Below are 278958 nucleotides of genomic sequence, written 5' to 3'. Positions count from 1 at the left end.
TCACCACCCACTCTTCTGAGACCTTTCTTTATTCTTTCACCATCCTGTGTGTGTCCAGCTTCTGTCTCTCCTTGATTTCCCATCAGCATTGAAATATCCGCAAGTCATTCTCATCCTTCTATTTCAGTTACTGCTCCATCTCTCTCTTCTCTTGCAAACCAACCAAGTTTCTGGAGGGAGTTGTCTGCACTCACCACCTCTACGTCTTCACCTTCTGTTTTTTGTTCAAGTTCCTTTAGAATAGAGACCCATCTGGCTGGCACAAGGGAGCTGCCTTTTACAGGACATACGAGAAACTGTGTGCAAGTCTGGAGTTAAGATAATGAAATAAAGCTAGTCCCATAGAAATTTGGAATAAAAGATGGCATGTCCATCAGGATCAAATTCTCCTTACCTTTCCTCCCTTCCACTCCACTCCTTCCCCCTTCCCTCCTCTCCTCTTTTTCTCTGTTTCTCTCTGACCATCTCTTCTCTTCTCCCATCTCTCTACATCTCACTAGTGCCCTCTCATAAGGATGTCATCAGCTCCAGCCACTTCAGAATCTTTAGCCTGGCTTCTACTGTCAACAGACATATGCCCAAGAGAGATGCAATGTAATTAGCTGGTAATTTCCTCAATAGAGGAGAGGAGTCAGGTCTCTGACCTCATATTACAGGATGTGTCTCTATTTAGGGCCAAGGGATCGTGCACAGGGCCAGCTTCCGTTAGAAGGGTCTGCGGAGGAGGAGAGCAGACCATCAGAAGCATCTTTGTTTTCCTCCATTCACTCTTCAACTCAAGGCAATTGGCTTATGTGCTCAGCAGCCCAGAAGCTTCACTGAATCATAAACAATGCTTTTGTGGTTGAATTCAATGGCTAATTCATTTATTTCTGTCTTTGAACTTTTAAACTATTGACCCTTTTCCACTTCCTTTTCCTACAATTTCTGTGACATTGACACTCCTTAATTCTCCCTTACTATTCTGGCTGCTCTCCTCCAGCCTGTCTTGTGGGCTGCTCTTTCTCCAGCTCTCCTTTCGATGTCGGCCTCCCTCTGGGCCCAGATTTCCTTTCTTCTCCAGAGTCCTTCCTTCTCCAGGCCCCCTGGTCTTCTGACACGGCCTCAATCACCAGCTCTATACTTAGAGCTTCCAGTTTTCTGTACCTGCCTGACCTCCTCCCAGAACTCTTCACCAACTGGACTGCTCCACCTGGATGCCCCCACAGGTACCTCAAAGTCCCTGTGTGTACACCTGAACTCACCACCTTCTCCCTCAAACTGTTTCCTCCTTGAATGTTTTCAAGTTCACAAGATGGCACCATCCCCTTGCTCAAGCCAGAAACTGGGCTCATACTTTATGCCTCTCTCTACCTCACTCTCCACACCCAAACAAATACCAAGCAAAAAAGAATTGATAATAACTCCTTAATATATCAAATACCCCAGGATTCCACTTTCTAAGTGTCTCTGCTTTTTTTTCATTTTCCCTCCTGCCATCACCGTTACTTCTAGGGTCATTCAAACAGCCTTGATCCCAGGCTCTCGACCTTCAGTTTTCCAACCTGTCCAATTCAGTCACCCCACTAAGGCCAGGGTGTTCTTTTTCTTTTTCCTCTTTAAAAAAAAATATAGTTTTAGTGTTTTTTAAATACTCAAACACTCAAACCACTACAAAAAATGGAGGCGGGGACTTCCCTTGTGGTCCAGTGGTTAAAACCAGGAGCTTCCACTACGGGTGGCATGGATTCCATTCCTGGGGCCCGGCTGGGGAATGAAAAATCTCCGCATGGTGTTTGCACAGCCAAAAAAAAAGAAGAAAAGAAAAAAAAAAAATGGAGGCAGGCCTGCCTTAATATGAATTTGCATATGTAATTTTTATTACTTTTAAACTTTTTGTTACGCAGAATTTTGAACATACATTAAAGAAGACAGAATACTATGATACTACATGTTCCTATTCCCCCACTCCCACAGCCATCAGCCCAGGACAGGTCTGCTGAATTCCTGTCTCAATCTGCTCCCCACTCACATGATATTTTTGAAGCAAACCCCATATAACCTATGATTTTATTCCTAAATAGTTTAGTTCAGTCCCTCAGTCGTGTCTGACTCTTTGCGACCCCATGAACCACAGCACACCAGGCCTCCCTGTCCATCACCAAACTCCTGGAGTCCACCCAAACCCATGTCCATTGAGTCGGTGATGTGATCCAACCATCTTATCCTCTGTTGTCCTCTTCTCCTCCTGCCCTCAATCTTTCTCAGCATCAGGGTCTTTTCAAATGAGTCAGCTCTTCACATCAGGTGGCCAAAGTATTGGAGTTTTAGCTTCAACATCAGTCCCTCCAATGAACACCCAGGACTGATTTCCTTTAGGATGGACTGGTTGGATCTCCTTGCAGTCCAAGGGACTCTCAAGAGTCTTCTCCAAACACCGCAGTTCAAAAGCATCAATTCTTTGGCGCTCAGATTTCTTTATAGTCCTACTCTCACATCCATACTTGACCACTGGAAAAACCATAGCCTTGACTAGATGGACCTTTGTTGGCAAAGTAATGTCTCTGCTTTTTAATATGCTATCTTGGTTGGTCATAACTTTCCTTCCAAGGGAGTAAGCATCTTTTAATTTCATGGCTGCAATAACCATCTGTGGTGATTTTGGAGCCCAGAAAAATAAAGTCTGACACTGTTTCCCCATCTATTTACCACAAAGGTGATGGGACCAGATGCCACGATCCTAGTTTTCTGAATGGTTGAGCTTTAAGCCAACTTTTTCACTCTCCTCCTTCACTTTCATCAAGAGGCTCTTTAGTTCTTCTTTACTTTCTGCCATAAGGGTGGTGTTATCTGCATATCTGAGGTTATTGATATTTTTCCTGGCAATGTTGATCCCAGCTTGTGCTTCCTGGATTTCTAAAAGATAAAAGATTTTTAGAATACCATTATCAGGCTTAAAATAACAATATAATTCCTTAGCATTAAATATCTAAAATATCTAGTGTTCAGATTTCCAATTGCCTCATAAATGTCACAAGTTTTTAAAAACTTATGATCTAAATGAAGTTTATACATTTTAATTATTGCTGTATCTTTATCTTTTTAATTTTTTTACTTAAAAAATCTTTATTTGTTTGGCTGTGCCTGATCTTAGTTCTGGCACGTGGGATCTTTGATCTTCATTGCAGCACGCAGGATCTTTTAGTTTTGGGATGTGACCTCTCAGTTGTGGCTTGTGGGATCTAGTTCCCTGATCAGGGATTGGACCTGGGCCCCCTGCATTGGGAGCAAGAAGGCTTAGCCACTGGACTACCAGGGAAGTTCTTGCTGTGTCTTTAAATGTCTTTAACTCTGTTTCTTCTCCTCTCTCTTTATTTTCCGTGCAGTTTATTTACTGAAATTAAGAGAAAAGAGACATATTGTCTTGTTCTGTAGTGATTCCCACATTCTGGGTTTTGCACCCCATAGTATCATTTAACTAGATGCTCAGTCTTCTATATTTCCTATACATTGGCCATTGGACTTAGAAAATCTTTTAGTCAGTTAGGGCCTTCTAACAAAATACTGTAGGCTGGTTGGCTTCAACAATAGAAATCTTTTTTTTTTTCCCCCCCGGGCCACCAATGAAGTCCCTCAAGTTTTCAAATGCAGTGGCTCTACCTTTAATTCCCTTTTAGGGGACAGTGGGCAAGGGGGATAGCAAAAAGAGAAATTTAATTTTCCAGGGTAGAACTTCTACTGTTTGATGCCAGAAAACTTGCTAAAAGTCACTCAATTATTCTGGCCTATCATAAAGCTCTGAGAATTCAAACTGAGAAGGTATGCACAAAGAAATCTCACCCCTGGAAGGGGCCAGCACCCATTATACCTTATACCTGATGAAGCTGTCTGAAGTTTCCCTCAGTTTGACTAAACTTTATTTTTTTAATATAAATTTACTTATTTTAATTGGAGGCTAATTACTTTACAATATTGTATTGGTCTTGCCATACATCAACATGAATCTGCCACGAGTGTACACGTGTTTCCCATCCTGAACCTCCCTCCCACCTTCCTCCCCATACCGTCCCTCTGGGTCATCCCAGTGCACCAGCCCCGAGCATCCTGTATCATCCATGGAACCTGGACTGGCGATTCTTTTCACATATGATATTATACACGTTTCAATGCCATTCTCTCAAATCATCCCACCCTCTCCCTCTCCCACAGAATCCAAAAGACTGTTCTATACATCTATGTCTCTTTTGCTGTCTTGCATACAGGGTTATCATTAACATCTTTCTAAATTCCATATATATCCATATATATTCTTTCTGGCTTACTTCATTCTGTATAATAAGGCTCCAGTTTCATCCACGTCATTAGAACTGATTCAAATGTATTCTTTTTAATGGCTGAATAATACTCCATTGTGTATATGTATCACAGCTTTCTTATCCATTCGTCTGCTGATGGACATTTAGGTTGCTTCCATTCCTGGCTATTATAAACAGTGCTGTGATGAACATTGGGGTACACGTGTCTCTTTCAATTCTGGTTTCCTCAGTGTGTATGCCCAGCAGTGGGATTGCTGGGTCATATGGCAGTTCTATTTCCAGTTTTTTAAGGAATCTCCACACTGTTCTCCATCGTGGCTGTACTAGTTTGCATTCCCACCAACAGTGTAAGAGAGTTCCCTTTTCTCCACACCCTCTCCAGCATTTATTGCTTGTAGACTTTTGGATAGCAGCCATTCTGACTGGTGTGAAATGGTACCTCATTGTCATTTTGATTTGCATCCCTCTGATAATGAGTGATGTTGAGCATCTTTTCATGTGTTTGTTAGCCATCTGTATGTCTTCTTTGGAGAAATATCTGTTTATTCTTTGGCCCATTTTTTGATTGGGTCATTTATTTTTCTGGAATTGAGCTGCAGGAATTGCTTGTATATTTTTAAGATTAATTATTTGTCAGTTGCTTCATTTGCTATTATTTTCTCCTATTCTGAAGGCTGTTTTTTTCACTTGCTTATAGTTTCCTTTGTTGTGCAGAAGGTTTTAATTTTAATTAGGCCTCATTTGTTTATTTTCGCTTTTATTTCCAATATTTTGGGACGTGGGTCATAGAGGATCCTGCTGTGATTTATGTTGGAGAGTGTTTTTCCTATGTTCTCCTCTAGGAGTTGTATAGTTTCTGGTCTTACGTTTAGATCTTTAATCCATTTTGAGTTTTTTTTTTGTGTGTGTGTATGGTGTTAGAAAGTGTTCTAGTTTCATTCTTTTACAAATGGTTGACCAGTTTTCCCAGCACCACGTGTTAAAGAATTGTCTTTTCTCCAATGTATATTTTTGCCTCGTTGTCAAAGATAAGATGTCCATAGGTGCGTGGATTTATCTCTGGGCTTTCTATTTTGTTCCATTGATCTATATTTCTGTCTTTGTGCCAGTACCATACTGTCTTGATGACTGGGGCTTTGTAGTAAAGCCTGAAGTCAGGCAGGTTGATTCCTCCAGTTCCATTCTTCTTTCTTAAGATTGCTTTGGCTATTCGAGGTTTTTTGTATTTCCATACAATTGTGAAATTATTTGTTCTAGCTCTGTGAAAAATACCGTTGGTAGTTTGATAGGGATTGCATTGAATCTATAGATTGCTTTGGGTAGTATACTCATTTTCACTATATTTATTCTTCTGATCCATGAACACGGTATATTTCTCCATCTATTAGTGTCCTCTTTGATTTCTTTCACCAGTGTTTTATAGTTTTCTATACATAGGTCTTTAGTTTCTTTAGGTAGATATATTCCTAAGTATTTTATTCTTTTCGTTGCAATGGTGAATGGAATTGTTTCCTTGATTTCTCTGTCTATTTTCTCATTATTAGTGTATAGGAATGCAAGGGACTTCTGTGTGTTGATTTATATCCTGAGACTTTACTATATTCATTGATTAGCTCTAGTAATTTTCTGGTGGAGTCTTTAGGGTTTTCTATGTAGAGGATCATGTCATCTGCAAACAGTGAGAGTTTTACTTCTTCTTTTCCAATTTGGATTCCTTTTATTTCTTTTTCTGCTCTGATTGCTGTGGCCAAAACTTCCAAAACTATGTTGAATAGTAGTGGTGAAAGTGGGCACTCTTGTCTTTTTCCTGACTTTAGGGGAAATGCTTTCAATTTTTCACCATTGAGGATAATGTTTGCTGTGAGTTTGTCATATATAGCTTTTATTATGTTGAGGTATGTTCCTTCTATTCCTGCTTTCTGGAGAGTTTTTATCATATATGGATGTTGAATTTTGTCAAAGGCTTTCTCTGCATCTATTGATAATCATATGGCTTTTATTTTTCAATTTGTTAATGTGGTGTATTACATTGATTGATTTGCAGACATTGAAGAATCCTTGTATCCCTGGGATAAAGCACACTTGGTCATGGTGAATGATCTTTTTAATGTGTTGTTGGATTCTGATTGCTAGAATTTTGTTGAGGATTTTTGCATCTATGTTCATCAGTGATATTGGCCTGTAGTTTTCTTTTTTTGTGGCATCTTTGTCAGGTTTTGGTATTAGGGTGATGGTGGCCTCATAGAATGAGTTTGGAAGTTTACCTTCTTCTGCAATTTTCTGGAAGAGTTTGAGTAGGATAGGTGTTAGCTCTTCTCTAAATTTTTGGTAGAATTCAGCTGTGAATCTGTCTGGACCTGGGCTTTTGTTTGCTGGAAGATTTCTGATTATAGTTTCAATTTCTGTGCTTGTGATGGCTCTGTTAAGATTTTCTATTTCTTCCTTGTTCAGTTTTGGAAAGTTGTACTTTTCTAAGAATTTGTCCATTTCTTCCAAGTTGTCCATTTTATTGGCATATAATTGCTGATAGCAGTCTCTTATGATCCTTTGTATTTCTGTGTTGTCTGTTGTGATCTCTCCATTTTCATTTCTAATTTTATTGATTTGATTTTTCTCCCTTTGTTTCTCGATGAGTCTGGCTAATGGTTTGTCAATTTTATTTATCCTCTCAAAGAACCAGCTTTTGGCTTTGTTGATTTTTGCTATGGTCTCTTTTGTTTCTTTTCATTTATTTCTGCCCTAATTTTTAAGATTTCTTTCCTTCTACTAACCCTGAGGTTCTTCATTTCTTCCATTTCTAGTTGCTTTAGGTGTAGAGTTAGGTTATTTATTTGACTTTTTTCTTGTTTCTTGAGGTATGCTTGTATGACTATGAACCTTCCCCTTAGCACTGCTTTTACAGTGTCCCACAGGTTTTGGGTTGTTGTGTTTTCATTTTCATTCGTTTCTATGCATATTTTAATTTCTTTTTTCATTTCTTCTGTGATTTGTTGCTTATTCAGCAGCGAGTTGTTCAGCCTCCATATGTTGTAATTTTTAATAGTTTTTCTCCTGTAATTGAGATCTAATCTTACTGCATTGTGGTCAGAAAAGATGCTTGGAATGATTTCAATTTTTTTGAATTTACCAAGGTTAGATTTATGGCCCAGGATGTGATCTATCCTGGAGAAGCTTCCGTTTGCACCTGAGAAAAAGGTGAAATTCATTGTTTTGGGGTGAAATGTCCTATAGATATCGATGGTCTATTGTATCACTTAAAGTTTGTGTTTTCTTGTTAATTTTCTGTTTAGTTGATCTATCCATAGGTGTGAGTGGGGTATTAAAGTCTCCCACTATTATTGTGTTAATTTCCCCTTTCATACTTGTTAGCACTTGTCTTACATATTGCGTACTCCTATGTTGGGTGCATATACATTTATAATTGTTATATCTTCTTCTTGGACTGATCCTTTGATCATTATGTAGTGTCCTTCTTTGTCTCTTTTCACAGCCTTTGTTTTAAAGTCTATTTTATCTAATATGAGTATTGCTACTCCTGCTTTCTTTTGGTCTTTATTTGTGTGGAATATCTTTTTCCAGGCCTTCACTTTCAGTCTGTATGTGTCCCTTGTTTAAAAGTGGATCTCTTGTAGACAATGTATATAGGGGTCTAGTTTTTGTATCCATTCAGCCAGTCTTTGTCTTTTGGTTGAGGCATTCAACCCATTTACGTTTAAGGTAATTATTGATAAGTATGATCCCGTTGCCATTTACTTTATTGTTTTGGGTTCGAGTTTATACCCCCTTTTTGTGTTTCATGTCTAGAGAAGATCCTTTAGCATTTGTTGGAGAGCTGGTTTGGTGGTGCTGAATTCTCTCAGCTTTTGCTTGTCTGTAAAGCTTTTGATTTCTCCTTCATATTTGAATGAGATCCTTGCTGGGTACAGTAATCTGGGCTGTAAGTTATTTTCTTTCATCACTTTAAGTATGTCCTGCCATTCCCTCCTGGCCTGAAGAGTTTCTACTGAAAGATCAGCTGTTATCCTTATGGGAATCCCCTTGTGTGTTATTTGTTGTTTTTCCCTTGCTGCTTTTAATATTTGTTCTTTGTGTTTGATCTTTGTTAATTTGATTAATATGTGTCTTGGGGTGTTTTGCCTTGGGTTTATCCTGTTTGGGACTCTGGGTTTCTTGGACTTGGGTGATTATTTCCTTCCCCATTTTAGGGAAGTTTTCAACTATTATCTGCTCAAGTATTTTCTCATGGTCTTTATTTTTGTCTTCTTCTTCTGGGACTCCTATGATTCATATGTTGGGGCATTTAACATTGTCCCAGAGGTCTCTGAGATTGTCCTCATTTCTTTTAATTCGTTTTTCTTTTTTCCTCTCTGATTCATTTATTTCTACCATTTTATCTTCTACCTCACTAATCCTATCTTCTGCCTCCATTATTTTACTATTTGTTCCCTCCAGAGTGTTTTTGATATCACTTATTGCATTATTCATTATATATTGACTTTTATTTCTTCTAGGTCCTTATTAAACCTTTCTTGCATCTACTCAATCCTTGTCTCCAGGCTATTTATCTGTGATTCCATTTTGTTTTCAAGATTTTGGATCATTTTCGCTATCATTATTTGGAATTTATCAGGTAGATTCCCTATCTCTTCCTGTTTTGTTTGGTTTGGTGGGCATTTATCCTGTTCCTTTACCTGCTGGGTATTCCTCTGTCTCTTCATCTTGTTTATATTGCCTTTCTGTCTGGCAATTTGTGGAGTTGTCTTTATTGTGGAGTTTCCTCGCTGTGGGTGGGGTTGTACTGGTGACTGTCAAGGTTTCCTGGTTAGGGAAGCTTGTGTCTGTGTTCTGGTGAGTGAAGCTGGATTTCTTCTCTCTGGAGTGCAATGAAGTGTCCAGTAAAGAGTTGTGAGATGTCAATGGTTTTGGAGTGACTTTGGGCAGCCTGCATATTGAAGCTCAGAGCTGTGTTCCTGTGTTGCCGGAGAATTTGTGTGGTATGTCTTGCTCTGGAACTTGTCGGCCCTTGGGTGGCGCTTGGTTTCAGTGTAGGTATGGAGGCGTTTGATGAGCTCCTGTCGATTAATGTTCCCTGGAGTCAGGAGTTCTCTGGTGTTCTCAGGATTTGGACTTAGGCCTCTGTTTCTGGTTTTTAGTCTTATTTTTGCACTAGCCTCAAGACTTCTCCATCTATACAGCACCATTGATAAAACATCTAGGTTAAAGATGAAAAGTTTCTCCACAGTGAGGGACACCCAGAGAGGTTCACAGAGTTACATGGAGAAGAGAAGAGAATAGGGAGGAGGGAGATGGAGGTGACCAGGATGAGATGAGGTAGAATCAAAAGAGGAGAGAGTAAGCTAGCCAGTAATCACTTCCTTATGTGTGCTCCACAGTCTGGACCACTCAGAGATGTTCATGGAGTTATACAGAGAAGAGAAGAGAGAGGAAGGAGACAGAGGTGGCCAGGAGGATAAAGGGGGAATCAAAAGGAGAGAGACAGATCCAGCCAGTAATCAGTTCCCTAAGTGTTCTCCTAGAGAAGGAAATGGCAACCCACTCCAGTGTTCTTGCCTGGAGAATCCCAGGGATGGGGGAGCCTGGTGGGCTGCCGTCTATGGGGTCACACAGAGTCGAACACGACTGAAGCGACTTAGCAGCAGCAGCAGCAAGTGTTCTCCAGGGTCCGGAACACACAGAGATTCACAGAGTTGGGTAGAGAAGATAAGGGGGAGGGAGGAGATAGAGGCAACCTGGTGGAGAAAAAGAGTCCAAAGGGGGAGAGAGTAGTCAAGCCAGTAATCTTGCTCCCAAATAAAAATGGGTACTGAAGATTGGGTTCTTAAAGGTACAAAATTGATAACAAATACCAAAAAGCAAAGATTAAAAATCTAGAGCAGAGGTCGGAGTTTCAAAAATACAATATTAAAGAAGATTAAAAAAAGGTCACAAAATTATATAATATATATATATGAAGTTTGCTTTAAAAAATAGGGTCTCTCTTTTTTTAACAAGGTAATAGTAGGTTATAAAAATGAAAATTAAAGGAGTAATAGAGGACTTAAAAATTTTTTTTTACTTAAAAAAATAAAGGATGACAGTAAAAATAGTAAAAATATATCTAGGACTTTCTCTGGTGTTGTTGTGGGCAGTGTGGGGTCAGTTCATTTTTGGATAGTTCCTTGATCCGGCTTATATTTCTCAAGATCTATAGGCCCCTTCCTATGTAGTCGGTACTAACTACAGGGTTTTAATCTATTGCACCTGTCACTTCCAAGGCGGTTCCCTCTGTTTTAGCTTCTTCTGTTTGCTGGTCTCCTTGGTGTCTAATTTCTGCCCTGACACAAGGGGGCAGTGGTGGACACTCTTTTAGGCTCACTTGTTCAGTCGTGCTGTGGGGAAGGAGGGACGCTGCAAACAAGTAACACTTGCGTGCGCTCGCAGTGTCTCGGCCACACTGGGTTTGCCCCCGCTCATGGCATGTGTGCTTTCCCTGTCTACACTGCTTAGGCTCTAGGCTGCTCTGCTGGGAACTGTCTGAGGCCAGCCCTGGGTTGTATCCATTTCCCAGGTCTAAGCCACTCAGGTTCAGGTACTCGGGTAGTCCTCAGAGGCACAGACTCGGTTGGGCCTGCATTTTGTGCCCTTCCCAGGTCCGAGCAGCTCAGGTGACCGGGTGTTTGGCGAGCACGCTCACTGCGACTTATCGCCTCCCCCGTCCCTGCCACTTGGTTTTCTGGGTGTACAACTGGCGCACCTTCTCAGGCGGATGTTGACGGTCCAGAATCCCAAGAAGTCTTAGTTAGCAATGAAGCCTGCTTGCAGTTTGGTAGATAATGCCTCTCTGGGGCCATGATTGCTCTCTTCCAACTCTGGCTGCCTGTCACCGGAGGGGGATGGTCTGCAGCTGGCTAGCTCTGCTCAGTCCTTTGTTCTGTGAGCTGGCCTGACGGTGTCTTAGGTTAGGGCTTTTTCCGGTGGTAGCTATCCCACAGTCTGGTTTGCTTCCAAGTTAGTTCCCTCAGATTGCCCTTGGGCATTCAGGCCCAGACCTTACTTTAAGCAATGCAGCCCCTGCCTCCCTGCCCAACCCCCGCTTGCTAGTGGCGGATGCAGGCATCTGCGCTGCTTCTCCACTGAGGGAGTTACCGCTGGGCACGTAATCTGTGGGGTTTAATTATTTATTTATTTTTCCTCTCAGTTATGTTGCCCTCTGTGGTTCCAAGGCTCACCACAGACTCGGCAGTGAGAGTGTTTCTTGGTGTTTGGAAACCTCTGTTTTTAAGACTCCCTTCCCGGGAAGGAGCTCTGTCTCTACCTCTTTTGTCTCTCTTTTTGTCTTTTATATTTTTTCCTAACTCCTTTCGAAGACAATGGGCTGCTTTTCTGGGTGCCTGATGTTCTCTGCCGGCATTCAGAAGCTGTTTTGTGGAATTTACTCAGCATTTAAATGTTCTTTTGATGAATTTGCAGGGGAGAAAGTGGTCTCCCTGTCCTATTCCTCTGCCATCTTAGGACCGCCTCTCAACAGCAGAAATCTATTCCTCACAGTTCTGGTAGCTGACAAGTCTGGGATTAGGGTACCAGCATTGCTGGGTTCTATGAGGACCCTATTCCTGGCTTCTTGCTGTGTCCTCAAGTGGTGGTGAGAGAGCTCTGATCTCTCCTCCTCTTTTCAAAAGGACGCTAATGTCATCATGGGGTCCCACCCTCATGACCTCACTTAAAGGGCCCACCTCCAAATAACATCACACTGGGAGTTAGGGCTTCAGCAAATAAATTTGGTGGGGAGGAGGGGAGGGAGAGAGGAGTACAAACAGTCAGTCCATAACAGAATATATTTTTTTTATTAGCAGCATCATTGCATCAGACTCTTAATATTAAGGATCTTAAGGTTGATTGGTTTTCCTTAGTAGTTTGAATTTCCTGGACAAGTAGACGTGTCTAAATCTTATTACATCCTCCTCTATTTAAAATCCTTGGGCAGTGCTCCCCTTTCCCTCAGGTTAAAGGCCACAGGAATGATCTTGTTATTATTCTCTGGCCACTGCAATTGGTCAAGGGATGATTATGTGACCAAGCTGTGCCAATCAGAGCCCTTTTATCAGCTTTTTCTTCTGGAGCTGCTGAGACTCTCTTGTGCTGTTTACTGACCCTAGGTGCTGCTGCTGCTAAGTCGCTTCAGTCGTGTCCGACTCTGTGCGACCCCAGAGACGGCAGGCTCCCCCATCCCTGGGATTCTCCAGGCAAGAATGCTGGAGTGGGTTGCCATTTCCTTCTCCAATGCATGAAAATGAAAAGTGAAAGTGAAGTCACTCAGTCGTGTCCGACTCTTCGCGACCCCATGGACTGCAGCCTACCAGGCTCCTTCATCCATGGGATTCTCCAGGCAAGAGTACTGGAGTGGGCTGCCACTGCCTTGGTGAGGCATAGAGAAATTCTTGTGAAAGTTCTCTTGTTTCCATGAAGGGACTTCTGCACATGTTTCTTAATCCTGGCTGCACAACCAGAGAGATTTTTAAAAATACACTAGCCCGTGAAAGAAGCCAGACACTAAAGACCACATATTATGTGATTCCATTTTATGAAATGTCTGGCAAATCCATAGTGAAAGAAAGTAACTTAGTGGTTACCAGGGGTTAGAGATGAGGAGAAATGGATGGTGACTGTAAATGGATCTGAGGTTTTTATTTGGAGGGGGGTGGTGATGAAAATGTTCTGAAATCAGACAGCAGTCATAAATGTATGACTTTGTGAATATATTGCTGCTGCTGCTAAGTCGCTTCAGTCGTGCCCAACTCTGTGCCACCCCAGAGACAGCAGCCCACCAGTTTCCCTCATCCCTGGGACTCTCCAGGCAAGAACACTGGAGTGGATTGCCATTTCCTTCTCCAACGCATGAAAGTGAAAAGTGAAAGTGAAGCCGCTCAATATCACTTTTGTGGGTTTTTTGTTTGTTTATTTTGTTTTTGGCTGCACCTTGCAGCTTGTGGCTTCTAGTTCTCTGACCAGGGACTGGGTTCAGGTGCTTGGCAGTGAAAGTTCAGAGTACCAACCACTGGCCCACTAGAGAATTCCCTGACTTGTATATTTTAAAAGTGCATCTTATAGTAAATAAACTATTTCTTGACAAAACAATTTATAAGCCTAGACTCTCCCCAGGCATGGATACTTTTGGAAAGCTCTCCAGATTATTCTAATAGCAGAAAGGCTTGAGAACACACCTACTCCCTCCCTTCCCTACTCTCTTGCCTCCAGGAGAAGTGGAGTAACTAGAGAAAGAGCTTTGAGTCTGTTTGCTTGACTCCCATCTCTGTACTTCCCTTTCTCTTTCTCTTCCCTCAGATCAGTTCTGCAGGAAAGATCTCAAGATGCCCAGTTATGGCTGTAGATCTCAGTCTCTCTTAGGACTGAATTTTATTTCTCCCACTCACATGTATTCACTTGGTGTGAATTTCTTTGGGCACAGGGCCTTTAAGGGCTTCCCTGGTGACTCAGTTGGTAAAGAATCCCCCTGCAATGCCGGAGACTTGGGTTTCATCCCTAGAAGATCCCCTGGAGAAGGAAAAGGCTACCCACTCCAGTATTATGGCCTGGAGAATTCCATGGACTGTATAGTCAATGGGGTTACAAAGAGCTGGACACAAGTGAGCAGCTTTCACTTTCACTGGTGATTCACCGGTAAGAAAAGAAATTCACTTAAAGGAAGGTGGTTTTGATCCGTGGGCTGGAAAATCCCCTGAAGAAGGAAATGGCAATCCACTTTAGTATTCTTGCCTAGGAAATTTCATAGACAGAGGAACCTAGTGGGCTACAGTCCATGGGGTCCCAAAGAGTCAGACATGACTGAACATGCACACAGGCCCTTTAGAGTAGTAACCTTGGTAGCTCAGTTGATAAAGAATCTGCCTATAATGCAGGATATCCTGGTTTGATTCCTGGGTTGGGAAGATCCCCTGGAGAAGGGATAGGTTACCCATTCCAGTATTCTTGGGCTTCCCTGGTGGCTCAGGTGGTAAAGAATCTGCCCGCAATGCGGGAGACCTGGGTTCGATCCCTGGGTTGGGAAGATCCCCTGGAGGAGGGCATGGCAGCCCACTCCAATGCAGATTCTTGCCTGGAGAATCCCCATAGACAGAGAAGCCTGGTGGTCTACAATCCAGGGGGTTGCAAAGAGTTGGACTGAGTGACTGAGAACACAGCACAAGGTTAAATGAAGTCATCAGGGTGGGGCCTTGTCCTCATCTAAAGAGGAAGACACACAAGGGATGAGTTCACACAGAGAAAAGACCATATGAAGAAAGAGAGAGGGTGCCATCTGTAAGCCAAGGGGAGGGTCTCAGGAAAAATCAAATGTGCCGACACCAGCCTACAGCACTCTGTTACTGCAGTCTTAGCAGACTAATACAGTCTCCAATCCAGTTGTTTTGGTAATAGTGCAGGAGGTAGGCAGTCATATCTGTATATAATAATAATTTTGTTTTATCTTTTCTAATTTTTATGCCTCCAACTTTTAAAAATTGTGTTATTGCAGTGTCTAAAACTTTCAGGAAAAATGCTGAATGATATGAGGAATAACAGACTTCCTTGTCCCGTTCCTTGACTTAATGAGACTGCCTCTAGTGTTTTATGGATAAATATGATGTTTGCTTTTCATTTCTGATTTCTAAGTCAGGTCGCTTTAACAAAGTGCCACAGACTGGGTAGCTTATAATCAACTAATATTTATTTCTCACAATCCTGGAGGCTGAAAGTCAGGGTGCCAGCAGGTTGCGATGATAGCTCTCTTCTGGGTCACAGAGTTCTTATTGTATCATTATGTGGCTGAAGGTGTTAGAGATCTCTCTGGATGCTCTCTTAAAACGGCACTAATCCTCATGACTCCATCCTCATGACTTAACCACCTTCCAAAGACCTCACCTACTAATATCATCACCTTTGGAGGTTAAGATTTCAACATAAGAATTTGGGAAAGTCATAAACATTCAGACTGTAGCAGACTCTTTTCTTCCAACTAACCCATCTTGACAAACCACCTTCTTCCTGCCCACCTGTCTAGACACTTCCAAGGTTTCCTCTGCCCACTCACCAGGCTATAAACAAAATGAACTATGGGGTATTTTTTGGACTTGCCCTGCCTTTTCACGGCTTCATGCCTTTGTACATCCTCTTCTTCATTCCAGGAACACCCTTAACAATACTCAAACATCTGGCAGGTGAAGAAGAACCAGATAAAATTTTATTTCCTCTTTAGACCCAGAACATAAGGAAGAGGGGCTTCCCAGGTGGCACTGGTGGTAAAGAACCCACCCATAAAGGCAGGAGGCTCAAGAGATGTGGGTTCATTCCCTTGGGAAGATTCCCTGGAAAGCCCAAGGAAATGGCAACCCACTCCAGCATTCTTTCCTGGAGAATCCCATGGACAGAGGAGCCTGGTGGGCTACAGTCCACAGGATTGAACAGAGCTGGCATGACTGAAGCAACTTAGCCCAAGAAAGCACATAGGGAAAAAGATTCTTGCTTCTCTTTCCATTTGGGATAATATCAGAGGGAACATTCTCATCAACTTTCCTCTCTCCCAGGGGAGAGGTGGACAGGCTGATGGCACTGCTCTCATCAGTGAGTGGGGTGACTGGTCTTCAAGGCGGGGCCCGGGCTCCACCCTTCTTTCACTTCCTGAGTTCACACATGGTGCCGGCCACATGGGTATGTTTAGCACCTCTTGACAGGGCCACCCTCCTCGGGGAGGGGGAAGCAGGGATCTGTCTTTGTCTTTTTTCTAACATCTCCCTGAGACTGGATGGGTAGATCCAGTGACCCTTGCCCTGGGGTCCTGCTCTGTTCACTCAGCGGAGGGATAGGAGGACTATGTCTCCCTTGGGCCTAGGTTTAAGCAAGTTCAAGTTCAGCTTTTACTGGAACTTTACATGAAGGCTGGTTTTCTATTTCCTGTTTGGCTGGAGATCCTCAGACATATTCTATTCAGTTGGTGTTCAGCCTGGTGTGCGGGGAAGGTGAGAGACTCTCACCCAGTGCTCTCATCAAATGCTTGCTGGGTAAATGAGGGAACTGACGGATGTACTCCAGGCTCTCCCTGCTCTAGTCATAGCTACTATTTACTGAGTAACTTCCATGATCTCACTGCATCCCCTCAACAAGTCTATTGGCTTCCCAGGTGGCTCAGTGGTAAAGAATCTGCCTGACGGTACAGAAGACTCAGGAGATGCAGGTTCAATCCCTGGGTGGGGAAGATCCCTTGGAGGAGGAAATGGCAACCCACTCCAGTGTTTTGGCTTGGGAAATCCCTGGCAGACTACAGTCCATGGGATCACGAAGGGTTGGATGCAACTCAGCATGAGCATGCAACAACTCTATCAAAAGTGTATCATTATTTCTATTTTGTAAAAGAGGATATCCTCTATACCACGATCATATTAACTCTCCTAGAGAAATTCTTTTTTTTTTTTTCGAAGCAGCCTCCAGTGTGGAGAGAAGGGAACCCTTCCACACTCTTGGTGGGAATGTAAATTGGTAAAGCCACTATGGAGAACAGTATGAAGGTTCCTTAAAAAGTTAAAAATAGAGCTACTGTATGACCCTGCAATCCCACTTCTGGGAGTATATCTGGAGAAAAACATGATCCAAAAGGATACATGCACCCCAACATTCATTGTAGTACTGTTTACAATAGCCAAGACATGAAAGGAACCTAAATGACCTAAATGTCCATTAATATAGGAATGGACAAAGAAGATGTATGTGTGTGTATATAATACACACACACATGCAATGGAATATTACTCTGCCATTAAAAAGAATGAAATAATGCCATTTGCAGCAACATGGATGGGACCTAGAGATTTTCATAGTGAGTGAAGTAAGTCACACGAGGAGAAATATCAAATGACATCTATTTTATGTGGAAACTAAAAAGAAATTACTCTAATGAACTTACCTACAAAATAGAAAAGATACAGACTTAGAGAATGAACTTACGATTACCGGGAGAAGGGATGGTTTGGGAGTTTGGGATGGACAGGTACATACTGCTATATTAAAAATGCTAACCAACAAGGACCTACTGTATAGCACATGCAACTCTTCTCAATATTGTGTGGCAGCTTGAATGGGAGGGGAGTTTGGGTGAGTGGGATGACTGGTGTGTACACATAGCTGAATTCTTTCGCTGACAACCTGAAACTATCACAACATTGTTAATTGGCTATATATACCTCAATACAAAAGAAAAGTAGTACGTCAAGGCTGTATATTGTCACCCTACTTATTTAACTTTTACGCAGAGTAGATCATGAGAAATGCTGGGCTGGAGGACGCACAAGCTGGAATCAAGATTGCCGGGAGAAATATCATTAACTCAGATATGTAGATGACACCACCCTTATGGCAGAAAGTAAAAAAGAACTAAAGAGCCTCTTGATGAAAGTGAAAGAGCAGAGTGAAAAAGTTGGCTTAAAGCTCAACATTCAGTAAACTAAGATCATGGCATCTGGTCCCATCACTTCATGGCAAATAGATGGGGAAACAGTGGCTGACTTTATTTTTCTGGGTTCCAAAATCACTGCAGATGGTGATTGCAGACATGAAATTAAAAGACGCTTGCTCCTTGGAAGGAAAGTTATGACCAACCCAGACAGCATATTCAAAAGCAGAGACATTACTTTGCCAACAAAGGTCCATCTAGTCAAGGCTTTGGTTTTTCCGGTGGTCATGTATGGATGTGAGAGTTGGACTATAAAGGAAGCTGAGCACAGAAGAACTGATGCTTTTGAACTGTGGTGTTGGAGAAAACTCTTGGGAGTCCCTTGGACTGCGAGGAGATCCAACCAGTCCATCCTAAAGGAGATCAGTCCTGGGTGTTCATTGGAAGGACTGATGTTGAAGCTAAAACTCCAATACTTTGGCCACCTGATACAAAGAGCTGACTCATTGGAAGAGATCCTGGTGTGGGAAAGATTGAGGGCAGGAGGAGAAGGAGACGACAGAAGATGAGATGGTTGGATGGCATCACCAACTCAATGGAGATGAGTTTGGGTGAACTCCGAGAGTTGGAGATGGATAGGGAGGCCTGGTGTGCTGCGGTTCATGGGATCACAAAGAGTCGGACATGACTTAGCGACTGAACTGAACAATACAAAATAAAAAGTTTTTTAAAAAGTAGTCCCCATTCCTCACAAAACCCAGCCCTAGTGCCATCAATCTTCATTTTGCCTGCTTTTTGGCGGCTCAGCAACTGCCTCACCTCTATATTGCCCTAGGTGTTACTGATCTTGCTGAAACATGCACTTTCCTGCCTTAGTTCCTGCTTTCATGCAATCACAGATATTTATTGAGCACCTACTATGTGCTTGATACTGAATCAGGTGCTGGAGACATGGTGGATCATGAAGAAAAATACAGTCTCCACCCTCATGGGACTTTCCTGGATCAGGCTCACTCACAGATTTGAACAAGCCCAGTGAGTGTTCCAAAGGAGAAGTGCAGGCTGAGTGGGTATGAGACAGAGGGACATCCCATAATTTGGCAAGCTGGGGAAGGCTGTTGTGAAGAAATGATGAGTTTAAGCCTAGTTTTCCATGTGCTTGCTCAGGCCACCCTGAATATCTGGTGAATGGAAGAAGCTCAAAACTGGGGACTCTGTCAACAACATGGCCCTACTGTACAGGGAACTATATTCAATATCCTGTGATAAACCATAGTAGAAAAGAATATATGAGTCACTTTGGTGTATAGCAGAAATTAACACAGCACTGGAAATAAACTATCCTTCAACAAAATTTTTAAAAATTAAAAAAATTTAAAAAATGGGACTTTATTATCGTTATTTAATTGCTAAGTCCTATTTGATTCTTGTAACCCCATGAACTGTAACCCGCCAGGCTCCTCTGTCCATGGGGTTTTCCAGCCAAGAATAATGGATTGATTTGCCATTTTCTTCTCCATAGGATCTTCCCAACCCAAGGATCAAACCTGGGTCTCCTGCATTGGCAGGCAGATTCTTTATCCCTGAGCTACCAGAGAAGTCCAGACTCTATTACTAGCTGGTAATATTGCTTTGGCCACAAAGTTCATTTGGGTTCCCGAACAAGCTTTCTGGCCAACACAGTATTTTTGTGTTGCTTTTCAAAATCAGAATTACAGGTAATTGGTGTTAAAAGAACCCTGAGCCCAGAGTTAAGGTCATCTTCCAGCTTAACTTTCTGTAGGCACTTACCCGTTTGCCTAGCATTTATTAGATGAAAAGTGTTGAGCACTTATGATGCATCAAGAAACCTGAGGACTGTGGTGACACCAGACTGAATAAAATTTGACCCCATCCTACACAGTGGAAAATATTGTCTTTTCTCTGTTGATTATAATTACTTGTTTGGCCTATGACCCAAATGTTTATTGTTAGATTGTGTTCATGAGGGAAATTTATGAGCATACCATGAGTATATTTTTGAGCTGGTATAATTTCGCTTCCTTCTTTCTCTAAACTTTTACTATTAGTAACACTGCACCAAAGTTTCCCCTTTTATTGAAAGCATGGCAGGGATATGGAAATTTCTTATATGAATGTGGAATTAGGTACAAAGAAGGAATCAGTGATTGTGATCAAGACACCTGGATTCTAGTGCCAGATCCACCCACAAATTAGCTGCATCACTTTGAGCAAATTCCTTAAATTCTGTAGACTTTGGCCCTTCTTCTGTAAAATGAAGCTGTTAAACTAACCAAAAGTCCCCTCCCCCCTTAAAATTTCTATGCTTTCATGATTCTAGAGCAAATCATAAGGAAGAGAGAGTGAAACAGCTGGGACAATTAGGAAACTGTTTTGAGAAATAAAAAAACAAAATGAGGGGAAAGGAAACTTCCAAGGACAAAGAACCAATAGAAAAAATTTAGAACAGCAGAAAGGTAGAGAATCCACCTGCTAATTCAGAAGACTTGGGTTGGAGCCCTGGGTCAGGACGATGCCCTGGTGAAAGAAATGGTAACGCACTTCAGTATTCTTGCCTGGAGAATTCCATAGACACAGGAGCCTGGCAGGCTACAGTCCATAGGGTCACAAAGAGTCAGACACATGCACACGCATGAAAAGTAAAACAAGGTCAAAAGGAGGAAATGGAAGCTGAAATGTTTTCAAAGGAATTGCAAATATACATCATATGAAACCTCATTTTTAAGCCAAAGAGGAAGAAGAAGTCTGGTTATTTATATTTCTCTTACACTGAGATGAAATCTTTAGAAGTTCCTATGACTTGCCTCTCTAAGTAATTCTAAAGGAAAAAAAAGAGCTGGTATTTTATAGCTACTTTTGAGCTTTCAGCTTGTTAATACTAGTACATAGCTGTTATTGAGTGAATAAACGGTTTTTAAGAAGAGAGATGGAAAATGTTGTGGGCTAAAATGAGACAAAGTGGGATCACACCTGAATGAATCATTCAATTTTATTGGTTCTGCTCCAGACTAAGAAAGAACGATTACATTTCCCGACTTCCTTCAGCCTTCCAACAAAGCACAGAACAGAGGAGGGGAATGAGGCTTAGCTCATAGCCACCTGACCCGCATGACAATGGGGCCCTGTTGCAGGGTGTTGTGTGAGTGGCTTACTCTGATTCTGTTGGTCCATCAGAGGCAACATTGCACAAACAGAAACGTCAGTCCCTGAGCAAACCATCACTTGGTACAGAAAGGAGGAAGTAAGCATCTATTCTGGGCTTTTCCCATCCTCTCTGTTCCTTTCTCTCGGTCCCGATTATCTTGCTCTTGTGGTCAGAAGTAGGGTATAGCTGTCTGTCTCCTTCATCCTCTTAGGGACTCAGAGACCTTGACAAGTTCCTTGTGTCCTCTCTCTCTCATTTTCCAAATCCCTAAATAGGGGTCCTCGTGTGCATCATGTTAAGTAGAGTGAGGGTGGCTACCACCAGAGTCTTATGCAGAATTAATGCTCCAAAAGGTTAATCATTCTTAGAATATGTTTTCACTCCATGGATATTCTTTTTCCTTTTCAAAGAATAAGATGAACTGTTTAGAACAGAATACGTTTTGAAAGAAGATTTCTCTGGAAAACTCTGTTACTAGCGTTAGGGACAGGAATATGAAATTTTTGTAATGGAAAAATCATGCAAGATATTACAGATAGATTCCATGGGACAATAAGTGTTAACTCATAGAATCATGAATTTTGGATATGGGAAGAATAGAGAGTTTATTCGGAAAGGGATTCTAGGCCATTCACCAGTAAACACGTTGTTAATCTCCCTTTTGCTCTGGAGAATCATGGCTGTTGGTGGTTTTGAGTAAATTGACCCACAACAGATGTGATCAAGTTAAGATGGGGTCATACTGGAGCCCTAATCCAATGGCTGATGCCTTTATAAAAAAAGGGACAATTGCACACAGACATACAGACCCACTTGGAAGAACATCACATGACATAGAGGCAGAGTTTGGAGTGATGCATCTACATCACCAAAGGACAAGGGACACCAAGGATTGCTGGCCAACACTAGGAGCTAAAAGGAACAGGAAGGATTCTTCCCTAGAGCTTTCAGAAGGAGCATGTCCCTGACAGCACCTTGGTTTTAGACTTTTAGTCTGCAAAACTGCAAGAAGATAAATTTCTGTTGCTTTAAGCCACTCAGTATGTGGTGCTTTGTTACAACAGCCCCAAGAAACCAACACATTGACCAAATAACATCTGCTTGTCCCCTCTCTTGTCTATCAGTTCAGTTCAGTCACTCAGTCATGTCTGACTCTTTGCGACCCCATGGACTGCAGCATGCCAGGCCTCCCTGTCCATCACCAACTCCTGGAGTTTACTCACATTCATGTCCATTGAGTCGGTGATGCCATCCAACCATCTCATCCTCTGTTGTCCCCTTCTCCTCCCACCTTCAATCTTTCCCAGCATCAGGGTCTTTTCAAATGAGTCAGTTCTTCTCATAAGGTGGCCTAAGTATTGGAGTTTCAGCTTCAGCATCAGTCCTTCCAATGAACACTCAGGACTGAGCTCCTTCAGGATGGACTGGTTGGATCTCCTTGCAGTCCAAGGGACTCTCAAGAGTCTTCTCCAACACCACAGTTCAAAAGCATCAATTCTTCTGAGTTCAGCTTTCTTTATAGTCCAACTCTAACATCCATACATGACTACTAGAAAAACCATAGTCTTGACTAGAAGGAACTTTGTTGGCAAAGTAATGTCTCTGCTTTTTAATATGCTGTCTAGGTTGGTCAAAACTTTTCTTCCAAGGAGTAAGCATCTTTTTGTTTCATGACTGCAGTCATCATCTGCAGAGATTTTGGAGCCCCCAAAATACAGTCTGCCACTATTTCTACTGTTTTTCCATCTATTTGCCATGAAGTGATGAGACCAGATGCCATGATCTTTGTTTTCTGAATGTTGAGCTTTAAGCCAACTTTTTCACTGTTCTCTTTCACTTTCATCAAGAGGCTCTTTAGTTCTTCTTCACTTTCTGCCATAAGGGTGATGTCATCTACACATCTGAGGTTATTGATATTTCTCCCGGCAATCTTGATTCCAGCTTGTGCTTCTTCCAGCCTAGCATTTCTCATGATGTGCTCTGCATATAATTTAAATAAGTAGGGTGACAATATACAGCCTTGATGTACTCCTTTTCCTGTTTGGAACCAGTCTGTTGCTCCATGCCCAGTTCTAACTGTTGCTTCCTGACCTGCATATAGGTTTCTCAAGAGGCAGGTCAGGTGGTCTGGTATTCCCATCTCTTTCAGAATTTTCCAGTTTATTGTGATCCACACAGTCAAAGGCTTTGGCATAGTCAATAAAGCAGAAATAGATATTTTTCTGGAACTCTCTTGATTTTTCAGTGATCCAGCGGATGTTGCAATTTGATCTTTGGCTCCTCTGCCTTTTCTAAAACCAGCTTGAATATCTGGAAGTTCACGGTTCTGTTGTCTATGCTGCTGCTGCTGCTGCTAAATCGCTTCAGTCGTGTCCGACTCTGTGCGATCCTAGAGATGGCAGCCTACCAGGCTCTTCTGTCCCTGGGATTCTCTAGGCAAGAACACTGGAGTGGGTTGCCATTTCCTTCTCCAATGCATGAGAGTGAAAAGTGAAAGTGAAGTCGCACAGTCGTGTCCGACTCTTCACGATCCCATGGACTGCACCCCACCAGGCTCCTCCATCCATGAGATTTTCCAAGCAAGAGTACTGGAGTGGAGGACCATTGCCTTCTCCGTCTCTTGTCTATAGAATAGGACTAATTCTTGCTCTCACTAGATGTGGGGTTTCTGATGGAGATAATTATCAATACTTAGTATTTTATATTAGGATATTATACATTTGGGTTGAGGAACCTTTCAGATGGCTGAGTTGGTAAGAGCCCAGGGGAAAGAGAGACTCTCTACAAGCCCTCTTTTGTGCAGCTCCATCGAGGGCAGGAGACCCTGCCGGAAGAAGCCAGGCACCACAAAATCTGTGAAGGCTGCTGCTATTTTCACCCTGCTACCTCAAAATAGGAGCTTCCCAGGTGTCGCAGTGCAAAAGAATCTGCCTGCCAGCGCAGGAGAAGCAGATTCGATACCTCAGTCAGGAAGATCCCCTGGAGAAGGAAGTGGCAACCCAGTCCAGTATTCTTGCCTGGGAAATCCCATGGACATGGAAGAGCCTGGAGGGCTACAGTCCATGGGGTCGCAAAGAGTCTGGCACAACTTAGCAACTAAACAACAACAACCTCAAAAATACATGTTTTAAGTATTTTGAGCTCTATAGAGACTGCTGTGGAAAATTAGAGGTAACAATATCTTCCTTTGCCTCCTTTTTTTTTAAACTGGATTTCCCTTCCTTGAGCTTGCTAGTCATATCTTTCCCTCAAGACATCTTCTCCTTGGTACCTGGTGATAAATAATTCTTGTCCTGATGTCATTAGTGATTCCACAGCTGAGCAAAGGTATTATTTTTCCATTCTGTCAGGAACTCGGCTATTTATTTCCATTCATTCTAGACCTGTGGCTGAGAAGGATATTTTGGTTGAATACATTCCCTTACTTGTTAGGTTGTAAGGATGAGTGTTAATGAAACACATCCCTAATACTGTGGGCTTTTTAAAAAAATGTGAAACCCTGTTTTACTATGTTAACCCCTGTTGACTTTATGCTTTTTTTTTTTAAACATCTCTCACCACTTACTTTGAGTCATATAGAACCTGGAACTGCTACTAAGCCAATGACCCAAAAAAGGATCTGTGGCTTAATTACATTAGTATTAGTGCTTAACTCTTTGGTCTCACTATCTAACTCCAAAAAAGGCTTTGTTTTGTCTGTTGAAGGAGGACTCCTCTCTCCTGGTGCTGAGAATATTTTTGTGGGCTTACTTTCCAGCTTCAGTGCTAATCCTCCCCTAAGACATTGCTAGTATTCTTTTCCTTTGAGCCCTAAAGAGAAATATGAATAGTTATTTGGTTTTCTTTTTTTGCTCCCCACATGACCCTTTGGCTTTCATTCTTTATCTGAAATGTAGGCTCTTTTTTGGCCCATCATTAACCTTTTCTCATGGGCTTTAAGAAGATGCTTTCTCACATTAGGTGCTGGTTATGCTTGAGGATTTTATGATTTAAAAAAAGTGATATTCACACTCATCTTGTCATTCTCACTCTGTGCTGTTTTTTAGCAGACAGGAAGCTTGTTGTTTTCGATTTAATTAATAATGGAACTGAATTTCTCAACTCTATTTTTTTCCATTTTCTCAGTGAGATACTTGTAATAGGTCTCTAAAATCATCATTTTCAATAGATACTTTCATTTATCCAATAACCTTACAGAACATATCACTTATGGGTGTAAGTGAAAGTTGCTCAGTTGTGTCTGACTCTTTGTGACCCCAGGGACTAAACAGTCCAGGAATTCTCCAGGTCAGAATGCTGGAGTGGGTAGCCTTTCCCTTCTCCAGGGGATCTTCCAGACCCAGGAATCGAACCAGGGTCTCCTGCATTGCAGGTGGATTCTTTACCAACTGAACTATGAGGGAAGCCCCATCACTTATGAGTAAATTGTTACAAGTATCTGGTTTATATGTGTCTATATTACTTTGTATATTTCACATTATACTTAGAGAAAAGAGTTCACATTTTTTAGGGTGACTGGATGGAGCCCAAGAATGGGAAGGGGGTGATGGGAAGAAGAGAGAAGAGTAGATAAGCTGATGATGAGCTCTTTGGCTGATATTATTAGCTGAATTGTGTCCCCCCAAAATTCTTATGCTGAAGTCCTCAGATTGTGACTGTATGTAGAGATAGGGTCTTTAAAGAAGTAGTCAAAGTAAAAAGAGGTTATCTGGGTGGGCCCTAATCCCAAATGAGTGGTGGCATCCTTATAACAAAAGGAGATTAAGACACATACAGGGACTTCCCTGGTGGTCCAGTGGTTAAGACTTCACCTTTCACTGCAGGGGGTCAGGGAGCTAAAATCTTATATACTTCTTGGTCAGAAAACCAAAAACATGAAACAGAAGCAACACTGTAACAAAGTCAATAAAGACTTTAAAAATGGTCCACATCAACATATCTTAAAAAAAAAAAGACACATACAGCACACAACAGAGAGAGTTGTGTAAGGATACAGCAAGAAGGCAGCCAATTGCAAGCCAAGGAGAGAGACCTCAGAAGAAATGAACCCTGACGACACTTTGAGCTTGGACTTCCGATCTCCGTAACTGAGGAAATAAATTTCTACTGTTTAAGCCACCCAGTGCGCAGTGCTTTGCTATGAGGGCCCGAACAGCTCCTGCAGCTGGACACTGACTGCAAGGCCTTCCCTCCAGTGGAGCTCAGCTTGAAGGGCAGTGGGAGGGGCATGGGGGGCAGAAGGGCAGTGGGAGGGGCTTAGGGGAGAAGGGCAGTGGGAGGGGCTTGGAGGAGAAAGGCAGTGGAAGGGGCTTGGAGGAGAAGGACAGTGGGAGGGGCTGAGATGTCAATTTGGAGGTCTGCTTGGTACAACCCTGAAAGCTCAACAGAGAGTGTCATCATATATAGGCCGGCTTGCAGAAATGGGGTCCTCCTTAAGGGTAGAGAAGGGGAAACAGTGCAGGTAAGAAAAACATATACTAGTATACAAGTACAAGAGAGAGGTAGCTGGGGTTGGCTACAAATGGCACCCCACTCCAGTACCTTTGATGGAAAATCCCATGGACTGAGGAGCCTGGTAGGCTGCAGTCCATGGGGTCCGCAAAGAGTTGGACACGACTGAGCGACTTCACTTTCACTTTCCCTGGTGGTTCAGTGGTAAAGAATCCGCCTGCCAATGCAGGAGACTCAGGTTCAATCTCCAGGTCGGGAAGACCCCCTGGAGAAGGAAATGGCAAGCCACAGTCTCTCTGTCCATAGACAGAGGAGCCTGGCGGGCTGCAGTCCATGGGTTGGCAAAGAGTCGGACACAACTGAGTGACTAAACAACAACAATAAATTGCTTGCTGTCATACTCGAGTCCCTGATGACTGATGACTTTCCTAAGGAGTAAATAAATCTCGACTTTCTAAAAATAGAAGGAAACAATACAATTAATTTGTATGGCTGCTGTTACTCTCTGTATGGCTCTTTCTTAGTGATATGAGGAATCAGTATATTAAAAGGGGCAGTAAAAGAAAATCAAGCCGTCCCAAAGAGACCTGTAAATCTTCCTTGGGTACATGCACTTGGTTCAACTGTGTCCCTCTCTCCTCCAAATTCACATCCAGAAGGAACCTGTGAATGTGACCTTATTTGGAAACATAGCTTTGGGCAGACATAACCAGTTGTTAAGATGATGTCATAGTGAGTTACAGTGGGCCCTAAATCCCATACGACTGGAGTCCTTATAAGAAGAGAAGAACCAAGAGAGACACAAAGAAGTGGAGCGGGAAAGACCATGTGATAGCAGGGGCAGAGACTTGGAGTCCTGTAGCTGCAAGCCAAGAAATGTCAAGGATTGCCGGAAGTCACCAGAAGTTTGAAGGAGCAAGGAAGGCTGCACTTCCAGGCCTCTGAACAGCATGTAGACTGGCCAACATCTGGATTTTGGACTCCTAACATCAGGAGAGATTGATTTCCATTGTTTTAAACCTCCTAATTTGTGGGACCTGATTACAGCAGCACCAGGAAACGGATACAGAAGGTGAGTAGGGCAGAGACAAGCATAGCGATTGACAAGTGCTTGATGGCTTGAAAGTATCCTACAGGTCCCAGTGAGAAATTTCACAGCTGTAGTGAGTATTGTGTATGTGGGAAAGTGTCTAGCACAGACCCTCAGAAATAGCTCTCCCCTTCCTTTCATCACGTAAATATGGTACATGAAAACTGCAGATTGATGTTCCGTGAGGACACCTTGAGGGTATCCATTGTCTCAAATAAGATAACACATGTAAAGAAGTTTAGGGGCTTCCCCAGGTGATTCAGTGGTAAAGGATCCACCGACCAATGCAGGGGGCATGTGTTTGATTCCTGATCCGGGAAGATCCCACAGGCCTCAGAGCACCTAAGCCCATGTCCCAACTATTGAGCCTGTGCTCTAGAGCCTGGGAACCACAACTGCTGGGCCCACATGCCACAGATACTGAAGCCCACATGGCCTTGAGCCTGTGCTTTGGAACAAGAGAAGCCACTGAGGTGAGAAGCCTAAGCAATGAAGAATAGCCCTCGCTCCCCGCAACTAGAAGAAGCCTGTGCAGCAACAAAGACCCAGCACAGCCAAAACAAAAGCAAATGTTTTTTTAAAGAATTTTAGAATCAGAATGCTTCACAAACTGGGAAGTAATTATTGCATTTCTAGCATAAAGAATCTTCTATATTCTCATACAGAATAGCTGCTTTGGGATATAAAATCTGCTAACTTTTGAGAGAAATCTTTCCCTTTATGAGAAGAATTATCATTTAGCAAAAGGTACAGAAATGGAAGAATTTGGGACTGTACTGTTGTCTTACATCTTTCAGATGTAAATATGAAATATGAAGCCCTGGTTTTAAAGTTTAGTGTACGATATGCGTGTCTTTTCTGCCAAAAGCAATTGTGTAAAGATGAGTGAGGTGTATATTTGAGGTTGGTTGTGAATGAAATAGCATCGTCCCTAGGTAGGGAATTAGAGAGAGGCTAGGCGGTGTGGTGGGAATCATGCTGGATTAGAAAATCCAAGGTTGGTTTCTGTGAAGCCTGATGTTGAAATGTGCTGCCTGATCATATGGCAAACTGCTGCAGCTCCCTGAGGGCTCATTCAGTTCAGTCGCTCAGTTATGTCCAACTCTTTGTGACCCCATGGACTGCAGCACCTCAGGCTTCCCTGTCCATCACCAACTCCCAGAGCTTGCTCAAACTCATGTCCATCAAGTTGGTGATGCCATCCAACCATCTCATCCTCTGTCATCCCCTTCTCTTCCTGCCTTCAATCTTTCCCAGCATCAGGGTCTTTTCCAGTGAGTCAATTCTTTGCATCATGTGGCCAAAATACTGGAGTTTCAGCTTCAGCATCCGTCCTCCCAATGATTATTGAGGACTGATTTCCTTTAGGATGGACTGGTTGGATCTCCTTGCAGTCCAAGGGACTCAAGAGTCTTCTCCAACTCCACAGTTCAAAAGCATCAACTCTTCGGCACTCAGCTTTCTTTATTAGGCTAGATGATTGCTAGAGCTCTCTGTCATTCCACCACTGAGTGCGGAGGGGTCTGGCCATTGTAATGGGTTGAATGTGTGTGTGTGCTCACTCACTAAGTTGTGTTCGACTCTTGCGGCCTATGGACTGTAGCCTGCCAGGTTCCTCTGTCTATGGAATTTCCCAGGGGATCTTCCTGATCCAGGGATCGAATACATGTCCTCTGCATTGTGAAAGTAAAAGTGAAAGTCGCTTAGTTGTCTGGACTGTTTGCGACCCTGTAGACTATACAGTCCATGGAATTCTCCAGACCAGAATACTGCAGTGGGTAGCCTTTCCCTTCTCCAGGGGATCTTCCCAACACAGGGATTGAACCCAGGTCTCCTGCATTGCAGGCGGATTCTTTGCCAGCTGAGTCACCAGGGATGCCCAAGGATATTGGAGTGGGTAGCCTATCCCTTCTCCAGGGGATCTTCCTGACCCAGGAATTGAACCAGGGTCTCCTGCATTGCAGGCGGATTCTTTACCAACTGAGCTATCAGGGAAGCCCATCCTCTGCATTGGCAGGTGGAAGGCAGGCGACAGACCCTCAAAAATGGGAGAGATGGAAAGGAGGAAACAGGTAGTGTCCATTCAGAGTATTCTCTGAAGGCCTAAACTGAGAGGCCTTGCCCTACCCACCCAACCTCGAGTGGCAGGAAGACTAGACTAAGTTAGATGAAGGCAAGGCTTCCAGCCTTACTGCTGGACCGCTTTAGGTTGCTTATCTGACATTTCTGTAAAAGCTCAGTCTAAACCCCTGTAGCCAGCTATACCACAACAAATGCAATCACATGTATCCTATCAAGAAGGTTGAGGTAGATCTTAAAAGTGCTCATCATGGGACTTCCCTGTTGGGAAGGATACATGTGATTGCATTTGTTGCTATTCAGTCACTAAGTCATGCCCAACTCTTCGCAATCTTATGGACTGCAGCCCGAGAGGCTCCTCTGTCCTCCACTATCTCCCGGAGTTTGCTCAGATTCAGGTGCATTGAGTCAGTGATGCTATCTAACCACCTATCCATCCAGGGTAGGAGCCTTAATTACATCTCAAGATATCCTGTCATACTTACAAAGACACTTTTCCGTATAGAGTAACATTCGCAGGTTCCAGGGATTAGGCTCTGACATCTGATATCGGTATAGTTGTCTACAGGGGTTTAGAGTGAGCTTTTACAGAAATGTCGGATAAGCAACTTAAAGAGGTCCAGCAGTAGGGCTGGAAGCCTTGCCTTCATCTTACTTAGTCTAGTCTTCCGGCCACTCAAGGTTGGGGTGGGTAGGGCAAGGCCTCTCAGTTTAGGCCTTCAGAGAATACTGTGAATGGACACTACCTGTTCCCTGCTTTCCATCTCTCCCATTTTTGAGGGTCTGTCGCCTGCTTTTCTTTCTTTACTTTTTCATATTTATTTGTTTCTTTTGGCTGCACTGAGTCATCGTTGTGGCATGCAGGATCGTTAGTTGTGGGATTCGAACACTTAGCTGCAGCACCTGGGATCTACTTCCCTGACCAGGGATTGAACCAAGGCCCCCTGCGTTGGGAAAATGGAGTCTTAGCCACTGGACCACCAGGGAAATCCCCTGTCTTCCCTTAATTCCCCTCCTGTCTGATGTCTCCCCGCTCCAGTTTTGAAAATTTCAACCCTTTCAACAGATTAGGACCTATACTATCTCCCCAAATACTCATCACTTCAGGCTTCATCCTGTTGTGACTTAGAATGTTCTTCTGTTGGCTCTGGGTTGTGTTTGAGGGGCTGGTGGGGAGTAAGCCTGGGTGCCTGTGAACCAGGGGAGGACCTGGTGCCTTGCTTGCTTCCAGGGATTTCCTTGACCAGGTGTTGTGTGACCAGGTTCCTTCTGAATTCCACAAAGTGAAGTACGCCTGGTACATGGAGTGTTATGTTTCTTCCAGAGACAGTCTAGTCTAATATCACAAGATGAAAACAATTTCTTCCTATTAATAATACTTCGGAATCCACTCCTGGAACATCTGCAACCCTAGCATTATTGAATGAAAGACTTCTTCCTAGCTCTATTTTCACGATAAGGGCTCCACATGTAACTGGGAATAGCTCTCTCTGAGTCATTTGGGATGAATGGTGCTATCCTTGAACATACTGTTTCTGATCTCTAAATTTATCTCTTGATAGGTGTGTGTGTGTTAACAGCTACATAACTGTTAGTGGATTAGAGAATTAAGGGTGGGACTTTGCTGGACTTGGGGAACTAAGATCCTGCATGTCACATGGCATAGCCAAAAAACAGGAAAGAAAAAAAAAAAGAGAGAGAGAGAGGAGAGATTTAGGAGTAACGGAAAGTATATCTGAATTTAGAAAGAAGGGAGGGGCTACAGTGACGCAAGAGAATGACCAAAGGGGGAAAGGCAAATCAAGAGACAACAAAGAGCAGGCCCCAAATTCTCCTGGGATGCAGAGCATAGGACATTCTTTGATGCTAGGGTTGAGATCATGGTTTGTGGCACCAGAAGCTTTTCAACATATGGCAGTTCCTCTTTATAAAGAAGAATACAAAATAATGAATACAGAATTATGCAGAGGGCTTTGGATGAAATCCAAAAGTCCTGAAAAGTGAAAGTGAAGTCGCTCAGTCATGTCCGATTCTTTGAGACCCCACGGACTGTAGCCTACCAGGCTCCTCTGTCCATTTTCCAGCAGTGGTACTGGAGGGGGTTGCCATTTCCTTCTCCAGGGGATCGAATCCAGGTCTCCTGAATTGCAGGCAGATGCTTTATCATCTGAGCCACCAGGAAAACCCCCTAAGTCCTGAAGCTTAATGTAAAATAAGTAAGCAACCAAGATATACTATACGGTACAAGGAAACAGAGCCATTATTTTGGAATAACTTAAATGGAATATTAAAACAAACAAAAGTCCTGAAGCTTAAGTTTTATTAGCCCCAGGGCAGATCCTCTGTCTCTGGTGGGGAATTGTACGGTTAGGTCATGACAGATGGCTGTTCTCTTGCTCCCTGTACATGTCCTGCTTGACTAGGTCCTGCTTCTCTCATGCGATTATCCAATCCTCTTAATTTTAGGACTTAATTGGAACTGTCTATATGCTTGCCCCTGCTGCAGCCATTGGTTTGCCTGGTAACTGATAAACCAACCTGACATCAATCCTATATATATATATACTGAATCATACATACTAACATATTTCATCTTTAGTATATTTAATATGTGGGATTCACTGGTGGTGCAGTGGTAAAGAATCTGCCTGCCAAAGCAGGAGACACAGGAGACTCGGGTTCCATCTCGAGGTTGGGAAGATCCCCTGGGGAAGGAAATGGCAACCCACTCCAGTATTCTTGCCTCTATATTCTCATGGACAGAGGTGCTTGGTAGTAGGGCTACGGTCCGTGGGGTGGCAGAGTCGGCCGTGACTGAGCACAGACACATGTATGTTAATATATACGTAGTAGGTATATCATATATGTGTTAAAATATATGTAATATATTAGAAATCTCTCAGGTTGAGGTCTAGAGGGAAAAGCTTTACACATAAAGTACATTTTTTTAAAGTTATACAATAAGAATTCTCTAACACCTTATAGCTTAGGACACCATTTCAAAGACGAATTCCCTTAATCCTGAAAAACTTGTGAACAAAGTTATATATATATATATATATATATGTATATATATATATTTTATTAATTTATTTTTGAGGGTAATTGCTTTACAATATTCTGTTGGTTTCTGCCGTACAGCAATAGGAATCAGACATAGCTATATATATGTCCCCTCCCTCCCACCCCGCCCCACTCCTCTATGCTGTGATAGAGCATCAGATTTGAGCTCCCTGCTTCATACAGCAAATTCCCACTGGCTATCTCTTTACATATGGTAATGTATATGCTTCCATGTTACTCTCAATTTCTCTTATGACAGTTTTATATTTTATCTTCAGTCTACATAAGGGAAATTGACTTGGAGAGCTGGGAGATTTGCTCAAGTACATCAGTTCAGTTCAGTCGCTCAGTTGTGTCTGACTCTTTGCGACCCCATGAATCGCAGCACACCAGGCCTCCCTGTCCATCACCATCTCCCGGAGTTCACTCAGACTCACGGCATCGAGTCCGTGATGCCATCCAGCCATCTCATTCTCTGTCGTCCCCTTCTCCTCTTGCCCCCAATCTCTCCCAGCATCAGAGTCTTTTCCAATGAGTCAACTCTTCGCATGAGGTGGCCAATGTACTGGAGCTTCAGCTTTAGCATCATTCCTTCCAAAGAAATCCCAGGGTTGATCTCCTTCAGAATGGACTGCTTGGATCTTCTTGCAGTCCAAGGGACTCTCAAGAGTCTTCTCCAACACCACAGTTCAAACGCATCAGTTCTTCGGCGCTCAGTCTTCTTCACAGTCCAACTCTCACATCCATACATGACCACAGGAAAAACCATAGCCTTGACTAGGCGGACCTTAGTTGGCAAAGTAATGTCTCTGCTTTTGAATATACTATCTAGGTTGGTCATAAGTTTTCTTCCAATCAGGCTTCCATTAATAGGAGTAGTGGGCAGGGACCTAGGGCTCTGCTAGCTATCTGTTGGGGCTAGGATGGGGGTGAGGGTAGAGAGAACAAGGCAAGAGAGTTCATCTAAACTGCCTGCCTCCTGACACGGATCCTTCCTTTCTGTCTCTCTCCATCCCTTTGGACTTCTCAGCTCCAAGCTCAATAGGCAGAACAGTAAGTAATTTGCTCCAAATAGGCTAGGTCGGCAGAAAACAAGGGGTTGGTGTTGCTTTAGGGAATGCCTTCAGATCCAGAGCTTGTCCATCTCTGCAGGCAGAGTTCCCTGAAGCTTGCTCTCGTCCTCTGAGACAGATTTCCCAACATGAAATCACAACAGAAAGAAAGTCCAGATATTAGTCAGTGGCCTTTAAATGTAAGAGCCCCAGATAAAATTGCTTATGGGCCATGATTTTTTCCCATCCAAAATAAAAATAGTTTTACAGAATCCCAAGGGAGAAATAGCCCCATGCACAAATGATGGCATAGACTTGTTAGTGTCTGAGTGTCCCCAGCCTGTCCCCTTTTTCCCACAGCTGGAGAGCCAGCCAGTTTAGCCTTCTATTTTTCCCCCCCTCCCACCCTCCAAGGAGGGCTAGACCTCTCTATGGGAAATAAGCCTGAGTCACCATGCCAGCATGCTCAGTTGCTCAGTCGTGTCCTACTCTTTGCAAGCCCACAGACTGTGTAGTCCGTCAGGCTCCTCCATCCATGGAATTCTCCAGGCAAGAAGAGTGGGTTGCCATTCCCTTCTCCAGGGGATTGTCCTGACCCAGGGATCGAACCCAAGTTGCCTGTGTTTCAGGCAGATTCTTTACCATCTGAGCACCAGGGAAGACATGGGCCTCATTAAAAACATTACCTTGGAGACTCTGCAAATCACATTGTATTATTCGCTGTCCCCACTCTCCAATCCTGCATACCCCTCACTCCCTACGCTCATCCAGTCGGGAGAAGCCCAAACACCCTTTCCCCCAACACACACCCCTGTGTTTCTGCAGGCTCTTTGAAGAACTGATGTAAAATTCAGGGTAAAGATTGGAGTAGTATTAGGAAAATCCAAACCCTCAATTTCCTTGTCACTAGTGCTACTCTCATGAAAAGGTGAAACACTGTGAATGATTATTATTTAACCAGCAGAAGAAACAATGGGTTGAAAATGCACTGGGCAGCTTTTCCAAACATGTACCAAATTTCTAGTCTACAGTCCATGGGGTGGCAAAGAGTCGGACATGACTGAGCGACTAAGCGCACACACACAGTTCCACCTCTATCCCACCCCCAGCCCTGTCGCCATTGCTTTCCCATGCAGCACAAAGCCTTCTCTGAAAAACCTTTAAAATGACTAACAGAAAGCATTATTGACAGTTGTTACTGATTTACAACAGTAAAGGCCCCAACAGGCCGAGCTTGAGAATTACAATTGGCAGAGGATGGACAAGCCACAGCTATTGCTATGGTTTAAGAAAAGGTGCTAAAGGAAAAACTCTTCCTTATATTCTATTTAAAAGTGGATACAGGGCAGAAAAATGGCTTATATACTTAACTATAGCTCACTTTGACAGCATTTAAGGTGTTAGGAAAACTCAAAAATATTAAGTAGCGTGTGTAGAATAAAAAGAGCTATACCCTGGATTCCTGACTTGTCAAGGCAAAAGGTTCTAAATCCTTAGGTAGTAAGTTACATAAAAATATGTTTTTGTGTGCGGTGGAAGAGTATGTTTTAGACACACACACATTTAACTCTGTATTTTAATTTGAGGCATTAAAAAGACATTTTAAAAAATCAAAAGAATATACAGAAATATAAAGTGAAAATTGTTTCTGTTCTCCTTTAGGCCATTCCTGAGTGTCTCCCCCCCACCCCCAACCCCTATTCCCATTCCTCAGAGGTAATCACACTTCCTGTGTTTTGTTTCAGAAATGTCCTGGGCTTATAAAAACATAATATCTCTCCCACTCTCCCTATTAAAAGCCCAAATGGGATACATTCAAGTCTCTCTGCAACTTGGACCTTTTCTATTTAACAGTATCCTTTTTTTTTTAAATTAGTTTATTTAGAACTCTCTAATTTTTAAGCTATTTTTAAAATTGAAAAATAAATGCATAACAGAGAGGAAGTGAGAGACAGCCGTTTTTGGACAAATATGAAATTATCACTGTAAAAGGCTAATTATCTTTCCTCTGGAAGGAGAAAGATGAGTTACAGAAAACACATTTCATTCCCCCCCACCCCAACTCCTCTCTCTCTCTCTCTCTCTCTCTCTCACACACACACACACACACACACACACACACACGCAAAAGCAGCATCACTGGTTTAAACAATAATGTGGGTCCTTGACAAGTCTGTCAGACTGTGCAACTAAAAAGCCAGAACTTATTAACCCCCAGAGTATAACAATGGAGGAGAGATGATCTTCTCTATTAAACAAAAGTATCTCTCACTTAGACCAATGTTAACTGTTTCCAGAGGGACTTCAGACTTTCTTCTGGTGCTTCTCAAATGAACAATATTCAGTTCAGTTCAGTTCAGTCACTCAGTCATGTCTGACTCTTTGCAACCCCATGAATTGCAGCATGCCAGGCCTCCCTGTCCATCACCAATTCCCGGAGTTCACTCAAACTCATGTCTATTGTATCTGTGATGCCATCCAGCCATCTCATCCTGGGTCGTCTCCTTCTCCTCCTGCCCCCAGTCCCTCCCAGCATCAAAATCTTTCGCAATGAGTCAACTCTTCACATGAGGTGGCCAAAGTACTGGAGTTTCAGCTTTAGCATCAGTCCTTCCAATGAACACCCAGGACTGATCTCCTTTAGGATGGACTGGTTGGATCTCCTTGCAGTCCAAGGGACTCTCAAGAGTCTTCTCCAACACCACAGTTCAAAAGCATCAATTCTTTGGTGTTCAGCTTTCTTCATAGTCCAACTCTCACATCCATACATGACCACTGGAAAAACCATAGCCTTGACTAGACAAACCTTTGTTGGTAAGATAATGTCTCTGCTTTTGAATATGCTATCTAGGTTGGTCGTAACTTTCCTTCCAAGGAGTAAGCGTCTTTTATTACATATGTTAAAGTTCCAAAATGGTTGTTACAATTTCCAGTTGTCCTTCATAAAGTTATGGGAGGAGATATGGCAATCAAATCCAGGAAACATTGGTGATGATTGGTTAAATGTGAAAGGGCTTGTGAGTATCTTAGGCTTTTAATGGTCCCAACTGTTGACTAAAGAAATCAGCAGTCTCCTGGCAGGCAGAATATACATTAAAAAAAATATATATCTTCTCTGGAAGATTTCTCATGTACAAATAAGACTGAAGAATGTTCTTGTAGACAAACAGCATACAAAACTGTAGACAAGTAGACAGAAGATGATGTTAAAAGCCAAATTTCACCATAGGACACTAGACTCTAATGAGAACCCCAAATCTCAGAAACAGTAAATGTGAGAATGAAAGACAAATCAATAATCAGAGTTGAGTCATTTATTATTTGTGTAAGTTTAACTATGTGGACCCATGTCCTCACATTCACTGATTTTAAGGCTGGAAGAACACTCAGTGATCATCTCTTTTAAAAAGTAAGGAAACTGACACTATAATACAGAACAGGCTAGAACCTAACTTCCTAGTGGACGTACTTAAACTAGTATAAATGTATGATACATGTAAAGATAATATACATGATGGTCATTCATGTTTAAAAAACAGCATCACATGAACCTTCTACCATAAACCGGGTGGCATCCTTCAAGGGCAGGAAGGGCTTGAATTAGGAAGTTGGAGGAGAGTGATGAAGGATGGGGAGACCAGCCAGATCTGGTAGAGTTGGGAGCACCTGGCAGGTAAGCAGTATCCGAAGTTCAGGAAGTCTCTAGTGGACAAAGCAAGGCATCTGTGGCCGGAAACTGAGGGACAACATGAGAGACACAGTGTTTACTCTTTCCACTCACTCTGCTTGGCCAGGCCCTGCTACCAGGCCCAGGATCCAGGTCCAGGCTCCAGCTACTCCAAAGTCAAGCATGCTTTCAGAGTGAGAAGAGAGCCATGTGCCTCTGCGTCAGATAGATTCCCGGAGTATCTTCAGCGTCTCTCTCTCTTGAGGGCTCTGCTTGTTAAACCTGGATTTACATACAGGTCATAAACCCCACTCCTGGGTATTAGTTGATGACTGACAGGTGTGTTCTACTAAGCTACTGTCAGGAAGATTTTTCCAATTAATTTCACTTGAAACAGTGGTGCTTAATCCTGGCTACACATCGGAATAGTCTGGGGAGCTTAGAGAAAGAAAATACTGCTGCCAGAGCCCATCTCAACTAAATTCTGCTTTAATTGTTCTGAGATCTATTGGTAAATTTGAAAAACTCCTTAGATGATTCTAATAAGTAGCCAGCGCTGGAATCACTGATTTAAAACATCAGGGAAAGTTTAAATCAACTAATCAGTTAACTCAAAATGGTTACAATAGCATTATTTTCTTCACATCTGGCAATATGAGTAAAAAATAATGAAGTAATTTGCAGAACATCCTGTCTTCATAAGACTTTCTCACTATTCCTTGTTGCTAAGGAAAGTCAACATATGACTGAATTCAATAATAAATCTGACACTGATGGTTCCACCGAATCTTCACCATCTTACTGCCATTAACTTCTTTGTCAACTCACCTCATTTGCCATAGTAATCACTCCTTTTGACCTGCAGGCTGAGCTGTTTGGGCAGTCCAAAAGGCATAGTACTTATCAGAGATTCCAGGAGAGTTTGTCATCCTGGGACTTTCTGTGCTATGAAAATTCAACAGAGAAATCAGTGTGGACTGGAATAATTAGTAATCTGGAACTCCTTTCTACTTTTGGGCCCTCTCACTTTTATCTAGCAGAAAGTTAAAAGAATTGCCTTTCTCTTCTACCTTTAGTTTGTTTTACTTATTTTTTCCTTCTTCCTTTCTAAGGCGTTAGAAAAGGCAGGAGATAGGCCTAGAAAGACTCACTGACTCATAAAACTGTCTTAGTTCAGCACCATCTGAGACCAAGACGCCTTCCCAAGATCACACAACTAGATCACCCCTAGAATGGGACATGGAACTGGGGACCTGACTCCTAAGCCCCATTCTGTTCAATACACCACCTGGCCTTTCAAGAGAGATCAAAGATACTTGGGAGGGCCTCCATCTTCCACAAGATGTTCTCCAGACATCTCAAAATAGACCCCTTTTACTTCCTTGACGTTGTCTTCTCACATGCATCCTTCTTAATTCGGGACATGATAGCTTATGAACTTTGCTCTCTTCCGCCTCATTATTAGAGCCCTGTGCAGTATTCGTGCCTGGAGAATCCCAGGGACACAGGAGCCTGGTAGGCTGCCGTCTATGGGGTCGCACAGAGTCGGACACAACTGAAGAGACTTAGCAGCAGCAGCAGCTGCTAATACTTAATTTCTATTGTTACATACTTGTTGATTTGCATTTATTGAATGTTTGCTGTTGTCAAATGTCACAAGGTTCTAAGAGGAAATTCCAAAAGAGAAGACGCTCCCGCTCGGAGGAGGAGAGTCTGGTTCTGGATAGACCCCTGCAGCCAGCCCCATGGGTCGCATTTCCCAGCTCTCCCAAGTCTGGGTCTCTGCGGGCAGCTCAGGCCCGGGAACGAGGGGATTTCAGGCTGTATTTGGGGACTCGGCCTGGCTTTTCTCAGAGCTGGTGAAAGTAACAAATAACCTGCCAGCATAGGAAGGAGAGGAGGTCCCAGGAGAGGGCTTCTGCCCCAAAGGCCGCAGAGCAGCTGCGCCGCCAGACTCAACCAGACCCGGGGTTTTGACCGTATCAACCCGGGGAGGGAAGGAGGGCCCGCCAGGGGCGGGGCTTGAGAGGAGCTGTAGGAGGAGGGGGCTGGCCGGAGGGGAGAGAAGAGGCAGGAGGAAGAGCCTCGAGGGAGGAACCAGGAGGAGAAAGCCAGAAGAAGCCAGTGAAGGAGGCCGCGGGAAAGGGCAGCAAGAGGAACCGAAAGGTGTACTAGGCGAAAGGGGCGGGGAGGGAACGGGGAGGAGGCGGAGCCGGGGGAAGTCGGGGGAGTGGCCGGGAAGGGGGGGGCAAGGAGGAGCCAGGGGAGGTGCCGGGGGCGGGGCCGGGAAAGGGGCGGAGCCGAGGAGAGGCCTCCAAGGCCGCCGTCGCCGCCGGGGCGAGTTCTCCTCCCGCAGGTCGGGCAGCAGGGGCGCTTCCTCAGCCGCAGCTCCCTGAAGCGCGGTCTCAGGCGGCCCCGGCCGACGAGGACTGCCTGCACGAGCCGCCGCCGCCGAGCCGCGGGCGCACCCAAGCCGCCGCCGCCTCCCTCGGCGGCTGGGGCCGGCATGGAGCTCTTCCAAGCTAAGGACCACTACATCCTGCAGCAGGGCGAGCGCGCGCTGTGGTGCAGCCGCCGCGACGGCGGCCTCCAGCTCCGACCGGGTGAGGCTGGCGGCGGGGGGCGGCCGTCGCCCTGGGCGGGTCGGGGGGACCGGTGAGGGGGCGCGGCCGGGCCCCTCAGCCGGAGGCTGCGGATCGGGCGCCGCCTGCGGCCGTGGCGGGCGGGGCGGGCGCGAGCGAGGGCGCGAGATCTGTCATTATTTCCTGAGGGGAGGGAGCGCTCGCCTGGCCCCTTGCCCCTCCGCAGGGACAAAGGGCCGGCGACCCTCGTCTCCGAGCACGCTTCCGCGTCGAGATCCGCTCTGCTGCCCAGGGAGAGGGGAACCTGGGTCGAGGCGCCCGCAGTCGGGGTCGGGCCGGCGCCCACCAGAAAGTTCAGGCGAGGTGCGCCTGGCCTTAAAGGCCGCCTCTTCTCTGGAGTGCCCTCTGACCCTCCTTCCGGGCAAGTTCTGGGTTCGAATCCCGGTCGCGCCAGTTTCCGTAGAAAGTCCTGCTGGAGCTTCAGTCCCTGTTGACATCTGTGTGTTTCTGGTCCCTTATCATTATAGGCATGACTTCATTCTGATTACCTCATAAGCACTCGATTTACAGCACCTTAAACATTTTTTTTTAGTATTACAATTAACCTGCAGTGTTCAACTTTTAATGTTTATGTGTGACTCAGTATTGTGCGACACAGTCTCGTGTGTCTGTGTTTGGGTGTCGTGTAAGCTGTCATGAGATGCCTCACTCTACAACATTAGTTTGCGTTAGGAAAACTAGATCACAGTGGTGAGTTAAGCAGGACAGTCTCTGCCCTCAGAGAGCTGACAGTCCAGGGGGCGGTTCTCTGGAGGGGCTCGGTAGCCCCTCCCCGTCAAGGGTGCCGGTCCTTTTTCCTAATCACCGCAGAGATCTTCCCTTTTAGGAGATGTGAGAGAATAGAGTTCTTTAAGGAAATCGCGAGAACATTTCGAGTTTACCTGTAATTCTTGTGTGTAATCTAGACAGAGAATTACGTGGTATGAATTGGAAAGTATGAAAGGTACAAATCAACCTTTTGTATATATCATAGCAGTTGCCATATATAGGAGGGTTTCCAGGGATTTGATCCCTTAATATATTATTCCCAATCCTCACAACAACCTTACCAGGCCGGTGGTGGCATCTTCATTTTCAAGTGAGGAGACACGTGTGAAAGGTTGAGTAACTTGCTGGAGGTCACAGAGAGGAGAATTGGCCCCTAAGACACTTGCTGACCGGTTCTACTACTTGCCTTGGAAGCTCTGGTGGTTGATTTGCTAGAGCAGTGAAGGAGAACTTAGTTGTCGTTTTTCTGGGGTGTGTTTTCTTGCTATTACATTTCCTCTATTCAGAATGGAAGAGAAACTACTGCACCCAGATAAGGTTCTTGATAATCTTGAGACAGATGGTGTTGTAGATAGGCTAATTTTGGCCAGTCTCCAGTCATTCTTTTCTGTTTTTCCTGATTTGATCATTTGCCTGGTCTTTCCCCCCACCCTGCCCCCAATGTTTGGGGAAGGCTTCAAGTGCAAACTGAGGGAAGGTAGATTGCAAAATTCCCTAGGCTGCCAAAGAGCCAGCTCTTTGGATTCTAAGGGCTTAAAATTAACTATTTCAGCTGGATAGAACTCGACATCATCTTTCACTCACTGGACAGAACACTTCTGCACTTCATTTCCTCAGCTGTAAAATGAGGGTTTGACTTTTTTGGTCTTTGTACATATGAAATGTTTTTGAAACAATGCCAGTTTAAGTGTTTGTTCGGTGTACCTCTTTAAGGACAAGAATTGCCGTGTTTCATGGAAAACACTCAGGAAATCTCTAGGTCACTTGTGTGTCAGTATGGCTTCCCTGGCTCAGAGGTTAAAGCATCTGCCTTCAATGCTGGAGACCCGGGTTTGATCCCTGGGTCGGGAACATCCCCTGGAGAAGGAAATGGCAACCCACTCCAGTATTCTTGCCTGGAGAATCCCATGGACGGAGGAGCCTGGTTGGCTGTAGTCCACGGGGTTGCAAAGAGTTGGACACGACTGAGCGACTTCACTCACTCACTCACTTATAGTGAATTGAGGCAGATATAAATAGGGGTGGGCGTGGTTGTCTCCGTTTCTCCAGCTACTCTCTCCTTTTCTCTCAGCCCCTAAGATTTATAGAGATGAACCAGGATGGTGGAATTACATGAAAGGAGGTAAGTCCTCTAAATAGACGACTTTAAGTGAATTATTTGTCATTCTGTTTGGTTTGTGTTCATTTCTTGTACACAGAAACCTGTCCAGTCCTAATAGCTTTAGGGATAAGTTGCTCCCCTCAAGTGAAGTAAGTCAGCCCTCTTCCAGGGCTTCCCTGGTGGTTCAGACGGTTAAGAATCTGCCCCCAGTGTGGGAAACCTGGGTTCGATCCCTGGGTCTGGAAGATCCCACAGAGAAGGAAATGGCTTCCCACTCCATTATTCTTGCCTGGAGAATCCCATGGACAGAGGAGCCTGGCGGGCGACAGTCCATGGGATTGCAGAGTCGGACACGATTGAGTGACAAATGCTGATACTGATTAGGGATAAGTTGTTCCCCTCAAGTGAAGTAAGTCAACTCTTACAGGGTGCTGGCTAGTAGCTTACCTTTCTAGTGGAAGAATACTTAAACCCATACTTCTGAGCTGAGGAAGCTCAAATGGGCTATTGGCTTAAGACTTTAAGGAAACTTAAGGGAAACCTGGGCCTAGATTTTGAATTAAGCTATGTAATTTGAATTACCATTTATGTATCCAAAGTCCCTATCAGAAGGCAAATTAATTATTTTTCTGAGGAAATTGGTTGTAGTCTTGGCAATTAGGTTTATCTCACGTCTTAGGATATAGCCAACCGCAGACTAAGGTAGACCAAAAATACAGAGGAAGGAAGAGGCCATTATCTTTCAGAAAACCCTGTTTTGAACACCTTCAGGTGTTCAAGTACATATAGCGAGCAAATAAAGAACCTCATGCTCTTGACTTTAAATAGTTTATCCTATCTAATACTCAAGAGCTTTTCTAAAGAATGACCGTAGAATAAATGAGCCAACTCATTGGAAAAGACCCTGATGCTGGGAAAGAGTGAAGGCAAAAGGAGATGGGGTCGGCAGAGGATGAGATAGTTGGATGGAATCACTGACTCAATGGACATGAGTTTGAGCAAACTCTGGGAGATAGTGGAGGACAGAGGAGCCTAGTGTGTTGCAAAGAGTTGGACATGACTTAGTAACTGTACAACAACTACTAAATGGAATAATGGCTTTTTAATTGTTATCAGATCTCTGTACACTGACTTAAAATTCTCCATTTTATTGGATCATTTCCCTCTGCTTTTACAGCCAGTTTTGCTGTTGTTTGTAATTAAAGCATTTACGATCTTTCATAGTTTCTTATTGATTATTCAGCTGAATATATTACTAGCCAGCTCCCTTTTGTTTCTAAAGGGCAGTATCATAAAACCAAAAGAGCTTGTGAACATTGTGATTTTTATGTTTGTGGCTATTGAACAACCTGAAACAATATTCTTTTCTAGTGGTATCAGATGGATCATTATTGATATTTAAGGTTAAAATGACCATTTCCTTAGCTTCGAATGCTTGTTACTTTTGGTCTCTTTTCCTTATTTTGTAAGATCCAGTTTGGATGCCACCCCTTCTCTGTGCTCACCACACTCTGCATTCCTGGGGCAGAATTATTGGTCACCTTTTTGTGTTTCCAGGTGTTTTATACACTTGGTACACATTTTGTTTGTAGCTCTTACTGCTTCGTATAAAAATAGTTTTCTTACTTCTTCCCTAGTGGACAGAGCATTCCTCAAGCGAGGACTTTATTCTGCTTATCTTGGTATCTCTGAGCTTGAGTGTTGGACACAGAAGGCATTTTTGGTTGAGTTGAACTGAATTAGATTAAGTCCGGGTTTTCTCTCAGTAATATCATTGTCATAAATATAGGATATTGTGTTATACTCACTCATTTCAGGGCCTATTTTGAATATCTTCTAACTGGGGTGGAAAATCTGTCCAGCTGAATAAGGAAATAAATGTGAGGAAAGATGCATTTCCACTTGTGATGTTTTTCTGATTTAACGACACTTAAAAAAAATTCTTTGTGATGGTATTTCTTATTTTCTTTAATGTTGCTTACATTTTTTCTTCTAAAGAGTTGAATATTTTTTCTGGTGTTTCCATTCTTTTAAGGATAATGCATAGTCTGGGATCATACTTAGAACTGCTTTTTAGGTTAGGGGCTTCCCTGGTGGCTCATGCAGTAGGAAATCTGAATTCTATTCCTGGGTTAGGAAGATCCCCTGAAGAAGGGAATGGCTACCCACTCTAGTATTCTTGCCTTGAGGATTCCGCGGACAGAGGAGCCTGGCGGGCTACAATCCATGGGGTCACAGAGAGTCAGAGACGACTGAGCGACTAACCTTTTCACTTTTTCACTATGTCTCTCTCAGGGTAATGGCCACCAGAGGAAAGTATTTAGTTTTATTTTCAACCACAGAAAATGGTAAAGTACTGTGTAAACATTCAGTAATCTTCTGAGAGTAGAGTTTCACTATCTGAGAATTAAGGGCTGTAATTAAAAAAAAAAGCAATGTAATATAGTCCACCGTTGGGGAAGGGTGATATGGTCTTATCTCTTTAATCTTAAAATTGCTTCCACTTGTCCTTGTAGGTATTGTTCTGATAGACCAGTGTTATATAAGTTACTGCTGTGTGTTGCTTCATTCTGAAACGAAGTGACCACAAAAAGATGGTAGAGCGTGTCATACAGGTTACATTCACAGAGCGTGTAAACTAGAGATGAAACTGATAAATACCAGTGAACAGTTATTGGAGGGGATGCTAGTTATCTGTTAGAATGCACAGAAACATAAAAATGTGTTCGTGTTTTTCCTAGTTATTTTTTGATAATGAAATTATTTTTAATATGTCATGAAAACTTTTTTGAATGAGATTAGCTACAGAACTGACATCTAAATAGAACATTTATCTCCTTTGCAAAATTATATTTTATGAAACTGTTCAGTTAAGCATTTTGTGTTATATAGTATTTGAAAAAAATTTTAACTTTACCTTTTAAAAAAATCTTGTTTACTAAAACTTTACAAAGTACCATGACAGAATATAATAGGGCATTTAAATTTAACAATTAGTTATTAAATATATTGTAAAAATCTTTTAAACCATTGTTGTTGCTGTTGAATAACCAGTTTTTTCTAGTGTCTGTAGTTTTCAGTTTCTTTTAAAGCTTACCAGGTTTATACCTTGAAAACTTCTTACCCCATATTTTATATTTCTAACAAGTCAGCAGTTGGATTGAGATCTGTAAACTTATTTTATGAACATTTACTGTTACACATGCAAAGTAGAAAACACATCTTTCCAAAAACTTTCACCCTTTCTTTGGCTTAAAAAAAAAGTAGTCTCTGTAGGGTGAATGATGACAATTTTCAGAATCAAGTTTTACAGATAGAGGGAAGGTTTTATGCATATTGTCTACTTTGCCAGCTAAGATTAATAGTAGGTAATAATACTCTGAGACAACCTAGAGGGTTGGGAGGTGGGAGAGAGGTTCAAGAGTGAGGGGACATAGGTATACCTATGGCTGATTTGTGTTGATGTATGGCAGAAACCAACATAATATTGTAAAGCAATTATCCTTCAATTAAAAATAAATACATTAAAAATAGTAGCTAATAACAGTGGCTTTTATTTATTGAGTATTTTTGTGAACCAGACACTGTTCTAAGCCCTATATGTGTCCTGTTTCATGTCATCCTCCCAATAAATCTTAGATTTTTCTAATTCTGATTTTACAGGGACAGAGAAGTAATTTGCCCAAGTTTAAAGAATACGAGGGAGAGCCAGACTTCCAACTCCATACTGACTCCAAAGCCAAGTTTTTCTCAATATTGACAAAAATGTTTTATAAACCTTTCTACCTTCTTGACCGCAAAGTTATAGGATTCATATATATATTTAATAATATTTATTTATGGCTGTGCTGGGTTTTCATTACATGGGCTTTTCTCTAGGTGCACAAGCTTCAGTGGTTGTGGCTCCTGGCCGCAGTCATTGTATTACCAGGGGCTTAGTTGCTCCGTGGCATGTGGAATCTTCATAGATCAGGGATGGAACCTGTGTCTCCTTCGTTGGGAGGCAGATTCTTTACCACTGAGCCACCAGGGAAGCCCTGGGATTTATATTTTTATGGGGAATATCTGAAACATATCTGTAACAACCATAACTCATTATCATGTAGTCTGTGTAGAGAATAAAAAAGCCTCTCAAATGTCGAAGTATGCTCATTGAGGAAGGATCTATGGATCGATAGAAGAAAAGACTGATAATGGGACTCCTGGCTCTTTGACATTTCACCTGTCCTGAGTCTTGTCTTGTAAACTAGTTTGTATAGTTACCGGGAATATTGTTTTTTTTAATAGATTGACTAGTTTTTCCAGTTAGGGTCAGTTTATCAGGTTTCTCAGGTTTCTTAGAACATTTGGGGTTGGGGAGGGAATAGAGAGAGGGAAGATCTTGAAGCAGAAACACTGATAAGTACTGGATGGGAACTATTTCACCTGGTGATGAGCAACCTGAAGCCTTCCCAGTCTAGCTTTGCAAGAGTTCCAGATCCAGTTTCACAGACATCCTTTCAGAGCACATAAAGCAGAGAGGGAATGGAGGAGGAAAAGTCTTTAGGGCACCCGCCTCTGAAAAGGGGAGGGACTTTCATAGCATCACTGATTCCGAGATGCTTGTGTTCTGACCAGGCCATGACAGCAGAGACCAGCACTTGCCAAAGGCTGGCTTCAGAGGAGAGGCAACATGCAGGCCTTTAGGGCAGAGCATGAAGGTGTCAGGAACCAGGGTGCCCAGAGAGCTTGGTCTTTCCAGAAGGTGACTACATTGGTGCTGTTCCAGGATGTCCAGCCATATGGCTTCCCTTGTCCCACCTGGGCAGCCTGACTCAGCCCACTCAGGGAGAGGGAGGTGGAGATTCATTACTGTGTCCCTCCACGTGGCCCACTGCTGGTCTTCTGTAAAAATGGTAGGAATGAATTGAAGTAAGTCTGGTTTCTGGTTGACCCCATGTATCTTGAGCAGCAAAGAGGTTGTTGTGAGGATTAAATAGAGAACAGAAGAACAGAGGACTAAAATGCTGCTGTCTTAACCAGCTTTTTAAAAGATGCTAGTCTCTCATCATTTTATTCAGGAAAGGGAGGAATCTGAATTTTAGTTCTGTGGGATTCAACAGATCTTTTTTGTTTTTAAATGAAAATAAATGAGACTCAAAGACATTTTTTATTTTTCTTTAGCTGGCCCTATGTCAAAAAAATTGCTTGTTGCTGATTTTGGTTTTTATGATTTATGACAAAATTAGCTAATGTATTTGCAGATAGATACAAGGCTATTGGAAAATCAAACTAATTTGGGTATAGTATTGATTGAGTGTATTCTGAGAGCCGTAGTCTAACCTTGGTGTGGTTTTCTGAGGATTTAAATGTATTAGGTCTTTAAGAGCTGTATTATTATCTCTTTGTACACCTTATTGTAAGCTGTACTATTCCTGTTCATATGTTTTAAGATATAACCTTTTAAAATCTAGCAAACACAAGTCTAAGAAGTAACAGCAATGTTTAAGAAAGTGAAAATCACTCAGTCGTGTCTGACTGTTTGTGACCCCATAGACTGTAGCCTACCAGGCTCCTCTGTCCATAGAATTCTCCAGGCAAGAACACTGGAGTGGGTTGCCATCTCCTTCTCCAACAATGTCTTAGAATCTCTAACAAATAACTCTTTAGCTGGGTTAAGTCATAATCTTATGTGTCAGCTGACCATAATTGAGCTGAGAATGTTTGAATTAGATTATGTTTACCAAAATAGAGAAATAATACATTAGTTTATTATCAGTAGCTGTTGATAATACATTAAGTAATATTTAAGTAGTATTTAAAAGGTGAGGGTTAACACTGAACATTTAGCATTATAGTACTATCACAACCATAGTGGTAGTATCTTAATTAAATCCCGTGCTCTGTTAAGATGACTCATTTTCTGGTTGCTGTGAGACCCTTAAAAGAACTGCTCTCATTCACAAAAAAAGCATCCTCTCCTGCCAGCTTTCTTTGAGGCTGGTTGAAGGAAGTACAGGTTGATTTTAGGTCAGTATTCCATGTGTTTTCTTTTAAGTTACCTCATTTTAATTGCAGATTCTTTCAAATTTAACCTTGAATTTCTTTAGCTTTATAGTGGGATATATAAAAATACAAAGTGCATTATTTTATCTTTATGAAAATTTATGAATCTTATTCTTTGAAACCACATTTTTACTTATACTGAACTTCAAATTCCAGTTTCGGCAATGGTCAACATACATAATTTGAAATAGTCCTAACATCTAACTGAAATGTTGGGGCATTTTAAATATGCTACAGTGCTCTTAATTTTAGTAGTTTGCGTGTATAATGTTAATGATGCTTCATGTATAATATTAATAATGCTTCATGGTGTCATTCATACATTGTTTTTATGGCAGATATAAACATTCTTCTCCCCATTTCCAGCGTAATAGCCCTCCCCTCCCCCAGGGAACAGTTGTGGTGGGCAGACCAAAGAATTTGGCAGAGTTTCTAATTTGCTACTCTCTCTCTGGGCACTTGTTTTTCTTGACTTCCAGGATTCATCTCCTGTAGCTGTATTTATCCCCCTTTGCATCTTTCAAATACTCCCCACTCCAACAACTAACTTAGTATTCTATTTTGTTCTCCTTCCAAATTATATTAAGTCTGAAATTCTGTGAAGTAATTTACTTATTTCAACAAATCTTTATTGAAGATCTGACTGCTAGGCGTTGTGCCTGTATAAAAAGTTGGATAAAACACTCTCTCTGCCCTAGCCCAGGTAGTGGTCCAACAAGAGAAAGCCATACATGGTATTATAGAGTGACAGAATCCCTTGGACTGCAAGAAGATCAAATCAGTCAATCCTAAAGGAAATTATCCCTGAATATTCATTGGAAGGACTGATGCTGAAGCTGAAACTCTGATACTTGGGCCACCTGATGCCAAGAACTGACTCTTTGGAAAAGACCCTGATGCTGGGAAAGATTGAAGGCAGGAGGAGAAGGGGACGACAGAGGATGAGATGGTTGGATGGCATCACCAACTTGATGGACATGAGTTTGAGCAAGCTCTGGGAGTTGGTGATGGACAGAGAAGCCTGGTGTGCTGCAGTCCATGGGATCGCAAAGAGTCAGACACCACTGAGCGACTGAATTGAGCTGACTCAGAGTGACAGATACTGTGATAGAGCTGAGTTCAGTGGAAGATTTTAACTGGGTCTTGACATTCAAAGCCTCTGCTTTTTTCTAAGATAATGAAAATGTACTTTTCTCCCTAATAAAGAAATGGGAAGAAGGGAGTTCTTTGATTCCATGAAGTTCCTTCCAGCTGTAAATAGTCTGTGATTGTTTCTTATCTAAGAGTGGACAGTCTTGAAAGAAACTGTCTATGTGACTGGTGAACTTTAATGGTTTTTTTTTGCCTTGCCAGAAATAACTTTGTATGCACAGTGCCTTGGTTCTAAGTAAGTACTCAGAAAAAAAAAAAAAAAAATTATGGGGATGAATAGTGCCTAACTGGCCAGACTGAAATAGTACAGGTTCTCCCCTGCACTCCCACCCCCACAGAGCACTCTACTGCGGCCCCTGCTTGATCTAGAAGCGGTGCTTGATTTGAGGCCAATTAAAATAGACCTGATGGTGTGTTTGAAGGTAGAGCTTTTTGATGGTAAGGACCTATGGTATCAGAATGACTATACAGACAGTCCTAGATGGAAGAGAATAAGTTTTGAACAGTTTCAGGGGAAAGCTAGGAAGTTATTTAAACACCGACAGAGACAAAGGTTACTGTCAGAATGCTAATTTTATGCTATTTTAATCTGTTACCAGCTCTAAAATGAGCTAAGGAAAATACCAATTGTTAGCTCCCCTATGCTCTTATTTAGCTCTCAAATCCTACTTCTGAACATCATATTGCCCTGAAGAACAGTTTTTGGGAGAGCAGAGGTCAGAAGTGCATCGCACTGCCATGTTTCTTGGGTGATGCCTTATGAATTTGTTATCCAAAGGTTTAGCTAAGCCTTCTTTGGACTGGTTATATTTTCAGTTTCCTAAGGTAATGAGTTGGGAAAGTTGTCATTTAAGCTTGTACTTCCCTTCATTTATTTTCAAACTGTGTCTTTTCAATCTCTGTGCCCTATACTGGTATTCTGAATGTACTGTAAAGACCACATCTTTTATAATCTTATATATATTCATCAGATCCTCTCAGGACCTAAGTCTTTTACTTTAGTTGTCCTCTGTCCTTTTTTTGGAGTTGCACCGGGTCTTTCTTGAGATGTGACAGTTAGAACTTTATACTTCAAATAGAGAATCATAACAATTTTTAGTTTGGATAGAGTTTAAAAAATTTTTTTCAACTATTTTTACTTATTTATTTGACTGCCCCAAGTCTTAGTTGAAGCATATGGGATCTTGTTCCCTGACCAGGGATTAAACCCTGGGCCCCCTGCATTGGGAGCATGGAATCTTAGCCACTGGACCACCACGGAAATCCCCCTAAAAAAGCAATTTTTTATTGAAGTATAGTTGATTGACAATGTTATGTTAATTTCTATGGTGTAGCAAAGTGACTCAGTTCTACATATATATTCTTTTTTTATATTCTTTTCCATTATAGTTTATCACAAGATATTACATATGATTCCTATGCTATACGATAAGACCTTGATGTTTCTCTATCTTGTATATATCCTAGTTTGATGCCAGGTTGAGAAGATCCCCTGGAGGAGGGCATGGAAACTCTCTCCAGTATTCTTGGCTGGAGAATCCCAGGGACAGAGGAGCCTGGCGGGCTACAGTCCATAGGGTCACCCTGAGCTGGACATGACTGAAGCAACTTAGCAGGAACACATGTGTGCATGTATTAGTTTACATTTGCTAATTCCAAACTCCTAATGCTTCCTTTTTCCACCCCTCCTCTGGCAACCACAAGTCTTTTCCTCTGTGTTGGAGTCTATTTCTGTTTCATAGATTTGTTTATTTGTGTTGTATTTTAGATTGCACATGTAAGTGATATCATACGGTATTTGTATTCTCTTTCTCTTTCTGACTTACTTTGCTTAGTATGGTAATCTCTAGGTCCATCCATGTTGTAGTCCATGGTATTTATATATACATCACATCTTTTTTTTAACCATTCATCTGTTAATGGGCTTTCAGGTTGTCTCCATGTCTTGGGTATTGTAGATAGTGCTGCTGTGAGCATAGGGGTGCCTGTATCCCTTTGGATTATAGTTTTGTCAGGATATATGCCCAGGAGTGGCTTACTGGATCATATGGCAACTGTATTTTTAGTTTTTTGAGGAACCTCCATGTTCTTTTCTATAATAGTTGCACCAATTTCCATTCCAATCAACAGTGTAAGAGGGTTCTCTTTTCTCCATACCTTCTCCAACATTTGTTATTTGTAGACTTTTTAGTGATGGCCATTCTGACCTGTGTGAGGTGGTATACATTCTTGTAGTTCTCTAATAATTAGTGATGTTAAGGATCTATTCACATGCCTGTTGGTCACCTGTATGTCTTCTTTGGAGATGTGCCTATTTAGAACTTTTGCCCCCAAAAACACTTCCAAATATCCTTCATGATCAAAACTTTGTAGCCCTGTTGCTGCACTGTAATTATTAATAAAGCCTTGTTTTAATGGAGAAGTCTAGAAATTCTTAGGATCCCTTTTCTAGGTATGTATCTCATCTTTTAACTGTTCTGAGTTTTTTTTCTTTTTTCTTTTTCCCCTAGGGTTACTTTTTTAAATGTATTTTTTTTTAATACTAGCTTAACCAGCTTTTGCCAGTTCATTGTATTATGAGCTCCTTTGGCAGTTTATGGTACTTAATTATATGAAAATAGTTCAAAGCTGTACATAGACAGGCATCATCTTTGAATCAGACTGGTAGGATAAAACTAAGCTACTAATGCAGAGTCCAGCTAGTAGCCTATAATCAGTTTGACCTGTAATTCTCAACCTGGCTTACCTTAGAATCTTCTGGAAGAAATTTGCAAAATACCTATGCCTGGGCCGCACCCTGACCAACAGAGTCAGACTCTCCAGGTGTGGGGTCCAGGCATCAGTATTTATAAAGCTCCCAGATGATGACAATGATGGCCAAGGTCCAGGGCCACTCAGCTGGAGTTCACACTGGGAAAACAGTAGCTGTTAGAACTTTTAAATTGGATTAACTCTTTAGCTTGCTGAATGCTAGAAAATAATTACTGTTAGAGTTGAGAGAAATGTATATCAAATTTTGCATTTATAAGAAGGCAACTGAATCAAATTACTCCTTAACCTTTTCTTCTGGCCTAATTAAATTTTGAGAATTGAAGTATGGATAAGCTAACCACTGGACCTTCTAGTTCCTCATTGTAGAACCCTTTCCCTCATCTGTTTGACTTTGGTGTTGGTAATTGCCTTTTCAGAGCAATAATACCTTTTGTCTTTAGCAGGAAATGAAACAGGTCAGATTATGTATGCATACCTTGGACCTTGTTCTTTTTTTTTTTTTTTTTGACACAGGAGAAACTGCCTATAAACTTCAGCAGCTCTGCAAAGCCCAGGGTTGTTCTTGGGCTCAGAGAGCGACATCAGTTATGGCTCTTGGAATGAGTGACTCATGCTCTCTGCAAGCACATAGTACTTAATCACTTGTTTTCTGTATACCAGGAAGAGGAGGGCATATGAAAATAGAAGCCATGTACTGCCAAATGGGATCTGAAATAAGAGTGGAAATGTTGACCTAATGGGTCAGACAACTTATGACAAAATACTTATGTTTGGGGGTGTATGTTCCTTTAATGATTTCATTAATTAAAATTTGGCATTATTTCCCAAACCCTATGCTTTTGTAATTGGTGAGCAACTCTACTCTTTGCTAGATAATTTTGATAATCCTAAAATTTAAAACCTATTTGCAAACTTCAAATGTTTCTGTTTTAAAATTGTGTGCCACATTGGAATATGCCTTTCAAGGAAGGCTTAGAAGGCAGTACATTTGTTGGAGCAGATAAATTACCTGGCTATTCTTTGTGGAAGGACAAGCCCACTGGCCATTTTCACTGCCATTCCCATGCCTTCTGCCTCCAGAGTAACCATTTATAATGGTGACAGGGTGTCCATTAATAAGCATATGCTAAGTTACTGCATGCAATCCATGGGGTCAAAAAGAGTCGGATGAAACTGAACTGAAGTTACTACATATGCTTAGACCAATATGGTTTATACTGGTCTCTATGTGAACACTCTGCTAGTGCTTTTATTTTTATTTCCTTAGTAACAGATTAAAAACTACACATATATTTTGAAGTATCTATTGTGTGTTAGATGCTGTACCAGGCATAAAGTCATAGCAGCTCAAAAAGACACATTTAGCCTCCCTTCTTGTGCCAGTTACGTAGCCTGCTTCAGACCTTCCTCCACTGGCTTGTCTCTTTATTGGTGTGAGAAACTTTGAGCACTTCTTAGAGATTTTAAAATTTCCCAAATTTTAGTTGTCTTTCATTGTGAGAAATCATCATTTATTACATTTATTGAAAGAGAAATGCTTTTATTATTAAAAATACCCACCTAGCAGAGATTTGTGTTTGGGGACTTTTCTTATTTTTTAATATTTATTTTTAATTGGAGGATAATTACTTTACAATGTTGGATTGATTTCTTTTGTACAGCAGTGTGAAGCAGGAGTTGACTCATTGGAAAAGACTCTGATGCTGGGAGGGATTGGGGGCAGGAGGAGAAGGGGACGACAGAGGATGAGATGGCTGGATGGCATCACCGGCTTGATGGACATGAGTTTGAGTGAACACCGGGAGCTGGTGATGGACAGGGAGGCCTGGTGTGCTGGGATTCCTGGGGTCGCAAAGAGTCGGACGCGACTGAGTGACTGAACTGAGCTGAAGTGAGCCTCCCTCCCAGTCCCATCTCACCCTCTGTCGTTACAGAGCATCTTCCCACTGGCTGTCTGTTTTACACGTGGTAATGTGTGCATTTCAGTGGTACTCTCTTAGTTTGTTCCATCTTTTCCTCCCCCTACTGTGTCCAGAAGTCTGTTCTCTATATCCGCATCCCTATTCCTGCCCTGCAAATAGATTCACCAGTAACATTTTTCTAGATTCCGTATATATTTATTTTCTCTCTTTCTGACTTACTTTACTCTGTATAACAGGGGTCTAGGTTCATCCACCTCAGTTTAGCTCACTAAAATTTATTCCTTTTATGGCTGAGTAATACTCTTTTGTATACATGTACCATAACTGCTTTATCCATTCATCTGTTGATGGACATATAGGTTGCTTCCATGTCCTGGCTATTGTAAATACTTATGCAGTGAGTGAACATTGGGGTACACATATATTTTAGAATTGTGGGGTTTTTTTCAGGGTATATTCTCAGTAGTGGGATTGCTGGGTCATATGGTAGTTTTATACTTAGTTTAAGGAATATCCATACTATTCTCCATAGTGACTGTATCAATTTGCATTCCCACCCACAATGGTTCCCTTTTCTCCACATCCTCTCCAGCATTTATCGTTTGTAGTTTTTTTGATGATGGCCATTCTGTCCATTGTGAGATGATACTTCATTGTAGTTTTGATTTGCATTTCTCTAATCAAGAACAGTGTTAAGGGACTGTCTTTAAACGGTAAAAACTTAAGATGTCAGTCTTATTAAAAGTCAAAGACAATAAGCAATTGGTGGGAGAAGATTTCCAATTCACTCTTTCATGCTTGTTCCTATTTACCTATTTCTCTGGTTCAGCTGCCGTTGAATGAGTGAGTCCCTGTTGTGTGTCAAACCCTGTGCTAGGCTGCAAGCATACATCCCATCCCTCCACAAACAACAGCCGTGTAATTGATCTGCTGCAACAAATGTATTGTTTCCTAATCTTCTTTTGAAAAGTATATTCTGTAAACAAAATAGGTCTAGAATTAAATTGATAGGAAAATTGAGACTTGATAGTCTTCTTTTTGAGTCTTTAGGAGTCTTTTAATTGGTAAGTTGATATTTTACATTTATTATAATTAATAACAACAACACTGCCTCTTACTCATCTTTTCCATTTATTGTGCTTTTTCTCAGTTTTTTTTTTTTGTTCTGTCACCTTTTACTGTGTTCCACTGGGTAGTATGATTTCTATTTTATATTGTTTTTGTTTTTTGGATGGTGTGAAATTTTTCAGATATCTTTCTGTTGCTGATTAGAAGTTACCCATCCTGTTTTTCATCCTTGTGTTTCTCAGAACTTCAGACCAGTACTTATTTTCACATATACAACTGAAGTCTACTGATGTCTGTAGCATATTAAAAAGCAGAGACAGTACTTTGCCAACAAAGGTCTGTCTAGTCAAAGCTATGGTTTTTCCAGTAGTCATGTATGGATGTGAGAGTTGGACTATAAAAAAAGCTGAGCGCTGAAGAATTGGTACTTTTGAACTGTGGTGTTGGAAAAGACTCTTGAGAGTCCCTTGGACTGCAAGGAGATCCAACCAGTCCATCCTAAAGGAAATCAGTCCTGAATATTCATTGGAAGGACTGATGCTGAAGCTGAAACTCCAGTATTTTGGCCACCTGATGGGAAGAACTAACCCACTGGAAAAGACCCTGATGCTGGGAAAGATTGAAGGCAGGAGGAGAAGGGGACAACAGAGGATGAGATGGTTGGATGGCATCACTGACTCAGTGGACATGGGTTTGAGTAAACTCCAGGAGTTGGTGATGGACAGGAAAGCCTGGCGTGCTGCAGTCCATAGGGTTGCAAACAGTTGAACACGACTGAGTGACTGAACTGAACTGATGTCTGTGTCTTTTCCCAAGCAATATTTCAACCTCCATTTAGACTTTACCTCTTCTCTATTTTTCCTCTGCAGTGTAAGGGACTTCGGGGAGGGGAGGAAGCTTGCAGTCATGCTTGATTTGCCATTTGGACCTGAATTGGGTTGCTGGGACTGAGACTGCATGCCTAATTTTGAGCTGCATCAGAGCCCGGTATCTGTTTCACATTCTGAAGAAACAGAATTTTGGGGGCATATATAAGCATTGAGATATTTCATAAAACCTTTATTACTCTCAGAAAGCCTTTAGGGATTATGGCCTTACCATAAATTTTAATGCAAAAAAACATTATTGAAGTTGTTTTTTTAAATATCCTTTTCTTAAAAAAAAAAAGCCATATGTAGACTCTTGATATAAACATCTATAGAGAGATTTATTGAGTGGTAGGAACCTGGAATTTTAAATGCATATACATTTCCCAACTTGAAGTAAAAGTTATTGAACATTTATGTGCCAGATATTGTGCTGGGTACTTTCACACAATTCTTTCATTTAATCCTCATGAAAACCCTGTAAGTTAGATGGATTCCTGCTTACAAAAGAGGAACCTGAAGTTGAAAGAGGTTCTGAGACTACAGTAGAGCTAGTAGGACTTTCTCTCGGGACACGGAACGCAGATTGTAGAATCTCTGGACTCTCTCCAGCCTTTCATTTCCAGACTTGGAGCCAGGCCGCCCTTCTGCACACGCCTGTCATTGGATCTCCGGCTTTAGGATTGCCCCTTTGGGTCCACTCTGTACATAGTGGCCCTAAAGTTCAATCTCACATGCAAATCTGCCCTCTCTGGAGGAAATGGCTCCTGAATTTACTATCTGTGGCCCTCCTGAGTTGGTCCCTGTTTGGTTTCTCAGCCTTATTCTTACAGCTTCCTGCCTTTTACCTTAGGGCCTTACCGTACCAAACCATTTAGAGTCTTCATTGCATTCAGTAAATATGTGAGTGCCTGTTATGTATTAAACAATCTGCTGGCTGCGAGGCTGCCCAGGGCTTTTCTCATGACCCAGATGGAGGAGGTCCTGGTTCTCAACAAGTACAGCAGCAGTGCGGATGGAGAGAAGTGAAACATCACATATGAGGAGGTGGAGTCAACAGGACTTGGTGAGGAAGGAAACCATTTTGAATGTCTCCCAGGTTCTGGCTTGTGCAGCTGGAATGATGGTGGTGAGCTGGAAGACTCCGTATAATTTAAAAATGAGAGCATCATATCTGAGTAATCACACCTGGTAGGGAAGCTTATGGTATTAGAGGTATGATAGAGCATTGGACTGAGAGTGAGAAATGGGGTTTCGGTTTTCACAATATGGGTAGTTAGTATCAGACACTTTAACCCCTGCCAGCCATGATTATGTTTGTTTGAAATACTGCAGATGACTTTCACTTTGCCACTTCAGATACTGAATGCTTCTAATGTGATTCAATGCAAATTATCTGACTCCAACCTACTTCTTCATTCTGAGTCATATGTTCAGTTGTCCGTTCAGCATTTTGGAGCCTGCAGTGTATGTATCATGCACTTGAGACATAAAGCTGAATGAGACCAGGTCTCAATGAATTTTCTGTTCTTGATGGGCTTCCTGTTCAGTCAGAGAGACAGGCAAATCAGTAATTAGGTGCATTAAACCAAAATGATAAGTCACGATGGGTATATGAGCCGGTTCCAGGGGGCTCACAAAAGAGAGCCTGATCAGTTCTGCTGGGTGGGTGGAGAGGGGAATGTGTCAGGGAACACCAGTGACCCTTGTTCTGAGTCAGGAATGAAAAGCAGGCTGAAGTGGGTGGGGAGCAGCATTCCAGGCCCAGCCCTCGGACACTTCTGGAAGATGAAGGATGCTGGGGGTGGGGAGGCAGGAAGAGAGTAGACAGGAACAACCCATGCACAGCCTTGCAAGCTTTTCCAAGGAATTTGGACTTTGTTTTTCAGGCTTGGGGTGTAGGAGAAATAATATGATGGGATTAACAGTGTTCTGTGTTGTATGTACTTATTTTTTTTAATGTTTGATATATTTCTTTTACAATATTAATCTTAGACAAACTAGACTTTAGGGCAAAAGAGCATTATTAGAAATAAAGGCAGTTATTACATCCTGATGAACAGAGCAGTTCACCAGGAAGATATAATTCTGAATCTGTATATGCCTGACAACATAGTTTCAAAAAATATAATGCAGAAATTACAAAGGAAAAATGGGAGGGGGAATACATAAAGCATGAGATTTAAAAAACAAAGCAAAACAAAAAACCCTCTCAAACTGTCAGTATTAGGCTAAGCAGTCAAATAATTAGCAAGTACATACAGCAGTTGAAGAAAATAACAAAGTTGATAAAGAGTCCTTACCCCAGAGTTTAATAGTGTATTCTGTGTTTGAAGTAAGAAATACTTTTAAAAATCCTGACCTGAACAGACACATGTGTGTATGTACCGGAAACAAAAGTTTTGTGAAATGTTTCTCCTTACGTGGTGCAGTTTTTCTGTTTTCTGTTTCATTGCTGTTAGTGCTGATCTCATTGTACAGAACTGATAAAATGACCCACTAATGGATTGAACTGATGCCCTTTTTCTTGAAAACACTAAGCAAATATACATGCTTTTCAAGTACAGACAGAACATTTACAAACGGACTTTCTGGATTCTCCTCACCACGCCTAGCATCTGCTACTCCTCCTGTTCTGCCTCTGTCCTCCCCCTGCTATAGAGAAGATGACTTGGACTCCTATTTGTACTGAGTCAGGGCCATTTGAAACATGGATCTGCTTTTCAGCTCCATTTCTATGTTTAGCTTTTTCACCTTTTCTTCCAGACTTAGTAAAAAGTAATATCTCCCCCCCTGCCCTATTCACTTTCATACCTGTACTTTTGATTTCATTTTCTTTTGTTTTCTTTTCCTCCTTTAATATCTCCTCTGTTTCTTATACCTAGACATTTCCCCTTGACCATCCCATCATGAACTCAGTCTTAAATGAACTTACCTGGTTCTCTCTTTGGATCTCAAACATTATCAATGACTATTATTTTTAGTCAATTAGACCACAAAATATAGTTTTTTGGGTTTTTTTAAGTGAAATTTTAATTTTCTTCAATAGCTGATATAGTCAAACGGTTCAAAATACCATAGGTGCAAAAAGGGTATTATTGAGTTAAGAGGTTTTCACCTGCCTTTTCTGCCAGCTCCTATATACCTTTGCTCCTTCTTACTCATCTCTGGAGAGGATGACTGTTTCACTGTCATTGGTAAGTTTATCCTCTTCCTGTCCTTTGTGTAGCTTCCTTTAAGGTGTTTCATGTTAATCTCCTTGTACTTTCTTCACCTACTGCCCACCCTACTCCCCAACTACCATATCCTTTCAAGCCAACACTCTTGTAATAAAAACCATCTAGCTCCTTTCCTTGTTCGTAGTCTCCACCTCCTTTCAGTGCTGTCAGCTAATCCCTGGCTGCAGTCTTGTTTTACTTTTGTTATTATCTGCCTGCCAAGGCCTCCAGGAAGTAAGGTTCCTTAATTAGTCTTCTATTCAAGTCCCTTCTTATTGGCCTCAGTGTACTTTTTCTAGTCTTCCCAGTGAAGATCTCCACTATACTCACCATCCTCTATGGTCTTCTGATCTATATTGTTTGCTCCTTTATTTTCATATCTTCTCAGTGCCTGGTTCCTGAAATGTACTTGATAAGTATTTCCCCAGTGAAGGGATGGATTCCAAAACAAACCTTGTACTTTCTTTCTGCCACATCATTCTTCTTTCTGATTTCCTTACGCTTGAAGTTCCCACTTCCTCTGTGCAGCTGTCCGTGACTGCTTTAGCGCTGACTTTTCATCCTCCTCCATATACCTTGAGCTCATTTGATACCTGAGGGATAGAATCTTGCAACTGTGTTTGTTCATCTGGGGTCAGGGTGAGATTATGACTAGCTGGAGCTCTTTCCTTAGCAGGGGCATCAGTGTTGGTAGAGGTTGAGATGTGGCCTGCCTGACAGGAATTCTGGTTATTTGAAAAGAAATCAGGATACTTCTAGTTTATATACCAACATGAATTCCAGGGTTAGTGTTAGATTTTTATAAATTAAAAAAGGGGTAAAATTAATAAATGATTGATAACAGATAAGGAACAACTTAGTGATCTTCCCTGTAGCTCAGATGGTAAAGAATCTGCCTGCAGTGCAGAAGACTTGGGTTCGATCCCTGGGTGGAGAAGATCCTCTGGAGAAGGAAATGGCAACCCAGTCATGTATTCTTGCCTGGACAATCCCATGGACAGAGGAGCCCGACAGGCCACAGTCCATGGGGTTGCAAAGAGTCGGACCCGACTGAGTGGCTAACACTACTACCACCAAGGAACAACTTGATAATATAATAAGTGAAAAAATGATGGATAATGAAAGTGATTTGTATAAAAATTTAAAACTAAAAGTATTTACAAACATGTCAGAGTTGATATCCTTAGTATAAAAACTCATAAATCCATAAGGAACATAAAAAAAAATTCTTAGATCTGAATAAGGAAATCATAGAAGAAGAACCATAAGCAGCCAGTTTTTTAATTAAATGTTTAATCTTACCAGCAATGAAAAGAAAATAAACATCATTTAGGCAATGGATGCCATCAAAATAGCAAAATTTACAAAGAAATTCTAAATGATGGCAAGCGTAAGAAGCATTTTCATATGCTTCTAGTAGAAATATAACTTGGTGTATAAACTTTGTTGATAGTATTGAAAGCTTTAATTTTTTTTAAAGTTTTCACCTACTGATTTCATCCCTAAGAGTTTGTCCTAAAGCTATTAATTAACAAATAAAATACTTGCATAATGTTCATCATTTATCACAGCATTTTTTATAATAGGGAAAAACTGGAAATGACTTATGCCCAAGAGTGAGAAAGTGCTTCCTTAAGTGGAAAATTAGACAGCTGTGAAGTTATAATTTTGAAGAATATTTTAAAGATGTGAGAAAATACTCATGAAATATAAGAAAAAGTTAGCATACAGTGATCTATTTGCAATATTGCAGTTGGATATGCAGACAAATATATGATGTGAAATGTAGCAAAATAATATTATCTCTGGGTGACAGGATGGAAGTGATAAAGTATTTTTTCCAATCTTACAGTGTATTAGTTTTATAAGAATGCATGTTACTTAAAATGTAAATATTGTCTTATTGATTAGTTCCATGTATGTATAGGTTCTGTGTTTGGATGGTTAAGAGCACAGGCCATGTGGTGTAGACATGGGTTTGAATTGCAGCTCTGCCCTTGGCCCATTGTGTGATATGGCCACTTTACTTTTCTAAGACTGCATTTCCTCGTCTGTGATTTGGGACTCCTAGTACCTAACTGCTAGAGGCATCAGGATTAGAAATGATAGTATGTATAATAGCCTTTAAAAAATTAATTCTCTATTTTACTTTAATTCTTATAATAAAAACAGAAGTCAACTTTTTTTTTTGCCTCCCACTGAATATATCATTAATAACAAAGATGTTCAAGATACAATAGTCAAAACTCAAATGAACTTGGAGACTATTAAGTCTTTTGTAATTACCCACATGAGTTACAAATTGATTATACATTTCATTAAAATAGAATTTAAATGGTAATAATTAAAATGTAATTTTAAATTTCTGCTAAAAGAAATATTGTTTGCATTCTTGCTAATCTTTTCTTGCTATTGAGCCACCACTAATATTACCTTTATCTCCACGGGTATAACAGCCTTTTGTAGCCTGGGTTCCACAACAGAATTCAGCTCTAACATCCTCAGGCATCTATTGTGTGTAGTGAATTAGCTTCTCTTCTGTATGTCTAGAATGGTACAAATGATCTACCATCCTTGGGAGAATTGAGAATACAGTCATCCAAGTCATTGTCTTGTTCTGTGGTTCAGATGAGAAACCCTGACTGGGATGCCTGGCACATAGTAGGCACTCAGTATAAATAGAAGTGATTCCTGTTGTTGTTGCCATAGAAGTCACATGAAAGAGAACTGGCTTTCCAAATTTCTTTGTTTGGTGCTAGCTTCTTCGGGAAAGGATATTTTCCGGAGTGTGATTCAGTAAGTGGACATCTCTGGGGGCGTTTCTCAGTCCTTGTCTCTGGATCTGAAACTGGCTTTGGCAGTAGGACCTTGGATAACTCCTCTCGTTGCCCTCTTATATTGTACCAGCTTCCTTCCTCCACTGCAGGGCGCCAAAGTACTGCCTCCCATCCAAGTAGAGTTTTAGAATGTCAGTTATCTTCCCGTAACTGTCCTTATGTTAGAGAACTTACTCAGGCCTTGGATTTAATGCTTTCTGTACAATGGCTTGTTAGTAATGTATTTGGTCCTGGGTGTGGATACCTGCTCTTTTGGGTTGCTGATCATTTTTTAATACATTGCTAAAGACACTGTGTTTTTTAAATCATCTTGTGGCTTTTCTGTGACATTTCTTTTTAAAATTTTTATTTTTATACAGTGTTAAAGGTTACTTTCTATTTACAGTTATCAGGAAACATTGGTTCTATCCCATGTGTTGGATTATATGATCCATCCTTGAGCCCGTCTGACACCCCTAGTTTGTGCCTCCCCTTCCCTCACCTTTGTCTTGTCCCTTCTCCTTTCCCCACTGGTGACCACTAGTTTGTTCTCTATAAAGATACTGTTTTAATGTTTTCCAATGAATACTTTCTCATGACCGCTTCTCATTTTATTTTAGCTACCGATCTGCTTCTTGCGTGGAATCCCATTTGTTTGGGGTTGGTAGAAGGTGTTATTGGAAAAATTCAGCTTCATTCAGGTATGTTTCTGTAAACTCTTTAAGCTTGTCAAATTTAATGTGGCATTCTATGACATTGTCTTCTTTGAGGATAAATGTAGATTCTATAATGGCTTGGATTCCTTTACCTTAATTTTGGATCTACCCAAAGTGGGTATATTTCCGTGTTGCAGAAACCAGTGCTTGAGAAACCAAGCACTACGCTCGGAGAGTTGGAGAACTCAAGTTTATTATGCCAGCGGGCCCAGAGGAGTTAACACTCCATACTCTGAGCCCCAAACAAAGAGATTACAGAGTTTTTATAGACAGACTGTAGTGGGCAACACTAGCAGTTAATAGGCTGGTTTAAACTAAGGAGTTTCGTGAGCGCAGGAACAGTGGTCAAGATGGGGAGGGGGATGCCTGACCTGGACAGGCATGATTAAGCAGGTTTGCAGGGGCTGGGCGATTGCAAAAGAGCAGGACAAGGGTGAGTGAGATAAACTCCAGTTCCTAGTATTGCAAGTCCCCATTTTCTGAAACTGCGTAACTTACGTGATCTAGACTTTGCAAGGGGCAAACTGAGTTATAGAGGCAGAAGGAAAAGGAGGTTATATAAAATTTTAACTTTTCCTCATCATCCGTATAAGGGAAACAAAAATACAGGCATCCCTCATTTTATTGTCCTTTGCAGATGTTGTGTTTTTTTACACATTGAAGGTTTATGGCAGTTCTGAGCCCAACAAATACATTGGTCCCATTTTTCCAACAGCATTTGGTCATTTCATATCTCTGTGTCACATTTAGGTAATTCTTACAATATTGCAAACTTTTATGTGTTATGGTGATCTGTGATCAGTGATCTTTTTACTGTTATGATTCACTGAAGGCTCAGATGATGGCTAACATTTTTTAGTAAGAAAGTATTTTTTAATTGAAGGATAGTTGATATACAGTGTTAGTTTCTGGTATACAGCAAAGTGATTCAGTTATGTATATATACACACACACACATTTTCATGTTCTTTTATATTATAGGTTAATATAAGATATTGACTATATCTCCCTGTGTAATACAATAGGATCTTGTTGTTTCTCTATTTTATATTTATATATAGAAGTTTGTACCTGCTAATCCCAAACTCCTAGTTTATCCTTCCCCTATCCTTCTTCCCTTTGGTAACCGTAAGTTTGTTTTTTAAGTCTATGAGTCTTTCTCTATTTCGAAAATAAGTTCATTTGTGTTATATTTTAGATTCCATGGGTAAGTGACAACATATGGTGTTTGACTTTCTCTTTCTGGCTTATTTACCTTATGATAATCTCTAGGTCCGGAGAAGGCAGTGGCACCCCACTCCAGTACTCTTGCCTGGAAAATCCCATGGGCAGAGGAGCCTGGTGGGCTGCAGTCCATGGGGTTGCTAAGAGTCGGACACGACTGAGCGACTTCACTTTCACTTTTCACTTTCATGCATTGGAGAAGGAAATGGCAACCCACTCCAGTGTTCTTGCCTGGAGAATCCCAGGGATGGGGGAGCCTGGTGGGCTGCCGTCTATGGGGTCGCACAGGGTCGGACACGACTGAAGCGACTTAGTAGTAGTAATCTCTAGGTCTACCCATGTTGCTGCAAATGACATTATTTCATTCTTTATTAAGGCTGAATAGTTTTCTATTGCCTATATACCACATCTTCTTTATCCATTCATCTGTTGATGGACATTTAGTTGCTTCCATGTCTTGGCAGTTATAAATAAATAGTGCTGCTGTGAACTTTGGTACATTGCTATGTATCTTTTCAAATTATAGTTTTCTCTGGATATGTGCCCTGGGGTGAGATTACTGGATCATGTGACAACTGTATTTTTAGTTTTTAAAGAAACCTCCATACTGTTTTATTTGTGGCTGTACCAATTTACATTCCCACCAACAGTGTTGGAAGGTTTCCTTTGCTCCACACTCTCTCCAACATTTGTTATTTGTAAACTTTTTAATAATAGCCATTCTGACTGGTGTGAGGTGGTACCTCATTGTTTTGATTTGCATTTCTCTAATAATTAGCATTGTTGAGCATCTCTTTCAACTGCTGATTGGCCATCTGTATGTCTTCTTAGGAGAAATGTTAACTTAAGGTAATTTTTTGCCCATTTTTGATTGAGTTGTTTGTGTTCTTGTTACTGAGTTGTATGAGCTGTTTGTGGTAGTTTGGAAATTAAGCCCTTGTGAGTGACATGGTTTGCAAATATTTTCTCCTATTCTGTAGATTGTCTTTTCATTTTGTTTATGGCTTCCTTTGTTGTATAAAAGCTTATAAGTTTGGATTAAGTTCCATTTGTTTATTTTTGGTTTTTATGTCTATAGCCTGGGGAGACTGAATTTAGAAAACAGTGGTATGATTTATGTCAGAGAATGTTTTGCCTTTGTTCTCTTCTAGAAGTTTTATGGTGTCGTCTTATACTTAAACCATTTGAGTTTATTTTTGTGTATAGTGTGAGGGTGTGTTTTAACTTCATTGATTTACATGAGCTGTCCAGCTTTTCCAACACTACTTGCTGAAGAACCTGTCTTTTCTCCATTTTAGTCAATATGTTCAGTAAAGAAGTACTTTTAATTAAAGTATGTACATTTTTAGACATAATCCATTGCATACTTAGTAGACTACAGTTTGGTGTAAACAACTTTTATAGGCACTGGGAAACCAAAAAAATTTGTGTGACTTGTTTTATTGATGTATTTGCTTCATTGCAATAGTCTGAAACTGAATGTACAGTATCTCCAAGGAATGCCTATAAAGCTTTAGAGAAAGGAGGCATGATATTAAAATCCTTTCTTCCTCTTAAACCCAGAAACTTACTAAATGCCTACTCTCAGGATTTATGTTAGTCGGTGGAATACAATAGCAAGCAAAAACTGACCTGTTCCCACCCTCATGGAGCTTTCGGTTTAAGAAGGAAGGCTAGACATTAGTGATTAATCACTGAAATAAATGTATAATTATTTGTTAATTGTGATAGGTGCTCTGGCAGATACACTAACTTCAGTGGTTTTGAAGGAGAGAATAGTGGGAATAAGGCTGGAGAGGTAGGCAGGTGGCAGACTCGGGCTGATCAGCTTTGGTCAGCTGTCTATTCCTCATATAGTCAGCTCTGGCCAGGGAAGAGAAAGGGTCTGTTAGTATACAGTGTGGTGCTTCTAGGAGTCCTGTCCAGGGAAGGCAAACTGATGGAAAGTCTAGTTCATTCACCAGACCCTTCCTTGGAAGGACAGGCACCTGTACCCTGAGTTCAGAGGGAACTTTGTTCAAAGATAGGCGTTACATAGGCAGGTCCCAAAAAGTCACGAAAAGGACTAACTGAAATATTTTAAGCACGAAATTTAAATATATATTTTTTCATTGTTATCGATTTTAATGTGAGTTAAGAGCTATAGGAAGCTTTGCTATTACTGCTATGCAATCAGGAGTGTAGCCACCTTTGTATGTTTTTAAAAATTCTTTTAAGGTAAAATTATTGCACATTTGAAAGCCAGGTTAATTTCGGAATATAAAGCACAAATTGCCATGCTGCTGCTGCTGCTGCTAAGTCGCTTCAGTCATGTCCGACTCTGTGCGACCCCATAGACGGCAGCCCACCAGGCTCCCCTGTCCCTCGGATTCTCCAGGCAAGAACACTGGAGTGGGTTGCCATTTCCTTCTCCAATGCATGAAAGTGAAAAGTGAAAGTGAAGTCGCTCAGTCATGTCCGACTCTTAGCGACCCCATGGACTGCAGCCTACCAGGCTCCTCTGTCCTTGGGATTTTCCAGGCAAGAGTACTGGAGTGGGGTGTCATCGCCTTCTCCGACAAATTGCCATAGACAGTCTTAATTTCTTTTTGCTATTTTTTTGTTTATTTTAAAAAATTGTTAAATTTTATCAACACAAAGAGCCATTTGTCACCGATACACAGTATACTTGTTGTAAATTAAACACATTTATCTACCATGTATATTAAGAAATGAAACCAATGTCTTTGGAACTCTTGCTGCCTTTCTCCAAGTGTCTCTTTCCCTTCAAGAGAACCTGTGATTTTGAATATTGTACTTATTAGCCCATTGATTTTCATTATTGCTTTTGTTACATATATATGGCTAAATAATATGTTGCTAAGTTTTGTATTTTGGAAATTTTGTATAAATGATGTTAAGCCACTTGTGTTCTTTCACTTGTTGCCCCTACCCACACAACTGGATACTTTTGAGATTTGTCCACTTTGTTGATATATGAAACTTTAGTTCCTATCTTCACTATTGTATTAGTAATACAGTATCATAATTTGTCCTTTTTCCCATCATTGGGTAATTTTTGTTTTCTGGGCTTTTTTTTTTTTCCATTAGAAATGAGACCACTGTGAGTGTTCTTGTACATTCTGTCTTTGGCAGTTTTGAATTCTTTCAGTACAAAGGAGAAAAGCATTTAGACATTGTGTAACATGCTAATAAGTATTTTAGTCACACTCTCCTACCTGGCCACATTTACATACTTATATTTTTTAATTCATTTATATGCTGACAGGATAATTTCACAGTTGAATGTTCTGAGCTAAAATTCATTTTCTATTGTTTAAGTGAAGCATATGAAACTTTTGAGTTATTTTTCTCCAATTTCAGTTACATCTTGAAACAATGAATAAATCACTGACATGAGTCAAGAGACCTAAATTCAGGCTTTATTTATGAGAGCTTTGAGATATGAGAGAAATTACATAACATCTGTTTCATCTGTTGCTGTGTAATAAACTGCCACAAAAGTTTTAAAGCCTTAAAACAGTAACAGTTTAGAGTATCTCAAGTTCTGTGGGTTGACACGTGGCTCTTCTGCCCTTTTCGTCTGTTGGCCAGGGTCATCTGAGTGGCAGCACTCAGCTAGGGGTTTGCCTGGGGCACCTTAGTTTTCCTTCATGTGGCATTTCTTCCATGTAGCTCACGAGGCCTCTTTTTGGGCCCCCTTTGTCTCCTGGGTACCTGGACATCCTTTCAGGGTGCTGAGGTGACAAGTTCCAGTGTAGAAGGGCTTATCAAGCCTCTGCTTGCATCACTGAGCTTGCTAATATCCCATTGGTCAGAGGAGGTCACACAGCTAAACCCAGAACCAACATGGGAAGGGGCTTCGCAAAGGTTTGCATCCCAGGAGGCTAGTTCATTGGGGCCACCAATGCCCCAGAGCCTCTACTTCCTTGTAAACTATAAAACAAGAGTGAGAATAACTGCTCACTTATTTTTCCTAAGGGTATTGTGGGTCTCACGTGAGGTAATATACCTAAAGGTGCTTAGTAAATTATCACTATTTTATCAATTCTTTTGGTTGCAAATACAAACCTGTCAGTTTATGCAGAAAGTTTTTATTAGAATAAACTATTTGTTCAAGGGAACAAAACTAAAAAGTTGATTTGTTCAGGATCTGAGATTACATTCTGTGGCAGACAGTCTCTGACCATCGCTTGTCTCTGTACATCTCTTGTACATTCTTGTCTTCTTTTGGGTTTCTCTGTGTTTGTGTATGTGAGATGAAATTTCTGTCCTTATGTGGTACTCAGACCGACTTCAGCTAGCCCTCAAGCTAACCAGCATCTGATGTCCCCTACAACTTCTAGAGATTGACTGGCTCTCTAGTTAAGACCCTAGGGAAGAGACCCTTTTTGGCTCAGTCTGGGTCAGGGGCCTTCCCTGGTCACGCAATTCAAACATGCCCACTACACTAAGCAGGACAGTCAGTCAAAGCAGGACTGACTTGGATTTGAACTTGGCAAACAAACCACAAGTCATTTCCTAAAGCAGTGTACAAATACGCTACTGGTTGGTGAGTTTGATGGAGTGAAAGTATGGTCATTAGGCGGGTGGGGGCATTTCCTATGGTCTTTTGTGGTCAGTCCCTGTTTACATGCACTTTCCCTCCTTGTACCTCATGCCTTTCTTTGGACCAAAAAGAAGTTGGTAGGCAGTGTAGATACCTGTCATGTAGGATATTTTGGAAGAGGGAAAAATGAGGGAATAGAATGAACTAGAGAAAATAATAAAGAAAATATTAAAAAGAAGTAAACGGGGCTAGGAAAGTTTTTCTCACTCCTAATCTCTGTACTTTCCCCCTGCCCCCACCCTGCCCCCTCTTGCCACATCACGTCTAAGGTTTGGCTGTTAAGAAAGGATACAGGGGAAAAAAAACAAAGGAAAATCTCTTTTCTGGGCCTCCTGCTGCTCTTTCCCTCACCCAGAGAACTGCAGCCCCACCCTTTGTGCCACTCCACCCCAGCTCCCATGCCCTGAGCATCCGTCTTGCTCTTCCTGCCTTCTATTTCTTCATCCTCTGTCCTGGGCATACCTCATTTCCTCCCCACCCTGTGTTCCACCTAAGCTCTTGCTTTGACCACACTATCAACTTGCCTGCTGGGCAGTGTGCTCCTGATGTGTGTTAGAACTGAAATAATCACTCCAAGTGCACTTGCCCATGGGAGCATCTTACCTTCTAGGGTAGAAGATGAGGGGAAGAAAGTGTCTGTACTTAAACTCTTTCTCACTCCTCTTTCCCTCCTACTTATTCTCTACATATTAATGCGTGAATTTCTGTTCTTGCCTAGTGAGATGGGAACAGAAGTTTACTTGAACAGTTGTCATTGACAGTCTAAAAGCGGCGTGGGTGAGCTGTGACTGTCATCAAGCAGTCGTGACTTCGGAACGGCATTAGTTTGCTAGGCTGCCGCAGCAAAGTTCCTCAAACTTGAGGGCTTAAACAAATTTATTTTCTTGTTGTTTTGGAGGCTTAAAGTCTAAAATCTACTCATCAGGGTTGGTTTCTTCTGAGGCCTCTTTTGCTGGCTTGTAGAAGGCTATCTTCTCCTTGTGTCTTCACATTATTCTCACTCTGTGTTTGTCTCCAGATTTCCTCTTATAAGGACACCGGTCAGTAGGGATTAGAGCGCACCCTAATGACCTCATTTAACTTAATTACAGCTTTAAAGATCCCATTCTTTAAAACAGGCTCCCATTCTGAGGCTCTGGGGGTTAGGACTCCAACATAATGAATTTTAAGGGGACCTAATTCAATCCGTAATAGGAACCTAACATCCTCTGGAATGCTCACTACAAAAGCATGTCCAGGAGAATTCTCACCTTTGCATCTGCCCTTTTATTTTACAGTGGAATAGGCCATTCCCCAAATATCACTGGGTAGGCACTGGCCCCAGCACTGGACTAACCTTGAGGTCACATGATTGCCTTGGATCAGGTTATTCATCCAAGCCTCAGTCGCTGGGTGATGACACCACCTAGATATGGTTATGGTAAGTTTAATAAAACTCTCATTAAGTGCTTAGCATGGCTTCTGATAATAGTAGGCATTCAGTAGATGTTGGCTATTATTATTATTTTTTCCTTAGTTTTAAAGGTAAAACATGTCACTAAAGAACACTTAAGTTCTGAATGTATAATTTTGAATAAATGTTAAACTTAGACTGTTTTTTCCAGTAACACTAATTTTTACTGAAACTAATGATACTAACATGTCACTAAAAGATGACATGGTGGGGATTATAAAAGCAATGTTTTTAGAAGTGAAATATTAGTAGCATTAGTGAAGGTTATATTTTATAAGTTGTGTGCCCATTTAGAAAAATGTGTGATAGAAAAAAATTTAGAAATATTATTTGGTTGTGGAATCCTTTGCTGATAATTGCCCTTCCTTTTATAGCAAGCTCTGCCCCTCAAATTGTTCTATTAACATTGATGCCTAGAAAACAAACTAATTAGAATAGTTGGCCTTTCTTCAGTTTGGAACGTCTCTTCCCACAGACATTTGCAGGCAGGTAGACTTTCAGCTGGAGAAGGCAATGGCAACCCACTCCAGTACTCTTGCCTGGAAAATCCCATGGACGGAGGAGCCTGGTAGGCTGCAGTCCATGGGTCGCTAAGAGTTGGGACACGACTGAGCGACTTCACTTTCACTTTTCACTTTCCTGCATTGGAGAAGGAAATGGCAACCCACTCCAGTGTTCTTGCCTGCAGAATCCCAGGGCCGGGGGAGCCTGGTGGGCTGCCGTCTCTGGGGTCGCATAGAGTCGGACACGACTGAAGCGACTTAGCAGCAGCAGCAGCAGCAGCAGACTTTCAGCCAGGGTCTAATGAGTCTGTCTTTGACAGCCTGAAGGTGTCTGACTCTACTTTGATCGGTTGGGATTTATTAGGATGAGGAACAGAAAGTCAAAGGAGCATGTAATGTGCTAAATAGATGAAGGAAAAGTAAAGCTTCATGAAAAATCATTGTCTTCTATTCCTTGTAGTGTCCAGGAGGAAGTCAGAATGATAGTCAGATCTTACCACAGTTGTAATGACACATTACTTTTATTTTTTCTTCTTTTTTGTCTTCTTCTTCCCTCTCTAGAGGATGAGCTCCAAGGCAGGGGCTGTGTTTGTTGTGCTCACTGCTGTATTCCCCTGTTCAGTGGCTATTCAAAAATATTCAGCACATAATTATTTAACAGATAATTACAGAGTGCGTGTTGTATGCTGGGGTCTACAGGGTTAACAAAATGCAAAGCTTCCAGGAGCATGGAGTCAAATTCAAGAGCTAGACATTAATTGCCCAATCAGAGTTTTATCGTTAAACTTAAGCTTCTGAAGAAGACAAATGTGGGATATTGTGAAGCACGTAGCAGAGGAGCGTGACTGGTGGGGATGGGATTCCTGGATGGAAGGCATCCCTGAGGAAGTGATGTCTCAGCTGAGGCCTGAAATGTGTTTTCTCAGTCACGGAGATCTTTTTGCACACAGCTTACTCTGCCAACAACTGCTCTCCTCTTGCTTTCCCCACCCTGACCCTATCCAAACTATCCTACTGAAATAGTTCTGACTTCAACTCAGACATCACCTCCGTAGGAATGCCCTCCATCCAGGAGATAGTTTATCATCGCACAGATAATCTTGAAAAGATGGCTTATGTGTCTCAGTTGCTTCAGTCATGTCTGACTCTGTGTGACCCTATGGAGTGTAGCCTGCCAGACCCCTCTGTCCATGGGATTCTCCAGGCAAGAATACCAGAGTGGGTTTCTATGCCCTTCTCCAAGGGGTTTTCCAAACCCAGAGATCGAACCCACCTCTCTTATGTATCCTGCACTAGCGACACCTGGGAACCCCCCGAGATGGCTGGAGGCTGGAGGTTTTAAATGTATTACAAAAGCTCTTTAGAATCTGCAGTAGTCCTCCTCCTGCCGCACCCCAGTCCGTAGTTTCCCCTTCTGAAGTTTCAGTTACCTGTGGTCAGCCATGGTCCAAAAATATTAAATGGGAAATTCCAGAAATAAACAATTCACAAGTTGTAAATTGTGTGGTGTCCTGAGTGGTGTCCTTACTGCCAGCTGCTGAATGGACAGTCAGAGCGTCCACTTACCCGACCTCCTACCCACTTGCTTTGGATCTACTTAAGTCTAAGAAGTCAGAAAATAACTAGTGAGCACTATTCAGTGAGCACTATTCAGTGAGTAGGGTATGTCTTTGTGCCCTCTGGCATGGGTTATGAGTCATCCCTTTGTCCAGCGTATCCACACAGTATGTTTCCAGCCCATTTAGTCACATAATTGGTTCAGTTATCAGATTGGCTGTTGGTATCATAGTGCTGTGTTCAAGTAAACTTATTTTACTTAGTAATGATCCCAATGTTCAAGAAAGAATGTGTATATAAGGTTTGGTTCTGTCTGCAGTTTCAGGCATCTGCTGAGAGTCCTGGAATGTATCCCCTGTGGGTATGTGTCCTGAAGACTGTATGCATGGGTGCTAATTTGCTTTAGTCGTGTCTGACTCTTTGTGACCCCATGGACTGGAATCCGCCAGACTCCTCTGTTCATGGTATTCTCCAGGCAAGAATACCAGCGTGGGTTGCCATTTCCTCCTCCAAGGTATCTTCCTGACCCAGGGATCGAACCTGTGTCTCTTAGGTCTCCTGCATTGGCAGGTGGGTTCTTTACAACTAGTTCCATGAGGATAAGCTTGTTAGGGTATGAAATATCTGCCTATAAAATGCAAATATATCCACAGTGTATTCAGAACTAGTTCGAAGAAAGAATTGTCAGGAATCCTGATTTATTTAGCAATAGGGGCTCTTTGTTTAGTAATTAGGAGAATTACTACTCCTAGTATTGAACAGCTACAGACACAATTCACCCAAGTCTCTCCCATTCATTAAAATAGTATCACCATCTGCTTTTCTACTGTTAAAGTGGTGAGGATATTGAGATCCTTAAAATGGTACAATGTATTATGTATATGATTTTAAAAGTGTGATTTTGGTCCCTTGCTGTCTATGGAGACTTTGCTGTGACACTTAGTGATATGAAATATTTTTATACCTACAGTGTGAATGAATGGAATGTCACCAGCATTGCTTCATACTTTCCTAAAAAGGCATTAGAAAGGCCCACCCCTCAGGGGCACTAGAGAAAGGGAAGAGAAGCCTGGCAGGGCCCCTGCTTGAGGCCTGCTTCTTGGGCACGGCGTTTAGATAGTACTTCTGTTTAAATACGAGTTTCATAGTCTGTGTACAATTGCATTGTGGGAGAGGATTGTTTTATTGTCTACTGATGACTCATAGAAACATGTAAGGATTGTGATAATGGTTGCACAGTTATAAATTCATTAAAATCATTGGCTTGTTTATACTTAAAATGAGTGAATTTTATGGTATATAAATTATATCTCAATAAAGCCACTGAAAATATTTGTCAGAATACTTTTTTGTATCCTTTTGTCATTACTTCTGATTTTATCTTATTTTAATAATTAATCTACCTTTTGATAACTTAAAGGTGACTTTTTCCAAAAGGTCATTTTTCATTCCAGTCCCAAAGAAAGGCAGTGCCAAAGAATGCTCAAACTACTGCACGATTGCACTCATCTCACACGCTAGTAAAGTAATGCTCAAAATTCTCCAAGCCAGGCTTCAGCAATATGTGAACTGTGAAATTCCAGATGATCAAGCTGGGTTTAGAAAAGGCAGAGAAACCAGAGATCAAATTGCCAATATCTGCTGGATTATCGAAAAAGCAAGAGTGTTCCAGAAAAACATCTATTTCTGCTTTAGTGACTATGGCAAAGCCTTTGACTCTGTGGATCACCACAAACTGTGAAAAATTCTTAAAGAGCTGAGAATACCAGACCACCTGACCTACCTCTTGAGAAATCTGTATGCAGATCAGGAAGCAACAGTTAGAACTGGACATGGAACAACAGACTGGTTCCAAATAGGGAAAGGAGTACGTCAAGGCTGCACTGTCACCCTGCTTATTTAACTTATATGCAGAGTACATCATGAGAAATGCTGGGCTGGATGAAACACCAGCTGGAATCAAGATTGCAGGGAGAAATATCAATAACCTCAGGTATACAGATGACACCACCCTTATGGCAGAAAGTGAAGAACTAAAGAGCCTCTTGATGAAAGTGAAAGAGGAGAGTGAAAAAATTGGCTTAAAGCTCAACATTCAGAAAACTAAGATCTTGACATCTGGTCCCATCATGTCATGGCAAATAGATGGGGAAACAGTGTCAGACTTTTTTTGGGGGGGGGGCTCCAAAATCATTGCAGATGGTGATTGCAGCCATGAAATTAAAAGATGCCTACTCCTTGGAAGGAAAGTTATGACCAACCCAGACAGCATATTCAAAAGCAGAGACATTACTTTGCCAACAAAGGTCCATCTAGTCAAGGCTATGGTTTTTCCTGTGGTCATGTATGGATGTGAGAGTTGGACTGTGAAGAAAGCTGAGCGCTGAAGAATTGATGCTTTCGAACTGTGGTGTTGGAGAAGACTCTTGAGAGTCCCTTGGACTGCAAGGAGATCCAACCAGTCCATTCTGAAGGAGATCAGTCCTGGGTGTTCTTTGGAAGGACTGATGCTGAGGCTGAAACTCCGATACGCTGGCCACCTCATGCAAAGAGTTGACTCATTAGAAAAGAACCTGATGCTGGGAGGGATTGGGAGCAGAAGGAGAAGGGGACGACAGAGGCTGAGATGGCTGGATGGCATCACCGACTTGATGGACGTGAGTCTGAGTGAACCCCAGGAGTTGGTGATCGACAGGGAGGCCTGGCGTGCTGTGATTCATGGGGTCACAAAGAGTCGGACATGACTGAGAGACTGAACTGAAAGTTACTTTGAGGGAAGAATCTTAAAGATTAACAGTATTATTTGTCATATAACATTTCTATCAGATAATCTAAAGTGTAATTAAAAACTCATTTTATATTCAGTTTTTCTCTCTTTTTTTTAAATATTCAGTTTTTCATTCATGGCTTCCCTTGTGGCTCAGCTGGTAAAGAATCCGCCTGCAACGTGGGAGACCTGGGTTTGATCCCTGGGTTGGGAAGATTCCCTGGAGAAGGGAAAGGCTACCCACTCCAGTATTCTGGCCTGGAGAATTCCATGGACTGTATAGTCCATGGGATCACAAACAGTCGGACACGACTGAGCGACTTTGATTCATGAGGGTCTCAGAACTCATGGATTTTGGAGATAAGATTCATGTTGGTGACTAGGTTCCTGGTTAACCCTTAAAAGATTCTTTCACTGTAGTTTAGCTGATCTATTCAGTTAACAGCTTTGGGTCTTGAAAGCAGGCGGGCTAAGCGGCGAGGGGCTCCTTTCTTTGGCATCTTCTGGTTGCTCTTTTTTGCTTCTGTCTTCCTTTTGCTCTCTCCCTAGGTGCCGAATGACCCTTCCCTCCTCTCTTTGCTCCCCTCTGTCGGCTCCATTACTTTATGCTTCAGAGTTTCCCATCACCTCCCTTGTCCCTGATCTGCGCTCCAATCTCCTTGGCATGGATGGTTCCACCTCCCTGGTAGGAGCAGTGCTTGAATGAGACACATGAAGGTGACCCACAGTTCTGAGCTTTCCCAAGGACATCAGACAAGCATGCTGCTTAGTTCTGAGCATATCTCTAACTGACAGATTTTCATATCCTCAGGCAGAGAGGTACGTTAGAGGTAGGCCAGCTTGTCTCTTCTGTTTCAGTCATTCTGCTGTCCAGTTATAAATGAATTTGTTCTTAAACTCCAGTTGTTTTCTCAGTGATTTCTATGGCAGTGATATTAAAAGTTCTTAACTCCACAAAGAGAAGAATTTTGTAAAGGTAAGAGTGACTGAGTGTATGTATGGGCCACCTATAAAGATGTTTCCTATATTCATATTATTTCCTCCTTTATATTCTTATTAAGGTTTTTATCTTATTGAACATTTTATCTTCCTGAACGTTTTGAAGTGATTACAATCAAATTATTATCAGGTCTAATTGTGTTTTAAAAAGGGTATTTTTGATTTAAAAAAAAAAAACACCTCACTTACTTAGATGTGGCCAGTATCAGCCATCCAGGGCAGAAAATGAAGGTTAATAATCTAATTGACTTTGACTTGGCTCTCAGGTTTGTTACAGCCTGTGGGCTTGTGTTCCCTCAAGCAGAGAGGCCTGTAACCTCCAGCCTCACAGCATACTTGTGTCACTCCTCAAAATAGTAGTTTATCTTCATGATAAACCTTCACCATAAATAACCCCAATTATATTTAGTATGCTGGGGTTTAATAGGTAGGAAAGTATGTAATTTAACATTTTAAATAAATATGTAAGGAAACATCTTACTTAGCACTTTAGCAAGAGAAAGACACAGTTATGTGGAAAATGTACTCTTGTAATAGAAACTCATTTTGCTCATTGATACTTAGACTTTTGTAGTTTCCTAGGACTGTTATTGGAGAAGGCAACGGCACCCCACTCCAGTACTCTTGCCTGGAAAATCCCATGGACGGAGGAGCTTGGTAGGCTGCAGTCCATGGGGTCCGCAGAGAGTCAGACAAGACAACAACTTCACTTTCACTTTTCACTTTCATGCATTGGAGAAGGAAATGGCAACCCACTCCAGTATTCTTGCCTGGTGAATCCCAGGGACGGCGGAGCCTGGTGGGCTGCCGTCTATGGGGTCGCACAGAGTCGGACACGACTGAAGCGACTTAGCAGCGCCAGCAGCAGCAGGACTGTTATAGATAGAAAAGCCTTTATATTTTTATAGATTATAATAGATTAATTTTATGGCAGGTCATTATTAGGGATTTTGTTATTAGGCTGAGTTTGAATTTGTAGATTAAGCTGAATACGCTTCTGATTGCACCATTTGGTACCTTTGAAATGGACCCTAATAAACATATCTCATGTCCCAGACACTGTCCTTATGAGTCACTGTTGGTTTTCTGTATGTGCAGACTTAGAACACTTTAGTAGGCAATAGAGTGATCGTTAAGAAACACTGAGTAGCTACTATGTTTGGAAGATGAACAAATTAATGATTGACTCTTTGGTCACTGAGAATATTAGAAGCCCAATATGATGTACTTTTAACCACAGATATCTGATAGTGGAAAAAAACAGCATTGTTGTGTGGTAGTATTATTTGTATGTCTACTTACTTGATGTATAATGGTGTATGGTGCTCCTTGAAATATATTCAAAGGAATATACTACTTTATTTCTGTTTCTATTAGGAAAAGTATTTTTCTTGATGTAGTTTTTTAAAAATAGAAATGGCCTTAAATAGAAAGCAAAAAATTATATTAAACGTACCGTGAATACATATCTTTTAGTAGAAATTTAAATTCATGCAGTTTAGTTGCTCAGTCATGTCCAACTCTTTGTGACCCCATGGATTGTAGCCTGCCAGGCTCCTCCGTCCATGGAATTCTCCAGGCAAGAATAGAGTGGATAGCCATTCCCTTCTCTAAGGGATCTTCCTGGTGTAGGGATCGAACCCGGGTCTCCTGCATTGCAGGCAGATTCTTTGCCATCTGAGCATAAACTCACATAAAATCTATAGACTTATATTCATTTAAAAGTACTAAATGGCCAATGAATAGCTTATGTAATAGGTATGAATGAAATAGGTTTTATGCACACAGTGGACTGAATTTAAATTCCTACCAATTTTGAAAAAAGAAAAGGCGAGATCCTTCACATTGAAACATAATTTATCTTGAGATGAGCCATGGTGGCTCAGTAGTAAAGAATCGACCTGCCAATGCAGATGTAGGTTCAGTCTCTGGGTCAGGAATATCCCCTGCAGAAGAAGATGGCAACCCACTCCGCTCTTCTTGCCTGGGAAATCCCATAGGCAGAAGAGCCTGGCAGGCTATAGTCCATGAGGTCACAAAAGAGTCGGGAATAACTTGGTGACTAAACAATAAAGCCATTAGGATATTACCCAATGATTAGCTTCTCTTAGAATGCATAGTGTGTTACTATGCTATATAACAGATCATTTAAAGATACTTCATACATTTTAAAAAATGAGATCAACAGAAACTAGTCAGAGATTGTTTCTGACAGTCACAATATCGAGAAATACTTTGAACTGCAAGAGGAAAAAATATGAAGAAAACCACACTTGAGCATCTTATACTAAAACTCATAAAAGCTGAAGTCAAAGAAAACATCCTAAAGCAGCCAAAGAAAAGCTACATGTTAAATTCAATGGTGTTCAATAAAGCTTTGGTAGGAACAGTGGAAGCTGGAAGACAGTGGAATGAGACCTTCAAAGTGCTTGTCTAGAATTTTATACCTTCAAAAATTAAGAGAAAAAAAGACATTTTGAGCCAAACAAACTGAATTTGTCATCACCAGTATCTGCACTAAAATAAATACTAAGAAGTTCTTCAGGTAGAAGGAAAATGATTCCAGATAGGAGTGTGGAAATGTTGGAAGGAACGTAAAACAATGGAAAGAGTAAATGTTGGTAAATTTAAACAAAGTTAGCTTTATATGAAGTTTAAAATTAACACAGAATGAAAACACACAACAATAATACTAACTATAGTGAGCTAAAAAAGGCTGGTGTTCTCAGGTCCTTTCCTTGTCCAGGAACTGGCAAAAGCACTTATTTACATTAGGCTTTTGTAAGTTAGGGCTCATGTTATCAGACCCTACAATATAACCACTAATAGAGTAATAAAAGATTGTAAAAAGCTAATAAAGGGAAGAAGTGGAATAATAATTTTAACACTCAATCCAAAAGAAGACAAGGAAAGAAAGTATATAGAACAGGTGAAGAAATGGTAAGATGGTAGAATGATTCTTAAATGTTTTAACAATTACATTACATATAAATGGACTCGTTTAGTCACTAAGTCAAGTCTGACTCTTTGTGATCCCATGGAGTGTTGCCTGCCAAGCTCCTCTGTCCATGGGATTTTCCAGGCAAGAATACACCTGCGTTGGTTGGCGGGTTCTTTACCACTGAGCCACCAGGGAAGCCCATGAATGGATTTAGTAGTTAAAAAGCAAAGCTTTTCATAATGGAAAAGTAAAATTCATCTACAAGCTACTTTTAAGACAGATAACTTAACGATATGTATAGAGAAAGGCTAAAAGTAAAAGGATAGAAAAAAGAAACCAAACAAATGCTAACCTACTGAAAACTGATGTGCTCATAATAATATCAAAACAGACTTTAAGGCAAGAAGCATAAACAGGTATACATTTCAAAAACAGCCAAAGTTCAAGTCACCAGAAAGACAAAGCAGTGTTAAATTTGTAAGCACCTAAGCCCTAAAGTATAAAAGGAGCAGTGAGTCATTTGGCTTAAATTTATTAGTTCAGAGTGTCAACTTGAAATGGCAGAGAGATACATAAGTATTCTTATTGTCAGCTTGACACAGAAGAAAGAAAAAGTGAGCCAACTGTAATTGCCTTTCCTAATTCTCTTTTTCCTTCACAGCAGCGCATTTCCATCCTCTGATTGGTCTGGTTCGAATGCGGACTCTAAGCTCTTACTAGAGGCATAATCTGCAGAAGCTCTTCAAGAATTTACATATTGGTTATTGAATATTATGTTAGGACTTTGGAGTATGTAGTAAATAAATGTTAGTAATTTGGCATGTGGATATAATTGTAAATTCCTTTGTGTATAAGCTGGCTTGAAACTCAACATTAAAAAATACTAAGGTCATGGCATCTGGTCCCATCACTTTATAGCAAACTGAGGGGGAAAAATTGGAAGCAGTGACAGATTTTATTTTCTCGGGCTTCACGGTGACTGCAGCCATGAAATTAAAAGACTCTTGTTCCTTGGAAGGAAAGCTAGACAGCGTATTAAAAAGCAGATACATCATTTTGCTGAGAAAGGTCAATATAGACAAAGCTATGGTTTTTTCCAGTAGTTGTTTGGCTATGAGCATTGGACCATAAAGAAGGCTGAGTACCGAAGAAATGTTATTTTTGAATTGTCTTAAAAATCCCACTGAACCAGTCAAATCAGAAACAGTCTTGGAAAAAGGTGAGCCAGAAGGAAAAAAAAATCAGGAAAACAAAATTATTTTCACACAGATACCTCACTCCAAGTGGCTGGCACAGAGAATATGTACTGTGTATGTATTTCTGTCAGTAGGAGCTCTTTTAATTGAACTTCACTTAAGATTAACCAGCATTCCTCACTGCCTCTGCAGAATGTATTGGTAGATGTGTTGGATGCTCTAAAGGCTGGTGGAGACTGGGTAGGAAACCCTCTGTCTTCTGGTAGATTATAGGTTGTGTTTATTTCCGTACCTGTTCATATTTGTTTTACTTGATACAGTAATTACATAACTAAATAAACCCATCAACTGTAAATACAAAAGGAATGACTTCCTGTTTCTATGAAGGCTAAATTGAATGCTTTGAAAAGACTAGATAAAGCTGTGTTGCATTAAAAAAAAAATGCTAGGGGCTCATTCTCAAAGAACATGGGATTTTATTTCCTGGACTAGGGACTGAACTATGGCCCTTGTAATTGAAGCTCGGAGTTCACTAGACTGCTGGAAAATTCCCTAAATCATGCATGTTTAAAAAGTCATTGGTGGTTCTTTCTCAGTGGTTCAGGGGTTGAGCCCATCTTCCAATGCAGGGGATATGGGTGTGATCCTTGGTCAGGGAACTAACATCCTACATGCTGAGGAGTGCCTGAGCCCTTGAGCTGAGACTACTGAGCCTGCTCACCGCAACTAAGATCCAGTGAAGCTATAAATCAGTAAATATTTTTTAAAAGTCATTGTTAAGCTCAAGTAAGATTGAACAGACTAATGCCAGCAATGGTAACCAGTTCTTTTTCTGCTAGTCTTCTTATATGAGAGAACTCATAAAGTGGGGTTTGGATGAGGTTTAAAGAATTTCCATGGAATGGTGAACAGTGGTGAAAGGAAATATTAATTTTATATGTAATGTTTACATTTTTAAACATGTGGAATATATTCCTTTATTTTCTGTATGATTAACATTAATAAAAATAGAGGATTGCTAGACATGCATTGTTGAATCAAATGCTTATCTTTTCTATTGATGCATGTCACTAGGATGGATAGCCATGTTGAGAAATATTAGATGCAGTACTTAGAGGTGAGGTTGTGAGTAGGGAGAAAAGATTTTCATACAGTGGTGGTTTAGTCACTAAGTTGTGTCCGACTCTTGCAACCCCATGGGCTGTAGCCTGCCAGGCTCCTCTGGTATTCTCCAGACAAGAATACTGGAGTGGGTTGCCATTTCCTTCTCCAGGGGATCTTCCTGACCCAGGAATCGAACCTAGATCTCCTGCCTTGCAGGCAGTTGATTTACCGACTGAGCTATGAGGGAAGCCCCTAATTTTAATTTTAGAAAAAAAGGTTTTTTTGAATAAAAATCTTTCTCCTGTGATTGCTTACCCTAATTTAACTGAGTCAGTTATTGTATAGGGCAAGCAATTGAATCTTTTCCAGGACTGTTGTTTTACTTGCCCTAACTTGTCATGCTTTTCAAGATAATCACTTCCTAGTTAGTTTTCTTATCTGGCTGGGGAAGTCACATTTTTTGTCTGTCTTTTTTTTTTTTTAAAGGAATCAGGGTTACAAAATTGACCTTTTTCCCCATTGTAATATATTTTAAAAGTTGAGGAAATATCTTTATACCAAAAGACCTTGCTAGAATAAATTACCTTTGACCCTTGGTTATACTACATAGCCAGATCTCAGTGTGATGGCTTTAATTAAGCCAAGTTTCTTTTTCTGGTGGGTGATATAAATTAATGCAGTAACCTGCTTTGGTGCCTTTAAAAGCTTCATTACAAAATTGTGCTTGACTGGATAGAGACTGCTAAACAATAGTAATGCTATACTTTTGCATTTTTCTTAGCTTAAAATTCAAACTAGAGAAAATATATTTGGATCATTTAACCCTGTAACTGACATACTCACTTTTGCTGGATTTCCAGGCTTCTGTGTGTTTACTGTTGTGTTTGTTTCACCTACGGCAAAATAATTACAGGAATACTCCTTATCCAGGGGATCTTCCTGACCCAGGGATTGAACCCGGGTCTCCAGCATTCCAGGCAGACCCTTTAACCTCTGAGCCACCAGGGAGCTGCTAACAGGAATACAGATTGCGGTTATGTCCTAAGAGGTTTTTTGTTTTGCTTTGTTTTCTAGAATCAACCTAGAAATATCTTAGTGTCCAATTCAAGTTTTTCATTTTCTTTCCATTTGATTATTTTACTTGTTTATTTAAACACTATTTCAAGTACTTATATCTCTGTGTTTGGTAGAAAATATACTTTTTAGTTTATTCACTGTTCTAGTAAGTAAGACTCCTAGCGAGTTTTTTTGTTCTTTAGAAGCTTTTTTTAAAATTGAGATAAAATTCACACACCATAAAATTCACTCTTTTCACATTATAATTCACTGGGTTTTAGAATCATCGTAAGGTTGTATTATCCTATCATCAACTGCTATGTAACTCCAGTGTATTTCCATCATCCCAAGTTACTTAGATTATAACTAGTATATATCAGTTTTCTTGTCTATCTTACTTTTAGTTTTTTTGTTTTGATCAGTGTGTGAGACTGAAAACAGTAAGTCAGGAAACTGTATCGTGAAAGACTTACGAGACATTCAGTTCAGTTCAGTCGCTCAGTTGTGTCCGACTCTTTGCGACACCGTGAATTGAGACGTTAACCTAGTGCAATTTGTAGAGCTGGTTGCAAGTCAACTACAAAAAGGTGTTTTTATCGATGATCTCTACATTCCCAGTGTCTAAATTATTTCAGAGCAGGTTCCAGGTAGATACATTTGTCTGCAGATACTTAAGTATATATTTCAACACTAGGTATTGACATACCATCTTTCCCCGTCTTTATCATCGTTAACTTAGATGCCCATTTTTACATGGGTCTCTGTCTTCTGTCTTCTTTTCTAGTACTCATTTGTCCATTCCTATACCAGCACCGCATAGTTTTATTTACCATAGCTTTATAGTATGTTTTGCTACCTGGTAAACATTAACTCTTAATAATATGGAGTATAAAAATTATATAATCCTCCTAGGTTCTCTTTGAAATAGGCAATTTTTCCCCTTTCTATAGGTGAGAAACCAAGAATTGGAACAGTTAAGTATTATGCTGAAGTACATGATAAATAGTGGAGCTAAAATTAGAGTCTGAGTTCTGACGTCTAAGAACACATTGAGGCTTTTCTGAAAAGGGAAACTATTGTTTACAAATTTTGTTCCTTGTTGTTTGAGATCATTTATATTGTATTTTCTCAGATTTAATCTTCACTATAACCCCTCAGGTATTTTGAACTTAAGTCTGTAATGTTTTAAGTGATTTTAAGTTTGTAAGTTGAATTTCAGTATTGACAATACCAGCATTTTTGTGTAAAAAGCGTGCTTTTTGTTTTCCCAAGTGAGTCTATGTAGGGGTAAAACCTCTGAGTTTGAACTTTGGTATTTTTGGTACCACACCATTAGATGGCATATGAGAATGACATTTATCACATTTGATTATGCACATTGTGTTTTTGTCCTTGCTGTAATTTTTTTAAATCGCAGTTCATAATGTTAATAAGAAGACAAGAAGGCATAAACTAGGAAGAGGGCTTCCTAATGTTGGCTTGTCTTATCCTCTGCCAACACTCTAAATTGTTCCATGTAAAATAAAAGTTATTTTTGTAAGGTTAAGAGATTTGTGGTAAGGGCTTCCTTTTACTCAGCTGACTATATTAACATTCAAGTATACTGTGTATTATGTGATTTATTATGTGTTAGGTTTCAGTTCAGTTCAGTCGCTCAGTCATGTCCGACTCTTTGCGACCCCATGAATCGCAGCATGCCAGGCCTCCGGTCATGTATGGATGTGAGAGTTGGACTGTGAAGAAAGCTGAGTGCTGAAGAATTGATGCTTTTGAACTGTGGTGCTGGAGAAGACTCTTGAGAGTCCCTTGGACTGCAAGGAGATCCAACCAGTCCATTCTGAAGGAGATCAGCCCTGGGATTTCTTTGGAAGGAATGATGCTAAAGCTGAAACTCCAGTACTTTGGCCACCTGATGCGAAGAGTTGACTCACTGGAAAAGACTGATGCTGGGAGGGATTGGTGTTAGGTTTACTGTGTGTTAAATGCTTGGTAACCTTAATCTGTGCCTGACGTACTTCCCAGCACATGTGGGTCCTTGGTTAAAATTTAATGATCATGAATAATGAAATGACTTATAAAAGCCTTGAAACTTTGGAGTGAATTTCCATCCTACTTTATAAAGACTTAATCAAACATTTCCGAACTCTTGCATTTATGAAATGTCTAATGCACATGTCCAAAGCACTATGCCTAAAATGAAAGTGGATTAGTATTTGGGAGAAAAAATGGAAGAAATTAAAATACTGTATCTTTGTAAAAAATATTTTTTCATAAGCACAATATATATCCACCATGCTGTTTTTCTATAATAAGAAATTTCTGAAACATTGTTTCAATAGTTTTGGGTGGGGATTTTTTGGTATTAATTAGGTAGTATTTTTAAAGGGTATAGTCTCAAAATAAAAAATTGCTTTTACATGCTGGCTTTCATAGACTGTTTCTCATTTAAATAAAAACCTTTTGTGAAAAGTAGAAATTCGGATTGAAAAGATAACTGTTGGGCCTCTAGGCATTTTCTTTCCTTTCTTTCTTATATTTATTAACTATTTCTTTGTCTTATACCCCTCTCCCACTTTCATCAATATATTTACTTATTTGCTCTGTCCTAGTGTGCGCATGAAGTAGTTCTGGAATTGCTAGCCCATATTCTTCTGACAAATAACTTGCTTACCAGAGTACAATATTGTATACAGTTCTTTTTGTCTTTATCCTTACAAAATACTGTTTTCCAAAGTTAGTTTTTTTCTTCGTTGTCTCCTACAGTGGGTTACATTTTCCATTTATAGCAGAGTTGGGCTACTCTGCATTTCATCTTGGGTTCCCTCCATATTCTGATTAATTTGAACCATTTATTTTTGAGGAGATGTAAAACATGATCGTGGTTCAGAGTCAGAAGTATGTCAAAGAGTGTACTTGGAGAGCTGTCAGTTCCAGTCCCTTTTATCTCATTCCTGTTTTCTCTTCCTTCCATCTCATTTCCACCTACCCCTTGTTAGGTAACCAACTTCGTTAATTTCTAATTTATCTCTCCTCTCTTTTCTATACAAATGAGCAAATATATTTTTCTCTTTTTTTTTTTAACAGAAAGGGTAGTGTGCTCTAGCTACTCCATTGTGCTTTGATTTAATACTATATCTTATATTAATACATGAATAATATATCCAGTTTATCCCCTTATCAGTTTATAGAATGCTTTGAATTCTTTTTTATAGCTAATTCTTCATAGTACTCTGTTGCATAGATGTGCCATAGTTTATTCAGCCATTCTTTGGGCATTCAAGTTGTTTCCAGCAGTTTGCAGTTAGACTGCTGCAGTGAATAGATTTGAGTGTATATATTTTTATTTAGTTGAGATGGATCTTCAGGGTAAATTCACAAGCGTGGGATTGCTGGGTTAAACAGTAAGTGGGTATGTTTTAATGTTAGTTATAGTAAAATTAACATCTGGAAAAGTTGTATCTCTTTGTGTTCTCACAAGCGCTATGAGGGTGCCTGGTTCCCACAGCCTTGTCAGAATGTGCTGTCATAACCATACTTTTTTATTATCCCCAAGCTGATGGGTGAGAATGGTATCAAAACATTCTAATTTACATCTCCATTGAACATCTTTTCATAGGTTTTAGGGCCATTTTTCTATCTTTGTTGTGCTCTTTACCAAAGGACTGTGGGCTTCCCTGGTGGCTCAGTTGGTAAAGAATCCACCTGTAATGCAGGAGACCCCAGTTTGACTCCTGGGTCATGAAGATCCGCCGGAGAAGGGATAGGCTACCCACTCCAGTGTTCTTGGGCTTCCCTGGTGGCTCAGCTGGTAAAGAATCCACCTGCAATGCGGGAGGCCTGGGTTCAATCCCTGGTTTGGGAAGATCCCCTGGAGAAGGGAAAGGCTACCCACTCCAGTATTCTGGCCTGGAGAATTCCTGCATCTGGAGGATCACAGATGGACACGACTGAGCCACTTTGACTTTGACTTTCACCAAAGGATTGTACTGTTTGCATACTGTGTTACTCAGCTTCAGCTTGCTAGGATAGCAGTACTTTATAGAAACCAGACATTAAATATGCCTTTTCTCTTTCAGATCTTCCATGGTGGCTTATTTTAATTCGGCAGAAAGCCTTGGTGGGCAAACTTCCAGGAGACCATGAGGTCTGTAAAGTAACCAAAATTGCTGTACTATCACTTTCTGAAATGGAACCTCAGGATCTTGAGCTAGAGGTAAGATGAAGTTTCAGGAAATTTCATGGCAACTTGATATGGTTACAATGGCAACCATGAGGATTTGATTTAATAGACCAGAATCATAGAGTTCTAGAGCTGGGTATCTTTAGAGTAATTGAGTCCTGTGTTTTCAGACTTTGGTGTGGAACCTTTGTTTTAAAATCTATGAAAGCCAGTATGTAAGATGCATAGAAGCAGAGTTGCACTGGTTGAGGTGGTGATGGGGGAAGAGCTCCTTGGGGCCCTTCCTACTTTGCCTTTGCTGGAAACCTACCTCTGCTTCTGGGGACCCCTGTGTGTGTTAGGCACTCAGTTGTGTCTGACTCTTTGCAACACCATGGACTGAAGCCCACCGGGCTCCTCTGTCCATGGGATTCTCCAGTCAAGAATACTGGAGTGGGTTGCCATTTCCTTTTCCAGGGGATCTTCCTGACCCAGGGATTGAACCCAGGTCTCCCGAATTGCAGGCAGATTCTTGACCATCTGAGTCACTGTAGCACAATTTGAAAACTGATCTGGAGTGAAGAGAGTCAGGAAGGTTAGATTTAACTTCTATTGTATCTTCTTTTTATCTATATGTCTTGAAATTTTTCTAAAGCTATATTTCTCTTGTAATTTTTTTTCTTAAAGTTGGGATTTTTGTTTTTTTAAAGAAGAAAAAATACAAACCCACTGACCTATTAGACTTTCATTTTCTAAAAGGAAACCAAGCCCACAAGTTGAGTAAGTTAGGGCCAAGATAATGAGATTGCCCAGGGCCAGTGTTCGTCTCCACACTGGCAGAAATAACCCATGAAAGCACTGGTATCATGCCTACTGTCAGTGTGGGGATGTGGCATCTAGGGTGTCATCACACTGTCATAGCCCTGGCCTAATTTGATCACTATGTGGTGTACCAGACAGGCCCTGAGGGTTAAATGGATAATCATGCTTTATCCGTTGGGCTGTTCTGTGAAGTAGGCACTGTTATAATCCATGTTGCACAGGGGAAGAGAGAAGGCTTGGTGAAGATTAACCACACAGCTGGCTTGTGGTGCATCTAGGCCTGGACTGAGGCCATCTGTTCCTGTGTCCCTCTGTTGGGCTTGCCTCCCTGTTACCTGACCCGCAGGCAACAGGTAGCATAGTGTCCACGGCCCCACAACTCAGTATGTGTTTTCTAGGCTGAACTTTGGGGAAGGAAATTGGGGTACAGGGTTACATTATTTTAAAAAATGCATACAGGCATATCTTAGAGATACTATGGGTTTGGTTCCAGACCATTGCAATAAAGCAAATAATTATAATAACATGAATTTTTTTGGTTTCTCAGTGCATATATGAGATATGTTTATATTACACTATAGTCTGTTAAGTGTATAAGAGCATTATGCCTAAAAAAAAATACATACCTTAATTTAAAAATACTATTGCTAAGATACTAAATGTGTGCTTAGTCACTCAGTCGTATCTGATTCTTTGTGATCCCGTGAACTGCAGCCTGCCAGGCTCCTCTGTCCATGGGGATTCTCTAGGCAAGAATACTGGAGTGGGTTGCCATGTCCTCCTCCAAGGAATCTTCCCAACCTAGGGATTGAACCCAGGTCTCCCACATTGTACATGGATTCTTTACCATCTGAGCTACCAGAGAAGCCCTCACCACCATCTGAGTTTTCAGGGAGTCAGTCTTTTCACAATAACATCAAAGATCACCATAACAAATATGATGATAATGGGAAAGTTTGAAATTTTGTGGGAAATTACAAAAATGTGAGACACATGACGTGAGCAAATGCTGCTGGAAAAACAGTACCAATAAACTTGTTTATTGCAATTGCCACAAACCTCTTAATTTGTTTTTTTTTTTTCTTAGAAAGCATCTGTGAAGCACAATAAAACAGGGTATGTGGTAACAATGTAGTAATTTTTGTGCTTCAGATCTTTCTGGAAGTTTGACAGTCTAACAAACCAGTATTAAAATGAATTTAGGACACTGATACTCTGTTATAGAAATTAAAAAAAAAAGATTCAAGTACTTATTTCCTTTGATTGGTACTAGAGAGAGAATACTATTCACTATTGCTGATCCTCAGACAAGTAACCTCGGTGGCAGTTGGGCCTGTTAAAAACAAGTGTTTTGCAGTTTTTGTTTGCATTTTATTTTAGCAAAGAGCAGACTAAAAAAATTTTATCCATTGATTAAGCCAGTAAACTTGTGTCTTTTGGATGACTGCTGACAAATTGAAAGATCAGCATGGCTTCCTGTCACCAGTCTTGGCCTTGAGCATGAGCATGGGCAGTGTGCTGGTTTGAGCAGTAAGCTGGGGCCCTGGACAGTTAGATTTAGAGCAGAGACCAGCTCCTCAGCACCTTGGTCACCTGTTAGTCATCAGTTTGCACATCTGGCACCCCCAATTCTGGGGAAATGAATTATCCTCATCCAGAGGCCTGCATAGGACGCCCAGTGGACTTTTCAGGAAGATGCTCTTCGTGGCCATCAGTCTGTATCATTTGAGATTGTTGTTGTTGTCCAGTCACTAAGTCGTGTCCAACTCTTTGCAATCCCATAAACTGCAGCACACCAGACTTTGCTGTCCTTCACCATCTCCCAGAGTTTGTTCAAACTCATGTCTGTTAAATCAGTGATGCTATCTAACCATCTCATCCTCTGCTGCCCTCTCCTCCTTTTGCTTCTAGTCTTTCTCAGAACCAGGGTCTTTTCCAGTGAATTGGGTCATCACATTAGGTGGCCAAAGAATTGGAGCTTCAGCTTCAGCTGACTGTTGTATAGATGGTGGGTGGTGGAGGGGAGGAATCTTTAGGAAAGAACATTTAATGGAATTTTAAAACAAAAAGAAGTGACTGTGATGACAGCTTTTAAAATGTCTTCATTCTGAAGACTTTTCCTTTTCTTTCTTGACACTCTCAAGTGAATGAGATCATCTTCACATACAAATGAAAATGAGATAGTCCCACGTAGCTGAGTGTTTTTACAGTACTGTTGGATAATCTGAGTGATGGCATTTGCCAGGGTACTAAAAGTACAGTCCATGTTAAGAGCTGGAAATATATAATGACCCTTACTAATTAGGGATAAACATGATTATAGATAAAGTATTTCCAGATCCCAGTTTAGTGATAGTTTGTCATGGCTTTCTCTCAAGAGAATATAATTTCAGAAATTTGCATTTAAGCCTTTTTTTCCCTTCCTTTAATCCTGTTTTCTGTTAATGGAGCTTTACGACAGTGAACAATAGAAGGGCAAAGAACAACTCTGTTGAAAATCACGAACTATTTGCTTATTTTCTGACATGTTAATTTAAATCTTTGGTATTCTTGTTCTAGTTTCCATATAATGCCAGTTAAAAAGAGCATTTAGAAGCATGATAAATTTTTGTGGGGCTTTTTATTTGTGATTATATAGTAATTGTAACTGAGGAGGAGGAAAAAATATTCTCCCACATAGAAATGATCAATGTCAATATTCTGGTTTTTAAAAACAATTTAGTTTTAATTGAAGGATAATAGGTTTACAATATTGTATTGGTTTCTGTTATACATCAACATGAATCAGCCATAGGGATACATACGTCCCCTGGTTTCCATTTGTCTCCAGCTCTTTGGAGGAGCAATATTCCAAATTTTCAGAGTAGTTTTTGTATTTTGCATCTTTGCATATTTTTCCTACTTCTGTTAGTTAAAAGATTCCTGTTATTTTTCATGATCATATGTATCTTATGCACATAAGACTTTCTTAAATGAAGCTGACTCTTAGGTCTTCTTGAAAGTGAAAGTTGCTCAGTCATATTCAACTCTTTGCAACCCCATGGACTATACAGTCCATGGAATTCTCCAGGCCAGAATACTGGAGTGGGTAGCCTTTCCCTTCTCCAGGGGATCTTCCCAACCCAGGGATCGAACCCAAGTCTCCTGCACTGTAGGCAGATTCTTTACCAGCTGAGCCACACAAGAAGACCAAGAATACTGGAATGGGTAGCCTATCCCTTCTCCAGTGGCTTCCCGACCGAGGAGTCAAACCTCGATCTCCTGCATTGTAGGTGGATTCTTTACCAACTGAGCTATCAGGGAAGTCGAGGGCTCCTTAGTATGTCTTGATAATTTGGACATCTGTGTCTGTGTTTGAATACCCACTGCTTTCTCCCTTTCCCCTCAGGACCCCTGGGCTCTTTATTGTGGTCACTGTTCTCAGATTTTCTAGGACTTCATCTGTCTTCTGTCATTGGAGCAGAAGCATTTTGTTACGAAGTTGGGAATTAATAGTATTTCTAGTTTTCTACCCCAGTTGACTTTTTACTTTACTTGTATGGCTTATTATGTTTGCCAATTCTTAAAATAATTTTCATACTATACATTTCATCCATTTAAAGCACATAATTCAGTGGTGTTTAGTATATTCACAGATTTGTAACCATCACTGCAGTTAATTTTAGAACATTTTCATGACTCTAAAAATAACCCTGCACTCATTAGCAGTCACTCATTTTCCTCCAACCCCCAGGCAAATCCTAGGCAACCACTAATCTACTTGCTGTGTCTATATAAATTTGCCTGTTCTGAACAATTCTTCTACATGGCATAAAATATATAGGCTTTTGTGCCCGGTTTCTTTTGCTTAGCACCGTGTTTTCAAGGTTCATGCTTGTTGTAGCATGGGTCAGTGCTTAATTTCTTTTTATCCCTTTGTATGGATATACCACATTTTATTTATCCTTTCATCAGTTGATGTACGTTTGGGTTGTTTTCATTTTGGGGCTATTTGTGAATAATATTGCTGTATATTTATATACAAGTTTCTGTACATAACAAAACTTGTACATTTATGTATAAGTTTTTGGTAGACATTGTTTTCATTTCTCTTGTGAGAAAAAGAAATTCTATACCTAGGAATGGAATTGCTGTATTATATAGTAACTCTCGGTTTAACCTTTTGAGGATCTGCCAGACTGTTTTTCAAAGCAGTGTGCCATTTAAAAAAGAAAAGATCTATGCAAGGATATGAAGAATCTTTGGAGTTCAAATAGATGAGAACGTAGATATTCTTTCTTTTGGGAAAACATCCTTTAAACTTTCATAGGCTTATGTTCCATGTCTGCATATCTTATTTGCTGTATCTTGATGCTTTAATAGATAACTGCATCATTTTCCATATTTGGTTTCCCATTAGACATCTGTTTAAAATTTTAGCTCCTGATGGACATAGATAGATATCAACTTATAAAGTAAAATCATTTATTTTCCTTTCCCTATATAGCAGCAGCAGCAACATCAGCCCTTAATCTTGGTTGTGAACTCTAAGTGGTTAGAGCAGTAGAAATACTAGGGGAGCAGTGTGGTGCTGGAAAATCCCATGGACGGAGGAGCCTGGTTGGCTGCAGTCCATGGGGTCACGAAGAGTCGGACATGACTGTAGCGACTTAGCAGCAGCAGCAGTGTGGTGCTGTGGTTGTGGTTTTCTTTTTGAGATTGTGTGTATCAATGTTGTGATAAGGGCCTAAGCACATATTATGCAGAACTGGCTGGGCCTCTGGAAAAGGGAAGGTGATCTTACTGTACACGCTGTGTGTGGTAATCCCAAGAGCTCTGTCTAAACAAAGCATTTTAGGACTGGAAGGAATTCCGAGAAGTTATTTTCTATTTTCTTATTTCTTGGTAGGACTGAATTTAACCTTTAAAAAAAGATAGTGAACCTATTTGCAGTGCAGCAATGGAGAGCCAGCAAGACAACGTGTGGACACAGTGCGGGGGTCGGGGGAGGAGAGGGTGGGATGAATGGACAGAGTAGCAAGGAATCATATACGTTACCATACACAAAATAGACTCGATGGACATGAGTCTGAGTGACCTCCGGGAGTTGGTGATGGACAGGGAGGCCTGGCGTGCTGCGATTCATGGGGTCGCAAAGAGTCGGACACGACTGAGCGACTGAACTGAACTGACACAAAATAGACAGATAGGAATTTGCTGTATGATTCAGGGAACTCAAACCAGGGTTCTGGGGCAACCTTAGAGGGTTAGGATGGGGTAGGAGGGAAGTTCAAGAGGAAGGGGACATATGTATACCTATGGCTGAGTCATGTTGATATATGGCAGAAACAACACAATGTTATAAAGCAATTATCCTTCAATTAAAAATATATAAATTTATAAAATGAGATAGTGGTCATGCTTTCTTTTCTAAAGTTAACTGTATATTTATGCTGACTGTCACTGACAAGTGCTCAGTCGTGTCTGACTCCTTGCAACCTCATGGACTGTAGCCCACCAGGCTCCTCTGTCCATGGGATTTTTTCCCAGGCAAGAATACTGGAGTGGGTTGGCATTTCCTTCTTCAGGGGATCTTCCTGAACCAGGGATCGAACCTGGGTCTTTTGCATCTCCTGCCTTGGCAGGCAGGCAGATTCTTTACCACTATCTATATATATGGGTGATTCTAAAATATTCATTGAAATTTTTTATGTTTAAAGTAATTTTAAATTTCTCTTTAGAAAAATCAACTTCAAGAGAGATGGTGTGGTGACTTTATGCTCTGCTGTGCAGATCACAATCCTTATCCGAAACCTTTGAGGCTGAATTTATTTTAGAATTCATGTTTTGAGGGCTTTCCAAAAGGTTATTCCATGTATTTTATTATATAGGCAATTAGTCTGGGATGTTACCGTACAATACTACACATTCATATTTCTTAAAGAATCATATAAATATTCATTCTGAGGAAGGTAAATGATGACTATAAATAGCCTCTCTTTGGGGGTTATTTTATCATTAGATGAGCTTGTAGCAAACTTTAAAAATAATCTTTAAAATTTTAGCATTTTTTGAAGCTGTTGGTAAGGAAGTTAAGGGATATTGGGCCTCTGTCAACTCTGTTCCAAGCCCCAGAGAAGAGTAGATTAAAAAAAGAGAAAGAAAAACAAGGAAGACATTGCCAGGCCTAGAGGGAAACTGCATCTTATCTTCATGGACCACAAATGGAATAGTAGCTCAAATAGAGGCCATAGACCTCCTAGGTTCTGGATCCATAAGTAGGCAGTGGTGGGTGGAGATATGGTCCCTACACAGTGAAAAAAAGTGAAAGTGTTAGTCACTCAGTCTTGTGACTCTTTGAGACCCTATGGACTATAGCCCACCAGGCTCCTGTGTCCATGGGATTCTCTAGGCAAGAATACTGCGGTGGGTAATGATTCCCTTCTCCAGGCGATCTCTACACAATAAACGGAACTAAATGGAAGCCTGGAACCCATTTCAGTACTTGAAGCCCGGAGTGCTTCAAGTGGTGCTGGAGTGGACTCCCCAGTTTGTGAAAGGAGGCTGTTAGGTTTTGTGCTCTAAGTGGGATGATTGTGCATAAAAGAATCCTCAGTCTGTTAAGCCAGTAGCACCTCCCTTGAGAAGCAGTGGTTTAGGCAAAAGATATGGTCTGAATTATCACAGTAGCAATCAGCATGAAATAGTTGGGGTTGATAGAAGAGACTTTATCAGGGAGAGTAACGGAAGATGACTCGAAGGTTTCTTGCTTAAGTGGTACAGTTGGTGGTATTGCCTGAGACAGGGCATACCAGAGAAGGAACAAGATTTGTGAAATAGACGTTGGTCAGTTTTGGAGATGCTGAACTTGAGAGACTAGTGTCAATAGTGGGCAGATGTTGTATTTTGGGGTCATGAGTTCAGAGCAAAAGAGTAGAGTTAGAAATGTGGAGTTAAACACAGTAGTAATTAAAATGAGGATGTGTGTGTTAGTCATTCAGTTGTGTCTGACTCTTTGTGACCCCACGGACTATAGCTCAGAGAAGCTCACCAGGCTTCTCTGTCCATGGGATTCTCCATGCAAGAATACTGGAGTGGGTTGCCATTCCCTTCTCCAGAGGATAGAGGATGAAATTTTCTCAGCAGAGCGTGAAGGATGGGCAGAGAGCTAAGGATGGAATGTCAGGAACCACCATCATGTTTAGAGATAGAGATGCTAGACAGAGAAGGGACAGTCAGAGGTCTGGTAAGAGCCCAGAGAGATGGGTTTCATGGGGACCAGAGGAAGAGACAGCAGGAAGTGATCATTATTGCCACGTTCTTTGATTTGTCCTTTTCAGAGTTGGTTGGGGGGGTCCTTGTTTCACTCTGCCTCGGGAATTTCACTGGGCCATCACTCCTTGATCTCCCCAAGTCAGACTAGCATCCTCACAGTTCCAAGGACTATGGCATAGAGATTTCAGGGTTGAGGAATGATTAAAAAAAAAGAAAAAGATTCAGTAAACTTCAGTAGTGTTAAAAGGTGGTAGGAAAGGGGCTAGTAGAGAGAGTTTGCAATAGAGTAAAGGGGAATGAATGACAGGACAAGGTCCCAATCCTTAAGGGGAGACAGTGGGAAGATAGCCTTGCAGAGAAAAACAACTCCCGTTCTTTTGCAAATGAGGAGAGTGTGGGTGCAGGCTAGGTGTGCTGCTACAAGATTACTTTAGAATAGCTAGATATTTAGAATCATCTTTGATGTATTCCTGGGGGAAAATCTTGCTGGCTTGAATGCTCTTAAGGAATAACTGTATCTGACAGGTGCATAATATTCTGTTGGAATATTAAAGTTGTAATAACTTATAACTAGGTTTGAGACATGTTTTCGGATTTTTTTAAAAAAAGAAAGTGCAGCAGCAACAGGGGACTAACAGAGCTTCTTGGCTGTCCCAGGAATTCTGTGCTAACCAGTGTCGAGGGGTGTGAGGTGTATTCATGGAAGAAGGGAAGTGATGGTTTCCCAAGACTACTCTTATGACCTATGTGAATCTGGAGGTTACCACTTCACATTTGTAACATCAGAGCCCATTCATTCATTTTACAAAGGTGTTTTTTGTGTGTATGTGTGTGAGACCTCCTGTACCAGGTACTGCTAGTGCCCCTGGAGATATGAGTCAAAAAGCAAAGGTCTCTGGTGAACGTGGGGCAGGCAATAAACATTAACACGATTCAGTTCAGTTCATTCGCTCAGTCGTGTCGACTCTTTGCGACCCCATGAATTGCAGCACACCAGGCCTCCCTGTCCATCACCAACTCCCGGGGTTCACTCAGATTCATGTCCATCGAGTCAGTGATGCCATCCAGCCATCTCATCCTCTGTCATGATTATGTTATGTCTTATGTTGAAAAGTAATCAATGCTATGGGAAATAAAAATTGAGTGCAATAAGAGTGGTGGGTGGAGTGCCAGGGGCGGAGATTATGGTGAGATATCTTAGGAGATATCTGGAGGGCATCACTGACTTATTGGACATGAGTTTGAGCAAACTCTGGGAGATGGTGAAGGACAGGGAAACCTGGCATGCTGCCAGCGCACGGAGTCACAAGAAGTTGGACACAACTGAGCAACTGAACATTTGGGAAGAGGATGACAGCTAGAACAAAGGCCCCGAGGTGGAAGTAGCCCTGACGTGTGGGGAGCAGCAGGTAGCTGATGTGGGCGGAGCGGAGTAAGCAAAGGGAAGAGAGCCACAGGAGATGAAGGCAGGGAGGGAAGATGAGGGTCTAGTTTGGGATGTGTTGAGTGTGAGGTGCCTGATAGAAATCTGAGTGGAAATGTTGGCGTTTGTGGTTCTAGAATTTGGGAGAAGAGGGGGGCTAGAAATATACCATTGAGAGGGAAGGATTGGTATGTCGATGGTATTTGAAGCCAGGAGACTGGACGAAATCACTGAGAAAGTGAGTGCAGATAGGACTGAACCTGGAGGTGCCAAGATGTTAGGAAGTGAAATGGTTGGGAAGGAACCAGTAAAAGAGGTAAAGAATGCCAGTGGAAGTCAGATGAGACAGTGTATCAGAGAGGATGAGGGACAGAGGAACTGTGTCAGATGCTACTGAGCAGTTAAGATGGGGACCAGGAATCCACATTGCATTTAGCCAAGGAGACCACATGAGTCACACTGAAGATAGGTTAAGATGGAGTGGTAGGGGCTGAAGCCAAGTTGCCGTGGGCTGGGGAGAGAACAGGAGGAGAGGAACTGGAGGCAGTGAAGGTTGTAAAGAAGTAGGATCCTAGCTGGCACAGGAAGATGTTGGAGGAGAGAAATACCTGTGTTTCTGTGCTGGTCGAGCGATCAGGCAGAAAGAAGGCCACAGGGAGAACTGCTGGAGCAACATCCGTATGCTTGATTCTCTCTCCTTCCCCATCACGTCATGATCTGGTTAGTTTTGCTTGTGTGTGTGCTAAGTTGCTTCAGTCGTGTTTGACTCTCTGGGACCCCACAGACTGTAGCCCACCAGGCTCCTCTGTCCATGGGATTCTCCAGGCAAGAATACTGGAGTGGGTTGCCATTTCCTCCTCCTGGGGTTCTTCCTGACGCAGGGATCAAACCAGAATCTGCTGTGGCACCTGCATTGCAGGTGGATTCTTTACCTCTGAGCCACCGAGGAAACCCTTGGAAGAAAATTTAAGTTAGTTCGGGTTTCAGCAGGATGACTATAGATCTTTTTTAACTTCCCCTTGGGTTCCCTTGTCTTCCTCTGGTAGGCCAGGAGGAGTGTAAAGTTGTAGTTGTGTTGTAAAACCCATGTAAATTGAGTGTTTGATAGCCAGAGCTTTAAAAAGACATAAAACCCATAAGATTGCATTACATGTAAATTCTTGGTTCAGTTATCAGTCTCCACTTCCAATCTGATAAAACCAAAACAGTCTCCTTCCTTTTTTAAAAAAATAACTTACTATCAAACTTGAACTAGGACTTCTCTGGTGGCCCAGTGGTTAAGAACTCGCTTTGCAGTGCAGGGGACACAGGGTCAGTCCCTGGTCTGGGATGAGCTCTGCAGCAAGAGAAGCCACCACAATGAGAAACCTGTGCACCACAGCTAGAGAGCAGGGCCAGCTCGCTGCAACTGGAGAATGCGCCCGCCCCCCGCCGCCTGCCAATGCAGCAGTGAAGACCAGCACAGCCAAAAATAAATAATAATTAAAGAAAAAAAAAAAACCAGCTTGGACTAGTTTTTGCTCTCCTTGTTTTTCTCATCCTGTTTATTACCTAGTAATATTTATTTTGTAAGTAAGACACTACTAATAATAAGCATATAGTAAATGTTACCTCCTAATAGGGTTCTGCCACTTAGCACAGCAATAAAACCAGTGTATTGAAAAAATGGCATTCGTCTGCATATGGTTAATAGAATCCATGTGTCCCCTTCAGAATGTTTGGTTTGTGTGCTGAGTCACATAAAATTATATGTAAAATGCTCAACTCTAGCCAGATGGTCGTCTCTAGAACCTTTGTGCCTTTCTCTTGCCTAAACCTTTCCATCCTCTTCCTCGCCTTTGTGGGTTAGACTGCTCATTTCCTGCAGCTCCAACTTTTTGGTTCTCCAAATTTAATCTCTGGACCCAACGAGTGTGTTTTTATTTTACTAGTGTGTGTGTGTGAGGATAGAAGGGGAAAGAGTAGTTGAAATGTCCAGATTTTAAGATTGCTAATAGAGCAGACTCTTGGCATCTTCTCACCCAAAACACTCCACTAACTAGCATTAATATTTAGCACAGATTGCTGTAAAGAAATGTTCCTAGAGCATAGAAAATGTGTATATTGCACTAATTTTAATCTTGTGTGTCTGTACATGCTCAATTCTCTTCAGTCATGTCCAGCTCTGCAACCCCATGGACCGTAGCCCACCAGCCTCCCCTGTCCATAGGATTATCCATGGCAAGTATACTGGAGTGGGTTGCCATGCCCTCCTCTAGGGGATCTTCTCCACCCAGGAGCCTCCGCATTGGCAGGCAGATTCTTTGCCACTGAGCCATCCGGGAAATCTTAGATGCCAATTTGTAAAGCATTAATGAACCCCAACCAGAGCATTTTATTCTTCAGTTATATTAGATAAGAGCTTGCTATAACGCCCCCAGTATGTCCTGCCCTGTATTTTTTGCTTGTGCTCTGCTGTAGCTTTCTAATGCTTGAAACCACAGCTGTGTTTTCTAATATCAGTGGACTACTTGGTCATTTTACTTGCTCTTGAGGTTTTAACCACAATGCTTGAGCAGTAGCTACACTTGTGCACTCATGCTAGAACATTTAGCAAGCAGATATTAGTAATAATGAATTCTCTTTCTCTTCCTAATTATGTAGCTCTGTAAGAAGCATCATTTTGGAATTAACAAACCAGAGAAGATTATACCATCTCCTGATGACTCAAAGTTTCTACTGAAGACCTTTACGCATATTAAATCCAATGTGTCTGCTCCTAATAAAAAGAAAGTAAGAGTTTGACTGATATGGGCTTGGAATTCATCTTTGATTAGTTTTAAATGGAGGGGTGACTTTCCTGCTAGGAAACTTATTTTCAGACTACTCATCATCTTAAAGCACTGTCTCTGCATGTCCTTGGGATTATTTTTCACTTTTCTCCTAGGGAGTTGAGTGGTATCCACATAATGCCTTGCATTTAATTCCTGCAGTAATAGTAGATACATTTCTTATAGGTTAAGGAAAGTAGAGAAAAGGAGAAGCTGGAGAGAAGATTACTCGAGGAGTTGCTGAAGATGTTCATGGACTCGGAATCCTTTTACTATAGCTTGACCTATGACCTGACCAATTCCGTGCAGAGGCAAAGCGCTGGGGAGGACCCCCGTCCCCTCTGGCAAAAGGTACACCTCACAGCTCAGAGCAGGGTTTGCCTCCAGAGCAATTTATGGCCCTGTCTAGCCTCTGTGGGAAAACTGAAGCAACATGTTTCTGACCTATTTGTTTTCTACCTTTTTCAGGTTGATGACCGATTTTTTTGGAATAAATATATGATACAAGACCTTACTGAGATTGGTGTGAGTAGTTGTTTCTGAAATATTCTAAGGTAGTTATAATTGTTAAGCAAATATTTTTAAGTTGTATTAAAAGAAATTTAAAAACTCACATAATGTTTTACCCTGTAGAATGGGAATCATTTAGCTCGGGAAAACCAAGGTACTGTTTTAAGGCGATTCACAATTCAACTATATGGCCACAGACTTATCTTTTTAGCAGGTTCCCATAGGACATTCATAATTTAAAGCTATGGAACTAATGTCCATAGAGTTCCTCTAAAAGGTATTTTGTTTTTACCCATTGGAAATGTTGAAGCCCAGTTTTCCTTTAGTGAGATAGTGAAGTGAAGTCGCTCAGTCATGTCCAACTCTTTGCGACCCCATGGACTGTAGCCTGCCAGGTTCCTCCATCCATGGGATTTTCCAGGCAAAAATACTGGAGTGGGTTGCCATTTCCTTCTCCAGAGGATCTTCACGACCCAGGGATCAAACCTAGATCTCCTGCATTGCAGGCAGACTCTTTTACCATCTGAGCCACTAGGGAATCCCAGTTATTAAATGTTCCTGTTTCCTCATTTGCATTTATTGCTGGAACAAAATTAAAAATAATGAGAATGGTAATGAAAATAATGAATGTGGATAGATCTTCGCCTCACTGTTTGCAACTCTAATCACCTTCCTGAGATCCTGTCTACAGGCTCCATGAAACAGAAATGTGAGGGGACTTGGAAGATACGGTTGTAAAAAAAAAAGGGGGGGGGTGGATTTGAAGTTGATGCTGAGATCTGTATCAAGCGTAGATATAGATATGGAGATAGGGGAAAAAGAGGGACAAAGAACTTCTCTGGAGCACTTTTCATCCTTTACTGTCCCTGGATACAGTCAGTTGAGAAATTTTCTGAGTATTCTTAGTCTCAAAGACTTAAGAGGAGATCTTTGCCTTTAATTAATACTTACCTAATTACATTGGATGACTTTTTAAAATATTTATGGACATGATTTTTTTTTGGTTCATTGACTGCTTAGATTTTAGCTGGGCACAAAGCAAGACTTTGTCTAAACTAGAAAGTAGAATAGACCTTTGTGTTTCATAACTAAGTGATCAAAGTTGGTTTTACTAAAGGCTTAATACAATTGTGAGTTGAAAAGCAACCTTTAAGCTATATCTTCTTTTATACCAACAGGAATAACCATACTAGCTACATTTGTTAAATCCTTATTATAAGCAGACAGACATTTTAGATTTTACTCATTTAATCTTCACAGTAACCTTATGAGGTTGTTGTCTTATTTCACAAAGCAGAATGTCTGGAGGCCTGGAGAGGTTAAGTCATTCTTCTGAGTGAGGGAGTAAGTGGTGGAGCCTGAATTTGTACCCAGCCACCCAGCTCCTAGCTCTGGTCCCTCTCAGGCAGCTCTTCTTGAATGACCACCATAAAGGAAATGAAAGGCTCTGCCCCCTCCCTCCCTTCATTCCTCAGTGTTCTCCAGTAAGCAGAAAATATGGTTAAAGAATGGAAGTTTTCTGCTTCTAATAAACTAGCAAGTATGTGATGTCCACTGCTTGGATTTGAGGAAGTAGCAGTGCTGTGCAGAATAGAAATAACATGGTGTTCATATTATTTTCAGACACGAGATGTGGACTTTTGGATCATCCCCATCATCCAAGGTTTTGTGCAGATTGAAGAGCTTGTGGTTAATTATAATGAGTCATCTGATGATGAGAAAAGCAGCCCAGAGACCCCGCCTCAGGAGTCCACCTGTGTAGATGACATTCACCCACGATTTCTAGTGGCTCTCATTTCACGCCGAAGTAGACACAGAGCAGGTAAGTGGAGGGCTGTAATAGTGTGCAAATCAGATCCAGGCGAGAAGGGAACATTGCAGATGAATTGAAATGCTAATGGCAGTAATGGATTTGGAAAAACAGCTTCAAAGTGCTCAGTGACTCTCAATAGTGTGGTGTAATTGGAGACCAATTTTTTGGAGAGAAGTGAATGGGAGAGTGTTAACAAGAGGGGAAAGAAAAGGAGGTATATTGTGGAAAAGAGCAGAAAGTCACTTGGGATGTGCTTCTAAATACCACTGTTCCTACTGACAGCCTGTATCAATGTAATAAATCACAGCTAGCACCTTTGGGAAAACCCTCCTCTTTCAATTCACAGGCATTATCTCAGCTTCAACTTTTAAAAAACACTGGTGAATACAGGCATGATTTGGGGTAAGTTAATACTGTGCTGCCAAGCAGTTGCATGTTAGATCCCCAAGGCTATCCTGAAAGACACAAATTTTTAAAAAAACTTTTTATCTGGTATTGGGCTGTAGTCAATTAACAATATTGTGATAGTTTCAGGTGAACAGTGAAGGGGCTTGGTCATCCATGTACATGTATCCATTCTCCCCCAAACCAGACTAATTTTTAAAATTTTTGCGGTTTTAATTTTTTTTTTTTTTTAGGAATGCGTTATAAGCGAAGAGGAGTGGATAAAAATGGAAATGTTGCAAATTACGTGGAGACTGAGCAGTTAATTCACGTGCATAGTCATACCCTGTCGTTCATTCAGACACGAGGCTCTGTGCCCGTCTTCTGGAGCCAGGCTGGATATAGATATAACCCAAGGCCTCGGCTGGACAGAAGTAAGCCTGTCAGTTATTTGGTTTGCAAACGATGATTTCAGAGGAGATGTTTTTAAAATCCTAGATACTGTGTAGGTTTGGATTTATTTTGCCAGATAGTTCATTGAAGATGGTAGCTGGTACACTGAAATTTAATAGTGATATAATAATCTCAAAAGCATTAATAATAGTGGTTGCTGACAATTCAAGTAATTAACAATAAAAAATTGCAAAGTAGAGCATCGCATAGCTTATTTCACAGATTTTGTTGTTTCTTTGAAGAATACTTTATTACAGTGCTTAATTTTGGAAAAGTGTAAATATAGCCAGTATGTGTAGGAGCAGGAAATACCTTAACAAGACAGGGTCTTCATGGAATAGGTAGAATCTCTTTTCAGACGTTTGCTGTGAAAGGTTTGTTGTTTGAAATATTAAGGATTTAATTTCTTCAAGTATTTTAACCGGAATAGCTAAATCATATTAATCTAATTAGATTACTCAAAGGGGCTGATTTTAAAATTGTTTACAGAATGTTTTTCACTCAAAACTTAATTCATATTTGTGAGACTTCAGCAAACTTTGATTTTTAATATCCTTGCTTTAAGGGGGTTTTATTAATTTATTATAAACTACATGAAATGTTTTCTGACAAGTTGGTTGAATATATAGATAAATGCCATAGTTTCATAGTTGACATCTTTAGTATGTTTCAGTTTAGTCTAACTGGGGAAAAAAGAGAAATCAAATCTTCAGCTTAGCATTTCCTTTAAAAAATACTAGTTTTAGACAATCTTAGTTACATTTGGGCTGTCAATGTTTAAAGTAAGAATAAAGATGAAATAGACACTAAACTCCGTCTTAAACATGGGAAGGAAAAACAGATTTTGTATCACTTCTTCGTAGGTGAAAAGGACACGGTTGCCTATTTCTGTGCCCATTTCGAAGAACAACTGAAAATTTACAAAAAACAGGTGGGATTTCATCTGTAGTAATGTGTTCCTTCATATTTTTAGAAATGGTTGTGCATCTGTTTAAATTTCATGAAGATAATGACATGTGGTTCATAATTAAGTAAAACGGCATTTGTCATGAAGTTAAAAAACACATAAGCTAAGAGTATTCTTTAACAATTATTGAGTCAGCTACTTTAGATTGTTTTTAGATGAGATTAGTCTACTATCAGTTATCACAATCTGAGATATATCTAAAGTAAGATATGAAAGGCATCTTTCAGGTCCACCTCTTTGAGGTAACAATTAGAAATATCCTTCAGTATCTTTTTTTCTCTGCACACCTTTCTTATGTATTCATACAGTCAATATGTAGATATGTGAACATATAAACCAAAATCATTTGAGAACTGTTGGGTGAAATACAATTTCAATAAGATGACCAGATTTCATATAGATTAATGTAAAATAATCAGTGACTCTTCTTATCTATTAGCAGTGACCAGTCTGATGGTATAATGCCATGGGATGTGTTTTTATAATCACAGCACAATAGGAAGAAATAGCCTAAAATCTATTGAACATACAAAAAAGATAGCATATATATGAGGGGAGGGGGCTGTTGGGGGGGAAGTCTACTGGAGAACATAGAAGAAAACGGAGAGACAATACCATGTTCCTGGACGGAAAGACTCAATATCAAATAGACTTCAGTTCTTGCAAAATTAATATATAAATGTTTTGCAGTCCCAAAGACAGTCCCAGCAGGGAAATAAAAAGGAAATCCTCACATTGGAAAAAATTATATAAAGAGTGAAAAGAAGAAATAAAGACAGGTAACTGGGGAAATGAGAACTGCCACACATTGCTGGAGATCAAACCAATCAATCCTAAAGGAAATCAGTCCTGAATATTCATTAGAAGGACTGATGCTGCAGCTCCAGTACTTTGGCCAACTGATGTGCAGAGCTGACTCATTGCAAAAGTCCCTGATGCTGGGAAAGATCGAGGGCAAGAAGAGAAGGGGGCAAGAGAGGATGAGATGGTTGGATGACGTCACCATCTCGGTGGACGTAAATTTGAGCAAACGCCGAGAGCTAGAGAAGGACAGGGAAGCCTGGCGTGCTGCAGTCCATGGAGTTGCAAGGAGTTGAATAAGATTTAGCAGCTGAACAGCAGCAACTCTTCTCTGGGAGGAGCATAAATTGCTGTGGCCATTTTTGAATTACGGTATTATCAATCAAAATAAAATACGCTTATACTGTTAGTATAGTAATTTGCTTTTTGGCCCTACATGCCATATACAGAAATCAGTTCTAAACAGATATGGATCTAAATATGAAAGGTTAAACAATAAGCCTTTTAAAGGAAAATATTGCATTTAGACTATCTTTTGACCTTGAATCTTAAACAAGGTTTTAAAAGAACTAACGGTAATAAGTAGACTTTACTAAATTTTTTATTCTTATTAAAACTTTATTGAATTATATATTTTCAATATTAAAACAATACAAGTGGTATATTATTTATTAAAATGAAATAAGATTTTTAAAGTACCAACCATAATGAAAAATTGGTAATTTGACTTTACTAAAATAAAGAAATTCTTGACTATTAAAAAGCACCATTAAGAGAATGGAAAGGCAATTCAGAAAGTTGCAGAAGACATATATGACAAAGGGCTTATATCGAGAGTACATTAAGAATGCCTTCAAATTCATAAAATGTGTACAACCCAAAGAAAATGGGCAAAAGACTTAAGCAGATTCTTCATGACAAAGGACAGTCCAAGTACAATAAACAGGACAAGGTACTCCACTTTGTTAATCACTGGGCAAATGCAAACTAAAACCACCACTCACACATTAGGATGACTGAAATAAAATAGATGGAAAATACAAGTTTTGTCAAGGATGTGGAGCAGCCATAACTCTAATACAAATTAAACAAAAAACTTAAATCTCCCTGAGAGAAACGTGTTCAATCCAGGAGGCATGTATAAACCTCCTTTATTGCAGCATTAAAAAAACCCTAATTGTTCATTAGGCATTCAGTGGATAAAGTACAGCATATCTAAAGTGTTGAATACAAATAGTTAAAAATGCTGAGATGCATCTGTGTGTACTAATGTGAAAACATCTTAAAATCATATAGTGGAGTGAGAGGAAAACTATATAATAGCATATGGCATGTTACCACTTAAAAATCCCACAAAACAAAACTGTGCCTTTATACATATGCAGTTCTCTTCCATATATACGTGTGTTCTCACCTTCATATGGCATACACATTTTTTTAGGGACGTGCTTAGGTGGCCTGAAAGGGTACACTTCAAACTTGTAGCAGGAGTTACCTTCAGGGAAAGCTGTGGACTAGGTGTGCTCAGGAAGGATGTGACGTTTATCCACATTTGAATTTTTTACAATCTGAAAAAAATGTCATGTATTTGCAGTATGTGTAGTTAGAAGTAGTATTGTGGGCTTCCCAGGTGGCTCTCGGAGAAGGCGATGGCACCGCACTCAGTACTCTTGCCTGGAAAATCCCATGGACAGAGGAGCCTGGTAGGCTGCAGTCCATGGGGTGGCTAAGAGTCAGACACGACTGAGCGACTTCACTTCCACTTTTCACTGTCATGCATTGGAGAAGGAAATGGCAACCCACTCCAGTGTTCTTGCCTGGAGAATCCCAGGGGCGGGGGAGCCTGGTGGGCTGCCGTCTATGGGGTTGCACAGAGTCAGACATGACTGAAGCGACTTAGCAGCAGCAGCAGGTGGCTCTAGTGGTAAAGAACCTGCCTGCCAATGCAGGAGACACAAGAGCTGCGGGTTTGATCCCTGAATCAAGTGCCAAAAAATCCCCTGGAGAAAGAAATGGCAACATACTCCAGTATTCTTCCCTGGAAATCCCATGGACAGGTGAGCTTGGCAGACTACAGTCCATGGGGCTAAAAAGAGTCAGACACGACTAAGCTCAACAGAGCCAATAAGTAGTATCACCTACTTACAGTGGTAACACCTAATCGTTATAAAAATTGAAGTAATACTGAGAGGAGGCAAGAGTACTGGAGTGGGTTGCCATTTCCTTCTCCAGTGTAAAGAAAGTAGAAGAAATAACCTCTTGACCACGCTTCCTGCTCCCTGCTGACTTTCACGACCTGTTTGTACACGTCAATCTTACGGGCGTAGGTATTAGCAGTCACCTGTTCCTCTCTAACAGTACCCCAAGGGTATCCTTTTACCCATCCTCATCCCTTGGGTAATTGTCCTGGGAGGTGGTCCTATGGTTGGTCTGACTCAGTCATGGTGTCAATACTGTTGCTCTTGCCTGTGGTTGGTATAGGTGTGGGCCAATGTATGTTTTTGGCACTTTGACCAACGAGGTCTAATGTGAAGAGAAGTCTGCTGGGAGGCTCCAGGCAAGATTTCCTACTCTAATAAAAAGAAATGCAGGAACCCACAGTCCCTCTGTGGTGGTTGTGTCTGGGTTTGACTGGTAACTGCTGCAACTTTAACCAGGCTAGTTCATTAGTTTGAGGATTGATCAGTATGTGAAAGATGGTAGAACAAAAGAGCTGGTATTGGTAACTACTCAATAAAGCAGTTCCAGAACCATGCAGCCTCCAGACTTCTGAGGTTCAGAACAGACTTCTGTCCTGAGATTTGAGTCAGAGATTTGTTATTTGCAGCAAAGAAACATCTTGGCACGTGCATATATATGCATTCGAAATTTAAGTCAAAAGAAGGCTATAAGCTATACCATATACAATACTGTTCTGCAACTATTTTCACATAGTAGCTGATGGCTATTATTCAACGAGTTCTCCACTGGTGGACCTTTAGGATATAGTTTCTGCTTGCTATTCTAAAATTCCCCAGAGAAAATCTTTTACACGTTTTGAAATATGTATGTGCTTTATAGACTGAATTTCTAGAAATGATATGGCTGGATCACACATTCAGTTCAGTTGCTCAGTTGTGTCCACCTCTTTGTGACCTCATAGACTGCAGCACGCCAGGCGTCCCTGTCCATCACCAACTCCCAGAGCTTGCTCAAACTCATGTACATCAAGTTGGTAATGCCATCCAACCATCTCATCCTCTGTTGTCCCCTTCTCCTGTCTTCAATCTTTCCCAGCATCAGGGTATTTTTCAATGAGTCAGTTCTTCATATCAGGCAGCCAGAGTATTGGAGCTTCAGCTTCAGCATCAGTCCTTCTAATGAATGTTCAGGACTGATTTCCTTTATGATTGACTGGTTTGAACTCCTTGCAGTCCAAGGGATCACACATTAGATTAACTTTAGGTTGATACCCACTACTCAGTTGCTTCCAAAAAGATCATTCCAGTTTATACTCTTAGCAGCGAGAGCCGGTACCCATTTCTCCACATATTCACCATGCTGTCCATATTTAGCATTCAGTTTTTGCCTGTCTGTAGACTAAAACTGGTTTTCTGTTTTAAAATTTACGTATCATTATTAACAAAGTTGCAGATCTCATGTATATTGGCTATTTGTCTATTTTCTCTTCTGAATGTCTTCTGAATCCTTTACCTGTATTTTTCTTACTGAATTTATAGCACTCTATTTTAATGGTTTTTGTATTGCAGGTGTATTCCCCTAGGTAGTCCTCTATTTTTCTTAATGTTTGCTTATACTGTCATTTGTACACAGAGGTTTTAAATGTTCATGTTGTCACATCTGTCCATCTTTTTCTTTATGCTCTCTGGTTTTTATTATGCTTGGAAAGTCCAGTGACTTTCCCATGTTGGCATGGGAAAAATCATGCCAACATTATTCTTGTCTTTTTATAACTTGAAGAAAAATACCTAGATCATTAATGCATCTAGAATTTCTTTTATATATAGTGAAGGGGCTAACTTAAGTCCCTGCCATGTAAACAGACAGTTATCCCAATATCATTTATAGTATGCCACTATGGAAACAGTGTCAGACTTTATTTTGGGGGGGCTCCAAAATCACTGCAGATGGTGATTGTAGCCATGAAATTAAAAGACGCTTACTCCTTGGAAGGAAAGTTATGACCAACCTAGATAGCATATTCAAAAGCAGAAACATTACTTTGCCAACAAAGGTCTGTCTAGTCAAGGCTATGGTTTTTCCAATAGTCATGTATGGATGTGAAAGTTGGGCTGTGAAGAAAGCTGAGCACTGAAGAATTGATGCTTTTGAACTGTGGTGTTGGAGAAGACTCTTGAGAGTCCCTTGGCCTGGAAGGAGATCCAACCAGTCCATTCTGAAGGAGATAAGCCCTGGGATTTCTTTGGAAGGACTGATGCTAAAGCTGAAACTCCAGTACTTTGGCCACCTCATGCGAAGAGTTGACTCATTGGAAAAGACTCTAATGCTGGGAGGGATTGGGGGCAGGAGGAGAAGGGGACGACAGAAGATGGGATGGTTGGATGGCATCACCGACTTGATGGACATGAGTTTGAGTGAACTCTGGGAGTTGGTGATGGACAGGGAGGCCTGGCATGGTGTCATTCATGGGGTCACAAAGAGCCAGACACGACTGAGCGACTGAACTATAGTATATTACAGTATAGTAATATATAGTATCTACAGTATAGTCTGTGTATAGTATAGTCCATATTCTCTGAGAATGATATCATCGTAGCTTAGATTCCTCAGTGTTCATAGGTCTGTCTTGGCCATCTGTCTTGTTCTGTTGAGTTGTTCATTTTTCCACACTCATACCATAGTTTTAATCACTAGATTTAACCTATGTTTTGCTCTTCAGTGGGACAAGTCCTTTATTGGTTTTCAAAAATTTTCCCATATTATTCACTTTCCCAGAAAAACTTTAGAATTAACTTGTGAAGTCTGTACAAAGATCCTGTTCAAATTTTGACTGGAATTGTTGAGTGTGTAGATTAACCTGGGGAGCCCTGACATCTTTACAATGTTGAATCTTGCCATCCAGCACCATGGTGTCTCTCTCCATTTACTCAGGTTTTCTGTGTTTCAGCAACGTTTCATAGTGTCTAACATGTAGGGCTTGTATATTTCGTTAAAAATTATTCTAGAGATTTAAAATATCTATCATAAAGGAACTTGCTTTCGACTTGTATTCTAATAGGTGATTGCACATGTATAATGTGTAAAACTATTCTTGCCATTGATGTAAATTCTCATAAACCTAAGTGTAACAAATGAAAATCTAATTTTATAAGGGAAAAAACTGATGCTTGAGTGGATTAACTTCTAAGTCTGGGTACAAAATATTTCTAAAACATAACTCTAAATAAATTCAGTGAAAATCATGAATCTCAGATCTGATTAACTGAACTTTTTCTTTTTCCCCACTCTCACAGGTTATTATTAATTTGGTAGACCAGGCAGGAAGAGAGAAAATAATTGGTGATGCCTACCTGAAACAAGTGTTGCTCTTTAACAACTCACACCTCACCTATGTTTCATTTGATTTCCATGAGCACTGGTAAGATGGCTTCCTGAAAAATTGTATAAATCTTAATTATGTTGAATTGGTTCCTAGTGCTTTTCAGGTCAACTGTATCCTTCTACTTTTCTGTCTATTCATTCTATTAATTTTTGAGAGTTTGATATTGAAACTCCAAGTAAAAATCTTAATTTTTCTACTTAAAAGAATTGTAATGTATAGTATAACTTTGTTCTGTATTTTCCAAGTCTCCTGTAAATGTATTATCATACTTTCATAATTTAAGAAAGAGAAAAAAAAAGATGGCTTCCTGAGATGAGTTTTGATCAGGTCCAGTATTTGTAGTAGTTGCTGCCACAGAGAAGGCAATGGCACCCCACTCCAGTACTCTTGCCTGGAAAATCCCATGGATGGAGGAGCCTGGTGGGCTGCAGTCCATGGGGTCGAGAAGAGTTGGACATGACTGAGCAACTTCACTTTCACTTTTCACTCTCATGCATTGGAGAAGGAAATGGCAACCCACTCCAGTGTTGTTGCCTGGAGAATCCCAGGGACAGAGGAGCCTGGTAGGCTGCTGTTTATGGGGTCGCACAGAGTCGGACACGACTGAAGTGACAGCAGCAGCAGCTGCCACAGAGACCTTAGTTTTTCATCTCTTTTTTATTGGGAAGAAAATCTTGTTCTCATTGTTAGAAAGGAGAAGATGATCATTTCTTAGTTCCATTTTCATATTGGTTTTATTTTGCCTAAAAATTTAAGTTAATTCTTCTTGAAATATTCAGTCTTTTTTTTCCAAAATGACTTCAAGACTTAGAGTTCCTTTTTCTCCTTTTATCCTTCACTTAATTAATGGAGCTTTTTCTTTCTGCTTGAGTTTGAGCCTGGCAGGAATAATAGCATTCCCTTACTTAAAACTCATCCTGCTGGCTCGTCTTCATACTCTGTTAGCAATAATGCTCTCCCTTGGGATAAGTTCACTAGTTATCTGGAAAACAACGATCATTTTGATGGTAATTTTAACTTGTGTGTATTCTGAAAGCAGATTTCTTTTGTCATAAGCCTGGCTCTAGTGTTGGTTTATTTACCTAAGTATTGAAAACAGTGGTGGGGAAAGAAGCTTCCAGCGGCTGTGATCTCTTTCAGTGTATTCTTAAGCATATTTTCTTTCATAATGCAGATTACTTGTAAATATTTATATAATTTCCCATATAATTTATAGTATTAATCTCATATTTACAGTAATAATTTTAATTTTTCCAAGCTATCTTAGATATCATATCTTAAGCTTAAAAAATATTCTTAAAGATGTTTTTCTTTCTTTTGGCATATATTTTAGCCGAGGAATGAAGTTTGAGAATGTCCAAACACTAACAGATGCCATTCATGACATTATTCTTGACATGAAGTGGTGTTGGTAGGTATTTCATAAGAAATCAGTTTGACAAACTCTTGGTCTGTCAAATCATATGTTTTTTGTCTAGTACCAGTAAGCGTTAAAATAATAGCAGGCTGGGAAAGACTTTTTGTTTTTCTTGTTTCACTTCCAGATTCCTATTCTCCTTTTCAAAAGTATTAGTCGTTAGGCATTGTTAGCTTTGAACAGGAAGAAGGTGTCAGGTGACTGACAAAATGGAGCAAAGTGCTCTATTACTGTTCTTTAATTCCTTCTAATCCTTTGTCCGCTACATTTCTTCTTGGTCCCTAACATGGGAAGGAAGGCTTAGAGGTATTTGGTCTCAGTTTTGAGACATTTAAAAATTGCTGGAGAAGATGATTCTCAGACTATAGGAGGGAGAAGTAGGAAGGAGAAATTGGCTTAAAGAACAGAAGAGAACATTTGATTAGATTTTAAGGCCACAGGTGGCCAGAGGAATTAGATGAGTGAGGCAAGCTTCATGATTCCACCCTGGGTGGTAGAGTGAATTAGTCTGTACAAGCTCATTTAGATGCATTTCTGCTTGAAGTCAAAAAGCAGGGAACAGGATGTTGTTTTAAAGTGCCTTCTGGTTTTAAATGTGTAGATAAGAATAGCTGGGGTTGTGTCAGCTCTGCCTAGTAATTGTGTGATTCAGGATAGTCATTCTGCGTCTCAGTTTTTTCTTTTTATTTCAAAATGAGGGTAATATCTTCCTAGTCAGGTTATTGTATAAATTAACAATAATGTCTACAAAGGTCTCAGTAATGCCTGCCGCATGATATTCCGAGCAAATAGATAACCAGTGTTGCTGTTGTTATCATTATACTGTAAAGAATTGTGGGTTTTGAGAACTTTTAAGTTTTTCCTATTGTAAAGTAATTCCATACTGTTTTTGAAAAGGGTTGATCAAGCTGGAATAATATGTAAACAAGAAGGGATTTTTCGAGTTAATTGCATGGACTGCCTGGATCGCACCAATGTGGTCCAAGCTGCCATTGCACGAGTGGTCATGGAACAACAGGTAATTTGGAGTCCACTGGATTGTAAATATTCATTTCCAATTTTTTCACTTGTAAACAAGTAGCTAAAATCTTCCTGCCATAGAACATTTACAGCATGCAACCATCCTTGTTGCTTTAAAACCTGGGAAGTACAACCTTTGCTAGAAATCAGTTGAATCAAGTGGCGTTTTCTTAAGTACTCATTTTAAAAACGTGAGGCCCAAAATTTAATAATGTAGTGGGTGGCACTGTGTAGTCATTTACTTTTTTCTCTCAACTACACACTCTCCCGCCTGTTCCTGGGGCATGGGGTCTGCACACCACCTTTCTGCTCGACTACCTGCTTCTGCCAGTAGGGGCTTTCAAGGAAGACTATGAGGCTGAAGGAGGGAAGAGGGACACGTTTATTCACCTGCCTTATATTCCCATCATCAGCACCCTCTTTGGGGCTGTGAGTCCTTGGCATCACAGAACCAGCCTCTTCCCTTTGTGCCCCAACCCTCCTGGTGGCATCTGTTTCCTGTAGTTATTACATCTCTTACCTCTGTGTCTGGTTTTAGATCTCTCATCCTTCCAACACCTGGGTGATGAATTCCCAAGGTTGATATTGCTCTCATGGTGGTTTGTTTTGTTTCCCTGATAGAACCTTGTGACTGTCCTTAGAGGAAGTCTTCTACTGTTGCACTGAAGCAGCTAGGCTTTGGTGATGAAGCCCTGGCCCTACCACATACTAGGTGTTGACCCCATGCAAAGAACCCAGCCTCTCCAAACTTCTTTCATTTCATCCATAAAATGAGGGTACTAAAGGGTACTGATCGCATAGACTTGTTATGAGGAATAAATGAGATCGTTTATTTTAAGAAGCTCTTAGCATATGGCGCCAGACTTAATCTTCACTGAGCACTTACTGCTCTGCTACTATTAATGTTTTTGTTGTATCCAAATGATTTTTTTGATAGTTAGCTTCACTTCATAGCCACATTTAAAAGAAAGATACAATAGTATGAGTCTATACATTAAAAATGACACCAGGATGGTATGAATGTTTTATTCTGTTTATTCAGATGTAGCAGTTCATAAAGCTGTCTCTCAAGTGGTACTTTACTTTAAAAAAGTCTGAAAACATTTCTTGAAGGGTCCTAAATTGTACACGCGTATGCTTCCTTTTCTCTGCAGTATATGTTTTATACTATGATTTCCTGGCTTATCTGCAGTTAATCTACCAATGCATTCATTTTAGCTGAAAAAATTAGGTGTGATGCCCCCAGAGCAGCCATTACCAGTGAAATGCAATCGGATTTATCAGATAATGTGGGCCAACAATGGTGACTCCATTAGCAGACAGTATGCTGGGACAGCTGCTCTGAAGGTAAGTATCTGTAGCCAGCATCTGTGGGTCATTCTGTGGGACACAGAGTGTGGTTTAAAACCAACTTGGCTTTTGAGAGAAAAGCATGTGGGTGGTAGGTCTATGTAGTTGACTCTGGAATGTTTGGGTAAGGCAGGGGTCACACTTCCAAATTCCTGCAGGTGCCAAGTCGTGTGACTTGAACTGGCCACTCATTAGCTTAAAAGGAGAGATAGGCAATGTGTACCTGAGAAAGAGCATATGCTGACTCACTCAGGAAGGTGCTGTTCTGCTACTTCTAATGGGGCTAGAGGCCCAGGGTTGCCAGAGCTCTCAGTTTTCAAGGGAGTTTGGAAATCTAGAATTTTATATGTAATAGTTGGTTTTTAAAACTTTATACAGACAAAATAAAATGTGTCAGTTGGTGGGATTTGGATCCCTAGTATAATTTGCCTCCTCTAAGTTTGAATCCCAGCCCTGCCTCTTACTAGCTCTGTGACTGTGGGCAAGTCACTTAAATTCTCTGTGTCTGTCTCTACATTTATAAAACAGGAATAATTCTAGGCTCACTTCAAAAAAAGTGGTGTGGGATTATATGAGCTAATACGTTAGATCTTAGATCGTTCCCTGACACACAGTAAATGGTGAAGAAATGTTTTATTATCTTTTTGTGATTATTTTACATAAAGTCTTTTGAGGATCCTACCAAGCTGATCTTCACAGAATTTAATATAAATGTAAAATTCAGTCACTGGTTACTAGATACTCCCTCTCTTGGCAATAGGAAGTGGTTGAATTAGTTTAAATTAGGTGTATAGTTATTTTTCTTCAAGGTAAATAGTTCACCCCAGAATATTTGTCATAACAAATCCTGAATAAAATCCTAAAGACTCCACCAGAAAACTGTTAGAACTAATAAATTAATTCAGTGAGGGTGCAGGATACAATATCAACCTATGAAAATTGGTTATTTCTATATACTAATATAGAAAAATATACTAATATAATTTTCCAGTACTCTTGCCTGGAAAATCCCATGGACAGAGGAGCCTGGTAGGCTGCAGTCCATGGGGTCACTACTAGTCAGACACGACTGAGCGACTTCACTTTCACTTTTCACTTTCATGCATTGGAGGAGGAAATAGCAACCCACTCCAGTGTTCTTGCCTGGAGAATCCCAGGGACGGGGGAGCCTGGTGGGCTGCCGTCTATGGGGTCGCACAGAGTCGGACACAACTGAAGTGACTTAGCAGCAACAGCAGCAGCAGCATATACTAATAGGGATTATCTAAAAAAGAAATAAAACAATCCCATTTATAATAGCATCAAAAATAGTAAAATACTAAGGAATAAATTTAAACAGGAAGGTAAGAAATCTGTACACTAAAAACTAAGACATTGATAAAAGAAATTGAAAGAACAAATAAGTGGAAGATAGCACAGGTTTATGGCTTAGAAAAATTAGTATTAAAATATTACCCAAAGCCATCTTCAGATTCAGTGTAATCTCTATCAAAATTCCATTGGCATTTTCTACTAGAATAGAAAAAACAGTCCTAAAATTCATTTGGAAACACATGAGACCCCTAACAGCCAAAGCAATCTTGAGAAAGAACAAAACTGGATGCATCCTACTTCAGATTTCAAACTATATTGCAGAGTTGTAGTAATCAACACAGTATGGTACTGGCATAAAAACAGGCACAAAGACCAATGGAATAGAACTAAGAGCCCAGAAATAAACCCACATGTATACAGTCAACTAATAGTTTGACAAGGGAGTCAAGAATAGTCAATAGGGAAATGATAGTCTCTTCACTAAATGGTGTTGTGAAACTAAAATATTTACATGCAAAATAATTAAACTGGACACCATTCATGAAAATTGAATTGAAATAGGTTAAAGACTTAAATATAAGACCTGAAACTTTACTCCTTCAAGAAAACATAGGGAAACATTTCATGACATTGGTTTTAGCAATAATTTTTTTGACTGACACCAAAAGCACAAGAAGAAAAGTAAAAAATAAATAAGTGGGACAACATCAAACAAAAAATGTTTTGCATAGCAAAATAAGTAATCAACAGAATGAAAAGACAACTCATGGAACGGGAGAAAATATTTGCAAACCATATGTCTGAGAAAGGGTTAATATCCAACATATGTAAAGAAGTAATGCCACTCAATAGCAAAAACAAAACAAAACAAAACTGATTTTAAAATGGGCAAAGGATTTGAACATTTTTCCAAAGAAGATATACAAATGGCCAGCAGGTACATAAAAAGGTGCTCAGTGTCAGTAATCCTCAGGGAAATGCAAATCAAAACCACAATGAGCTGTCGCCTGTTGGGATGGCTGTTATCTAAAAGGCAAGAGATAACAAGGTTGGCAGAAAAGCTCACCCCTGTACATTGTTGATGGGAATGTGAATTGGCATAGCCATTATGGGAAATTCCTCAAAACATTAAAAATGGAACTACCATACAATCCAGCAACCCTATTTTATAAATATATATCCAGAGAAAATGACATCAGTATCTGGAAGAAATACCTGTACTCTTGTGTTCACTGTAGCACTATTCACAGTAGTCAAGATCCGGGAAGAACCTACGCATCTGATGCTGAATGAATGGCTAAAGAATATGTTGACAAGGGAAGCAGCCATACACAATTTTATATACATATATATATATATATATATACATATATATATAAAATCGAATATTCAGCCATAAAAGGAAGAAAGTCCTGGGATTTCTCTGGTGGTCCAGTGGTAGGGAATCTGCTTGCCAGTGCAAAGCATACAAGTTTGATCCTGGTCCAAGAAGATCCCACATGCCAAAGAGGAACCAAGCCCGTTTGCCACAACTCCAGAGCCCACTCGGTAGAGCCTGTGAATCGCATCTACCGAAGCCCAGGTGCCTAGAGCCCATGCTCCACAACAAGAGAAGCCACTGCAACGGGAAGCCTGCACACAGCAGTGTAGACCTAGCGCAGCCAAAAATAAATAAGTAAATAGTTTATTTATTTAAAAGAAGGAAATCCTGACATTTTTAGCAACATGGATGAATCTTGAGGGTATTATGTTAAGTGAAAAAGTGAAATCAGACAAACAGAAAGACAAGTCAGTAATGCAGGATCTCTGAACTTCCCTGGTGGTCCAGTGGTTAAGAATCTGCCTGCCAGTCAGTGCAGGGGACACGGGTTCAGTTCTTGGTCCGGGAAAATCCCACAGGCCATGAAGCATCTAAGCCCGAGTGCGTCAACTACTGACACTGGCCCCTAGAGCCCATGCTCTACAAGAGAAGCCTGTGCACAGAAACTAAAGAAAGCCTGCGCACAGCGGCGAAGACACAGCACAGCCAAAATAAGCAAACAGAATGCATGATCTCACTTGTGTGTGGAATTTTAAAAAGTCAGACTCACAGAAACACTGCGATTGATGGTTACCAGAGGATGGGGTAAATGGGGAGAGACTGGTCAGAGTACAAACTTTCCCTTATAAGTTCTGGGGATCTAAAGTACAGCATGGTGACTATAATTAACAATACTATATACACACACAAAATATCATATTGTACACCTTAAACTTATGCAGGGGTACTTTTTAATTATACAAACCTGGACAAAGAGGAATACTTTTTTCCTTTGATATTAAAATTCTTTGGATGCAGCATTCATGTCTCTCTTTTCCATAATAGATTCCTATTGCTAAATTAATATTTTCTGTGAATGACCTAACTAATTGGCAACATGTTCTTCCTAAATTGTCAATTTTAGGACAGGGCCTATTTCTAAGATTGCCTTGAATGGAAATAGTGGGGTTGGGATGGGGGAAAAAAGAGACTGTGCTTTCCCTACCTCTCTAGGGACTTGCTCTGACATCTTTGTTGTGAAAACCAAGAGAAACAAAACAATTAAATCTTCATTGGATCATTCTACAGGGATTGTAATGTGCAGCAAGGTATGGAAACCTTTGCTCTGTCTGTATATACACACAACCACATACACAGGTTAAATACGGTTGTAATACGCTTTAGGGAACTGTCCACATTTTCCACATCAGATATTTGTGTGTTTTGAATATCATACCAGTTGAAGGCTTGAAAATCTTTTTGTTTTGTTATATATAAGTTTTGACCTATAAGTTCTAGATATTCTACAGACTGCCAAGAATGGCTTTACCTTAAAGCACCATCTAACTGTGAAGGTGGATAACACCAGTAGCGTGTTTAGTTATTTGACATGCTTGGATCTGAGTCCAATACTAGTAGATATTTTAATTACATTATTTGGAAATTGTAAAAGCCTGTAGAATTGCAGTATCAAAAGCCCACATTGACTTCAAGAACATTTTTGTGTTTGCATAAATTGTCAAAGTGACTTTTTTCTTGACAGGGTGACTTTACAAGGACAGGAGAAAGGAAGTTAGCAGGAGTTATGAAAGATGGTGTTAACTCAGCAAATAGGTATTACCTGAATCGATTTAAGGATGCTTACAGGCAAGCTGTTATAGGTAAGGAACACAACTGTCTTTCTTTAAAATTTGTTATACTTTCTGTGACTAACATTTTACAGTAACCAACTTCATTAACGTAATCCATATGTTTTATAATACACTTGGGTTTCTCCATTGAACATCTTACCCGATAAATCAAATTTTTACAAGATTAGAATCTGGACAGATTTTTTAGGCTGGAGTGGCAAAAGAAACTGCTCATTTCCTTACATATTTGTCAGTTTGTTATTCATGTAACAGAAGGCAAGGTTGAGGCTCCTGGATTATGGAATATGGTGCCCTAAAACCTCATCAAGTAAAAACTCAATATTCTGTTTTCCTATTACTCAAGCCTGAGAGATAAAACAAAATGATTTTCTTTCTTTGTCTGATGTTTATCATGTGTTCTTGCTGTGGACAAATACACTATCCTTCCTTATAAGCATGATTTAACAGGGTGTTAGGATATCAGACTATCCTAACCAATTCTTATCATTATTTAAGAGAAAAAATGGAGGGTGAATTGCCCAGTGGAATTCATGCCACAGCATATTTTTTTTTAGTGTGACTTTAATTTCCATGAAAGTATTACCTTTTAGGATTAAAGTAAATGTAGAGTATTCTGGATTAGAACCAAAAATAATAGCTTGACATATGGTCTCTAGGAATATTTTTAAAATCCTATTTTTTAACCTAATTATTTATTATATATGAAACAGTAGGGCCCACACATAGGCAATTTAGGAATTTGAGAAGTCTGATGTAATTAAGTTTGGTTCATTTGCCACAGATATGGTATGTACTGATAGGAAAATTGGATTTTAGCAGTTTTTTAAAGGAGAAACTAATACATTTTTTTCTAGCAATTCAGTTAGGTCACTGAGGACCCAGATTCTGTTCCTTTCTCATTTTGACCATGAAAAATATCAGCTTCATCCTAACCTGAAGCTAAATCTCTTCCAAGTTTGAGAGAGACGGGCTAGTAGCAGTCTGGGCTCACTGCTTCTCCATAAAAGGCCAGTGGTTGGCAGTTCTCTCCCAGAAGTCTTACTGTCCCAAACGCGTGTAAGGAGTGGGATTACAATGATTTTGTTAATAAGCCTTGAGCTGTATCCTACACCAGGAGGACGTTAACTATTCAGTTAACGTCTATTCTATTCAGTTCCTTTGCTCAATTTAAAATTGGCTTGTCCCAAACGCGTGTAAGGAGTGGGATTACAATGATTTTGTTAATAAGCCTTGAGCTGTATCCTACACCAGGAAGACGTTAACTATTCAGTTAACGTCTATTCTATTCAGTTCCTTTGCTCAATTTAAAATTGGCTTGTCTTTTTATTATTGAGTTGTAGGAATTCTTTTATTATTGATAATAATTAGTAATAATTCTTTTATTATTGAGTTGTAAGGCTTTCCTAGTAGCTCAGTTGGTAAAGAATCTGCCTGCAATGCAAGAGACCTGGGTTCGATCCCTGGGTCGGGAAGAAAATGGCAACCCACTCCAGTTTTCTTGCCTGGAGAATCCCATAAACAGAGGAGCCTGATGAGCTACAGTCCCTGGGATTGCAAAGAGTCAGACATGACTGCAACTAACTTTCACTTTCAGGAATTCTTTACATATTCTTGGATACAGTTCCCTTATAGATGATTTTTAAATACTCACTTCTACTCTGTGGGTTGCCTTTTAACTTTCATGGCATTTTCCTTTGAAACACAAAAGTTTCTAATTTTGATGGTGTCCAGTTTGTCTTTTTGTTGCTTGTGACTTTAGTTTCATAAGGGAAAAAAACCCCTATGCCTAGTCCAAGGTCACAAAGATTTATGCCTGTTTTTTAAAATGAGAATCTTGTTTTAGGTCTTGTATTCACTTTCGCTTTTGAAAAATGTATTAGTAAACCAAGAAGATGATAGATATCAATACTTTCTACTCTAGATTTGATGCAAGGCATTCCAGTGACAGAAGATCTTTATTCCATATTTACCAAGGAAAAAGAGCATGAAGCTTTGCATAAGGAAAATCAGAGAAGCCACCAGGAACTAATTAGCCAGCTCTTACAGAGTTACATGAAGTTACTGCTGCCTGATAATGAAAAGTTCCATGGTGGCTGGGCCCTTATTGACTGTGACCCCAGGTAAGTTGGAGTTGTGTCCTGGTGACTAATGTGCTTAAATTTTGGATGTTAAGCTGTGCTAATTATTGCTAGCAGTTGTCCATTAGGCTGTGGGCATGGATGCAAAGTGCATGGCAGTTGTCAAATACATGGCTGGTACTAAGGCAAGCTGACAAGGCACTCAACTTCAGCTGTAAAATTAAAGGGGCACGAAAAAACTCAGTAATGAGGTAAAATAGGATAATGTAATATCTGATTTTTTAAAAACCCAAATTGTGAAACTAAAATTCAAAGCTTGTTTCATGGGTCCTCCCCTGCCCCCAGCCCCAGCTCATGCCCCAGAAGCTAGGTTTATTGTGTTAATGCACAGAACCGCGTGCACCAGGAGGTTTAATGATGCTCGTTACTTTGATGGGTTGTTAAGTGGTCCTGGTCTTTCATAAAATGAATAGGCCAACTAATACTCTACATTCTTTTTAAAACAAAAACCATCCACTTTCAAGTGGTTCTTTAAAATATCAGCTGAATGGCAGGATCCAAATTTATCCACCAGATTGCTTGCTTTCAGGCTAAAATCTAAAATTATAATTTTCAATATTATGAATCAGAAATACTTCAGAAAATTCTAAGCCAAGCTTTGAGAGTAAAAGAGTCTATTTAGATTTTATCTTTTTTTTTACATTTTGTATGTTTTTTAATAAAAGGGACATAAAACAAGCTTGCAAGAACAATGGAATGCAAGGGAGTATTTACATATACGATAATGAATAAAAAATGATACTGACTGTAGGTTCATAAGGAGTCCTTCCATGCCTTCAAGTTCATGGATTATTTCGCTTTGATAGTCAGTACTGTGGCTCAGAGGTTAAAGCGTCTGCCTCAAATGTGAGAGACCTGGGTTCAATCCCTGGGTCGGGAAGAGCCCCTGGAGAAGGAAATGGCAACCCACTCCAGTAGTCTTGCCTGGAGAATCCCATGGACGGAGGAGTTTGGTGGGCTACAGTCCACGGGTCGCAAAGAGTCAGACATGACTGAGCGACTTCACTTTCACTCTCACTGTATGTATGGATGCAATTTTTGGACTCTTAAAGAGATGAGGTTTTCTGCCCATTTGAATTTCCAAAGTTAACTATATGTCTCCATCTTTTTTGTTGTTGTCGGATATTTATTAGGCTGCCTTGGGCTTTAGTTGCCACGCATGGGTTCTTCATGTCACATGGGAGCTTTTGTTGTAGCACGTGGACTCCCTAGTTGTAGAGTGAGGGCTTAGTTGCCTGACCAGGGATCAAACCCATATTCTCCATAGAGCAAAGTGGATTTGTAACCACTAGACCACCAGGGAAGTCCCTATATTGCCATCATGATTAGACAGTTCTTTAAGAACTGTCCTTCTTATGAGAGATACTTTGTGGTTATCATCCTTTCTATTACTGCTAAAATTTCTTTAAATTTGCTACTGGTATTTATCATTTGCAAGGCTTAAAGATTTTCTAGATGGTGGATAGTTTTCCTTTTCTCTTGAAGGGAGATGTTTGGAAACCTGCCCTTGGGCTATCTGAGGTTGCTAGAGAGCCTTTGAATAGTCTGTCTACTGAGACAGAGATGTAGACCCAGAACAGGTGGCCCCTAGTTGAGGACAGCAAGAGTAGCTCTGGGAGTGGCTTTGCAGGCTCAGATCCTGGACAGCATGTGGTGGCCTCAGTCCCTCAGGCTTGGGGGTGCAGCAGTTTGCACCTGTCTGCCTCCAGCTGCATGTATACTTTTTAAAAACGTGTGTGTGTGACGTTGCTTCAGTCATGTCTGACACTGCGACCCCGTGGACTGTAGCTTGCCAGGCTCCTCTGTCCATGGGATTCTCCAGGCAAGAATACTAGGGTGGCTTGCCATGTCCTCCTCCAGGGGATCTTCCTGACCCAGGGATTGAACTCGTGTCTCTTATGTCTCCTGCAGTGGCAGGGGGTTCTTTACCACTGCTGCCACCCAGAAAGCCCCAAAATACCTATATTGAGATGTAATTCATATAGCATACATTTCATCCATTTTAAGTATATAATTGGGTGGTCTTTAGAATATGCTCAGTATTGTAAGACCATCATTTTGGTCAGTTTTAGAACATTTTTATCACCACAAAGAGAATCCTTGTACTCCATCCCAACCCTCATCCCCTAAGCAACCACTAATCTACTTTTATCTTTCTGGATATGTGAATTCTGGACACTTCATATAAACGTAATCATCAATATGTGGCCTTTGTGACTGGCTTCCTTCACTTAGCATGTTTCATGGTTCATGGGTGTTGTGCCATGTAGCAAAACTTCATTCCTTTTCATGGCTGAATAGTATTTCATTGTATGGATAGACCATGTTTTCTTTTTTTACTCTTCTTTTGGGCATTTATGTTTCCACCTTATGGCTCTTCTGTTGCAAACAGTGATGTTGTGAATACTTATAAACAAGTTTTTGCTTGAACACCTGTTTTTCTTTGGGATATATACCTAGGAGAGGAGATGGCCAGGCTACTATGCTTAACTTTTAAGACACCACCAAACTATTTTCTTTGGTGGCTGCACCAGTTTACATTTCCACCAGTAATGTGGAAGGGTTCCAGTTTTTCCATGTCCTCACCCACACTTTTTTTTTTTCCTTTTTTCCCCCATGTTTTTTTTTTTTTTTTAATTGTAGTCATCCTAGTGGATGTGAAGTACTGTCACATTGCGGTTTTGATTTGCATTTCCCTCATGACAATTGATGTTGAAGATTTTTTCTTGGGTTTGTTGGATATTTGTATGTCTTCCTTAGAAAAATGTCTATTCAAATCCTTTGCTCATTTAAAAAACTGGGTTGTTTTGTTGTTGTTGAGTTGGGCCACATGTTTTTGTCAATAAAACTTTATAGGAACGGAGCTGGGATTAGGGTGAGGCAAGCGAGACAGGGTTGGACAGGTTGCAGAGTCGGATCCTATCTTTATTTGAAATGTCGGATGTTTTGTTTATCATCGTATGTTTGCATTAATTTTGATTTTTTAAAAATAATGCATTAAAAACTTTCGTTGATGTCAGGTTTTTTTTTTGGCACCCCCATAAATTTTGTGCCAGAAACCAGCACCTCACTGACTTCACTGCAGTTATGGTCCTGTTTAATTTTAAACATATGGCAGAAAAAGTTACGGCAAGCCGTTTTCAAATGCTTGGTCCTGCGCAGGCAGCAAGAATGGCTGCCCTTCCCTTTTCCTTTATCTCCCAGGGCTCCAGTTGGAACTGTCCAGCCACCTGGAGCCCACCCTCGGGCCTTTTTATGTTAAACCCCCGAGCACAGCTCAGTTAATTCCCCGCAGACAGCCGCTGGCGTACACAGATCAGACCTCCTGGTTGTCCCGTGGCCACTGCTGCCGCAGGGAGAGCTGACTCGAGTGACAGCCCATAAGCGCTGGGTGGTGCACTTGTGGCTGAAGGAGGAATATTTAACGTGACAGGAAATCGGGGGACCGTCCAGGTGCCCTTCAGCATCTGCCCACTCTTTATTTGGTCCAACTCGTTCTCGCTTTTTCTTACACCGAGAGCAGCTGACTACTGGTACTCGTACTAGTGGACTCACGAGGCGCGCGGCAGTGCGGGGAGGCGCTTAGTCACCGTGCCGCAGGCCCCCGCCAGTGGCTCTCTGGGCAGGAGGGACGGCTCTTCACCAAGGTGTTTTAGCATGCACTCTCCCCAGACCCCGGCGGGGGCCCGAGCCTACCTCAGCTTCCCTCGGGGCTCAGGGGCCGCACCCTCCTCTGGACGTAGGCGGTGCTGGACGGGCTGCGCCTGCGCACTGGGCGCGCACCGCGGCGAGCGTGGGCGGCGGAAGTGCGCAGTGTTTGGGGGCGGGACTTGGCGCGGCCGCGCTGCAGTTGCCGCAGTGGCTGCAGGCGTGAGGTCTGGCACAGGTGGCTCTGACTGAGCTTCGACTACTTGACGGACGGACTGACGGACTGACTGACCGACCAGATGCCGCGCTCTCACCGGCCTCCTCCAACCGCTCAGCGGCAGGCGAATGCCACAGGCAATGCCGCCGGCAACGCGGCCGAGCCCAAGCCCGAAGGCGGCAGCCTGGCGACCACTTTCAAGATTTTTCTCCTTTTTGCAGGACTGATGGTTAAAGTTCCTGTGGGGTTGTATTTTTCCTGCAAATTGCTGCTCTTCCAAAGCCTCCTGTTAATGTCCCCCGATGACAGTGGCTTTTACGCCACCATTGTCGCGGTGGTGGGGCTGCATGTGGTGCTGGCGGTGTTTGTGTTCATCGTGTGGAAGGAGGGCATGCCTGACTGGCGGGAAGAGAAAAACGAGTAGCGCAGCCCTTCCCTCCGAGCTGCAGCCGAGGGCAGGGGTGCACCAAAAGGGGTTTTCTTTCGTCTGTGTGGTTTTTTTTTTTTTAAATGGGGGTTAGGTTTTGTTTATTTCTGTTTAAGTGGGGCAGAGGGTGGTGGGGAGGGAAATTAAGTATTCACTGCAGCTAATACTTAAGTAAAACTGCGGGTGGGGGGAGGGCTGACTTCTTTCTCCATTGCCTGTGACGTGCCAAGTGCTTTTTCTTTCTAGACGTAATGCTTTTGACTTGAGATCGTGTTTGACCAATGTAAATATTCGTGTCAAAATAGAAGCTATGATAAAGTAGCACTACTTAGTAGGTGTAGAAATTTTTTTCATATTAAACTACGTGTCGTGACGTGATTTTTATGGCTTGGCTCAAGCGACAGTTGTAAGAGCGCAGGTAAGCTCCAATGCGCAAAACTAAATCGTATGTTACGGTGTTCGTCTACGTTATCTCGGTGAGGCTGCCAAGATTGTAGAATAGATGGTTTTCTCTTTCCAGTTGGTTGGTTGGTTAGTTATTGCTCGTATTTTGGATCAATCTGTGTATTAATTGGGTTCTGATTTCTTCAATCTAATTAGTTGTATTTGGGGGCATGTTTTTGGTGAAAATTGAGGTCAGTTTGTTATTTTAGATTAAAATTGTTCCAGTTATGGTGCAACAAGACGCCCCTGATGTAAAATACTGCAATTTAAGATCTTGGTGAAATTTTCTCTGCAGTACCTGTTAAACAATGACCTCATTCTTAGGCAGATTATGTACGTGACTTTACTTAAATCCCATCTACTAGTCATTTTTCCCCCTATTGTTTTCCATTTGTTTTTCAGTAGCATTTGGTCAGTTTTTGCCAATAGCTGTGAAATTCTAAGGTATTTCTATTCTAAGATAGAAATATCTACTCCATCAGTGGAATTTTGAGAACCAATATAAGTGTGCAGATTAATTTTCATCTTTTGATTGGAAAGCTGTTTTAATAGTCGATGAATATTTGATTAAAAGGTTGAGTTCAGATTCTGCCCATGCTACCTGTTGAGTATTTTTGGATTTCATAAGTTGACCTTTTTAAAAAAAGTATTTGGTTTAATGGTTCATCAGTACTCGGTTTCTAACCCTTACACTGATACTTGACTTTAGAGTGGAGATAAAATACAGCAAAGTGGACTTAGAATAAGGAAAGGTTTATTCATTCTCTAAAAGCTGTGTAAATTAATCTGTAGTTTAAAGAAAAAGCAAAATAGTTTGGGCTTGGTTCCATTTTTGCACATAAATGTTATATTTACATAAGTCTTTCAAAGGATACATTCTGCATGAGTATAAACATACGGTAAACGTGCAGTGTAACTTGAAGATTAGGTCATGTGAGATGATCTAGGTAATTTCTTTTCTCAGCCTGCTATTTTTCTTTCTTTACAATCCTTACCCCCCTCCACCATCATGCAGTTCCCTCTCCTCCCCATGTGCCATTATCCTATTTTCCCTGAACCCTCCCTTCTCCTTGGCTGCTCCTCAGCTCCAGTCCTTTCCTCCTACCCCACCTTCCTGTGTTCCTGGTTTGGTTTTGTGTCTTTAAATCTCCAAATGGATAGACTGTGTACATTTAACTTCAGAAGTAGGACTCATTGATTACTTGATTTTTTCTCCCCACCCTAGCCCCCACCAATCTTTTATCATAAGGGGATCTGCTATAGAAAAAATGTAGATGAAAATGAAAATATTTAATTCCTTGTGTCATGTTTGTTTAGCCTCATTGATGCTACTCACAGAGATGTGGATGTGCTGTTACTGCTTTCTAACTCTGCATACTACGTGGCCTAGTAAGTTGCTTATTGATTTAAAGCTTTTACTCTTTTAATGTGAGTAAATATCCTTTTTAGATTCTGTAACACAAAAGTTAAGAATCTAGTTTTGCTATATATTTCAAGAAATTTCACTGAACCCCTTTATCTTACATAATTGTTACATCACTCTTTTATCAATTTGAAGATGTGATTTTAGTGTTATTTATAATCTGTATTTTTATAATAGTGTTCGAGTATTTGATAGTATCTCCTGTAGATCTCATGTTATGATGTATTCTACATATTTTTATTGTAATTGACCATATACCATGATTTTTTATTACAATACCATAGTTAATGTTTCCCCATTGTTAGGCTTTAACATACTTGTATCTTTTTTGCTATGAGGAATGAGACAGCTGTGTGCAGATAATTGTGTATGTGTACACATGCACTTCTCTGATTATAAGGATATGATGAATTACGACTTTTTATGCCTTAGAAATGACACCCAGTTAACAATGCTACTAGCATAAATGCAAGAACTTCCTCATAGCCTTAACCAGAATTATTTTTTTCAAATACACAGTCACTTTCTTTTTGGTCTGGTATGAACTGTCATTTTTCAGTCCTTGGCCAAAAGGTGCCTATTGGCATTGATCATTTTTTATTTTGGATATCAGATTTATCTGCCAAATCAGGAATACGTAGCTTCAGTATGTATTTTGCTTTCCTTTTAGGTTAAGTTTTAGGCTTGTTGGTTTAGTTTTTCTAAGAGCTTTTGTAAAACTGAATTTAATTTTCCTTTGTAATTTCCTTTAGTGTAAGATCTATAAACTGATTTTCATTTAGCTATTGAACTATATATATATATATAAAATTTCATCTAGTTTTTAAAATATTTAACTCTTTACCCCAGAATGTATTGTGTTGTGGAAGACTTTCCCTGCATAATGGTTCTTGCTATTATGCCTCAGCTGACCAGCCAAATATGCTTTTGATTTTAATCCTCTTCTTACCCCCTTTCCCTTTGTCTAGTTATGATGATGAAGTTGACAAAGTAAACCAGTATCAACGACTAAGTCTTGAAGACCTGGAAAAAATAGAAATAGGTAAATTTTTAAGATACTAACCAGGTCCTAGAAAGCAAATACTGTTTCTTCCAAGAGTGGGTTGTTATTTAAGCAACTGGTATAATAACATCTTACTGGAATCAGAAAGGAGTAGTCTAAGTAGTCCATTTCTTAAGATTCCCTTCTATATTTTAGAGATGAGTGGTGGATATAGTCATTAATTGTTTCTTTCATTACTTGTCCTGTGAAGATTAAGCCTGGAGTCTAGAAAGTTTAAATATTTGAGACGGAAGAATTTTTATTTATAGTCTTATTAGACCAAGTCATCATAAGCGTGTGTGCTTATTCGGATGAAAAAAAGTGCTAAATGATTGATGAATCAATCATCAGTATTTTGAAGTATTTTGGATAATATCAAAATCTCAGTATTTTGAAGATACAGAAGAAAGATAATGTTATGTGAAAGATTAACATATATTCATTTGGGTCATTAGGTCCTGAACCCACTCTTTTTGGTAAGCCAAAGTTCTCCTGCATGCGACTGCACTACAGATATAAAGAAGCAAGTGGCTATTTCCACACACTGAGAGCTGTAATGCGCAACCCAGAAGAGGATGGGAAAGGTAAGAGAGGTGAAAGTATTCAGTTACAGCTTATCTGCTTTTATAAGCCCAAGTGCAGCTCGGGACCGCACATACCATTATACAAGTGAGTGATCAGGAAAAATACCTTTGTGATTTGAGATCTTGAAATAGCAACTTTGTTCCCGGCAGTGCAGGGACGCAAATTGATTAGATAGTTTGGGCAAGGAAATATATTATGGGAATTCTCAGTGTGCTTGGGCATTTGAGTGTGATGGCTTTTTGTACTATATACGCATCTCATGGGTAATAGTCAGGAACAACGCCTGTCTTGTTCATGCCTGTTGTCTCAGCATCTGGCACAGTGTTTGGACAGATTAGAGTTTCCGAATAAACTTTTAATTCCAATTGATTTGGTTCTTTTGTTGTTCATTTAGTTTTCTGTTAACATTTTAGAACATTTTGAATTAGGGGAGTGAAGTAGTATGTTTTTGTAAATTATAACAAGCTTTTATCATAAGATTAAAAATCCCATTTTGAGTTCTGAGTTAGAACTGCTAGTTTTTAAATGTTTTTGCTAAAGTGGCAAGCAATTACATTTGGGTTTCAGATACCCTTCAGTGCATTGCGGAGATGCTGCAGATCACCAAGCAAGCCATGGGATTAGATGTACCTATAATAGAGAAAAAGCTTGAGAGGTAAGTATACCACTTTGCACAGAAGTGTGTTTATTCTACAGAGAAAATTAAAGTTTTACTTCTTTTAAAGTATCTGCAAAAAGAAGAGAATTCACATTATAATACTGTGTTGATTAATTTAGAGGGGGAAGGAGCATATCATAATGGATCAAAAAGTAATAATTTTGTTTAAATTATGGCCACAAGTGATGATATGTTTTAAAACTCCTGAGAGGGAGCATTCAAATTTAAATAACGTTTTAGAGAAAATAACCAGCCAGTATATTTTAAACACTAGGTTAATTTGGGAAAAGAAAGCCTATAAATTATTTTATATTTTAAATTTGTGGGTTTTCCATCTAATAAGCAGGTTTTAAAGTCCAGATTCCACTAGAAAGGAGGACCATCTGGTCATCTAGATAAAAATTTTCAGTCTTCTGTTAGAAATAATTATTTCAGTAGCTTTTAAAAAAAGCAGTACTGTATTAAATAACTCTTTTAACATAATTTTTATGAAATATTCTCATGACCAGAGATCCTGTATGACCAAGTGTTGAACATGTGTACTGAGATGTGCGGTAAATAGGACTGCCTTTTTTCTCATTTTTAGCAACCAGGAGGGCTGGCTAAGGAGAAAACACAAATTATTTATGTTAAATGTCCCAAGTCTTCTCAAATAAATTCAGATAACCCACAGGAAGCATAAGGAAATGGAGCTCCTTCCCCTCTTCTCTGCCTGAATTCAACCAAAGTGCAATGTGTATAGACCAGCTTTAGTTAAAATGCTGTAAATATCCATTTATAGTCAGTGTCTCCTTTGCTGGTGGTTTAGATCGTGGATGTAGTGGATCTGTGCTCCCCCAGATTGTAGTGAGTCACCACATATGGCTGTTTTGAAATGTGAATAGTTCGAATTTTGGGGTGTGAGGTTTTTGGGGAAATAGATTCTCAGAATAATGCAAAAACAGGTTAAGGCTTCCATTAGGCTTCCCTGCCTCCCCTCCTGCCTCCTCTCCTCTCTGAATGCCAGGGAGAACAGTTGAAGGAAGCGTGCCATCACAAGTGATGATGAGTTGTAAAGACAAAAGGTCTGGTGCAAGAGAACATAACTCATCTAATTACTGTGAAGGGCTTCAGGAGGTGGGATAAAGATACTGTGGAGGTAGTATTCCTCCGGGGTGGTTCTTCAATACCCCATGTGGGCGGCTTGAGAGAGAAGACCGCTCACTCAGGAGATGTCTGTGGCCTGCTTGCTGGACCTGGGGTTAAAGTCACATAGCATGGCACCTCTTCCCTCTCAATGCCTGCAGGTGACTCATCAGTGTCACTTAACAAAGGCTTCTGCTGCCCTGTTATGTATAAAATACTTGTTCATTGGTTGTTTCAAAGACTTAAGTTTGAGAAAGATGAAGATATCTGATCAATCATCTCTTAATACTAATTATGTGTTGAAATGACAAATTTTTGTATATAAAATTGTATTTAGCCCACATGTTTGTATTGGACATTAATGCTCTAGCATCAAGTCAAAGGAGTTATCTAGATTTGTCATTAAGCAGTATGCTACTTTTAAGGAATTGAGGTCAACTTGAGTTTTCACTTACATTAATAATTGGAACTGTCATATTGGATTCCATGGGAAATTAACTTTTTTCTTTTCTAATCTGTAGGAAGAGCAGTAAACCTCATGAAGACATCATTGGCATCAGATCTCAAAACCAAGGCTCTCTGGCCCAGGGAAAAAAATTTTTAATGAGCAAATTTTCATCTCTAAATCAAAAAGTGAAACAGACCAAATCCAACGTAAACATTGGCAATCTACGAAAGCTAGGAAACTTCACAAAACCTGAAATGAAAGTTAACTTCCTAAAACCGAACTTAAAAGTAAACCTTTGGAAATCAGATAGTAGTCTTGAAACCATGGAAAACACAAGTGTGATGGAAAATAAAGCCCAGGCAGAGTCAGAAGGGGAAATCTCTTCAGATAATGACTCGTATCACTCTGATGAATTTCTTACAAATTCCAAGTCTGATGAAGACAGGCAGCTAACTAACTCTTCAGAGAATGTAGGGCCAATAGACTATGTTCTTCCTAGTTGTGGTATTATTGCTTCAGCACCTCGGTTAGGCAGTCGATCCCAGTCTATTAGCAGCACTGATATCAGCATTCATGTTCCTTCAGAGGTTACTATTGCTCATGACAGTGGGCTTGGAAAAGGCCACGAATCTTCTTTGAAGAAAAGTCCTTCTGCTGACAACATAAACACATTGACTGGCTTTGCTAAGCCTGTGGATATTTACTGCCACAGATTTGTTCAAGATGCACAAAACAAAATGACCCAGCCATCAGAAACCAGCCCTGTTTCTCAGCAGGCTAGTGAGGAAGGAAATCAAATGACCAATCAAATTTCTAGTGAAGAAACTCAGTTTGAATCGATGGAACAGCTACCTTCTCGACCTTGTCAATTAGACGTGTCTTTTCCTGAAGCAGGCCCACAGTTTTTGTCAGTTGAACCAGTGCATTCAGTTGTATCTCAAAAGACCCCCGGCTCTGAATCTGGCACGCTTGAACTTGAGAGAGGGCTTCATGTAACTCCTTCTCCTTCAGAGAGCAGTAGCAGCAGAGCAGTCTCTCCTTTTGCAAAGATTCGAAGTTCTATGGTCCAGGTTGCTAACATTACCCAGGCTGGGTTAACCCAGGGGATAAACTTTGCAGTGGCAAAGGTTCAGAAGAGCCCTGCAGATCCTGAAGTAGTTAATGAAGTCCAGCAAAATGAACTTAAAAATATGTTTACACAATGCCAGACACGAATAATTCAGATTTAGTTTTTAGTCACATAGAATCCTGTGGCTTTTATTTAACCCCCTCAAAAGAAGGTGTCACAGAGTGTGTGACACAGATCTAGGGATCACAAATTCTAATTACGTTAATTTGGAAAGGTTTTAAAAGACTGAACCTGAGCAGATTTCCAAATTTGAGAGCTAGGACAATGGAAGTGCATCATCCTAGAATAGGACCTAAGTAGCTTATACACTACAGAGCAGTTTGTCTCTTCACAAGTAATTCAGGAATAGATTACTTTGGGACATAATAATATGAAAACTTTTGGAGTGGGGTGGGTGGGTAGTAGAATGTATGAAGTAGACTCAAAGAGTGGACATGGATCTTTAGATGAGTAGCATTGTTCATAATTGTTACTGTTCTGTCAGCTCATTTCTGTGTGTTAACCTCTACAAGTTAAATTTAGTTTAGTGACTAGTGTGGAGAAACATTTTAATGTAAAAACTATTGGTTTAATTTTTGATGGCTTAACCATTCTCTACAGAGTTAGGGCTAATGGCACTGGAATCAAGGAATGTATGCCCATTTGATCCTAATTTTCCCCAAATTCTACTTAAATAAATTTAAAATATACCTACCTTTTATACCCCAAAGTCTAAGAGCATTAAGACCTGTCTGCCATGAAACCTGAGATATCAAATGTGATTACCAGCACCTATTAATTTTGTTCTCTCTTCAGAAATGTTAAAAATATACACATTGGATACTAGTAAAGCTTGAAAGAAGTTTTCCAGTTGTAACTTTCCAAGGTGCAGTCCATAGTATCTTGTATAGGCTCTCAAAACTGCTGAAAATTTTAGCCTGACACACGACTGTAACGTCGACCACGTGGAACCAGGGCCTTGTCTGTAAGCCCATACAGTAAGAAAGTTGCACATCTTATTCCAAACAAGTATTGGTTTGTCTGGTATCTTTAGAGCCTTACTCTGTTGAAGTGATTCTCAGCTAAACATTATGTCTGCTGTAACTTTGATAAGTATTTCCACTTTTGTTATTTATTAGTGGTATCTTTTTTTCAAGTGTCAGATGTGACTATTTAAAATAAAATGTCATAATTTAAAGTGACAATGTGTATGAGAATTACTTGAATAACATTGAAGGTAAGGATTTGATTTAAGTCAGACTGCAGAATTCAGAAGCAGAGCTTAGTAAGTTAGCTATAACTGAAACTCTTGGTCCCAGCCTTTCCAAATACTTCATTCTGTTATGATTTTAAAAACTAAACATCAAAACTGAACATGTACTCCTTACCATCTTTTTTTGAAACTATTAAGTGTCCTACAACATGAGAGAAAATAAGGTCAGGTGATAAAAATGTATTTTAAGCTCCAAGGAAATTAATTCCACAGAGATTTTTGAAAACTAAAATGAAAGAGGTGATGTTTAAATCCAGTGAGGGTAATACAGATGCCTATTCATTTTCCCAGTATTTCAAATCGGGTTACTATTGCATTAGATCAACAAATTGTCCCCATGGAGAAAAGGACTTCTGAAGCCCAGAGTACCAATCTCTTACCTGAGTGGGCCCTCAGAGGAGGGACACCATGCTGTATCATCTCATACTGAAGTTTATCTCTGGTAATGATTTTCCACACAGACGATCACATGGGGTGAGTCTCATAATTCATGAAAAACAGCCCAAAGTACTAGTAATTTGGTAAGTTTTATTTATTTGAAAGAGGATTTTCCTTTCAAGGGAACTTTTCTGTAAGACCAGGCAAATTATGTACTTCTCTTTGGTAAATTACAATCCACATTGGCACAGTAAACACACAGTAACTAATCTACTCTGTTGAAGTTCATTCTCACAAATCCAGCTGAGCCTTTGTTTTATTTCTAAAAGTTAAAGGAAAGTCTAGTCTACCAGTTATAAAAATGAAAACCAGTTAGAATTCTAAGTATAAACATTATTTACATTAGTTTATAAAAATAGATTTGAGTTTAGGAAAAGTTAAAGAACTAGTAATTTCCACTTCAGTTCATGAGGCATAGTAGATTGCTCCATTTTCAAGGCTGACCCTGTTTTCTTAGTTCAGGCCTTGGGGCCAGGGGGATGCCAAATTTAATCATTTAACTGATCTCTAACATTTCTACCTTACTGACTGAAGAAACTAATTTTTATATGTAACCAGTGGTAGTGTAAAAAAGTAATGTTCTAACCTTTCCAAAGATTCTCGATGCCACAGTTATACTACTATGCTGTATCAATTTGCTTTCTAGCTAAGGATAATATTTTTGTTCCTTTAAAAATTTGTTAAAACTGTACTTTGGTGATAACCTACCTACATACAATTTTATCAGGGCATTCTTGGACTAGCAGATAATGTTGATTTAATACATCTGGAACTAATGGATAAACATAAGTTCAAAATGCAAGGTAATCATCAAAGCAACTAAATGACATTTATTAGGAAAAGAATAAAAACTAATTTTTTTTCTGAAGAAGGCATTTTTTTTAAAGTTAAATTATTTTATTCTCTTCCTCTTTGGGCAAAACAGCTTCACAGGGCAGGCAGCATTCCCTTTAAGTGAGTCCCATAAACAGTGGTTCCCAAATGCACTGGAGTGAAATGAGAAAAATAAGGACAATATAGCGGGGTTTTTTTTTTCCTTCCAAAAAAGCTACATTTATTCCATTTAAAGGACTCTCTCTTGTTCTGAGACTGTTCTTTTATGGGAGAAAAAAAGGTGATAATACAGTGACTTCTTTCAGATTACTTGGCAAAATAAATTGGCAACTCTCAATCCCCCACAATTTTTGTGGAAATATTACTGGTCCATGAAACCCAAAAGTCTGGGAACCACTGCCATTTAAAGACTTGCTTTGCATGTTGTTAACAACTATTAAATAAATGGAAAAAAGAGGTGGTCCAATGTCTAGGAAATGATACTACATATATGAATTAATGGCAAGTATGCTCCATTCCCCAAACTTGGACCACTATACATATTCAGACCCACTGTTCATTGGAGAGACAAAAATCTGAAGTGAACAATTCCTTTGACTTTGGAATTGTAACAGTTTTCTTCAAATGATGCTCACATTTCTTATTTCAACAGAGTCTGGCCTATGACTTAGCTGAAGCTAAGGAAACTAAGGAAATGGTATATCAGCAACATTATCAATATTAAATTTTTAATATCAAATACATTTTTGTACATTGTTACTAATTTATATAATTATAAAACAAAATTCAAAAGCTCCATAAAATCAGTAAGGTAAAAGCCCTTACTGAATATTATATAAACTTTAGATGTTACCAGGCTTGATTTCAGGAAAAGTCATCAGTTTCTTTGATACAAATTATCTACAAAACAATGTGATATAAATGATATTTGAATTTTACAATAATGTGGCTAGAATTTGCCCATTACTCTTTATAGATATCAGACCTTTAAAGTTCATTTCCATTGACACATTTCTGCTGTTGAAGCCTGGCTCTTCTTAAAGACTCCAGCTGCTTGGCTCTTAGCCATCGTTCTCTTGACAGCGTTGTCTGACCGGCACTGAGAGACAGAAACCTGGTTTGAAATACAGAAACAAATTAGACTCTAGACCTAGAAAAAGGCCTTTAAAAAAAAACTGGTTTAGAAGTTTTTAAAAAAATGTTGTGGGAGACAAGACCATCTGGTAGCTACCTAGCTCAACAGCCAAATTAAGACTTCTACAGAGGAATCCTTTCAGAGTCAGACTTGGAGGGTGATTCCCTCTTTGAGTGGGGCTTCCCTGGTGGCCTAGATGGTAAAGAATCTGCCTACAGTGCAGGAGACTGGGGTTCGATCCGGGGGTCAGGAAGATCCTCTGGAGAAGTGAGTGGCTACCCACTCCAGTATTCTTGACTGGAGAATTCCATGGATAGAGGAGCCTGGCGGGCTACAGTCCACAGGGTTGCAAAGAGTCGGACACAACTGCGTGACTAATATTTTCACTTTCTTCCCTTTGAGAGGAGAACAAGGCGCATGCCTTGTCCACTGAAGTGATCTCTGGACAAATGTAATTCCCCCTCCGTGAGCCATTTCACAAGGGGGTTTTTAGAAGGGAACAGTTCATTTCCATTTTTGTAAGTCTGCCTCAGTTATCCTAAATAAGGAGAGTTAGCCACAAGTCGCTGAACAGGCAACAGTGGACAGGGACTGACTCACCGAGCTACGATGAGTAACTGGTGGAGATCGTCGGCAGTGATGCTCTGAGGATCATTCTTGCGCATCTCCACAAAGTCATCTTCAACTGCCTTTATCAAAACAGTAAATGAACTTTGAAGTTATTCCTTATGAGGAAATTATATTTGCATTTTGTAGGGAAAAGGATTCTTTACCAAGCTAAAGTAAGATGGTCCTTGCCCAATGTGAAAATGAAGTCAGCCCTGCACCTTGGACAAATGAGACAGTATGGGTAAAAGGACCAAAACCAAACTTTACACCTAAATTATACCACTGAGGAGAGTACTGGAAACAAAATAACAAAACTCAAGACTCATTTGAGGTCAGACAGATAGATACAAACCAGCAATTCTCATAGCAAAACATGATGCCTTTAAATACAGGGAAGAGAAATGTCAGCAAAATTGGCCAACTCAGGATCTCTGAAAACTCCCCCACCATTAAAGAACAAGAACACTGGCAAAAATTATCACAATCAGCTCCTTTAATACTGGAAATTAACCAGACCCCTGAAACAAACTGGGGAGCATTTTCTCCAAGAAAGACAAAAGAACATTGTGCTTTGAGGTATTTAAATTTGGCCTATTCCCTTCCCCATCTCCAAGCAGCCGTGAAAATAGTCTGGCAACCACTGGAGAGGCTGGTGGGACTGGAGCTCTGTCAAAGCACCATTCCCAGAGAACTGTCATTACCTGACTGCCTGGTGGTTCCTCAGAACAACACATTCGCAAGGCTGTCTTTTTTTTTTTAATTGAAGAATAATTGCTTTACTGTCTTGCTATCTTTATTTTACCTGACTGGGAGCTTGTTCAGTGTGAACAGCTTGTCTCCCCCGACCCTACTCCCCACTAAGTGTTTATCAGAAACAATCAGAAGCAATTATCTATCGACCACCTCAGCTGCCCCAGACCGTGGATAAGTAGATGGGGCAAACAGCAGGCTAACCTAAACCATTAAAAAGAAAATCCTAGGGATGAAATGTCCATATATTCACCAGGAATTTACAAGGCCACACACATGCGCAGGGCTGTGCACACGCTCAGGAGATCTGAGCCTGAGCAGGCAGGCCATAAGCTCTCACTCCTCAACAACCTTGAGGCTCTGTGCGAGCAGAAGGCAAATGCTAGGGCAGAGTTGTAAACTGCATGGCTGAGTGCTGAAGATTTGCCCCACCATGGACACAGAGTCCCTTGGCTTATAGTGGGAGACTACTTGCAAGCATCTAAGGAAATTAAATTTCTCTCCAATCACTGACCACTGAACTAACTGAGGGAGACTTCTGTGCCCACACACAACTAAGAATACAGACTTTTAGAAATCAATTCAGAAAAGTCACTAAACAACAAACAGCAACAAGAACAACAAACCCTAGGGCAGGGGAGAATCTCCCAGAGCAGAGGTGCCAGATTATATTATTTAAAGCACCAGGCTTCCAACACAAAAACTGGAAGACCTACAAAGAAACAAGAATGCCTGGCCCGCTTCATGGGAAATAAGAAGTCCTTGAGGAAACCTAAACATTGGAGTTACTATACAAAGACCTGAAATCAGCTGTTTTAAATATATTCAGAGAACTGAAGGGAAACAGGAATGAAGAACTGAAAGCAAGAGAATGGTATCAAATAGAAAATATCAATAAAGAGAAATTACTTAAAACATATTCTGAAGTTGAAAATACACCTTTAATTAAAAATTCACTTGAAAGGCTTAACAGCAGAATTTAACTGGCAGAAGATTCAGAAAATCTGTGGACAGGCTGACCAAGATTATCTGAACAGAGCCTCAAAGACCTGTGGGACCCATCAAGTGTACCACATATGCACCTGGGAATGCCAGGGAGGAGGGAGAAAGGGGTAGGAAGAAACTTAAATAATGGTCAAAAATGTACCAAATGTCTTGAAAACTTCCCCAAAGTGTGCATTACTCTGCTTTTCCAAGAAACTCAATAAACTGCAAGCAGGATAAACTCCGAGATCCGCATCTAGACACACCACAGCTCCACTGTCAAGAGCCAGAGAGAATCCCGAAAGGAAAGAGCAAAATGACTCACTAGTGTACAAAGAATCCTCTCACTGGAAACTCACTTCTTATCACAAAGTCCAAAAGGCAGCTGGAGGACTTCCTCACAGTGCTGAAAGAACAAACCCAAGAACTAAGAATTCCACACCAAGCAAAACTGGTCGACTTTCAAAAATTAAGGAGAAATTAAGACATTCCCAGATAAGCAAAAACAGAATTTGTCACAAGCAGATGTCCCTTACAGAATAACCCTGAGAAATAAGAAAGTTCTCCAGGCTGAAGTGAAAGTAACTTGGATCCCTGTGAAGATCACTGCTAAGGGTATCCACACGGGTAAATACAAAAGGTAGTATAAATGTCTTTAAAGACAACTGCATAAAGCAATAATCATAAATGTGTTGACAGACATACAATATAAAGATGTAGTCTGAATGATAATAAAGCACAAAGGAAGAAATGGAATTATGAAGGAGCAAAGCTTTTGCATACTATTATAAGTAAACCAGCATTAATCCTAAAATTAATTCTAGATTATCATAATTAAGATGTTAATATAGCTCCCAAGGCAACTACTAACGAAAAAAAATTTGTGTCATAGAAGAAAAAATTTAAGTTGTACGTTAGTAATATCTATTTCAAACAAAAGACATTAACAGAGGAACAAAAGACATTATATAACACAGAAAACAAATAGCAAAATTACCTCATTGGTAATTACAGCGAATGTAAATGGATTATTCCAATTCAACACAGAGAAATCCTTTGGTTTAAGCTAAACACACCTTGGTTATTTCATCAGAGATGCTATAATCCAGGAACCTCAAAAGGGTCAGATAGATGCGGAATTTATTCAGCACAGAGGGCAGCACGGCTGAGAGAAGGCTGTTCATGTACTCCTCCATGTTTGGTGGCATTAGCTGTGGCTGTAAGTGGATCTGGCAGTCTGCCTAAAAAGAGGAACAGTGCACAGTATTTTCCAAGTTCCTAAATTAAACCAAAATATTTAGGGGATGCTTCAGCTCTATCAGACCCCTGAGGGAAATAGGAAATATGATTTATTATTGGGGGAGGTCACTTTTTAATATTAATTTATGTGAACTGTAACTACCCAGCAATAATTACCAAAGCTAGCCTTTTCTTGGTTACTTATGTTTCCTCAGTGGTATCAGTAAGCATATAGAAAGAGAGTGCATCTCTACAAACTGGCTAATTACAATGTTTTAGATGTTTCCTTCATCATGGAATATGTACTCTGTATCTTACTAAACTGGATTTCTAGACACCACATAAAGCAAATCACACTTTCACTACAGAAACTCACCACTGGGCCACCTCGTTCCCATTCACAGGCAGTCCTCATACATCACGGGTGAGCATGTTATACAGAGCAACTAGATGTCTTTCAAGCAACTGGGTGTATTTCTCATCATTAAAAGACTCAGAAGTAAAGGTGCTCTTCCATGAAGCACTGAAGTAACCAGGCTGATTAGAAACATTCTAAAGGGAACTCTCAAATATTTCTCACAAAAGATTCGCAGAAGACAGTGGAACAGAGGCAACAAGAACCAAGGTCTGGATGTTAATCAGGCAATTTACAGAGAGCTTCTACTTTCTCTCCCCAGGTGTGGGGGTTTCTGCCGCCAACAGCTTTCTTTCCTTGCCTTGTGATTTTCTTTATAGATACGAGGTGTTCATTCCAGAGAACCAAAATATTCAATTTCCTCATTAATAATCAGCAGCCATAATTTTAAAACAAGTTTAACTTATTAAAAATAAGCAGTGCCAAGAAACAAAGCAAAAGTCCAGATCTCTTTCCAATAACTGCCCTCCACTTCAAAATGACCCTTCGTACCGGCAGGAGCGATCTCCCCTCTGAAGTAATAAAAACATTAATGTTGCAGGGAAATTCCATCTGGTGGTAGCTGAAGTCATAATCCACCTTCTGCCAAGTTATTAGGTTGCTCAGGGCAGTCACATTATGAACACCTACAAAAGCAAGAAAATAATTTTTCAGTCGCTTGATTTTAATTACTTAACCAAATTAGTTTTGCTGACATTGATAATAAGACATGAGATTTCTACTGCTTTAAAAAATATGAGAGGCACTGTCCAATTTTCTAAACGACCATTAACTAAGAGGGTTCACAGACAATATTTGTCCAGATGGATAAAACATATTTCTGGAGCCAAGATTCCCTACCCACCCAAAATTTACTATCAAGCATCGGGTATGCAATTAGACAGAAAATAATTCCCAAAAAAGTAAGATTGCTTTGTATGTGATGTGTCCACAGGGCTAAAATAATCTGGCAGGACCAAAACGGTTTTTACAGAGATGAGGTTACTGAATTCTAATGACTTTCTGATCATTTCTGCCTTAGCTCTACCCAGTCTAACCCTGCTCTTTCTGCCTTTACCTCCTGAACCGATTACTAGCAAAGGGGCTTCTGCTTTCTCATTTGAGCAAGGTAGAGCAGTCTGCTTTCTCATCATTTCATAACGTGTTTCATCACATTCAGTTCAAGCCATTTGATCTTCTAGATATTCTGATTCTTTGGGAAAAAAGTTTAATCACATTGGTTGGTAAAAAAATGTTTTATTAGGTCTTTCCTACAACTTTTCTTTTCAGATAATATAGGACTAAAGGCAAAGCCTCCTGCCCTGCAACCTTTAAAAAGCCGTATCTCTTACTTGTATCATGGTACAATTTTCATACCATCATAAAACACATCTGATGTACACAACTTATTTGTTTACCATATAAGCTTTACCTAAATTCACAGAGCAAGCCTTTATCTTAAATATCTGTGAAGTGTGAATCTGCCCTTGTTCACGGTTATATTTTTAGGAAACCATTACCCAGCCTGGCCTCACTGGGACTTAGAAGTGGTGGGGAAACGTCAGTGCACACACCTGGTGTGTCCAGCTGCCCCTGCTCCAGGAGAGTCTCGTCAATTACAAGCGAAGTGTTGCTGGGCAGCTGCAGGAGCCCGCTGACCAAGCGATTGGCCGCATAGTCTTTGTGGGGAATGAACTTCAAATGGTTCATGTTCTCTATAGTCATCTGTAGCCGAAAAGACTGCAAAGAGGAATTTCCTAATTAGCAAGTTTCACTCTTAAGAAAATATGTATTTGAAAAAAAAAAAAAGAAAATATGTATTTGGAGTTAAACACTACCTTTTATAAGGAGAGAAAGATCTTATCAATTTTTAAGGGAGTAGGCTCATGGTTTCTGGAGCTCTCAGAAACAAAAATTTCTACATCCTAATTAAGAATTTCTCTGATTCTATGAGCTGGTTTATTCTCAACTGTCCTGTTCAGTATTCCTGGAGAATAGTTTTTATTTTACTAGTGAACCAGAAACAAATCATAGACAACTGAGATATATATTGGTATATGTATCTCAAATACACAGAGGCTTTAAAAAAAAGATATCACCAGAAGCTTGCTAAGATCCATTTATGGGGTCCCATGAGGTCAAAATCCCGGATAAAGGATCCATTCAGTGTGCAACAGACCAACGGGTTTATGACAGCAGAGCACGAAAAGCTCACTGATGAGATCTCAGGTGAGATCTCAGACTTCACACTCGAAACTCTTTTTGAAGAAAATACCACACGGACAGTTTTTCGTTCAGTATCAGAACATCCAAAAAGAACATCCACAGTTATCTGAAAAGGCTGTTGACACAGTCCTTCCTTCGTCAACTATGTTTTCATCTGTGTGAGGCTAGCTTTCCTTCGTATACTTCCGTCAAACATCATGTTACGATAGACTGAATGCAGAAACAGATAAGCCAATCCAGCTGTTTATTAATCCAGACATTGCAGAGACTGGCAACAATTTAAAACAATGCCACTTTTATCACTGATATTTTTTTTGTTCAGAAAAAATAGCTATTTTCACAATTTCACTTATGTTCGTATATAATTGATTTGTTTTCAATGACTATCTTAGTATGTTTTTAATTTCTAACATGGTAAATTGAGGATACAAACAATCCACACAACTTCTCTTTGAGTCCTCAATGATTTTTAAGAGTGTAAAGTAAGTCATGGAGAGTGAGGAATGCTGGTCTATCTGGTCTATTGCTGTGTCTCTTGAGGGCCTAGAAGACCCTGAATAAACACTGGTTAAACGAATGATCTACTTCAATCTTTTAAATTTCCAAAGTAAGGTGTGATCAGCATTGCCAGGCACACAATTAATCAGAAGCTATTCCCCTAAGATCTTACCACCACACAAACACTTCATTCTAGATGCTCTGGCAAATAAAGGTAGCTTGACTTTCAAACAGGAATTAAACTTGGGCAGCAGAGATAAAGTTATTTCCTCAACTAAAAAGAATTATGCTCCTACAATTTAGTTAATTGACATTTAAAATCTTAAAGCATACAAAGGATACCAAATTGTACAAACGAACTGGCATCAAAGGAGAGTACAATGTTAAAGGAATTACTACAGTTGTATTAACTGTTATTCAAGAAATTCATGCTAAGGCAACAAAGGAAAAGTGAAATGTTCAGAGGTAAGTACATTTTACACTAGGAAACCGGGCAGGCTTTATTTCCCCTTAATGAGATCTATTAAAATCTCAAAGTTAAATATTTGGGTTGAATGAAAGACCATTAGATGGACTTTTAAAGTATACTTAGGTTTACAACATGTGTTTATATTGATCTTACTGCTGGAACCAGATGTTGAATAATTCGATATAAGTGTTCCGTGAAGGTACTATTCCGTGGACAACCACTCAAGTTAACCGTAAATTTTCCTAGTGGAAGAACATCTCTTCTTGTGTATCTAGGAAAAAAAAAAAAGGTATGAACCAATAAGACACTCAGGTGATTTCCTGATCTCCATCAAAAGGCAAACAAAGAAAAATTAGCTTAATACTGTCATTAAGAATAAAGCAGATTACTCTCATCAGCTTTTTTAAAAAACAGAAACAATAACAAAAGTAACAGCCAATACTTAGTGCTGGTATTGTTCTACCATGTGCCAGGTACTGTTCTAAGTACTTTATCATTTAATTCCCAAGCACTCTGAGGTAGGTAATATTATTTTCATTTTACAGATGAGAAATCTGAGGCATTTTAAATAATATGCCGACATTCATACAGCCATGAAGTGGTAGAGCTGGACTTGAACACAGCCAATTTGCTTCCAGCATCTACGCATTCAGCCATTATGTACTACTGTCTCAAATTCTACCTAAGGGAAGATTTATTAGGACAAACATGTTTACTACAGAGTTATTTAAACAGAGAAAAACTAGGGAAGCCTAACATTTAGGGGAAAAGTACAACTGTCTATAATGAAATATACTGTACAGCCATTAAAAGGCTCATGGAGAATTACCATGGGAGAATGTTTAATATTTATTGATGATAAAAGCAAGCTAATCATCTATTTAGAGTACAACTGAGACCCAAGTAGGGAGGTATACACATGGAAACAAAAAAAGCTGATATCATCAGCTACCAAGGTCTGTTAACTGATACCATCTCTAAGTGGTGCGATTACAGACAGTTTCTGCTTTCTTCTTTATGCCGTAGCTTACTGAAGGCACGCACATTACTTTGAAATCGGAAAACAAAGAGCTCTAGCGAGCTGAGAGGAAGAGGGGCTCACGTCCATGCACAAGTGAGATGTGCACCCAGTGGCCTCACAGACTGTAGACACAGAGCCTCAGGACGTATAAATAGGGGACTTACAGACTGCAAAAATGACAAGGCAGCTTGTTTTATTCATCAGCTAGGTTCTATACCTAGTTTTAGCTCTTACATTTAAGGAGATACAATCAAAATGCTACACGTGACCCTGAGAAAAGCTGAAAAAAGGAATATCTGAGATTAGGCGTAACAGCTGTTGCACTGAACAAATAAAAACCATCTGGTGATGAAGCCGAATAAACAAAACAAATGATCTCAGAAACCTTCCTCTTCTTTGTCCCTCTCAACAGAACACCCAACTCCCAGGACCACAGCACTTACACTGTAGAGATGAGATGTAATATAAGGTACTCAGCGGCCAAGCTGTCTCCCAGAAGGGCATGAGTGAGGAAGCCAAGCAGCTCTGCTCTGACTGGAGACAATTCGGACATGAAACCGGAAACAACTGCAGAGAGAAGGGCGACCAGATTCAGCAGACACGCCAGGCCCTCGCGCGCCTCTGGCTAAAAAGTAACTATGCAACAAAGCAGTGCACGTCAGCAGACAACTGGCAGGGACGTCAAGCACTGGCCCGTGAGTGATGCCAACTGTCAAGACAAGACAAGCGGCATACCTTTGGGAGGGGCCTCATTTTAATGAAGAGAATTAACACAAAGGAAAGTGGGCAAAGCGATGGTGACCGCTGGAGGATCTTTTCCTGACCACTGAGCACCTGAGCAACAGTTCCACAAAATGCAGCTCCCGCGCTGGGTGAGGCTCTGGGCCACGAGGCGTCACACTTACACTTACAGGTCTTGCTCTCCTCTTTGTTGAGGCAAGCAGGCAGTAAGGGGTTGATGTGCTGCAGCTTCTGGGCTAGGACCACGTGGATTCTTGGCACTAAGGAGGCAGGAGGACTGTGCACCCTCTGTTCCTCAGCCGTGTCCGTGCACTCCATCGGGTCCAGCAGCGAAGAGGCGTCCCTGCCGAGAGACGACAGAGCTTCAGCTCAGAGGCGGCCGCTGTACACACATAAAAGTAACATCCATCTCTGAAAATGACATGGGAACTCAAGCCGAGGACAGTTCCACCTGACTTCTCCTGAGAACAGAAAAATGCTCCTCTTCGTAAACTGTTACATGACAGATTTCAGGCTACCTACACACGTCATATCATGATAAAGGCATATGTATGTACACGTGTGCAGCAAATGTAACAAAGTGATCAAAAAGAATTTCACCAGTAAGTGGACACTGTACCTCCAGACGTGATGCACTGAGAGGAACATATCATTTTGCAGTTTTCTGCCCAAAATGCATAGCTGGAATCTAATCACAAGGAGACATCAGATAAACCCAAACGGACAGACGTCCTACAGAGTAGCTGGCCTGTACCCTTCAGGGTCGAGAGTCTGCTCTGCCATGTGAGGACACAGCAAGGAGACAGCCATCTGCAAGCCAGGAAACGGGCCCTCGCTAAATGCTGCTGTCTCAACCTTGGTGCCCCTGTACTATGAGAAGTGAATTTTCTCATAGTGTCAAGAAAAGTGTCAATACATTGAAGGACAGGAAAAGAAGAAAAGAAAAGTATCAAGGCCTTGAAGGACAACTAAGAGCTGGAGACTGCTCCAGGTTAACGCAACGAGTGATCCTGTGGATCCTGGACCAAGAGGAAGACTCAGGAAGAACAGCACTGAGACACTCGGTGAAATTTATGGTTAGTGTGGCCGATGGTTAGTGCACTGTGTATTCAAGGCAAATTTCCAAACTTTGTAGCTACACTCTGACTATATATGAAATACAGACACAGCAAGGATTTAGGATATGACATACACAACTTACTCTCAAGTGTTTCCAAAAACTACGTATGTATAAAAATGTATGTATATAAAAATAAGCAGAAACAAATGACAAAACAGATGGAGCCTAAGCGTTAACAACCTGTAAATCTGAATGAAGGGAAAAGGGAGTTCTTTATATAACCATCCTCCAACTTTTCTCAAAGTCTGAAATTATTTCAAAAGAGACTCACCTTTCATCATTATTCAGTATACTTAGCACAGGATCCACGGAGAGTATGCCATATAACTCAAGAACATCGTTTACTTTAAAACAATCCCAGTCTTCATAGACCTAACGAGAGGCCACACAAAATCAGTTAGGACTCAATGACGTCAAAAAGTGCATAAGATATTAGCCTTGAAGTAATAATAATCAGAAAATGAACCTCACAGCATCTCCTTTATTTGATAAATGGAGACCAAGGCGGGTAAGGCTCTTACCTGAAGCCATTTTGCTGGTTAGCAAATAACAACTAAAACACGGGACTCCTGACCAATGTCTGTTTTCCCACTGCTTCAGAGAAAAGCTTTTCCCGAAGGATGAACTACAACTAGAAACATGAATTATCTCAAAATCTATTAACTACACTGAGATGGGGAAAACTGAGTATTACTAACTTTGGACTTCACAAGCTATGCAGTATTAGGAGGACTGACACAGACTTCAAATGGCCATGAGGCTTCTCACAATAAAGAGCCAAACCTTCAAAGCCGTCTATCAAGATGGACGTTAGAAACTGTCACAGCCTCTTACTGGTGAGAGCTAAAAGAAGCACAGAAGGAAAAATGGGCTAATTCTGGTTCCTGTGCTGCACAGCTAAGGTGCCATTTAACTTAAAGCCATAACAACGGAAATTCTCACTGATCGTTTCTGAAACTTGTATCACTTGTTCACTGCTCACGATTAAAAAACCAGAATGAGCAAGACAGGCGAACGAACTGTTAACAGATTTTCTTCTACCTTATTTTAAATCTAATTGATAAGAAAAGAAAGAATGGTGAAAATAAAGCAGAAATTAGTAACTTAGAAATGATACAGGAAGAATATAGATTATTAATTTAAATGCTGTTTCACCTCTATTTGAAATATTCATTTTTTTAAAATAAAGACAATGCTGTGGTAGATAAAATAATACCCCCTCCCCACCATACACATATCCACATCTCACTGGAATCCTTGAATATGTTACATGTAAAAGGGATTTATATAAATTAAAGGACCTTAAGATGGGGAGATTACTCTGGACTGCATGAGTGGGCTCGATCTAATTACTCATGTCCTTAAAATTAGAGAATCCTTCCTACCTACGGCCAGAGGGAGATGAGACTATGAAAAAATGGTCAGAGGGCTGGCTGTATTACTGCTGCGCTGGAAGATGCAGGAAGAGGTCACAAGCCTCTAGAAGCTGGAAAAGGCTAAGAGAGATTGCCCCCTGGAGTCTTCAGAGAGGAACCAGTCTTGCAGCCACTTTCATTTTATCCCCAGTGAGATTCACACTGGACTTCTGGCGTAAAGCCTCTAAGATGATAAATTTTGTTATTTTAAGCCCCCTAAATTTGTAGCAATTTGTTACAGCAGCAAGAGAAAACTCGCTAACACAAATGCTAAGACTTTTCTGTTTTAATTTGAGACACTTAGCACATCTTTGTCAGCATCAGAGCCGTCAAAGACTTTTCTTACTTTCACGAGGCATGCAGGACCCTTCTCTCCTGGCAATGGAAAATTCAGATCAAAAGGAGAAGAGAAGTTTAGGGAGCTCAGCTGCTGTCCAGAAGAAGCTTCCGTTTCTAAACGTTTTGGCTCGCCACTCCATTGAAGACCACCAACATTCCCTAAATTCAAAGGGACAGCATTACACATCATCATTTCAAAGGCTTCCTGGAGATAAAGAACATTCCTAAACAGCCTTTCGAGTTTGACTGAAATGATATATTTCCGAGCTTGCAAACTTCAAGTTGTTCCCATTTTAAAGGAAGTAACACACATTAGAAGCCCTTCTGACCTGTAAAGGTAACAAAGAAGACCTGGAAGTGTGGTCACCCTCCCCTGCAATAAAACGGCAGCAGACTCCTGCCCTCCCCCATCAAATCTCCTAGATGTGACTTTAAAAGTTAATATTTAGTAGGGTTATTTAACGTCTTTGACCCTCCATTGAGTATATGGGTCTACAGACAACAAAAACACTTTGGTAGAATATATTTCTTTCTACTTGCTAAGCAGAATAAAACCACATAGCAAAAAACTTATTTACTAAACAACTATTAGCTTCCACTCTATACCAGGAGTCAGACTAATTGTTGGGCCTTCAAAGATCATTTAAAGATAGCTTGTACCCCTAAAGGTGTTACAATTTAGGACTGGTAACTAGTTAGAATTAAAATAGAGCTTGCCACGCCACACTATACTGCTCAGCAATAAAAAGAATAAGCTACTGATAAAAACAACAATTTGGACAGACCTCAAGGAAATTATGCTGAACGAAAAAAGCTAATCTATAAAGTCTATACACTGTATGATTCCATTTATATAACATTCATAAATGACAAAATTATAGGGATGAAGAACAAATTAGTCGTTGCCAGTAGGGAGGCAGAAAAGCAGATGTGATTATCAAAGGGCAACATAAGAGAGCCAGGTAATGAATTGTTCTGTATTCTGACTGTGGTAGTGGTCACATGAATCTACATATGTGATGAAACTGCACAAAAATAAGCGCATGTAACAATGTGAATTCTGAATAACGTCTATGGACCATATCAATATCCATTTCCTGGTTATGATATTCTACTATAATTATACAAGATGTTATAATTATATAAGATGTTGACCCACTTGAAACTGCATCAAGGATATATGGGGATCTCTCTGTACTATTTTCTTTTGTAAGTGCATGTGAATCTATACTTATCTCCAAAACAGCTTAATATATACATATATATATATATATACACAACACAGTCTGATAGATTGCCTAGAAACCAACAAACAAGGTTAAATGGTAATCTCTCAGTTGTGTCCGACTCTTTGTGACACCATGAACTGTAGCCCTCAAGGCTCCTCTGTCCATGGAATTCTCCTGGCAATAATACTGGAGTGGGTTGCCATTCCCTTCTCCAGGGGATCTTCCCAACCCAGGTATTGAACCCAGGTTTCCCATATTGCAGGCAGATTCTTTACTGTTTGAAACACAAGGGAAGACACAAACAAGGTAAAACTTTACATACCTAATGCACTCAAATGTATTCAAAAGCCCTGAAGTATGACATTCAAACAAAATGGGTAAGAAATAGAAGCATCGACAGCTTAAATGTTAAGGAAGAGAATTACCATATGCCCTGGATTCTAATATGTATTTAGGTTATTGTTATGATGCACTATTAATTTTAATAAACATCTGGGAGTGAGTAGAGAAAAAGATTATTATTATATTCACATATATTTGGTGTAAAACATTTCAATTTTAAAAATATTAAAATATGCCTTAGCTTAAAGACATACAGTAATATGAACTTATACAGTAGAATAATATATGGTTAAATGAAACTCAGTAGTAAATCTCTGTCTACCACTGATTGCTATATTTGCTCTCTCAACCCACTCTTCAGATTAAATTAACTCATTTGTTTTACTTCCTCTGCCTTTAAGAAGTGACAGGACATAAAAGGAGAAATAAAGACAAACTTATCTACCTGGCATATGAAGGAATTCACTGCTCATAAAAACTGTGATTGGCAAATCAGTAACGATATATACCAATTTTGAAATTCTCTTAGAAAATTTCAACTTTTGGTTTCCTTGTATAATCAGAATTACTTGCGTTTTAATTAATATTTTAATACATAAACTACTATAAACCTACTTAAATAGAACAAACAGAACTGTGACTATTCTAAGGGTTATTTGCTTTAAAGTTTAGGAATAAGTAATCCAGCGTACCAAAACTTCACGTTTTTCCTCCAATGTGCTCAGTCTTACTAAATTAGAGCAAAAAGAAATTAAGAAAGGATGTTTCCAGATACAAGTAAGTCATTTTTAGGGTAGACTACTATGCTTTCATATAACTTAAAGGCTGAGATAAAAAATAAATAGGAAGAAACACAAAAGCCCTTTTCTAGCTTCCCAGCTTGAGACCCTGAACACGTGACAGCAGAGCAGCCTCCTCCAGGTGAGCCTAACCGCTCAGTTACGGAGCACAGACTGACTGACCAGCGCGCAGCTGTCAAAACTCTCAGAACTGTGTTTAACTCTGCTAAACCTGAAAGCAAAGTTGTCAAATCACTGCCAGCTCCTAAATCTACAGCTACACGATAGAGCTATGAATTCTAAATATGAATCCATGGCAGGAGAGCGCAAGTCTCCAGAAAGCGGGATGGCACACGCTACCTGCTTGTCTGGCAGTCATGTGCTGGTCTTTCTGTTTATTGGGCTGCAGATCCATATCTTCGTCATCTTCATAGCTTCTCTTGTGCCGGCTGGGGGTGTAAGACGTTGAAGGGCTGACTCGAGCTTGGTTGGCATTAACATAGGCGTTAAATGAAGGGTTAAAGAAAGATTTCCATGAAATGGGGAATATCCTAAAATTATGCTACCTCTATGACTAATAAAAGACTACTTCTATTTTGGTAGCTTACTACTTACTACTTTGGTAGCTTGGTTAAAATAAAAATACTTTTTAAAAAGAAGACTGATGTATACAAAAAAATAAGCTACAAGGATATACTGCATGGCACCACAAATATAGGCAATATTTTATAATAAATATGAACGAAGTAAAATTTACCAAAATTTTTGAATCATTATGTTGTACCTGAAGTTAATACACTATTGTAAACCAACTACACCTCAATATATTAAAAAAAAAAAGAAACAAGAATTAAAAAATTATTTTTTCCAGCTAACTTCATTGAGGTAAAAAGACTAAGCTTGAAAAAAAAAAGAATTGTTATCTCTTCAATTAAGAAAATTATCAGGAAGCATTCAACACATAAGAAGGTTCAGATAAAGGATATTTCTTTTACCCACATAGATTCTCCAGGCACTGGAACACAGTAGAATGTCTGTCTCTCCAAAGTAGTAGTTCGTGGAGAGTTTAAATCAACTTCTTGCTGAGGCTGTGATGTTCACAAAATTTTATTTATTAAAAAAAATTAGCAACTGTGTTTTCAGATTGTTTATAAAAATCACAGTAAATACTTCATATGGAGTTAATTAACAAGTGACTAGTAAATCTAAACTATCATTTTTGAAAAGAAAACTGACATAAAATCACTTCAAATGCAATCACCAATGCAGTGTGTACAGCCTGAGACGGTATGTATAAGCAAGGTGGGCAGCCTGAGATGGTATGTATAAGCAAGGTGGGTTTTGTTTCTTTCTTTCCTTCCAGGGCCAAAGTCCCCTTTTCCTGGTACGGTGCTCACTCTTACAACTCTTCAGCAACACAGCACAAACTCTTGCTCAGTGTGTCCAACTCTGCAACCCCATGGACTGACTGTAGCCCACCAGGCTCCTCTCTCCATGGGAATTCTCCACGCAAGAATACTGGAGTGGGCTGCCATGCCCTCCTCCAGGGGGTCTTCCCGACCTAAGGATCGAATGCAGGCCTCCTGCACTGCAGGCAGATTCTTTACTGTCTGAGCCACCAGGAAAGCCCAATTAATACTGCAGCTTCCTTCAAATCCAAAATACACAATACCCTAGGCTACAAAATTAAATCCCTAAAATAAACACAGTACTTTGTTAAACTTTTTTCGAAGACAACACTCATGGTAATCCCACTGTCTCTCTCACAGGAATGCTATCAACATTAGCCTATCAAATAGGAATTTAATGATACACTTCTTATGATGTTGCTCTGAGATGAGATTTAAAAAAAGAAATTATTTTAAGACACTCATATTACTTTTATAGCACACAAAAAAATCCCTTACAAGTAAACAGAATCTATATTCTATCTTATAAGAGAAAAACAAAGAAAGCAAGCCAGAGACACCAATTGAATCTGAGATGGTATGTGTAAGCAAAGCGGCTTTTCTTTCTTTCCTTCCAGGGCCAAAGACCCTTTTCCTGGTATGGTGTTCTTACTTATGACTCTTCAGAAACACAGCACAAACTCTTTGCCTTTGGGAGTATCACAGATGGACACCCTCATCCATTTTATTCTCCCATTTCCAGATGTTGAGATTACTGAGTTAGAGAGACAATGCATTACTGTGTACTAGAAGAAAAATTGTGTATTAATTTATCAGCTTAATGTAACTTAGGGCTCCATAAACAGGAACGCAGGATTATGAAGTTGACTCATTAGACTCAGCACAACAATGTATTACCATGTCACGGAAACGCCCTTAAAAAAGACACTGGGAGCCTTGGAGGTCATCAAAAGATTAAACGAATTCATCTTTCATGAATCCATTACTCTAAGTGTGTGTAGGAAGTTATATTTCGTTCTCTATAGAAACCTTCCTAATTAGGGCCATTCTTCCACACAGATCAGCCTGCTGAGCTAGAATATTTATTCTAGGATTTTGTCTTCTTTCTTCTTCCCTTTCCCATTATTGATATGTAGGAGAGTTTCTATTACTTCCTTTTATCAAAGAAGGCTTAGGTTTACTTTTTTCTCCCCAGGAAGAGAGGGCAGGATTTAATCAAATTTAATGAAGCACATGTAGGGGGTTCCCTGGCAGTTCAGGGGTTAGGACTCCATGCTACCAGTGTAGGGAACTAAGATCCCAAATGCTGTGCGGCGTGGCCAAAAGAAAGAAAAAAAGGTATAAAAAAATTAAGCGCATGCAAAGCCCTGAAATAATATTCTTTCATTTTTCTTCTACTTTTAATTTTAAAAGAACTTAAGTAATTTTTAAAAGCAAGTGTATAGATATTAGGAAAAGAAAGGAATTAACTTTGTCATTTACAATATTCCACCTTCTAAGACATTTTTAGAAGATCAAAAAAAAATCACATCAGAGAAACTCAAGTAAAAGGCAAATAAACAAAACATTTCACATGACTTCTTAGAACTTATATACAAGATAAGTAAATTTATGATCAACCAAAGGAAAATATTCCCTGCCCAGGAAAAAAAGCTCATTAAAAAGTTTTTTATATATTTTAAGTATACATACCCCACACTCTGCTACATCTCTATATTTTCCAAAATGAAGAACCTATGATCAAAACAATATATCAAGATATCAGAATCAAAACTGCCACAGACAACACAAGGTCAAAGCTAATCCTACTAATTGTAAACACTAAGTTTCATGAAAAAAGCAATACATACACGTGCTTTTGTGTTTCGGTTAACAGTTTCATAAACTCCCATGTAAAATTCAGGGTCAAACATGTCCTGAACCATGCAACGAAACTTCACAAAACTGTTAGGTTTCAAATAATGAAGAGGAACTTCATTCAGTGATGGTACCTTAAAGGAAAACAAACAAGTCAAAATAGTCTCTGTTCTGCAGAGACAAGCACATACACATGTATATCCAGACAAACTGCCATTCCCCACCTACCTACCCCTAATACAAAATCAAGCCCTATCAAGGAGCCAAATGATTTCAATGGTCAACAACACAACTGCTGAACAGAAGTCCTTTCCACATTCTTGCAAGTTCAGTTCGTATGATGACATTTGATTATAATGTCAAAGGATGCTTTTCCTTCAGAACACTTTCCACTTAGCAGAAAGGCATTTGCTTTGTTGAGCTCTTCTCTTAAACTCATACAAGTAATTCTTTAAAATGAAGGTAATAAAAGATCATCGAAGCTCTCACAATTACCTTTTTTTTTTTCACAGTCAGTTACTGCCACCTACAGGTGCCAGTACAGAAGCATTTATTTGCTTGAATTTAAATTGCAAGAGACCAAAATCTTTTAATACATATGCACTTAAGGCAGAGGGCGGTACACGTTAATTAATATACTTTTAAGTTATATGTGGATCACTACTGTGAGAAACTGGAAGTCTGCCCAACCCTTGCCCGCCCACCCACCCCCAGCAAACAGCAATAATAAGCTTACCCATTTAGGAGCATTATTCTCCTTCAGCTTTTCCTTAAAATATTCTATTACTTTCTTCTCCCAGTCAGGATTAACCCCATTTTGAGCTGAAAGAAAAATATACTTTTCAAAGCTGAAGGTACATTAGTTTAGGGTGCCTTATTGGAAGCGCTGCGCAAGACACCAGAAGCTGCCAGGTCGGGGGCTGGATATTACAGTCGGGGTGAGGCTGAGCCCCTGCGGGCTCTCAGGTGCTAACAGTCTCCCAAGAGCTCTTCCACCGTGAGAGATGAGGCCCCAGACAGAGCAGCACAGGAACCATCCCCTGAAAAGCACTCTGCTGCTTGAAAACATTTTAATACAGATTTAAAACACTTTTACAATTACCCTGAAATGAAAAGCAGAGCATGTTCTTCTACTGTTTTTAACTTTTTATTTGGGAATAATTTCAAAGTTCCAAAAAGTCACAATGAAAATTACAAAGAACACCTGTACCCTTGCCCCCATTTACTTTATTATTCGCTTACTCTCTCTCCCTCTCCCACATTTTTCTCACTTGAGCTTCCATTACACACACATCATTTATTTTTACCTTTAAATAGTACTTGGGCTTCCCTGATGGCTCAGCTGGTAAAGAATCCGCCTGCAATGCAGGAGACCTGGGTTTGATCCCTGAGTTGAGCCCCTGGAGAAGGGAAAGGCTACCCAACTCCAGTATTCTGGCCTGGAGAATTCCATGGACTGTATAGTCCAAGGGGCCGCAAAGAGTCGGACGCGACTGAGCGACTTTCACTTAAATAGTACAGTGTGTTTCCTAAGAATAAGGAGATTATCTTACATAACCACGGTACTGGCTATCAATCTCAGGAAATTCGAAATCAATACCAAGCTCTTTTTACCAAGCCTACCACACATATTCCAGCTAGTCTCCCGACCCATCACTATTGTCTCCTGTATTTTTTCCACTTCAGTGCACATCCAGTTTAGGATCGCAGCCTGCTTTCTGCTTTTTTTTTTTCTTTTTAATCTTTTTTTATTCCGGAACAGTTCCTCAATCTTTATCTTTTATGACACTGATAATGAAGAATACAAACCCATTATAAAAAAACAGAATGTTCCTCACTGGGTCTGTCTGATGTTTCCTTATGCGTGGACTGCGGTTATGCGTTACCGGTCAGAGTGCTACGTAAGCATGCGGGGTCCTGGAACGGTTGTACCTGCTTCGTTGAGACAGGAGATGTTCATCTTCTCTCCACGCATGACGTTAATTTTCACCACCCAGTAAAAGTGACAGCCAAGTTCTCCACAGTAGTCACTTCCCCCTTCTCTCCTCTAGTAAGCAATCTACAGGAGATGCCTCAGGACTAAACAAGTAATTTTCATGAAACTTGCCCTGCTCCCAAGATTCAGCACACCTCTACCTCTTGCAATGATGATTGCAAAATAAGAAAAAGGTGTTTTTAATGTCATATTAAGGATAAGAAACCAGCTTTTGAAAAACTATGGGAACTGGCCAAGACTAAAAATCAAAAAAAAAAACAAACCCAGGAATATATATATTCGCATGTTTTCATGAATTAGAACTACCTAACCAGACCTTTGCCAACAAAGGTCCGTCTAGTCAAGGCTATGGTTTTTCCAGTGGTCATGTATGAATGTGAGAGTTTGACTGTGAAGAAAGCTGAGCGCCGAAGAACTGATGCTTTTGAACTGTGGTGTTGGAGAAGACTCTTCAAAGTCCCTTGGACTGCAAGGAGATCCAACCAGTCCATTCTAAAGGAGATCAGTCCTGGGTGTTCATTGGAAGGACTGATGCTAAAGCTGAAACTCCAATACTTTGGCCACCTCATGTGAAAGACCCTGATGCTGGGAGGGATTGGGGGCAGGAGGAGAAGGGGATGACAGAGGATGAGATGGCTGGATGGCATCACTGATGGACATGGGTTTGAGTAAACTCCAGGAGTTGGTGATAGACAGGGAGGCCTGGTGTGCTGCGATTCATGGGGTTGCAAAGAGTCGGACACGACTGAGCGACTGAACTGAACTGAACCAGAGCTGGTCAATACTTCCAACAATGCATGGGTACCATATACATCACTCAAGTGCTATGGAAACGTGGTGTAAAGGAATTTTGTCTTTATTTGTTATGCAGCTGGTTCTGTTAGAAACACTCATAAGATCCTGGTAACACCTGCTGTAGCAGATTCCTAATGCTTTCACTTAACTGAGCAAAGGACAGTTATTAAAAAGCACTCGTGGAGGTGACAGTGCCTTCTGTGATTCTGACTGCAATGAGGGTTAAATCCTTGTGTGTGTATGTTAGTCATCATGTCCATCGCTTTGCAACCCCATGGACTGCAGGCCGCCAGGCTCCTCTATCCATGGGATTTCCCAGGCAAGAATACCAGAGTGGGTTGCTATGTCCTTCTCCAGGGCATCTTCTCAATCCAGGTCTCTTGCATTGCAGATGGATTCTTTACCAACTGAGCTAGAGCAAAGACCCCAAGGGTTAAATCTACTCCTAGTAAACTGGTCCTCAAAGTGCAGCTTCCCAGACCGGCAGCACTAGCACCACCTGAGCAGCTGTTAGCAAGGCTGGGAGCCCATCCCAGAACCACTGAATGAGAAGCTCTGGAGGTGAGGCCTAGCAGTTCATGCTTTAAGATACCCTCTAGGTGATTCTGGTGCACACTGAAACTTGAGAAGCACTGCTCTACTAAATGCATGCCAATAAAGGATCACTGAATGGGGTCGGGGGGGACTAGACTGGGTATTTCTGCTTCTAGTCAAAACGGATGTTTCCTATAAGCAGACATGACCACCAACACCACCATTCTGACTGCATCTGTGTAAGAAGGTTGAATACACCGCATCACAGGCGATGAAGCTACATCAAAGAGTGACTAGGAAGCAGCAAGTTACTTTGAAGTAACTTACATGTTATGAAATGTTAACCAAAAATCTGGTATTGCTGAACAATTTAAGGACTCCAGCAGACAATTCCAAAATTCTCAGGAGTACAGTAACTACCCATTATGTATTAAGCCTACTTTATGCCCAGCACTCTGCCAGGTGCTATCAGGATCCTTAGAATTGAAGGAACTTAGGAGAAGGCGATGGCACCCCACTCCAGTACTCTTGCCTGGCAAATCCCATGGATGGAGAAGCCTGGTAGGCTGCAGTCCATGGGGTCGTGAAGAGTCAGACATGACTAAGCGACTTCCCTTTCACTTTTCACTTTCATGCACTGGAGAAGGAAATGGCAACCCACTCCAGTGTTCTTGCCTGGAGAATCCCAGGGACAGGGGAGCCTGATGGGCTGCTGTCTATGGGGTCACACAGAGTCGGACACAACTGAAGTGACTTAGCAGCAGCAGCAGCAGAGCTAAGACAGGGCTTCCCAGGTGGCTCAGTGGTAAAGAATCCTCGTGCCAAAGCAGGAGACGTGGCTTCGATCCCTGGCTTGGGAAGATATCCTGGAGGTGCATGCAAGCACATGAGAGCTAAGATAAACTATGGACAGAATAGCAGGCAAAAGCAAAGAGGAGAAAATAATGAAGTCAAAATATCTCAGAGCGGGCTTCTGAAAGAGGCTGTGTTTGAGCCAGGCCTGGGAAGAGAGGCAGAATGGAACCATGCCGAGGTCTGAGGGGTGGGCATATTGCAGACACAGGGCATTCTGGGGGAGGCAACAGTAATAGTAAGCCAAAGACAAGGACGGACATACCAGAAATTCAAATACGCGAGCACAAAGTGGCTGGAAAAGAACAAAGCTAACGAACAAAAGGAAGATGAGACCAAACACATCACAGAGTTTTCAATGCCAGGCTACAGATCCACTCTCTGTTCATCAACAATTCACCTTTACATTCCCAGGCTCTAACAAGGGTCTGGGACACAGCTCCTGGAGTCAGAGAAGTAAACATTAAACAGACAAAACATTGAGAAAAATCGGCTGTTTCGCAAGACTAGCACCCATTTCCCCTTTTTCTAGCAAGTGCCTCTCCTGAGAAGGAACCACAGCACCCGCACTCTCAGCCCCGGGGCGGACCTGACGGAGGCCTCACAGTAGTTCTGATGATCAGGTTAGGGGGGCCTCAGTCAAGGACAATCCCCGGTATAAGGCTCAGCAGCTGGGTCCAACAAATCCCACAGCTGCCTGTGGCCACAATGACCGAGGTCTGTCTGAAAACGAAGCCATCCCAGGGGAAAGTGGAGTAGGGAGGCTGATTTCTGAAATATTTGGCTGTAGTTGAGCCAGACATTAGCCCACTCAGGAACTGTTACCTGAAACAACGTGTTCATCTTCCTTGGTTTAAGCAGAATCAACTTAGGCCACGGGCAACCAAGAATCCTGTTGAGCACATACATATCACTATCATCCTTCTCATGAATTCCTGGCCATCTGAACATGGGCACCCCTGCACTCTCTTGCCCTAGTTTAAGTGGTCAGAGGAACTGAGGAGCAAAAGACAGACACACTTTTACACTCTCACCGACAGCCTATGAGAGGTCCAGTGCTCTGCCTCAATACTTCATCTTGTCAATCTTTTTCATACCCATCATATACCAAATTAATGTTTTTGTTTCTAGTGTGACACAGACATCAAGGCTCATTTTTTTCCAGAAAGATATCTATTTGTTCCAGCCTTATTTAAAGGACTTTCTAGTGGTGAACTGCTTTGGCAAACGGAGTAACAGTTAACTGTCACACAATTACCAAAGAGAAAACATGTGAAAAAATAACCACTCACTCAACATGTGCCACAAAACCATGGTCAAGGAAGAGGAACTTCACTCATACACTGTCAATCTTTCCTCCTACAGAATTAGCAAACTTGCATGGGTCCGAGTCCATCATTGATGAGAAATAGATGCTGTAATTGGGGAAAGTCTTCTCGCTGGCCCTCAGCAGCAACAGATGAGATTTTTTAAAATAAGTAAATTGCCGTAGTACTACTGTCAAACTCAACTCCTGTTTTTATGTTACCATATTCTGTTCAACTGGTAAGAGTTGTCTATCCTTATGCCAATACCATATTGTCTTAATCACTAGAGCCTGATAGCGAGTCTTAAAATTAGGTAGTGATGTTCTTCATCTTTGCTTTAAAGTTTGTCTTGATTATTCTAGATTCTAAACATTTCTATGTAATTCTGAGGAACATCTGAAAACGACTACTGAAATTTCTATAAGATTATATTTTGATGTTTAAGTTTCAGTTTGATTATATACTGCATATATAGATTTGAGGAGAACTAAGATATATGTCTCCTGGACTGCAAGGAAGTCCAACCAGTCCATCCTAAAGGAGATTAGTCCTGGGTGTTCATTGGAAGGACTGATGCTAAAGCTGAAACTCCAATACTTTGGCCCCCTCATGCCAAGAGTTGACTCATTGGAAAAGACCCTGATGCTGGGAGGGATTGGGGGCAGGAGGAGAAGGGGATGACAGAGGATGAGATGGCTGGATGGCATCACTGACTCGATGGATGTGAGTCTGAGTGAACTCCGGGAGTTGGTGATGGACAGGGAAGCCTGGCGTGCTGCAATTCATGGGGTCACAAAAAGTAGGACAGGACTGAGCGACTGAACTGAACATGTAAGAAGAACTTGACCTGCTGTTGCTGACTTTTAAGACTGAAGGCGGCCACAACACAAGAAATTAGCCAAACTCTGCTGCTGCTGCTGCTAAGTCACTTCAGTTGTGTCTGACTCTGGGCGACCCCCGAGACGGCAGCCCACCAGGCTCCCTCGTCCCTGGGATTCTCCAGGCAAGAACACTGGAGTGGGTTGCCATTTCCTTCTCCAATGCACGAAAGTGAAAAGTCAAAGTGAAGTCACTCAGTCGTGTCCGACCCTCAGCGACCCCACGGACTGCAGCCTACCAGGCTTCTCCATCCATGGGATTTTCCAGGCAAGAGTACTGGAGTGGGGTGCCATTGCCTTCTCCAGCCAAACTCTAGAAGCAGTAAAAAAGGCAAGGAAACAAGAGTATCCCCTAGAAGCTGCAGAAAGGAAGGCAGACCTATGAACTCCTTGACTTTATCCCAGTGACACTCACATCAGACTCTGGCCTCCAAAACTGTAAGATAATACATCTGTGTAAGAAACGCTGGAGAGGGTGTGGAGAAAAGGGAGCCCTCTTACACTGTTGGTGGGAATGTTAAGTTGGTGTAGCCACTATGGAAAACAGTTTGGAGGTTTTTCAAAAAAACCCTAAAAATTAGAGTTGCCACATGAACCAGCAATCCCACTCCTGGGCATATACTGGGACAAAACTATAGTTCAAAAAGATACAGTATCCTGTGACAAATCATAACAGAAAAGAATATTAAAAACAATATATATTATACATATAACTGAATCACTTTCCTATACATAGAAATTAACACAACACTGCAAACCAACCCTATTACAATAAAAAATAAATTTATGTTGTTTTAAGCAATTAAATTTGTGGTAATTTATTACAGCAGAAATAGGAAATTAATAGTGTATTTTTAAAAGAACTGGTCTATTTCATCCAAGTTGTTGAATTTATATCCACAAAGCTGTCTGTATTACTCTTCGCCTGTCTGTATTACTCTTCCCTGTCAGTATTACTCTTCCCCTGTCTGTATTACTCTTCGCCTGTCTGTATTACTCTTCGCCTGTCTGTATTACTCTTTCCTGTATTACTCTTCCCCTGTCAGTATTACTCTTCCCGTTAGTATTACTCTTCGCTTGTATTACTCTTCCCCTGTCTGTATTACTCTTCCCCTGTCAGTATTAGTCTTCCATGTCTGTATCACTCTTCCCCTGTCAGTATTAGTCTTCCCTGTCTGTATCACTCTTCCCCTGTCAGTATTAGTCTTCCCTGTCTGTATCACTCTTCCCTGTCTGTATTAGTCTTCCCCGTATTACTCTTCGCCTGTCAGTATTACTCTTCCCCTGTCTGTATTACTCTTCCCCTGTCAGTATTAGTCTTCCCTGTCTGTATCACTCTTCCCTGTCTGTATTAGTCTTCCCCGTATTACTCTTCGCCTGTCTGTATTACTCTTCCCTGTCTGTATTACTCTTCATCTGTCTGTATCACTCTTCCCTGTCTGTATTAGTTTTCCTTCCGTCTGTATTACTCTTCCCTGTCTGTATTACTCTTCACCTGGCTGTATTACTCTTCCCCTGTATTACTATTCCGTCTGTATTACTCTTCCCTGTCTGTATTACTCTTTGCCTGTCTGTATTACTCTTCCCTGGCTGATATTACTCTTCACCTGGCTGTATTACTCTTTGCCTGTCTGTATTACTCTTCCCCTGTATTACTATTCCCTGTCTGTATTACTCTTCATCTGTCTGTACTACTCTTCGCCTGTCTGTATTACTCTTCGCCTGTCTGTATTACTCTTCGCCTCTCTGTATTACTCTTCCCTGTCTGTATTACTCTTCGCCTGTCTGTATTACTCTTCCCTGTCTGTATTACTCTTCGCCTGTCTGTATTACTCTTCCCTGTCTGTATTACTCTTCCCTGTCTGTATTACTCTTCACCTGGCTGTATTACTCTTTGCCTGTCTGTATTCCTCTTCCCCTGTATTACTATTCCCTGTCTGTATTACTCTTCGCCTGTCTGTACTACTCTTCGCCTGTCTGTATTACTCTTCCCTGTCTGTATTACTCTTTGCCTGTCTGTATTACTCTTCCCTGTCTGTATTACTCTTGCCTGTCTGTAATTACTACTTCCGCTTTCCCCCTGTCTGTATTACTCTTCCTGTTTACTTTCCCTGTCTGTATTACTCTTCCCTGTCTGTATTACTCTTTGCCTGTCTGTATTACACTTCGCCTGTCTGTATTACTCTTCCCTGTCTGTATTACTCTTCCCTGTCTGTATTACTCTTCCCTGTCTGTATTACTCTTCCCCTGTCTGTATTACTCTTCGCCTGTATTACTATTCCCTGTCTGTATTACTCTTCCCTGTCTGTATTACTCTTTGCCTGTATTACTCTTCGCCTGTCTGTATTACTCTTCGCCTGTCTGTATTACTTTTTTTTTTTTTTTTTTTTTTTTTTTTTTTTTTTTTTTTTTTTTTTTTTTTTTTTTTTTTTTTTTTTTTTTTTTTTTTTTTTTCTTTCTGTATTACTCTTCCCTGTCTGTATTAATCTTCCCCGTATTACTCTTTGCCTGTCTGTATTACTCTCCGCCTGTCTGTATTACTCTCCGCCTGTCTGTATTACTCTCCGCCTGTCTGTATTACTCTCCGCCTGTCTGTATTACTCCTCCCTGTCTGTATTACTCCTCCCTGTCTGTATTACTCTTTGACTGTCTGTATTACACTTCGCCTGTCTGTATTACTCTTCGCCTGTCTGTATTACTCTTCCCTGTATTACTCTTCCCCTGTCTGTATTACTCTTCCCCTGTATTACTATTCCGTCTGTATTACTCTTCCCTGTCTGTATTACTCTTCGCCTGTCTGTATTACTCTTTCACGTCTCTAATGGTATCTGCTCTTTCAAAATAGTACAGTGACTCTGGAACACAGTTTGGCAGTTTCATACAGGGGCTTCCCAGGTGGCACTAGGGATAAAGAACCTGCCTTCCAATGCAGAAGACACAAAGACGCAGGTTCAATCCGTAAGCCAGGAAGATTCCCTGCAGGAGGACATGGCCAAAAAAAAAAAAGGGATTCTCTTGTTATCCCCATTTTACAGATGATAAAGTTGAGGTAAAGAAAGGTTAATTGACACGTTCACCCTCAAGGTTAGGAAGTAGGAGAGGTCGAGCAGTGACCTACTACAGAAGTGTTAGGAATAGTCTAGCCTAAGTGCTAGCAATAGGAGATAGCTTTCCTGCAGAGAATCTAAAAATAATAAAACCAACTAAAATCCATTCCACTTCTACCATCACTATGAATTAACCATTCTAAACAATGTCATTGATAAACTATATTTCCTCTAAAAACCTTCTGCTGGTATAAATCCTAAACAACTGCTGATTACTGCTGAGTTTTAATACAAACTTGCCCAGTGGCTCAGATGGTAAAGAATCTGCCCACAAAGCAGGAGACCCAAATTCGATCCCTGGGTCGGGAAGATCCCCTGGAGATGGGAATGGCTGCTCACTCCAGTATTCTTGCCTGGAGAATTCCACGGACAGAGAAGCCTGGAGGGCCTACAGTCCATAGGGCTGCAATTACTACATTTTTACTATTTACCCTTTAATAAATATCTCATTTGACACAGAAGTTTATTTGAAGAACCTCTGTTACATTTTGTGACCCCCATGGACGGGCTCCTCTGTCCTTCACTATCTCCCAGAGTTTGCTCAAAATTCATGTACACTGAGTTGGTGATGCTATCTAACCATCTCATCCTCTGTTATATACTTAGCTCCCAAAACAGACTCAGCCACGTGCATCTGTCTGGACAGCGAATTTCTAAGTGGTACGTGTGTGCATGCCCAGTCATGGCTAACCCTTTGCGACCCCAGGGACTGTAGCCTGCCAGGCTCCTCTGCCTGTGTAAATTTTTCAGACAAGAATGCTGGAGTGGGTAGCTATTTCCTTCTCCAGGGGACCTTCCCAATTGAGAGCTTAAAACCTGCATCTCCTGCATTGGCAGATGGATTCTGTACTACTGAGCCACCTGGGAAGCCCTCTAAGTGGTACAGAATAGTCCAAAGTGAGCATCCCCCAAGCCCTATGGTACTCTAGAGTCCTACAGGTATACGAAAGCTTTTAAATAAGCGAACAATAACCCAGTGACTGTAAAGATGAAGGAGAACTTGAATTATTTCAATTCTATCTTCCATGGGACAACTTGAACGACTTTTTATGTTTAACATTTTAAACAGTGAAATAGTATGAATTGAGAGGTGCAGTGGGTGAAAATTTTGCTCATAAGTGAACATTTTACTGAATTTGAATCGTATCTTAATATAGAAATATATTCTTCTTAAGGGCCTGCTTCCCTGGTAGCTCAGCTGGTAAAGAATCCACCTACAATGCAGGAGACCCTGGTTGATTCCTGGGTTGCAAAGATCCCCTGAAGAAGGGATAGGCTACCCACTCCAGTATTTATGAGTTTTCCTGGTGGCCCAGACCGTAAAGAATCTGCCTGCAATGTGGGAGACCTGGGTTCGATCCCTGGGTTAGGAAGATCCCCTGGAGAAGGGCATGGCAACCCATTCCAGTATTCTTGCCTGGACAACCCCCATGGACAGAGGAGCATGGTAGGCTACAGTCCATGGGGTCGCAAAGAGTCAGACTGGGCAATTAAGCATAGCACATTTTCTTAAACAGCTATTTGTTTTACAGTAAAGAATGAATCAAGAAAATGTCAGTAACATCAGTGGAAAGATTTCTAGTTTGTGTCTTTTATAGATGTTTCAGTTTTATCAAAATTCATTTATAATTGAACTGTTTATATAAAATATTATATTGAATTATAACTAAAAGACCAAAATTCAAACTATTTAGTAGGTATAAACACTATTCAGTAAATAGTTGAGCTTTTTGTCTATAGAAACTTGTTACTCTTAATACAAAAAATTCATTAGTTATACAATTAATACAAGATCATTCAAATCTAAAGTGCGGTACCTGTACCAACAAGAAACAACGTCGTCATAACAGAACTCAACAACCACAAAAAAACTCTAAAATAAGCAGGGTTGAGGAAGAAGTTGATAGAAGCAATGTCTAGATTGAATTTGAAATATGTAATTACCTTAAACACTGCACATAGCTTCATTTCATGATTATTACTGAAAATAATTTTGTAGTATAAAGAAGTTAGTTAAGTTGCTCAGTCATGTCCGACTCTTTGCGACCCCATGGACTGTAGCCCACCAGGCTCCTCTGTCCATGGGATTCTCCAGGCAAGAATACTGGAGTGGGTTGCCATTTCTTTCTAAAGGAAGTATTAAAAAATGATTAGAGCTAAATGCCCTGGGTACGGCCATGTAGCTAAGAAGCAGTTTGGCGTTATAATCTGAAATCTTTACTATTCTCTACTACCCAAAGAATTAAATGCACTACAGATTCAATGCAATCCCCACCATAATGCCAACTGCCTTTTTGGCAGCAATGATAGATTCTGAATTCATATGGAAATACAAGGGATTCTGAAGAGTCAAAACAACTTTAAAAAAAAGAACAATGACAAAGTTGGAAGACTCATGCTTCATCATTTTAAAACTTGCTACAAAGCTACAGTAATCAAGACAACATAGTACCAGCAGAAGGGTAAACATACAGATCAACCGAATGGGACTGAGAGTTCAGAAATAACGCTATAAGTCAATGGTCAACTGATACATACACATATACACACACAGTTTTTAAAGAAAAAAAAAAAAAAAGCTGCCAAACTGAATCAGTGGGGAAAGAATAGTCTTTTTCAACAAAAAGTGCTGGGGGAGCTTCCAGGCTGGTGGAGGCAGCCACATGCTGAAAAGGCAGCACAGTGAAGTTCCATGCAGACAAAAGCTGTCCACAAGCAACCCTACCAGACCTTGCCCTACGCTCCTTTTCATCTGCGTACTCCATGAGATCCTTCAAGATAAGCTGGCAAATGTTAAAACACACACACAAGGTGCTGTGACGATTAGATGTGCACATGCAAAAGAATGAATTTGAATCTCTACTTCATACCATCATCCACAAAGATTAATTCAAAATGGATCCAAGACCTAAATGTAAGGAGCTAAAACTACAAAATTCTAAGAAAGAACACAGATATATATCTTTGTGACCTTGCATCAGACAATGGTTTCTTAAATATGGTACCAAAAGCATAAGCAACTAAAGGAAAAATGAATTGGACATCATCAAAATGAAAAATCTGCATCAGAAGATGTTATCAAGAGAGCAAAAAGGCAATTTATAGAACAGGTGAAAATATTTCTAAAACATATATCTGATAAGGATCTAATATACAGAATATATAAAGAACTCTTATAATGCAATAATACAAGACAAAACCCCAATTTAAAAATCTGCAAAGGGGAATTCCCTGGAGGTGCAGTGGTTAGGATTCTGGGCTTTCACTGCCAAGGGCATGGGTTCAATCCCTGGTCAGGGAACTAAGATTTGGGAAGCAGCTGCATGGTGTGGTCAAAAAATAAAAATCTGCAAAGAATCTGTAAAGACATTTCTCCAAATAAGATATACAAAAGGCCTATATGCATATGAACAGATACAATATACTATTACATTACAGTAATGCAAATTGAAATTATAATGAGATATCACTTGACCCCCATTAGAATGGCTATTATTAAGAGGTTGAAGTGGACTGGAGAAATTGGAACCCTCATACTTTGCTGGTGGAAATGTAAAATGGTGCAGATAATTCGGGGAAAAGTTCTAACATGAAATTACCATATGGCCCAGCAATCGTACGCAGAGGCATATTCCCAAGAGAACTGAAAACATGTATTCCCACAAAAACCATGCGTATTTATAGCAGCACTATTCACAACAGCCAAGTGTCCACCTATGGAGAAATGGATAAACGACACATGGCATATTCATGCTATGGAGTACTGTTTGCAGTCATGGAAAGCAAGGGAGCACTGACACACGCTGCAACATGCATGAACCTTGACAGCATTATGCGAAGTTAAAGAAACCAGACACAGGAGGCCAGAAGCTGCATGATTCCCTTCATATGAAATGTCCAGACGAGGTAAACCACGGACAGAAGTCAATGAGTGGTTTTAAGAGGATGGTGGATGGGGCCGTCGGGAGTGACTGCTAACATATTCGGGGCTTCTTTCTGGGGTAACAGTAACGATGTGCTGATGGCTGCACATTCACAATGAATAAACTAAAAACCACTGAACTGTACATTTTTAAATGGTGAATTTTATGTTATATCTCAATGCAAAAAAAAAAAAAAAGGAAACAGGTGGGACCCTCAGTGGGAGAAAAGCAGCACATGCTTACTCTTCATTTTATACTGTAACACTGTTTTTTAACCATATGCAAGTTATTACTCAATAATTTAAAAGTTCATATACATACACATGTATCCTGCTGCTGCTGCTAAGTCGCTTCAGTCGTGTCCAACTCTGTGCGACCCCATAGACGGCAGCCCACCAGACTCCCCTGTCCCTGGGATTCTCCAGTCAAGAACACTGGAGTGGGTTGCCATTTCCTTCTCCAATGCATGAAAGTGAAAAGTGAAAATGAACTTGCTCAGTCGTGTCCGACTCTTAGCGACCCCATGGACTGCAGCCTACCAGGCTCCTCTGCCCATGGGATTTTCCAGGCAAGAGTACTGGAGTGGGATGCCATCGCCTTCTCTGATACACATGTATATATCTACACATGTGTGTGTGTGTGTGTCTATGTGTGTATATATACATGCCTTTTGCCATGGCTCTCCAATCCATTCTTCCCTGAGAACTTTCCCCAGTGGTGAGGTGTGGGCCTCAGTAGTTATGACCATCCATTAACACTGCCCTGGCAGTGGCTGACTGGCCCATGAGTGAACCACTGACTCCATGCTGGGCCAATCAGATCCTCTAACACTAAAATCTGGGATTAAGATAAAGATGCTGGAACTTCTCTGGTGGCTCATCTGCTAAGACTCTGCCCTCCCCATACAGGGTGCCCAGGATTGAACCCTGGTCGGGGAACTAGATCCCACATGCCTCAGCTAAAGGCTTGCATGCCGCAACAAATACTGAAGGTCCTGTATGCTGCAACTGAGACCGGGCATAGCCAAAAAAAATATTTTTGGAAAAAATAAAGATGCCAGCTCAAGTGGGTTGGAACTGACAAGAGAAACTGGGAGCCCTGGACTAGAGAAAGGTAAAGTTTGTGTGCAGAAATGAACATAGCCTAGGGGAGAAAACTGAGATGTCCTGCTTGGCTGGATTTCTGCCAGCTTTCCAATTTCACTCAGTAGTCTCTTGGGTTACCAAACCACCTGCCCTGCCTTTGGGTTCTATAGCCTTAAAACAAATCACTTTTTTTTCAATGGCCTAACAGGGGCCTGAATATTCATTGGAAGGACTAACACTGAAGCTGAAACTCCAACACTTTGGCCACCTGATGTGAAGAACTGACTCATTTGAAAAGACCCTGATGCTGGGAAAGACTGAAGGTGGGAGGAGAAGGGGACGACAGAGGATGAGATGATTGGATGGCATCACTGACTAATGGACATGAGTTTGAGTAAGCTCTGGGAGTTGGTGATGGACAGGGAAGCCTGGCGTGCTGCAGTCCATGGGGTTGCCGAGTTGGACGTGACTGAGCGACTGAACAAGGGCCAGGTGGCAGGAAGGTCCAAGGTGGGTACAGACAAAAAGGAATGAACTATTTATTGGATTAGAATCATGGTGACAACAAAAAAGCAGACAGACTTTTAAATGATTTTACTATTGCTTGAAATTCTCTAAAATCCTAGTGATAAGATACTACTCCCTTCTCTCCTCCACACATCAGTGACCTTTTTCTTCTAAGAGCTAGTCTATTTCTAGTTCTGTTAGATATGACCAAAGTGCCTTGAATATAACTGCAACTAATGATCCTGACCCAACCAAAAATCTGAACATCAAGAAATCTGAGTTGATAAGCATTCCTACTTATTCTGAAATTAAAGCAGTTTTTAATTCAAGTGAATAAAAAATCCTTTTTTAAAATAAAAAAAAGATTAAAAGAAAAAAGTATACAAAACTTTTCTTTTTTCTTCTCATTTACAACGCCTGCTTCTGTTTAAGGGAAGCAAGTTGTTACAGGTTACTAATGAACAATCACTGCGGGGACCAAGCCATCAGCACTATGCACATAATAGAGCTCAATATGAGCTTCCCCGGTGGCTCAGACGATAAAGAATGTGCCTGCAATGCAGGAGACTGGGGTTTGGTCCCTGGGTTGGGAAGTTGCCCTGGAGAAACAAACAGCAACCTACTCCAGAATCCCATGGACAGAGGAGCCCGGCGGGCTACAGTCCATGAAGTTGCAGAGTTGGACACGACTGAGCGATTAACACACACACAGAACTCAATAAAGTATTTCTAAATCTTAAGTCTATGGACCTCAATGCTCTGTATATAAAATCTTTTAGAAACTGGAATGGAAACAGAAAAAGCATTTATGAAAGCTTACAGGGAAAAATTTTCATGTGAACAATTGTAATATGGCAGATACAAATTCAAAATACGCACTGGTTCACAGAGATGAATTATGACTCATATAGTTGTGATTGTGGTCACTAAGAGAATTTCAAAGTTTCTTATTTGAACCAAGAAAAAAGAATTACAATTTGCATGTGAAAGTAACTCATACCTGGTATGATCATATTCTCTGAACCAATATAATGTCCACCAAGACTGTCTTTAGTTAAGATTTGTAGTGACAGTAACCACCCCAGTTTGCACCATTTCTGACTGATTAATCAGTCTTTTCTCTGCTCAACAAATATTCACAGAGCACTCTTTTAAAAAAAATCTTATTTTATTTTTTGGCTGAGGAGCATGCGGGATCTTGGTCCCCTAACCAGGGATTGAACCTGTGTTCTGTACATTGCAACTGCGAAGCCTTAACCCCTGGACCACCAGAAAATCTCTCATGGAGCATTTTCGATGTACAGGTATATTCTAGGCAAATAACAGATACACATCCTAAAATCCCCGGGGTTAAAACATAGCCAAGGAACCCAGGAAACGAGTGATTTCAACAACGTGCTTTACAAGTTAATTTTCAGGCTTCACAGGATCCTATAATTACATGCAGCAGAAGTTACCCAACTCACGTTCCCAAAGAAGAGTAAGATTTAGCCAGGAAAACAGAAGTGGGAGAGGAAGTCTTGACCAGGCAAAGGAAACAGCCTATGCAGAAAGCCTAGTGACTGGAAGAAGGTTCAGTGTGAGGGGGAATACCGTGATGAGGTCTGAGAGCTGGGCAATGTGCCTGCCCAGTTGTGTCTGACTCTTTGTGACCCTATGGACTGCAGACTGCCAGCCTTCTCGGTCCATGCAATTTCGCCAGGAAGAATACTGGAGTGGGGTTGCCATTTCCTTCTCCAAGGGATCTTCCTGACCCAAGGATCAAACCTTCATCTCCAGGGTCGCCTGCATCACAGGTGAATTCTTTACCACTGAGACACCAGAGCTGGGCAGGGGTGGGGCCAAAAGGTCTCATAAACCACAAAACATGAGTATACTTTTCTCTCTGGGGGAAAATGGATTTACAACAATTTCCTATTAGACCAAAAAGAGTCTACAAGTTTAACACCTCACTTCTCACACAAACATACCTGTAATGTTGTTGTTATAAAGCTATCCAATCCCATATATTCACAGTGATAGGAAAATATGGCAAAAATATACATTATATATCAAAGCAGCTTCTACAAAAACATCATGACTGTAAGACAGGATTAGTTTCTTCTCTGCAAGACCCAATCTGTATGAGAATAAGACACTCTAGAGGAAAAACACATCAACAAGGTCCAGGTCACCAACAAAACACAAACTTCAGAAAATACTGTAGAGCCCGCATTTTACATCCAAATTACACCTACTATACTACAATGAATTGTTTGCCTCTTAGGGTCCTACAAGCAGGAGACAAAATCTGACACAAATACATTCAAATATATACCAAATATAAAATCATCTCATTTATCCAGCCAGACTAGGACATGGATATTTCTCTTAAATTTTCTAAACATCAATTAAGCACCAAAACTTAGTTACTTTCGAATGATTTTCCCTAAAAAGTGTCTCTGTGTCTGCACCCTCTTAAACCTACTGTGCAATTTAATCTTCACTCCACATTTAAAGGCCATTATTTTGGAAAACAATTATGGGTTCTAGTATTCATTATGAGCATCAATTACTAGGATTTAGTAGAGAGACATATGCCCCTTTTTGAAAAGGGCCCTGGATGGATATACAGGGATTAAAAAAAATTTTTTTAAACACTATGTACATAGTTTGAAATTTCTCCTTTAATAGGTTGTCAGTGTTCACTAGCTACAATTTGGATGCCTACCCAGGGCTTTTCCTAATATGCTGCCTCTAGTTTCAGCCTGGGAAACCAGACAACTGAACAAGTTCAAATCACAAGGAAAACGAATAGAGTTGCTCAGTGAGCCTTTCCTGCAAGAAATACATTTTCTGCCATCCGTTTTGGCTGCTGCGGACTATTTAGCTTCTTAATAAGCGTTCACGCTAATATTCCACAAGGTCTTAAGTGAGGAAGGCCACTTTCCAAGTTCAAGTTACCTCCTGACAAGTCAGGTGTTCTGATCTTACACACTGATTCCTGGTTGGGTTTGCCTCCACCACTCCTGAGTGCAAAAGACATGCGGGGTGGGGCCAAAATGCCTAGTGAACGGCAACTAGACCTAAATTTTTCTTTGTGTACCCTACCCGAAAAGTGTCATTAACCATGACTGCAAGTGAAATTTCCTGAGCTTGCCTGCCACATGCTAAGCTCTTTCTATGCAGGAACGCATCTGAGTTCGTTCACCATTTCTTGCTAGCTCTGGCCCAAGAGGAGATGGGGAGACGAGACACGTTTTAAAGGTGTCCTAACGGAAAAAAATCTAAGTTATTACACGAAATCTTATCTCGAAAAAGGAGGATGTGTGTAACCCAGGAGTTACAGCCAACTTCTGCAGCGAGCGAGCAAGCACGCGAGCACTCCCCCCACACACCGGAAGTTTTGAAATGTCCTGCGGGCTTCCCATAGGCAAAGTGCTTTTCCCTTCAGCACATCTCTGCGGGTCCTCCCGAAAGGTTCGAGGACCCCCAACCCCAGAGTCCGGCCGCACGCGGGGCTCAGGGTCCGCTCGCGGGGCCACGAAGGGAGAAGCGAGGCCGTCAATCACGGCCGGCAGCCGGATCCTGGCGCCGTAACCTTGGTGGCTCGGGAGTCGCGAATCGGGCAGGTGGGAGGCACCTGCGGCCCGGGCCCGGGCAGCCGCGGCCCGGAGTCTCCGGGCGGGAGGGGGTTGCCGAGCGCCGGCGGCGCAGGCCCGGCACACCGTCTCGGCCGCTCGAGCCCTCGAGGCGGCCCCGCCTGGGCGCCGCGCGGCAGGGTCCGGGCCCCGGGGGCTCGGTGAACTCGGCGGCCCGCCCGGACCCCGCCCGCCCCCCGGGCGCCGCCACTCACCGAAGAAGCCCTGCACGATGCCCAGCGGGTGGCTGAGCCAATCCTCCCCACAGGGCATCTCGCCGACTGGCCGGAGCCGGCGCGGCCCGGGCGTCCCGCGCGCCTCTGCTCCTCGTCGGGGGCTCGGCCGCTCCTCGCCCGCGCCCTCCCACGCAGGGAAAGCCTCGCGGCGCGGGCCGCCTGGCCTCCCCGCGCCTCAGGGAACGGCGGCGGAGGCGGCGGCTGTGAGGCGCTGCCGGCCACGGGCAGGCGGCGCGTGCGGGCCCCCAGCCTCCACTTCGCACAATGGCGGGAAATAGGCGCCGCCGCCGCCGACCGCGCTGCCGGCGACCTGGGTGGAGCTCGTGCGGGGAGGGGCGGCGGGAGCGCGCAGCGCGGCCCCGCGGCGGGGAGGCGGGGAGGCGGGGCGGCCTTGCTCCGGGGAGAGGGGGTGGGGCTCGGCGGGGCGGGGCCGCGGCGGCAGGGCGGTCGCCATCTTGGAGACGGGCGAGGGGAAGGGCAGGGGCGGCCTCGCGAGCATGCCGCGTGGTTACTTGAGGGCTGCATATTGCTCGGTGTCCCTCTGCAGACTCTAAAGGAGAAACTCCCGATGTCTGGTTTATCTGTTTATAGTGGCGAGGCCTTGCGCAGGTCGGAGACCGCAACAGTCCAAGAGCACAAGCGCAAAGAGACCTCAAAGTTATCTCTGGGCAAAATTAGAAGGTAACGTTGCCTCTGGTGTCTGCCCACCTCGTCCCGCCTCTTAGTGGTGTTTTTTTTTTTTTTTTTTTTTGGCCAATGGCAACTCTTTTGTTTGGTTCCGTGCTAGAAACCCCCTGTGATGACTTTCCTCCACTGGATCAAGTCTTCCCTCGACTGGATCAAGACAGTGGTATCTGTACACAGAAAAGATCTGGTTAATAGTAACCGTTGAGTGAGGAAATTTGGAAAATATCCAAGTTCTATAATGAAACAGCCCCTAGATCTGAAATATATCGGAGAAAAACCTCCCTCTCATAACCTGAAGTACAGCGTATTAACAGAAGGATGATCCGAATGCGATCATCTCCACTCCCTAAAAAGTGAGGAGCTGGAGAACTGAACTCGGATCTCAAGCCCTCCTTAGGGCAAAAGGGTTTATTTTGTATCTGTCACTGTGAACTAATTACATTCCTCTGAATCTGGTGGGCAAGGCTGGTTGAATACTCGGATGTGGAAACTGAAGCTATGGAGACCTGATCACGCAGAGCCGTCTGTACTATTTCGTACAATTTTACATAAGAAACTCTGGCATCCACAGATATCTGTTCCTGGAACCAATTCCCTGCAATTGATACCAAGGAATGACTGTGATTGGCATATTATACTATACATCTGGCTCTTGTGAGTTTGGGTGAGCTGAGAAAACGGTTTCAAATCTTTGGCATTACTACTTTCATTCATTCATTTAGCTTAGAAGGGCTCGAGATTCCTGGTATTGAATAGAGAAATCTCCTATTTAGCTTTGTGACATACGATCTTTTAAATTATAATAATTTCAATTTGCTGTATATGAAATTGCAGCTGGACACCAATTCAGCAGTGGCTAAGAACACTTCAGCTTTTGGTTTCTCCCTCTGTAGTCAGTGATTTGCAGACAATTGTTCAGATTTAACTTTAAGAGACACGGTGATCCTACTGAAATGTAATTACTTTATAATGTGAATAATTTCACCCAAGATGTTTTGACACTACTAATGAGTGGTTATGAAAACTTAAAAGGCCAAGGGAAGGTCCATAAGAGTATTTCTCTATGGCAAGATTTTTTTTTCCCACTGCTGGCAATCACACTTCCCCCACTCTCAAGTCTGTATTTTTAAGAAAGGCATTAAGGACTTCTGTGATGGTCCAGTGGTTGGTTAAGAATTTGTTTTCCAGTGCAGGGGACCCAAGTTGATCCTTGTGGGGAAACTAAATTTCCACATGCTGAGGGGCAACTAAGCTGGTGGGCTACAACTACTGAGCCCACGCACCCTAGAGCCTGTGTTCCACAAGAGAAGCCCCCCTGGACTGCAACAAAGACCCACTGCCTTCATGTTATGTCCAGTTCAGTGAGAGACTTATTACTGAATAATTATCCATTTACAACCATGATAGGTACCAGGAAAGAAAAAGTGAAGTTCTATAAAAGGATTGAATAGCACCATCTAGTCTAGTGAGGGAGGGTTTTGGGGAAAGGATCCTTCAGGGGTTTCCTGAAAATGTGACATTTTTCACTGGGACTTGAAAGATAAATAAGAGTTAGCTAGGTGAAAAGTGTGAGGGAAAGTTATTCCAAGTCTTAAGGCAAGGAAAACAAAAACTTGAACATTAAGAGTCACAATTTATGTCATGACAAAGCTCTCAAGAGTATTTAACAGCATAATAATGTTAAATTAGAATATTTATCTAAGCAACATTATAATTTAACTTTAGGAAGCTAAGGGTATGAGGATGTATAGGATTCATATATGTGATAGGATAAAGAAGATTTAAACCTCATCTTAAACCTGGGAAGTCAACACACAATTCAAAGGAGAAAAAAAGGAAAACTCAGAAGTGACAATATAATGTTAATTTTAAAATACAGAAATACTGAAACAATCAGTGGAAAGAATTGAATGTCGTTGCCTCCAGGATGGGGTAAAAGCTTCTTGTAAACATTTGCTTGTTTTCTATATACTTAGCATGAATTCAACCTCAGCTGCACTGAAATTTCCACTAGATTATGAGATCTTTGAAGCAGTGATCTTGGTATTTTTATGCTGTATTGTTCCCAAGTACCTAGAACAGTGTCTGACGTCATAGATGTGCAATAAATAGTTGCTGAATGGATAATGCATACTTTCCATTAAGTGCCTAAATCTCCTTTCTAAATAGGCACATTGAGTATGTTTTAATTAATTAATTATAATTTTGGCTGCTCTGGGTCTTCATTGTGGCAAGCGGGGGCTCCTCTCTCGTTGAGGTGGGTGGGCTTATTGTGGTGGCTTCTTTTGTGGTAGAGCGCAGGCTCTAGTGTGTGCAGGGTCAGTGATTGTGGGCTTAGCTGCCCCGTGGCATATGGAATCTTCCTGGAACAGGTATCAAACCTATGTCCCCTGCCTTGGCAAGCGGATTCTTCACCACTTCCCCAGGGAAGTCACATCAGATATTTTTCATACATTATTTTCCCAAAGTCCTTTGTCCTAGTCTAATGTGGTTTGTTGCCCTCTACTTCTGGTGCAAAACTGTCTTCTTAGGGTCTCCCACCACCATTATCCTAAAGATTCTCTTCTTTAGGATTCATCTTTTCATTGAGACTTCAAAAAAATGTTTTCTCCTTTCACGGTTGTGGAAAGGTTGTCCTGGGAAGAACTGCATTTCCTAGCTATGAAGTGTAGGGGAAGTTTGTTGCCTGGCTAGGAACTACATTTCTCAGGCTTCTTTGATGCTAGGCAGGGATATATGACTAGGTTTACCAAAGCAGGCAACCCACTCCAGTATTCTTGCCTGGAGAATCCCATGGACAGCGGAGCTTGGTGGGCTACAGTCCACGGGTCGCAAAGAGTCGAACACGACTGAGCGACTTCACTTTCACTTACCAAAGCAGCACAAGGGAAAGTGTATCTAGAACTTCCACTTCAATTTCTCAAGAATTTGGCCTTGGATATGTTCTTTGTTCTTTCCTGATGGATGGGGTGGTGATGTCTAGAATGACCTTGTGCTAAAGCCAGCCTAGATTTTCATATGAACATTGCATTCTGAGATAGCTTTTTTTTTTTTTTACAGCTGCTAGCATTACTCTAAATAAGACAAATTATTTTCAGAAGTGATGTGCTACCATAACAAAGAGAAAATGCATAATGTGGCTCTAGTTTAGTGCTTGGATAGTGGATGACAATAGATGAAAGACAAAATGCCCCAGGGAATGCAGAAGATCATTGATTTGGGCTGTTGGCAACGGAGAGAACACACATTCAGGAGAGGTTTTTTTTTTTTTTTTTTTTTTTTGCACTGGGTCTGTGTTGCTGTACACGAAGTTTCTCTAGTTGCAGGAAGTGGGGACTACTCTCTAGTTGCGGTGAGCAGGCTTCTCATTGTGGGGGTGACTTCTCTTGTTACAGAGCACAGGCTCTAGGGTACGTGAGCTCAATAGTTGTGGTGCTCAGGCTTACTTGCCCCAAGGCATCAGGTGGAATCTTCTAGGACCAGGGATGAACCCACATCCCCTGCAATGGCAGGGAGATTTTTAACCTCTGGACCACCAGTGACCTCCCTCAGGAACATTTTAAAGAGTTAAACTTGGAGATTTTATAAAAGAGTCACTGAGGATGGGGTTAGTCTTATTTTGGTAAGTGCAAGAGCCTCCTTTACAGTTAGCCCTTTCTTAGAAAGCAAAAGGGAGGAGTAATTTTCTTTATTTTTTGACCATGCTGTATGGCCTGCAGGATCTTAGTTTCCTGACCAGGGATTGAACCTAGGCCCCTGCAGTGAAAGCGCCAAATGCTAACCACTGGACCGCCAGGGAGTTTCCAAGGAGGAATTTCTAACCATCCCTATCTTCTGGGGAGTAAGGGAAACAAATAGGAAAGTTGGCACTTAGCAATCCATTGCTCTACTGTCAGAGCGTATGGGTCAGAGTTCTATTGTTAAATGCAGTCTGGTCATTGTGTATTCAGTCTCCCAGATATATTGTGCAAACCATCTATGTAATTTAAAAGTTAAATTTTAAAAAGTAAAAAGAAGTAACACTTTTAAAAATAAATGAACTGACTTTCTGAATACATTTAAAAGGATAAATAGTCCTTTCAATCAGAGAAGGCAATGGCACCCCACTCCAGTACTCTTGCCTGGAAAATCCCATGGGCGGAGGAGCCTGGTAGGCTGCAGTCCATGGGGTTGCTAGGAGTTGGACATGACTGAGCAACTTCACTTTCAATTTTCACTTTCATGCATTGGAGAAGGAAATGGCAACCCACTCCACTATTCTTGCCTGGAGAATCCCAGGAATGGGGGAGCCTGGTGGATTGCCATCTATGGGGTCACACACAGTCAGACATGACTGAAGTGACTTAGCAGCAGCAGCAGCAGCAGCAGCAGTCCTTTCAATGGAGAGAAAAAGAACAGACATTGCTCTGGCACAGAGTGGTAACACTAATTTTAATAATATATTTAACCCAATATGGTTTTCCCTTGTGTCTCGGTAAAGAATCTGCCTGCAATGTGGGAGACATGGGTTCAATCCCTAGGTTGGGAAGATCCCCTGGAGAAGGGAAAAGCTACTGACTCCATTGTTCAAGCTGGTTTTAGAAAAGGCAGAGGAACCAGAGATCAAATTGCCAATATCTGCTGGATCGTCAAAAAAGCAAGAGAGTTCCAGAAAAACATCTATTTCTGCTTTATTGACTATGCCAAAGCCTTTGACTGTGTGGATCACAATAAACTGTGGAAAGTTCTGAAAGAGATGGGAATACCAGACTACCTGACCTGCCTCTTGAGAAACCTATATGCAGGTCAGGAAGCAACAGCTAGAACAGGACATGGAACAACAGACTGGTTCCAAATAGGAAAAGGAGTACGTCAAGGCTGTATATTGTCACCCTGCTTATTTAACTTATATGCAGAGTACATCATGAGAAATGCTGGGCTGGAAGAAGCACAAGATGGAATCAAGATTGCCGGGAGAAATATTAATAACCTCAGATAAGCAGATGATACCTTATGGCAGAAAGTGAAGAGGAACTAAAAGGCCTCTTGATGAAAGTGAGAGAGTGAAAAAGTTGGCTTAAACCTCAACATTCAGAAAACAAAGATCATGGCATCTGATCCCATCACTTCATGGGAAATAGATGGGAAAACAGTGGAAACAGTGTCAGACTTTATTTTTGGGGGCTCCAAAATCACTGCAGATGGTGATTGCAGCCATGAAATTAAAAGACACTTACTCCTTGGAAGAAAAGTTATGACCAACCTAGATAGCATATTAAAAAGCAGAGATATTACTTTGCCAACAAAGATCCATCTAGTCAAGGCTATAGTTTTTCCAGTGGTCATGTATGGATGTGAAAGTTGGACTGTGAAGAAAGCTGAGTGCTGAAGAATTGATACTTTTGAACTGTGGTGGTGGAGAAGACTCTTGAGAGTCCCTTGGACTGCAAAGAGATCCAACCAGTCCATCCTAAAGAAGACCAGTCCTGGGTGTTCATTGGAAGGACTGATGCTGAGACTGAAACTCCAATATGCTGGCCACCTCATGCGAAGAGTTGACTCATTGGAAAAGACCCTGATGCTGGGAGGGATTGGGGGCAGGAGGAGAAGGGGACAGTAGAGGATGAGATGGTTGGATGGCATCACCAACTCGATGGACATGAGTTTGGGTGAACTCCGGGAGTTGGTGATACACAGGGAGGCCTGCCGTGCTGCGATTCAGGGGTTGCAGAGTTGGACACAACTGATTGAACTGAACTGAACCCATTCCATTATTCTGGCCTGCTGAATTCCATGGATGTATAGTCCATGGAGTCACAGAGTCAGACATGACTGAGTGACTTTTACTTTCAGTTTAACCCAACATATAAAAATATTGTAATCTGTACAAATAATCCATGTGAAGACTATTATCTTTTTAAAATCTAATTCATCAAAATCCAGAGTGTATTATATACTGATAGTTCATCTCAATTCAAATAGCCACATTTCTAACGCTTAGTAACCACAGGTGGGCACAGCCACAAGATCAGGAGAGCTGTAAGCACAGGAGAAATTGGGGCCTTCCTGGATTGAAAGAAAACAATGTGGTATTCAAACTCAAGGAGAATTTATTCAAAGGTGTTTTCAAGGATCAGTCCTTTAAGACTTCTCAGGTAAACTAAAGAATCTAGCTTCGTAGCAAAGGTCAGATCAAGATTGTAGCTTGGTTTTAAATGACCTTAAGTTAACTACCATTGAAAGTCACTCAGTCGTGAGTGACTCTTTTTGACCCCCATGGACTATACAGTCTGTAGAATTCTCTAGGCCAAAATACTGGAGTGGGTAAGCCTATCCCTTCTCCAGCGGATCTTCCCGACACAGGAATTGAACCGGGGTCTGCTGCATTGCAGGTGGATTCTTTACCAACTGAGTTATCAGGGAAGCCACAGTAACCACTGTTACACTCAGAGGAAAAAGAGCTCAGGTCAGACACGGAAGGTACTTTACTGGAAACAGCAAACCAGGGGCTGGCCTGAAAGAGTCTGTAACTGTTCAAGCCTGAAAGCAAGTTTCAGGCTTCAAACTCATACCAACAGGAAGTAAACTGCCAAAGCTGTACTGCCCCTAACAAGGATGTACTTAGTACTTCTCAATGCCACTTCACTTATGGCCTTGGATGACCATGGTCAAGGAGACACCCCCCAGAGGGCAAAGCCAGGGCCAGTAACGACTGTGGGGTTGGGGACAGTCAGGACTAACCACAAATATTCTCCACTGTCAGGGCAGGGGTATTTTCAGTTTTTGTCTAGAAGGACTCAATCATTTCTATGAAACAGAGAGTACTGTGCTTTCTATTCTTTGATTCCTAGTGGAAGTCTCCATTGCAGTTACCCTGTTCTTGCTCCACAACCATCAGCTGAGTGTCTCATAGTCACAGCTCCTGAGGAACCACATCCAGAATTACTGGGAAAAGCTGAGCTGCCCAGAGATCCTGGACTTTTAAGCTGAAGGCAGCTGGTTGCCACCCTTGGGGCAGGAGTATGTTCCATTTGGAAAGTGAAAGTGAAGTCACTCAGTGTGTCCAAATCTTTGCGACCCCATGAACTGTAGCCTATCAGGCTCCTCCGTCCATGGGATTTTCTAGGCAAGAGTGCTGGAGTGGATTGCCATTTCCTTCTCCAGGGGATCTTCCCAACCCAGGAATCAAACCTGGGTCTCCTGCATTGCAGGCAGATGCTTTACCATCTGAGCCAGAAGGCTTGGTAAATGGTGGTCAGAGGGAGAGACTGCCTTGGCAATTGTCATTTGCCCACCAAAACCTTCTTCCTCCATTGTTATAGAACTGTAGTCACCAGAATTGTGGCTACCCAAGTGTGGAGTGTTATTTCCCAGCTCTTCTTGTACCCAAAGGGAGTGCCTTTTGTCGAAGTTCACACTAGTGGAAAGTGACCAAAAGTGATGTGTGTTAACTTCTGTCTCACTTCTGTTAAGGGACATTTGGACTCTGGCAGTTCAGTGGTTAAAACTCCGTGCTTTCACTGCAGCGGTAATGGGTTGTATCCTGGTTGGGGAACTGAGATCCCACACACCTCACAGTTTGGCCAGAAAAACAACATGGGACATTTGTCTCTGAACTGAGCTCAGCTCTTCTTCTTGCCTTGGGGGGCAGCCTCAGAAGCACTATGTTGAAGACAAAAGGTGGTCACCAATATGTATTCTTGTGTGAGTGAGAAAGGAACATTCATTTGAACCATTGCATTTTGGGGTCTTTTTGTGTGGGAATGTGCTTGAATTCCCCTGTACACCTGTGTTGGATATCCTGTTACTTGCAGCCCATATAGGAAGACTTAGCCTTATTCCTTTATTTTTGGTAGAACCTCTCCATCATATTCTTAGAAAGTCTGCTTGAGAGGTAAATATTTTGGGAGCTGAATTTCTTTGCATCTGGCCTGTTTTTATCCTTCTGGAATCTGTATGGATCTTTGTCTCCTGTGCTCAGATGTGTTTTTTCAGCTATTGTGCTGAATACTGAACCACCCCCCCACCTCCTCCCCCCTTTATTTTTAAGATTAAAATTTTTAAAAAAATTTTTGACTGTGCTGGGTCTTCCTTGCTTTGCACAGGCTTTCTGTAGTTGTGGTGAGTGGGGGCTACTTTCCATTGCAGCTCACGGACTTTAGGGGCGTGGCCTTCAGTAGTTGCAGCACAAGGGCTCAGAAGTTGCAGTGTTATGGCTTAGTTGCTTCTCGGCTTGTGGAAGCTTCCCGGACCAGAGACTGAACTCTGTCCCAGGTGGTGTTAGTGGTAAAGAATCTGCTTGCCAATGCAGGAGACGAAAGAGACACGAGTTCAGTCTCTGGGTGATGATCCCCTGGAGAAGGAAATGGCAACCCACTCCAGTATTCTTGCCTGGAGAATCCCTTGGACAGAGGAGCCTGGCCGGCTACAGTCCATGGGGTTACAATGAGTTGGGGATTACTGAGTAACAGAGCACAGCAGTGCCACCAGGGAAGTCCAAAGATTTACTTTTTAACGGATCATTTTTGAGGTCTTTCCCGGATTTATTACAATATGGCTTCTGTTTTATGTTTTGATTTTTTGGCCATGAGGCATGTGGGATCTCGGCTTCCTGACCAGAGATCGAACTGGCACCCCCTGCATTGGAATGTGAAGTCTGAACCACTGGACTGCCAGGGAAGTCCCACTAAACCCTTTTAATTTGGAAACCTGTATCCTTCATTTCTGGATATAAATTTTTCTTCTTGATGATTCCCTCCCCTGCATGTTCTGTCTTTTTTAGCAAAGCTCTTAAAATGCAAATACTGTTTTTTCTTGCTTGGTACTCTAATTTTCTTAGGTTTCTCGCCTAGCTTCCATCTGTTTGTCTTTTTGTTTTCCTTTTCGAGAAAATTTCTTGTATTTATTTTCCTATACTTACTTTCTTGTTTGTTCCCTAAATATTTCTTTTCTTTCTCAAACAGTACCCTGATCCTGTTTCTTGGTTGCAGATCCCTCTGAAGATATTACTGATAGATTTTTTAAAAGTCCCTGCCTTCCTGTGTGGGTTATTTCTTCTAAATGACCATTTCCTGTTCCTTTTGTGGGTTATGTCTGGATCACTGTCTTCCAGGTTAATGGCTCTTCTCAATCATGTGGTAAATATACTTAAAGTGTGGGGACTGCCTCCCACCTGTGCTTCTTCTGATCACACCTGTCAGCCTGAATTAACACCCAGTATGTCACCTTGTATAGAAAGCAACACAAACCCTCCTCCAAAAGAATGGCCATTTCTGACATCGACAGGGCATGAGGCTCTTTGCCCACTACCCCCAATTTCCAAATCAGTCACATGTGAGCTGATGCCGGACTTCTTTCTTCAGTTTTAGAGCCATCTATCTAATTGCTGGGTATCTCCATTTTTATGTTCCACTTTGTCCGCCTGTTGCTCTGTGTTCCCTGAATCAGAAATTAGCACACTTTCCCTCCAGTCTCCTGTGCCTCGTCCTCCCTATTTACCTGCCTCACCAGGTAGATGTGAGTGTGGAAGAGGGCTGCTGCTCCCTAGGGTGTGAACTGTCAGGACTCTGCTGGTCTGGCCATTCTTGTATCTCCCATGTCTGGCGCAAGGGCAAGTTCACATAATAGAATTTGCTGAATGAATGCCTGAACAAAAAAATGTGGGGACTAAAAAGGTGTTTGGGAGCTCAGAGCAGGTAAATGGGTCTGGTGGTTAGTTTTTGTCTAGATGAGTTTATTTTTATATGAATTAGTTCAGTCGCTCAATCGTGTCTGACTCTTTGTGACCCCATGGACCGCAGCACGCCAGGCTTCCCTGTCCATTACCAACTCCCGGAGCTTGCTCAAACTCATGTCCATTGAGTCGGTGATGCCATCTAACCATCTGATTCTCTGTTGTGCCCTTTTCCTCCTGCCTTCATTCTTTCCCAGCATCAGGGTCTTTTCTAATGAGTCAGTTCTTCACCTCAGGTGGCCAAAGTATTGGAGCTTCGGCTTCAGCATCCATCCTTCCAATGAATATTTGGAACTGATTTACTTTAGGATTGACTGGTTTGATCTCCTTGTGGTCCAAGGGACTGTCAAAAGTTTTCTCCAATATCACAGTTCAAAAGCATTAATTTGTATAAAAATATTTATACGAATATTTCATGGAAATAGGAATGTAGCAAGAGGGTCTGGGTAGTAGAATTAAAAATTGTAAGCGGAGATTCGTAGGTGTTTCTCTATTTACATCTGGGAACAGGCTTTCCCAACATTAGGCTCAGCAGTAGCCCGTTTCTGCTGCCGGTATGCAGACACACCCCTGGGCACACTTGGCGTGCCCAGGACAGCCGGAGCAGCAGCTCTGATTGCAGGAGCAAATACTAAGAGTGGGGGCAGGTGCAGGAACCACCTGAGGCTCACGAGCACTTAGCATTCATTTTGAGCTGAGTTGAGGCCAGATGTCTGAATCAGTGGCCAAGAAGAGACATTTGGGCTAGTGGCAGGGGAATTCTGGGCTAGCTGATTGTGAGCTAAATTATGGGGTGATCTGCCTGGGCTTCCCAGGTGGCTCAGTGGTAAAGAACCTGCCTGCCAATGCCGGAGATGCAGGTTTGATCCCTGTTTCTGGAAGATCCTCTGGAGGAGGAAATGGCAACCCACTCCAGTATTCTTGCCTGGAAAATGCCATGGACAGAAGATCCTGGGGGGCTACAGTCCATGGCATTGCAAAGAGCCGGATACGACTGAACAACTGAGCAGATCACATGCTGTCTGGGCTGTCTTACTGGGGAGCCCTGACTTAATTATCTCTAGATGTTTTTTCACATGACCCCAAGAAGAGTCTGCTAATCTCCTGCCGAGAGGTTGAAGACCTGGCATCTAGTGTTTTGGGAGCTAAGTAGAAAATTGGGCTGGGATTGTGGAAGAGAGTGTTTTATTGCTGAGTATGTACATATTTGCTCAATCTTCCTCCTATTTTGGGCTTCCCTGGTGGCTCAGACAGTAAAGAATCTGCCTGCGATGCAGGAGACCCAGGTTTGATCCCCAGGTGGGGAAGATCCCTTGGAGAAGGGAATGGCAGACAACTCCAATATTCTTGCCTGGGAAATCCATGGACAGAGAAGCTTGGCGGACTACAGTCTAGGGTTGTGGAAGTGTTTTATTACTTAGTATGTACACAGTTGCTTAATCTTTCTTCTGTTTTACCCTGTCCAGAAGGAAAACTCAGTCTTTTTCCTTTAAGGGGGATGGTCAGTAGTCTAGAGTGGAGGTCAGAGCCGGGGGAGGGGATCTGTTTAAAAAGTTTTCTCCAATCCTCCTAATTCCAGGACCTCTGTTTTCCACTGGACCGCCACTTCCAGAGGTGCCCGAGGTTATCAGGTCCTAAACTTTTTGGTGATCTTATGGTGCAAATAATGTTGCTTTTGCGCTCTCCCCATTACTGGTTTGCTAAATCATCTACTACTTGCCCTTTGTTTATTTTGATAAAATCTTGTTGCTGTCAAATCTTCCCACATTCTCATCCTTATGGATGTATGTCTAAAAAAACAAACAACAACAACAAATCAAACAAACCTGTTTATGCTTTCAACAGAGTTTTAGGAAGAAAATGAAGATCCAGCTGCTTAGTCTGACATCTTTGCCCAGAAATCACTCCTATTTCTGTTCACGCTGACTGCAATTGCTCTCCTTTGAGTCACCATCATTGCTCAGCTGGCCACTGCAGCAGGCTGCCAACTGTTCTTTCTATGCTCAGGTTTGCTCTTTCCTTATCTATTTTATTACACTGAAGTCAGAGTGAACTTTCTGCAGAACAAATATTATTTCTCCACCCGCCTTTAAACCTTTCTTTCAGTCCCTTTTGTTCTTAACTTGTAAGGACCGTGTATCAGTTGGCCTTGATCTACTTTTCATTCTTATCTCCGGGCTTCCTCCCACTTGTTCACTGGGCTCCAGCCATGCTGTAACTCAGGTTTCTTTTATTACATTCAAATATGGCATCTTAAGGCATCCCTACATACTGTAATTTTATCTGTTAATTGTCTCTTACCACATCCTCCAACCCCTCTCCTCCAGCTTTTCTGGTTAACTTCTACTCATTCACTTTCAGGTGTCAACTTAAATATGTTTTCTTCAGGAAAGATTTTCATGTAGCTCCAGACAAGGTAAGCCCTTTGTTGATGGTCTGATTGTTCTAAATACTTGCTATCCCTTACCTAGAAAGGTTACAACTCCCTCTCCTGATGGTGTCAATACTCCACATAAGACACTTTTGAAAATTTTACATTATCGCTTTCAACACACTTTATTGTTATTGTGTGTCTAGTTGTCTGTCTTTCTGACCAGACTGTAAGCTGCAAGAAGGAAAGGTCCTGTGTCTATCTTATGTACCATGGTATCTCCAGGGTTTAGTATACTGCCTTGAGCACTCACAGTAATGGCAAAGACCCCTTGACCAAACTCTACCATGGCTACTAACAGCTTAAGGCCATGTCCCCAGGATGAACCCTGTCCCCCTTAAAATGCCTGCATGAGAAAGCTCAACAATGCAGGGAGAATTGACAGTTCCAACCTAAACCAGGTGATAGGCATAGAGGCCCCTGAACCTCCTTTTTACTTTAGAAAGTCAGCTACTATAAATCTTTCTGCCCCTTTGAGATATAAAGCTTTTGTCACCCAGAACTGTATTCTCAAGGACATGACAGCTCCTCCCAACCTGGTGGGTGCCAGCATGCATGCTACGTCACTTAGTCGTGTCTGACTCTGTGACCCCGTGGATTGTAGCCCGTCAGGCTCCTCTGTCCATGGGATTCTTCAGGCAAGAATACTGGAGTGGGTTGCCATGCCAACCTCCTGGGGATCTTTCCCCCCCAGGGACGAACCCACATCTCCTACATCTTCTGCATTGGCAGGTGGGTTCTTTACCATTAGTGCCACCTGGGAAGCCTGGTGGGTACCTTGCTTTAGCTTGTACCACTGCCCGTCATAAAGATATGAAAAGTTAATTCCTCCTCCACATAAGTGCCAATTAACAAACCTGGGTGGCCTAGTCACATGTACCAGCAATCCATGACACCCTTCAGTGCTTTCCTTAGCTTTTTGTTTTTTTTTTCTTTTGACAGTAAGCATACTAAATAGTTATTAGGTAATAAACGAGTACTATGTTAAAAAGCAGACATTACTTTCCCGACAAAGGTCCATCTAGTCAAAGCTATGGTTTTTCCAGTAGTCATGTATGGATGTGAGAGTTGGACCTATATAAAGAAAGCTGAGCGCCAAAGAATTGATGCTTTTGAACTGTGGTGTTGGAGAAGACTCTTGAGAGTCCCTTGGACTGCAAGGAGATCCAACAAGTCAATCTAAAGGAAATCAGTCCTAAATATTCATTGGAAAGACTGATGCCGAAGCTCCGATATTTTGGCCACCTGTTTCGAAGAACTGACTCATTGGAAAAAGACTCTGATGCTGGCAAAGATTGAAGGTAGGAGAAGGGGAGGACAGAGGATGAGATGGTTGGATGGCATCACCAAGTCAATGGACATGAGTTTGAGCAAGCTCTGGGAGTTGGTAATGGACAGGGAAGCCTGGTGTGCTGCAGTTCATGGGGTTGCAAAGAGTTGGACATGACTGAGCCAGTGAATTGGTGTGAACAGCTGCCCTCAGCATGATAGTTTCGTTATTTCAAAGCTTTCTTGGGGTTTCTCCTATAGCTTTCTCCTATCCTCCAAGAAGTTATGTTATTTTTTTCTTTCATAATCTAACTATATGAAAGATAATCATATCCAAATTATCCACAGTGTATTTTAGGATTAAACTAGTTAGATTATTGTGGACGGGTAAAGAGGTGGACACGACTTAGCCCCTAATCCACCACCACCACTATAGAAAGCTGTTAAAAAGTCACACACCCAAACATCAATTCCCTCTTTTTGCTTTTTGGCTTAAAATCTTCAAAAGTTTTACCATTTCTTCCCCGCCCCACCCCCCCACCCCCCCCCCCCCGCCCCTTCTGGTGAAAACAAAAATCATCCAAAATTTATTCTCCAATAGACAGCAGCAGCAGATAAAAACTACAGGGGTTTCTCCGCAGATCATGCATTCACGAGACATTATTAGCTAACAATTGGGAAATCCTCTGGTGTATTTTCTGTAAGTTTTACCATTTCAGTTTCTGGACCAATGACAAGAATTCAGTTCAGTGCAGAAAGTGTGGATGGGTAAGATGCGGATATTTGGTAAGAGCGGGTGAGTCGGTCTATATCTTGGCCACAAATGGCCCACACACCTCTAGTCCTCCTTTGGTCTGCTGCTAGCAATCTGTTACCTACACGTGCGGGCTTTCGCACTTCCTCAAAATCTTACCTAGTTAAACGCTCCTGTGGGTACTTTATGGAAGCACAGAGCGCCCCCCGCAACCCGAGATTTGCAGTGTCGATTCGTACTTTTATTCACAAACAGCAGCACCCCATCTCCCACGCTCCAGCCCCAGCCTCTCCGGCCCCGCCCGGGCAGTGGTCGAGGTTGTCACGTGCTAGGACCCGGGCGCGAGGTCGGCGCCGCCATGTTACTTTCTGGTGGCCCCGTTGGCGAAGGCAAAGGGAAGCTGAGCGGCCGCCCGGAGTTCCGGCCCTTGTGCGCAAGTGCGGAAGTGTGTTGGCTCCGACTGCGCTCAGTTTCCGGCCGGTGTTTCCGCACCGGCCGCCCGTAGACGTGTAACGGACGGTGGGCCGCAGCCATGGCCGAGAGGAAACCTAACGGTGGCGGTGGCGCCGCTTCGGCCTCGTCGTCGGGCACTAACTTACTTTTCTCCTCCTCGGCCACGGAATTCAGCTTCAATGTGCCCTTTATCCCAGTCACCCAAGCCGCCGCTGCCTCGGCCTCCCTGCTCTTGCCCGGAGGTAGTAAGGAGATGGAGATCCGGTTGGGCAAGTGTGGGCGGGGGGCGTGAGGTGAAGGGTCGGACCAGAGGTTTTCCTCTGCCTGGATCCTGCCCTCTGCTGCCTTGTCAGGGCAGTTAGTGGCCAGATTGGAGTAGCTTCGGGACTTTGGGGTCTTGGGGGCGGGGGCCAAGCTCTTCGTCAAAGGGACTGTTCAGGTGCTGGCCACTCCTGCGCTGGCATTCCTCACGTTTTTGTTAAACATAGCCAGGTGCTTGCAGGGAAGGGAAAATGAATTAGTCCTCCCTCTCCTCGGGTACAGTAGACTAACTCTTAGGATAGGCTCGTAATACTTGCAAAGCAAAGGTATAGAACACAGTCATCTTTCAAGGCCGTGCCTCATTTTCTGTTAGAAGCTCTTGCTTGTTCTTAGGTACCACTCTTGTGTTCCTCTTAGCACTTTGTACGTATCTTTATTAGTGTCTGCGGAGCTTGGCGTTTTCATGATTATGCGGCATAACCCAGAGCTGGTGTTTAGGAGCACCGACTGTATTCCAATCCTAGCCCTGGCAGTACTTTTCTGTGTGATCTCAGGCATGTTACTTCACCTCTCTGTGCTTCGTTTTCCATACATGTACAGCGTCCCGGGGCTTTCATGAGAATTGAACTGATTTTTGTGAAGCACTGAATATAGCGTCTGGCACATCATGTTGCACAAACGTTTGTAAAGTTAGCATGTCTGCCTGTTTATTTGGACTGTGAGCTGTGTGAAGTTTGCAGCTATGACTTATTTACCTTTTTATTTCTAGGATCTTGTTTAGTGCCCAGCACATAGCTCCTCAGGAAATAGTGAATATTTTTCTCTTGAATAATTTATTCTTATTTGGAGGACCAAGGAAAGTTTCATGGAGAGGTGAAAAAGGGCGAACCGGAGCAGTACAGGATGGTTCTCCTTCTCTGGGGTCACATTTCTTCTTGGTGCTTACCACCTGACATGTCCACATCTTTGTTTATCTTGTCCCACTAGCATGTAAGCTCCATGAGAGAGCAGGAGCTTATACCTAGAACACATCTTGGTATGCTCTGGGCAGATTGTTTTCTATAGAGACTTGAATGAATAAAAGGGTGGGAGTTAGGAATATGTTTGTCTTGTTTTGATAGTGTGGCTGAAAGGTTCCACATTGCCATTTTTGCTGGAGGACCAGCATGGCTGGAGCAGAATGCTTTTGGAGGTTGCAGGAATAAATATGGCTCTACATGGGATTCTCCTACCATCCTCTGCTTCACAAATGTTTGGTTCATGCCCGTGTTCCTTTATAATATTTTGTTTGCCACTGTCAGTAAATGGTTAACATCTTCATTGTCAAAAGCAGTGTAACTTAACGTGTCTTGAAAGCTATTGTTTCTTGGAGACGGTATATTTTTTAATAAGAAAATTAGTTTTAGAACTAAAATTCTTTAACAAATATTTTTCTACCTTTAACAAAGATTTGATCATTAGAAGTCCATTCAGTGAATTTCCAGAGACAAAAGGAGAACCAGTGGCATTGGAAGGAGCGATGAATCAGTGTCAGTGAAAGAGGCATACAGGAAGCGGTTTCATTCACTCAGCAAACCTGGACTGAGCAGCTTGTTTGCCAGGCCCTGTTCCAGGCGTCAGAGAGACAGAGAGGAGCAGATAGCATTGTCCCCAGTGACTGCACACTTTTACAGACACGCTGTTCCCAGCTGTGTAAGTAGTTGTGGTCCAGGTTTGTGATGGCTAGAAAGAGAGATTGATAGGCTGCTGTGAGAGCTGTGGCTGTCAGGCTGGCTGACCAGGGAGGGGACATCCCTTAGACCTTCAGAACTTTACAGAGGAGGTGGTTCTTGAGCTGAGTGTTGAAGGATACATAGAAATTAGGAAGTCTGGAGAGACACGTATTTGTAAAAGTCTGGAGGCGTGAGAGAAACCTGCAGATTTGGTGGGATTTTGAGGTAGGTGCTCATATTCTTTCTCCCCGCCAACTCTTTCCCTCTTGGCCAGTTACCCACCGCACCCCCCCACCAGGTCCTTTTGACTAGAGTGAATGCAGGGGAGTGGCTCAAGTGGTTAGTGGGGGAACCAGGTCATGAAGGGCCTCATACAGCACATTAAGGAGTTCATAGTACATCCTGTGTGGTGTGCGGGTGCCCTTAGCGGGTTCTAAAACAGGGCAGTGACATTAGAGATGCGTTTCAGAAAGACTAGAGTTTTCTGAGGTTGTACCAGAGTAAAGCGGACTGTAGCAGAAGTGTCTAGTCTGGACGCCACTGTGAGTCAGGCAGGAGCGAGTGGCACTCTCGCCCTGGTCAGCCACGTAGGGTGTGAAGAGCAGGAAACAGAAGTAAGAGACTTTTACACCGTCAAATTGTTGGGACTTAGTGACTCACTGAGGGCCAGACTGTCCAGTGTACAAGCTCTTTATCTGTTCAATTTCAGCTCCAAGCTACAGCTCCACCTGGCATATAATAGATACTGTGTACTTACTTCTTTAATTGAAGATCTAAATGATTAAATGGAAGAGAGGGAGGAGTCTCAGGAGGTTTCTGGTTTTCATGTCTGGATGGATGTTGGTAGACATCTGTTGAGGTAGTGAGATTGTAAAAGGAGCCCGTGAAGGGGGACAGTTAAGATGATGGTCGAGGTTTACTCAGCTTCAGCTGTATGCGTCTGAACCTGCCAAGAGTACCGAGCAAGCAGCTGGGAAATGGGTTCTGGGACACATACGATCAGTCTCAGTTTGGGACAGAGTTGGGAGTGTCACAAGTATACAGGTGCTTATTGAAGATACGGGTCTTGATGCCAAAGGTGTCCACACGTAATTAGAAAGTGCCCCTGAGGTGAGACTGGCAGCTTGTTGAGATCAGTATTTTGTTGGTAAATGATGCTAATCAGAGAAAAGTTTCTTGTATCAGATTGATCCCAAGTTGCTTTAAAGGATGAAGGACACCACAGAGGTTTCCCCCCTGCTTTCAGATGTTGAGAGATGAACTGAAGTCTGAGTCCAGGTGAAGTTCATGGGAATGGAGAGAGAGGATAGAAACTGGAAATGTATCAAAGAAGTAGAATGATAAAAGCAGAAATGGGTCCTTGCTCAGGAAGTGATATTTTAATTACAAAGAAACAGTTCAGAGGGGTATTTTGAATAGTGGAGAGTATCTCAGTTAAATTGATGTATGAAATATAACTGGGAGCAGCCTAACAGCTGAAGGCCACATTCAGCAGCAAAGGTCAAGAAGGAGCTCAGAGCTTGAAAGGTCACACTTTGGCAGGTTTCAAGGACAGGGACCACAGCCTGCCTGTGTGCTGGGAAGGGGTCCACCGTTCCGATCTGCTCTGTGCCTCCAGTGGTGGGAGATTAGAGAGATTTGAAGATAAGGGGTTGAGATGGGAGAAAGAAAAGATTAGGAAGAGAAAGGTGGTGTTCCAAGCTAAGGACTCATAAGAGTTTCTAAGGAAAACTAGACGACTTTTTAGGCCGTGTAGAAGGAAAATACTATTTTACAACTTGGTAGTGAAAGAGAGAATAAAATAATATAGTTTGGTGCCAAAATACCAACAGTGAAGATCAAGTTTGGCAAAGGGAAGTGAGGAGACCTACCCTTTGTTAGAAATGACTTTTTTTAGTGATTGTCATTCTCTAATGACGATTACCTGGTTGTGATACTGTGTGGTTTTAGGGATGGTAGTGAATGGTTGACCTACTTTGCCTCGGGAATGCCAGCACCTCGTGTTCACTTGTATAATGAGTGCTTTGTAGGTAAGAGCCCTGACACACCTTTTCTTGTCAACAGAGTTAATATCTGTACTTTAGTTTCTTGTTGTTACTGTATAAATAAAGTTCTGTGTATTTGGGTATCGGAATAATGTTTGAATTGTTTCTTACTGGGAAAAAAAATCATTCAAAATAACATCTAAAACTAGTAGGTACAAATTTTGTTTCCATTTTTTGAAAAATTCCCCTGTATACAAATATGGGCTTCCCTGGTGGCTCAGATGGTAAAGAATCTGCAGAAATGCAGGAAACCAGGGTTTTATGCAAATATGTCTACATAATTTATGCATGTCTACCAAATAAATAGTATGTAACTATTTTTATTTATTTTGAGAGTATGGAAAGGTATGTATCAACATATTAAAGGCATTAACAGTGCTTGTCTCTGGGAGGTGAGCTTACGAATGGGTGAAAGGGTTCCCTCCTTTTGTTGTTTCTTACTGTTATTTTCTAGTTTTTCATTTCAAAGAAAAAAGAAAAGTTTTTCATTATTGTCTTTAAGGCAGAAATGTAAGTTTGAACAACAAAATCAGAGGTATAATTGCTAGACCTGCCATATAGCATCTAGTCCACAGAGTGACAGCATCTCTTTAAACCACGTGCCCTCCTGTTCCCTTGCAGAGGATTCCACTGATGTGGGTGAGGAGGACAGCTTCCTTGGGCAGACTTCTGCTCACACATCTACCCCAGAGACATTTAGTTACTTCTCTCAGGTATCAAGCAGTAGTGATCCTTTTGGGAATATTGGACAGTCCCCGTTAGCAACTGCAGCAGCATCAGCTGGACAATCAGCCTACTCCAAGCCCCCAGCGGCTCTGCCTTTTACAACTGGATCCCAAGATGGTTCGAATGCATTTTCATCATCCATTTCGAAGGCGCAATATGGTGCTCCACCTGCTTCACAAATGGGAATAAATCCTTACCTGCCTTCTCAGCCTAGTAATCTCCCTCCTTCGAATTTTGGGAGTCCACCACAAGGAACGCCCCAACAAGGATACAATCCGTATCGCCACACGGCCATAAGTAGCAGGGCTAATCCTTACATCACACCACCGCAGCTGCAGCAGTGCCAGACGCCAGCTCATCCCTCCCATCCTCCGCCCTCCGCACCCCCCGTTCAGATGTACCAGGTGCCTCCAGGATCTTTGCCGCCGGTATGAAGACACGCTTTATATCTTTATATCATTCACTGTAATTCTAATCCCTCTCATTTTTACCTGTGCTTTGATGACAAATTATTTTCAGACTTTTTTTTTTTTTTGTAAGCTATACGTTTTGAAGTAAACAATCTTTTAAAAGCCCATTAAATGGTTCATGTCTTAGGTTATATTTTTCTATTTATGGAGGTAATAATTTATTTTAATGCATTAACCGTATGCCAGTATTACCAGATTTAATGTAAGATACCAATAACAAATGTCATCTGGAGATATGTGAGAGTTGAAGGAGCTATTATCAGCTTCTCTTTTTAAAATTTTACTGTCTGATCAAAATGCTCAATTGCTGGGACTAAAATTGATTACTCCAATAATTTATTTAGATTTATAAAGTTTGAATCTAGACAGACTATCTCAGACAGATATGGAATAACTTTTGCCTTGGGTGAATTTTATGAAATTCCTTTATGCTTCCCCTGCCTCCCCCCCCCCACTAATTATTCAGCTGACTTCCAAAGGGAAGTGAACTGAATCAGAAAAAGGGAAATGATTGAAAGGAAGAGTTAAGAACCCAGTGTGGCAGGGATAGTGGTACTGTAGTCAGTGGTGATAGAGAATGGGCTCCATTTTACCATCTAATCTAAATCATACCAGTATACAAACTCTTGGTAACTGTGGATTTCAGCAGATTGGTAGCATGTAATGTAAGTATACTTGTTTGCTGATGAAATTTTGAAGAGTTCTGATTAAAAATGTTTATAAACAATTTTAAGTAAACCATTGCAAAAATAAAAAATAGGACAAAGAACACCCCAGTACTCTAACCCAGGTTCCCTGTCATGAGCATTTGTTCTTTCCTTCGTGAACACGCACACTGACATGTGTGGGAGAGTCTTCTCCTCCCCCGTTCCTTTCTCTTGCTGTATACTTGCAGTTTTTTGGGGAAACATTTGCAGATCAGTTACATACGTTATAGAGCTTCCCGGGTGGCTCAGCTGGGAAGACTCCACCTGCAGTGCAGGAGACCTGGGTTTGATTCCTGGGTTGGGAAGATCCCCTGGAGAAGGGAACAGCTACCCACTCCAGTATACTGGCCTGGAGAATTCCATGGACTGTGTAGTCCATCGGGTTGCAAAGAGTTGTATACAACTGAGCAACTTTCACTTTCACACATTATGATTCTTTACTCCTAGATACTTTAGTGTGTATTAATAATTCCTAAGAATAAGAATATTCTTTTGCTTGACCACAGTAGTCAACCTCAGTAAATTTAACATTGGTGGCGTATTTTGAAATCATTTTTTAAATAAAATAAAAATTGTATTCTGCTTTTAAAAGTATTTTTACTGCACAGGATTTGAGAAATGACTAATAGCCAAATGAGTAAAAATTGCCACGAGAAAACCTTGTTTTTAGTTTTTATGTCTGTCTTATCTTTTTTCTAGATAAACATAGTTTTTCCTCGACAAGCATTATATATGTTTTTTATGTCCACATAGTTTAGATGTTAAGATTTTTTTCTAAAACATTTTTAATCTTTCTAGAAAATTCCAGTATATGAGTAAAAGATGATTTTTTAAAGTCAGGTTTCTGGTAGGTCTTTGGATTATATCCAGTGATTGTCTGTTATAAATCCTTGTAGGTAAATTTTTACAGTTAGGTCTTTAGGATGAATTCTTAGAAATGGAATAGGTAGGTCAAGGAATATGCATTATTTTTTATTTTATTTTATTTTTGGCCATGCCTCATGGCTTGTGGGATCTTGGTTCCCGAACCAGGGATGACTCCAGACCCTTAGCAGTGACAGCAGCAAGTCCTAACCACTGGACTGCCACAGAATTCTCGAGGATTATGCGTGTCTTAAAGATGAAATAAATGACAGGAGGTGTACTGCTGGATTGATTTCTATAAAGGTATTAGTTTACTTTGCCATCAGTGTGAGAAAGCCCTGTTCACTTTCCAGCTGGCATGGGGTTTTGTTATATTTTTTAAAAACTTTAAATTGCTTTGGAGCTTAGTTATTAAATAGCTGTCTAGAGAAATATTAAGAATAATTATTACTAATGTCAGTTTAGGTCTGCAGCATACACAGAATTGTTCCTTTGGTCTTGTCTTTTGTCCCTCCCAGATCCCTCCTCCAGCGCAGGCAGGGTTGCCCCCTCCAGTCCAGCAGCAGGCACCTGGCAGACCTGCAGGACCCCCTGTGCAAGCGCCACCTCCTTTTCTACTTCAAAACCAGTATGAACCTGTCCAGCCCCACTGGTTTTACTGCAAGGAGATAGAATACAAACAACTATGGATGCCTTTCAGTGTTTTTGACTCTTTAAATCTTGAAGAAATCTATAATTCAGGTAAGTGTGGGTCCTGCATCATTTGTATCTGATTTGAGGAAGAGTGGAATGAGGAGTAAGTATCCATGGCCTCCTTTTCATGAATGTCATTTTCTTTAATCCTGTAGACCTTGCCAGCCTCTCTACCTTAAGGTGATGATACTTTTAATAATACACTGTATTCTTAAGTTCTGGGTTATTTGAGTAAGGTATTTGAAGACATATTTTAATAAGTTTTTGTTTAAAGATATTTTAAATCCAAGAAATAGAGTAGTTCATATAATCCAGGTGTCTGTTTTCTTATTTCCTTTATTTTTTTGTAGCTAGAGGGCAATGCGGGAGACCTGGGTTCAGTCCCTCGGTTGGGAAGATCTCCTGGAGAAGGGAAAGGCTACCTACTCCAGTATTTTTGGCCTGGAGAATTCCATGGACTGTATAGCCCATGGGGTCACAGAGAGTCGGACATGACTGACTTTCACTTTCACTTCATATGGCATTTATAAAGCATTTTCTATGGAACTCTTGTTCCTTAAGATAAGAGTTTTAAAAATGTTATAACTAAAAAAAAAAAAAAAAAATGTTATAACTACATCCATCTCTCTCTCTTTTTTTTTTTCCTGGAGCAAGGACATCCATCTCTTGAGGTGGTGCACAGGAGTAGGAGGTTCACACTCTGAGAAGTTTCACTGTAGAAATAGGTTTTTTTGTTTATCCTGAAGATATTTCATCTTAGGACTTAAAAATCACCTATTTTTTAGAAGTATGTTCATGGAGAATTTGCTGGTTTGATACATAGAGAAAAAGCCTACCAGTTATTGGAATTATTTCATGATGCTTTTATATTTTACTCTGGTTATTTCTTCTCCACTTAAGAGAGTCATCATTTTGAGCAGCACAGATTAATCTTAAAATTCTGTTTTTGAATAGAAATGAGCTTTGTTTTTTGTCTTTAATGTTAGACAAGTCGCCATATTCGTTATTTATTACTTTTAGATCTACCTTGTAACTGTTCAGTTAAAATGTGGGCTTTGTTTTCTAGTCCAGCCAGACCCTGAGAGCGTGGTCCTTGGCACTGATGGAGGGCGCTACGACGTCTACCTCTATGACCGGATGCGGAAAGCCGTGTACTGGGACGAGGAGCCAGCCGAAGTGAGACGCTGTACTTGGTTCTACAAAGGTGACACAGACAGCAGATTCATTCCCTATACAGAGGAGTTCAGCGAGAAGCTAGAGGCACGTGGGCTTTGTTCCTTTATGCCTTTCTTTAAAACACATAGCCTCTATACAGTGGAGCCTCATGTAACACCTCTCACAGGGGAGCGGACTTTATTTACAGGACACCTCATCTTGATCCGATGCACAAAGAAGACTACTTTTTAAGTAATGTCATCTTTTTTGAAGTGCTAATTGTGGTCTTGGTGTCTGAAGATACAGTGTTGTTTGGGGAACATTACAGATCTAATGTAATAACATTGTATCAAACCTTCAAAAGAACTTAGGCTGCTGGGATCTGCTGCTACTTATACATGCCAAGCATATGGATGTTTTTCAAATTAATTTTCAGTAAAAGCGTTTATGAAAATGAACATAAGAATAGGAATAGATGTTGTCAGACTTTTTAACCATCTTAAAACTGGTGGTTAGTGTTGCTTTACATAATAGTGTTAATTCATTGTTAAAATTTTCTTAATAATTGAGTATCTAAATATTTGAAATGTTAATTTATCTGCATACATGGGCATGATAAAGGGCAGAAATGAAAAAGACCTAACAGAAGCAGAAGAGATTATGAAGAGGTGGCAGGAACATAGAGAAGAACTATACAAGAAAGATCTTGCTGACGTGGAGAACCACTATGGTGTGTTTACTCACCTAGAGCCACACATCGTGTAGTGTGAAGTCAAGTGGGCTTCAGGTCGCATTAGAAGTATAATTGACAGGCAGTGAACTACACCTATTTATGATATGTATATGATTCAAAAAGCTTGGGCATATCCATACACTTGTGAAACCACACCACAAACAAGTTAGTAAACCAGTCTTTTGTCCCTTTTTGCCTTTTCATACTATTCATGGGGATCTCCTGGCAAGAGTACTGGAATGGGTTGCTGTTCCCTCCTCCGGTGGGCCATGTTTTGTCAGAACTCTTCACTCTGACTCATCTGTCTTGGGTGACCTTGCATGGCATGCCTCACTGAATTATGCAAGCCCCTTTGCCAGGACAGGGCTGTGATCTGTGAAGGGGGTCCTTTAAGAAGAGGTGGCAAGAATACACAGAAGAACTGTACAAAAAAAGGTCTAATGACCTGGGTAACTTAGGATGGTGTGGTCACTCACCTAGAGCCGGACGTCCTGGAGTGTGAAGTCAGGTAGGCCTTAGGAAGCATTACTATGAACAAGGCTGGTGGAGGTGATGGAATTTCAGCTGAGTTATTTGAAATCCAAAAAGGTAATGCTGTTTAAGTGCTGTATCAAATATGTTAGCAAATTTGGAAAAGTGAACAGTGGCCACAGGACTGGAAAATGTCACTTCAATCCCAAAGAAGGACAGTGCCAAAGAATGCTCAAGCTGCCATACAATTCTCATTTTAAATGCTAGTAAGGTTGTGCTCAAAATCCTTCAAGCTAGGCTTCAGTAGTACGTGAACTGAGAACTTTCAGATGTACAGGCCGGATATAGAAAAGGCAGAGGAACCAGAGATCAAATTGCCAACATTTGTTGGATCATGGAGAAAGCAAGGGAATTCTAGAAAAACATCTGCTTCTGCTAAAGCCTTTGACTGTGTGGATCACAGCAAACTGGAAAATCTTAAAGAAATGAGAATACCAGACCACCCTACCTGTCTCCTAAGAAACCTGTGTTTGGGTCAAGAAGCAATAGTTAGAACCAGATATAGAACAGTGGACTGGTTCAGAATTGGGAAAGGAGTACAGCAAGGCTGTATATTGTCACCCTGCTTATTTAACTTATATACAGAGTACATTATGCTCAGTGCTGGGCTGGATGAAGCACAAACGAATCAAGATTGCTGGGAGAAACATCAACAGCCTCAGATATGCAGATGATACCACTTTAATGGCAGCAGAAAGTGAAGAACTAGAGTCTCTTGAAGAGGGTGAAAGAGGAGAGTGAAAAAGCTGACTTAAAACTCAGCATTCAGTAAACTAAGATCATGGCATCTGGTCATATCACTTAATGGCAAATAAAAGGGGAAAAAGTGGAAGCAGTGGCAGATTTTATTTTCTTCGGTTCCAAAATCACTGTGGGTGGTGACTGTAGCTGTGAAATTAAAATACTGTTGCTTCTTGGAAGGAAAGCTATGACAGACCTAGGCAGTGTCTTAAAAAGCAGAGACATCACTGCCGACAAAGGGCTGTCTAGTCAAAGCTATGATTTTTCTAGTAGTCATATATGAATGTGAGAGTTGGACCATAAAGAAGGCTGAGCACTGGAGACTTGATGCTTTCAAATTGTGATGCTGGAGAAGACTCTTGAGAGTCCCTTGGACAGCAAGGAGATCAAACCAGTCAATCCTAAAGGAAATCAACCCTGAATATTCATTGGAAAGACTGATTCTGAAGCTTCAATACTTTGGCCACGTGATGCGAAGTGCTGACACATGGAAAAGATCCTGATGCTGGGAAAGATTAAAGGCAGAAGGAGAAGGGGAGGCAGAGGATGGGATGGTTCGATAGCATCACTGACTCAGCTGACATGAATATGAGCAAATCTAGGAGATGGTGAAGGACAGGGCACCCTGGTGTGCTGCAGTCTGTATGGCTGCGAAGAGTCAGATTAGCAACTGAACAACAATAACAAAGAAATTAATAGACAACTCTAAACTTTGGTTTTCACCTCTGTGTAATGGGGATAATGTTATTTAGGGCTGATTAAAAGCAGTTGATCAAATGAGGTACCGTATGTAAAATGTTAAGTTTGATAACCACTTAGTAAATGAGATCTGCCATTATTGTTACTTTTATTACTATCATTGTTAATAATTTTCTTCCACACTTTCTCTTAATGTGACACAGATTTGTCTTACTGGATTGTACATTGTTTCCATTGTAGGCTGAATATAAGAAAGCTGTAACCACAAATCAGTGGCACCGAAGATTAGAGTTTCCAAGTGGAGAGACAATTGTTATGCACAATCCAAAGGTAGTGATATTAAGATATTAAAATGCTTAGGTTTAAAAAAATTATTATTTTGCTGAATGTGTTTGATAAGTGTTCATTTTTATTCTATAGTAGGGATATATTTATAACAAGTGCATTGCATGGATGATAGAAAAATAAATGAAATGTAAATTTCTCTCACTAAGTTTCTGTTTGTGGTAGCACATTAGCTAAAGTTTAGTATGCATCATTGAAATTAAGCTTGACAAGTTTTTGTACTTGACCCAAGGTCAGCAGAATTTTCTGTGAAGGGTCCGAGAGTAAATATTTAAGGCTTTGTAGGCCATGTAGTCTCTAAAAGTGTATTGGTATTTAGGCAGTATGTAAACCAACGGGCATGGCTATTTTCAATAAAACAAACAATATTTCAATTAAAACAATATTTCAGTATTTTCATTTGCTTATAAAAATGAGTGGTAGGCCAGGTTTGACATGTGGCAATAGTTTGCCTACCTTGCCCTTGAGATTGGTTTGTTTCAACCTTTACAGTAAAAATACATTCATTCTCTTTTATTGGGGGGAGGGAGAGATTGATGTTAAACTATCATTTTACTTTTTTAATTGAAGTATAGTTGCTTTATACAATATATTAGTTTCAGGTGTATGGCATTGTGACTCGGTAATTTTATAGATTATTATACTCCATTGGAAGTTATTACAAGATAGTGTCTGTAATTCCTTGTGCTGTGCAATATATCCTTATAGCTTATCTATTTTGTATATAGCAGATTGTGTCTCTTAATCCCCTACCTCTATCTTGTGTTACTCCTTTCCCTCTCCCTCGTTATTAAACTGCTTTGGTTTTTTTTTTTTTAAATCTATGAGTCTTTCTGTTTTCCTACATACGTTAGTTTGTTTTCTTTTTTAGAGTCCACAGGTAAGTGACATAGTATTTGTCTTTTCTGACTTAATTTCACTACACATTTTCTAGGTCCATCCATGTTGCTGGAGATGGAAGAATTTCATTCTTTTTTATGACTAATATTCCATTGTGTCTGTATATTTCTCTATATCTGTGTGTCTGTCCAACATCTTCTTTATCCGCTTGTCTGTTGATGGACGCTTGGATTGCTTCCATATCTTGGCTGGTCTAGTTAGAACTGTTGTGACCTTTTAAGTTTTTTGGTTTAAGTTTATTACTAGGTCTTTTATTTTTGAAGAGATTTTAAGCAGAATTTTTTCTTTTTCTTCCTCTTTTAGTTCGTTATTAGTGTATAGAAAAGCAGCAGGGTTCTGTATATTAATTCTTGTATTCTGTCATTTTACTGAATTCATTTATCAGTTCTGATAGTTTTTTGGTGGAAACTTTAGGATTTTCTGTTTCCAGTGTCATGTCATGTGCAGATAGTGATAGTTTTACTTCTTCCTTTCCAGTTTGGATGCCTTTTGTTTCTTTTTCTAATCTGATTGCTGTGGCCAGACTTCCAATACTATGTTAAATAGAGGTGGCAGGAGTGGGCATCTTTGTCTTGTTTCCAGTTTGGAGGAAATACTATCAGCTTTTCACCACTGAGTATGATATTAGTGGTAGGTTTTTTCATAAGTGGCCTTTGTTATGTTGAGATATGTTCTCTCTGTACCAACTTTGATGAGAGTTTTGTCAGGAATGGGTGTTGAATTTTGGTTGTTATTTCTCCTTTTTCATTTCTTATTTTGTTTAGTTGTGTCCTCTTCTTGGTAAACCTGCTTAACGGTTCATCAGTTTTGTTTCTTTTTCAAAAAACCAGCTCTTGGTTTCATTGCTCTTTCTTATTTTGGTCTCTGTTTTATTTATTTCCTCTCTCATCTTAATTAGTTCTTTTCTTCTGCTGACTTTGGACTGCATTTTTGCTTCTTTTTTTGATTCCTTTAGATGGTAGATTAGGTTGTTTGAGATTTTTCCATATGACACTGGACTAAATTTAATACAGTTGATTTAACAGAATAGTGTATGTCTTCCTGAAAAGTGGTAGGTAAGTCCGTTTTTGACATTGAAATTGAATTTGTACTTTGTTATTTAGAGGATTTTGTGTTTATAAAACAGATTTCCTCTACTGCAGGTAACTTTTCTTTAATTTCTTACATGTAAACCTGAAAGTTTGTTATATTTTTAAATCAAGACAAACTACTTCTCATTTAGTTGTACTATTTTTCAAAACAAGCATTGGAAATAATGGTATTGACTTGCTTAATCTTAATGGTTACTGAACACCAGCAAGACTGCTAGAAAACTGATTTTGGAGGAGCAGTGTAAGTACTTGATTTATAAGCTATACTATAAAGTAGTTTATTGTGTATTGAAGTAAATTAATTTATAGTGGAAATGGATTTGGTAGTGAGCTCTGTCATAATCTTTTTCTGTATCTTGAAGGTTATTGTTCAGTTCCAACCTTCCTCAGTGCCTGATGAATGGGGGACGACACAAGATGGACAGACAAGGCCTAGGGTTGTAAAGCGTGGAATTGATGATAACCTTGATGAAATTCCTGATGGTGTGTATAATTTGTTTAGGATCAAGATCATTTTTAAACCTTTCTACTTTAAAATGATGAGAAAAGCAAACAGTTATTAGGATTACCTGCCATATTTGAATGAAATAATGAATGAAATGAAACAATCTGAATGATTATTCAGGTTAAATAATCTGAATCAATCTACAATCTAAATGAAATAATCAGAGTAAAATAGTGGATTTAGCTTGAAAATGTTCATTATAGTGTGTATAAATCTAACAAAGAGAAGGATTTTTGAAAAAGATTGTAAGTTTTATATTGGCAGATTGCTTCTCCACATGGGGCTTAGTGCCCTGGGCAGTTCTGGAGAAATGACAAGGTTATGGAGCCTCTAGACGTATAAAACTGATGGTTGTCATTGGCTCGTATCTTCTCCAGTGAGCTAGTTTCTCCACTCCTTGGTCTAGTTCACTGATTTATGCCAGGATGGACTTTGAGCTTTGTTCATCTAATTTTGGCAAGTTTGTGATGACAAAAGCGATATTGAATATTGCTACTTGTTTAATAAAACCTAAACCAGTCTCCAGCTTGTGTATGTTTGTATGTATGGATGTGTGCATGTCTGTCTGTCTTTTGCAGGAGAAATGCCTCAGGTTGACCATTTGGTGTTCATGGTCCATGGCATTGGACCTGTGTGTGACTTGCGCTTTAGAAGCATTATTGAATGTGGTAAGTGTTAGTCACTTTATTTCATGAAATGATTTGAAAACTATTAGAAGAACATTAAGCCTTTATTTTAAAGTGTTTCCACCTGTATACTGTTGGCTGATGTACTGTCAGAAGAGATTGAAATGATCACTGGGCAATAATAATTTGTACTTGTTTTGCTCTTATGACATTTGTAGCTCGTAAAATCCTAGACTGTGAAGAGTGAGCAGGGATCTTGGAAATAATTTAGCCCTTCTGACACCCTCTACCTGAACACTTTCAGCTACTAGGAACACCTACACGTTGAACTGATTTTTGGTGAATTAGTTGTGAGAAGTTGTTTAAAGGAACTATGAATTTGCCTGTTTTACATAAATAAAAAGCTATGAATTTTATTTTTTTTATTTGTAGTAATAGTTCATATTTATTGAATATTTGGAATGTGCCAAGTATCTTGCATGTTTTGTATCATTTAACCCTCATAATAACCTCTTGAGGTGTAGGTGCTGTTACTGTCATCTTTACTGTTAGGTAAGGAACTGAGGCCCAGAGTATGAGTTAACTTCTCCTGTGTCTCAGTCTGGGAGGTTCTGGAGCAGGTTAATTTGATTCCTGAGTCTACCCACAGTGCATTTCTGCCTGCCAGTAGTGGTAGTTGAGCTAATATTTTTCAGTCATTTATCTATTTCTGTAAAATAATGGAAGAACTTCTTAAAGATTGGTTTTTTTTTCTTTTCTGAACTAAATTTTGTCATTTTTTTCCTTTGAAAAGTTAGTATTACAAAAAATACTGATATAATTGAGGTGATGGCTGATTGCTTACCAAAGTAGCAAAATTTAATCAAGTACCTTTGTCGTCCCTGATTTTTTTTTTTTTCTTTAAGTGGATGATTTTAGGGTGGTTTCTCTAAAATTGCTGCAGACACATTTCAAGAAATCTTTAGATGATCGGAAAGTAAGCAGAGTGGAGTTCCTTCCAGTTCACTGGCACAGTTCCTTGGGTGGAGATGCCACAGGTGTTGACAGGTTTGTGAATTTTGATAACTTGGTTTTCAGATTAGTTAAGCTTAGATTCAAATTTTAAACTATCATATAAAGTAGTTTATTATGACTTCAACAAGTACACTAAAAAGCTTTGATTATATATTTGCTCTTATATATTATTAAATACTGTTAAGCTTATATGCTACTTTGCATGTGTGCATGCCTAATTATGTATGTATGTATGTATGTATGTGGTGTGTATATTTCTGTTGTAAATATTTAAGAGAATGTAAGAAAGTTAAACTGGTTTTAAAATACTTACCTATAGCGTTTTGTTTTTCCTATGGTGTTTCAGACATGGGGCTGTCCTGTACATTGTAGCATGTTGAACAGTACCCTTGGCTTCTACCCTCCAGATAAGAGTAACACAACCTAACCTCTGATTTAACAACCAAAAATGTCTCTAGTCACTGCCAGAGGTGCCCTGGTGGCAGAGTTGCCCCTAGCTGAGAACTACTGGTTTAGATGATTGTTTCTCAGTGGAGACTCTTCTGGCAGGACAGTTGTCACGAAAGACTGTTGTGTGTATTGTAGGCCATTTAATATCCTTAGTCTAAATGCCACTAACTGCCAGCAGCACTTACCAGGCACTGTGGCAACTAAAAAGGCCTCCACTCAGTTTTGATTGCTTCCAGTTGGGAACCACAGATTTAGGAAGTATTTCTTCTAGGGACACAGAGCTGATACCATACTTGGATTTTAGTGAATGTCATGATGTTTCAGGGCACGTGTTTTAATAAAACTAACCTACGAATATTTTATCATGTGAGGCCCTGTACAGAGGATGAGCTGGTTGGATGGCATCACTGACTCAGTGGACATGAGTTTGAGTAAACTGCGGGAGTTGGTGATGGATAGGGAGGCCTGGCATGCGGTAGTCCATGGGGTTGCAAAGAGTTGGACACAACTGAGCAACTGAACTGAACTGAGGCCCTGTTACGGGGCTGTTTTCTTTCTCTCTGGGTATTCCTAAAGTATGCTGTGCTGTGTCCTGAAATATGACCAACTCAAATCAGGAAAGATTTTCATTCTTTTAAACTCCTTTCTTAGTTTCTTGCCACATTCTCTGTTGTCCTTTGCCACCTACAATTGTTGTCAAGTATCCTGATTTCCAGTAAATTGAAAGAAAAAGGTAGGCTTTCCTCTTTAAAAATGAAGTAAAGATCTTTGTTTTGGCCTTATTTTATATGATAACTTTAGAGAATCCACAAATTCACAGGGTAGTTATAGACACAAGTTGATAACGTTTTTGGTTTATCTTGGTTTATTTACAATACCTCTGACTGAAATCAACTCATAATTAGTCTGTGAGTTTTTTTTTTTCTCAGTGTATTTTCAGGATTCATAAACTCATATTTAAGGTGGTTACTAAGTATACTTTTTTCTTTCTAAACAGGAATATTAAGAAAATCACTTTACCAAGTATTGGTCGATTTCGTCACTTTACCAATGAGACCTTGCTAGACATTTTATTTTACAACAGCCCCACCTACTGTCAGATGATTGTGGAGAAAGTGGGACTGGAGATAAACCGTCTGTATGCACTCTTCATGACTCGGAACCCGGACTTCAAAGGCGGGGTCTCCGTTGCTGGCCATAGCTTAGGTGAAACTTAAATTTCCACATTTAAAGTACAGTTTTTGTTGAGTCATCACTGTTTTCAGTGTGGGTGACATGGTTCGTTAGAGATCTAGAATTATAGATTTTCAGTTTTATAAAGGGTAGAAGTGAATGCTTTGAGTTTATATTCTGCCTTTTGCTATTCACCTTTCCTGTTGCCTAGGAATAACCATGGGGTCGCTAAGAGTCGAATGACTGAGCGACTTCCCTTTCACTTTTCACTTTCATGCACTGGAGAAGGAAATGGCAACCCACTCCAGTGTTCTTGCCTGGAGAATCCCAGGGATGGGGAGCCTGGTGGGCTGTTGTCTATGGGATCGCACAGAGTCGGACACGACTGGAGCGACTTAGCAGCAGCAGGACTGCTTTATATTTTAATTTATTCTGCTATTCAAGAATATTGATTATCAGATCTTGATGAGCATCTAACTTTACGTGACTTCCACTTGGGACTTTGAACAATAAGAATAGGAGAATTTAATTAATGTTATAGAAGCACCTAATACATTTTAAAACAACAAAGCAAAATGCTTTTTTTTTTTTAAGGCTCTTTAATATTGTTTGACATCCTGTCTAATCAAAAAGATTTGAACTTATCAAAGTCTCCTGTGCCTTTTGCTGTTGCTAATGGAGTTGTGAAACAACCACATTTTCAGGAAAAGCAGGTATGGCCCACTAACATCTAGATTTAGAGTTTGAGCCAAAGAGCTTTTCAAAATCTGAACTGATTTTATGTAACAAAACTCCTTGAGGTTTACAAGTATGATGGAACCACAGAGCTCGTTTGAGTTTCTTACTTGTCTTCCTTATGGATTATACATTTAAATGTGATAGAATGTTTATGATTTGTTTAAAAAATGTGAAGTAAATTGTTATAAGGAAATGAGAGCATACAAATTTAGTAATTTCAGTAATTTTCTGAATATTCAAATTTGGAATAACAAACTACCAAAAATTATGATTTATGTATGGGACAGAATTAAGATTTTTCCATAGATCAGAAGATGTTTTATGGGAGTTTTTCTGAACTTTGTAATGTTCTCCCAACTTTTTTTTAAAAAGATACCTGAAGAGCCAAAGCTGACGTTGGATGAGTCTTGTGACCTTGATGTTGAAAATGAAGAAGTCCTGACTTTGCAAGAAACTCTGGAAGCACTTAGTCTCTCTGAATATGTTAGCACTTTTGAAAAGGAGAAGATTGATATGGAATCTCTGGTACTGATGATAGTTTGATTCATTTTTGTCTGAAACTGTTTTTCCTGTGTATGAGATGGAAAATTATTAAGATTTAAACCCTTTTACATCACAATGAAAGCAGAGACTTAAATGTTTAAAAAATTGAAAAAAATCAGGAGACCTTTAAAAAAAATAATCTGGGAAGACTTTTCTAAGTAAAACAAAACCCACAAGCCATAAGGAAAAAGAAATTGTGTAGTAGGGGATGCCAGAAGCAATATCTAAAGGCCAGTGATAGGTTAAGAAGACAATTTGGAGCACACTTGTAGACAGAGCACTCATTTCCTTATTATTCAAAGTTGCTATAAATTAACTACATAAAAACCACCCACACAATAGGAAAATAGGCAAAGGATGTGAACAGATGTATATGGAAAATAAAATAAGCAACTTCTTATCAGGAAACTCAAGAAAAATACGAATTAAAAGTGCAGTGAGAATTTTTTTTAACCTGTCAGTTTGGCAAGAATGTTAAGAGTTTGATGTTCATACACTGTGTGGCCGGGATAACAGGAAATAGGTACTGATTCATACTGGAGTAAGAGCATAAATTGGTACAACCTCTGTAGAGGGCAGTCCAACAATATGTTTTATTATTTTTCAAATATTTATTTATTTGGCTGCACCAGGTTTAGTTGCAGTATGTGGGATCTTGTTCCCTGACCAGGGATCAAACTTGGGCACCCTGCATTGCGAGCGTGGAGTCTCAGCCACTGGGCCACCAGGGAAGTCCTGTCTTTTAAAATACAAAGAATGCATACACTTAGCCCAGCAATTTCACTGCCAAGGGTGTTTCCTATGAAAAAATACTCACATAGGAGTATTTCCAAGGATACTCACTGTAGCACTGTTTGTAGTAGCAGCTCCTTAGGAACACCTGTGTCCACTAGTAGAGTGCCCGTGAAATCATTTATGGTGCATGCACACAGTGGCGAACCCAGCTGTTGAATGAACGGGGCAGTGCCAGAGGGAGTGGTGTGGAACGATCTCTAAGGTTTGTTACATGAAAAGACCGAAATTCAGACCTGTTTGTGTATAGGTTTGTTTTTCAGTCACTAAGTCATGTCCTACTTTTTGTGATTCCTTGGACTGTAGCGCGCCAGGCTTCCCTGTCCTACACTATCTTCCAGAGTTGCTCAAATTCATGTCCATTGAGTTGGTGATGCATATAAGTCACACACATGGAAAAACATGGGATGCCGTGTACGCATAAGATATCTCTGGACGGAGAGCAAGTTGCCTGCAGTGTCTGCTCAGAGGACTGGGTGATTGGGGCGGGTGGAGGGAGGAGACTTTATTCTACACTTAACATAACTTCGGATACTGAACAGCCGTGCGTGTTAAAAATTAAGAGAATGATTTAGATGTGGAGGCTGAAGATTTTACCACCTAAATTAGTTCATAATTAAAAATTACTGAGGGTGGGGGTAGAAAAATTAAGTTGACTAGGATATTCAATTACCTTAGATGATAGTTTCTTTTCATAATTTCCTTTTTTCAGTTTCATTTCATGTATCATTAGATTGACTAATGTGCTTGTCTGTTTTCTTTTAAAGCTTATGTGTACAGTGGATGATCTGAAGGAAATGGGGATACCGCTTGGACCCAGAAAGAAGATAGCTAACTTCGTAAAACATAAAGCTGTCAAACTGGTAAGGTTCATTTCTGCTCCTAAAAGAAAACACAACTTAACTCTGACTAGATTGTTTATATTTTGGAAATTTTTGTTCATACCATTATGGTTAGGCCAGTTACTGTGCTCCCTGCCCAAGGGAACAATAATTGAGTTGATGGAAGCCCAGAAGTGGGAGGCAGCCAGAACGGGGTTTAAATTCTAATTAAATTCCAATTCCCGGTTTTCCTGGGGATGATCAAGGTTCAGGTTAAAGGACTTTCAGTTTTTAAATTGGTATTTGCGTATTTCCCAGTGCAACATTGGATAAGTCCTAGATAAACAGATGAGCTGGTGACCCTAATTTCCAATTCAACTACTCATTAACTATATATTCATGAGCAATTTGCTTAACTTTTCTGGTCCTTGGTTTCCTTCATTTCTACATTGGGAGTGATAATGCCTTTCTTACAGGATTGCAGAGTGGATGAAGCCATGCACGTATAGCTAATCACCCAATAAATACTAGCTCATTTTCTCTTTCTAATCCTTCTCACCATCTAAAGAGATAAAAAGAACACACACATACATCTCGTTAAATAATAACCAAAAAGCAAAAATTGTCAGCAATCCAAAACACAGCAGTAACAGCAACAACTAAAAAGCATTTAAGAAGAAGTAAAACAATTGGGAATAACTGACTTATTTAATTTTCATTGAGTTAACTATACAGAGATTTTCTGTAAACTTAGAAAAGTTGGTAGCATTTAGAGTAGGTATTTTGTTTTTATTGTACATTAATTAACATGGTCTTCATTGACCCTTCCATCATTTAAACTTCTGTGGTTCTTTACTTTGGAAAGAACTTACATGCCCCTTTATGTGTAATACGGTTATAAAGTCATAGGATAGAGCTGTTGTGATTAGCTAAGTAGTTGAGTTGTTTGGCATTTTCCAAGTGTATCTTTTGGATCAGGCACGTGCTGGATCCTTGGGACCTCGAGATGAACTGTGCGGTCTGTGGTCTAGCTAGAGCAGGAGATCTGACCACAGAGAAAGTATCGGTCCCCTGACAGCTCTGTCAGAGCCAGGTGAGGCCTGGCCGTGGGAGAAGGGACAGGCTGGTGAGGGAACACTTCCCCCAGGTGTTGGTGAATGAACCTGGAGGAGGGGTGGGGTCAGGGGAAATAGCTTTCCAGGAGGGGGCAAGTATTTTTCTGCAGTGGAAACAGCAAGGGGACTGAGAATAGGGTAGGGGAGAGGGTCCCAAAGGCCCGAATGGCAGAAGTGGCAGCTGGTCCTCAAATGTATTCTCATGGCTGTGAAAGGCATGGTGCTTTTTAAGCTAACACCATGAAATGCTGGCTTGCTTATTAATTCTTGTCACAAATTATGATTTAGCACCAAATCATTTATTTAGTCTACATTTTAAATTTTTTGCTTCAGAAATGTTAAAATTTGAAGATGTGTGCTATAAGCCACATCACCAGGGTCTTCTGCATTGCAGGCAGATTCTTTACCAACTGAGCTATAAGGGAAGTCCCTATAAAATTTCAACCATGAGCAAATGTGCTTATAATAAATAATAAATGAGTTTTTAGACATTGATTCCTTCCTGGTTTTTCCATTAATATTTTCTGTCTTTTGCTATTGGTTAGGGCCTACTGGCTGATACGCAGTACTGAAGGAAGAAAAAGTTGGAGCAAATCTTAATGGAGCACATCATTATCAACCTGAATTTTACGTTAATATGTGTGTATGTGAGGGAGAGAGAGAGGGAGAGAAAACTGGGCCACATTTTAGCAGCAGTGTAAAGCTGCTGGGTCAGTTCTAAGGGACATGGCGTGAGAGCCACCGATGTGGGTCAGTGGAGCAGTCAGGGCACTTCCATGACTGGGCTGGTGTTTTAGAGTTCACTTGGTTACAGTGTGGGTGTAGAGTTGGAAGGGGGTGAAGCTAGAGGCTGTTGGGAATCTCAGCATAGTCACTGTAATTATGCAGTGACTCGGAAATGGTTGGGGTGTAATAGAAAATGGAAAAAAAGGGTGCGACTCAAAACACGTGTTAGACACAGGATGGCGTTTGTGGTGGTTGACCGAAGGCGATGATGAAGACTGAGTAGAGGCGCAGCATCTCTGGTGAGCAAAGTGGTCACTCCAAAGCCAGGACACCACAGGTGTGTCCACACTGGACAGCAGCCTGTGTTCTCCACGTGTAAGCACGTGCGTCTGCATGTGCACGTCAGTGAAGCACAGGCCTGTAGAAATAGAGAAGCAAAAAATGAGGAGCCTGATTTCCAGGCCCTGCGTCTGCCCTTGATTTTACATTTCAGTAAAAGGAAGAACAGAAAAGTGTTCTGTTTATAGTTCTTGAAAAGTCTCTAGAAGGAGTTCGGTTTGGCTCCTGTAGTAGCTTGGCTGTATCACTTATGGCACTTATAAGAATGTTTTGAAAGGGGTGAAAACCTATAAAGTCATCTTATTTTTTAAATTCAAAAATAATTGCCTCTGAATGAACCGTGACACTTTCTCAGCTGTGTCACCACTGATCGCTCTGGTTTTCATCATTAACAAGGTGCTGCTGGGTCAATAATGAGATAAAATGGTGCCTCCTGTTGATTTTCTGTAACTGAAAAGTTGCCTGTTATTTTTAATAAGGAGATCAGGTATTTGTGACCTGAAATTTTCCTTCCGTTTTATAAACCGTCTTAATCATTTTCCTTTGAAAAGAAATAATTCTTAGTGCTGGGAATATTGATTGTCAAGTATGTGTATGTTGGCTCACTTTGTTTTCAAGTTACTGCCTCTGTCTAAGAGGGAAACAACACCAGTTTGCGTAGGACAGTTTAGGCTCTATTTAGACCGTTCTCTTAGCAATTTAGATTGTTATGTTGTATGACTATAATGGGAGTTACTTTGAAGCAAGAAAGCAAATTTAAACTGAAGAACATTGGTCACATTCTTCAGTTTGTGTTTTAGGCTTAATCCTGTGGTGTCTCCAAAGGGCAGAGATAACAAGGCCAACCCAGACCTTCATGGTGGGATCAGTTCCCAGATGGCTGGCGGAGAGCTTTCTTTTTGCTATATCATCTTTTGAATTAACCAGTTGGACTTGTTTCCAGGTTTCCTAGTATTTGGAATTCACTGATGGACAAGAGCAGTTAGACCAGCTGTTGGGTTTAGGCACTGTCAGTAATGATCAAACAGAGACTTACCCAGGCATTCACAGCTTGGAGAGTGAGGACCACTGAGACCTGTGCCCATGGGAAGTCAGCAAATCCACCGTGACGGTCATTCACATTCCCCTGACATTGTTGCCGCTGTCCTGGGGCACGATCACAAACCAACATGGGCGGGTTTTGTCTCATTACTATAGTGATACACCTGTTCTGTTGATGCTCCCAAAGATTTTCTTTACTGACTTACTTATGAAACGCATAGATCTTGAGCGTTCTGTTCAATAAGTTTTGACAATTTTTGCACCTGTGTAATCACCAGCTGAAACCAGAAACTGAACATTTTTGTCACTCAGTTCTCTCATGCTTCTTTCTAATCAGCTCCTCCTGCCATACAGCTCCTCTTCTGAATCTGATCACTATCTAATAGTTTTGCCTGTTCTAGAAGTTTATATAAATGGAACCAACACTGAAAATTCTTTTGTATCCTTCTTCTTTTACTCAAAATAGTGTTTTTAAGATCCATGCAGTTGTAGTTTTATTTGCAGTTTACTTCTTTTTATTTCTGAGTATTTATTCCACTGTATGAATGTACCACAATGTGTTCTTTACAGAATGCTTTTGAGGAAAACTTGTCAATGGCTTCATATAGACGTAAGAATATAAACATGTTGGAGAAATAAATTTCTTAAGTTTACACCTCTTTATAGGAAGTATATATTTTACAGTTACATAAGTACTTCTAAAATTATCTGGCTAAAGTTGAGATCATAAAGGAAGAAGTTGGTATTTTTTAAAAAAACTTCTATTAAAATTTTAAATTACATAAAAAGTGTAGGGCACAGAGTATAATAATAGATAATATTCGGATTTAATTGTAGCTGTTTCGCCCCATTTTTCTTTGTTCATAATTTTCTTTTTCTTAAGAATTTTAAAGTAGCTTATAGGCATCATGGCATATTTTTCCTTGAATATTTAGTATGTGTCTCTAAAAGGACATTTCTCTAATTGACCACTGTGCTTTCATTCTTAGGCCTAAGAAATTACTAATCATTCCTCAATATTGATATGGATATTTCATAGTGATAGCTGATAACTTTTCCCCCTTAGTTATATTACGAAATTTTGGTATTTCATAGGAAGAGAAAAAAGCAACATCGGAAAAGAAGGCAGTGGTGGCCACTTCAGCAAAAGGACAGGAGGAAGGTGCTCAGAAAGCTAAAGACGTGGCTTCTCCTCCCTCAGACTCGAATGAGTCCAAGAGGAGACTCCCGCTTGGAGCGTCCGTCTCTTCTGTGCGTGTTGACTATGAGGCGTTTGAAGTTGGCACCGGACAGGCAAGTCAACACACTGACTCAGGCTGTGTGGTTCATGTTGGAATCCCTTACCTGGGTTCTTTGGGTGACTTTAAATTCTTTAAATATTTATTCAACAATTTTTTAGGGGGAGGATGGAGAAAACTGATTTTCTCTTAATAAAAACAGTATGCTTTCATAATGTTAGAAATACGGGATTGAATTGTACTGAACATATCACGTCGCCTTTGAAATTGTCTCTGTTTAAATCTTTTCACCCCTTGGTTTTATAGCGTTCAGTGTCTCAGCCACTAGAAATAGAAGTGGTGATAGAAAATTATTTTCAGAGTATGCTTGAACTTTTTTATTACTCATAGTTCTTCCCCGAGGGAAATAGTTTCTGTAAAAACCTACCAAGTAGTTGATAATGCTGCATTTAATGATAAATTTGTTTCACAGTGGCTTAGAAGTATTAAAATCTTCTTAAAGAAGGTTACTTTCAATTTATTTATAGTTGTATGGTTCTAATCCCTTAAGTGAGTTCATGACTGATTTAAAGAAGGCAGAAAATATTGCTGGATGTTTGATACAGCCTATTCAAGCTTTTAAGCCTAATTCATGCATAAAGTTTGCATTTAAAAGGATTTTTATTTATTTCTTTAACTTACTTATTGGCTTGCCTACTCCAGAGTGAACGAGCTTAGTAGATAACAACTGGCAGGCTCGGTTGCCCCACGGCATGTGGGATCTTAGTTCCCCGATCAGGGATCAAACCTGCGTTCCCCACATTGCAAGGCTTGCAAAGTGGATCCTTAACAAAGGATCCTTGCAAAGTGAAGTGAAAGTTGCTCAGTTGTGTCTGACCTCTCTCGGCCCCATGGACTGTTGCCTGCCAGGCTCCTCTGTCCATGGAATTCTCCAGGCCAGAGACCTGGAGTAGGTAGCTGTTCCCTTCTCCAGGGGATCTTCCCAACCCAGGTCTCCCGCATTGCAGGTGGGTTCTTTACCATCTGAGCCACCAGGAAAGTCCCCAAAAATGTCTTCTTAAAACATGAGCAAACTTGAACAGACTCTAGGAAATAAGAAAGGACAGATACTTTCTTAGCTGCACATGAAGGCTGAAGTGTAGGTTTGTGGAAACAGGCCCTGCCCATCACCAGGACACTCTCACTGCCTGCTTCTCCTTGGAAGTGTTGGCATCTGTGAACGTGGAATTGTGGGTGTTGGTGGTCTGGACTCCCCTCTTCATAGCTTCATCACCATAGAGGTAAAGGAATCTACTTAATAGGTCCAGTTAAGAAACTTTTAAGGAAGGATTTTATTTGACCTGACTTGAGTCTCAAGTCCATTCTGGACCAATTCTTATTGCCTGGGGAGTGGGGCATGGTTTGATTGGCCCAGTCCAGGTCACATGCCATCTCCTTTATTACCCAGAGGGTTGTTGTGGTAATCCACAGTATGCTTCATTCATGCTAGAAAGCCAGAAAGCACTGATTAAGGAGAAGATGAGGGGGAAAAAAAAATCTCATAATCTCCTTAACCATGACTAATTACCATAAGCAGTTTGAACAAGGCCTTCTGGACTCTTGAGCATATATTTACATATCTGTTTTAATAAAAATGGAAAATGCTAGAACATTATACAGGTCTCCCTTGACTTATGATGGGGTTACGTCCTGATTAACCCATTATAACCTGAAAATACCCAAAGTAAAAAATGCATTAAATGCACCTAACCTGTTTCCTGGGTGGCTCAGACGGTAAAGCGTCTGTCTACAATGTGGGAGACCTGGGTTCGATCCCTGGGTCGGGAAGATCTGCTGGAGAAGGAAATGGCAATCCACTCCAGTACTATTGCCTGGAAAATCCAAAGGACAGAGGAGCCTAATAGGCTACAGTCCATGGGGTAGCAAAGAGTTGGACATGACTGAGCGACTTCACTTAACCTGCCCAGCATCAGAACATTAAACATTAAATATGCTCAGAACACTTAAACATTAGCCTACAGTGGGGGAGAATTATCCAACACAAAGCCCATTTTTTAAATAGGCGGCCATAACAAACTATCACAAGCTGGGTGGTCTTAATCACCGTAAACTTACTGTTGCACAGTTCTGGAGGCTGGAAGCCCATGACTCAGGTGTCAGCAGGGCCTAGCTCCGCTCTGAAGCCCCGTAGGGGCGCCCTTTCCTGCCTCTTGCCCTTCTGATGGTTTGCCAGCACTGGTTAGCATCCTTTGGTTTAAGCGTGCTTCAGCCCCCCTCCCCAGTCTTCCACTTTCATGTGGCCAACTCCCTTTGTGTTCATGTCACTTCCTTGTCTCTGTGTCCAGGTTTCTCCTTTTCATAATGACATCAGTCACTGGATTTAGGGCCCACCTTAATGCTGTAATGATTCTGTTTCCAAAGAAAGCCTGAGGTACTGGTACAGTTCTCTTTGGGGGGAACACATTCAATCCATAATATTGGACCTGTAGGCAGTTTTTCACTCTATTAAGCAATCCAGTGATAAACAGTTTTAAACCAATTTTCTGTGAACATTTTTTATTCTTTCTTGCAGTTATATAACTGGAAGTATTTATAGCTGGGCCAAAAGCCGTGAACACAAGAATGTTAATAGTTATTGCTACTTGCCCCTGGAAAGTTTGTACTCCCACTGGCAGCTTCTCTGCCTCTCTCTCCTCTCCCTTGCTAGTACTATCAATCATTCTTGTTTAAAAATGTCATATTCTTACTTTTATAACTTCTTCTAAAGAAATAATTTTTTCACATGCAAATAGGAGGTTTTAATTTTTGTTTTAGTATTTTATTTATATCTGTGCTAACTGTTCAGTTCAGTCGCTCAGTTGTGTCCGACTCTTTGTGACCCCATGAATTGCAGCACGCCAGACCTCCCTGTTCATCACCAACTCCCAGAGTTCACTCAGGCTCACATCCATCGAGTCTGTGATGCCATCCAGCCATCTCATCCTCGGTCATCCCCTTCTCCTCCTGCCCCCAATCCCTCCCAGCATCAGAGTCTTTTCCAATGAGTCAACTCTTCGCATGAGGTGGCCAAAGTACTGGAGTTTCAGCTTTAGCATCATTCCTTCCAAAGAAATCCCAGGGCTGATCTCCTTCAGAATGGACTGGTTGGATCTCCTTGCAGTCCAAGGGACTCTCAAGAGTCTTCTCCACCACCACAGTTAAAACACATCAATTCTTCGGTGCTCAGCCTTCTTCACAGTCCAACTTTCACATCCATACATGACCATAGGAAAAACCATAGCCTTGACTAGACGGACCTTAGTCGACAAAGTAACGTCTCTGCTTTTGAATATATTATCTAGGTTGGTCATAACTTTTCTTCCAAGGAGTAAGCGTCTTTTAATTTCATGGCTGCAATCACCATCTGCAGTGATTTGGGAGCCCCCCAAAATAAAGTCTGACACTGTATCCACTGTTTCCCCATCTGTTTGCCATGAAGTGATGGGACCAGATGCCATGATCTTCGTTTTCCGAATGTTGAGCTTTAAGCCAACTTTTTCGCTCTCCTCTTTCACTTTCATCAAGAGGCTTTTTAGCTCCTCTTCACTTTCTGCCATAAGGGTGGTGTCATCTGCATATCTGAGGTTATTGATATTTCTCCCCACAGTCTTGATTCCAGCTTGTGTTTCTTCCAGTCCAGCGTTTCTCATGATGTACTCTGCACATAAGTTAAATAAGCAGGGTGACAATATAAAGCCTTGATGTACTCCTTTTCCTATTTGGAACCAGTCTGTTGTTCCATGTCCAGTTCTAACTGTTGCTTCCTGACCTGCATACAGATTTCTCAAGAGGCAGGTTAGGTGGTCTGGTATTCCTATCTCTGTCAGAATTTTCCACAGTTTATTGTGATCCACACAGTCAAAGGCTTTGGCATAGTCAATAAAGCAGAAATCGATGTTTTTCTGGAACTCTCTTACTTTTTCCATGATCCAGCGGATGTTGGCAATTTGACCTCTCATTCCTCTGCCTTTTCTAAAACCAGCTTGAACATCAGGGAGTTCACGGTTCACGTATTGCTGAAGCCTGGCTTGGAGAATTTTGAGCATTACTTTACTAGCATATGAGATGAGTGCAATTGTGCGGTAGTTTGAGCATTCTGTGGCATTGCCTTTCTTTGGGATTGGAATGAAAACTGACCTTTTCCAGTCCTGTGGCCACTGCTGAGTTTTCCAAATTTGCTGGCAAATTGAGTGCAGCACTTTCACAGCATCATCTTTCAGGATTTGAAGGAGCTCAACTGGAATTCCATCACCTCTGCTAGCTTTGTTCGTAGTGATGCTTTCTAAGGCCCACTTTACTTCACATTCCAAGATGTCTGGCTCTAGATTAGTGATCACATCATCATGATTATCTGGGTCGTGAAGATCTTTTTTGTACAGTTCTTCCGTGTATTCTTGCCACCTCTTCTTAATATCTTCTGCTTCTGTTAGGTCCAGACCATTTCTGTGCTAACTGTATCTCACTGTATTTCTTTGAGCGCTAGAGAAGTTAGATGTTTTGTCATCTGTTTTTTATGCTTTTTTTCAGTGATGTACTAGTATACCTATTTTTCTGTTGGGCTGCTTTTCTCTTTACTGGTACTAAAGAATTCTTTATATATTAGAGATGTTGGCCCCTTCATGTGAATATTTTTTCCAGTTTATAATTTTTTTAACCTTATTTTTTTTCTGAAACTGAGGGAAGATGCATAATCTTGAAAGCACCTCCTTTGTGGTCCCCATCAGTAGCAGAAACTATTGAATTTGCAAATTTAGGGGCAAACCAGGGGATGTGAAGTCTAGACTTTGTTAGAAGGGCAGCCTAGTTAGTAGAAAGCTTTGAATTTGGGATTAGACGTCATTCTGCCCCTCACCGTGTGCTCCTGAGTAACTGCCGTCACCTACTTGGGTTTCACTGTCTTCGTCTGATACGTGGGCATGAGGGTTCCTGCCATGCCCTCTGCTCTCAGTGGACCTCTGTCATGCCCTTGATTATGCCATTCCTTGTTCTTCATTCTCAGGATACTGAAATGATGGAGGCAGAAGTTCTGTCACTGAGCATCAAACAAAAGAGCTTTGTAAACTACAGAGAGCTGTCCGAATGTGGGTGCTTTCTCTTATGCTAACAGTTCTCTGTGAGCTGAAAGGCTACATGTGAGCTTCCCCCACACAGGAGCTCTTTGGGGATAAATCATTTTTCTAATGGAGAGAAACATGCCTAATGAATGAGGATGGTAGTTATAATAGAAGTCACAGTCATTGGATGCTTAAAATATGCTAAGCACCTTATGTGGATTTGATTATTAAGTGTGGTTTCTCAACCACATTATGAGTTTGGCATTGTTATGATTCCCATTTTATAGATGAGGAAACTGAAGTGGAGGCAAGAGAGATTGAGGAACTTGCCTGAAGACACACAGTAAGGAGTGGAGTCAGGGCTCAAACCCAGGCAGTTTGATTCTCGAGTCTGCAGTTTTGACCACATTTATAACTAACATAGAGATGATACTTCTGTACACTGTATATTTTATGCTTTATACAATAAGTGAAAGTCTAGTTAGAGGATATAATTGTGGGTAAAGATTTCAGAGGGAAATTTTTTGGTTCTTCTGTGCTAGCAGCAGCTGTCCGTTACAGCGATCATTAGTGTCGTAAGCTATACGTTACAGAGCATTGTCTGTATTGGGGTGCTTTTAATTAAGTGAAGTTTTAGTTGAACCTTTGATATTTGTGTTTCATGACATTGAAGTGACTATCTTTCATTGTTTTCTGATTCTTCCTAGGTTTCTGTTGTTTACAGCTCCTTAGACTTTGAACCAGAGATTTTCTTTGCCTTGGGATCTCCAATTGGTATGTTTCTCACTATTCGAGGAGTGGATAGGATAGATGAAAACTACAGGCTTCCTACCTGCAAAGGATTCTTCAATATTTATCACCCAGTGAGTGACTTGCATTTACTTCTGCTTTGAAGAAGACAAAGCACTAGTCCTCTTTAGCCTGATAGAGTGTCAGATTCGTATTTCTTGGGAATTAAAACTGATTTTGATTTTGTACAGCTCAGCCCTCTGACCTAAAAAATACAGTCTGATACTTTGCAATAAAATTTTCTACCAGAAAGCCTTTGTTCAAGGAAATGATTCTTTTGTTTTGTTTGCAAAGTAATTTTCTCCACAAACTGAAAAGTCGTCTTATAATTACCAGTATTTGAATAAGGTGTGAAAAAAAATAAAAATCTCTGGTTTGCTAGTTATCTGTTTTCTCACTTAACTAAGATACATAACTCAAAACAGCTTTTCATAAATTTCTAATTCTTCTGTTTATAGCTTGATCCAGTGGCATATCGATTAGAACCTATGATTGTACCAGATTTAGACCTGAAGGCAGTTCTCATTCCACATCACAAAGGCAGAAAAAGACTTCATTTAGGTAAAGAGAAGATGCTAATAAAACTAATTTCCTTCCTGTCATTTTGTGACCTGTCATTTAATGATTTGGGTTCTTCCTGTCATTTGTAATAAGTTATGAGCATTTTAACACTAAGGTCTTATTTAAGTGCCTACTATGTTCAGAACCTGTTTACTAAATATTTGGAGGAGCTGTAAAGTTATAAGAGTTTCTTCTTGATGATTTCTTCTTGATAATATTTGATATTTGTTGATATAATTGATACAGTTGTTGATATAATGAGGAATGGGGGAAGTTGGTGATAAAATGAGATGCATACATTTTGATAAAATTTGGTAAAAGTTTTTGGAATTGGGAAGCATAGTTGTTTTTGAACTAAAGACCAAACCATCAAGAAATAAATTTGACGCTCAGTCAAGTGAGCTGTTTTTTCCTTGGTAACTATAAATAAACTTTTTCTTTTAAATAAATTTTATTGAACAAAATGGATTGATAATAATTCCAAGTAGGGTTTAGGTTTCTTTTATGCCTATTAATGGTGTATTATTCTTATTCATAGGTTTAAAAGAAGGAGAAGTGATCATGCCCTCTTAAAATTTTTGTTCTTTTTTTTTTCTTTAAGCTTGCATCATGCTTTTCAAATGTAATTAACTTTTGAAGTTAAAATGAGAAATTTGATACTTTGATATTCTTAAGATTTTGAATTAAAATATGATTTATTAGACACAAGTAGAAAAAGTAAAGGGGCAGTAGTTTCTTCATTTTTAAGTTAGGAGTTTAAATGGTGATTATATCAGAATCTCAAATTCTCAAAACCATTCGCCAATGCATATTAGAAGAACAGTCATCTTTTTAGTCTTGTGGGCCCGTTTTTTGACTTTTAAAAAAAGGCCCATAAATGTGCTTATACCTTTTTGTGGTATTTGCATTCTGATTGTTTTTTTTTTTTTTGGAAGAGAGGAAATATATAGGTTTAGGCTGGATCAAGTTTAGTCATTAAAAAAATGATAGAGTAAGACTCCACAGAACATTTTATTTCTTTATTTATTTTCACAGAACATTTTAACATGTTGAGTGTTCTTGGCTGAGAAACTCCCATGTATTTGACATTTAAGAGAAGAGTAAGAGGTCTTATCCAGTCTGAGAATAGTGTAACTTGTGTTTTAACTTTTGTGGTGCAGAATTTTACCCAGTAACTAATAACTTGTTATGTCGTCTTAATCTCTTTAGAGTTGAAAGAAAGTCTCTCTCGTATGGGATCTGATTTGAAGCAGGGTTTCATTAGCTCTCTGAAAAGTGCTTGGCAGACATTAAACGAGTTTGCCCGTGCTCATACCTCTTCAACTCAGTTGCAAGAAGAATTGGAGAAGGTAGCCAATCAGATCAAAGAAGAAGAAGAAAAGCAAGTAGTTGAAGGTAAATTTGACATTTAAGGCATTTTCCAGTGCAAAAATTATTTGTGAACCAACACATGAATTATTTGATGATGCTTTTCCATTATAGTCCTTTTTGTTGAAATGTAGAGGCTCTTCCTATAAAGGAAAATCTGTTTGTACAAACTGTACTTCAAAACCCATGTCATCCTTTCTTTTTAAACTAGGTTTGGGGCTGATAGTTGCAGGTTTTACTTTGCTGCTGTTTAGTTGCCAAGTCATGTCCAACTCTTTGCAACCCCATGGACTGTAGCCCATCAGGCTCCTGTCTGTGGGATTCTCCAGGCAAGAATACTAGGGTGGGTTGCCATTTCCTCCTCCAGGGGATCTTCCTGATCCAGGGATTGAGCCTGCTTCTCCTGCATCTCCTACACTGGCATGAAGATTCTTTACCACTGAGCCCCCTGGGAAGCCCAGGTTTTACTGTACAGGCTTTAAATTTTGTTGAGATTCATAAGGCCAGAATGGAATGTCGGAGTTGAGAACTAAGTTGGTATTCAGGCATCTGAATGACCCCCTGTGAGAAAAGCTCTCCTGGTTCTGTCTGACTGTGTCACTGTAGACTATACGTGCAATGTCAAGTCGTTGTGCCGTGATGTTTTTGATTCTTTCAGGTTCTAATTCTATTTCCTTTCTCTCTACAATGCTCTCTCACCCCTTTTCTTCAAAACTCCTGTCAGCTGGTTGGCTCTCTCTCCTCTCTCCCCGGCAGCCAGCCCCTCTCCCCCTGGCTCTTTGGAGGAATGGGAAGTGAGCCTGGTAGCTCCCCAGGCTGCTGCGTGTGTCAAGCAATTTTCTCTTGAGCCCAGAAAGTCAGCTAAAGTCAAAGGATAATGATTAAGTGATTGACTTTGATATTGAAATGGTTTGAATTCTAGCAGAAAAGATTGTTGAAAGTCCAGATTTTTCCAAGGATGAGGACTACTTAGGAAAGGTTGGAATGTTGAACGGAGGCCGTCGAATTGACTATGTTCTTCAAGAAAAGCCAATAGAGAGTTTTAATGAATATCTTTTCGCTCTTCAGAGTCACTTATGCTATTGGTAAGTATTTTCACCTTTGATAGTGTTCATGTGGCCTTTAGGTGCCAGCATATACTGCAGTTCTGTGAGAGTCTTGCTGAATTAGCATGTTACGGAATATTAATTTGAACACCCTTATATTCAAAGTCAGTATTTTCCCCCATTAGCTTAGTTATCCACAAGATGGCAGCGTGTCACCTGCGTTTGACCAAAGTCCTTTGGTACTGGCACATATTGCTGGGATGCCTTTCAGAGTGGGAATGGTAGGGACTTTGAATGCCATCCTTTTATATATCCTGTGTCACCAAGAAGAACGGCAGCACAGCTGTTTTGTTGCTGATCAGTCTTTATCCATTTTTTAAGAATAGCCCTGAGATTACACAACTTTGTTTTCATTTGCCCTCCTTAGGTAGAGTTGAATAGAACCAAAGCTGCCTTTCCACTTTTATGCATAGAGGTTAATTTATCATTATCTCTTAAGTAAATGTGCTTTTCTTTTTAATAGGGAATCAGAAGATACTGCTCTGTTATTACTTAAAGAAATTTATCGAACAATGAACATTAGTCCAGAACAGCCCCAGCATTGATTGGACTTCAGCTTCACTGTGTGAGTTTATCTTTATTTTGTGTATAAATTCTGAAGGCTTCATTCTGAGGCTTTTTTTGGCTGCACCCTGCAGCATGTAGGATCTTAGTTCTCGACCAGGGAGCAAAGCTGGGCCCCCTTTGTTGGGAGGAGAGTCTTAACTCCTGGACCACCAGGGGAGTCCTATGTCTTTCTCGTCCTCTCTTAGTCACCTGGCAAAACCTTAATCCTAGGAAGCCCAGTTGTCTCTTACTCTGAACCTCACCTGAGTAGCAGCACATGGCCAGAGAAAGGTCAGGCAGTTGTGCTAACCGTATGTGCTTCAAATCTATGACCAAACACCTAGCGGGCAGTCAAGCCTGCAGTATAGCTCTGCCACACTTGTGCTAGTCAGTCCCCTTCCCCACACCCTGAGGTGACTGTTACTTTGCTCCTTTCTCTCCTCACGTTTCACGTTTCCCACAGCCCTTGACCGTGATCCTACTCTCACACACTTCGGAGAGAAGCCAGAGAACTCCGCTCTGACCACCGCCAACTTTACCCACTCTTCTCACCTTTGTATCTTTGTGATTTTCCCGCATCCACCCACCTATCCATTCATCCACCCACCCACCCACACACCCAGCATCTATCCATCATTTGTTGAGCACCTTACTTACCTGCGAAGTGCCTAGGCCCTGAGGGTCACAGCATTGGACTACCCAGTCTCTGCCCTCAAGGATCTTCCTTCCTCTAGGGGAGGACAGACAGTAAATAAACAATGGAAGTGAGTCAGATGGTTAAAAATAGAGCAGCAGGATAAGGGGGAGAGGGAATACCTTTGAGATGGGAACAAGTTGCTGTTGTATATAAAATGGCAGGGGACATCCCAAATGATAGAATGTCACTGGAGCAACTGAGCCAGGTGGATATCTGGGGAAAGAAGATCATCTCAGACAGACAGAATATATATCAGAACAGAAGAGCTGCCTCATTCTTTTTAGTGATTGTGTCGTATTTCATTGATTGTTACACCACAATTTGTTTTAACCATTCCTTACTGTTGGGCATATAGGTTTACTAGTATGAACAGTGCTTCAGAGATACATTATATTTAATAGTTGTATTTCATTCATAGTTCTTTTTATTAAAATCCTTAATTAATCTACCATTGTTGCATGTTTAATGATGTTCCAATTTTTATTATAAATAATTCTTAACATGTAGTTGTATGTACTTTTTGTGCATCTCTGACTGTTTGCTTGGCCTAAATTCCCAGAAGAAGCATTGTTAAATCTAAGAGTTGTCACATTTTAAAAAGATTTTTGATCTGTATTTATTGGGAAGTTATATTTCAGAAGGGTTGCAGAAGTTTCATAGCTACTGTCAATATAAGTGCTAGTTTTTTTCTACCCTTGTCCATATTGGTTATTACTGTTTTTTAAAGTTTTACTAATTTGATAGCTAGAAATTGTTATGCATACATGCTAAGTCACTTCATTCATGTCCGACTCTTTGCAGTCCTATGGACTGTAGCCCTCTAGTCTCCTCTGTTCATGGTACTCTCCAGGCAGAAATACTGGAGTAGGGTGCCATGCCCTCCTCCAGGAGATCTTCCCCGCCCATGGATCAAACCTGGGTCTCCTCTGTCTCCTTCATTGGCAGGCAGGCTCTTTACTGCTGGTGCCACCTGGGAAGCCCAGAGGTGGTTACATCAGTGTTTCATTCTGCATTTCTGTTACTAGTGAAATTAAGCGTGTTTAGTGTTTTTACTGGCCATTTCTTCTTTTGTCAATTGCCTGTTTTTGACCTTTATGCTTTTTTCTGGAGGTGGGAGGTATGATAGTTTTGCTTCTTACTGATTTATAGTTTTGATAGTTAAATTAACATTTTGTCATTACAGTTTCTTTTTTTTTTTTTTGAGTTTGGCATTTGCCTTCTAGTAAATAAATACACCCTTTTATTTTGAGGGGGTAGGGTCAGGAAGCATGTTTTAAAAATGTGCAGGCCAGTCTTTTAATATTATTTAGATAATTACATTTATTTTCTTTTAGTTTTTATATGGTTTTGTTTTTTCACCTGACTTTATAGTTTTGAAAGATATGGTATAGAGACGAATTTAACTTTTTTCTTAAATATTTAATCTTTCTGCCTGTGCCATATATTGAATAATGTACCTTTTTGTTGTTGGTTTGATGATTTTATCATGTGCTGTTGACTTTTTTTAAATTCATACACCCAGTATTTGTTTTCTAAGTTTTCTGACATCTTTTCTATTGACTTATTTATCCGTCTACCATATTTTACTGATTTCAAGTTACATATTTTTTTGCATTTCAGCATCTTTACATTTAGAATGCATCTTAAAAAGCAGCTGTTGCCTTAATGAAAGTTGAGTTCTCCTTGAGAGGGTTTGAGTTTTCTTCTACCAGTCACTGGGGGGCACTGTTAGCCTGAGTCTTAGAAACTAACTTCTCTGCTTGAGATTTTCTTGGCCTGTGCTGATAGTGTGCACGCAGGTCATGAAATCTGCAGGCTGGTGGGGGTGGAGGCACCAGGTCAATATCAGGGAATTTGCCCTCCTTCCTGTTGTCAGAGAAGTGGTCTGCAGCATCTTTGCTTTCTTTCTGGAGGAAGCATTATTATTTTTATTATTATATTTTTATACCCCTCCTTGAGGCTGTTTGGGATTTGACATCCCCACTTTTTGTGAGGGTCTCTATGCCTTTTAGACTCCCCACCCTGGGCATATTTTCTTTGCATGATGCATAAAACAATGTTGCATCTTACAATTGATGCTGTCTTAGATTCAGTGAAAGTTTTTAATATCTGGTAGTCCAGTTTCTTAGGCTAACATAGTCTTGGCTATTATTCCAAATGAATTTTGAAATGATTTAAATTCTCCTGACATTCTTTCTGCACAAAACAAAGCAGAACAAACAAAATCCAAACCATAGCAGTTCTAGGACTGTGACAGCATCACCTGCTGTGAAAAATTAAGACCCTTTCACCTTACACATGATTTGTTCACTGTGCTTGTTTTATTTCTTCTTATACATGATTGTAAAACTTAGGCAAGAGCTTAGTTCCTAACAGTATACTGACACTATAAAATAGTTTAAAATCTTAACAGTCCTTCTATACGTGGTGCATTCAAGCATCGACAGTCTTGCTGAATTTTTTTTCTGTCCTTTAACTTTAGAATCGCTCTTTAAAAAGCCTCAGATTAACCTGACAGATAACTCACTCTGTGTTTCGTTTTTTATTTTTTGTACTCATTTTGTTACGAAGACCATGACGCTGGTTGACCTCACTGAGCACTCCCTGATGCCCTCCTGTCCCTCCAGAAGGCCTGTCTGAGGACTTGGTGTTCCCGGGCCACGTTCTTCCAGGCAGTCTGCAGTGTTTGCTGTCGCTTGACCGTGTGTTCTTTTGTTTTAGAAAGGAATGACAGTGAGTTTTCGGGTTACATCTGTAAGTTTGTAAAGATGACCAAGGACTCTTTTTTTCTTTTCTAGACTCTTGTCTTTACAGAAGCTTGCAGTCTAAATTACAGTGCCGAGAAAATCCTCAGAGGACATTCCCAGTCCGCTCCTGGGATGGCCGACAGAAAAGTGATTCATCGACAGTTCCTGTGCTCTCATTCTCAGATGTAGGGGTTCATTTTAAAGAAAACATGCAGAACAAAAAGACAGTGAGAAAAATCAGTACCACATTTGGACTGTGTAGATGAGAAAAAGAAAGGTTTAAAATGATGCAGTTTAAAACTCCTCAGATCAGTTTAATTGTACAGTTGTCAAAGTAATATGTGATATCAATGAAGAATATTTGTTGCATGCAAACGGTTGTTTATTTTCCCTAAAAAACTGTTGTCAGTAGTCTATTAAACTTGCATTTTAAAATTAATGTAGTATGTTCTACAGACTTCTCAAGAAACTATAATAATACAGTTTTTTAAAAATTTATGTTCAACTTTTAAAATGTGAATTATAGTTCGGGCTGCTTTAATGCAGGGTTATTTGTATTTGTTAAGCGGAAGTAATCAAAATCACTTCTGTTCCAAGCTCTGCTGTGGTCTTGGAGCCCTCCAGGCTGTTACTGGGAGGAGAGTGGGGAGAGGAAGTGAGATGCTCTCCACTTCACGGAAGTCCTGTGAACGCTCTCCCAGTGCCGCTTCCGCTGGTAGCGGGTAGCAAGCAAGAAGTTTCTCCATTTTGTCACCCATGGTAGCTGTGCAATCGCCTTATTGCTGAAGTTGCAGTTAATATGAGAACCACAGTAGAATCTTTTTGGGTTTTGGTTTTTTTTTGCCTTGTATTAATTTCACTCATACCAAAGTATTGGAAAGTATGAACTTCTAGACTGTAGCTCTACTTCATGAAAAGACTGTTCTGTGATGTTTTACTTTGTTTTACTGTAACTTCAGATCATCTGAATATTTTCCTAATACTCCATGGGAATGCTGATCTGCTTTTGTTATGCAGTAGGAACGTTTGACACTGTTTACATAGCTCTCATGGAACATAGAATTTTTTGAAGGCCACATATGATACACATTTTTTGTGTATAGATATTAGTGTGAATAAAACAGTAACATCAGTGCATTTTTCTGAAGCAGAAAACTTCTGTAATTTTCTTGTCTTCCTTAAAAGTATTCCTTTGAGTTCAGTGTTCATTTACTTTTCATTGTGAGCATCTGCTCTATGGTTAATGTCTAACTATAGCATTTGCTCCTAATAATAGAATTAGGACAGTAGAGTTTTTGAACTGCAGCTGACCCCAGACAGCATATGTTCCAACCACCTTATTCTGCATCCAAGGACACGACACTAAATGCCTTTCTCAGGCTGCTGGTGGCAGATGTGGGCTGGAGTATGGTTCCACCCACTCCCTTTTGGCCTTCATTTCTCGACACCAGTGCTATTACTTTTCACTTAATTTCCTCCTAACTTCCCCAACTGATGAAATAAATAAGAGTTATTTATGTATATTTTAATAAAATCCAGTTTGATTTTTCAACTTAAGCTGGTTTTGTCTGTATTATTCAACCTATGTTTTCTGAACATTGAGCAGAGGAGAAACGCTTGAACTAGTGTCCATAGTAGAAACATACACCAGAGCAGTTTTAGGAATCTTGTGACTTTAACACTTCAGAAGATATAAAGTAGAATTTGGCGGGCATGTATTTATATCCCTCTTCAGTTTCTTAAAAAAACAAACCTAAAGTCAAAACAGTAAGTAGGTCTGAGGGCAGAGTCTCTTTATTAGCATATTGTTGACAGTTTTAACCACCCTGCCTAGCACAGTCTTGTCACAAAGTGAGGCACGTCCCAAATATTTGTTGAATAAAACAATTAAAAAAATCAGAAGTAGAATTAAATAAGAGACCTTAGAATGACTGTTCAGACCAAACCCTTTACAAATTACATATTTTCTTTAATTTTGCTTTCTTTTTAACATATTTATTATTTTTGTCTGCACGGGCGTTTGTTGCCGCTCTTGGGCTTTCTCTGGTTGCGGTGCAAGGGCTTCTCATTGTTGTGACTTCTTTTGTTGCAGAGCATGGGCTCTAGGTGCTCAGGCTTCAGTGGTTGCGGCCCACGGGCTTAGTTGCCCTGAGGCACGTGGAATCTTCCCAGGCCAGGGATCGAACCTGGGTTCCTGCACTGCAAAGGTGAATTTTTAAGCCCTGGACCACCAGGAAAGCTCCCCATTTAAACATTTCAGATGAGAGTATAGCTGTTGAGTAAAGCTTGACCTCTTCCTTTTCCCCAGCGGCTCGTCCTCTCCTAGGACCCTCCTGCTACTGCTAAGTCGCTTCAGTCGTGTCCGACTCTGTGCGACCCCATAGACAGCAGCCCACCAAGCCCCGCCGTTACTGGGATTCTCCAGGCAAGAACACTGGAGTGGGTTGCCATTTCTGGGTTGATGCTCTCATTTTCTTCCAATGAGGGACGTCAGGTCTCTAGTGATTCTGAAGTTGTTTCATATGCAGAGTTTGGGACTAAAGTTAAAAAGCGTCAGTGTCTGAAATTGAAGGTCAAAGAGTTGTAAAACTGATAAGGACAACCTAGGTCTGGTTTGTTAACGTGGCCGTAGTGAAAGGAAAGTTATCTTCCAAGTCTGATGGGCCTGTGTGTTTTGTGATTTCACCATATCCAGATGTTTCTCAAAGCCAGAGTGTGGCTATAGTATTGATAAAAGAAAACTTGACAGGTTATATTGATTTTTGAGGTTAGTCTTGATTGTGTTACTGGAAAGGTGTGCTTTACATAGACCCTTGAAAATGAGGACATAAAGTGTAGACAGCGCTGTCCTGGCGAGGGTGATCCTCTGTGCAACATGGCGACTCCCAGCACTGTAAATAGAGTGCTGGAGATGAGGACCGTCCTGGAAATTCCAGAGTCGTTGATTTTGGTATTTATTTTCCCATTGTTTCAGGTTGTTGACTTGAGGCATCTAACTTCCTTAAGTGTTGAGCCTCATTTCACTGAACAGCATTCTCGTGGTGACTTATTTCCCATGTAGATCTTCCCGTCTGGGAAGAGGGTGCTTTGAGCTGCAGACACTGAATGCTCTGATTTTACTCCAAGTTAATGGTTCTCATTGTGACAATAATTTGGCACTGGTTAGTATGAGTTATTAATAGTTCCCCAGGGCAGGTCCTCTAAGGCTAGTTGATAGAATTTAGTTCCATTACGAGTTATGACAAACCTAGGCAGCATATTATAAATAAGAGACATTGCTTTGCTGACAAAGTGTTTGTCTAGTCAAAGCTATGGTTTTTCCAGTAGTCATGTATGAATGTGAGTTGGACCATAAAGAAGGGTGAACGCCAAAGAATTGATGCTTTTGAGCTGTGGTGTTGAAGAAGACGCTTGAGAGTCCCTTGGACTGCAAGGAGACCAAACCAGTCAATCCTAAAGGAAATCAGTCCTGAATGTTCATTGGAAGAACTGATACTGAAGCTGAGGCTTCAATACTTTGGCCACCTGATGCGAAGAGCCAATTCATTAGAGAAGACTCTGATGCTGGGAAAGATTGAAGGCAGGAGGAAAAGGGGACAACAGAGGATAAGATGGTTGGAAGACATCACCGACTCCATGAACATGAGTTTGAGTAAGCTCTGGGAGATGGTGAAGGACAGGAAGCCTGGCGTGCTGCAGTTCGTAGGGGTCACAAAGAGTCACATGGCTGAGCGACTGAACAACAAGCTGAGGTGCTGACATGGCATTTCTGCTCTTGTCCATCTCCCTGCAAAGCACCAGATAGACCGTCAGTTGACTTGTCTCCTTGCTATTTCTATAAGACTTCCAACAGGTATCAGTCTTTTTCTGGTATTTCACCTCTAAAGTGAGCTTACCAGAATCTTCACAGTATGTTAAAGAGTGCAGGTGCCCACCTGCCGTTGAGTCCAAGCTCTCTACCTCGTAGCTGTGGGACCCACACAAGATCGTTTTCTCCTAAGGTCTTGGCAAAGTGTTTGTGGTCAGTTTCCTCTTCCATGAAATTCCTCAACCTCACAGCTGTGAAGCTTAAATGAAAATATGAGTAAAGAGAGTATAGCGGTTCTGGGCTTTAGTAAGCACTCAGAAGATTAGCTAATTATCACTACTGTTGCTCTTTTTATCATGAGCACTCAGATTCATGGAAGACCCACGTCTTTGTGCCACTTGCAGTCCTCCCTGGGCTGTACTTGGCCAGGTTTCTTGTCTCTCAGCGATGCCGGGAGGGCTGAGCGTCCTCCAGGGACACCAGGTGTCTGCAGGTGTGCAGGCCTAGAGGTGCAGGTGACTGGGGAGGACGCAGGAATTGTGGAGCCAGTTGGGGTGGGGCTAGGGGTGGGGGTGGTAATGCTCACGAGTCTGTCTTCATGCAGGTCAGTGGGGCTCTTGGAAAGCACCTTAGAATAACTTCTATGTGCCCTGATTCTCTAAGCTCTTTTTGGTATAAGGATCGAAAAAACACGTTTTCCTTCCTAAATTCTGCCTTCTTTTCTCCCTGATATTTTATTTTCCTGCTTTAAAACACCAACTCTGCTGCAGATTTTCTCAAACCTATTGGCCCCATGGACAGAGGAGCCTGACAGGCTACATCCCATGGGGTCGCAGAGTCAGACGCGACAAGTGGCTTGGCATGCATGCAGCATTGACCCACAGAGCTCTGAGAGTGACTTCATGTTGTTAACACTAGTGGGCGCTCGTGAGACAGTGCAGCCTCTTCATTTAATGCTTCCTTCTTGCAAGTCTCAAAGCAAGTGAAACGCATTTAGACAGTATTCACACTCGGTGACAGTAAGCAGTCACGGTATATGTTTAATACAGGAAACTTCAGAGTGACCTGTAGGACAGGCCAAGGATTAGCAAGGACGCATCCTGGAGACAGCGGGCAGTGCTGCATATTTGCTAGGGGCTGAGCTGCAGTTCAGGTTCACGGACAGGTGGAATTGGTGAACCTGGGGTGACCCTCTGTGTTTTTCTTTCACTTACCCTATTAAAGAGTGACTTTTGAAAAGTTTTATTGTAGAGATTTTCATATACTCCAAAGTGTGGAGAATGGTGTAATGAATTGCCATGGATGGACCCCTGCCCTCGCCTCTGGTGGTGCCAGGGTCTGCCTCTCTGTAACCTGAAAGACAGGTGAGCAGTGGCAGCCAGGGGCAAGCAGGGAAAGAAAGTCATTCAAGACATGGAAAGACCTGAGCGGGGAAACGGCGTCACACAACGGGGCGACCGGAAGAGAGTAAGTTGTGTATGAAACACAATAAGAGCTGTTTGAATGTGTTGAGTATGGTTTTCATTAAAATTGTTTTAAAGACAACATTTCTAGTGGTGCTTTTTCTTTTTGTAAGCCACTTGCTAGCATTCACTCTTGCTGAAAGGAATGTGGTTTGGAATATTGGAAAGTGCTCACTACCAACCAAGAGGCATTCCTTTTTCCCTGTGCCTCTCAGAACCTGTGCCCAGCTGTATCTCCGAGACCCGCCTGCTTCTCTTTCCAAGGAATGTTTATTAGTCAGTAGGTAAAAAACTGTTTTGGAGAGCTCTTCTCACTCTTGGAGAAGCTTCACATGAAGGAGGCTGTAATAGTTCTGAATGTTACTCCTTAGAACTGGGGAGAGGAATTTGTGTTTTGGGGTGTGGACTGTGTTTCAGGCACTGTGCAAACTCTGTCGTGTCTTTACAGAAACCCCATGGGAGTAGGTTTATTCTTCCATTTTACAGATGAGAGAACTGAGGCTCACAGAAGCCAGCCATCTTGCCAGGGCCGCACAGTTAATGGCAGGGAAGAATAAAGTGTACTTAAGACTCAAGAAGGAGATCTCTGCTATAGGGAGATACTTGCAGATTGCCTCTTTTTGAAACACCTAGACAGTCACAACACTTCCTCCCTCTACTTGTTTTTTTCCTCCCACAAGCAAAAGCATTTTCAAAGGGTCCTTTGAAAGGAAAGGGAAAGTTTTAGGACTGTGGATTATAATTTGCTTTGTTGTTTGCACCTGGAGTGCTTTTTCTTTTTTTGCTTTTTCTTTTTAATGTAGGGGGTGAAAGCCTCTTGATAGTGGAGATTCCCAAATATTGGTCTGAACAGGACCTAAATGTTTAATTACCTTTTGAACTGAAAAGAGAAATAAAAAGATGGTCTTTTGTCCTTAAAAAAAGAGTGTAGAGGTGTCCTAGCTTGTGTGCCCACCTGAATGTCTCAGTGCCCTGTCCCAGGTTTTAGATGTTCCCTTGGGGTTGGTTCTCCATTCTCACTGGCATCACCCTGGCTTTCCTTTAGCCCAGGCCACCGAGACACCATGCAACCCTCCAGCATCCTCTGCCCTCCCCCTCTCCCTGTTGGGGGCTTTCTCTGGTTCAGAATTTCCTGTCCTTCTCGCTCTGCTGCCCTAGCCTCTCTGCCGCCTTTCCTGCTGTTCCCGCAGTATGAACCAAGCTGGCTATTCATTCTCCCAGTTTGGTCTTCCTTTATCATCCCCTCCCGGCCTCTGCAGGAGACCAGAGCCTTGGGCTCCCACCTTCTCCGCAAAGCCTCTTCCCTCCAGAAATCCTAAATAGGGCTGCTTCCGCAGTGCTGCTTGGTGATGTTGAATCGACATTTTACCCTGGTTTGGTCGCAGGTGTCTTAACTCAAAGAGCATCGTTCAACAGGGGAGGATGACTAGCAGGGGATTTCAGCCTCTACATCAGAGGGAGGCAAAGCCGGAGGGCACAGAGAGGCCGTTAGAGCACCTTTCTTCTCCTCTTCCCTGAGGCCGGAGGCCTCCACCTCGCTGTCTTCCACCTGCACCCCTCCCCAAACACAGTGGGAACGTGAGTTTCTCATCTCACAGTTACATCTTGACCCTCATGGGCCTCCATCAGGTAAGAGGAAGGCTTCATGTGTAGATTTCAGCAAGTGGCTGGCGAGGGAAGGAGGTGCATGGTTCTAAACATACAGTTACCTGGTGAGGTGTCCTTTATAGGCTGGAAGTTCATATTAAGGATTTGGATTTAATGTTTTCTGTTCCCCCTACTTTGGAGAAGGCGATGGCACCCCACTCCAGTACTCTTGCCTGGAAAATCCCATGGATGGAGGAGCCTGGTAGGCTGCAGTCCATGGGGTCATGAAGAGTTGGACACGACTGAGCGACTTGCCTTTCACTTTTCACTTTCATGCATTGGAGAAGGAAATGGCAACCCACTCCAGTGTTCTTGCCTGGAGAATCCCGGGGATGGGGGAGCCTGGTGGGCTACCGTCTATGGAGTCACACACAGTCGGACACGACTGAAGTGGCTTAGCAGCAGCAGTTCCCCCTATTTAATAAAAAAAAGCATCTTATTACAAAACTTTTCCTGTGAAAAGGTACATTATAAAATCCCCTCCCCACTCAACGTATCAGTTCAGTTCAGTCCAGTTGCACAGTTGTGTCTGACTCTGCGAGTTGTGCCCATGGACTGCAGCACTCCAGGCCTCCCTGTCCATCACCAGCTCCCGGAATTTACCCAAACTTATGTCCGTTGAGTCAGTGATGCCATCCAACTGTCTCATCCTCTGTCATCCCCTTCTCCTCCTCCCGTCGATCTCTCCCAGCATCAGTCTTTTCCAATGAGTCAGTTCTTTGCATCAGGTGGCCAAAGTATTGGAGTTTCAGCTTCACCATCAGTCCTTTAGGATGGACTGGTTGGATCTCCTTGCAGTCCAAGGGACTCTCAAGAGTCTTCTCCAACACCACAGTTCAAAAGCATCAATTCTTCAGTGCTTAGCTTTCTTTATAGTCCAGCTCTCACATCCGTACATGATTACTGGAAAAACCATAGCTTTGACTAGATGGACCTTTGTTGGCAAAGTAATGTCTCTGCTTTTGAATATGCTGTCTAGGTTGGTCATAGCTTTTCTTCCAAGGAGCAAGCGTCTTTTAATTTCATGGCTGCAATCACCATCTGCAGTGATTTTGGAGCCCCCCAAAATAAAGTCTGTCTCTGTTTCCATTGTTTCCTCATCTATTTGCCACGAAGTGATGGGACCGGATGCCATGATCTTCGTTTTCTGAATGTTGTTTTAAGCCAACTTTTTCACTCTCCTCTTTCACTTCATCAAGAGGCTTTTTAGTTCTTCTTCACTTCCTGCCATAAGGGTGGTGTCATCTGCATATCTGAGGTTATTGATATTTCTCCCGGCAATCTTGATTCTAGCTTGTGCTTCATCCAGCCTGGCATTTCACATGCTGTCCTCTGCATAGAAGTTAAATAAGCTGGGTGAAAATATACAGCCTTGACGTACTCCTTTCCCGAATTGGAACCAGTCTGTTGTTCCATGTCCAGTTCTAACTGTTGCTTCTTGACCTGCATACAGATCTCTCAAGAGGCAGCTCAGGCGGTCTGGTATTCCCATCTCTCTAAACTGTGATTTTTCCCAAAGTATTCCCCAAAGTATCATCTCAGGTCAAAATGCTTAGTTTCTTTAAATAATATCTGTGATACATTTTATTAGATAGACTTCTGGATACCATCCAAAAATTCTTAACTTGTCTGTTTTGAAGGTTTCTATCATTTTCATTAGAAATTCTTTAGGTAGGTCATGGGTGTGAGAGGGAGGGAGTTTATTTTATTCAGCATTCGATAGGGCAACTCTTCAGTCTTATCATTCAGAAACATACACTTGTAATAGAAAGTTGTTCATTTTTTGAGGCTGTGTTTCATTTCTTTTAGCTCAAGTACCTTTCACTGAACTACTGTTAAAATTCATTTTCTGATGCCACTTTTCATTTTTCAACAAATTTTAGGATCAAGCCCTCAAATGCCTCCACTTTTTTTTCTCTTTTCCCAGTCAGTTTTGTCAACACCTGAGTCTACTCAGGCTGTGGTCTTTGGATGTCTGTGTGTGGTTCTCTCTCTCTATCATTACTTCTTATTGCCTGGGGCCTGTGGAGTCTTATTCTCTAGAAAATGACAATATTTTGCCAACTGAAAATTAGAGTTTACCTCGATTGTACACGATGAGTTTTGAATGGGTGAATCTGAGTCTCAGTCCCCTCCAGATGAAATCTGTAAAGATGAAGGTTTCTGAATCCTTGGGCATCGATAGTTGAACATGTGCTGCTTATCTGCAGAGAATTAAATCCAGTCTGCTGGCTGGATTGTAGAGTCACGTCTGTCATCACTTTCTTTGGAGCTGAAAGAAGAGCATGAAGTCTCCTCGTAGCATATCTTAAAGTTCTGGAAAGAACTTTCTTGAATTGCAAGAGTGAATGTGTGCAGTTAGCTGGAACTAAATTCCCATTTGCCAGGCCCCAAAGGGAAATGAATATTTAAAGAAGTTTTTATTTTATAGCTGTTGTTTAGCTTTGCAAAGTGCAGATCCCAACCAACTTTGAAGTGTTCAGTTTTATTTTTTTGCTTTTGAATTTTATTTCATTTAAAGAGTGTCACATCTAAAGAAAAGATACCGTTTTTCATAAGACATATTTAGTATGGCGAAGTAGAGAAGAAGATCAGTTTTTCTTAAAACTGCTTTAAGTCAAGAAAACATTTCACAAAAATAAGAGTATATATGCTTTAATTTCTATAAACAATGTGTGTGTTAACAATATTTGGCTAAAATGTTCATTTCACATTAATTTCACAGTTTTAACTTTTGTCTGGAATTAACTGTCCCATCCTTTTCAGCTGTGGAAGAAATTACAGATTTTTCTTTGATGAATTTTTAGCAAGTTAAAATATCTGAAAAGGTCATGAACAGATAAGTCACTAAAACAGACTCATACACTTGAAATGAAATGTTCATCCTCATTACTTACCTTAAAAATACAAATTAAAATGTAAAGGAAGTGACTTGTTGTTTTAACTGCTCATAATGCCAAATTTAAAAAAAAGATTGTCATGAAAGCTCACCCATTGCTGGCAGAAATATCAACTGATACTTCTTTTCCAGAAGACAATTTGGTGTAATATGTATCAAGAGCCTTAAAATGCTCTGTACCTTTTAACCCAGTAATTTCACTCTGAGAAACAGAGTCTTTAAAAAAATGGACAAAGATTTATGTATCCTGGATTGTTCATCCTGGGAGACTTACAGAGTGAAAGTCTGGAAACAAATGTTCAGGGTAGTTTAAACAAAGTTACATGGTCAGTCTGGGAAGAAGTTGGAGGAGACGTGGGAAGAAGACTTGGAATTCACAAATTTCTAGTTTTGACCACGAAGAGTCTTATTGGAGAATAAGAGCCCATGGACAGTTTGACATAAGTCTGTATTTTTGTAACTACAAGAACAGCCCAGTTGTATCACTGCCAGGAAGGCTGGCAGCACTGTCTGTACAAGGTCAGCTTGTCAGACAGGGTCGCTATCCTAGCACAGATGATGCTAGCTAGAAATAGCCCAGTCTGGGAGATCAGTGGATGTGCAGAGCTTGAACTGTGGCTGGAGCTGGGGGCACAGGACTCCTAACAAGTCCTTGGCAATCTGAGGATCAGAAAGGGGAGGGGGCCTGGTCAGGGTCACAGATAGTGACAAGACCAACGTTGCAATCGCCTGAGCCCGAGTTCATTTGTGTCCTTTTTATGTAACTCTGGCATTTGTGGCCTCAGAATGGTACCGGCCCATTTTATAGATAAGGAAACTGATATCAGCAATATGGAGTGACCTCCAAGATCACATTATAAGTAACTGGTGGCATTGTGGTCAGAGTAGAGAAAAGAAAATTTTTTAAAAAATGAGATGAAAATTCAAGCGTTTAGTTTTCCTCCAGTGTTTGGACAAAGTCTTAGAGGTTGCCGACCAATACTCTTTCTTTGGTGGATTTGGAAGAGAGAGGAGTGTGTTATCATCTGAAAAAAAATTCTCCTATTCTTCACATGTGGCTGTATCTCCCACAGTATCCTTCCCTTGTTTTTTCTGCCTCATGTAACTGTTGATAATGTACCACTGGGGACCTGGGACAGCTGTTTCTTCACTAGTGACTTGTGAAAACATTTTGTTTTTTTCTCCCTATGGGTAGATACTACCTACCTGTCCAACACTCCTGCTTTGGTGCTTTGTCAGGATCCCACATTTGTCCCACCTGAGGGAACATGTGTGGTGGTGATGATGGATTTTTTTTTTTTCCTGATGCAAAATACAGTCTTAAAATTTTATAAACTTGAGTCAGATCCATTAAAAAAACTTTACAAGCAGCTTTAATAGTTACCATTACTCCTTTTGCTGAACCTCACTTTCCTCTTGGCAGAAGGCTTTCGTGAACTTTTTGCATTTGATATTTGCACTAATTAAGGGAGGGAGACAAGCTGGGGATGAGTATCTCCATCTTTAATTAGATGAGAGAACCGAAATTCCCAGAGGTGCTGTGACTTGTCTGAATGACTCGGAGGAGTGAGCCGTGAAGCTGGGACTTGAACACAAGTCTTCTCCCTCAAAGTCCAGTCCTTTGTCCGTGGCATCATTTTGTTTCTGTGTGGAAATACATTATTTATCAGTACAGGCAATTCTCACGGGCCTTGAAATTTATAAACATGAAATAGCTCTTGGCATTGTGTTGGACTGAAAATCTGGAAAACGCAGAGAAGCATAAATGAGAAAATAACAATCACACATATTCTGCTCTCATCATTTTGCATTTTTCCTGAGTAAAATTGGGTCACATTGTAATATTTGGAACTTCCCTTTTTCATTTACTGCTTCTTGAATTTTTTCCGTTACGGAAACAATCTTCTATAAAGTCAAATCGATTTGTATTTTCACTTATTTTTTGTTGTTTTCAGTTTTCCATATACATATGCATGTGTGTGTGTGTGTGTATAGATAGATACACCATACATACATCATAGAGAGTGATCAGATAGATCAACTTCTCTTTTTACTGTTTTAAAGAAATGAATCATTTAATTTTGGCTATGCCGGGTCTTTGTTACTGCGAGGGTTTTTGTCTAGCTGCGGTACTTGAGCTCCTTATTGCTGTGGCTTCTCCTGTGGCAGAGCACAGGCTCTAGGGCTCGTGGGCTTCAGCAGTTGTGCTTCCCAGCTCTAGAGCACAGACTCAGTAGTTGTGGCTCACAAGCTTAGTTGCCCCAAGGCATGTGGGATCTTTCTGGATCAGGGATCGAACACTGTGTCTCCTGCAATGACAGGCGGATTCTTTTAGCACTGAGCCACCAGGGAAGCCCCTGGTGATGAACCTTTTGATGAACCTCCTTTCAGAGAAAGCTTCGTGAACATGTGAATTAGATTTTAAATTCAATCCCTGAACAGGTGTAAGATTTCTCAGAGGTCAAATGATATAGGAAGTTGCTAAAGAAATATGACTTTGTTCCCTTGATTTTATTTGAGTCTTTGTACAGCCTCTTTTCAACCTTAAAATCACCTTCAAGATTATGTTTCCTTGAATGGTAGTTTTGGTATCTCCCAACCTGTATGTTTCAAGTAGATTTAACTCAGTCACTTAGCTACCTAGTAAAGTGGTGGTTCTATTTTTTTCAGGCCAAAAATAATTCTGCTAACAAGCTAAATTAAAAAAAAAAAAGAAACAGTGATGGGAAATATGAATTCTAGAAGGCATTCCTCTGTTAGAACACATTGACCTTTTTTTTTTTCTTTAAGCAAAAGGGGGTAAATTGTTTCTAAACTGCAAACTGGTTTTACCAGTGGATGCCACTTAAGTATATGATCTTGTAAGCCTAATGATCCAGTTTCTGACCCTTCAGAATCTTCTGGAAAGGCTTCCTAGTTGAGGAAGTTTTGAGTTGTCTTGTTTATGCTGTGTATATGATTTGTATTGCAGTCATTTGTTTTCATTTGGGACATACATCTTACTTTAGAACTTGATCTGACTTATGTAGCTAATGTTAGCAGTCTTTTAAATCTCTTTTGTAGTATTTGTTCATTTCACTTATTTACTCATTTTAAAATGAAATTTGGCTATTTGAGGTTTTTTGTAGTTGTTGAATTGGAAAAATAAGATAAATGTATGTGAATCACTGAATCACTCTGGTGTACACCTGAAACCCACAACATGGTTAATCAACTATGTGCTGTGCTGTGCTTAGTCAGTTAGTCTAGTCCACCTCTTTGCGACCCCATAGACTGTAGCCTGCCAGGCTTCTTATCCCTGGGATTCTCCAGATAAGAATACTGGAGTGGGTTGCCATGCCCTCCTCCTAACCCAGGTTTCCCAAGTTGCAGGTGGATTCTTTACCATCTGAGCCACCAAGGAAGCCCAAGAATACTGCAGTGGGTAGCCCATCCCTTCTCCAGGAGATCTTCCTGACCCAGGAATCGAACCAGGGTCTCCTGCATTGCAGGTGGATTCTTTACCAGCTGAGCTACCAGGGAAGACCCTAATCAACTATACTCCAATATAAAATAAAGAGTTAAAAAATGAAATTTGCCTTTGAACATGAAACTTTAATTTCAGAACATGTAATTGTTGGCTTTAGTGTATTGTTTCCTCACAAATGTGTTCAGACTCTCTATTTACATTCTAAAAGCCTTAAATCCAAATTATGTATATGAGAAGGGGAGAAGGGGAGCAGAGTAACCCACCTAATGTTGTCTCTCACCAAGCAATAGTATCTTCCAGAATATTCTTGTTCCTTTTTAGCTTTTTTCCCCCACTCAATTTTTATCATCCAACTCATAATGTTTTTCAGTTGATATGCCATGAGGGAGACTTCCACTTTCAGTGATGGTAGACTAGCTGATTGTACACCAACCCTCCCACTAAAAACAACTAGAAAATATATGGAAAAAGTGTTTGAAGGTAGCAGAGACCTACCAAAGAAGTGAGGTACAATGGATTCTGAAAAATACCCCCACCATTTCAACTGGGACTTCTAACAATCTATTCCTTCAGACAAGGATGAAATAGAAGTAGAGCAGCCCTCACAAGGACTATGGCCCAGATTCACATTGGCTTAGTCCTTGATTGTAAAGTGGTTTACTCCTCTCCAAACTGCCTGCAAGAGGCAAAACACATTTTTGGGGGAAGGAAGATAACATCATCTACAGCTTCAAATAGGCCATGGCACCCCACTCCAGTACTCTAGCCTGGAGAATCCCATGGATGGAGGAGCCTGGTAGGCTACAGTCCATGGGGTCGCAAAGAGTTGGACATGACTGAGCGACTTCGCTTTCTTTTCTTTTCTTTTTTTTAAATTTTAAAATCTTTAATTCTTACATGCGTTCCCAAACATGAACCCCCCCTCCCACCTCCCTCCCCATAACATCTCTCTGGGTCATCCCCATGCACCAGCCCCAAGCATGCTGTATCCTGCGTCACACATAGACTGGCGATTCGATTCTTACATGATAGTATACATGTTAGAATGCCATTCTCCCAAATCATCCCACCCTCTCCCCTTCCCTCTGAGTCCAAAAGTCCATTATACACATCTGTGTCTTTTTTGCTGTCTTGCATACAGGGTCATCATTGCCATCTTTCTAAATTCCATATATATGTGTTAGTATACTGTATTGGTGTTTTTCTTTCTGGCTTACTTCACTCTGTATAATCGGCTCCAGTTTCATCCATCTCATCAGAACTGATTCAAACGAATTCTTTTTAACGGCTGAGTAATACTCCATTGTGTATATGTACCACAGCTTTCTTATCCATGCATCTGCTGATGGACATCTAGGTTGTTTCCATGTCCTGGCTATTATAAACAGTGCTGCGATGAAATTGGGGTACATGTGTCTCTTTCAATTCTGGTTTCCTCGGTGTGTATGCCCAGCAGTGGGATTGCTGGGTCATAAGGTAGTTCTATTTGCAATTTTTTAAGGAATCTCCACACTGTTCTCCATAGTGGCTGTACTAGTTTGCATTCCCACCAACAGTGTAGGAGGGTTCCCTTTTCTCCACACCCTCTCCAGCATTTATTGCTTGCGGATTTTTGGATCGCAGACATTCTGACTGGTGTGAAGTGGTACCTCATTGTGGTTTTGATTTGCATTTCTCTAATAATGAGTGATGTTGAGCATCTTTTCATGTGTTTGTTAGCCATCCGTATGTCGTCTTTGGAGAAATGTCTATTTAGTTCTTTGGCCCATTTTTTGATTGGGTCATTTATTTTTCTGGAATTGAGCTGCATAAGTTGCTTGTATATTTTTGAGATTAGTTGTTTGTCAGTTGCTTCATTTGCTATTATTTTCTCCCATTCAGAAGGCTGTCTTTTCACCTTGCTTATATTTTCCTTTGTTGTGCAGAAGCTTTTAATTTTAATTAGATCCCATTTGTTTATTTTTGCTTTTATTTCCAGAATTCTGGGAGGTGGATCATAGAGGATCCTGCTGTGATTTATGTCTGAGAGTGTTTTGCCTATGTTCTCCTCTAGGAGTTTTATAGTTTCTGGTCTTACATTTAGATCTTTAATCCATTTTGAGTTTATTTTTGTGTGCGGTGTTAGAAAGTGATCTAGTTTCATTCTTTTACAAGTGGTTAACCAGTTTTCCCAGCACCACTTGTTAAAGAGATTGTCTTTACGCCATTGTATATTCTTGCCTCCTTTGTCAAAGATAAGGTGTCCATATGTGTGTGGATTTATCTCTGGCCTTTCTATTTTGTTCCATTGATCTATATGTCTGTCTTTGTGCCAGTACCATACTGTTTTGATGACTGTGGCTTTGTAGTAGAGCCTGAAGTCAGGCAAGTTGATTCCTCCAGTTCCATTCTTATTTCTCAAGATTGCTTTGGCAATTCAAGGTTTTTTGTATTTCCATACAAATCTTGAAATTATTTGTTCTAGTTCTGTGAAAAAGCGACTTCACTTTCACTTTTCACTTGCATGCATTGGAGAAGGAAATGGCAACCCACTCCAGTGTTCTTGCCTGGAGAATCCCAGGGACAGGGGAGCCTGGTGGGCTGCCATCTATGGTGGGCTGCCATCTATGGGGTTGCCCAGAGTTGGACACGACTGACATGACTTAGCAGCAGCAGCAGCAGCAGCAACAGAGCTTCAAATTTAATGTATAGTTTTTCATACATGATAACTAATCTATATGACTAAAAGCCAAAAAAAAAAACAAAAAACAAACAAACCAAGACAGACCTATAATACATCCAGACACTGGAGTTTCTTAGACACAGACTTAAAATAACAGCCATTAATATTGTCAAGAAATAGGATGACAATTTGGAGACTTCTTTCAGAGAACTGGGCTTCCCTGGGGGCTCAGATAGTAAAGAATCTGGGATTCAGGTTCAATCCCAGGGTTGGGCAGATTCCCTGGAGAAGGGAATGGCTGCCCACTCCAGTATTCTTGCCTGGAGAATTCCATTGACAGAGGAGCCTGGTGGGCTACAGTCCATGGGGTCGCAAAGAGTTGGACATGACTGAGTGACTAACAGTTTCAGAGAACTATATATGTATATAGTTCTAAATATATATATAAACTATATATATATAGTTCTAAATAAATATATATATATACACACACACGTACACACACACACACATATAACTGAATGGAAATTCTAGAACTGAGCGCTGTAGTAACGGAAGATAAGAATTCAGTAGTGAATTTCATACCAGGTAGGCCATAACTGAAGAGACGAATAGTGGATTGGTAAGAAGGTTATAAAGAAATAGACTGAAACTCACAGAGGGAAAAGATAGAAAGCACAGGAAAGAGTGTAAGAGATATATGGAATATGATGGAAAATCTAAATATGTATAATTGGGGTCCACAAAGCAAGGAGGACAGAGAGAGAGCATTATTTGAGGAGATAATGAGGATTTTCCAAAACTGGTGAATGGTTTCAAGAAACACTGTAAACCCTTGTTTGGACGCAAAGGAAACCACACACTAAGGCACATGGTGGTAAAATGCTGAAAAGTGAAAGTGAAGTCGCTCAGTCCTGTCCGACTCTTTGCGACCCCATGGACTGTAGCCTACCAGGCTCCTCCATCCATGGGATTTTCCAGGCAAGAATACTGAAGTGGGTTACCATTTCCTTCTCCAGGAGATCTTCCCGACTCAGGGATTGAACCCAGGTCTCCCACATTGTAGGCAGATGCTTTACCGTCTGAGCCACCAGGGAAGTCCGATAAATGCTATGTGGCTTAAAATCACTTCTTCAGTCGCTATTTGGTAGGATGTCTTCACCTCAGTGGGCAGCACCGTGGCTGTGAATTTCCACAACTGCTTCCAGAGCTTTGCCTTTAAATTCTTACCAGACACGTCTCTCTTTGGGGGCACAGTTCCTAAGAACCAGCTTTCGGTCTTCGCACGAGCTCTGCGCACCCAGCGGTGGAGTTCCCCTCTCGCTGCGCTTTTGTCTGTGGCCCCCGGGGAGCATGCTCAGTCCCTGGTGTGCGCTGGCTGGTCTCCCGCTGAGGGGTTGGAAACACATTGCCAATTTTTTTTCCTTCAGCTGTACCTCTCAGCTTGCGGGATCTTAGTTCCCTGACCAGGGATTGAAACCGGTCAGCAGTGAAAGCGTGGAGTCCTAACCACTGGACCACCAGGGAATTCCCAGGCTTCTATCTTGTTTCCACCACTTACTCCTCATGTGATCTCAGTTCTTGAAGCTTTTCAGTCCTAAAATGTACAATAAAGATGATAATGGTTATTTACACTTTTTAGGGGCATTATGAGAATTAGATGAGTTCATGGATGTGAAATTTTTGACATACAGAAATTAATGGAATTAGTGAATGAGTTTATTTTTAAATCTCCTCAACCCATGCCTTCAGTCTGATTGGCAGCCACATATTCCTTCCTTAATAATAGCTGAGGCTTCTTCAGATTTTTGTGCCTGGCTCATCCCAGTGGGAACTAACATGAAAGGAGAGGAGGTGGTATACATTTTATATCAGAGGAGAGAGCTTAAAAATTAATCTCCTTAAGTATGTACAAGAGTTGGTGAACTTCACCTTTCAAAAGAAGTGAACATTCAAAAGGAGTTAGAAAAGTTTCTGAAGAACCAGAGAAATCAGATCCTGATAAGATCAAATAAACCACCTAGAGTGTTAAACATTGCCACTCTTACTACCCTGACCCAATTTAAATTTGGTTCCTGTTTCTGCCTTAAAAAAAAAAAGATGCATAAAATATACCATTTTCTTTATCATAAAATTCTTTAATAACAGTTCCATTAGTTTGGATCCTGTACCCTGATTCAGTTGCCTTCTAACTGCTGTTAACTCCTTGACTGATGCATTTTAATATATGCATATGAGTCAAGAAACATCTGGAGTAACAGGCAAATTTGGCCTTGGAGTACAGAATGAAGCAGGGCAAAGACTAATAGAGTTCTGCCAAGAGAATGCACTGGTCATAGTAAACATCCTCTTCCAACAACACAAGAGAAGACTCTACATGTGAACATCACCAGATGGTTGACACCAAAATCAGATTAATTATATTCTTTGCAGCCAAAGATGGAAAGCTCTATACAGTCAGCAAAAACAAGACCGGGAGCTGACTGTGGCTCAGATCATGAACTCCTTATTGCCAAATTCAGACTGAAATTGAAGAAAGTGGAGAAAACTACTAGACCATTCAGGTATGACTTAAATCCCTTATGACTATACAGTGGAAGTGAGAAATAGATTTAAGGGACTATGTCTGATAGACAGACTGCCTGATGAACTATGGATGGAGGTTTGTGATGTTGTACAGGAGGCAGGAATCAAGACCATCCCCAAGAAAAAGAAATGCGAAAAAGCAAAATGACTGTCTGAGGAAGCGTTACAAATCGCTGTGAAAAGAAGAGAAGTGAAAAGCAAAGAAGAAAAGGCAAGATATACCCATTTGAATGCAGAGCTCCAAAGAATGTCAAGGAGCGATAAGAAACCCTTCCCCAGTGATCAATGCAAAGAAATAGAGGAAAACAATAGAATGGGAAAGACTAGAGATCTCTTCAAGAAAATTAGAGATACCAAGTGAACATTTCATGCAAAGATGGGCTCGATAAAGGACAGAAATGGTAGGGGCCTAATGGAAGCAGAAGATATTAAGAAGAGGTGGCAAGAATACACAGAACAGTACAAAAGATCTTCACAACCCAGATAATCACGATGGTATGATCAGTCACTTAGAGCCAGAATCCTGGAATGTGAAGTCAAGTGGGCCTTAGGAAGCATCACTATGAACAAAGCTCGTGGAGGTGATGGAATTCCAGTTGAGCTATTTCAAATCCTGAAAGATGATGCTATGAAAGTGCTGCACTCTATGCCAGAAAATATGGAAATCTCAGCAGTGGCCACAGGACTGGAAAAGGTCAGTTTTCATTCCAATCCCAAAGAAAGGCAATGCCAAAGAATGCTCAAACTACTGCACAATTGCACTCATCTAACACATTAGTAAAGTAATGCTCAAAATTCTCCAAGCCAGGCTTCAGCAATATGTGAACCGTGAACTTCCAGATATTCAAGCTGGTTTTAGAAAAGGCAGAGGAACCAGAGATCAAATTGCTAACATCTGCTGGATCATCAAAAAAGCAAGAGAGTTCCAGAAAAACATCTATTTCTCTTTATTGACTATGCCAAAGCCTTTGACTGTGTGGATCACAATAAACTGTGGAAAATCCTGAAAGAGATGGGAATACCAGACCATCTGACCTGCCTCTTGAGAAACCTATATGCAGGTCAGGAAGCAACAGTTAGAACTGGACATGGAACAACAGACTGGTTCCAAATAGGAAAAGGAGTACGTCAAGGCTTTATATTGTCACCCTGCTTATTTCACTTCTATGCAGAGTACATCATGAGAAACGCTGGACTGGAAGAAGCACAAGCTGGAATCAAGATTGCCGGGAGAAATATCAATAACCTCAGATATGCAGATGACACCACCCTTATGGCAGGAAGTGAAGAATAACTAAAGAGCCTCTTGATGAAAGTGAAAGAGGAGAGTGAAAAAGTTGGCTTAAAGCTCAACATTCGGAAAACGAAGATCATGGCATCTGGTCCCATCACTTCATGGCAAATAGATGGGGAAACAGTGGAAACAGTAGCTGACTTCATTTTTCTGGACTCCAAAATCACTGCAGATGGTGATTGCAGCCATGAAATTAAAAGACGGTTACTCCTTGGAAGGAAAGTTATGACCACCTTAGACAGGATATCAAAAAGCACAGACATTACTTTGCCAGCAAAGGTCTGTCTAGTCAAGGCTATGGTTTTTCCAGTGGTCGTGTATGGATGTGAGATTTGGACTATAAAAAAAGCTGAGTACCGAAGAATTGATGCTTTTGAACTGTGGTGTTGGAGAAGACTCTTGTGAGTCCCTTGGACTGCAGGGAGATCCAACCAGTCCATCCTAAAGGAGATCAGTCCTGGGTGTTCATTGAAAGGACTGATGTTGAAGCTGAAACTCCAGTACTTTAGCCACTTGATGCGAAGAGCTGACTCATTGGAAAAGACCCTGATGCTGGGAAGGATTGAGGGCAGGAGGAGAAGGGAACGACAGGATAAGAAGGCTGGATGGCATCACCAACTCGGTGGACATGGGTTTGGGTGGACTTCGGGAGTTGGTGATGGACAGGGAGGCCTGGCATGCTGCAGTTCATGGGGTCACAAAGAGTCGGACCCCACTGAGCGACTGAACTGAACTGATGAACTCATACACATTTTCTGTAATTATTATACTGCAAAATATTTTATTCTCATTGTGTTCCTTTTCTTTACATAAATACATAGTTATACAAAAAATTGTTTCATAAAGTTGGAAGTTAAAATAAATCTCACTCAAAGAGTATTTCTAACCACTATCAGCATGAACTTGTCTGATATTTGACTCTCCATTCACAGAATTAAGAGAAATCTCCATCCACAGAGCACTTATTGTATGGGGCACCGGGAGAAGCCATCACTGTGCTGTATCTTATCTGGTCTTCACAGCTACCTGGAGAGGTCTTTACTTTAGGCCCAGGGCATCATTTATTTTTTTTCACTAGGCAGAAATTTCATGTTAATACAATATAAAATTACTATTATCTTTGGCTTCGCTGCCAAAGATCATGCCCTGTGGGATCTTAGTTCACCAATCAGGGATTGAACACATATCCCCTACAGAGGAAACACGGAGTCATTACCACTGGACCACCAAGGAAGTCCCATGAATATAAAATTATGAAGAAGTAATATGAGATATCTTAGCCTGTTGGACTGCTATACAAACTACCACAGACTGTGTGTATTATAAACAGCAGAAATTTATTTCTCACAGTTTTAGAAGCTGAGAAGCCCAAGATGAAGGTGTCAGTAGATTCAGTATCTTGTGAGAGCCCGCTTTCCTGATTTGTAGATGGCTGTCTTCTCACTGTGTCCTCACATGTTGGAAGGGGTGAAGGAGCTCCCTGAGGTCTTTTTCATAAGGGTACTAATCCCTTTTGTGAGGGTTCCACCCTTGTGACCTAATTACCTTCTAAAGGCTTCACCTCCTAACATCATCACATTCAGTTCAGTTCAGTTCAGCTGCTCAGTCGTGTCCGACTCTTTGCAACCCCATGTACTGCAGCATGCCAGGCCTCCCTGTCCATCACCAGCTCCCGGAGTCCACCCAAGCTCATGTCCATTGAGTCGGTGATGCCATCCAACCATTTCATCCTCTATCGTCCCCTTCTCCTCCTGCCCTCAATCTTTCCCAGCCTCAGAGTCTTTTCAAATGAATCAGCTCTTTGCATCAGGTGGCCAAAGTATTGGAGTTTCAGCTTCAACATCAGCCCTTCCCATGAACACCCAGGACCAATCTCCTTTAGGATGGACTGATTGGATCTCCTTGCAGTCCAAGGGACTCTCAAGAGTCTTCTCTAACACCACAATTCAAAAGTGTCAATTCTTTGGTGCTCAGCTTTCTTCACAGTCCAACTCTCACATCCGTACATGACCACTGGAAAAACCATAGCCTTGAATAGATGGACCTTTGTTGGCAAAGTTGGAGGTTATGATTTTAACATATGGACTTGGGGGAAGCATACATGTTCAGTCTGTTGCACCAGGTAAAAAGTGAAGTTTTCACTCTATCCCCTTGTCCTAGTTCCTCTCTTATTTATATTTCTTTACAATGTTTCCTCAGTATTTTATAATTTTTGCTGCTGTGGATGTGATGATTTTTTAAAAACAATTTCAAGTTGGATATTGTTAGTACATGGGCAAGTATTGATTATTATTCATAATCTCATGTCAGTTGCCTAACTCTTCACTCTTAGGAGTACTAATAATTTTCAGTTGTTTTTCTTTCGTATTTATTGAACATCGGTTTTCTCATCTGCGAAATGAAGACTGTGTGGAAGAGCTTTCATAAGGACCGAATGAGATAAAGAAGCTGAGCTTAGTGCCCAGCTCAGTGGGGGCTTGATTAACATTAACTTGCAGTCTCACTTCCACCATCCTCACGATAAGATCTTTCCTTCATGACTCCCTTCACTGATTGTGGGAATAAGGATCATGGAGAAATGATTTGATCAGAAAAGGCTGTACTTACAGTTGCTGATGCAGAAAGACCGACATCAATCAATAGGCTACTAACAGTTTTTTTTTTTTTTTTTTACTCTTTACATGCTTAAAAAATTGTGGCAAAATTCACGTAACATAAAATGTACCATATTAGCCATTTTAAGTGTAGTACTGTCTCATGAAATATTTTTACATTGTTGTGCAACCATCAGCTGCATCCATCTCCAGAACTCTTTTCATCATGCAAAACTGAAACTCCATACCCATCAGCAGTAACTTGCCTCTCCTTCCAAATGCTGGCAGCCACTGTTCTGCTTTCTGTGTCGATGAATTTGATGACTCTAGGTACCTCATGTAAGCAGAAACATACATTATTTGTCCTTTTGTGTCTGGCTTATTTCATTGAACATAATGTCCAGGCTTCCCTGGTAGCTCAGACGGTAAAGAATCTGCCTGCAATGCAGGAGACCTAGTTTCAATCCCTGGGTGGGGAAGATACCCTGGAGAAAGGAATGGCTACCCACTCCAGTATTCTTGCCTGGAGAATTCCATGGACGGAGGAGCCTGGAAGGCTGCAGTCCCTGGGATCACGAAGAATTGAACATCACTGAACAACTAACACTTTACTGTCCTCAAGTTTCATCCATATTGTAGCATTTGTCAGACTATCCTACCTTTTTAAAGCTGAAAAACATCCCAGTGTATTAATATGTACATACTATGTTTTGTTTATGCATTCATCTGTCAGTAAACACTGGGGTTGTCCACACCTTGGTTATTGTGAATACTTCTGTTTTGATTGTAGGTAAACAAATAGCACTTTGAGTCCTTGCTTTCAATTCTTTGATGTATATATTCCAGTGGGTTTTTGAAAGCTAGAGCACATTAAGGATAAAATTCGTGTGTGCCGCCTTTGGTTTCTGTAGCCCTTGGAAGAACAGCCTGACCAGCAAACCCTAGGCATCTTAGGCTGCCGTGGCAGAAAGGAGGGGTCTTCAGCTGACTGTCATTGTGTGTCTAGCTTTCAAAGCCCCCACCAGCTTGCTATCTCAGCACTTGTGGCTGCAGAAAGCACTGGACAAATGCAGGATTTGCTGCTGCTGTTGCTACTCACAAATGTACATTTTTCTATTTTATTGTATAATTCCCACAGCTAAAATGACCCTGTACAATGCAGAAGCTGCAATCAAGCATTCATGTGTGGCTTCCAGGAAAATAAAAATGCAGCAGGAAGCAGCAGCAGCAGGAGAAAGAGAGTACTGGGAAGACTCACAATATGAAATGCTGTGGCTGTTTTTTTCCTTCCCTCCCACCTTCATTTAAATGCCCTGTATTATTAAATGCAGCATTGTTTGTAATGGCAGAGACTATAAACAACCTTGATGTCTATCAGTGGGAAATGCTTAGATAAATCACACTTCTCCACACCGTGTGAGATTGTAGTGCTGTAAAAAAGATGCTTGACCTTTTTGTAGAGAAAGATCTCCCAGATAGTTAAGTGAAATAACATAGGTGAAATGCTGGTTAGATTGTAGAGTATGCTGTCCTTTGCAGAAAAAGTGAGCATTAATACTGTTGTGTATTTATATGTATAATACATTCTTACCCTTGTTTCTGTATATATATATGTGTGTATATATATACTCTTGCTTATATAATGAAACCCTGGAATGATGACAAACCATTATCAGTGGTTATATTTGGGGATGGGAAGATTTTCACAGTATCACTTTTTAGATATATTTTTTATTCTGAAACCTTGTGAATAGATCATTTTTTTGAAAATCAAGAGAGATAGAGTTTGTATTTTCCCACCAGCCTGACCATGCTGCTGCTGCTGCTAAGTTGCTTCAGTCATGTCTGACTGTGTGACCGCACAGACGGCAGCCCACCAGGCTCCCCCTCCCTGGGATTCTCCAGGCAAAAACATGGGAGTGGGTTGCCATTTCCTTCTCCAGTGCATGAAACTGAAAAGTGAAAGTGAAGTCGCTCAGTCGTGTCTGACTCTAAGCGACCCCATGGACTGCAGCCTACCAGGCTCTTCTGTCCGTGGGATTTTCCAAGCAAGAGTACTGGAGTGGGGTGCCTTCGCCTTCTCCAGCCTGACCATGGGAGAGGCTGAATATCTAAATTAAGTTGATTTACAGGCAACAAACAGTTGCACAATATCTTGCAAGAAAAAACGTATCTCTGTTATGGGCTATTGAGAATTTATTTTCTGGTCAAGGAGACCAACAACTTCTGAATCTGACCCTGAAGATACTGAGAGGAGTTAGGGAGGGATTGGTGCTCAAGACCTCCCTCTACAGCTGACCCTAAACTCTTGGGAGTAAGGGGAGAGATGGGTTCAAGGTAGGAAGCTGAAGCCAAACCCATGGCGGACTGGGACTGGTTATACTTGGGCTTTCTCGCTGTCTTACATCACCCTGGTGAACCAGGGCAGTTAGCAAACCTTTGATTTATATGGCTGGATCCGAACTTGGGTTGTTTGAAACTCTGAAATCTCAATCAGCTCATAAATTAGCAGGCAGATGAACATGCTGATTGACTGAGTGCCCACTGTCATGTGTCCAGAGCGCCTATCACTGCTCTCCCTGCAGGGTGACTAGGCAGGAGTTGCTTGAGTTTGGAAAGCCCCAGTTGGGACTTTCTGTGTCTGTATCTCCAACTCACCTGGAGAAGCACAAGGTAGGGCTTATTCTCCCGACCAGAGAGCCATCACTAGCCAAGGAATAGTTAGTCTTAAGGGAATAAAGGTGAATGCAGAAGAACACTTAAGAGACTTTTGAGGAGAAGCCACCTAAATGTCCATTGACAGAGGAATGGATAAAAAAGCTGTGGTACATATATGCAATGGGATATTACTCAGCCATTAAAAAGAGTGAAATAATGCCATTTGCGGTAAGTAACATGGATGGAGCTAGAGATTGTCATACTGAGTGAAGAAAGTCAGAGAAATATCCTATGATATCCTTTATATGTGGAATCTAAAAAGAAATGATACAAATGAACTTAATTGATACTAATGAACTCATTTACAAAACAGGAACAGGCTCACAGACTTAAAGAATGAACTTATGGTTTGGGGCGGGGAAGAATGGGTAAGGGATAGTTAGGGAGTTCGGGATAGACATGTACACGTTGCTATATCTAAAATGGATAACCAACAAGGACCTACTGTATCAAACATGGAACTCTGCTCAGTGTCATGCGGCAGCCTGGAAGGGAGTGGAGTTTGGGGGGAAAATGGATACATGTATATGTATGGCTGAGTTGCTTTGCTGTGCACCTGAAACAGCATTGTTAATTGGCTACACCCAACCTGATGTTGTGGGGAGGGAGGTGGGAGGGGGGTTCATGTTTGGGAACGCATGTAAGAATTAAAGATTTTAAAATTAAAAAAAAAAAAGATACAACAGCAAATGAACATTAATTGTATCTAAAAATAAATAAATAAATAAAGTCTGCAGAACTAAAAAAAAAATAAAATAAAAATAAAATAAAAGGTTTAAATAATTTTAAAAACGAGACCTCTGAGAAGAAAGAGTCCTGTGAAAGAGGGATGACTGCCACAGTCAGAGATTCTGGGGTGAGAGAATCCCGAGATCCAGTGACATATTATCTGCCAATTTACACTTGAAACAAAAGGACACAGAAGCACTGAAAAGAAAGAGGTGAAAAGAGAAACACAAGGCAACTAAAGCTCAAGAAGCAATTTTAGTATCAAACCAAATGATTTTATGGAAAAGCATCAAGGATAAAGTGTTCCATGCTGAAGAAAGGCACAATAAACCAAGAAGATCTAATAATTATAGACATATGCCCCTAATACCATACCCTTGAAATATATAAAGCAAAATACAGTAGAATTAAGATGTTCAGTTCAGTTCAATTGCTCAGTCGTGTCTGACTCTTTGTGACCCCATGAATCACAGCACGCCAACCCTCCCTGTCTACACCAACTCCCGGAGTTCACCCAAACTCACGTCTATTGAGTCGGTGATGCCATCCAGCCATCTCATCCTCCGTCATCCCCTTCTCCTCCTGCCCCCAATCCCTCCCATAATCAGAGTCTTTTCCAGTGAGTCAACTCTTCGCATGAGGTGGCCAAAATATTGGAGTTTCAGCTTTAGCATCAGTCCTTCCAATGAACACCCAGGACTGATCTCCTTTAGAATGGACTGGTTGGATCTCCTTGCAGTCCAAGGGACTCGCAGGAGCCTTCTCCAACACCACAGTTCAAAAGCATCAATTCTTCAGTGCTCAGCTGTCTTCACAGTCCAACTCTCACATCCATACATGACCACTGGAAAAACCATAGCCTTGACTAGACGGACCTTTGTTGGCAAAGTTATGTCTCTGCTTTTTAATATGCTGTCTAGGTTAGTCATAACTTTCCTTCCAAGGAGTAAGCATCTTTTAATTTCATGGCTGCAATCACCATCTGGAGTGATTTTGGAGCCCCCCAAAATAAAGCTACTGTTTCCCCATCTGTTTGCCATGAAGTGATGGGACCAGATGCCATGATCTTAGTTTTCTGAATGTTGAGTTTTAAGCCCACTTTTTCACTCTCCTCTTTCACTTTCATCAAGAGGCTTTTTAATTCCTCTTCACTTTCTGCCATAAGGGTGGTGTCATCTGCATATCTGAGGTTACTGATATTTCTCCCGGCAATCTTGATTCCTGCTTATGCTTCTTCCAGCCCAGCATTTCTCATGGACCTAACAGAAGCTGAAGATATTAAGAAGAGGTGGCAAGAATACACAGAAGAACTGTACAAAAAAGATCTTCACAACCAAGATAATCATGATAGTGTGATCACTCACCTAGAGCCAGACATCCTGGAATGCCAAGTCAACTGGGGCTTAAGAAGCATCACCACGAACAAAGCTAGTGGAGGTGATGGAATTCCAGTTGAGCTATTTCAAATCCTGAAAGATGATGCTGTGGAAGTGCTGCACTCAATATGCCAGCAAATTTGGAAATCTCAGCAGTGGCCACAGGACTGGAAAAGATCAGTTTTCATTCCAATCCAAAGAAAGGCAATGCCAAAGAATGCTCAAACTACTGCACAATTGCACTCATCTAACACATTAGTAAAGTAATGCTCAAAATTCTCCAAGCCAGGCTTCAGCAATACGTGAACCGTGAACTTCCAGGTGTTCAAGCTGATTTTAGAAAAGGCAGGGGAACCAGAGATCAAATTACTAACATCCGCTGGATCATCGAAAAAGCAAGAGAGTTCCAGAAAAACATCTATTTCTGCTTTATTGACTATGCCAAAACCTTTGACTGTGTGGATCACAATAAACTATGGAAAATTCTGAAAGAGATGGGAATACCAGACCACCTGGACCTGCCTCTTGAGAAACCTGTATGCAGGTCAAGAAGCAATAGCTAGAACTGGACATGGAACAACAGACTGGTTCCAAATAGGAAAAGGAGTACATCAAGAATTAAGATAAGAGGTATATAAATCAAGAGTTATAGTTGGAGATTTTAACATATGCTCAAAAGCTGATATGCAGAAAAAATTACCAAGGATATAGAAGAGTTTAATAACATGATTAGTTAATCCAGATTAATGGAGATGAATTTAAGTAACACAGAATATACAATCTTTTTAGCACACAGAATAAGCACACAGTGATTTATGTACCATAGCACAAAGAAAATCTCAGTGAATTTGAAAGAAATTGGGTACAAAATCAATATTAATAGCATCTTACTCTAAAAATAACATTATAAAATGAAAACAAAAACAATTAAAAGAGAAGCTCCACAAACCTTTACATTTTCTAGGAATTAACATAATAAAAAGCCTCAAGATCTTTAAGGGGAAAAGTTTGAAACTCTATTAGACAATATAAAATAAAATGTAAATGAACAAAGAGCTGTGGATAGGATAACATTATAAAACTATTAATTTCACTTAATTTGTAAATTCAATGTGATTACAAATAAAATTCCAAGAGTATTTTGAGAGGACTTAAAGTGATTCTGCAAATTAGATAGATGAATAAAACTTTAAGAATAGCTGAGATATTTTAGGGACAAAAAGGAACAAAGAAAGATGACTAACACTACCAGATATTAATATATATTACAGAACCATACATAAAACCAGGCCCAATTGAACAGAAAAACATCTAGAAATAGACCCTGTATAAATGGGATTTTGGTATTTTATAGAGCTGGGGAAAAGATGGATTATTTGGTAAATAATCTTGGGTTGTTATCTGGCGATAAAGTTGGATCCTCATCTCTACTATATACAGAAATAAACTCCTGGTGGATTAAAGACCTGATTTTAAAGATAAAGTGCTATGTTATAGAAACAAAATGTAGCTAATTCTTTATGATCTTGAGTGGTGGAGATTTCTTAATAGGATGCTCAAAGTGTATACACTAAAGAAAACAATAGACTCGAATGTTTTAAAGCAGACTTTTTTGGCTGCTATTAATAGGCAGATATCATCAAAGTAAGTAGATGACAGCTGGTAATATGCGTGTGCAACATCTCTGACTGGAAAGCAATTAACTTCTAGAATGTAGGGAAAACATCTAAAACTCAGTATAGAAAAAGGGAAATAAATTAGGAAAAAGAATTAAAAGGGAAAGTTACAGAAGAGGAAGCCTGAATGAATGACACATATCCAAAGAGATGCTCAACATCAGTCAGAAAAACACAAATTGAAATAGTAATGAGACCCTATGTCCATTTGATGGAAAAAAAAAAAAAGGCTTTTAAGTTTATGTCACTCCCCTGTGTTAAAACTTTCACACACACCCGTCACCTGCCTGATGGACCACACACTCACCTCTCCACTTTCCTCCTTTGCTTCCTCTCATCAGACTTGCCTTTTAGTATAACTCTAGTAGATTTGGAGATTGGAGAGAGAAGATACTAGAAAAAGAATGACTACTTAGAAGCCCACTGAAATAGAACAGGAAAGAGATGCCTAGACTGGGATGCCAAAGAGAGGGTCAAAGTGAAGAAACACTGACAGAGAAGGGAGGATGTGCAGGCCTTTGTTGGGGGCAAGGAGCGGTTGTGAATGGCTTCTAAGGTTTGTCTCCCAACTTGTTGCGTGGTGGTGCCGTCCGTCAAGACAGAAAGGAGAAAGTCCAGGTCCATTTTCACTATGTTGAGGCTGAGATAGCCACGGTACCTTCAGGAGGATCTGTAGAGTTGTGGCTGGCTATGAAGGCTTGGCATCTAGAAGGGTGACCTGGGTAGAGTGTCAGTTTACGGATGTCATCACTCCATAGGAGGCGGTTAACATCATTTTGTTCAGCGAGACTGAGGCATAAAGCACAATTGCTTCCCTTTGTTGCTAAAGATGCTTTCTAACTACTGGCTTTTTTTTTTTTTGCAGGGCTAGGATGACCCCTCACCCCCAATTTGACCACCTCATTTTATTTTTTGTCACATGATAAAGCTCACCTCTTGTTTTAGAGTCACACTTCATTGTTTGAAAAACTCCTGATTGATGTCAGTGGTGAAGATAATGAAACTGCTTTCCCTGGAGTTCAAATTCATGACTTTGGCCTCTTTAGTACTGTTGCTTTAACCAGCCAGAGACTTAATATCTGAATCTGCTATCTGGCATGAAAATAAATGAACTTGAAAGTGAAAAAGTCTTCTTATTATACTTGTTTATTAGATGACGTTTTGAATGAGTTGTAGGTTAAAGTGATAATTGCTGTTACTAGAACTTCCGGGTTATTGATATTCGAGGATTTATGATCTAGAGTTACTTTCTAGTACTAAGTATACAAATTCAAGTTACAAAGGTTCTAGAAAAGTACCATGAGCTAATTAGAGGCACTTGATATATAAACAATTGTGATATAATAGGAGATATGATTTTTCCCTCAGGCTGTTATCTGCGGATAGTCTTTCAGTGTAGACAGTGAGCTAAGCACATGGGAACATGGGATTTAGGATTTTCCTGGTGGTCCAGTGGTTGAGACTCCACGTTTCCACTGCAAGGGGCATGGGTTCAATCCTTGGCAGGGGAACTAAGATTCCCACATGCCGCTTGGCTAATAATAATGCAGTACCATTTATTAAAAAAAAAAATGGAACATGGAATTTGGAGGCAGACTTGAGACCTAGCTCTTCCACTTACTAAATGTATGTCCTCTTAGGCTGTGGTTCAGAGATGGCTAGGGCAGTTCCAAACATCCAGAAGCTTCAAAAGGGAGTCTTTCTTCCTGCATCTATGTAAGTTATTGAGAGACCTTTCCTGGAAAGCTAATGCATACTTCCCTTCATGTCTCAGTGGCTAGCATTACACCGCATGCCCTGGCCTGAGCCATCATTGGCAAGGAGGGCATGGAACTATTATGTTTGGCTAGACCATGTCTCTCATAGTCCAGAAAGTCACGATTCTGTGTCTGGGTCTATCTGCATCCACTGTCAGTTGTCTTTTCAACCTGCTGACTCATCCTTTAAATTCTGAAGAATGTTCTTGAAACAAAAGCTAATTTTCTTCCCTTCGGTTTTTCCGTTCTCTCCTGGGAGTGTCCCTCTTATGTGAGTGGCCTGGTCTGCTATTATTCTACCTCCTGGACTGGTCTACTATTCTTCTTTCTCTAATATTTTTCATCCCTTTGGAGTTTTGTTTTCTGAGTTTTTCATTTTGGCTGCTGAAAATTTTAATTCCCAAGAGCCCCCCTTTTTTCTTCTTTTTCTACTTTTTTCTTCTTTGTGCTCAAGGAAAGTGAAAGTCACTCAGTCATGCCTGAGTGTTTACGACCCCATGGACTATACAGTCCATGGAATTCTCCAGGCCAGAATACTAGAGTGGGTAGCCTTTTCCTTCTACAGGGGATCTTCCCAACCCAGGGATTGAACCCAGGTCTCCTGCATTGCAGGAGGATTCTTTACCAGCTGAGCCACCAGGGAAGGCCCATTTTTATAGCATTCTGTTCTAATTTCATGGAGATAAACTATTCTCCTACTGCTCTGAGAATATTAAATGTGGCTTTGAAGCTTTTGTTCTTAGAGTGTCTACTTCTTCTAAATTGCTTTTTAATATTTTTGGTGTCTTTCATGTTAAGGATTTTACTCAAATATCTGATAATTATTTTTAAGCTTGAGACACCGAGAACCCCTGTGGGACTGGGCTTGTTGATAGAGAGCCTCACCATGGTGGAAGGACCATTTCACTGGGGATTCCTCCCTCTCTCCTAACTGTTTTTTTGCCTTTTCATTTGAATTGGCCAGAGAAGAATTTTCAATTCTCCTTCTTGGGGTTAGAAGCCTGGCTCCCCTGGGTTCTGAGTCAGGGAGGAGAGCTGAGTGTTTCAACATTAATATGTAGATCAGTCTTATTTTCAGTATTTTACTCTGTCCCTCAACTAGGGCTGGTGCCCCCATCTTTTTATACCCATTCAAATGAATAAACCTCCCATTTTCTGCCAAGGTGGGGCAGGGGCAGCTGCTGAAAAGCATCACGCTGGGGAGAGCATCTAGGAGATCTCAGAAAAACTGAGAAGATGGTGTAGTGGTCCCTTATACCCAGCACTCAGTTCCCATTATTATTAGCATCTTACACTGGTATGATTCATTTGTTACAATTAATAAACTGATCCTGGTGCATTATTAATCTTTTAAATTTTTGGCCACATCCTGCATGTGGGATCTTAGTTTCCTGATCAGGGCTCAAACCCATGCCCCCTGCATTTGGGAGCACGGAGTCTTAACCCCTGGACCACCAGGGAAGTCCCATAAGCATTTCTGAAAAACAATTTTGCTTACTTATTTTTCCTTCTGCCTGGGTGGGGTCTTTGTTGCTGCATGGGCTTTTCTCTGGTTGCAGAGAGCGAGGCGACCCCCTGGATGCAGTGCACAGGCCTCTCCCTGCAGTGGCTTCTCCTATTGCGGAGCACGGGCTCTAGGGCAGTCGGGCTTCAGTGCTTGCAGCGGGTGGGCTCGGTAGTGTGGCTCCAGGGCTCTAGAGCGCAGGCTTGGTACTTGTGGCACATGGTTCAGTTGCTCTGCAGCCTGGCATGTAGGATCCTCCTGATCAGGGACCAAACCCATATCTGCTGCCTTGGTAGGCGGATTCTTTACCACTGAGCCACCAGGGAAGCCCCATAAGAATTTTAAGTAAATGAATGAGTCTCCGTAGTCCTCAGAGGACTTAGGATTGTGCCTTCTTATAGGAAGTCCTAAATAAATAATAACTGTTTGCCACACACACTACCAAATGCTTTACTACCCTAGCAGAATAAATAAACATGCAATTAAGTCACAGAAGATGAGGACCGCAAAAGTCAAAGACACAGGACTCTGCTCCCTGCAGATGAGTAGCTTTTATTTAATGCTTATGAGCTGTTCCTTTCAGTCAAGCCTAATGCAGTTGGAAGGAAGATGCTAGAATGGGCACAGTGGCTGCCCTCCTAGAACCAGCACACTGAATAAGTAGGGTGTGTCTAGGTGCCAAGGAGAGGAAGGAGAAATGAAGTCAGGTTCTCAGCAGCAATGTATGTGGAGAAAAACATCACAAGTTAACAACACTAGGGAAGAAAATACAGATTCCTAAGGCTCACCTCTACCTCTTTGAAACCTAAAGCCTGAGCACAGAAAACTTTATTCTAACTAAATACAGCTTCATTTTTATCCACTTCAGAATTTTCATCCATCTCTTTTACATTTGCATTTTAAGATTTCACTCTTTAATGACTATTCATATTACTACTCGCATTTTGGTTAAAATGCTAAGTGCAAATCATTTGTTGGACTTTTTCATGGTGTGGAGAGGTGGAGGGTTGATGGCACCATCCGGGAAGTTCTATCTTAATGGAATTTGGGAAATGAGATAAGCCAAGTTGGTGATGTCTGTGGCTGAAAATGATAATGCCTTCCAGTGGCAGCCCAATGGACATTATTATTAAAGCCTATATGTATATATATATATTAGAAATAATAATAAATTGGAGTCAAAGTTTTGATTCCTTTCCCAGGATAAACTCCTTGAATGTTCATCTTACAGAAGACACAGAAAGAATTTGGTTTTAGACCTGTATATTTATCTAAATGCAGTGAGTGACCATTTTGTTGTTGTTGTTGTTGTATATTTTCTATAGGGAAAAAGCAAAAATGTGCTTCAGAGCAAAACACAGAAAAAGTCATTAAAATAAAAATTCAGGATTGAGACTCTGTAATATATTTTGCTAGTGGCAGCATAGCCCAATAAATCAGGTCTATTTGTTCACTTTCTTTATAATTGATTTTCCATATTTTTCAGCAAGTCATGGAAAATTCAGCTTTAAATATGTCTGTTTTTATCTATGACCTACTGTGGGAAGAAATTACTTGTGTCCATATTTTAAATTATTTGCCCTCATGAAATTTTCATGGTCTTTCCTCCCGATTGCTCTTTCATAAAAGGGCTCATTCATTTATTCACCCATTGCTTGTAAATGCCTTGCGTTGGACTCCCAGGGGTTAGCTCAGTGTCTGACATATGGTGGCATTTTACTCGTATTTGATGGATGAGAAAATGTGGTCTGCACGCACACAACATTGTTTTGAATGTATTTCCTAAGACATGGTCCCTTGCAATGTTCATTTTCTTTCCCTGCAGGCTCTCTCTTTCTTTGCCAGGGAAAGAGTTTTTTAAAAAAGTTATTTTTAATTGGAAGATAAAAAATGCTTTACAGTATTGTGTTGGTTTTTGCCATATATCAAAATGCATCAGCCATGGGTATACATATGTCCCCTCCCTCTGGAGGTTCCCTCCCACCTCCCACCCCATCCCACCCCTCTAGGTTGTCACAGAGCACTGGATTTGAGCTCCTTGAGTCATGATAATGAAAGAACTTTTAACTTGGTTCTGCCTTTGGAAGGGAGGGACTTCTCTTCTCCTTGCCACAGTTCCCCCTTCTTACTGGTTGGAGTGTAGACAAGATGTAGAGCTATTGTAGACAGGTAAAGGCAACACTCTTGAGGATGGAGAGTCACAGATGGCAGGTGCCTGGATCCCTGCATGCCACAGTGGAGCAGAGCGGCCCTCCCGCCCCCACACTGCTCCTGCAGCATTACACGAGAGAGAAACGAACTCCCATCTCTTTAAAGCCATTGTTATTTGGAGATGTTTCTTACACAGCGGCCAGATTTGTTTTTTAACCATACAGTTCTCAGGGCATTTAACTCTAGAAGGGTTGAAATTGTTAGTTCCTTGGTCTTGTCTGACTTTTTGCAACCCCATCGACTGTATGTAGTCCGCCAGGCTCCTCTTTCATGGAATTCTCCAGGCAAGAATATTGACTTGGGTAGCCATTCTCTGCTCCAGGGGAAGTTCCTGACCCAGGGATTGAACCTTGGTCTCCTGCATTGCAGGCAGATTCTTTACCATCTGAGCCACCAGGGAAGCCCACAACGGTTGAGAAGTTCTTAAATAACCATAATGAATACCAGGATGAGAGAAATTCCATCAGAGAGTTCAATAAATGCTCTGAGAGTTTGGAGGAGGGAGAGTTCACACCACCCATTAGGAGAGTGAATTAAGTGTGGTTTAGATATTAGGATGTCTGAATTTTTAAGTTTTTTAAAAATAATTTTATTTATTATGATTTGGCTGCACTGGGTCTTAGGTGTGGCACATGGTATCTAGTTCCCTGCCAGGGATTGAACCCTGGCCCCCTTCATTGGGAGCTTGGAGTCTTCGCCACTGGACCACCAGGAAAGTCCCACGGATGTCTGAATTTTGGAGAGCAGCATTACTCTAGGGTTGGCCATGGATATTGTTATTCATGGTACCTTAACTGCCTGCCTTACCTTGCTTGTCTGTCTGGCACAAAGTTGCCACCTTCAGATTTGGGCAAGGCGGACAGACATTCCAGAGGACCTGGGGAGAGGGAGGGGTCAGGGTGCACTCAGCTTGCATGTGGAGCAAAGAGGCTGACCGAGCTCTCTCTTGGTAAATGGATTCTGACCTTTGCAAATTATCAAGATGTCCAGGAGATGTGGGATTGGACAGATGTTGGGGTTCAGATTCTATCTTTACTATTTCCCAGCTGTGAGCAAAAGATTGTGATAGCTGAGATCTGGCTCTGTGGGTTCAAATCTCTGTTCCACCCCTCAGGACCCATGAGATCGTGGTGATTTGGTTTACCTCTCTGTGTCCTGATTTCCCTGGGATAAGAGTACCCACCTCTTATGAGTGGTTGAGGAGTGTTGAGGAGATTAAGTGAAATCTCCTGATAATATTAAGTCTTTAACACACATTTAATGCTTAGTATGTGCCAGGCACACAAGTACATTTATATATCTATTTAATTTGTATATAAAGAAAACAGTATCTGGCATATAATAAACATTTAATGAATACTGCCTATGATTGTTGTTGTTTTTAATGACAACTTCCTGCGATTTAATGGCCTCAGTTTACATGCATGTAAAACGCAGGTGATAATACTTACCTTCTTGTCCTCATTTATAACATGAGGACCCCTTAGGGTCATAAGATTATGTCTGTAAAACACCTACAAAATACCTGGTAAGCAGTAAGATCAACATTATTAAGCACCTTTTGAAGTAAGTCTCTAAAAAATATTTCCTCATACATTTCCTATGTACTTCTAAGGCAAGTGTGTGGAGATTTTTTCAGCACAGACTTGAGGAGAGAAGAAGCCATGGGCATAAGTGAAATAGTGTTTGGCCAAACACTCTGCTACATTGATGATCTTTGTAAGGATTTTGTGGCAAAGATACAGAGAATTCCAGCTGGTGTCCAGGGTGGGAAATAGTAGTTGCCACTTATTGAGCCCTTCTATGTGGTTCACCAAGGCCCCAGGGGGAGACTGTGTCCCTTCCGATGGTCAAGAAAATTGAGGTTCAGAGAAGGTAACTTACCTGTCCACAGTCTCTCAGTTGGCCTGGAACCTACTGTACACACCCTCTGGGTTCCTGTTCAGTCCCTGTCTGGCTGAAGTGCCAGTAGCAGGGCCAGCGGGCCAGGCAGGAATGGTGGGATGGTGAGCTTGGCTCGCCTGGAGGTTCCTGCCCACCTGTGAGTGTCAGTAGATCCCCTGCTCCTGTGACAGCCTCTGACTGTCCCAGAAGGTGCCCAAGCAAAGTATTAATAACCTCAGACCCTGTAGTGGTCCCTTGGGATCTTCCCTGGATCTTCCAGGACCTGGTCAACTCTCAATCACTAGGGATAAAACCCTCTTTCAGCTGGAATGAGAGAACTCTTACCATGGTGTCTCCCAATCTTGTGTCATAGGAAGCATCGAAATCATAGGGAAGAGGGTTCTGAGTTGACCACTCATTTCGGAGGCTCTTTGAAAGCACGGTTCTCTTTCTCTTGCCTTTCTGGACCTCTGGAAGGGTTGTGGGGACTGTGAGGACCCTCTCAGTTCCCGACCGTTCTTGCTGCTCTCCGTGTGTGGTTATTTCCTAGGCTTTGAGGCACAACGGACCAAGCAGAAGATGCCCAGGGCTCCAGGTGGGACAGGTGAGGCTCGGATCTTTCCACTCTGGGCTTTCTAATCCATCTGAGTCTCCACCAGCAGCCTTCAACACCTCTTCTGGGAGCAGAGCCCAAAGCCAGGCTTTTTTGGGCCCTCCCTTCCTCTTCACCTCTCTGCTTTCCTTTTCCAGCTCCAGGGTAAGAGAATAGATGGGTAGGGCACAAGATGGGGAATCGCTTCTGTCAGATAGCACTGCTCTTTAGATTTTTAAAAATTTGGACCGTACCCTTTGCACTTAGATGCAAATAATTTGTTGTCTCCATCGTCTGGACATGACCTGGCCACAGGCCCTGGGACATGAATGCAGCCCACTTTCTATGATCCAAAGAGACTGTGGGTAGAGGGAGTATGGGGACAAAGGGCACAATTCCTGCATCACAGGGCCATCCAGCTGCCTTTCTTTGCTTGGAGTGAGTGTGTGCATGTGTGTTTCCATCCTTCCTTTGTGTCCCACATCCTTAATGTGCTGCTGCTGCTGCTGCTAAGTCGCTTCAGTCGTGTCCGACTCTGTACGACCCATAGACGGCAGCCCACCAGGCTCCCCCGTCCCTGGGATTCTCCAGGCAACAACACTGGAGTGGGTTGCCATTTCCTTCTCCAATGCATGAAAGTGAAAAGTGAAAGTGAAGTCGCTCAGTCGTGTCTGACTCCCACCAGGCTCCTCCGTCCATGGGATTTGCCGGTGATGAGACACATTTCACCGAGTCCCTTTGTACAGAAACTATTGTGATTGTATGTTTCTGTTATTTGGTATATATTTACTCTAATACTCTGTTATTAGGCCTTAGCATGTATGAATTTTTCTATGTTAAAGAGTTTGGGGGGCATTTCCCCAAGAACCCTTCAGCCATGTTTTACACCAAGAGCACGTGTCAGAAGTTTATAGGATTTAGGACAAGCCCAGGAACAGGTTTCATGAATGAGGGTAGTGGATGGGTCAGCCATATTATCTTTCATTTTTCAGTTACTCAGTTGTGTCCAACTCTTTGCGATTCCATGGACTGTAGCACACAAGGCTTCCCTGTTCTTCACTATCTCCCGGAGTTTGCTCATGTCTATTGAGGCGGTGATGCCATCCAACCATCTTATCTTCTGCCGTCCCCTTCTCCTCCTGCCCTCAGTCTTTCCCAGCATCAGGGTCTTTTCCAATGACTCAGCTCTTCGCATCAAGTGGCCAAAGTATTGGGAGTTTCAGCTTATCGTATGCTTATCATATACATATTATCTAGCACAAGTTTATCACATACTCTTTACCAAGAATCTACTCTAGATAAAGCCATCTGAAACTCCAATAACCCCTCAAATAGGACTCATCCGGGGGAGGATTTGCTCTTCACCTTTTGGTCTGTAGTCATCTTTGGTAGGACTGATGCTTTGAGTCATGATCTGAACACAGCAGCTGTGGGCATTTGGAACTAAGAACAGAGCCCGATGATGGCCAGGATTCAGATGCCTTTAAATGTTTACTTCTGAGCCAGTCTTGATGCGGGGCTTCTGTTTGAAAGTTGTCACTCATTGGCCCTGTCAGCAGATGTCATGAGGCAGATAGCTGTGAGTGATGACATGTTACAGGGGGACACAAGATTGGAAAATCACTGGAGTGGGGCAAGGGGAGACAAATGGGTGCTTTCTGTTTTAATGAAAATTTTTAGCAGTGAGAGGATCTAACTCAGAGATGATTTAAGATACAAAACGTACCTTTGAACTTATTGTTAATGTTTCTTATTTTTCCCAGACAATAGAAGTAGAAAAGTTGGAGGATACAGACAATTATAAAGAAGAAAACAATTACCCACCATTCCACCACCCAGAGATAAGCTTTTATCTGTGCACATATTCCTACATCTAGCATATATTATATAAATATCATATACTTAATGTTTTATAAATATTTTATTTAGAAACTTTTAATAATTATGACAGCAATGCAGACTTGCTGTAGAAAACTCGAGCAGAGCTGACGGTCTCCCCAACCACCCCATGGAAGGTCAGTGTGGATATCTGGTGTGCATCCTTCTAGGTATGTTCTTCATGCACGTACTCCCTGCAAATTATTTTATTTACTTATCTATTCTTTCTTATAGTCACTTGGCCATAGATTTCCAATATCTTCTTCCAGTTCCCTGTCCTGGTGCCTGGTTGGCTCAATTAATGAGCTCACTCTGCTGAACCTACTGAGGCCACTGGTTCAGTAGCTGGCTAGCACCCTTCTGAACTACAGCCCATAAGGGCTCGCCACGGGACTGGCCACTGAACATGGATGGGATGGTTTCCAGCTCACTGGATGAGAGCAACAGTCCACTTCCCTTTCTGGGACAAGGAACGTCTCACAGTGATGTCTAGAGGACCTGGGAGCAAGGGTGGGTCCCCCACCCCCATCCTCCCAGTTCAGGACATCAGGCTCATTAATTCCACCCTGTCACATTGAGCCTCTGGGTGGTGACTGTGGTTGGCTTCGCAGATGCTACCTGTATCTAAGTTGATTTAAAGAAATGAAAGCTATGTTATGTCTCAACATTTGTTGTTGCACATTCATATGTATGGGAGAAGGAAATGGCAACCCACTCCAGTCTTCTTGCCTGGAGAATCCCATGGACAGAGGAGCCTGGTGGGCTGCTGTCATGGGGTCGCACAGAGTCAGACACAACTGAAGCGACTTAGCAGCAGCAGCATTCATATGTATTCCAAACTTGTACTCGAACAACCTCCCAGAAACTCTGGAAAGATAGCTTCTGAGTTGGCTTCTAACGTGTCTGAAAAGTTTTGGTGGTGTCTGGAAGCATGAAGAAGTTGACCCATCTCATCTCTCCTGCAACATGTTGCTTACAGACATTACCCACCTCCTAAGAAGGGTCTTGGCAATATTAACGCTGGTTCGGCTCCTGACAGGAGAACTTGGGACTTCCCAGCGCTCTCTTAATTCTGTCATCAGCTGGACTTAACAACCCCCCCTCGCCCCCTCTTCTTCCCCTGTCTTCCTCTCTGTGACCTTCTGGAGGGTAGTATAGTTGGAAACCCACACATTTCTGTGTGCTCTCCCAATTGTTAAATGCAGCTATTTAACTGAATTTTCCAAAACTCTAGGCAGGTGGAGAAACCCACATCTGTGAGCTAATTTGACATCATGGCACTGTAGGACTATATTCCTACCTCCCCATCGAGTTACATTGTTTTCCCAAAGTTCTTATCTTGCCTATCTCACGTGATTTATAGGCCAATAAGATGAGTAGTTATTTTAAACACCCTTTAGTTTACTCTTTAAGAGGGCTCATGGGCTGACTTCAAAAGGTGACTGTTTTGAAGATGCTTTTAATGTATGCTGAAGACATTTTGTTTAAGGAACAAATTCTGTGGTTTTGTAAAGAGAGGCCAAATGGAGTTAAACTTCTTCTGGAAATATCAGTGGGCATGCTTACCTCTCTAACATAAATTCAAGCCTACGTGATTTGAGTGTTATGATGCTATTTATCTCTTTGAACAGAGTAAAATGGTAGTGTATGTGACAAAATTACAAGGTCGTATAGCTCCTTTCTCCATTGTTAGAGTCTAAAGCTCCTTTTTCTACATGAAATAAGGGTGACAGTAATAGAGAAAAACATCAGATGCTTTCCCTAGTACCTGCTCCCCACCCAATATGTCTTTCTCCTGCTTCCTCAGGACATTCTAAAACTGCCTGCAGGGTCCACAGGAAATGTATTGTGGTCTCAAAGCTGTCAATACTAACTACTGATTCATCTATTTTTCTGGCTCATCACCTTTTTCTTCTGAGGGATTAATCAGCTCTCAAGACTCTAAGATGTAAGAATAAGCCTGATTCTGTAAGGAGGGGAGGAAAAATGAGTGAATAGAATTTGGACATAGTTGCTGGCTTCATGCCTGTATGTTCCTGTCACTGGGATGACACGCTATGATAAAATCCATTTCTTTTATGGGAATTTCTTTTTACAGAAGTACAGAGGCGCCACGTGTCAGTAACTTAGTTCCCAGAATGGTGAAGACCTTGAAATCCTGTCCTTTATAAAACAGTGAGAAGTTTCCCTTCCAAAGTCAACTCAAATATCTGACAATTAGAAAAAAATTCTAATGGGGGGGTAGAGCTTAATAAGATCTAATTCTAAAAGCTATGCAGTGTTATGTTTAATGTAAGGGCAAATCATATCTTAGAGGATCACAAAAACTGTTCCCTGGAACCATATTTATTTCTTCACAGTTCTTCATGACAGTTGATCAGGGTTTAAAAGTCACAGATGGATGGGTTGAATTTATACTTGCACTTGTGTCTATTGGTAAAGACCTTCTCTAAGTACAAGGTTCCTGTCAGCAGCCGATAATGCCCTTGCTGTTGCTATCTTTTATCTCTATCATAGTTCCAGAAGCCTCAGGTTTACAATCGCAGCATGTTCCTATTGTGATGTATATTGCCAAAAATATAGCAAGAAATAATCTTAGATATACAAATGGTTTTTAAAGTTTAGGTGGCTATATATTTAAAGTAGTTAAAAGAAATACAGCTAGAACACCAAACCAATCAATTCAGATATTGTATAACTCTTTGAAATAAAGTAGATGATTTAAATGAAAGTAAGGAGCCTGATGGCCGACAGTCCACAGGGTCCCAAAGAGTCGGACATGACTGAAGTAATTTAGCAAGCATGCGCACACGCATTAAGTAAATAATAGTTTGAGTGATACATGAATATGGCAAAAAGCATACACATGGTATGGAAATGACCACAGCATGAGAAACTGTGAATTAATGGAGTCTCCCTGGCTCTAGCAGGCTGATGCTGTTTTTGTTTTTGTTTTTTTTAACTGTATTTTACTTTACAATACTGTATTGGTTTTGCCATACATTGACATGAATCCACCACAGGTGTACATATGTTCCCAACCATGAACCCCCTTCCCACCTCTCAAGGCTGATGCTGTTTATCTGTTTCAATGTTTGGCTGCGTTGGGTCTTAGTTGCAGCCTGTGGGACCTGTTGGTGGGGCGTGTGAGTTCAGCGGTTGCTGCACTCTGGCTTGGTTGCCCTGTGACATGTGGGATCTTAGTTCCCCGACAGGGCATCAAACCTGCTTCCCTTGCATTGCAAGGCAGATTCCTAACCATTGGACCACCAAGGAGGTCCCAGGGTGATACTGTCTTTTAACTTTAAAATTTCAATCTGATTAAGGTAGATCTCAAAGATCAAGATAGATAATCCCAATGATTTAACATCACAGGGAGCCTGAAGAGAATGTTCAGTCAGTTGTTGACCTTAGCTTCCGATTTACCACCTGCTGTATCTTAGGTTCTGTTGTTGTAGGCACCTTATTTTATATAATACTGCAGACTCTGGATTCCTGACTCTATATTTTTTGTGTGTGTGAACTCAAATTTACTCAACCACCATGAACCTACTTTTTTCACAGGTAAAGTGGGGAAAAATAGTACCTAGCTTGGAAGGTTCTTCTTAAGATTAATAAGCCAAAACACACCAGGGATATAGGCTATTACCAAATGAAGCATTGAACAAATACTAGCTGTTACAGTTTGGGGCTTCCCCAGTGGTTCAGTGGTAAAGAATCTGCCTGCAATGTAGCAGCTGCAGGAGGCACAGGTTTGATCCCTGGGTCGGGAAGATCCCCTGGAGGAGGGCATGGCAATCCACTCCAATATTTTTGCCTGGAGAACCCCATGAACAGAGGAGCCTGGTGGGTTACAGTGCATAGAGTTGCAAAGAGCTGGATATGACTGAAGCGACTTAGCGTGCACATATGCACACATTATTGTTTAATGTTTCTGAAAAGTTGCCTAAAGATAGTGGTTTATATATAAAATTTCATTTATCATGCCACAAAAGAGCTTACTTAGAATAAATGCTTGGCAAATCCCACAGTGAAGCAGTACTTACTATGAAATGTACTGTACTTTTGGACAGAATGGGCTGAAGGTGAGGCTCTTCTTAGAAACACTTAAGTTCTGTAAAGTTTTAAAGGCATTTATTTTTACTATTTTTCACTGTGACTTGGCACAAAGAAAGGTACTTTAAAAAGTAATAAAAATTAGCTTGGGATTCTTGAAGGCAAATATTCCAAACTGTATGTGTAAGACTTCAGGATGATGGTCGGTATACTGAGAAGAAGTACTTCTGCATTTCTCCTGGGAGTCTTTTAGGGGAACTCTAGGTTATGGCACTTGAAAATGAGGTTTTGGTTTCCATTATCTTTAGCATCACCTGAATAGGATGCAATTTCATTCTTTAAAAAGTTTGTAAGATATCAAACATTTTGCAGTTAAGTATGTCATATATTTTTACTTGAAAGAGGTTTTTTTTTCTTTAATTAATTCAGTTCAGCCACTCAGTCATGTCCAACTCTTTGCGACCCCATGAACTGCAGCATGCCAGGCTTCCCTGTCCATCACCAACACCTGGAGACTACTCAAACTCATTTCCATCGCTTCGGTGATGCCATCCAACCATCTCATCCTCTGTCATCCCCTTCTCCTCCCACCTTCAGTCTTTCCCAGCATCAGGGACTTTTCCAATGAGTCAGTTCTTCGAATCAGGTGGCCAAAGTATTGGAGTTTCAGCTTCAGCATCAGTCCTTCCAATGAATTTTCAGGACTGATTTCCTTTAGGATGGACTGGTTGGATCTCCTTGCAGTCCAAGGGACTCTCAAGAGTCTTCTCCAACATCACAGTTCAAAAGCATCCATTCTTCGGGCTCAGCTTTCTCTATAGTCCAACTCTCACATCCATACATGAGTACTGGAAAAACCATAGCTTTGACTAGACGTCCCTTTCTTGGTAAAGTAATGTCTCTGCTTTTTAATATGCTGTCTAGGTTTCTCATAGCTTTTCTTCCAAGGAGCAAGTGTCTTTTAATTTCATGGGCTGCAGTTAATTAATTAACTAATTAATTATGTAATTGTTGTCTGTGCTCGGCCTTCGTTGCTGTGTGCAGGTGTTCTCTGGTTGCAGCGGGCAGGGGTTACCCTCCAGTTGTGATGCACGGGCTTCTCATTGCGGTGGCTTCTCTTATTGTGGAGCACAGGCTCTAGGGTGCTGGGACTTCAGTAGTTGCCATGCATGGGCTTAGTTGCTCCATCGCAGGTGGGATTTTCCTGGACCAGGGACTGAACCCATGTCCCCTGCATTGGCAGGTGGATTCTTAACCACTGGATGCCAGGGAAGTCCCTGGAAGAATATTTTGATTCTAGCTGTTTAGGTAGGGCTACATGTAGAATCACAGAATTTTTAGAGTTGGAAGAAACCTGGCGTATTGTTGAGTCACCTCCTTCCTGGTCTTTCTGTCACAGAGCCCTACTGAGGTTCACCAACTTGTCCATGTTACCCAGCTAGGTAGTGATTCTTCTAACGTACTACCCCAGGTCCAATTCTGTTTAGACTGATCACTCATTAAGCTTCCAAATCCTAAGTTTCTTAGTCCTGTCAAATTCCTTACATATTTATTGCTTCTTTGTCTAAAAAGTATAAAAGTTGCCTGCTTTAACTACTTCTTAGCCCCCATTTCTGTAAGATCTCCATGTGCCCAAATTAAAATTAGTTTCTCTTTTCTCCCATCAATCAGCCTTGTGTCAATTTTATTATTAGTGCAGCCACAAGAACTCAAGAGGAGTAGAAGAGGAAATTTCCCCTCCCGACCATGCATAAGGGTGAGAGAGCCTTAAAACCATGGAGAATTGCCAGACAGGACCTGCATGGCTGGGTGTTCAGGAATTTTCCTTTCCTAACCGACTCTTGGTGACAACGGGAGACTCTCCCAACAAGAACCCGGAGACAAATAAGTGATAGAAAAATTATCCTGGTACTTCTTTTCATGAAGAAAGAGAAAAGTTCTAGAGTGCTAAAGACCAAACCCTTGATTTATAAAGGGGTTGATTTCTACTTTGCTATTGCAAAGAAGAAAAGATAAAAATATCCATGTTGATTAAAATTCTGGGTTTTGTGCCTCATTTCTCTTTTCATCTCTTGCCTGCAGGTTTATGGTCCCAGCAGCCTTGATTAGTTCATGATGTTCATTTTATTTGTTTATTTATATTGAGCTCCACTCTGTACCACTCTCTGGCCCAACTTGTTTGATGCCTCCTAAATATTAATGAGCCAATCTTTCCTACTGACAACAATAAACAGGAGGAAGTATTTGGGCCTTCTCTCTGTGCCTAAATGTCTCCCTAAATGAATCTCAATTCACAAATAGAGGCTTTGGATTAAAATAAGCTATGCTTACCTATATGGGGAAAGAATCCAAAACTGAATGGTATATGTATATGTATAAATGATTCACTTTGCTGTATCCCTGAAACTAACAGGACTGTAAATCAACTATACTCCAATGAGAATTAAAAAAGCAAAGCAAACAAAAAAACAAGTCATCTTGAGACAGTCCTGAAAGGGGAAGTATCAGGCACTCACTTTTACTGTGAAATACATCGGATTTCTCCCAACACCAAGTTGAAAGCTACGCTTATGAAGCGATTTACCTATTTTGGGAGTGGATAAGGAAGTGGGAGTAGGGCAAAGGAAGAGGGTTTTGTGGCTCACAGGGGCGCTTTGGACAGTTCAGAAGACACCAGAGAATTGCTGGTGGTCCCCGGATGCTGGCTCTGGGAGAGGGCTGAGGAGACTGGTGATTTAGTCCAGTGTAAGAAGAGCTTCTTTAATCAAGGAATAACTGTATGGATGTTTTAATTTTTGCTCCTTTGTATTTACTAGATCCTGTGTAGAATAATTCTATGTGTTTATTAGAAAATCATCCAGAAATATCCTGGTGGGACTTTTGCTCTTTCAGTTAGAGAGTTGTCTGGTGGGAGAAACAAATGAGCTAATCTGTCCAGCAAATTGGACATTTTCACAGGGAAATTTTTGCCTTGGCCAGCTGTGCTGTTAACCTTCCACCTGGTGGCTAATTGCCTGTGGATCTCAGAAGCTGAAGCTAATTAGAAAATGAAAAATTAGAAATCTCAGTAAATGGGACATTCTGAAGATCTTTAGAAAACTTGTGTTTCCTCACAAAGCAAGTGTCACTAACATTTACCTTTTGCTATTATGAAAGAAAGTATGATCTAAATGTCCTTGCATGAGTAAGTCTCCAAGATATATTTTGCCTTCTTAATATTATCAGTATTTTTCGGCCACACCGTGTAGCATGTGGGATCTTTATTCTCTGACCAGGGATCGAACCCATACCCCTGCATTGGGAGCACTGAGTCTTAACCACTGGTCTACCAGGGAAGTCCCTTCTGAGGTTAAGACAACAAAATAGGTTTCAGGACTAAGCCTTAAGCATGACACACACACACACACACACACACACACACACACACACACACACACGCTGTTACAGATCCTCTATAAGTAAATACAAGAATACATGGATGTAAAGTAGCTGTCACAGAAGAACTATACAAAAAAGATCTTAATGTCCCAGATAACCATGATGGTGTGATCACTCACCTAGAGCCAGACATCCTGGAATGTGAAGTCAAGTGGGCGTTAAGAAGCATCACCATGAACAAAGCTAGTGGAGGTGATGGAATTCCAGTTGAGCTATTTCAAATCCTAAAAGATAATACTGTGAAAGTGCTGCACTCAATATGCCAGCAAATTTGGAAAACTCAGCAGTGGCCACAGGACTGGAAAAGGTCAGTTTTCATTCCAACACCAAAGAAAGGCAATGCCAAAGAATGCTCAAACTACCACACAATTGCAGTCATCTCACACGCTAGCAAAGTAATGCTCAAAATTCTCCAAGCCAGGCTTCAACAGTATGTGAACTGAGACCTTCCAGATGTTCAAGTTGGATTTAGTAAAGGCGGAGGAAGCAGAGATCAAATTGCCAACATCCATTGGATCATAGAAAAGGCAAGAGAATTCCAGAAAAACATCTACTTCTGCTTTATTGATTATGCCGAAGCCTTTGACTGTGTGTATCACAACAAACTGTGGAAAATTCTTAAAGAGATGGGGATACCAGACCACCTGATCTGCCCCATGAGAAATCTGAATACAGGTCAAGAAGCAACAGTTAGAACTGGACATGGAACAATAGACTGGTTCCAAACATAAAAAGGAGTACATCAAGGCTGTATATTGTTACCCTGCTTATTTAACTTATATGCAGAGTACATCATGCAAAATGCTGGGCTCAATGAAGTACAAGCTGGAATCCAAATTGTTGGGAGAAATATCAATAACCTCAGATATGCAGATGACACTACTCTTAGGGCAGAAGGCAAAGAGGAACTAAAGAGCCTCTTGATGAAGGTGAAAGAGGAGAGTGAAAAAGCTGGCTTAAAACAACATTCAGAAAACCAAGATCATGACATCTGGTCCCATCACTTTATGGTAAATAGATGGGGAAACAATGGAAACAGTGACAGACTTTATTTTCTTGGGCTCCAAAATCACTGCAGATGGTGACTGCAGCCATGACATTAAGAGATGCTTGCTCCTTGGAAGAAAAGCTATGACCAACCTGACAGCATATTAAAAAGCTGAGATATTACTTTACTGACAAATGTCTGTATAGTCAAAGCTATGGTTTTTCCAGTAGTCATGTATGGATTGAGATTTGGACCATAAAGAAAGCTGAGCACTGAAGAATTGATGCTTTTGAACTGTGGTGTTGGAGAAGACTCTTGAGAGTCCTTTGGGTAGCAGGGGATCCAACCAGTCCATCCTAAAGGAAATCAGTCCTGAATATTCACTGGAAAGACTGATGCTGAAGCTCCAATACTTTGGCCACCTGATGGGAAGAACTGATTCATTTGAAAAGACCGTGATGCTGGGAAAGATTGAAGGCAGGAGAAGGGGACAACAGAGAACGAGATGGTTGGATAACATCACCGACCTGATGGACATGAGTTTGAGCAAGCTCTGGCAGTTGGTGATGGACAAGGAAGCCTGGCATGCTGCAGTCTATGGGGTCCCAAAGAGTCAGACATGGCTGAATGACTGAGCTGAACTGAACTGAAAGTAGCTGTCTCACGAAGTTGTTATGAGGATTAAAAAAAGATGATGGACATAAAATTCCTAGAACAATGTAAATGTGTGGAAATATATTACACAGTGTAAATATGTGAAAAATGTTAACTGCTACTATGATGTAATACATTTAGAATGACTTGTACTGAAGTTGTAGTTGTTAACAGTGGGGTGGGGTGGATGGATGAATTGGGCTGTAGCCAGATCTTTAATGCGTTAATACTTCTGCAATAAGGAAATATGTTCACATTACTTGTATAATTAAAAAAGAATTTAATAGATCTTAAAAGCAGATATACTGACTAAAATTTTAAGACAAATATTATAAGCAGGGCTGCCCTTGGATGTGGGCAGAGGGGATCTTGCCCTGACCTCTGTGTTTTAGAGAGTCCTGCACCTTAGAGAACACATGGGCAGCTTTGTCACTTAGGAACGGTATGATTTAATGCTAATTAAAAACCCAGGCATCTGCTTTTGTGAAGAGCTCCATTCAGGTCCTAGGGAAAAGATTCTGCAGGTCTTTTGCCCTTGAACAAAGGCAGCTGCCCCCAAATGCCAGGAAGGGTGAAGCTTGTGCTGCTGCCTGTGTGGGAACTGCTTTATTACATGAGGATTTGAGCAGCAGAGCACTGAGGTAAACAAGAGACAATTTAATTAATTTATCATTAATTAACTTACAATAGATTCTTGCCTAAAGACTTATTGCTTCCCAGTAGTGCCAACATTCATTTTCTTCTCTTTGTGTTCCAGTCCTTGGTTCCAGGGATATTGTAAATTAGCATGGTATTTGCAGTCGTTACACATGGCAGCTGGAGAATATTCTGCAATATTAAAACAATGCATGAAGAAAAAGGGAAAGTGTTAGTTGCTCAGTCATGTCCAACTTCGGACAGCCCTATGGACTGTAGCCTGCTAGGCTTCTCCATCCATGGAATTCTCCAGGCAAGAATACTGAAGTGGGCTGCCATTCCTTTCTCCACGGAATCTTCCCTACCCTGTGATTGAACCCGGGCCTCCTGCATTGCAGGCAGATTCCTTACCATCTGAGCCACCAGGGAAGCTCGAAGAATTGCATATTATTTTTCAACCACTGAATGTATGTTAGTCACTCAGTCGTGCCCGACTTTTTGTGACCCCACAGACTGTAACCCACCAGGCTCCTCTGTCCATGGGATTCTCCAGGCAAGAACACTGGAGTGGGTTGCCATCCCCTTCTCCAGGGCAACCAATGAAGCATGATGTCTATTTTTTTATATAGGCACCTACATGGAAATTGAATGCTACAATTATGAATAGTGTTACTTCTAAAATATATATTTAATATGCCTTGATTATATTTTCAAAAAATTAAATGACCTTAGTTTTAAGTACTTTTGATTTAAAATTTTTATCTTCATTGATTAAAAATTTTACTTTTGTCCATATATACCCTATGCCTCCCCCCAACACTTTGGAATATGTTAGGAAAAAACCCCTATTTTAAAAGCATAAAATAATTTCAATTTAAACATTTTATTGTTTTCTTTTAACTTGTATTTTTAATAAAAAGTTATTCCAAGTTTGTACATTGGGATATTATTACATTCTGATTATTTAATCATTTAGGTCACTGCTATCAATAGCACAGAAATTATGTGAAAATTGTTGAAATATAATTATGATTTCCCCGAAATGAAGTTGAAAAACAATTTATGAAATAAAGGTAATTAATAATGACACATATCTTTCTGACTTCTCAATGTTAGAGCATTAATTGAACATCCTGATTTGGGAAATAATACATTTAGTTGTGTTTGACATTTTGCCAACCTTCAGGCACACACAAGCGTAACTTTGGGACTTCCCTGGGAGTCCAGTGATTGAGACTGTGCTTCCACTGCAGAGGATGTGTGTTCCATCCCTAACTGGGGAGTAAGACCCCCACACGCTGCTTGCAGTGTGGCCAAAACAAAACAAAACACCCAGACCTAACTTTATACGTGCTTTAGGTTTTGTCATTATGAAAGTGTGCTTGTATGAGTAGGAGGATAAAATACATTTAGCAGCCTGAAAGCTCTGAGTTTTGAGGTGAAAGAACAAGACTCTCCACCTGAACTTTCAACCTGAAGTCTCGTACGTGACAGAGGTGGGTCTGAGAGTACACGTTGTCTTAAGCCACCAGGACTACTTACTGTGGACCACTCACTGTGGACCACTCATTTCCCAAGTTCCTTGCTTCACCCCAAACTGCCCAGGTTGACCCATGGGAAAACAAAGGGATCAGCTCCTGGAGCTTGACCAAGTGGCTGGGCATCTGAGAGGATGGACCCTTCTGCCTTTTCTCTTTCTCCCTGCACTTCTTCACTCGCCTCCTTGCCACAGCTCCTGGGGATGTTCTCCTGAATCTTTTGGTGAAGCCATAGCCTTTTCCTCTCTTCTGCTCTGCTTCTATAGAGCTTATCCTTTCAGATGATTGCCAACTAATTCCTGCTAAATCCTTAGCCGATAATTAAAATCTGAACCAAAATGGGTTTAAGGAAAATGCTTTCTAGAGATTGTTGAAATTATAAAGGGCAGTGTTTTTCACTGTGTCCTCAGAGTTGAATTTAGACATTTAAAACCATTGACTGAAATCATGAAAGGTTACTTTTTAGAAATTTCCTCTCAGTTCTCTGATCATCTTGGACAGAATGCTTCAATTTGTTACCAGTGTGTATGCTAATGTCTCTTCTAGGCAATTCCTGTCCCTCCCTTTTTATTTAAAAGTCAACTTTATTGAGATAAATTCACTAAAATAAAGTGCAGCAGTTTTAATTGTGGTGAACTTGATAAATGTATACAAATAACCACCAACAAAATCAAGACAGAGCATTTCCACCACATCCGACTTCCTTGTGCCCTGATTGTCAATCTGTCTCCACTTCAGGCCCCAGGCAATTACTTGACCTGTTTCCATCACTCTAGACTTGATTGCATTCTCTAGAATTTAACGTATATGAAATCACCCAGGATATGTGTATTTTGTGCCTGGCTTCTTTCATTCTATATAATAGTCTTCAGATTCATCTATATTGTGCGTATTAGTAGTGTGTTCGTTTTTATTGCTAAGTAGTGGTCTTTTGTATGGGTATATCAAAATCTGTTGCTCTGTTCACCTATTCATGGCTATTTGGATGTTTTCAGTTTGGGGCGGTCATGAATGAAGCTCCTTTGAACATCTGCATGCATGTTTTGTGTGGAAATATGCATTCATTTCCTTTGAGTGAGCAGCTAGGATTGGAATTGCTGGTTCTTATAGTATCTGTACATTACCTTTATAAGAAGCTGACTTGTATCATTTTATACTCCCACCATCAACTTGTAAGAGTTCAAGTTGCTCCCCATCTTTATCAACACTTGTTAGTGTCAATCTTTTTAATTTTAGCTATTTAGGGGATGTGTGTGGTATTCCATTGTGATTTTAATTTGTGTTTCCCTGATGATAATTGTGCTTATTTCCCATTCATATATCTTCTTTGGTGAAGTGTCTATTCAAAATTTTTGACCATTTGTTTTATTCTTATTGAGTTGTCAGAATTATTTTATATATTTTGGGTAAATATAAGTTTTGTAAATATTTTATTCCAGCCTGCAGCTTGTCTTTTTATTGTCTTAACGATAAAAAGTGGTTTTTGAAGCAGAAGATTTAAATATTGATGCAGTCCAATTTATTAATTTTAAAACATTAAAAAATCAGTTGTGTTTTCTGTGTCTTACTTAAATATTTGCCTAACCCAAACCCTAAAATTTTTTTGATTTCTTTTTTTTTTTTTAGTTTTTTATTTTTTAAATTTTAAAATCTTTAATTCTTACATGCGTTCCCAAACATGAACCCCCCTCCCACCTCCCTCCCCATAACATCTCTCTGGGTCATCCCCATGCACCAGCCCCAAGCATGCTGTATCCTGCGTCAGACTTTGTAAATTTTGTGGCATTAACCTTCTTGTGTGTGTGTGTGTGTGTGTGTCCGCGCGCGCACACACGCACACAGTTGATCAGTTGTGTTTGACTCTTTGTGACCCCATGGACTGTAGCTGCCAGGCTTCTCTGTCTGTGGCATTTTCCAGGCAAGAATACTGGAGTGGGTTGCTATTTCCTACTCCATAACAATAGCAACAACAAAATAAATCTGACCTTAGACACTGACACTGAGCTTGGAGATATAGAATGGCAGGAAGTTAATGCTTGCTGCCCATCAGAGATGGCATGCTGGGGGTCAAGTTGTAATCTCTCTGTAGGACTAGTTCTTATAAAGTGAAGACAGGATATCCCTCTTGCTGATATGGAAAGAAGAAATATTTATTGATTTTATACCAGATGCCCAGGATCCAATTCTTCTGTCTTATGATTGACAGTGTGACCCTTACCTGAGATGCATCCCAGTTTCAGCAGATAAGACAACATAATTGTGCATTTATTTGCTACCTGCCTTCCAGAGACGCAGGTGGAACTCAAGCCAAGCACAAAGCTGAGTCAGGTCAGAAGGGCATCAGTGTTCATAGTCTGAGTCTACTCCTCAGAGCATATGGTTTCAGGAGACAAAAACTTGATTAACCAAGCTGGCCCTGGTTCCAGCAGGAAACACAGAGCAAGAGTGTCGCTCAGGGCACATAGGACTGGTGGGTGGGTTGCATGATTTACTGTTTGGCAAGTTACCCGAGCGTCGGCTGCCCCCTTCCCCAACATCAACATGCGGAATGGAGTGTTCACAGCCATTTTGCTCCACTTATTGAAAGTGAGTCGCTTATACTTCGGTCGGATTTGCTGAGCTGCACCTCCTTTTGGCCTACGTGCTAATAGATTTTTGTTGAACTGCCCTGCACCGCATTCCTCCAGCAATCAAGCTGTTACACAAATTCTACTCCTTGCTTCACGCGGCAACTCTGTGGTGGCACAGTCACCAGGGGCTGTGTTCTCTGGAGCGGGGTTCCCATGGTTGTTTGTCTAAGTCCTATCGAATCTTGCATTCCCGAGGTGCACAGTCTGGGAGATAAGGGCTACCATTCACGAAAACTAGGTTCTGATTGTTATCAGCCAGTTTATTCTGAGAGCATTTCCCCTCATCATTGTTTGTGAAATGGATTAAAACTGGCTAAGTAAAATTAGGAAATGTTAAATCTCTGAAAGAATCGTGGTGAAGAGAGAAGTCTTAATTTATCTTAGCATTTCCAATGAGTTCGTATCTCAGATGAAAAATAATGTATAGCATGAGATGCTCCCTCTAAGTAAGAAAACTGTGTATCGATGTGCATAGGTGTGTGTTTGTATACGGTGTGCGTGTGCGTGCGTGTGCGTGTGTGTGCGTGTGTGTGTGTGTGTTTATGGCCAGGGCGCTCTCCCCAGCACTGATGTTAACTCAAGAATATCAGGCTGGGACTTTCCTGGCAGTCCAGTGGTTAGACTCTGCTCTTTCAGTGCAGGGGGTGCAGGTTTGATCCCTGGTCAGGGAACTAGATCTCACGTGCTGTGTGGCCAAAAAAAAAGAAAAAAATTTCAGGCTGGTTATTAGCATTGAATTTGACCTTGAAGCTCACCTAACTTCAAACCTTAAATTTTGCAGGTGAGGAAGCTGGGCTCAGAGTGGTGAGGTGACCATTCTAAGATTCCACAGCCTCTGTGTAGCAGTGACCAGAGGAGCTCAGATTCCACGGTTTTAATCTTTTGAGGGGTTTCCTTACCTAGTGTAAAGAGTGCACGGCGTAGGCTTTGTTTTAAACGGTTTCTTTTCACAAAGCTGTCTTTCTCTGATTAGAATTTGACTTGCTATCCTTGTTTGCTCAGGGCACAGGGTCTCTGGAACTCAGGACTTCGGCAGAAACCAGGGAAGTTCAGGAAAACCTGGATGAGTCTGTGACCCTGTTGCAAGGGTTTGCAGCTTTTCATCTGGATGGTTTTGCCCTGTTTCCTGGTGACTTGTGACTTCTGGCCTGTGCTACATGAAAGGAAAGAGATAACTCTGTTCTGTGACAAAGAAGAGACAAGTTGTGACTCTCTCCGGGCTGCGAGCACCCAAATCCTGCTCCCCTACACCCAGTTCAGTCTGTCCTTTCAGCCTCAGTCACCTCCTTTCCCACCTTCCCTGACCACTGTGGTGGTTGTCAGACACCTCACTGATCGGCAGGAATGATTTCTGTGCGAACCATTGCACCCTATGCCATCAAGCACTGCAGTGATTTAATCAAGGTCTCTGATTTCACGTGGACGGGTTTTATCCCTTCGAAGATCTTGCGAGCCCCTTGAAGGCAGGAGGTAAGGCCACTTCTCCTGGACAGGTGAGGGTCCTGGCCTCTGCGGCCCGTTGGTTTAGAGTCCCGGTGCTCTGCGCTTCGTTAGCGAAGTGATCTGGGCAAGTCACGTAAAGCTTTGTTTCTCAGCTTACTTCTGTAAAATGGGGAATAATGTTACTCACTTCTCAGGTGTCATGCGAATTCACTGATACCCACAAATTGCATATAGCAGCCCCTGACACGTGGCACATTAGCTACCATGAGTGAGATCTCAGTAGATTCTGTGCTTGTTGGCTGCTTTGAATGCATATTCACATGGCTAATTTCCTTACCTTTAACTTTGACTTGCAAGCTTTGCACTTTGAAAGTGAGCCTTGATGACCTAGAGGAGTGGGATGGGAGTGAGGAGGGAGGCTCACAAGGGAGGGGATATATATAATTATGCTCATATGCGTTGCATGGCAGAAACCAACACAACATTGTAAAGCAATTATCCTCCAATTATAAAAAATAATTTTTTTGAGAGAAATTGCAATGGAATTAAAAAAAAAAGTGATCCTGGTGGTAGAGAACATTTCTTGCCACCTAGGCTGTTAAAGGATTCTGTGGGGTTCGTTAGAATTCTAACTGCAGCGGAGCTTGCCTTGAAATAGAATCTTTAAGCATAAGGCCATCTGAGAGTGTCTGCTTGAAGATTACTCTTTATAAGTAATGCTTTTCCATCTTTGAACTGACCATTTAATATCAGAAAGTTATCAATTAAAAATAGTTTAAGAGCATGTTAAAAGGACAGCTAATTTTAATTCATTGGAATGGATCTTTATTTTGTTTGATACATAATTTGAATTTTATGGCTGAAATAAAAGGTTAAAGCTGATAGGTAACTGAAACAGAATATGTACATCATGGGAACTTAACTTTTAATTTTTTATATGCCTTGGTGTAATTAATAAAACATTTCTTACAGCAGAATTGCATGACTGCATGAATCCATGAACTCCCTGAGTGTCAAAGTAAATCAGATTATTTCAATTCTCATCTAAAGAATAAAACTGTTCAAATTGCAGGGGCTGGTAAATTCTTGACTTTGGAACAAAGAATGTGTACTGTCTTTGGAAGAGGGAATAAACATTTTTTGCATTCTCTTCACCTGCAAGAAATCCAGCCAAAGCTGATGACAGCATATGTTAATGTACTTGTCTGCCCAGCCCCTTCGCCCTCTTCCTATGTTAAGGGAGGTTTCCCTCGTGGTGCAGATGATAAAGCATCTGCCTGCAATGCAGGAGATGAGATAGAATTTGATCCCTGGGTTGGGAAGATCCCCTGGAGACGGGGATGGCCACCCACTCCAGTATTTTTGTCGCA

The 278958-nt window shown here is 40.9% G+C and overlaps 3 protein-coding genes across 10 annotated transcripts; 2 read left to right on the top strand and 1 right to left on the bottom strand.

Moving 5' to 3' along the window:
• INPP5F (inositol polyphosphate-5-phosphatase F) lies at nt 39593-131711 on the top strand. Of its 6 annotated transcripts, none has more exons than XM_018041502.1 (20): nt 39607-39904; nt 62512-62592; nt 86093-86229; nt 98318-98446; nt 98671-98835; nt 98953-99009; nt 100618-100816; nt 101446-101625; nt 102508-102575; nt 108887-109011; nt 110309-110386; nt 111290-111410; nt 112631-112759; nt 117139-117256; nt 119169-119367; nt 125439-125510; nt 126513-126586; nt 127042-127170; nt 127739-127826; nt 129476-130631. In XM_018041502.1, exons 1-20 carry the CDS (start codon nt 39808-39810, stop codon nt 130629-130631), a joined length of 3402 nt encoding a protein of 1133 aa, XP_017896991.1. In that variant the 5' UTR covers nt 39607-39807. The 6 variants fall into 6 exon arrangements, with proteins under 6 accessions (XP_017896994.1, XP_017896993.1, XP_017896991.1 ...); XM_005698544.3 differs by lacking the exon at nt 39607-39904 and adding an exon at nt 69718-69860 and having other exon boundaries at nt 129476-131711; XM_018041501.1 differs by having other exon boundaries at nt 98671-99009; nt 129476-131711.
• MCMBP (minichromosome maintenance complex binding protein) lies at nt 132292-170746 on the bottom strand. 2 transcript variants are annotated; one of them, XM_018041471.1, is made up of 16 exons: nt 170431-170746; nt 152348-152433; nt 151605-151745; nt 151447-151488; nt 149332-149433; nt 148706-148850; nt 146003-146154; nt 144513-144613; nt 143286-143464; nt 142824-142947; nt 141513-141630; nt 139741-139906; nt 138680-138813; nt 137610-137774; nt 134791-134879; nt 132292-134169 (listed from the first exon to the last, which is right to left on the bottom strand). In XM_018041471.1, exons 1-16 carry the CDS (start codon nt 170486-170488, stop codon nt 134043-134045), a joined length of 1929 nt encoding a protein of 642 aa, XP_017896960.1. In that variant the 5' UTR covers nt 170489-170746; the 3' UTR covers nt 132292-134042. The 2 variants fall into 2 exon arrangements, with proteins under 2 accessions (XP_017896960.1, XP_017896961.1); XM_018041472.1 differs by having other exon boundaries at nt 143292-143464.
• Nucleotides 185763-225015, top strand: SEC23IP (SEC23 interacting protein). Of its 2 annotated transcripts, none has more exons than XM_013975271.2 (19): nt 185763-185999; nt 190397-190929; nt 193061-193283; nt 194302-194495; nt 197335-197424; nt 199793-199913; nt 200514-200603; nt 201467-201608; nt 203023-203231; nt 203793-203911; nt 204309-204461; nt 206039-206134; nt 210409-210606; nt 216352-216507; nt 216892-216994; nt 218204-218389; nt 219288-219447; nt 219932-220033; nt 223510-225015. In XM_013975271.2, the coding sequence occupies exons 1-18, from the start codon at nt 185837-185839 to the stop codon at nt 220011-220013; spliced, it is 3018 nt and encodes a 1005-aa protein (XP_013830725.2). In that variant the 5' UTR covers nt 185763-185836; the 3' UTR covers nt 220014-220033; nt 223510-225015. The 2 variants fall into 2 exon arrangements, with proteins under 2 accessions (XP_013830725.2, XP_005698603.2); XM_005698546.3 differs by having other exon boundaries at nt 219285-219447.

This window comes from Capra hircus, chromosome 26 (genome assembly GCF_001704415.2).
Source record: "Capra hircus breed San Clemente chromosome 26, ASM170441v1, whole genome shotgun sequence".
Classification (NCBI taxonomy): Eukaryota; Metazoa; Chordata; class Mammalia; order Artiodactyla; family Bovidae; genus Capra; species Capra hircus.
Note: the sequence above shows the minus strand (reverse complement) of the source record. Positions and strands in the feature narration are given on the sequence as shown.

Bases quoted from the DNA above. Each gene is read 5' to 3' on its own strand.
- MCMBP (XM_018041471.1), bottom strand. From the start codon at position 170,488: ATGCCCTGTGGGGAGGATTGGCTCAGCCACCCGCTGGGCATCGTGCAG. The intron at 144,614-146,002 runs GTAAGAAAAGTC...GCCTCTCGTTAG, and splicing joins GTCCTGCATGCCTCGTGAAA to GTCTATGAAGACTGGGATTG. The intron at 139,907-141,512 runs GTAAGATCAATA...TCCTCTTTGCAG, and splicing joins TTCAACATCTGGTTCCAGCA to TCTTTTCGGCTACAGATGAC.
- INPP5F (XM_018041501.1), top strand. From the start codon at position 39,808: ATGGAGCTCTTCCAAGCTAAGGACCACTACATCCTGCAGCAGGGCGAG. The intron at 111,411-112,630 runs GTAATTTGGAGT...CATTCATTTTAG, and splicing joins GAGTGGTCATGGAACAACAG to CTGAAAAAATTAGGTGTGAT. The intron at 127,171-127,738 runs GTAAGAGAGGTG...TTTGGGTTTCAG, and splicing joins CCCAGAAGAGGATGGGAAAG to ATACCCTTCAGTGCATTGCG.
- SEC23IP (XM_005698546.3), top strand. From the start codon at position 185,837: ATGGCCGAGAGGAAACCTAACGGTGGCGGTGGCGCCGCTTCGGCCTCG. The intron at 194,496-197,334 runs GCACGTGGGCTT...TTTCCATTGTAG, and splicing joins AGTTCAGCGAGAAGCTAGAG to GCTGAATATAAGAAAGCTGT. The intron at 197,425-199,792 runs GTAGTGATATTA...TGTATCTTGAAG, and splicing joins TTGTTATGCACAATCCAAAG to GTTATTGTTCAGTTCCAACC.